The sequence below is a fragment of the Apiospora hydei genome (assembly GCF_038363865.1).
Source record: "Apiospora hydei strain CBS 114990 chromosome Unknown utg000002l_segment0_segment0, whole genome shotgun sequence".
Classification (NCBI taxonomy): Eukaryota; Fungi; Ascomycota; class Sordariomycetes; order Amphisphaeriales; family Apiosporaceae; genus Apiospora; species Apiospora hydei.
Window position 1 is genome coordinate 2314465 of NW_027117361.1, and position 228652 is coordinate 2543116.

At 53.6% G+C, this 228652-nt stretch overlaps 64 protein-coding genes across 64 annotated transcripts; 34 read left to right on the top strand and 30 right to left on the bottom strand.

Moving 5' to 3' along the window:
* Positions 1 to 4583: 4583 nt before the first annotated feature.
* PG997_000755 (uncharacterized protein) lies at positions 4584 to 4829 on the bottom strand (the record flags this gene model as incomplete). The annotated part of the gene is made up of 1 exon (XM_066805070.1): positions 4584 to 4829. One exon carries the CDS (start codon positions 4827 to 4829, stop codon positions 4584 to 4586), a length of 246 nt encoding a protein of 81 aa, XP_066674843.1.
* Positions 4830 to 14556: 9727 nt separating this feature from the next.
* PG997_000756 (NAD dependent epimerase/dehydratase) lies at positions 14557 to 15769 on the top strand (the record flags this gene model as incomplete). Its single annotated transcript, XM_066805071.1, has 4 exons — positions 14557 to 14578; positions 14649 to 14669; positions 14734 to 14925; positions 14991 to 15769. 4 exons carry the CDS (start codon positions 14557 to 14559, stop codon positions 15767 to 15769), a joined length of 1014 nt encoding a protein of 337 aa, XP_066674844.1.
* A 526-nt stretch (positions 15770 to 16295) lies between these two features.
* On the bottom strand, positions 16296 to 18037 carry PG997_000757 (uncharacterized protein; the record flags this gene model as incomplete). The annotated part of the gene is made up of 3 exons (XM_066805072.1): positions 16296 to 16805; positions 16899 to 17530; positions 17746 to 18037. 3 exons carry the CDS (start codon positions 18035 to 18037, stop codon positions 16296 to 16298), a joined length of 1434 nt encoding a protein of 477 aa, XP_066674845.1.
* Positions 18038 to 21331: 3294 nt separating this feature from the next.
* Positions 21332 to 24981, top strand: PG997_000758 (ubiquitin elongating factor core; the record flags this gene model as incomplete). Its single annotated transcript, XM_066805073.1, has 7 exons — positions 21332 to 21379; positions 21450 to 22424; positions 22469 to 23221; positions 23272 to 23570; positions 23622 to 23863; positions 23911 to 24040; positions 24093 to 24981. 7 exons carry the CDS (start codon positions 21332 to 21334, stop codon positions 24979 to 24981), a joined length of 3336 nt encoding a protein of 1111 aa, XP_066674846.1.
* Positions 24982 to 27597: 2616 nt separating this feature from the next.
* Positions 27598 to 29047, top strand: PG997_000759 (uncharacterized protein; the record flags this gene model as incomplete). Its single annotated transcript, XM_066805074.1, has 4 exons — positions 27598 to 28074; positions 28135 to 28157; positions 28215 to 28489; positions 28554 to 29047. 4 exons carry the CDS (start codon positions 27598 to 27600, stop codon positions 29045 to 29047), a joined length of 1269 nt encoding a protein of 422 aa, XP_066674847.1.
* Positions 29048 to 32303: 3256 nt separating this feature from the next.
* Positions 32304 to 35813, top strand: PG997_000760 (SH3 domain-containing protein; the record flags this gene model as incomplete). The annotated part of the gene is made up of 1 exon (XM_066805075.1): positions 32304 to 35813. The coding sequence occupies one exon, from the start codon at positions 32304 to 32306 to the stop codon at positions 35811 to 35813; it is 3510 nt and encodes a 1169-aa protein (XP_066674848.1).
* A 112-nt stretch (positions 35814 to 35925) lies between these two features.
* On the top strand, positions 35926 to 38478 carry PG997_000761 (uncharacterized protein; the record flags this gene model as incomplete). Its single annotated transcript, XM_066805076.1, has 2 exons — positions 35926 to 37795; positions 37859 to 38478. The coding sequence occupies 2 exons, from the start codon at positions 35926 to 35928 to the stop codon at positions 38476 to 38478; spliced, it is 2490 nt and encodes an 829-aa protein (XP_066674849.1).
* Positions 38479 to 40689: 2211 nt separating this feature from the next.
* On the top strand, positions 40690 to 42212 carry PG997_000762 (uncharacterized protein; the record flags this gene model as incomplete). Its single annotated transcript, XM_066805077.1, has 2 exons — positions 40690 to 41715; positions 41790 to 42212. The coding sequence occupies 2 exons, from the start codon at positions 40690 to 40692 to the stop codon at positions 42210 to 42212; spliced, it is 1449 nt and encodes a 482-aa protein (XP_066674850.1).
* Positions 42213 to 42820: 608 nt separating this feature from the next.
* On the bottom strand, positions 42821 to 45120 carry PG997_000763 (uncharacterized protein; the record flags this gene model as incomplete). The annotated part of the gene is made up of 4 exons (XM_066805078.1): positions 42821 to 43785; positions 43852 to 44095; positions 44230 to 44754; positions 44953 to 45120. The coding sequence occupies 4 exons, from the start codon at positions 45118 to 45120 to the stop codon at positions 42821 to 42823; spliced, it is 1902 nt and encodes a 633-aa protein (XP_066674851.1).
* A 1273-nt stretch (positions 45121 to 46393) lies between these two features.
* On the bottom strand, positions 46394 to 47554 carry PG997_000764 (bifunctional chorismate synthase/riboflavin reductase aro2; the record flags this gene model as incomplete). The annotated part of the gene is made up of 1 exon (XM_066805079.1): positions 46394 to 47554. One exon carries the CDS (start codon positions 47552 to 47554, stop codon positions 46394 to 46396), a length of 1161 nt encoding a protein of 386 aa, XP_066674852.1.
* Positions 47555 to 48584: 1030 nt separating this feature from the next.
* PG997_000765 (lipoate-protein ligase A) lies at positions 48585 to 49851 on the top strand (the record flags this gene model as incomplete). The annotated part of the gene is made up of 2 exons (XM_066805080.1): positions 48585 to 49607; positions 49669 to 49851. The coding sequence occupies 2 exons, from the start codon at positions 48585 to 48587 to the stop codon at positions 49849 to 49851; spliced, it is 1206 nt and encodes a 401-aa protein (XP_066674853.1).
* Positions 49852 to 50803: 952 nt separating this feature from the next.
* On the bottom strand, positions 50804 to 52420 carry PG997_000766 (uncharacterized protein; the record flags this gene model as incomplete). Its single annotated transcript, XM_066805081.1, has 4 exons — positions 50804 to 51690; positions 51752 to 51939; positions 52003 to 52045; positions 52105 to 52420. 4 exons carry the CDS (start codon positions 52418 to 52420, stop codon positions 50804 to 50806), a joined length of 1434 nt encoding a protein of 477 aa, XP_066674854.1.
* Positions 52421 to 53952: 1532 nt separating this feature from the next.
* PG997_000767 (pre-mRNA-splicing factor ATP-dependent RNA helicase) lies at positions 53953 to 56384 on the bottom strand (the record flags this gene model as incomplete). Its single annotated transcript, XM_066805082.1, has 4 exons — positions 53953 to 54072; positions 54128 to 55450; positions 55510 to 55996; positions 56077 to 56384. The coding sequence occupies 4 exons, from the start codon at positions 56382 to 56384 to the stop codon at positions 53953 to 53955; spliced, it is 2238 nt and encodes a 745-aa protein (XP_066674855.1).
* A 1362-nt stretch (positions 56385 to 57746) lies between these two features.
* PG997_000768 (JmjC domain-containing protein) lies at positions 57747 to 62496 on the bottom strand (the record flags this gene model as incomplete). The annotated part of the gene is made up of 6 exons (XM_066805083.1): positions 57747 to 58674; positions 58723 to 59631; positions 59691 to 61834; positions 61897 to 62061; positions 62115 to 62263; positions 62391 to 62496. The coding sequence occupies 6 exons, from the start codon at positions 62494 to 62496 to the stop codon at positions 57747 to 57749; spliced, it is 4401 nt and encodes a 1466-aa protein (XP_066674856.1).
* A 1119-nt stretch (positions 62497 to 63615) lies between these two features.
* Positions 63616 to 64044, top strand: PG997_000769 (uncharacterized protein; the record flags this gene model as incomplete). The annotated part of the gene is made up of 4 exons (XM_066805084.1): positions 63616 to 63711; positions 63779 to 63810; positions 63876 to 63957; positions 64018 to 64044. 4 exons carry the CDS (start codon positions 63616 to 63618, stop codon positions 64042 to 64044), a joined length of 237 nt encoding a protein of 78 aa, XP_066674857.1.
* A 1177-nt stretch (positions 64045 to 65221) lies between these two features.
* PG997_000770 (uncharacterized protein) lies at positions 65222 to 66801 on the top strand (the record flags this gene model as incomplete). The annotated part of the gene is made up of 5 exons (XM_066805085.1): positions 65222 to 65397; positions 65467 to 65494; positions 65569 to 66097; positions 66157 to 66551; positions 66607 to 66801. 5 exons carry the CDS (start codon positions 65222 to 65224, stop codon positions 66799 to 66801), a joined length of 1323 nt encoding a protein of 440 aa, XP_066674858.1.
* A 655-nt stretch (positions 66802 to 67456) lies between these two features.
* PG997_000771 (peptidase family M1) lies at positions 67457 to 70272 on the bottom strand (the record flags this gene model as incomplete). Its single annotated transcript, XM_066805086.1, has 3 exons — positions 67457 to 68072; positions 68148 to 70088; positions 70169 to 70272. The coding sequence occupies 3 exons, from the start codon at positions 70270 to 70272 to the stop codon at positions 67457 to 67459; spliced, it is 2661 nt and encodes an 886-aa protein (XP_066674859.1).
* A 1411-nt stretch (positions 70273 to 71683) lies between these two features.
* Positions 71684 to 72779, top strand: PG997_000772 (anaphase-promoting complex- subunit 10-domain-containing protein; the record flags this gene model as incomplete). The annotated part of the gene is made up of 2 exons (XM_066805087.1): positions 71684 to 72189; positions 72248 to 72779. 2 exons carry the CDS (start codon positions 71684 to 71686, stop codon positions 72777 to 72779), a joined length of 1038 nt encoding a protein of 345 aa, XP_066674860.1.
* Positions 72780 to 73350: 571 nt separating this feature from the next.
* PG997_000773 (Nucleotidylyl transferase) lies at positions 73351 to 74427 on the top strand (the record flags this gene model as incomplete). The annotated part of the gene is made up of 1 exon (XM_066805088.1): positions 73351 to 74427. The coding sequence occupies one exon, from the start codon at positions 73351 to 73353 to the stop codon at positions 74425 to 74427; it is 1077 nt and encodes a 358-aa protein (XP_066674861.1).
* Positions 74428 to 77208: 2781 nt separating this feature from the next.
* Positions 77209 to 80829, bottom strand: PG997_000774 (sodium/calcium exchanger protein; the record flags this gene model as incomplete). The annotated part of the gene is made up of 3 exons (XM_066805089.1): positions 77209 to 77646; positions 77709 to 80551; positions 80664 to 80829. The coding sequence occupies 3 exons, from the start codon at positions 80827 to 80829 to the stop codon at positions 77209 to 77211; spliced, it is 3447 nt and encodes a 1148-aa protein (XP_066674862.1).
* A 2175-nt stretch (positions 80830 to 83004) lies between these two features.
* PG997_000775 (26S protease regulatory subunit 8) lies at positions 83005 to 84237 on the top strand (the record flags this gene model as incomplete). Its single annotated transcript, XM_066805090.1, has 2 exons — positions 83005 to 83239; positions 83303 to 84237. The coding sequence occupies 2 exons, from the start codon at positions 83005 to 83007 to the stop codon at positions 84235 to 84237; spliced, it is 1170 nt and encodes a 389-aa protein (XP_066674863.1).
* Positions 84238 to 85324: 1087 nt separating this feature from the next.
* PG997_000776 (uncharacterized protein) lies at positions 85325 to 88281 on the bottom strand (the record flags this gene model as incomplete). The annotated part of the gene is given in 5 exon segments (XM_066805091.1): positions 85325 to 86335; positions 86394 to 86866; positions 86877 to 87328; positions 87402 to 87759; positions 87777 to 88281. 5 exon segments carry the CDS (start codon positions 88279 to 88281, stop codon positions 85325 to 85327), a joined length of 2799 nt encoding a protein of 932 aa, XP_066674864.1.
* A 7735-nt stretch (positions 88282 to 96016) lies between these two features.
* PG997_000777 (uncharacterized protein) lies at positions 96017 to 99064 on the top strand (the record flags this gene model as incomplete). The annotated part of the gene is made up of 4 exons (XM_066805092.1): positions 96017 to 96302; positions 96415 to 96860; positions 96913 to 97462; positions 97527 to 99064. 4 exons carry the CDS (start codon positions 96017 to 96019, stop codon positions 99062 to 99064), a joined length of 2820 nt encoding a protein of 939 aa, XP_066674865.1.
* Positions 99065 to 99951: 887 nt separating this feature from the next.
* Positions 99952 to 102339, top strand: PG997_000778 (DNA repair protein; the record flags this gene model as incomplete). Its single annotated transcript, XM_066805093.1, has 6 exons — positions 99952 to 99973; positions 100030 to 100181; positions 100210 to 100432; positions 100489 to 101337; positions 101391 to 101806; positions 101890 to 102339. The coding sequence occupies 6 exons, from the start codon at positions 99952 to 99954 to the stop codon at positions 102337 to 102339; spliced, it is 2112 nt and encodes a 703-aa protein (XP_066674866.1).
* A 1738-nt stretch (positions 102340 to 104077) lies between these two features.
* PG997_000779 (uncharacterized protein) lies at positions 104078 to 105226 on the bottom strand (the record flags this gene model as incomplete). The annotated part of the gene is made up of 1 exon (XM_066805094.1): positions 104078 to 105226. One exon carries the CDS (start codon positions 105224 to 105226, stop codon positions 104078 to 104080), a length of 1149 nt encoding a protein of 382 aa, XP_066674867.1.
* A 439-nt stretch (positions 105227 to 105665) lies between these two features.
* PG997_000780 (uncharacterized protein) lies at positions 105666 to 107390 on the bottom strand (the record flags this gene model as incomplete). The annotated part of the gene is made up of 7 exons (XM_066805095.1): positions 105666 to 106368; positions 106432 to 106581; positions 106637 to 106644; positions 106748 to 106917; positions 106970 to 107003; positions 107057 to 107062; positions 107130 to 107390. 7 exons carry the CDS (start codon positions 107388 to 107390, stop codon positions 105666 to 105668), a joined length of 1332 nt encoding a protein of 443 aa, XP_066674868.1.
* A 1933-nt stretch (positions 107391 to 109323) lies between these two features.
* PG997_000781 (protein serine/threonine phosphatase 2C) lies at positions 109324 to 111347 on the top strand (the record flags this gene model as incomplete). The annotated part of the gene is made up of 3 exons (XM_066805096.1): positions 109324 to 109376; positions 109428 to 110795; positions 110852 to 111347. 3 exons carry the CDS (start codon positions 109324 to 109326, stop codon positions 111345 to 111347), a joined length of 1917 nt encoding a protein of 638 aa, XP_066674869.1.
* An 854-nt stretch (positions 111348 to 112201) lies between these two features.
* Positions 112202 to 113421, bottom strand: PG997_000782 (DnaJ domain-containing protein; the record flags this gene model as incomplete). Its single annotated transcript, XM_066805097.1, has 3 exons — positions 112202 to 112495; positions 112525 to 112751; positions 112878 to 113421. 3 exons carry the CDS (start codon positions 113419 to 113421, stop codon positions 112202 to 112204), a joined length of 1065 nt encoding a protein of 354 aa, XP_066674870.1.
* A 1086-nt stretch (positions 113422 to 114507) lies between these two features.
* Positions 114508 to 115001, top strand: PG997_000783 (uncharacterized protein; the record flags this gene model as incomplete). The annotated part of the gene is made up of 2 exons (XM_066805098.1): positions 114508 to 114559; positions 114646 to 115001. The coding sequence occupies 2 exons, from the start codon at positions 114508 to 114510 to the stop codon at positions 114999 to 115001; spliced, it is 408 nt and encodes a 135-aa protein (XP_066674871.1).
* A 706-nt stretch (positions 115002 to 115707) lies between these two features.
* Positions 115708 to 116556, bottom strand: PG997_000784 (tyrosine phosphatase; the record flags this gene model as incomplete). Its single annotated transcript, XM_066805099.1, has 1 exon — positions 115708 to 116556. One exon carries the CDS (start codon positions 116554 to 116556, stop codon positions 115708 to 115710), a length of 849 nt encoding a protein of 282 aa, XP_066674872.1.
* A 2236-nt stretch (positions 116557 to 118792) lies between these two features.
* On the bottom strand, positions 118793 to 119512 carry PG997_000785 (uncharacterized protein; the record flags this gene model as incomplete). The annotated part of the gene is made up of 3 exons (XM_066805100.1): positions 118793 to 118843; positions 118899 to 119409; positions 119472 to 119512. 3 exons carry the CDS (start codon positions 119510 to 119512, stop codon positions 118793 to 118795), a joined length of 603 nt encoding a protein of 200 aa, XP_066674873.1.
* A 712-nt stretch (positions 119513 to 120224) lies between these two features.
* PG997_000786 (uncharacterized protein) lies at positions 120225 to 121546 on the bottom strand (the record flags this gene model as incomplete). Its single annotated transcript, XM_066805101.1, has 3 exons — positions 120225 to 120770; positions 120791 to 121316; positions 121401 to 121546. 3 exons carry the CDS (start codon positions 121544 to 121546, stop codon positions 120225 to 120227), a joined length of 1218 nt encoding a protein of 405 aa, XP_066674874.1.
* Positions 121547 to 125453: 3907 nt separating this feature from the next.
* Positions 125454 to 127890, top strand: PG997_000787 (heterokaryon incompatibility protein Het-C; the record flags this gene model as incomplete). Its single annotated transcript, XM_066805102.1, has 5 exons — positions 125454 to 125679; positions 125748 to 127059; positions 127112 to 127344; positions 127398 to 127604; positions 127646 to 127890. 5 exons carry the CDS (start codon positions 125454 to 125456, stop codon positions 127888 to 127890), a joined length of 2223 nt encoding a protein of 740 aa, XP_066674875.1.
* A 791-nt stretch (positions 127891 to 128681) lies between these two features.
* Positions 128682 to 130719, bottom strand: PG997_000788 (protein phosphatase 2c protein; the record flags this gene model as incomplete). The annotated part of the gene is made up of 3 exons (XM_066805103.1): positions 128682 to 128796; positions 128982 to 129129; positions 129168 to 130719. 3 exons carry the CDS (start codon positions 130717 to 130719, stop codon positions 128682 to 128684), a joined length of 1815 nt encoding a protein of 604 aa, XP_066674876.1.
* Positions 130720 to 131245: 526 nt separating this feature from the next.
* PG997_000789 (uncharacterized protein) lies at positions 131246 to 132216 on the top strand (the record flags this gene model as incomplete). Its single annotated transcript, XM_066805104.1, has 4 exons — positions 131246 to 131413; positions 131507 to 131707; positions 131824 to 132081; positions 132151 to 132216. The coding sequence occupies 4 exons, from the start codon at positions 131246 to 131248 to the stop codon at positions 132214 to 132216; spliced, it is 693 nt and encodes a 230-aa protein (XP_066674877.1).
* A 1128-nt stretch (positions 132217 to 133344) lies between these two features.
* Positions 133345 to 136181, bottom strand: PG997_000790 (uncharacterized protein; the record flags this gene model as incomplete). Its single annotated transcript, XM_066805105.1, has 6 exons — positions 133345 to 133869; positions 133928 to 134041; positions 134089 to 134556; positions 134618 to 135673; positions 135763 to 135840; positions 136068 to 136181. The coding sequence occupies 6 exons, from the start codon at positions 136179 to 136181 to the stop codon at positions 133345 to 133347; spliced, it is 2355 nt and encodes a 784-aa protein (XP_066674878.1).
* A 1757-nt stretch (positions 136182 to 137938) lies between these two features.
* PG997_000791 (mitochondrial 37S ribosomal protein mS33) lies at positions 137939 to 138276 on the bottom strand (the record flags this gene model as incomplete). The annotated part of the gene is made up of 2 exons (XM_066805106.1): positions 137939 to 138181; positions 138238 to 138276. The coding sequence occupies 2 exons, from the start codon at positions 138274 to 138276 to the stop codon at positions 137939 to 137941; spliced, it is 282 nt and encodes a 93-aa protein (XP_066674879.1).
* A 692-nt stretch (positions 138277 to 138968) lies between these two features.
* Positions 138969 to 140150, top strand: PG997_000792 (uncharacterized protein; the record flags this gene model as incomplete). Its single annotated transcript, XM_066805107.1, has 3 exons — positions 138969 to 139230; positions 139337 to 139489; positions 139543 to 140150. The coding sequence occupies 3 exons, from the start codon at positions 138969 to 138971 to the stop codon at positions 140148 to 140150; spliced, it is 1023 nt and encodes a 340-aa protein (XP_066674880.1).
* Positions 140151 to 141684: 1534 nt separating this feature from the next.
* PG997_000793 (acyl CoA binding protein-domain-containing protein) lies at positions 141685 to 142661 on the top strand (the record flags this gene model as incomplete). Its single annotated transcript, XM_066805108.1, has 2 exons — positions 141685 to 142010; positions 142100 to 142661. 2 exons carry the CDS (start codon positions 141685 to 141687, stop codon positions 142659 to 142661), a joined length of 888 nt encoding a protein of 295 aa, XP_066674881.1.
* Positions 142662 to 143804: 1143 nt separating this feature from the next.
* On the top strand, positions 143805 to 144872 carry PG997_000794 (uncharacterized protein; the record flags this gene model as incomplete). Its single annotated transcript, XM_066805109.1, has 1 exon — positions 143805 to 144872. The coding sequence occupies one exon, from the start codon at positions 143805 to 143807 to the stop codon at positions 144870 to 144872; it is 1068 nt and encodes a 355-aa protein (XP_066674882.1).
* A 256-nt stretch (positions 144873 to 145128) lies between these two features.
* Positions 145129 to 147899, bottom strand: PG997_000795 (uncharacterized protein; the record flags this gene model as incomplete). Its single annotated transcript, XM_066805110.1, has 3 exons — positions 145129 to 146242; positions 146301 to 147707; positions 147766 to 147899. The coding sequence occupies 3 exons, from the start codon at positions 147897 to 147899 to the stop codon at positions 145129 to 145131; spliced, it is 2655 nt and encodes an 884-aa protein (XP_066674883.1).
* An 863-nt stretch (positions 147900 to 148762) lies between these two features.
* PG997_000796 (uncharacterized protein) lies at positions 148763 to 149602 on the bottom strand (the record flags this gene model as incomplete). Its single annotated transcript, XM_066805111.1, has 3 exons — positions 148763 to 149263; positions 149303 to 149345; positions 149448 to 149602. 3 exons carry the CDS (start codon positions 149600 to 149602, stop codon positions 148763 to 148765), a joined length of 699 nt encoding a protein of 232 aa, XP_066674884.1.
* A 626-nt stretch (positions 149603 to 150228) lies between these two features.
* Positions 150229 to 151086, bottom strand: PG997_000797 (uncharacterized protein; the record flags this gene model as incomplete). The annotated part of the gene is made up of 3 exons (XM_066805112.1): positions 150229 to 150498; positions 150559 to 150635; positions 150696 to 151086. 3 exons carry the CDS (start codon positions 151084 to 151086, stop codon positions 150229 to 150231), a joined length of 738 nt encoding a protein of 245 aa, XP_066674885.1.
* A 5623-nt stretch (positions 151087 to 156709) lies between these two features.
* PG997_000798 (uncharacterized protein) lies at positions 156710 to 158546 on the top strand (the record flags this gene model as incomplete). Its single annotated transcript, XM_066805113.1, has 2 exons — positions 156710 to 157670; positions 157762 to 158546. 2 exons carry the CDS (start codon positions 156710 to 156712, stop codon positions 158544 to 158546), a joined length of 1746 nt encoding a protein of 581 aa, XP_066674886.1.
* A 1379-nt stretch (positions 158547 to 159925) lies between these two features.
* Positions 159926 to 161762, top strand: PG997_000799 (uncharacterized protein; the record flags this gene model as incomplete). Its single annotated transcript, XM_066805114.1, has 3 exons — positions 159926 to 160196; positions 160325 to 161016; positions 161091 to 161762. 3 exons carry the CDS (start codon positions 159926 to 159928, stop codon positions 161760 to 161762), a joined length of 1635 nt encoding a protein of 544 aa, XP_066674887.1.
* A 610-nt stretch (positions 161763 to 162372) lies between these two features.
* On the bottom strand, positions 162373 to 163853 carry PG997_000800 (uncharacterized protein; the record flags this gene model as incomplete). The annotated part of the gene is given in 3 exon segments (XM_066805115.1): positions 162373 to 163242; positions 163324 to 163458; positions 163476 to 163853. 3 exon segments carry the CDS (start codon positions 163851 to 163853, stop codon positions 162373 to 162375), a joined length of 1383 nt encoding a protein of 460 aa, XP_066674888.1.
* A 6633-nt stretch (positions 163854 to 170486) lies between these two features.
* Positions 170487 to 171472, top strand: PG997_000801 (uncharacterized protein; the record flags this gene model as incomplete). Its single annotated transcript, XM_066805116.1, has 2 exons — positions 170487 to 170714; positions 171257 to 171472. 2 exons carry the CDS (start codon positions 170487 to 170489, stop codon positions 171470 to 171472), a joined length of 444 nt encoding a protein of 147 aa, XP_066674889.1.
* Positions 171473 to 171795: 323 nt separating this feature from the next.
* Positions 171796 to 173513, bottom strand: PG997_000802 (benzoate 4-monooxygenase cytochrome P450; the record flags this gene model as incomplete). The annotated part of the gene is given in 4 exon segments (XM_066805117.1): positions 171796 to 172169; positions 172184 to 172797; positions 172888 to 173124; positions 173206 to 173513. 4 exon segments carry the CDS (start codon positions 173511 to 173513, stop codon positions 171796 to 171798), a joined length of 1533 nt encoding a protein of 510 aa, XP_066674890.1.
* Positions 173514 to 174645: 1132 nt separating this feature from the next.
* Positions 174646 to 176257, bottom strand: PG997_000803 (uncharacterized protein; the record flags this gene model as incomplete). Its single annotated transcript, XM_066805118.1, has 4 exons — positions 174646 to 175460; positions 175512 to 175624; positions 175686 to 175887; positions 175954 to 176257. 4 exons carry the CDS (start codon positions 176255 to 176257, stop codon positions 174646 to 174648), a joined length of 1434 nt encoding a protein of 477 aa, XP_066674891.1.
* A 1810-nt stretch (positions 176258 to 178067) lies between these two features.
* Positions 178068 to 180287, top strand: PG997_000804 (P-loop containing nucleoside triphosphate hydrolase protein; the record flags this gene model as incomplete). Its single annotated transcript, XM_066805119.1, has 1 exon — positions 178068 to 180287. The coding sequence occupies one exon, from the start codon at positions 178068 to 178070 to the stop codon at positions 180285 to 180287; it is 2220 nt and encodes a 739-aa protein (XP_066674892.1).
* A 590-nt stretch (positions 180288 to 180877) lies between these two features.
* PG997_000805 (uncharacterized protein) lies at positions 180878 to 181931 on the bottom strand (the record flags this gene model as incomplete). Its single annotated transcript, XM_066805120.1, has 3 exons — positions 180878 to 181306; positions 181370 to 181839; positions 181901 to 181931. 3 exons carry the CDS (start codon positions 181929 to 181931, stop codon positions 180878 to 180880), a joined length of 930 nt encoding a protein of 309 aa, XP_066674893.1.
* Positions 181932 to 182485: 554 nt separating this feature from the next.
* Positions 182486 to 182755, top strand: PG997_000806 (uncharacterized protein; the record flags this gene model as incomplete). The annotated part of the gene is made up of 1 exon (XM_066805121.1): positions 182486 to 182755. One exon carries the CDS (start codon positions 182486 to 182488, stop codon positions 182753 to 182755), a length of 270 nt encoding a protein of 89 aa, XP_066674894.1.
* A 655-nt stretch (positions 182756 to 183410) lies between these two features.
* Positions 183411 to 185268, top strand: PG997_000807 (uncharacterized protein; the record flags this gene model as incomplete). The annotated part of the gene is made up of 2 exons (XM_066805122.1): positions 183411 to 183602; positions 183682 to 185268. 2 exons carry the CDS (start codon positions 183411 to 183413, stop codon positions 185266 to 185268), a joined length of 1779 nt encoding a protein of 592 aa, XP_066674895.1.
* A 409-nt stretch (positions 185269 to 185677) lies between these two features.
* Positions 185678 to 187951, bottom strand: PG997_000808 (SDA1 domain protein; the record flags this gene model as incomplete). The annotated part of the gene is made up of 1 exon (XM_066805123.1): positions 185678 to 187951. One exon carries the CDS (start codon positions 187949 to 187951, stop codon positions 185678 to 185680), a length of 2274 nt encoding a protein of 757 aa, XP_066674896.1.
* A 460-nt stretch (positions 187952 to 188411) lies between these two features.
* PG997_000809 (uncharacterized protein) lies at positions 188412 to 190016 on the top strand (the record flags this gene model as incomplete). Its single annotated transcript, XM_066805124.1, has 1 exon — positions 188412 to 190016. The coding sequence occupies one exon, from the start codon at positions 188412 to 188414 to the stop codon at positions 190014 to 190016; it is 1605 nt and encodes a 534-aa protein (XP_066674897.1).
* A 144-nt stretch (positions 190017 to 190160) lies between these two features.
* Positions 190161 to 191444, bottom strand: PG997_000810 (glycosyl hydrolase family 61-domain-containing protein; the record flags this gene model as incomplete). The annotated part of the gene is made up of 4 exons (XM_066805125.1): positions 190161 to 190748; positions 190812 to 190865; positions 190921 to 191235; positions 191310 to 191444. 4 exons carry the CDS (start codon positions 191442 to 191444, stop codon positions 190257 to 190259), a joined length of 996 nt encoding a protein of 331 aa, XP_066674898.1. The 3' UTR covers positions 190161 to 190256.
* Positions 191445 to 193223: 1779 nt separating this feature from the next.
* On the top strand, positions 193224 to 194954 carry PG997_000811 (MFS monocarboxylic acid transporter; the record flags this gene model as incomplete). Its single annotated transcript, XM_066805126.1, has 1 exon — positions 193224 to 194954. One exon carries the CDS (start codon positions 193224 to 193226, stop codon positions 194952 to 194954), a length of 1731 nt encoding a protein of 576 aa, XP_066674899.1.
* A 2317-nt stretch (positions 194955 to 197271) lies between these two features.
* On the top strand, positions 197272 to 199398 carry PG997_000812 (uncharacterized protein; the record flags this gene model as incomplete). The annotated part of the gene is made up of 5 exons (XM_066805127.1): positions 197272 to 197497; positions 197645 to 197765; positions 197821 to 197976; positions 198031 to 198225; positions 198321 to 199398. 5 exons carry the CDS (start codon positions 197272 to 197274, stop codon positions 199396 to 199398), a joined length of 1776 nt encoding a protein of 591 aa, XP_066674900.1.
* A 1915-nt stretch (positions 199399 to 201313) lies between these two features.
* Positions 201314 to 202389, top strand: PG997_000813 (uncharacterized protein; the record flags this gene model as incomplete). The annotated part of the gene is made up of 4 exons (XM_066805128.1): positions 201314 to 201518; positions 201575 to 201642; positions 201694 to 202085; positions 202158 to 202389. The coding sequence occupies 4 exons, from the start codon at positions 201314 to 201316 to the stop codon at positions 202387 to 202389; spliced, it is 897 nt and encodes a 298-aa protein (XP_066674901.1).
* Positions 202390 to 202618: 229 nt separating this feature from the next.
* Positions 202619 to 203081, top strand: PG997_000814 (uncharacterized protein; the record flags this gene model as incomplete). Its single annotated transcript, XM_066805129.1, has 2 exons — positions 202619 to 202802; positions 202882 to 203081. 2 exons carry the CDS (start codon positions 202619 to 202621, stop codon positions 203079 to 203081), a joined length of 384 nt encoding a protein of 127 aa, XP_066674902.1.
* Positions 203082 to 203652: 571 nt separating this feature from the next.
* Positions 203653 to 206940, bottom strand: PG997_000815 (TBC domain-containing protein; the record flags this gene model as incomplete). Its single annotated transcript, XM_066805130.1, has 1 exon — positions 203653 to 206940. The coding sequence occupies one exon, from the start codon at positions 206938 to 206940 to the stop codon at positions 203653 to 203655; it is 3288 nt and encodes a 1095-aa protein (XP_066674903.1).
* A 3515-nt stretch (positions 206941 to 210455) lies between these two features.
* PG997_000816 (uncharacterized protein) lies at positions 210456 to 214767 on the top strand (the record flags this gene model as incomplete). Its single annotated transcript, XM_066805131.1, has 9 exons — positions 210456 to 210837; positions 210891 to 211101; positions 211167 to 211747; positions 211812 to 212347; positions 212398 to 212559; positions 212604 to 212991; positions 213084 to 213815; positions 213863 to 214500; positions 214546 to 214767. The coding sequence occupies 9 exons, from the start codon at positions 210456 to 210458 to the stop codon at positions 214765 to 214767; spliced, it is 3852 nt and encodes a 1283-aa protein (XP_066674904.1).
* Positions 214768 to 217316: 2549 nt separating this feature from the next.
* PG997_000817 (glutamate decarboxylase) lies at positions 217317 to 221732 on the top strand (the record flags this gene model as incomplete). The annotated part of the gene is made up of 8 exons (XM_066805132.1): positions 217317 to 217673; positions 217810 to 217998; positions 218138 to 218248; positions 218511 to 218687; positions 218745 to 219030; positions 219063 to 219355; positions 219425 to 219446; positions 221527 to 221732. The coding sequence occupies 8 exons, from the start codon at positions 217317 to 217319 to the stop codon at positions 221730 to 221732; spliced, it is 1641 nt and encodes a 546-aa protein (XP_066674905.1).
* On the bottom strand, positions 221490 to 224113 carry PG997_000818 (fungal-specific transcription factor; the record flags this gene model as incomplete). Its single annotated transcript, XM_066805133.1, has 5 exons — positions 221490 to 221608; positions 221658 to 222444; positions 222488 to 223472; positions 223747 to 223913; positions 223979 to 224113. 5 exons carry the CDS (start codon positions 224111 to 224113, stop codon positions 221490 to 221492), a joined length of 2193 nt encoding a protein of 730 aa, XP_066674906.1.
* Between the last annotated feature and the right edge of the window lie 4539 nt (positions 224114 to 228652).

Below are 228652 nucleotides of genomic sequence, written 5' to 3' on the forward strand. Positions count from 1 at the left end.
ATTGGGTGGGTAGTTCGCTGCGTTGAAGAACCTTCGGTATTTACTAAACAGGGCGATCTAGGCACACATTCAAGTCTACTATGGGTTAGCCAGGCATGATTTCCATACCTCACAAGCTGAGAGTTTGCAACGCTGCGGCCAGGAGATACTTGGTATCAGGCAAAAGTTTCGACCCCCTTGTCGTGTACTGCGCACGAACCAGATCTTTGAATAACGCTTAGCATTTTGACATATATAATTGAGCACAACTCCCCTGGCCTTACCCTGGCTCTACACGGTGGAGGGATTGGAACTTACGCATCCCACTAAGTACGGTTTGTGGCTTCTCGGCGGATGGAGTCTTGCACGCGGCCCGCTACACCTTACCTTGTGTGCCTACTGTGCAGGGTTGCCTTTAACTATTTGGCCGACCCCTGGCAACTCACGGAGAACGCCGTAGCTTGAGCTTGATCAGATTGGGCATACTTCGCCGACCGTGGCAATCCAGGTAAAGGTTGGCGCGCCCGCACGAGGATGGTGTGGCTTGCTGTGCAGCTTCAAGTGGGTTGCTTGATTCTCTTTTTTGCAGAGTAAATCATCAGCATGACTACGTCTCTCCGTGGCTCATCGATTAACAAGCAGCCGGGCTTCTGCTGCGTTTGTCGACCGACGTTCCATCGGCACTCCTTTGCCGACAACTCACGGACCAAGTGTTCGCGGATATATGCCGCTGTCAAGGGAGCCAATCCCTGACTCGAACCGGGATTCTGTCGGATATCCAACCTGACATGCCCAGCCGCAATTCCGGCTCGTGTACGGACTACATGCCGAGGTAGGCAGAGAGTTCAATTTCGTAACAGGTCAAGGCAAATTCCTACTGCTGACATTACTCGCGACAACACGACAATGCATTTGAAATATGCCGCGGGAACCAATGTGGCTGTCAATCCAGGTTCGTCATTGCGGGATTGCGGCTCGCAGCACGGTATTATTGCAGGGTGCAATCGTGACAGAGGACCCACCCGCCAATTCATACTTTGACTGGACAAGGTGAACAGAGGGGGCCTGCCAACTCTCGAGGTCAATCTGATACTTCCCCCTCCAAGGTTAGCACACTTCTGCATACCCCTTCAGTACATATCATGATTACTGCTGGCATTGCGGTTGCCAATGCCTGAGAGGATCCAGATGGGGGGGCTCTTTCAATCTTAACCAGTGAGCCAAGCTCCATGGTCTCATTATGTCGTTGCTGATCGCTCGGGCATCCAAGGCTGTTGCAGAAAGTCCCCATCTCGGCCGGTACAGAATTCAGAGAAAATTTAACATTCTTATCCGCTTATTAGCTGCCGTTCTTAGCACTGTACCTTAACTTTAAGCACCGGCTGATGGGTTGTTGGTTCCGTCGTTCCCACCTTTGAAGCGGAAGAGATATTGAAGCCCAGCCCAGAATCTCCCAGCACCCATTTTCCACGATGCCCAGGGCAGGAGGCCCGCTTCCAACAGGGATCTCAGGTCAACGTCCAAAAGGGCCCTCCCGTTAACGACAAGTCCTGCAGGCTGCGCTGCCGCCAGTGGATACATACACGGCGAAGGGGGGCCTCAGTTGGGTTGAGTTGTTCCCTGTAATCATCTACATCCGCAGCGGACGGGCAATGCCATCGACACAAGGACCTCCAATATGCTGCAAAGCCCGTGGCCCCCTTGTTGTTCAAGCTACACACTAACTTACGGCCATCGCGCCGCGGAATGGAAGCATACCCATCATCCATGACAATCCGCCATGTCCACTATTACTAAGAGGGTCTGTAATGGCTACGTTGTTTCCCAAGTTTCACGTGGCTGCCCTTTGAGGCTAGTTGTGCCGGAATATCAATTCAAAGTCACAATATCCTCGACAACGCCCGGCAAGCTCCGCGTAGCCTTTCAAACTCTACTGCCATGAAGCAGCTGATTGTGGATCGTCGCCATCGTCGTTGGGCTTAGGGTAACAACAAGCTGTGCTGGTCCCACGACACGGACTTTACGGCGGCTGGTTCTTCTCCGGTAGGTGTCTAATGCGGAAATCTCCTCGTCAAATGTTCTTTCATGGATCTCTCTCCGTACTGCAACGGTACATACAAGCGCCAGTGGTGAAATGCAACGGTTATATGCCATCAAGAGAAATATTCAGCGGACAACAAGGAGGCAAATGCCAAAGGATGCCGGTCAGGCATCATCAGTCGAGGGTGGCCGTGCTGACGCGGGTACCTTACCTTAGAGGTCCGCACCAGTCAGGGGTCGGGATAATACTAACGATACAGTATTTGGATTGGTCGCATATGTACTACATTCGATCGACGATAAAGCCCTTCGAGCAAACGTCGCTGCGTGGAAGGCCAACAGAGCTAGTCGACGCATGATGTATCCACGCTTAGATGGACTACTTGCTGATGACGGCAGCCTGTCATCCACCCGACCAGTTGCAAACGCGGCCGATAGCCGGGCAGTTACCGTACGGCGAGATGTCATATATCGACAACCTCCGGAATTCTTGTAGGGTCGCTTAGAAATTTACCAAGGCTATCCTGGGCAGCGAAGTCGCTTGTGTGCTTAATTACTAGCGAGAGGGCTGTTGTTAGGTGGGGGTTGCTATCTTGCTCGCTAGCATTTTGGAAAAAGAAAGCCCCCGCCCATGCGATGATCTTGACTCAACAGCAAGACTGACAATCTTGTTAATAAGATCGTTGATATGTTTAGTAGCGTCTAAGCCTCCACGTAGTATCGAGGATCAGGAACGTGAGAGTATGCTCTGCTGCTTCCAGGCCCTCGGGGCCAACAGCGAACAGCCACGCAGGCAAAGGGAGTGCCGAGAGATTGCGAGTCGCGATGAAAATTATGCCATGTTGCCCCGACCAGCGCCACTTTTCGGTCGGGGCGTATACCGCTCGTATACGTATAAGCAGGCGTTGTTGCTTTGCATAACTGCACAGTCCATGGGCTGGTCTCTGCGAGGTCCATGAAGGATCTGCTAATTACCTAGGCATATGGGCATCGGCTTATACTTTCTCATTGGCCCTTCCCGATTGGTGCGTTGGCTGTGTGGGCGGCCGACCTGGGGGCCAAGCCAAGGGCTCTGCTAAAACGCATCGGCATGCGGCAAGCAGCATGGTGATTCTCGGTCTCGTTATGGAGCCGGATCCCTGCCGGTGCTCCGTGATAACTGTCGCAATTAAGACTTGAGACAGCTCAGGGTTCAGGGACAGGGGTTTAGGGGATGATGACAATGATGAATTTTCTCGCGGTACATGGAGGCATCTCCCCCATAAAAGCTTTAAAACCCAGGACGAGCCAGTAGTCTAATTAGGCAGGTCGGTACTTGCAGGCAGGCACAGCAACTACCGTAGAGGTATATACTTATACTATTAGTATAGATTTGCGATGGATGCTCTTCTCCACCGATCGCGGGACGACGGCGACGACGTGGCGAGTGGCTGGCTGGCTGGCTGGATGGAGATGAACGGCCGCGGCAAGTAGCATGCGAGATCTGCTGTGCTTGATCAGCACTGTAAATTTCATTGGCAGTAGATGCAACACCAATAAGTCGTCGTGTATGCATATCAAAGAGCAACTGGCTATATGTCATCCGGTACCGGGATATTTCCTGTTACATCCGTTTATAGCAGGCTGCGGCCAACAATATGACAGGAATTGTTCTCGAAGCAAGGCTAGTGCTGCCAAATTGCACTGCACAGAATGACCAGTCACAAACTCGTCAACTATAGGCGGGGGAGAGATCCTGTGTACTGTAGGGGATAAACATATACTCGCTTCCAACCTGGATCTTATTATGAGGCTGCCCATGTCCATGTCCAGTCACGTCTCTGTTTCCAACCCAGTCGCCTGGGTTCGTCACCGCCGATGCGGTCGGTCGCCTGATTTGGACGGCCTTGAGAAGCAAACAACCCGAGGTTTTGTTTGATTTGCGCCACCATGCTCATTGTTGTTTACCATCGCCGCCGCCGGCGTCTCGTCCGCCTCGCCCGGAGCCTCAGGACAATGCGACATTGCGACATTGCGACAGCAGCATGCAAGGGCCGGCCGCGTTAGGGTTTGGTCACCGGACTTTTGTCCTACGGTCGTACAGCACATGCCGTCTCTCTTACTACAACAACCTACCCATGATCTTTTGCTGTGCTACCTACTCTGCTACTTACCAGTGCGAGATCGCTCTCGGCCTCTCTCCCCTTTGGGGCTCCGCCCTTCTCTCGTGACAACGACTGCTACTGTGTGCACATCACAGACAGAACTTGACGTACGTGCACGCTTCACGATGTAACGGTCTATTCCTTGCTGACATCCCACGCCAACGCACGTCGTCTTTTTTACTGGGAAGGGGGACGCCTGGCGAGTAAGTGGCGCGCATCCGCGGCAGCGCGGCCACGAAAGGGTTGCTCTCTTGGGAATGGTTTGTTTCCTCCCTTAACCCTCCACCTCCCGTTGGTGGCCTATCCGCCGGGCCCTGCGCGTTACTTGGCGCATCCGGGCCTGGTGAAGTTTCGTCAACGACTCGTCGCAGCGTCGCAGCATATGCGGCCTACCCAAATGAACATCGTGACAATCCTATCCTATAGGAGTTCGCCCGACTCCGCCCCCGTCGGTACTTGGGCGCGATATGGAGAAGGGGAAGGAGATAAGGAGGAGGAGGAGGAGGCCTTAGTCCAAAGTAGCAGTAGTGGAGGATTGAGGGGGCGGAAGAGGATGATACTGGTGATGATGGACTTGCGGGCGGTCCTTTGCTCTGCATAGTTCTTCTGCGTCTTCTGCGTCTTCCGCGCCACGCGCACCCACAACCCATGCATGGCCTGGCCCATATCGGCCGGATCGGTTCCCCGCGAAACAAGAAAACTGATGCTCGGCCCAGGGTTGCGACGACCGATTCGAGGCCGGAAAGAAGCCCGGCTCCCCATTCTGCGAAGAGTACAAGTAAAATGGAGGGGGAAAACAGGATAACACACTGTAAGCCACGCCGCCCCAGTTAGATGGAGGGGTATGGGACTCGGGCAAGATAAAGAAAAGTAAAAAAAAAAAAAGATAGAAAGAAAGAGGGGGCATGTTCGTTGCCCCTCTCGTCTTAGGGCTTCGCGACTCAGCAGATAAGAATGACAGGGCTCCATTAATTATGTCACTGCGGTTAAACTCGCCCAAAAAGCAAGCAATCGTATGTTGATCAAATCCCACGATGGGTGTCGGTCGACGGGCTGCCTGCCAACTGTGCCGCCAATTGACGGGAATGACAACAGCAACAACAAGAAAAGTGCCCGCCCCCGCCCCTTGCCAAAATCTGGGAGGTTGATGACCGGCCAGGTTGAAACGGAAAGATTTGAGTAATTTTAGCCATTATTCCCAGTCTGAAATAGCTATAATTGAAACATGTGTGATGCATCGGAAACCGGTGATCATGGCAGGATTCGGAAAGAAGATATGGAGGAACGTCCTAAAACAAGTCTCTGACTTTCCTCTCCTGGTACCACATGCCTGCAAGGCATCACTCGCTGCTACATACCTCTGGACCGACTGGTTGCGGTCGCTGTCCCTGCATGCCCGCATGTATGCATCCTGAGGCTGATGGACGAGAAATCATGAAGCTGAGGCTCTCGTTCTCGGTTTTCGGTATTCGGATCAACACAATACACATGCTGATCCTTTGACGAATGATCTTAGGATGTAATAAGTATACCACCTCTGGGGTTTAGGTAAGCGCTCTTTTTTTTTCTTTCAATGATCTTCTTCTTCTCCTTCTCTGTATCCACTGACAAACACCCAAGCCACGCCGTGCGACTGGTTCGCATGAATTTGGGGCACTTGACGGTGAGTAACAGTTATATTGGCAGTGACAGCGACAGTGACAGTGGCAGTGGCGCGGCGTGGTTCGTTGCTTGTTTGCGACTGGATGATGGCCTATCAACGGCCTATAATAGATGCTATTATACATATAGGTAGGTACATAGTGCAGGCATCTTTTTCAAATATTTGTTGTTGTTCCTCTCCCCCTTACCCAAGTACCCGGATCCCCGTGCTTTGGGACGAGGGAGGTAACGGCATACATACTTAGATGCCATGTACTACTTTCTCCTATTCGACTACATACGCAGATAAATACATACTTCCCACCTGTCTCATTACCTAAATCAGTGGTGGTTCTTGTTTGAGTTGGGGGAGATTGGCGAAATGGCTAATGCACTGGGCGGGTGAGTCAAAATGCAGGCACCACCTGCAGACTGGAGTGAGTGGGTGTGGGCACTCTAGTTCAGTACTTACCTACTGACAGACTGCCTCTGATACATTGGGGGGGGAGTCATGAAGAAAGAAAAAGAAGACAAAGAAAAAAGAAAAATTCCCCTTTACCATGCAGCGCACCTACATACATCATGCAGGCTGTAGTGAGTACAGTAGTGCCGAATAGGATTTCATGATGATCATGTCACATCTCTTTCTTCTTGTCTCCCTGGCTGCAGGAGTTCGCAGTAGGTTCGCATGAGAAAAGAGTGGGGCAACTCAGGTGCAAATATCCCGCCTGCAGCCGAGCTGATAGGCTCAGGTCTACCGCAACAGTGCTGGATATCAGAGCGTGGAAGTCATGGAGAGATGTTGACTCGAGGCGGTTGAATTGATAGAAGTCAAAGAAGGCTATTGAATACGTAATCGGATGGCTGAAGAGAAAATTGAATACGTAATGTGCCAGCAGGCTGATATAAGGTTTTCCCTGTCTCTGTCTTCCTGTCTTCCTTCTAGGGGGCCAAGGGGCCTTCTCACATGAACTAAGGCCGTGAGCCGCAGGAGATTTAGCGGCAGAGGCAGGTCCCAGATTCGAAAAGAACCGCCCGACTTAGACATCATAGACCTGCCGCACGAGAATTGCCAAAGAGTCCATTCGCTTCGACTCTTCCAAAGCGGTTGCATCAGACAGTAGCTCGAAGCAGACACCGCGATGGGGATCGGGATCGGGAGAGAGCGGCGCCAACGACGACTCGAAGGGAAATGGCACCACGTGTTCTGCATATATAAACTATCGCGAGGCTTCTGTCTGGGCCATGCTGAAAAAACCTTCCTTCAGCTTATACCCGAAGGCCTTTTGGCTATGTAGCCGCAGCAGTAGTCCAACGCTGCGGCCCTTCGGCCCTGCGTCTGTAGCCGCCCGGCCGCCTTGCGCAAGACGCCGCTGAAGTCTATATTACATTATGTATCTTGCATCCCCCTTAGCCCCCCCCTGAAGCTGAAGCTCTCAGATACCAAGGCCCCCGGTCGGATCGAATCCTCTTCTTGTTCTGCCGGTTGGTGGGAAGTCTATGCTATAGGAAAACGGCCCTATCTGATTCAGGAGCCGCCGCCTGTCTTCACGAGATTCCTTCCTCCTCCAATTTCCGTTGCTTCTGCTGTTGACGCGTCGAATGTTCTGGTCGAGAGTCATGTCGATCAGGTTCGGAAGAGGGCAGAAGAAGACGACGACGTCACAATATGGCTGACGTGTCGGGGGCTAAATAAAAAAGCAAAAGACGGAGATGTGCTCGACGATACCAAACCCGTTGGCTCTTGAGTTAAGAATATGCATAGAGTATTTGCCCAGAGTGCTTGTGTGGAATGCTTGCCTTGCCACTGCTCAGTCGAGCATTGTGCGTGCTATTTCCATCTCCGGTTCAGTGCGCGCGTCGAGGAGTTGATGATCGTGATGGATCGCGGTTCCCACTTGGGCCCTCAGGGGAAGAGCAGATCTCTCTGCGCATTATTCGAAGCGATCTTACGACTACTTGCTGTTCCTGCATTTTATCTATTTCAGATTCCGTGGCTCCGCACCCGCGAACCTACCTCCCTTTTTGCTGGCTGCTGCAGTAGTACTGGTACAAAGTCTCACGGGCATGCTTCGGCGTGATAGTCACGACGCCGTTATTGTGAAAATATTGATTTATATATATAGATAAAATATAGAACATTTTCCTGGGGCGAGATATAATAGCAATATCAATACATCAATACTGTCATTTTACTGACAGACTAAGGAGTTTGGTACGCGAGATGGCCCCTACATAGACCCTGTACCACGCCGCCTGAACCGCAATGCCCGCCTGCCCGCCTGCCCGCCTGCTCGCTCTGGCTCTGGGCTCCTCCTCCAGGGCACACGTGGATAGCTAGCTGCTCTTCCATGGAAGTACGCTTCTTGGGACCGTCGCTTATCTATGAGCTGGACCGTACGTTGATGGAGTCTGGGGGACAACAGCAGCAGCAGCAGCAGCCAGCGACATCGGTTCTACTGGGTACTACTATGACCATGGTGCTCATGTGATCAAGGAGCAAGTGTTGGATGTTGCCGTCGCCGCCTCAATGGGGTTTAAGATTACGACATGGGAGCGTTACCATGGTTGGGCCGTTAACAGTCTGGCACAGTGCCCGTCCTGCGTTCCAGCCAAGCTGAGAAGGGGGATAGATGGATGGATGGAGAGATAGATACCAGCGTACGGCGCAGTGCAGGGGACGTACCTACCTACTACTGGAGACGGAGGGAGAGGGAGAGAAGGATGGTCGGGAGTACCTACCACCACGCGGCTTTCGCTGCGAAACCTGAAGCTAGGGGGTGGACGGATGGGGATGCCCAGGGTTCACGCGCGTGTAATGCTTGACTCGCAAGCTATTTTCGTGTCTGGAATTCTGGATCTGGAGAATACATCGAGTGACTTGGAAATGGGATGGAACGAAGCGGATGCGAAATAAACTTTGGCATCTGAAATTCGCTGGTGCTGTAACCCACCAATCTCGATGGAGATGATGGGATGGGATGGGATGCCCAGGGAACTGCTCCGTACCTGCGGACATGTCGCCTGGCAAGAGATACTTCGGTTATGCCCAGTGTATTTGACCACGGCGGTTTTATTCTGTCGATCAATAGGACTCGAGCCAACGATTGTATTGGGAATTAATTGTCTTGATGGGCCGACCCCTTTTAGGGTCGCGGCAGTGTGTATGAATGATCGCGCAAGGAGTCGTCGATATCGGTTTAATTATATGCCTCAAAATAGTCGGCTGCAGATGACTACTTCCGGAATGGCTGTCCAGATTGGGAGCAGTCCTGCTTCTTCTTGTCGAGCTCCTCTTTCCTTGCCAGCCATTCTGATTTCATTTCCGTACCAAGTGCCGTGAGTTTCGAACCAGTATCTGGGCAAATCTGGATATGAATGGATTCGCTACCAAACTTTTCCCCATCGACCCCATGCCGAAACGGGCAGCATTCCCATGTCTCTGTCCCTGGTCCCTTGGTCATCGGCCACTATTATCATGCTAACGGGGGCAATCAGGCTAGCAGCAAAGATCCAATCGGGGGCACGATGGGGACTGTTAGGCCGTGATAGGGGTCTACGTAGTATTGAGCCCACTTACGTCACGGCTGGCTTGCTTGCGAACGATCAAGTAGATACGAACGTCTCGCCGGGTTGGGATATGTCGGAACCAGCAACTATTCCTTGTTTTCCTTCCCTCCGGACAATTGTGAACGATACGACACGAGTCCAGGCCTCGACGAAATAGACTTACACGCGACAGCAGGCATGGCATACCCCCGGGACAGGCCTAGGTGCACCGTACGTGACTTGGCCGGAGCGGGAAGGCGGAACGGGTTGGACGCCCAGCTAGAAGTAGACGTGGTAGCCGCTTTTGCCCGCACCTCCACTACCAACATTGCAAGCAGGCCGGTTCCTTAGTAATTGCGATCGGTAGCGGTACCCAGCCATTTCCTCTCTGGGGGATTGGTTGTATGCAGTACAGCACCACTGCCTACGTCCGGTGGGCAAACCCCATCCGCGATCCAGGGTTGGCAGGGATAAGGTTGCTGACAACTACATTGCATTCCTGCAACGGCGGAAACAACGACGGTCGACGTAGTAATAGAAACCGGATGATGACTCGAGTCGAGTGTTCGAGGCAACGAAACCTTCTTCTCCACAAGCCCGCGAACAAACGAGGCTTTTCGGATCGACCTCCATCCATCTGTCTCCCCCAATGCCAGAGGGGGATCCCAACCCTCTTCCCAAGGCCTGCCCTCAGGGTCCGGGCCCGAGCAAGGACGTCCCCTGCTGCACAACCCGGAGTGCTGATCCCGCGATCTGTGCTGTTTTAAGCTATGTGAAAGTTAGGACCATCCCGCCATACCCCGGGTTTTCCCTCTTGGACCCGTGGGCAGATCTTGCTAGCTAGCGGCAGCAGTCCAATCGCACTGCCCATCATTCAAACGACGGTACGCACAGCATCCACTGCATACCCCAGGGTAAGGAGGAACACCTGATATCAAAGAAGCAACATGCGCGACGCAGATCGATGGACAAGAATAGGTGCCGTTCTCTCCGGCCTATCCCCCCGCCCCCCCTCCTAGCCGCGCCCTCACTGGCTAGAAAGGGAAAAGACCAGAAGACCTAGTCCGTAGTCTAATCACTTGCTTGCCTACTTAGTGAGTCGGACTAGCTTCAACACTATTGGTATACTTAGAACACTGGCGATCCTGCAAATGGGTAATTCCGCCTGAGGGCGGAACCGACACGAGATCCTAAGGAAAGCTACACTTGGTAGCGCTCGTAACGCCCGGGGAGATAACCGGAAAAGGACAAGAAGAGGCCGACCGGCGATGCGCTCACCTGCCAAGCGTTATGTGCTACGTAGTTGTTGGCATTGCCATAGTTTGGTGCCAAAACGTGGTGGCGTCTTTTTTCTCCTCCTGGCGCCCGCTTGTCGGGAGGAGCGCCTCAGCGCCACCTGAGAAACGGGTTTCGTTCCCATTGAGTTTGCAGCTTCTCTTCCGGATATGAGAAGAGATGATGACCAACTCTAAAAGTCCGAGATCGTCTACCAGTAGTCTAGCCCATCATATGCCGAGCTGGTGCGCACGCACATCTCGCCATCAGCTGTCATGCCCGCTGTCGGTTTCCTAGCTTCATCAAACTCTTCAAACTGATCTGCCCGAACCCGAGGTAGTTCACAGCCTGGTAAATAGCAGACAGCGGATCCCCGGCATTTCCCACAAGGAACTGCCGGCACGATGGCCGCGTCTAAGGAAGTGAATGGTGATCTTGGGGGCCATCTCGAACCCCTAAATGACCTGGAATGAAAGGGTTGACGCTTGTAATGAGGGATTACCCAAGTCAATGCCATGCACACGAGCTGGCGCTTACGAAGTTCCCCAGACGGCGTAACGGCGTCAGCCATGCAGTTTTAGTTCCAAGGGAGCAATTTCAAACACGCTGAAAACACCCTTATGCGTGGCGTTTGGCTGCAGACTGACTCGACTGGCTTATCAGGAAACTGAAGCTGCAATTGCCGGTAGTTTCCACAGAAACGCTGTTCTCAGCAAGAACAAGAGCTCGACTCAATGAAACGAGACGATGGTGGTTGTTTCAGGGGTGTCAGCGTCTGGTCTGATCTAACTACCCAAAGCCCACAGAGATCACTGACAGCCACCGTAATGCGGTAAGACTTCTCGTGACGTTGACGCACAATAGACACAAGCGATGCATGCGCTCCGCTAGATGAATCAGCGATGGATAGGTCCACCCAGTGTCGCTGGTGAGCCAGCTGGGGCAGCTACTAGACTGCCAAGGGACGCATTCTCGTACCCGGTGGCACCGCCCGTCCTGCTGAACCCGCCAGTCTGCTCCCATTGCAGCAACTATCACAGGCGAGGGTCACGACGCAGTACTGGTCTAGCCATGCCAAGGAACACCTGGTATTTGCGCAGTGGAGATCCGTCCTGAGAAAAGCACGCCAAAAGCGGCATTGGCACAGACATGATTGAACATCTGTTCGTGAATTGGAGTAGGTTTGGCACCTGCGGCAGTCTGAGCTGAGCTGAGTGGTACCTGCTAACACTGATCAGTCGGGTCCTGCATGGGCCCCCGATGTTTTTGAAGCGTTCGGTCTTTGATTTCGCCGGTAACCATTCCAGGAGTCTGGATAATCAAACACAGGTGGCCGGCGCTAGGTGATCTACGCGTATCCATTTGGCGGCATTCTACAGTCATCGTGGGCTGCACTCGTTTAATCAGTCCTTGGTCCTTGGTTGCAGTTGCCGTATACTCTGGACATTTGGGAGGGTGCTCGCATCAGGCCACAACTGCGGAGGTATAATAAAGGCCGTGTACTCCGAATGTTCGTAATAAGCAGCCGAGTCCTGCGGTGCTGTCGCATTAAGGGATCAAATTACACTTGACGTGCAGTGTCCGAGCGACGGGCCAAGAAAGGCATTAAGATGGTTCGCGATAATGAATATCTATGCTAGGCACATGGCGATGACTCCTAGGCCATGGCAGCTGCAACTTGTTGACCTGAGTACCTGAATGTATCGGTTAGCTTATTGCTACCATTCGAAGAAGAGTTACCTTGAGCGTTGGCCGGATCCATATCGAACGCAAGACGGCATTCTAAGAGATCTATGTTCAATGGAATTCGGTGGATTGATTGTGGAACGAGTAGGCGACAGCTTCCAAGGCAACCCTTATCTTGTCACAACTTGCCAACGCCTTCACTCATTCTTATGCATAACCAGTCGTTATAATAGTTGTAATGCGATATAGCGTTGAATCAGTGTGATGTCTGTGATCCAGACATTCCGAAGGAAGTCTCCTCGGTCGTCTATTCACCGCTCGAGCCCAGTCTTTCGCGCTTCGGGCCATTCATAGAGGGGTATCATGGCCGCTGGCCTGGAAGTAGAAGACAATTTCCGCTTTCTGGATCTTTTGGACATCACTCACGATCCTTTGGTCCCTGTTCTCTGGTCCCTGTTCTCTGGTCCAAGGCATGCAAAGACCTGCTGCAGGTTGCTGATCGGAAATAGCTGTGGCCCGCTGTACTGGCCTGTATAGGGGAGGTCTCAACTAGTAGCCCTGCATTAAATCGGGTTGGGAGCCGAGGTATTGTATCATCATTTCACAAGAAGAATGAGGCTTAGGAATCGACTCGGTGAATGGGGTAGTTTGCTCCTGAGGGCGAGAAATGATAGGTGGTTTTGATTCTCACACCGCCGACACTCGACGACTGCGGTATAAGTTAGCAAGGGGCATGGTCCACCCCTTGCCCTGCGTTCCAAACTTTGGCCCTGGGCAAGATGCAGGGGTCATGTTATCCTGGATCTTCGTGATCTCCATGGACCCTCTCGTCAGCCTAACTAGGCGGAGCTGGCGGAGGAACATATGGTCTGACACCTTGGGGAAGAAGGCTTGTCGCTGTATCAGGTATTGATGAAACGACTAAGTGGGATTTCCACATTGTTCTTCTGGGTGGCCCTCATCTATCTGCATGACGTGAGATTTTATTTGGCCCAAGTCGCAGCTACCGCCACGAGGCTCAGGTTTCTTGGGTACCGAGGTGTCGGATGCCACGTACATTATGGATACAGAATAGACCATGCTAATCATATCATCGCGATGTTGTCTTGTATTGTCGCGCGAGATGAATACCTCTCTTAGGTGCAACAAGGCGCCTGGTGCCGGCACATATTGTTCCGCGTGCTGATCTCTTTGCCGGGACTGGGCAGCCGCAAGGGTGGCTCGAACGGCGAACCAGATCTTTCAACGGGGTGGATGTCTGTCAAATCTGACAGACTGGGTTGGCTTCGACCTGCAAGGCCCTTATGCAATACAACCCTACAATTTTGACGAGTTCCAAAATAGCCCAACTGGTACTCTCTGGTCTGGTTTCAGCCTTTTCTTTTCTTCTTCTCGGTCTTCGCTGAGAAGGAGCTGTCACAATGCCCCGTGAGTGGTCAAGTAGCCACAGAAAAGTGACATGTTCTCACCCGAGGGAGGTACTTTGGCGGTACAACGCCAGAACAGCGAAACTTCTGCACTGCTACTCGCCCATATTAGCCCATGTCGCGTAGTGAATGGCGGCTGATGGACGGATCGCAAAGGAGGATCTCGCATCGGATTATGCTAGGAGCGGTTGCCAGAGCGAAGCCATCTCTCCACGGCTACAAAACCAAAATTTGCTCGTCATCTGAGTAGTGATAAGTCAACGGCTGCTTCGGGTCGCTAATGCCTCTGTCCGAGTGCGCGACGCGGAGCCAAAGTCCATCCGACCGTAGTAGTAAAAAGAAGCGGATAAATTACTACAGCGTCAGTGGCTGGGCTAGGGTTCTGGCGTGCAGCTTAGAAGAGAGCATTCGGCGATACCTTTCACATGTCGTTGTAGCGGTAGTCGAGAATAGAAAGCGATAAGCATCATGTAGGAATGTGATGTTTCATGTGGTTTGTTTCGAATCGCCGCTGTCGCTGCTTACCTCCTTACCTTTCATCCTATCGCCGATAGGCGTAAGTGGGGCATCGACGACCTTCAGTGACGTTATGCCTCCAACCCCGCGATTCAAGTGGCATAAACGCCGAGGAGATAGCTGCAGGAATGGCTGTCGAGCTCGGCAGTGTAGTTTTATTCGTAAGTAGGCAGTGATTATATATCAAGAGCAAATGCAGCTATAGGACCTCTGAGAGAAGAAAGAAGAATCAGTTGTGTACAATTGATCTGCTGAATACAGGACCATTCTCAACATACTTCAAATAACCCACCAGCATAATGTCCAAGGTACTACTTACAGGTATGAATGCACATTGTCCCTCAACTGGAGCCGTCGAGGAGAACTCGGTACTGACAATATTCACGCATAGGCGGATCTGGCTTCATCGCCGGTAGGTCCCTTTTCGAGGCCGTAGCTTTGCGACTGAGCAGGGCCTAAGCTAACCATCCGTCCAGCTCATGTTTTGGAGCTTCTACTCCAGAGAGGCCATGAAGTTGTCACGACGGTGCGATCGGAGGACAAGGCGTCCAAGATCCGGTCTGCTCACCCAGAAGCGAAGCTATCTATCGTGATTGTACCGGACATCGCACAACCAAATGCCTTCGATGAAGTCATGAATACACCAGGTCTCGAGGCCGTCATCCACAGTGAGCAATACCCGCGCTTCCGCTCCTCGCTGGCGAGATCCTGTGAGAGACTAACCGTAAAGCAGCCGCCTCGCCTTTCCATTACAATTGGACCGATCCCAAGACGGAGCTGTTGGATCCTGCCATCCTGGGCACAACGTCCGTCCTCAAGGCGATCAAGCAATACGCGCCCGGCGTCAAGCGTGTCGTCATCACCAGCTCCTTCGCCTCTATCCTGTCGGATGCGGGTCTCCAGGACCCCAAGAAGGTCTTCAGCGAGGCCGACTGGAACCCCAACACCTACGAGGACGGGCTCAAGGACAACAAGGCCACGTCGTACCGCGTGTCCAAGACGCTGGCCGAGCGCGCCGGCTGGGACTTTGTCAAGAACGAGAAGCCCAACTTTGACCTCGCCACCATCTGCCCGCCGCTCGTCTTCGGCCCCGTGGTGCACCACCTCAACTCGCTGCAGGCCATCAACACGTCCAACGCGCGCTTCGTCGACGTGATGCAGGGCAAGATGCGCGACGAGATCGCGCCCTCGGGCGTCCACTTCTGGGTCGACGTGCGCGACGTCGCCCTCGCCCACGTCCAGGCCATGGAGAAGCCCGAGGCCGGCGGCAAGCGCTTCTTCGTCCTCTGCGGCAAGTTCAGCAACCGCGAGCTCGTCGCCGCCGTCCGCAAGAACTGCCCCGAGCTCAAGGACAAGCTGCCGGCCGAGGACGCCAAGGGCGGCGACTACCCCGAGGCCGGCTTCCCCGGCTACGACAACTCGCAGGCGACGAATGTCCTGGGCATCGAATGGATCCCACTCGAGAAGAGCGTCACTGACACGATCAAGAGCCTGCAGGCTGTGGGTGCTTAGGAGCAGAAGCCAATGACTAGATACCTAAGCTGTTCTGTCAACAGTATCTCTATTGCAAGAGAGAAGTCCGATCAAAAGAATAAAAAAGATTACTCTATCAAATCAATGCCGTCTGTGAAAGCTGCTTTTCGATGCACTCTAATCCACCCGCCAACTGACATAACAATACCTGATACTATTACATTTACCACGTGTACTTTGGATTGCCGCTCTGCTCTTACTCATATACCTATTGACAGATAGCCAGCTGTCACAAGCAATCCAATGCAGCTTTTTTCGCCAGATCCACGTCTTGCATAAGAGTATTTAGTAACTTCCGCCCAGCTTCTCCAGATCTAGTTTCTTCATGGCTACGCCCGAAAGCCTATCGACTTGGCTATTTCTCTCATATCTTTTGCCGCCTATGCTACCGCTGTTCTTATTTGCGAAATCTATTTTCCCATCCCCTGGGCCGCTCCAGCTGCCCCAACTCTCATGAGTATTGCACCGGACCGACTCTTTCGAGCTGCGTAGATCGCGCAATTGGCTAGGAAACACTATGCTGGCGATTCCCGCATGCTTCTGCGATGTAACAGGGGGCGGCGGGGGTGGTGTAGATGCTGCAGGCGTACCGGGCTGCAGGGGTGATCGCGTCGGCGAACTGGGGGAGCGCGTAGAGGAAAGGGGCGAGACGGAAAGAATAGGGGAGAGAGCTGACGACAGGACGGCCGGTGCTGGGGGTGTGACCAATGGAAACGAGACGTGGGGATATAGGCGATGCAGCGGTTGCGGTGTCTGCGACATCACAGAGCTGGTAGAAGATGAAGAGGAAGAAGCAGGAGGCCGCGGTAGGGCCCATGTCGGCGGTGGACCGGCGGGCGTCACGAGGTCGGGGATCTCGAGCGCTGGCCCGGCGTTTGGTCGCGCCGGTCGCACTGGGTATGATAATGGTGGCGGTGGCGATACTGACGCTGTCGCTTGTTCTGAGGAGGCGGGCGCCGGGGCAGCCCTTTGGTGTCCCGGGGCCAAGGGCAAGAGAGGAGCGGTGCGGCCGAGGCTACTCCCGTGAGAGCTCGTGCTGCGACGTAACGTGGCCGTCTCGGGGATATGAGACCCGTTATTAATCGGCGCGCCGAGACGAATACTGGACTTCGTGGCGGTAGCGCGCCGCTCGTGTGGGGATATGAGTCTGCTGGCGGTGGGAGCGCAGGATAGAGCGCGAGGAAATGACACTGGTATGTGAGGGGACGCGTTCATCACACTCCCCTTCAGAAGCCGTTGATTCTCCTAGAAGAGAAGATGGTGGCGTCGTCGTCGACATTGTGGTTGGTCTTGGAGGGAGAGGAGGAAGGTATCTGCGATCACTTAGCCGGAGTGGCGGAGGAGTCGAAGGCGTGGTCTTGGACGAAGATGATGCGGGTGGCGTCATCGGGGGCATGGGCGAGGCATGTGGAGGCTCGGAGTCAGTCCGGATATGCTGAGCCGGCGCGGGAGGGGTCCTATGGTACCCTCGGATGTTTCTCCGGCGGCGTCGCATGAACAGCAGAGCGATGGCCAGAGCGACGGTTGAGAGCGCCGCGCAGACGCCGATAGCAGCCTTGGCTCCGGAGCTAAGCCTGTCCGGTTTTGATGCTTTTGCATTGGATGGAACTTGAGCCGTTGTCGATGTAATCGTTGGCGTGGCCGTCTCGGGCCGTAGAGTAGTTGGGGTTGTTGAAACTGCCAGGACCGATGCGGATGTACTGCTGGTTGCCGACGTCAAGGGGCCGAGATCCAGTGGGACTAAGAACGGCGTCGAGTTCCCACAGGTAATCTGAGGTGGCCCTGGATCGTATATATCGTCGTATCCAATGCTATAATTCAGATAAGGGTTAAACTCAGGCCCCCACGAAGGACAGCGGGAACCTTACTCTCGACATAAATTAATTATTAGATCGACAGATGCTTTTCAATTGTTAGATGGGGGTCATATCAGTAGCAATATCGACATGACTCACGACTTTGTCCAAGTGATTGTGGTTCACGCTCGATGTATACACCGCAGTTGGTCGAGTCGCAACAGTACAGGCTCCAGAACCATTCTTGCGGTTGGTCTTCCGTCAGACTTGCGCATGCCTCGTCAAAGCCAGCCCCCTCACGGAGCCGTAGACTTTGTATGAAGTTTGCCTTGCATTGGGCCATACATAGGTGAGGGTTCGATGAGTAGGCGCTTTGGGTATCCCTGGATCCGGCGATCGATCGTCTGCCCGGCCCAGAACGTTTGAGTAGGTTATCGACGACTGTATCCATTTCAGCGCCAGTGAGCTGGAAGTTTTGTTTCATTCGGGGGTATATATTTATCTGAGACGTGGAGAGACATGGGTAGAAGAGTCATATTAGGGGACAGAAGCTTAAGAACGAAAGCATGCTGGTCTATATGGCGGTGAGGGTGCGAAACGAGCGTCGTGAAGAAAACAAATTCTCCGTTTGGCTGCGGTGAAGGCGAGGCAAGACACTGCTGCCAGAGACCCGACCGCGGTATCGGTCTATCCAAGGATCTAGTCTCTCTGAACCTGGACTCTGCCGTGGGGGCCGCCACGTATATATCCCGGGCTGGGCCATCCCCTGCTTTTTCAGAGTTGGGCTGCCATGCCCAGCTTCGCGATGCCTTTGACGACAGCCCGCCTCCTATACCGAATGCGAGGAGGGAGGCGACCTGACAGGATCAGCATAGTCAGGCAGGATCTGGTGTGGTTCTCAGTAGGGACAAGCACGACTCACCGCGTAGGACGGTGGCTGCGTGTACCCGATCCCGACAAAAATTGCATTTTCTCGTATGGCGTTGAGGACGGTGGTTACACAGCATCGCCAATAGAAGCTGGAAGAACCTGCAGCTACCCGTAGCGGGCCTTGTTGGGGAGGGGGGAGCTGAGAGGATAGTAATAATGGGCAACGCCCCCGCTCCAGCAACCAGCAATGCTGCATACAATACCATGTGGTGCCCCGAGGGGCGGCATAGGCGGCTTGCGTATTGGTAGAGGCTATCGAGTCGCGCGACCAACTGCGCCCCCACACCGACCAAGGGCATTGAGAAACACCGTAGATAGCAACCTGCGCCGCCCCCTTCTTTCACAAGGCAAGCTGAAGTCCTCGGCGAGGCAGGTACCGTGCTGACAGACTCAGGGACACCCGTGGCGGCGTCCAACCATTGCCAGTTCTCATTGGCCACAAAGAGCAACTGTCCTATCCATTCATGGGGCCATTAGGAGCCACCGGGTGCTCCCGAGGAACACAATACGTTGATAACAATGGTATTCTCACAGGGGCCCAGTGTCCAAGGACAGCGATTGGTCCAAAAGCTGGAGCTAGTGGCAGTTCGATCAGGGGCAGCAATACTGTTTCCGATCACGTCACAGTTGCAACATGGCCCTTTTGCCTTGCCTGGGAAGTTCCCGCCAGAACCAGATGAGTTGAATATCTGCGACCACACCTCAGTTGTCCAATGGCTTCATCGGCTAGGCGAGCTATCACAGGAGGCGGTAGTACTTCTCAGGTATCTCAGCTTCGTGTGAAACTAGATGGTAGCATATGGTGTCGGAGAACCTCTCCGCATTTGGTCCTATGTTTGCTTCAACTCTATACAGATTCTTCCTTAAATCGTGATCAGAGAGTTTGTCCCCACGTCTCGGGTGCCACCTGAGATACATGCCGTTTCCAAGTTGCAGAAGTGCGCGAATCGTATGTCTTTGGAAGAGTCAGTCACGCTTCCTGCCAGCCCAGATAACACTCATGAGTATCAGTGATCCTCCACATTGCATGGCCTAACTGAATGAATCCTGCAATGCGTGTCTTGACTTGATGAAAGTGGCTGCATCAGTGCAAGTAGCCGGTGAATATGGACTGGTATCGGTCGCAAATCGTTCGAGCCAACGCGGGCCCTGCCTTCTTCATGTCTGAAGAAGCTCTGTGGTAGATGCACCATGTAGGTATAAAATTAGGAAGATAGCCTTGACTGATAGTCGGTTCTTTGATCATAGGTGTCTGATCCCACCTGTCTTCCGGCAATATCCCACGTGGGCTGCAGCCCTTGTCAGACTTGCGCGAAGGAATGTGAGGATTCAACTGGCATATAGTAACGGACACCATCTTCTGTAGATCACAGATAACAATGTAAAGTGCGACCCTAATATGGCCATTGGACAAACTATTGCCAGTCAACGAGGATTCTGCTGCTTGCGGTGCAAGGGTGAGAAGGCAGAGATCCCCAGACCAAAGAAATAAGAGGCCTGGCTTTACATGCCGGAGCAAGCTTGCATCAAAGTAGGTACCTTTGATTTGGGCTGCTATCGCTTGAGACTTAATAGCATCGAATGCGAGATGATTGTGCATGCACCTTGTCCACACCGGGAACCTTCTGCCAATGGGCTGAAGCTCCGACAAGTAACGGCGTTGTTGCAAGTATCGTATGCGGCTGGCAACAATAGTTCCGTTCCTTGCATTCCGAGAGGAGTCCCCGAGATCTCGGCAGATCTATCATGCGCAACCTCATGCAGTGAGGGCTGAAGGAAGATCTGGATATGTGCTACTGCTGTCAGCCTTACATCTTTGTATGTGAAATACTTACGTATGTGCGTATCATGGATTCTGGCAAAGTAGAGCACCGGCCGGAAACAGGAGCTCATCAGGCAGTACCATATACCCTATACCATATACAACTCACTTTGTTGCTGCTCTACTCTCTCTTCTCGACAGATGAATCTACTTTGTATAATAGTAAGTGTACATAATCAAGTAAAAGAAGGCCATACATGCCGGTTACTTACTGGATGACTAATGATTCGGGTGCCTTGTCGGTTCCTTGAGATTCCATGAATGACCATAGCAGCCAGCCATGATGGTACTGGTGGGTGCTAGGAAACCAAACAAGCCGCTCTTGAAAGGAATTGCTACCTACCTATTGCGCAGTTGCCATATCTACTTAAGTAGGGAGGTATGTAGATAATAAGCTGTTGAGGAAGATCCATAATTGAAATGCCAAGAGACGGGACTCTTATACTCCCTCCTATGCCGTCAATGCCACCAGACACACCTTGGAGTGGAACGTGATCGAATAAGTGCAAGTGGAGGGAAGGGCCTAAGGCAAGCTGAATGCTGAATAACCTGGAGCAACCTGAACCCCACCATGGACCTGGTACCTATTTCGCCCCATCTCTAGGTACCAGCTATCGATTAGGTACGCATCATACCTATCAGACATCCATCATAATCGTAGCACTCTATTCAATGAGCTGCGTCGGTAACCTTCAACTTCCATTCTTGCGCACTTGATATACACATCTGATAGAACTTGCATTCTTCCTGTCCAACAGATCCTACTGTAGGCAGGCTCTGCGCCCGTTTCGGACTTCTGCCGACCCACTGACCGCCACCTCCCCGCCGCCCAGCCAAGCCAGCCGCTTGCTGACTTGGAACTCTCGGTATCCCCAACGACTCGTCCATACCGGCCCTACTGGCAGCCCTTCGAGAACACCCAGGACACTGTGTTCCCTGGCGCCTAATTCATCTGCCGCATCTGTGCAGTCGCACAGCAGGCAATAATTCGCCATGGATCCCAACGAGCAGCCCGAGCCGACACTGCCTCCTGCAGAGCAGGTAAGTTGTTATCCTACTGTGGCCTCACTTCCAAGCCATGCGGCTAATCATGCCAACCTCGCCGCTGCAGATGCGCCAGAAGCGTCTTGCGATGCTCAACCGCACAGCCAACAACGCTTCACCAGACAGCACGTCGAGCACTTCCTCGACACCCCAGCCAAAACCGGCAGAGGTAGCAAAGGCGAGCCCAGCGAGCTCCGAGAGCAGCAGACGCCCGACCCCAACTCAGTCCAAACAACCTCACAGCAGCCCAAGCATACAGTCGGGGGTCAAGAACAAATCTGAAGTCACAGCCAAGGGACATCGTGAAGAAGGTATCGTCAACTCGAGCCCTAACAAAAGACCGTCTTCTGATAAATGCTCCCTAGCTCCGCCGGCGAAGAAGATCCAAGCCCGGGAGGAACCGCTCGAGGAATGGTCGGATAGGACGCTTTGCGATATTTTCCGTGTCACCCTTGACGAGACGCGCTCGCGCGACAGTCATAACAACCCCTTGATGTTCCTTCTGAATCTCCGAGAGGAGCTTCAACAGGGCGGCGAACCTCTGAAGCTCAATGCGCAAAACATCGATCAGGCTATCCTAGAAGCCGCCAGTACCATCCCCTCTTCCAAACCAGTTTTGTCCTACCTTCTACCGGCATTCAAGCGCATAATCAAGATAGCTTCGTCAGCCCGGCGGCCAACTCCCGAGAAGCAAGCTGTTTTGGACGAAGCCAAGAGGCTTTGCGTGAGCAACTGCATATTTGCTATGACTATGCCTGAGCTTTTTTGGGTACGTGGGCATCGCACTGCCGAAGAAGTTCTTGGCCGGCTGCTAATGAGCTGTTATAGGAGAGAGCCAAACCATAGCCATGACAGCTTGGTTCCTTACCTGCTTCGTAACGCCGAAGTCGAGGACGGGATCTGCTTGGACTTCTTCAACGAGGCGGTTGAGCGTATGAAGGATGACGAGACTGTCGCTCCGATCTTTACCGAGGCCATGGTGGAACTGAGCCAGAGGCTTGCCAAGAAATCTATGAACGATGACTACAAGACCTACGTCAATGTAAGTACACCCGTCACCTGAACCAACTAAAGCTGACAAGATAGGTCTTGGTCACATACGCTCGATACCCAGCTCTCCTGGAGGCACTGGCTGAGCACCCTCGGTTCCTAGTCGAAAAGACTCCTGGTATGATAAAGGAACAACAAGCTGTCGCAACTGAAACCCAAACAATACTTGGCCCGTTCTTCCGTATCTCTCCTTTGCAGCCAGAGGTCACAAGGACTTACTTCGCCAATCCACGCCAGCTTGATGTTCCACAGATAAGGAGTCTGCAAAGTACATTGCAGATGACACTCAAGGCCCATCAATCTGAACTAATTAGCATTACCAACCATTTTGTGCGAGCGGGCGAGAAGGCTCGCGGTCGTACACTTGACTGGTTTGCCTTTGCCCTGAACACGAATCACAAACGTCGGGCAATGCGAGTTGACCCGCGGGAGGTTGCCTCGGACGGCTTCATGGTCAACACCACTGCCGTCTTAGATCAGCTATGCCAACCGTTTTTGGATGCTACTTTCTCCAAAGTTTCCAAAATCGACATCGATTACTTGCGTCGAAACCCACGGGTGGACGTCAGGGACGAGACCAAGTTGAACGCGGATCAAGCAACTTCAGATGCCTTCTACGACCAGAAAGCCGAGGGAACGTCAAATTTCGTCTCCGAAGTCTTCTTCCTGAATCTTGCCTCTCATCATTATGGTATCGAAAACATCAACGCCAAGCTGAAAGACATGGATCGTGACATCAAATACTTTCAGAAGATGGAAAAACAAATCAGCGAAGAGATGACCAAGATGGTGAGTGCTCTATTCGATTTCTACCTTTGGGAAATACCTAACAGTTATAGACCGGTTTCCACAAGATACAAGCTCAAGTGCAGTATGATAAGGTGGTGTCTGTCCTTGAGAAGACAATGGCATTGAGGCATTCCATCGAAGGTGTACTTACTGACCAGAGCACGCAAGCCCTGTCTTTGCAATTCATGCGATACGTAACCGTCTGGCTCCTTCGGATTGCAAGCCGGTCGGATTATGTCCCGGGTCGGAAGCTTCAGCTTCCTCTCCCAGCAGAGATACCTGATCAGTTCAGCTGTTTGCCAGAGTACGCCCTTCAGGTAGTAGTCGAAAACTTCAAATTTGTGCTTCGGTAAGTGGATGTATACTTCGATTTGTGGCTACCAGCTAATCCACCGCCTAGCTTTATGCCAGAGATCATGGTGTCGGCTGTCGGCGACGAGACCGTAGCACTCTGCATTGCATTCTTACGATCTTCCGGGTACATAAAGAACCCTTATCTTAAATCTTCTCTCGTCACAGTTCTCTACGCTGGGACATTCTCTATCGGGAAGCGATATCCCCAAGGCATACTAGGAGGGCTCTTAATCGGAAGCGAGTTTGCCAACGAGCACTTGCTTCATGCTCTGATGAAATTCTATATTGGTATGTACACCCTTGTGTGAAGTAGCGAAGCGCGCTAATGGAAGTAGAATGCGAGCACAGCGGCGTCAGCGTCGGGTTCTACGATCGATTCAACGTCCGCTACGAGATATTCCAGGTCATGAAGAGTGTCTGGACTACCAATTCGGGCTACAAGGAGCGACTGAGGACGGAAAGCCGGTATGTTACAACGAATCGAGGACGCCCGGCAATCGCATGCTAACAAGTGTAGGGTCAACCGCCAATTCTTTATTCAGTTCGTCAATCTGCTGCTCAATGATGCGACGTATCTGCTCGACGAAGCACTGTCGAAACTGGCAACAATCCATGAGTATCAGAAAGAATTGCAAGATCCGTCCATGTCTGCCGAAGACAGGGAAAAGAAGCAGGGTGACTTGGAACAGGCAGAAGGACAATGCCAGAGCTGGATGCAGCTCGTTAACGAGACCATGGAGATGATGAAGTTGTTCACCGAGACGTTGACAGATGCCTTCACCATGCCTGAGATCGTCAGTCGGTTGGCAAGCATGCTGAACTACAATCTGGACACAATTGTCGGATCCAAGCGAGGGAACCTGAAGGTGGAAGATGCCAAGAAGTACAACTTCGACGCAAAGACACTCCTTTCAGCGTTTGTGGACATATACCTCAACCTGGCACAGAAGTCAGCATTCATCGACGCCGTAGCGGCTGATGGAAGATCCTACAAACCCCAGAATTTCCATGAGGCCTCAAGGATCCTCCAGACCCGGTCATTGAAGTCGCCCGAGGAACTTGGTCGCTGGGATGTCCTGAAGGAGAAGGTGAAGGAAGCCAAGGATGTCGCAGACAAGGCCGAACTTGATCTGGGAGAAATCCCCGAGGAGTTTGAGGACCAGCTGATGGGTATACTGATGACAGACCCCGTCATACTGCCATCCAAGAACGTGGTGGACAGAACTACCATTGTTCAGCAGCTTCTCTCCAACCCGTTGGACCCTTTCACCAGGCAGCCCATGACGATCGATGACGTAGTGCCCGACGATGCGCTGCGGGCGCGCGTGGACGAGTGGAAAGCCGAGCGAGTCGCTGCCGCTCGCAAGAGTCGGGACGGAGATCAGATGGATACCACTGAAGGTTGAGCAATACCCTAGGTGTCGACGGGGGTATTTTTCTACTATACGATACTGCCTGTTTTGTCATGTACGCACAGGGGAGCGATGGAATCGCTAGGTTCATGCCTATGTGAACCTGGTGTATGTACGGAAACGACTTACGAACATAGTTTTGTTGGATGGGTATCATACCAAACCATGCGGAGTCGTTTTCTCTCTCTCTAGTCTGCGTTGCCTCCTTTGCTTTCCACTCCCCGATATAATAAATCTATAGCAGCCAGGCCTGAACAAGGTAGTGAACGATGCGTGAAAGTGTGCTGGCTAGGTGCTGATGACGAGGCTTGCGTGCCTTCTCCAACTCTCATTGCGCCGAGCCACCGGATCGTGACACAAGAGCTATTTTGATGATGCCGCTCGTAGTTATGAAACGTTGACCGACCTGATTTGATAGCTGAGTCTTGCCCAGCGGTTGTTGTTGATGCCTGACGTGGGACTTGTCGTGAGGCTGAGCCAATATCCATGTTGCGAATAGTGGGTTGGGATAACCATTGGACCAAGGCGTTTCGAAGGGCAGCCCTACAAGGGTTTCTCCCATTACATATATATACAATTTTACATATTTAAAGCAAGTGATTCCCATTTCAATCAAAATGGCAATTTAATGCCTCCTGATTTGATTCTCTCTTGGCCTAAACTCGGCCGACTTGTTCACGCTGTTCATTCACCGCCTCCTCAGAGAAGCGGTAAGCATCCAAGGAAGCCAGAACAAACTCTTTTATTAACCAAACACACACACACACATATATATACAATTGCTGTCTGCCACCGCTCTATATGGCCTTTGCATTTCCCTCCACAGTCTTCTATCCTTTCCGACGGGCTAGTGGCGTACCTCCGCTATTGTCTCTTAACTTTCTTGACCAGCGCCTCCAGTTCCAGCTGTTTGGCTTGCAAACGCCTAGATGTTGCCTCCTCCGTGGATACACTGCCGGATGCGAATCTTTCTGTGACGGTCGACTCACTGGCAAGGTAAGTCTCGAGAGCTGCAGATGAGCCGGCGCTACTATTGGATTGCCTTGTGTTGTTGAACTTTAGTGACTGCTTCATCAACCATGGGTGAACCATTCGCAACTTACACGCCCCCCGACCTGACGGACATCCTCGCCGATTCTTGAGACATCCGGCCGCCGTCTTGGTGCTTTCTCTTTTACTATTGAAGTTGGAGGAAAGTGGATGATGAGATGAGATGAGATCAGACCTGGCGCAGTTAAGAACCACAGATCAGGAGCAGGGTATTTTCGGCTTCAAGAATAGGGGTAAGTACAGAACGTTCTTGAGGGTTGAGATGATTTGTGTCCAGTTTGGTGAAACCATCATGGCTCGTTGATGAGCAGCCATCGCATTTTATCCCCAATATGTGAAGCTATTCGCGCTGGGGCGCACAGAGAAGCGGCTCGGTACGACGCCATTTTCCAGTCAATCGGCGCATCATCGCCACGCCCAATCCAAGACGGACAAAACCGACGGACAGTGCGCTCGGGTCGACGTCTTTGTACGTGCGGGTGAAGCCCATCTGCGCAGTTGCTTCCTCTCGCCGTCTCTAATCCACCTTTGCGCTCGCGAGCGCTGGCTCTCCCCCATCGCGGAGGCGCAGGAAGCTTGTGGCCGGGAACAAACCTGACTGGATGACGATAACGGCAGCTCTCATGCAGCCCGTACCCCCGATGATGGGCCTTCTGCGCAATCAGCTTCGAGGCTTTCGCTGCACGCTTGATTGGCGGTTCCCGTTGCTGCGCATATCTCCACCGTCTCATTTTGCGCAACTGCGCAAAAGCCGGCGCTGAGCATAAAATGCCGTGATTACGGGCCCCCGAGAGTGGCCGCTTCTCCAGCTTTCTCCCCAAGTTTCTCCCATCTTCTCACCAGAGCGCCCAAATCATCATCGTGAGAAAAGAGAGATGACCATCTGAGGCCCTCATTCGTCTCTGACCCCTATCCAGAGTCGCCCGCGTCTCGACAATTTTCTCTGGCCCCCCTTTTCGAAGCTACATCTGCGCCTTGCAATGTGCTTCAGCCAGACATAGGACGTTTCGCTCCTCCGATATAATCAATCAATCAAAATCAATGTCAACGAACGATGCTTGAATACCTTGTGCAACCTGATCTCGTACACAAACTATTATTGCAGAAACGATCCCGCCACTACCGAAGCCCTGACTGGCACTCACTTTCATCCCCTGCGGAACTCGCCAAGTGGAACGCAACGACCAAGAAGCTTGCGGCCCAGTGGACAAGTCGTGCGGTACTGGTACGTCGACTTAAGAAGATAATGGTCAGGGGCCGGGCCAGTGCAACATCAAATCAGGTCAAGCAGTCATTACTTTTAACCTGTAGCGGTTCGAGAAGCGCGCAAGTTGAGCAAGCAGGCAAGTATGTATGATCCACTCTCTGTGCTGACAGACAGACGATAAATACGAAGGCATCGCCCTGCTGACTTTTTATTGTTCATGTAGACAACAGTACGAGGGAACCGAAGTATGTGCAGCAGAGTTCAAGGCTTCAGACGCAGCATTGAACTCGCTAGGGTCTGAACTTGGGCAACGACAACAGCATACTTCGCATAATTTCGGATCAATCGACTCTATGGAGAAGGGAAGGACTTCCGGCGCTGCTCACAAATCCAGCAAGGGCAAGTCAAGCAGCAAGGGCGAACGCGCATCACTGTCGCCTGAGCAGTATCTCGTGATCAAGAGACGAGAAGCGGTCGAGAAGGTAATGGCTGCTTTTACTAAGAAGCTGGCGGACGAACTTGCTACCATCACCCATGCGCACGAGTCCTCTGGCGGTGCGTCTGGTGGAGGTTCGTACAGTGGCAGCGGGGGCGGCGCCAACTCGGGTGGCGGGAGCACTGGTCGCTCCTCGGGTCGAGGAAAGCGTCAGTTTGACGACGGGGACCGGAACGAGTCCTCGAGCAGTGACGGCAACGGCGGCAACGGCCAGGACAAGGGCGGGAACAAACGTGCCAAGACGGAGGAGAACCCAGGGCCATCGTTTGTTTGCCCCTTTTTCAGACACGACCCGAAGCGGTTCAGCCATCATCGCACCTGCGTGGGACCAGGGGTAAGTTCGCTTCACAAATGCCCCCTTTTCAGAAGCATGCGCTAATACCCATGCTCTCAGTGGAAGACAATCCATCGCTTGAAGTAAGCTTCGCGAGAAATGGCTTTTTGGTTCCAAATGCATGCTGATACATGACCCAGAGAACACCTTTATCGTGTCCATAAGCTGCCTACTAATGCCTGTCCCCGCTGTGGCGATCCTTTCGGCGATGCTAAAGCACTGAATGCCCATTTGCGCTCTGATGACCCTTGCCGCAAGAAGGACATCGCCGCCGCCCAAGGCATTGACGAACAGCAGGAGAAGAAGCTCAGAGAGCGTAAGAGGGTTGGTTCTGCCGTGACCGATGAGCAGAGATGGAGAGACATCTACATGATCTTGTTTCCCGAAGCCAACAAGAACAACTTGCCTAGCCCCTGTGAGTATAGATGAGTTCCGCGCGCACACACACAAAAGGGGCCCGTCACTGATGCTTCCAGTAGATTACGATGTGACAGATGCCGAAGAGTATGCAAAGACGACCGAGCACTTCATGAAGTACAAGAAGCGGATTGAGAAGGAGCTTCCCGCTTTGATCCGCAAGAAGGTCGAACAAAAGTTTGCCCACGTCGGCCAGGAGCTGTTCGCAAACTTTGACGACTTCGTCCGCGATGGCATCCACGATATCTTCAGCTGTCCCACGCCCAAGTCGGCGCCGGGCTCGCCCAGGAGCTGCCGCCAGTCCCCGGCGCCCGAGACACCGCTGTCGAAGAACGCGGCGGCAGAGGACCTCGGATTCGACATCTCAGGCGAGGCGCTGGATCTCTCGGCGTACTTCAACGACCCGGACGCGCCGTCGCTGCTGATTGGTGGCCTGGACATGGCGCTCGACTTTGGCGGCAATCTCGCGGGCTGCCCGGCTTTGGACGCCGAGTCGGACTCTGGGTACGCGTCCACTGCTACTATCAGCCAGTATTTTGATAGTAGTAGGCGTTAGATTCAAGACTTGCCTCGAAGTCGTCAATGTGGTTACCGTCTTTTGTAATGCATCGCACTTCCCTTACTATCCCTGCAGCGTGTTGAAAGCGGCTTCGAAGTCGCATTTCCACGCTCGTGTCACTCGTTAAGAGAGGGGATCGGGATTTTTTCATCTTTTTTTCAATTCTTTTCGTCCGTTGTTTCAATAGAAAATTTACGATCCATGTGTTTTTACCAAAATAAACTGCAAAAAGCCAGAAAGCAGAAGAAAGTTCAAATGAGTTTGCTTATTGACGTGCTTTCGTTCGATGATGCCGCGACGGGACGGTAAGTGTGGACTGACAGACAGGGATGCCTGCATTTGACGACAGGCCATGTTTTCGACGCGCTCCCAAATTGTTTCTTGGAACGGGCCGAAGTGGCGCGCCTGTCCCTCCCTTTCATAGTTGAAGAACCCTTTCGTGAAACCTCCAAAGCTGGTAGGCATGGGTTGCTGCGCTCCCACCATGGGGCCACGTGCCGATAAAGGATAGAGCGAGGTCGCAATGCTTGGAAAGAGGGGGCGGGCGGCAATTGTGATACAGAGATCGGGTGGAAATCCTTTGGCCGGTACTGCTGTGGCCGAACCAGACTTCTGGAACTCTGCTACGTGCAAAAGTAAATGGGCCGTCTCAGGCAATCTGAGACAAAGCCATCATTGCCGGCTGGGAGCCACGAATGCTAAATTGTTCCATCGCGTCTGAAGTCTCATAAACTGGTTGCCAGCAATCAAGACACTTCCGCCTCCTGGCGGGCTTACCAGCCGCATGAACTCAAGTTTCGGGGGAATACGTATGCCGTGCCGCGTGGTGTCGTCATGGGATACGGGATTCTCTCGACAAAGCAATATACATCAACTGTACCAATTCGGTCGGTACAGGAATATTCCTTCCGATTTTCTTTTCTTCGTCCCGACACACGGTTGGCAGGAGCTCCACGTGAATGAGGAAGACCGAAAACCCTCGCGAGAAGCCTCATCCTTTTCGACGTCAGAAATTAACGGGGTCGGCGCCCATCGGCATTCCAGGGTCCAAAGTTCAACGGACCCAAGCTTCTGATCAGAGGAAGAATTAAAGAGACGAAGATCATACATATACAAGGTTCAAGGGTACAGAAGGTTCGAGCCACCACAGGAGAGAGATGTTCCAGCCAGAGGTTTATGTGGTGAGGCCAGCATTGCTGAAACCCGCGAGCCTGCGGCTGGGATTGTCCTCATCTATAGCAACACATCATTGGTTCTGTATAACATCGACCTGCTTAAAATAGGGACAGAGGTGCTGCGACCCGGCCGATTTATAAACACATGCCTACATGGCGATACTTGTAGGATGGGTGTCAATTCTCAAGTGATAGAGTTGAACCTTGTGCGCCAACGAAGGAGCGCACAGAGTGGCTTCGGTGAGTGGGAAGTTGTGATGACAGGTCAGATGGTCGAGACGACAGCTCCAAAGTCAGTGCGAGTCGATGGAAGATTCAAGATCCTGGCCAACGTATTGTGTATTTCTGGAAGGAGGAGCATCTGAGATTGTTTCATGAATAGGACGATTTGATGTGTGATGCGTCGCAAGTCTGCGTAGCCTGTGATCGAGGTGGGTGGGTATGTATGATGATGATATACTCGCCCGCCGGCACTGTCGCTGCTGGCAGCCGGCTGGCCGATAGACTGCTGCACGCACAAACGCACTATTAGTCTCGACCCAGGGCGACCAGGGCGACCAGGGCGACCAGGGCGACCAGGGCGACCAGGGCCTTGGCTTATCCCACGTTTTGTGAGGAAAGCAAGGGACAGCAGCAGGTACCTGCACTAATGGGCACTCCATTGGAGCCTAGCGGTCCCTGGCGCGCAGATGGGCGGTCGACCCATCTTGAGATTAGGCGCCTCCCGATTGGGACCCAGTTGTGACCCGTGTTTGATTGACCAAGAGAACATCCCTCCACACTCTCTCGACGCCATCTTCAGGGGGAGGGCCCGGAGGCGACTGGGAGCGGGCTAGAAGAGGGACGCATCTTAACCGCACTCGGTACCAGACGATGAAGAAACAGACAGGCAACCTGGGCGCCGGCAGGATGAGCTTGGTTTGGAACCACACTGATAATGATGATGATGGCCAGCCAAGACAAGACCACACACAAGAAAATAACCACTGTGCCTCTCTCTTTCTTTTGCCCCTGCTCCTTGCCACATGCCACATGCCTCTGGCGCCAACCTTCTCGATATGTAGGTACCGAATGTGAATCCGGAGAGGCTGACCGTTTAATTTTGAGTCGATCCCTGGAGACTACGACGTAGTGCCTGCCGTAGACTCGGGCTGCCAAGTGTCAAGACAACATTTGAACATTTGCATGTTTAGGCACGATTCGACTGACCGCGTACCGTCCTACATTGCAGTATGTGCAAGCATCTGATCCTGCTCAAAGCTATTACTCACCTCACTTCCGATCCAGTTGGTTCAGGTGTTGTTATTGGCCTCTTTGCCTAGTCCCTTTTTTCCTGACCCTTCTCGCCCTTCCCTTCCCTTCCCTTCCCGTCCACGATTGAATGGTTTCGCTTATCAGTATTTTCCCCCTGGAAATTGATCAGTATCTACACTCCTTGTAATCTCTCATTACGGCCGGCCTTGATGGTTTCCACGCGCTGCGAATTAATCCCTATCACGCACCAACAACAAACCGACACTTGCAAACCGACCAGACCCGGTGTTGGTTTCCCTTTGGTCCCCACTAGATTAGGTATACCGCCCACCTCCCTTTGAAGGTACCTGCTAGTGCCTGTGTCGAAAGATTTGAAGCCAAAAACAATCAACTGTTTGCACGTCCGGCCAGTAGTACTTCGCTCCCTTATCGTCGGTTTGGTGGTGCAGCGCAGCTTCATACATTGCACTGCGAAACATCCTTCACCTCGCCTCGACCCGACCCGACCCGAACAGACAGTCAGCCAGTCAGTCAGTCAGTCTGTCCGTCGCTCTGCCGAACCACCGCCAGTACGAGGCCGACTCTACTCAGTACGGCATATAGCACCACCATCCATTGCGACTAATACTTCGTTCGAGGGACTGGCGGGCGACAGAGAAACACAGAGAAGACACAGGAGGACACACAGCAGCGACCTGCAGCGACCTTCCTATATACACTCTTCCCGCAACAACAAGCATATCGCCTGCTCTTCCACCACCTTATGCAATTGACCGTCTTCTCACAGTTACGGTGCGACCAACAGCCTCGGTCGCTCTAGACCAATGCCCTGGGAACCGCTAGCCCGTATCGCCTTCGCTGTCGCGACCTACCCATTCAGCACCCAATCCGACAACGAGCTCCCCCTTGAGATTGGCGATGATCTCTACATTATCGAACAGACCCACGACGGCCAATGGCTCCGCGGGTACCTGCTAGCACCCCCGTCGCTGCTGGCGGGTCTGACGACAGCCAAGGGTCAGACACTCGAAGCCCGCGTCTTTTCCGGCATCTTCCCGCGCAGCTGTGTCGAGATTCGTGAGGTTCTGGGCGACGGCGACGACACATCGACGGACGACAATGGAAGCTATACGGGCGGCGACGAGACACCGCATGTCGGTAGCGACTCTGGCAAGAGCGGCGTTGCTTCTATAGGAAAGAGAAAGGCCAAGACGCCGCTGGAGAAATACAATAAATTGAACGGGCTGCGCTTGTCATCCGGCGCAAGTGTACGGACAGACGAGCAAACTGGGTTACCGGTGGCGCCGTTCAAGCGAGAGCCAGGGGAACCGAAGCCACCTGCGCCAGTGCCAATGCTGAAAGTCGGCGACGAGACACCAACTTCGGCTTCCGAACCCTTGATCGACGAAATTGCCTCTTGCTTGCGCGAGTGGCATTCGAAAAATCTCCACGAGCTGCTTCTTGCGCGCGAGTACTCCACGCTGGAGAAGCTCTCTCAGTTAATACATGGCCTGGACTTCTCCCGGCGACAGTTCTTGCATAATGTGCTTACTGCGCACGAATACAGCGATTTACGCGAGAAGACAGTCTGGGACCTTGTTAAAGGAAACAAGCTCTGCGGAGGCGAGGTTATTGTGCGGGATCCCGCCCAGGGTGGGCGTGTCCTGACGGGCGACGACTCTGTGGTCGAGATTACGAAATTGCAGTCACTGATGAGCTTATTGGACGAGCCGCCCAAACCTCATGTTGAGTTGACCGCCCTGCACCACCTGCTGGTAGATATCAAGACCTTTTCCGGCTCGTCCAGCGAAGCTACCACACTGGCGGTGTACTTGGTCAGCAAACCGCTGGGCGGGTTTCCTACGGCAATATCGGAAAGCTACATTGTCGACGTCCCAGCTGGCGGAACCATGGGCCAGATGGCCAAGTCATCGCAGATGCGCACCCTTTTCACCGATCTGACGTCAACCGATATTGGCGACGCCTCCTCGGCAGATACGGAGTTGTATCTGGTGGTCAAGGTTCGCGCGGCCCATCAGATTGCTGTGGGAAAGCCTCTTTCGCGAGCTGGCACAGCTCCGCATACCATGACCGGTCATACCAAAGATAAACCACCTTCCACCAGTGCAACCAAGGCTTCTAGAAGGAGTTTCATGTGGGGTTCCACGAGGTCAGCTTTCTCTAAGGGTGGACCGCGACTCGATGCCCTTTCTGAGCAGCCGGAAGAGCGACCGGCGACTGCATCCGCGGAAAGTCACGATGGAAGCCGCGCGCCCAGCTCGTCGGGGTCAAGAATCCCCCGTTCTTCATCGGACGCCTCACAAACGACCCATCTCACAGCCGACAGATTAGTGGGAATGGGAGTATTAAAGTTAAACCAGATAATGAAGCGTACCGAAGAAACAGAACATCTCATCAGTGTTTGGGCGCCATCCACAAATCTCACCCCTGAAAAGTTCGATCACGACGAGGGCTGGGATGAGCTTATCATCCACCTCTTGGACAGTAAGTCTGGGCAATTCGAAAAGTCGAAGAGGGCGGAGCGTCTTCAAATCCACCTAAGGCCATTCGACAACCCCGATGCCGATGCGCTCGTCAAGGCGACGCCCACTCAGCTTTCCGGCGTTACCAAGACAAGCAAGTTGGGATTTGCGGGTGCGCCAACGAAGCCAAGATCTGACATCTATGTGACTGTCAACCAGGCTTTTCTTTCTCGGCAAAACTTGATATCGCGGTTCGGGGGCAGCGCGACTTCGATACCAAACCACATGGCCGGCGTCAATTTGATGGTTACCATGGAAGTCCGCCGGAAGTCAGGCGAACGGATAGAAAGTTGTATTTTCCCATCCTCGAATGGCGAAGCTGTCACCACTTGGAAGTCGTACGCTGTAGAGCGCGGCGAAGCCTGGAACCAGACCCTGAAGCTTTCGCTCCAGCCACAGGACGTGACGAATGCGCACCTTGTCATGACTATCACAGACCTTCCGAACGTGCCATTTGCAGTTGCCTACATTCCCTTGTGGGAGCAACAAGCTTTCATCAAAGATGGTCCACACTCCCTGTTGCTGTACAAGCTCGACGAGAACACACAAACGGCACAACCGGGGGTCTCGGGCCGGGGCGGCTACCTTTCTTTACCTTGGAGCACCAGAGGTGAAGCAAGCGATGTTACAGGCCCCCTGGCGGCCTTACGGCTAGAAACGTACCTCTGCAGCACCAAGTTTTCACAAGACAGAGTTGTTCTTGGACTATTGAGGTGGAAGGAACAACCCAAGGAAGATATACCCGGCCTGCTTAAGCAGTTGATATTCGTTCCCGAGATAGAGGTGGTGAAGCTACTCAGTGACGTTCTCGATGCTCTGTTTGGCACGCTGGTTGAGTATCAGGGTCAAGACGAGTTTGAGGATCTCGTCTTCACGGCACTCGTTCGGGTTCTGGGCATCGTTCACGATCGCCGTTTCAATCTGGGCCCCTTGGTGGACCAATATGCAGAGACCAGATTCAATTACCCCTTTGCAACCCCATGCTTGGTCCGATCCTTTACTCGGCTACTCTCCAATCCTACGGACCCGGAAACTGCGAGGAAACTACGCGCAACTCTGAAGGTGGTCCGCCACATCCTCAAGTTCATCACGCACGGCAGGGGTCAACAAAAGGCCAAGGAAGCGGGCATCGGTATTACAAGCACCAGTCCTGGCTTCACTAAGCATCTGCAGACCATCTTCAAAGCACTCGATTCCATGATGCGGAGCACCGCTCCGGTGCTGGTTGGGAGTCAGACGCTTGCTGTTCAGCATTTCCATTCTTGGCTGCCCGAATTAACAGGCTTGCTGACTACTGAAGAGATTTTGCATATCGCCATTGACTTCATGGACTCGTGTTCGAGTGTCAAGGGAAAGTTGGTGCTTTATAAGCTCATTTTAATCATCAATTATTCCAAGCTTGATCTCTTCTCTCACCCAGAGCAGCGGGCGGCCCTCAGTGCAAACACTGTTCGGTGGATCGCACCCCATTGGGGACAGGCAGATGAGGTAAATGAGCAATGGAAAGAGCAAGTCCGGCTCTGTTGTTCAGTTCTGGCAAGTCAAATCGACTACTTAGGGGCTGAGATTCCTGACTACATCCCGAAAATCCTGGACTCCTATATTGCTATCCAGCAGACGGAAATCAAGCCCAAGTCTCGACTCTCACTGCTGTTCCCAGCCTCATACCCCCTTCCCCAGCAAGCCCATTACAGAGAAGGTCTCGTTCGACGAGGCCTTGATCGAGCTCTCCGCAGTGTTATCGGCTATCTCGAACTCCGCCAGCGGAATGCAATTAGAACTAGCCGATGATGATCTTGGCTTGTTAATCGAGAAGTCGCTCCATGTTCATATGAGTATCCTCCAAGGTGAGGCCTTCCCGGCAACATGGCTGAGCATCCACATATTCCACCACAAATCAACGATGAAAATACTTCAGTATCTCTCCGGCATCCTGCTCGAGTCTTTCCTCCCACATCCAGATGAAGCGGAAGGCTTCAGCACTGAGTTGTGGAAGATGTTCTTCACTACCTTATTAAAACTTGTTGGAAGCGGCTGTTTGGCCCTTGAGATCTTCCCGGAACAAAAACGCAGAGCGGTCTGGAAGATAGCTGGGGATGTGCGTGTCGACGGTGCAGACCTACTTCGGCGGACTTGGGAGGCGATCGGCTGGGAGGCGACTGCTGACGAGCGGACCAAGTACGGCCTAGTAAGAATGGGCGGTTACCAAGTTCAATATGTCCCCGGCCTGGTTGGGCCTATCGTCGAGTTGTGCCTAAGTGTACACGAAGGCTTACGGAAAATGGCGGTCGAAGTCTTACATACGATGATTGTCAGCGAATGGACTCTGAGCGAAGATCTGTCCGCCATCCAGACAGAACTGATCGATCATTTGGACCTTTACTTCAAGGACAAGCAGATGACGGAGAGTATTTTGCAGAAGCTCTTCATCGGCGAGCTGTTGCAACGATCCCAGCCTTTGGCAGAGACCGAAAACGAACTTTACACAGCCCTGCTAGAGATGATCGGAACCGTGGAGGAGTTCTTGGATCTTCTCGTTGCAGTCCATAGCGGCGAGGCCGCTGGTGCAGCTTCTCAGCTCATCAATCGCTTACGACTCATGGAGTTCCTGCGCGATATGCAGAAAGAAGACATCTTCATCCGCTACGTGCACCAGCTGGCCAACCTACAGGCGGATGCAAGGAATCATGCTGAAGCCGGCTTGGCTCTGCGCCTCCACGCGGACCTGTATGAATGGAACCCGGTCAAGATGGCCCCTGCCCTACAGGATCCCGAGCTTCCAGCGCAAACACAATTCGAGCGTAAGGAGCGTATTTACTTCGACATGATCAAGCACTTTGAGGACGGAGATGCGTGGAGTAGCGCACTGGCTGCCTACAAAGAGCTCCAAGACCAGTACGAAAACAACATCTACGACTTTGCCAAATTAGCACGCACGGAAAGGGCGATTGCCACGATTTACGAGAGCCTGGCGAAGAGTGACAGACTGGTGCCCAAGTACTTCAAGGTCGTGTTCAAGGGCCTTGGATTCCCACCCACTATGCGGACCAAGGAGTACGTCTACGAAGGGTGGGCCGCCGAAAGGACGTCGGCATTTACGGACCGCATGCAGGAGCAATTCCAGTCTGCTCAAATTCTCACCTCTGGCGATGTGGACAATGACGCCGAGGGCCAGTATTTGGTCATTTCGGCAGTAAGCCCGTACCGAGACCTCAACCATAACGTCTTCCAGCGGGCTAGGGTCCCGCAAGCCATTCGGGATTATCTGCTCTCAGCTCACCCACAGACCTTTTCGGTCTCTTCCAAGCGCAGCACCTCAGGCCCTGTCACTGAGCACTACGCCGAGAAGACGATTTTCACGACAGCGGAGCCGTTCCCTACGATATTGCGTCGTAGCGAGATCGTCGAAGTTCAGGAGATCCGGCTCAGTGCCAAGGAGACTGCTCTTGAGCGAATTGTACGAAAGACGCAAGAGATGACGGCCGTCGAGAAGAGGTTGGCCACCGAGGACGACAATGAGCTGGCTCGGCTGCTTGTCGATGCCATTGCCATTTCCACTAACCCCACATCGGAGAACAGCGTTGTGCGATACCGGGAGCTACTACCAAAGCCAGATCTGGACGAGGACGAGGACGAGCTAGAACTGGACACCCAGGAAACCGCCATCAAAATGGCCTTGATCGATCATACTATCATGATCAAAAGGTGCCTTGCAAGCTTCGCACGCAGCTCGAACCGGATCTTAACCAAAGGATATGAAGATCTCCACACGCGTATGTTGGACCCTACCGGATGGGGCGAATTAGACCAGATTGAACACGGCTGACATTTCCCAGCTTTCGAGTTGACCTTTGCTCCTGAACTTGAGGTCCTTAATCCATCGCAACGGCCGGCGCGCGAGCCCATCTCCTCGAGCGCGTCACCCATATGGCAACGATCTTCTCCAACCACGGAGACTTCGCCCGGTGTTGATCCGCTGTCTCCAAACGCACTTGGTGCTACCAACGCAACGGTTGAAGAGGCCTCTGCAGTGCAACCCATCTCGGTGAAGCAGCGTGGGACTCGTCTCAGCTTCCTCGGTGGCAAGCGCAAAAACTCAAAGGAAATGAGCAGCGACGGCGCACTTTCGAACGGCGATGCCGAGTCCAACAGCCAGAGCAGCCGGGGCAAGGACGCAAACAATAGGACGAGTATCATCCGGGCGCCGGCAAGTGACGGGAGCGTTACCGGCAACAACATAATCAGCCAGCCGGAGGGCGAAGTGGCCGCGGCGGACTGGGCGCAAAACGTGGACCGCAAGAGCAACGAGGTGGTGGACGTATACGACCGCAACGATGAGAAGCTGTTCATCACTCCGAAGATCGGGAGTGTGCGGAAACGACTCAGCATGCTCCGGATAGGCGGGAAGTGGCCTCACAAAGCCCACGGGCCGATGGGAGGAGTCGACGAAGAATAACAACCGAGGCCGACGTGACGACAGTCAGTCTGGACGTCACCCGGTGGCATGCCGATTCTGCATATTATGCGGTACACACATTCTCAGGAATGAAAAGAAATAGGGGAATCTAGGTGTTCTGGATACGAGAGAACGAGAGGGGGAGGGAGGTGTCAGGATTGCTCGCATCTGTTTTTTTATGTGCTTTTTCTATGTTGTCTGGCCGGAAGCGCTTTTTTTTGTGTGTGTGTGTGTGTGTGTTCTCTCTTCACACTGATTCCCAAACTGCATCGGAAATTCGTCTTCCATTTGTTTTTCTATGTCCTGTTTCGCTTCTTCCCGACGCTCTATTCCCATGTTCTGCGTTATGTGTGCGTATGTATGTTGTTGCGTGCACGCGACGAGCGAACTGAGCAAAGACGTTTTTATTTTAAATTGTACAAAGATGGCATTTGTTTCTTTTAGGGATGGAGAAAAAAAGAGGAAGCTGGACGTTGGGATTATACCACTTTTTATATTTTATATATACCTCACATAGCCAACAAGTCAGGGATGAAAAAAGGGGCTGGCTGGCAGACCGGTTGTTTTTGGGTCAGCCGCCAGCAACCATGAGGAGGGACGGCTAGATGCCATAGGGAGCGGAAGGGAGCGGGGGTCTGCTCGAGTTTGATTTGCCTTTGCAGCATATGTACAATGTATAAATCGTCCTCATGACTGCTGTCATGACAATATCCTTCAAAGTACGGAGTAGTGGTGGGTGAATCTTGCAAGGCAAATCACAAACACTCAAAAGACACACAGTCAGGCTATGGTGATCATGTCCGATCCAATTTTTCACAATCCCTCTGTGTTGCCTGCCCAAGCCACAGTGACAGAGCTGCAGGCTGTTCTTAGATGGAACGCCGATCGGCACGGGATGGGGAGTGGTGATTGGTGCGACAATTGAATCCTACGGTTCCTATCCGTCCCGTGGTGTATTAATCTAAGTACATGTATGTATGTACTTATATAGCTGATAACCTAAGTAAGAGCTACCTACTTTTTCCGTGGGGATAGGATGTGATGTGATGTGATGCGAATGCGAAAATGGGCAGTTTGTGAATCAAATTGATCAACCAGATGTCCGTCCCGTCATCCGTTGGACAAACGTCCTGTGGTTTCTTGGTCTCATGGGCCGCCTGCCTCTTGCCAGTTTAATGCGTATGCGTAAGGTTCCTTCCGCCGAAAGGTTGCATGTGCCTGTACCGCTCTTGGCAGGCACCTTCCGTCTTCCGTCTTTCCTAAGGCAACTTATTAGGCAAGCAAGCACCTTGATAGACCCCTGCGGCCTTGCGGCCCTGCCTGGTGCCTGGCCATCCCGTTCCTTCCCCGCCCACAGTCAGTCCAGACTAGCCAGACTGGCCAGTCACCCCGCCAAGCAGCTAGGAAGCCAGCCCCCCCCTTCCGTAAGATTGTTTGTACATAGGTAAGTAGGTAGGCATGTAGTCATTCTCGGCATTGGGAGGGACCCTTCTAATTAACTACCTAGGTACCTTCAGGGTGGCATCCTCTTCTCCACGTGGGGCTTGCGATCGCCCGCTTCAATGTTTCATTCTATAGCCGGTTCAGCCTGTAGCATTGCTGCGAATCGAATGCGTATAAGTCGCCGGGTCGGCCAGGCTTGGCACGACCGCACCCAACGCATGTGGTTGGATCGGAGCAACATTGCCCTCCTAGGATCCAACCTAGCAAAGCTTGATGGGCGAATACGCTGTCCAGGCTGTCCTGCGGCGGCCTGCCGGTAGTACCACCACCAACTTGGTCAGCAGCCGAGAGGGAGGGAGGGAGACAGAGAGAGAGAGAGATACGTCAGCTAATGTCCGTTTCACGTAGAGACAGACGGTCAGTAGGTAAGAAACCAACTCCAACTCCCGCCCTTCAATCGTCTTCCCTTTTTCGGTCTTGTTCATTTGGCCGGAGTTTCCAGCTCATCTGTTGTTGTACTATCGTTCTCCTCTTCATCAATGCTCAGTCCTGCCTACGCCTGACTGCCTTTGGAAAAGAGACGGCAGAGATCACCTTTGATCTCGGGTCAATTGAATTCAACTGAACACCAGCTTGGCACTCCCTCACTTGCCGCCTTTCTTTCTGTCTGGGTGTATCAACCAACATTGCGCTATAGCCACCCCGCGCCACAAACCCCAACGGCCATGTTGTCGTTGTTACTACTTCACTAATCGTCTCGCACTGGTCATGTTGGTGAGACCTATCCCGGGTCGGCTCGTGTCGGTGCTGACCCGGTACGTCGCCGTCTTCCTGGCCGCCTTGCTCGTCTTCTATGTCGTACGCGAGCCCGTCAATGTCGCCGTCTCGCATCTCCACGATCACCGTGATGCCGCAGCTGCAGACGGCGGCGCGGCCTCCAACCAGGCCAACCAGGCCAGCCCGCCCAACGTCCTTCCCTTTGTCGGTCCCGGTCAACCCGCGAACCCGGAGGGCCAGATTCCCATGGCAGATGCAATTCCTCCCTACCAGAAATTGTATAAGCCTGAGCCCGACAAGTTCGAGGCAATCCCGGACCCCTTCCCATGGCTGACCCACAACAACAAGATGCCGCCAGTGTTGGACAATAACTTGCCCCCGGAGCCGCATGTTCCCGAGCCTACGCCACTCTTCATCGGCTTCACCAGGAACTGGCCAATGTTGCTGCAGTGTGTGTCCAGCTACATCGCGGCCGGGTGGCCACCTGCCGACATCTACATCGTAGAGAACACGGGCACTTTCCGATCCAACAAGGATCAGGAATTGACTTTGCAAAACCCCTTTTACATGAACCACACCCAGTTAGATATACTCGGCGTCCACATCCTGCAGACGCCAACTCTGCTTAGTTTCGCTCAGCTGCAGAACTACTTTCTGCATACAGCCCTTCAGCGTGGTTGGCCGCACTTCTTCTGGAGCCACCAGGACGTACTGGTCTTCTCCGACGAGGAGGTGCGCAAGAAGGACCGCGATCACGACCACGAGCAGGACCCCTATGCGACTCTCTATGAGCGCGCCGTCGGCCTCATGCGCTACCTGGGCGGCGACGACAAGCCGCCGTGGGCCACGCACTTCTTCGCCTACGACCACCTCACGCTGGTCAACCGCGACGCCTACATAGACGTCGGCGCCTGGGACACGCACATCCCCTTCTACGCGAGTGACTGCGACATGTACCTGCGCCTGCACTGGGCGGGGTACTGGCAACCGCAGAGCGAGGCCGGGCTGATCTTCGACGTCTCGGCCCCCTCGACGACGTGGGCGCCCTCTTCCGATTCCCGGGAACCCACGCCTCCTTTGCGGGCGGGCAGACGGGCCTCGACCCGGCCCACGCCATGTACGAGGCCGAGCTCGAGCGCGAGCGCGACCTGGCCGCCTGGGTCGACCGCGAGGGCGAGACGTTCCAGCACCTCGTCCACGTTGCCCAGCGCATGCAGGACGCCAAGTGGGCCGACCAGGGCGTCTTGCGCAACACCTGGCAGGCTCGCCAGCGCGGCGGCCACGAGGAGCCCTTCTACCGCGACCCCGACGGCTTCTCGGCCGGGCTTGACACCATGATCGAGGCCGGGCGCCGTGTGTTCGCCGACAAGTGGGGGCACCGCGGCTGCGATCTGCTGGACCTCGGGGTCGAGGCAGAGGACGCGTGGCGCCTGGAGCGCGATTGGGATATCAGCGAGGGCCCCGGAAGTGAGGGCGGTTCCTGGGGCAAAGACTGGATGGGCGCTGGTGATTAAAAAGGGTAAAAGGGTCGAGTGTTGGCGATGCGTTTACGTCTTTATTTCTTGTATATGTGCGTATGTAAGATGGAAAGGAGTCAAGGTTATTTTTCTCCTTTTTGCGTAACATGGATAGGTTGGCTGTTCGTTCTTGCATAAAGATACCTGGCTCGGGTGAAGGTCCCCCATTCTAATGATCAACTGCTATGCTGGCCCGATTTATAGCGATATGATCAATTGGATTTTGCTTGCTCTGGCAAGTTTCTTTTGAGAATATGATATGTCCAGAACACGGGTTATTCGAGTCTGGCCATTTTACACGTTGGTCGTTGCGGACAACTGTTATGGAAGATTTATGTCTCCCTCATCACTTATCACTACCCATTGTAATCTGTGAGAGACTTGATTGCCCGGCGGGCTGTTGATATGGCCCGATTTGTAGTCTTCGCTAATTACCTCTTTACTCCTTGATTGGTCTACATCTGCACGGACACCATAGACAGGTTTTAGTATATATTTATCTAGCATTAATGATCCTTTAGAGAAGGGACATTGTATCTTAACTCAACAGTAACGTATGAAACTTATCCCTATCCGGCCGTTCAAACACTTCCTCAGAAGCTTCTCTACACGAAGAGTCCCTTGATGAAATCCCAAGCGTACAAGCCCAGGCTCATGGCACCGAAGCCCACGAACGGCACCAAGGAGTACAAGACGAAGAAGACAAAGCCGCCGAGGCGTGAGGTGACTTGGAAGAGCTCGCTACGCATGATCTCCAGGGCGAGCCGGCGATTTGCGTAAGGTCCCACCAGGCGGAACTTGGTGTTGAAGTTGCTGCCCATGGCCCAGGTCCAGAGGGCGCGGGGTCCCTGGTGCACCATGAAAGAGAAGGTTGGCGCAGCGCCCAGGTCCAGCGCCAGTTGGTACGCGTAGCTCTCGTGGTCGACGCCGCCCTTGTCGTGGGCCAGGTCGTGCTCGCCACGGGGGCGGAGCCGATAGGAGATTTCGTACGCCTCCACGGCATTGGGGTCGTGCGAGAAGAGGGCATTGTAATGCTGTAGACCCTGTTCGCAGTTATATCCGCTCTGTTTGGTGCCGCCACCATAGCCGTGGCCATGGTGTTCTTGGTCGCGACGGTGAGCCCATTGCATCAGGCGGAGAACCCAGAGCTGCGCCTGCAGCTCCGCCAGGGGCGGGATGGCGCCAAGGTTGGGGCGGACGAAGCCGATGTAACCGACAGTGACATCGTCGGAACAATAGACACCACGAACATTGGCCTGGTCCAGGGTGGGCTGGAAGTCATGGTCCAGGAAGGGGAAAGAGCGATCATAGCCGGTGCAGCAGACAACGACGGTGGGCTTGTAATCCTCCATTGCCTTCACTTCTTCGTCTTCTGGACGGCCCCTGTCGGGAAAGGCCCAAGTGCCATCGTCGCGGACATGGGTAGGCCAAGGCGCGAGCTGGATCCGTCGGCCGCGGACGTCCTGGATAGGCATCTGGCAGACAAACGCGCGGATGCGATGCCCGATGCTGTTCTTGCGCCAGGGCCAAGAGATGTATGGCATAGCTCTGACGGACTTGACAAGGAAGACTGTGAATCATGCGTCGGTAAGATGTACTACCTACACTCCGTTATGTCTTGGATGTCACCACTTACTACCGTCGGTGTGAAACCTATCCTCGTCGTATTCGCCCACCCACTGATCCATGCCGAATTTGGTTCCAGTGGCAGTGTACATGAGCCACGAGACCGCCCACGTGTAGTACAACCAGAGCATGGAGCCACGCTGCAGCTTGGGATGGCAATAGGCGGTGTCGAATAGACTGGCCACGGCAGTGTCGATGGGCTTCGGGTTTTTCGAGCCATGCCAGATGCGGAGGACTGTTGGCTCGGGGATTTTCTACGAAGCATTACACAAGTTGGTCAGTTGTCCTGTCTTGCTTTCATGCTGCGTCGCCAACTGCCAGGCTCTACAGAGAGCCGAGGTTGACAGGTCGTATAAAAGGGGGAGGGGGCGGCACGTGGTGAACTTACCTTGGGTGCTACCCAGAAACCATTCTTGTGACAAAGCATTACAGTTTCCACACCCGGAGTGGTGACGGCGAGGTGCGCAATGTCCATGGCGGTCTCGCCTGCTCCGAGAATGGCGACGTGAGGACCGGATTCGGGGGCGAGAATCGGGCCCTGTTTGAAGAAATCCTGGCGGCCCTTGACCTCGGAGGAGTGTAGAACCGAGGAGTGCAGGACCTTGTCGAGACCGGGGATGCGATGGCCGGCAGGCTGGTTATGGAGGCCGTTGCAGATGGCCACGGCGTCAAAGTGGTGGTCCTTGTGGCCGCCGTTGCGATACTCGACGGTCAGGGTGTAGCCATTTTGGTGAGACGGCGGGGGTCTGCTGACCCTGACGACCTTGGCACCGAGATGGATATGCGGGACAAGGTCGAACTCCTCGCAATAGCGATGCAGATACGCGACATATTGGGCTGGGGTGACAAAGTCTGGGTCGTCTGGCCCAAGACGATAGTCTGAGAAGGCCGTTAAGTACTTGGACGAAACCATCTATTGTTCTCGTGTCAGTAGTTTCATACTGTAGAGATGGGGTGGAAGAGGGCAAGGGACTACACTATGGTAGGTAAAGTCATCGATGGCTCTAGTGGTATACTCTCACGGCTAAAACCACATAGTATATTCGGATGACAAGTTCTGGGCAGGGTGGAAGGGCCGGTACGGGGAGCCAAAGTATGGCCATTTACTCACTTCGGCATCCTCATAGACCTTGTTCACAAAGGTTCCGCCGATGACATCGGCGCTCTCGAACAGGACGACATCAACAGGCTCGCCGCCAAAGTACTGGTGGGCGGTCTTGAGAAACTTGAGCGTGGCCAAGCCGGCCGGACCGCCTCCAATGACAGCCACTCGGAGCATGGCTGCGTGGAGTTTACCTCGGGTCTTTGAGTTGCATCAAGCCGTATTGTCGATGGACCAGTGGGCCGGGAGAAGATTGCAATGTTGGACAGTGAGAGCGGTTATGAGAGGCAAGAGAATGTGCCTAGACGAAGGAGTGTTGCAGGAGCGTTGGGGGTGGTGAGCCCGGGCGAGGCGTGCGAGATGGAAAGACGATATATACTCAATAATAAGTACGTGAACAAAGGACAATGAACGTGACAGATGATGGGATTGGTTCTCACTCGCCAGGAAGCCTTGAAGCTTGATGCAGGAGAAAAAGAGCGGATGCCCGGCGAGTGAATGAGTGAATGAGTGGGTGAGTGAGTGAGTGAGTGAAGGGCTTGGGGTATCCAACCAAAGCATCAATGGATGATTGCACCTTGTGAACAAAATGTCAGAGCCGTTGATCAACTTGTGCATGCATGCAGAAGGGACACTGGCCTTCGTCACTTGACCTGGAGAAGTGGCCTGATGTCAAAGGTGCCGAACCAAGTGTTCGGAAAGAGCAACCCTCTGCGGTCCAAGTGCTTGTGCTTTCACGAGGCTAGACCGCATAAGGCCTGGGACTCGGCGACGACAACACTGCAAGACGACAAGCATAGGCCGGAGACCTGAATCCATATGTACTCACTCTTGTGATGACTGGCCCCCACAATGCCTTTCTCGTGGAAGGAGTTCGAATAAGACATGCTTATGCTTGGTCATGCACATGTGCAATGGACCGTCCACTCCTGGTATGATTCAGTTACATGGCGCCAGATGAAGACCCAGATCCTGCAAAGAGCAGCAAAAGGTGTATTGCCTGTCGACCTTGCACATCGGGCCAACTGTTAACACACATATACACAGGACGGAAGTGGCCAAGAGGAATGAATGATATTGACAAGACCCAAGTAGCTGAGCCAAGCCCGGGGTAAGCTGAGAGGCTGCATTGCTGTCCAATCCGGGCCATCCTCGGGCCTGTCAGATTCGTCAAGCTGCAGCTTGCCCTCCTCGAATGGCCAGCGGTGCTCCAACAGTAGATGCCACGGTGCTGCCGGCTACGATAGCTGAATGCCTATCCATGGGCTTATGATTCCAGACCACGTCCATCCAAGCTATCCAAGCTTACCTAGGTACTTTATTTTCACATGGTAAACGAATAGGGGTATATCCTATTGGAACACGTATTATGACTACCACACTTTCGCCGAAAACGTCTTTTGCAGGTCAAAACTTCTTTTGGTTTTTATTACTTGGGTATGTAGGCATACTACTGAGTCATCGACACACCGTTATCCGACGGCTGCATCGTCTTGCTATTGGAAGGAAGCTGCCTCACCGCCTCGTGTCTTCCCATCTGCTGCAGAAGTGCATCGATCACCACCAGGGCCGACATGGCCTCCACAATAGGGACCGCTCGCGGTACGACGCAAGGGTCGTGACGTCCCTTGGCGGCCAGGATCCCCTCCTTGTCTCCATCGTAGGTCGCCGTGGTCTGCGCCTGGCCGATCGTGGCCGGCGGCTTGAAGGCGACGCGGAAGTAGATCGGCGCGCCGTTGGTGATGCCACCCTGGATACCTCCCGAGTTGTTCGTCTTGGTGGTCAGCTTAGGCCGTGGGATGCCGTTACGCGCGGCGCCGGACTCGGGGGTCGCCGTCTCGGCCGATCGGATGAAGGGATCGTTGTGAATCGAGCCAGGGACCTCACAGCCGCCAAAGCCGGAGCCGACCTCGAAGCCCTTGGTGGCGGGTATGCTAAGCATGGCGTGGGCCAGCATGGCCTCGATCTTGTCGAAGCAGGGCTCTCCGAGACCGCTGGGAACGTTTTTGATGACGCACGTCACGGTTCCACCGATGCTGTCCTCTCGTTCCTTGTACTCGGCAATCAAGTCGGCCATCTTCTCGGATGCCTCCTCGTTGGGGCATCGTACGGGCAAGAACTTGTCGACCGTCTCGCGGTCGATGGTCTCGAGTAGCTTCAGGAACTCGGGGTTCTGGCTGGGAGTTGGGCATTCGGCGGTAGGAGGGAACATGTGCAAGTTGCCGACCGAGGTGACGAAGGCGGTGATCTCAATGCCGTAGGCAAGCTTGAGGTACTTCTCGGCGACGGCACCAGCGGCAACGCGGCCAATGGTCTCGCGAGCGGAGGCGCGGCCGCCTCCACTGCTGGCTCGTATGCCGTACTTCTCTTGGTAGGTGTAGTCGGCGTGACTGGGGCGAGGGAACATGTCCATGGTCTGGTTGCCGTAGTCTTTGGGTCGCTGATCCTCGTTCTGGACGATCATGCAGATAGGGCTTCCAAGAGTCCTGCCGTTTTCTGTGCCTGACTGGATTGCGACCCTGTCCTTCTCGTTGCGCGGCGTGGTGATACTGGACTGGCCGGGCCGGCGGCGTGTCATCTGGGGCTGGATATCCTTTTCCTCCAACTCCATGCCCGGGGGCACCCATCGATTATGCAACCGACGGATCGGCAGTGCGACTCGCCATAGGTGGTGACTCGAAAGAGTTGGCCAAAGGTCGACATGTTGGCTGGCGTTGCTGCAGTGGAATATTGGCCTGGATAGTATGGGATGCCTGCGTGGATACGGGACGGGACAGCAGCGTGGGACTGCCGACTTGCCAAAATATATGTTACTGCGTTGGACCGATACTCGGTGAGTCGAGAATTTTGAGAGTCATGGAGGGGTCGAAAAGGTCGTCCGATTGACCAATTGACTATGTACAAAACCCCACCAAAACCTAGTAATGCACTAAATGTAGCCCGTCATTACCCAACGCCGCCCAGTCGGAACTTGGACAAGACACCAGACTAAGCAAAATACTTAGCCAGCATTGATTCAAGGGTCAACTAGTGGAATAACGGTCACCGAAATCGAGTGATGACAACTCGTGTCACGTATTCAAGTGATTGCACATCTGTTTTTTTTCTCCTTTTTTTTCCAAGTCGGGTCGGGTATTATGCGAGCGAGCATTGGCAGGCAGCATGTGTTCCAGTCGCTGTTGGTATTAGACCTGCTTAATAGTCCAAGATCTTGGTAAATCAAATGGAAGGCACTCTCTCCCATCCGAGTCACTGGAATCGCAAGGGTCTTTCCACTAGCCTAACCTTATTGCCCATATCCACTAAAAAAAAACCAGATAAAAGCCAGGATGCAGGCAAGCGGCAAGCGGTCACACGCTGACGCCAATAGGAAACCACGGTACCGACATGCAAAAGTTGATACGCGAGGGAAAGGTAAGAGGTATATCGATAATCATACACCTTCCACATCGGGGTCTTTCCAGTGGGCTGGCTATACCACCGCTAGATCCATTAAACCTTGTCTGCCCAGCCTAGTCATGCAATAACACGATCTGTCCGAGATCGTTCCACAAGAAGATCAGTCTGTAGGCAGCCATTGGATAGCAGCCAGATTACCCAACCGGCCTACCGAGTGGCCCATCCGGAGCCGTGAGAGGCAGATGGCTTCGGCAACCCGGACGCTCGCCCGGAGCCGCATCCATTCTCTTGCATGGAGACCACGAGCACCGCCACTGGCACCACGGCACCACCGCCGCCTCTTCTCCGCCGAGGCCGTCGCGCACCCGACCAACCGGGTCCAGATCTACCTCTCCCGCAGCCACGACCCCTATCTCAACCTGTCCTTTGAGCACTACCTCCTCCAGAAGTCGCACCCGGACTCGGTCGTGCTGCTCCTCTACACCAACCGGCCCTGCGTCGTCATCGGCCGCAACCAGAACCCCTGGCTCGAGGTCGGGCTCGGCGCCCTGAACCAGCCGGCGCTGCTGGCACCGCCCGTCGGCCAAGGCGGAGTCTTGAATGGCGATGATGCCGACGCGGAACCGCTGGGCGTGCAGCTCGTGCGCCGTCGCTCCGGCGGCGGCACCGTCTTCCACGACCTCGGCAACGTCAACTACAGCGTCCTCTGCCCGCCCGCCGCCTTCGACCGCGACCGGCACGCGCTGATGGTAGTGCGGGCGCTGCAGTCGCTAGGCGTCTCGACGGCGCGCGTCAACGAGCGGCACGACATCGTCCTGGCGGACGAGCAGGACGCCTCGACGACGTTCAAGGTCTCCGGGTCGGCCTACAAGCTGACGCGCCTGCGCTCGCTGCACCACGGCACCTGCCTGCTGTCGACCCCGAACCTGGACCGCGTCGGCCGGTTCCTGCGCTCGCCCGCGGCGCCCTACATGAAGGCCCGGGGCGTCGACAGCGTGCGCTCGCGCATCCGCAACGTGGGCGTGGCCAACGCGGCCTTTGAGGAGGCCGTCGTCGCCGAGTTCGGCGCCATGTACGGCAACGTTGACGTCGAAACCATTGCGACGCGCGACATCAAGGAGATCCCCGACGTCATGCGCGGCTACGAAGAGCTCAACTCGCTCGACTGGATCTACACGCAGACGCCCCAGTTCACCTTCTCGACGCGGCCTACCGAGGACGATCCCAGGCCGAGGCCGCCGCTGCCGAACTACCTGCCTAAAGATGTATGCTCAGACTTTCCTGTGCCCCCCTATGGATATTCTTAACTGACTGGAATTCGCTTAGTTCGACCTGAGTATCACAGCCCGTCATGGACAGATTACAGAAGCAACGGGAGTGGGTATTGAAACATCTGCCCTGGGCTCGGTGTATCTGCACAAAGTAAGCGACTGGCGTCCCCTGATCGGCAAGTCTGCTGGATCATGGCTCAATGAAATGTTCGGTGCCCGACCTCATGATAGAACTTAGCATTGGATAAGCTGGTATGTGTAAGATTTGATGTTCGCCATGTATATAGTATTTGTGTACCTGGAAGCTACTAGCGTTTTTCTTCTGCTATAGACAAGATAGCGGCTGCTAGATCAGAGGGAAGAAAACCGAATTGATTTTCAAATCTTCTCATATGTCAAATTGCTGTGTGTATGTAATGAACTCGCGCTCCATTTTGGGACCGGGAAGTTATCACTGAACGCACATGCCAATGCTGCTGCTGCGGCTACTGCTGAACCACCAACAGAGTTTCTTTCAGATAGTATCTTGATTCCATCCAATATCGGATCTACTCGAACTGCCTATATAGACTCGAGATGCGAGCACGCTGGTGGTATCCCAGTAGGCCGCCGTGATCAATCAATGTCCTTCAACCGCCAGGCAACTAGTCACCCGGAGCCTGTGAAGGCCGTTTTGATCAGGCCATCTATATAAAACCCCATCGTACAGGCCTTAAACACTTTACAACCGATCCTTGCGGAAAGTAGTAAGTCCCCAGAGTCCATCTAGCTAACTCCAAATTTGCCCGAAGAAGGCAATGTGACAACAGTATTGACCAAAGAAGAATAGAAGATGTACAAGTTAAAGAGTATAGATAAGAAGGATAAAAATGAAAGAAACCATGTTTTGCACAGACAGACCAGCCGCTCCCAGAACAGATTGTACAAATACAGTAAAAAAGACATCGATCCCTGTTTGACGACGACCAAGAAAGAAAAGAAAACCCAAACAACCAGTGCTGTGCATGAGAGAAATCAAGGCAATCTAGCCGCGTGCATAATAAAAATTGTAGGGTATTCCGAAGGACCAGGCTCGACTGGTCGCGACGGGGGGCGGCAAGTGCCAAGAAGAAGCACAGAGACAAAGGAGAATTGGGGTATCATAGTAACAAAAAGGAGAAGATTCGCACACATCATACATAAAGTGATCGCTAAACCGCGGAATCATTGAGACGGCCAGGGTAGAAGACCGGACTATTCAGGATCGGCCACTCGTCATCCTGGTCCTTTGCCGTCGCCGTCGTCGCCGTCGCCGTCGTCGTCGCCGTCGTCGTCGACTTCTTCCTCGACGTCGTTATCCTCTTCACGCTCTGCCGGCTCATGCGTACAACAAAAGTCGAGAAGTCGGGCCAGGAGCTGTTGCGCGTGTGGGCGGCCTTGGGCTTGCCAATGTCCGGGAGCTTGAACGTCATGCCGTCGTCCTCGGTGCAGGGGCTCAGGCACAGGTCCTCCAGGTTGGGATAGTTTGACGTTGTGAGCGGAGCCCCCTTGTTCTTGCTGCTTCCGCCTCCGCCCCCGATGCTCGGCGTAAAGGTCCGTGACGACGACGACGATCCCACCGCCGTGGAGGATCCTCCTTGGCGTCGTCGTCGTCTCCGCAGGCACTTGGAAAAGAAGGTGTCGAAGATGGTGTCCATGAATGTCTTGGTCGTGCCGAAGACGACAAACACCACGAAGCTCGCTGCGCATCCGGGCATGAAGAGTAGGAAGTCGAGCCTCGCCCGGGCCGCGCTCAGGTCCGCACTGTCTCCCAGCTTGGCGATATTCCTCATCGACCCGAGCTGGAACATGATCTGCGCGACCTCGAAAGCACTCAGGCAAAAAAATCCGATGGTAAACCGGATCATCAACCAGTTGTCGTAGATGCTCTTGCGCTCCGTTACGGTGCTGTCAATGCTGGACTGACTGAGACTTAACGACGCCAGCTGTGAGTATTTCCCGTAGCGTACGTTCCAGGTCATAAGATGGCGCTTCGTATGGATGTATTTCCCCATGATGAGTAACAGAGCAATAGCCCCGAGAATAGGGCTCAGCAATACTACCAACTAGTTAGCGAAATGCAGCTCCCGGCGAGACTTAGGAGGCAGACGCCAGCTCACGATTGATATTGGCAACAAGCAGGAAAGCCCAGGCAGAAGCCCGTATGGCGTCAAGTTGGAGCAGGCTGATTAGAACTACAGGTAAGGTGACAGCCACGATCTTGGCCGATATGTTTGTTGATCGCCCAATCCTCTTTAGAATTGCTATGTCGGACCACCCATAGATGGAATGTGTTAAAGCAACTGCCCTGCAATAGTAGGTAAGCCACAGCTGCACTTCGGAGCTGGCAAAGGGGGAGAGCAACACATACCAGCATAAGGCGACTATTGCCTCGACGTTATAGGAATAATATTCTACCAGCAAGTTAGAATACCTGCCAGGGGGCAAGGAAAGTCGGTCGGTGGAAACGTACGGACGAAGAAAAGACCCAGATCCAGTCCGGTTGAAGGGCCTGCCACGGCCACCACAATGCTACCTTGGTTGGCGACGGCGACGTTGTATTGGTCGATTTTGATGTTTCTCCAGTCCACGATGGTGTGTATTTGCTGAAGGATGCTGGCGAGGGTGCTGAGGAAGGTGAAGTAGCCGAGCATGGCGACATAGGAGCCTCTTTCGCGATGTACCCAGACCAGCCAGATGAGCAGCAGGCTGAACAGCAGGCAAACGACGGAATAGACAAGAACGCCAGCGGCAACGGGGATCACTTCGGGAAGTAACAGCGCCCCCATTTCGAGTCGAACCCAACGACAATGTCATGAGGCAGACGGCGGTTGCTGCAATGGTGATGGAGAATAACGAAAGGCGCGCGAGGATCACGGATGGGAACGAGAGACAGGACAGGACAGGACAGGGCGGGATGTTTGTCGTTGGTTTCGTCGCAAGGCGGCAAAAATGATGTCGTCCGGTGCTCTAGTGCTCTAATTCTCTATTGGGATTTCTTGAGATGGCCGACTAAACCGGGGACCAGCCCGTTGTCGTCTCATCCCATGTAGCAAAGAAGCCAGGCATCCTGGGTGCGATCTGGGAATTTGGATGAGCATGAATCTTGGACGGCAAGGATGCCAGAAACCACGAACCAGTAGGTTAAATAGCAAGACTGCGCTTGGCCGTGCTGCTGCAGGTACACTCGGCCGAGGGTGGCAAGACGATCGGTGGAGAGGGCTCCATCAGGGGGTCCATCTGGGAGGTGAACAGGGTCGGGGATGAGATGATGGCAATGGGGCCATGCCAGGCACGAGTCTGCACGAGGCACGGCACGGGGTCCCAGATAGGTGCGTCGCCCTGCCTCGACGGTAATAGATAAAAGTATATCGCGGCCCTGAAGAGGCTGATGTTTCAAGAAGGGTAGCGTCGGGGGCTACTCTGCAACTAGCTCGGTCCACACTGTCCACACTGGAGACGACTGCCGGGATGTTGGCCATGCGGCATGACGGAACATTCGTCTTATTCGCCCTTCCCACCCCGAGTAAACTTTTCGCTTGCGCAACCAAGCTCTCGGGAGCAAACGCACGTAATGTCGCATCAAACATGGCAATCGGTCATTTGGCACCTTTCTAGAATGCCAGAAACCGAGGCTGGATCGGGTTGGGTTGTTAGGGTGACATCTTGGTTTTTCTTCTTCTTCTTCGTCTTCTACCACTAGCCATTTCCCCCTTCTATCTATTAATAGCTGGAAAAGTACCTCGAGACCACGCCGAGGCCCGCAAAATGCCCATGTTTCGTGATGTGATGCAGGAACAGCACAGACAGACACCCTGTGACAGCTGGCTGTGTGTGCCAATGCCGATGCCGACTACCACGCAACCGTCCATCTCTTCCTTTTTCTTCGTCTGTTGCTAATAGCTCCGATGCAAGATTGGCTATCTGTGCACCGGCAAGAAAATGCCATATAAGAGCATGCACAATTGTTTCCCCGTCACATGCTGCTGGACATTAGCAGTTCCGCCAAGGCAGGCCCGCCTCGTCGGACCAAGATGCAGTCCAGTCCAATCCAGTCAACTCCAGTCCAGTTCCACTTTACCGACGAGGCTCATCAGTCCGAAATTTAGCACTCTGTAACCGTCTGTGCCCGTTGCCCTCCTGAAGCCATTCTTTCAAGAGGTGAAATTAGGACCCAGTCGCCTTGCTAGATTACATCATCCAGTCCCCGGTCGTAGTAAATAGCATCAACTCCAGCTTGGTAGAACGTGTGGCTGACTTGGTACATGAGACGCGATGCGATGCGATGAACCTAGTGTCTCAAAGTCCACTACGTCGGCTCTCAACGCGTCGCTTTCATGGCAGCCCGCCGTCGCATCTTCTCCTGGACGCCTTTAAGGGCCGCCTTCACGTCTGTCTGGCCGTCCCACGTCGAGACATCGTAGTATACTGGTGCAATGTCCTACACCCAACAGTTAGCATGCAATGCAAAGGATCAAAGGGGGCGATGCACTTACCAAGAGCCACTCTGGCTTGATACCAGTAACTGTGCGAATGTACTGTTTGGTTGTGAGGACAAATTCATTGTAAAGTACCCACTCGTAGTCGGTCTGCAAAACCGTGCTGGGGTGAAGCATGACGGCCTGGTTGTTATCCTTCATCGTGCGGTAAACCTTTCCGTTGCCTTCTCTCTTGGCAACCTGCATGAAGAAACCGGCAACTAGAGCACGCCGGATGTTGGCGTAATAATTCTTGTCATTGTAATCCGTGCCGACAAGCTCAACTTCGTGCGTTTCCATGATGCGCCTGAGCTGGGTGCGGACGTTATCTGCACTTTTGAGATGACGATGCGAGAGGTAGTGTTGATGGCACCATTGCTTGACGTCCTCGCCGCGGCCCTCAGCACCCTTGAAAGCATGGTAGACGTTCAGCATGGTCAGATGATCGCCATCGGGGTGTCGGAACTGGTTCTTCATCTCGTCGGCTTCTCGGCGACGGTTTGCAGGACGCACGAAGATGTTGGGTACCGACAATAGGGACGTAATGGAAAGGATCTCGTTGGAGCAATAAAACTCGGGGCTGGAGATCAGCATGACGGCCAGGGCAGGATCCAGCGGGAACTCAGACGCCATGCTACCAAGCTGAGTCAACTCTCCCTCATCGTCGAGACAGGCCAAGTAGTTGAGTTCTTCAAGAGCCCGCATCATGGTCTCGGGTGCAGGAGGGTCCATCAGATCGAAGTGAACGAGATCCTCGACTCCAAGCTTCTTCAACTCCAGCACGGTGTTTGCAAGATTGGACCGAAGAATCTCGGGGTACGTTTGCTCAATAAGCTCATCTTTGAACGCTTTCTCGGTATACAGGCGGAAGCACTTTCCAGGCTTTGTTCGACCGGCACGACCGGCACGCTGCTGCGCCGATGCCTTGGAGATGGCCGACACCAAGAGGGACTCAACACGAATACGAGGGTTGTAGATCTTCTGCTTGCTGAAGCCCGGGTCCACGACGTAAACAATACCATCAATGGTCAGAGATGTCTCAGCAATGTTTGTCGAGATGATACACTTCCGTCCAGGCTTGCCGCCCTTCTTCAGTGGCTTCGGGGCAGGATCGAAGATCTTCTGTTGCTGGTGAGGCGGCAGTGTGCCATACAGCGGATAGACCATCATAGGGCCACAGTCTGCCTCCCTGATCATATCATCCACTTCCAACGAGATCTTGCGACATGTATCCTCGATTTCCTCTTCACCCGTCAGGAAGAGTAGGATATCGCCTTCGGGTTCGGAAGCGTGTATCTGCAGGACGGTTCGGATGGCAGCCTCAACGTAATCCTTCTCGGCCTCCGGAGTGTAGTATATCTCGACGGGATGGGTTCGCCCCGGAACGGCCAGAAGGGGGCCTCGTAGAAGTACTTTTGGAACTTTTGAGCATCCAGAGTGGCAGACATGACAATAATCTTGAGGTCAGGCCGGCGCTGTGCCAGCTGCTTCAGGAGAGCCATCAGGATATCAGTGGCCAGTGTACGTTCGTGGGCCTCATCGAGGATGATGCAGCTGTAACGCGACATCATGTGGTCATGCATGGCTTCTCGGAGCAGCATACCATCGGTCATGTACTTCAGGACTGTTTTGGGGCCTGTCTTGTCTTCGAATCTGATGCTATAACCAACCTCCTCTCCAAGCGTTACGTCAAGCTCGTCGGCTACACGTTGGGCAACCGACATGGCAGCCACTCGTCGAGGTTGTGTACAGGCAACGAGCTTGTTGTTCAGCTGAGGAAGCTCGTCATAGAGGACGTACTGGGGGATTTGAGTCGTCTTTCCAGAACCCGTCTCACCGACAAAGACGAGGATCTGGGATTTGTGGTACATTTCCAAGAATTCGCTCCTGTTTTACAAAAGGGCTGTTAGCCTTGCCATGATGCTACAACTCATGGCAGTTGATATTGCTTACCTTTGCTTGTGAACGGGGAGATCCCTTCGGGACTTGAGGATGTTGAAGTACTGGGGGAATGCGGCTCGCCAGTGAAGGGGTTGTTATCGCCCTCTTCGGCCTTTGCAGCCTGCTGCGCAGTCGTGGCCCGTCGCTCGAAGTCGACAAAGGGCGAGCCCTTGGGCAAGCGATCGCCATGCCTGGAGCCGTTCTCCATGGTGTTGTCTTGCTGCATGTGGGCCAAGTAGGGGTTGTTTGCGATGTCTTCTTCTTTCTTGACTCGTTTGGCAGAAACCTCGTCTTTTTCCGAGCCGAGTCGTTTTCTATCGGAATCACCAGCCATGGTGACGAGGACGTGGTTTGATTGTGTGGTGCGGTGCTGAGGCTGGTCGAGTCGGCTGCCAAAGTTGCTAAACTTTCCAGGCGCTGGAATCAATTGATGGACAAGACTGCGATAACAAAAAAATAATTGACTGCGCGATGCGATTGATTTGATGGAAGGAAGGCCCCGCGCTAACGCGTAAAAGGTGGGTCCATCTCCCAGAGCAGCTCACAGGTGGGCAGTACCTGCCATTCTGTATATATCCCGCTACATTCGATGATATGGATGATAGCTGAGGTCCATAGGTATATGTACATACCGCGTATCATGGCTCACTCACTGGGTTAGGTAGGTACATGGCCTTCTGTCAAGATCCTTTTTACAGGTACTTAGGCAAGAAAGAATATGAAGAACTGCATCTTCGAAATCTTCACAACCTGTCAACACACACAAAATCGTATATGAAGCAGCACCACTGCGCCGTCGCTTTTATTTCATGTCATATTACAAAATCCCCCTGTTCCTTCGGTGTCACCCATGATTTACCCATGATTTCCCTGTCTCCTATGTAGGTAGCTTCTGTAGGGGGCGTCCCATGCGCTTTGAGTAATATACAGGGTATAGTGTAACCCCCAACCCTTATTTGCCTTCCGTAAGCAGCTCGAGATGGAGAGGGAGGAAAGAAAAAGAAAGAGCAACACAATAAGCGCAACCTATGAACTTGGGCATATACCAAGCAGGAAGGAGAGCCACTGGTGGCAGAGGAGACTCTATGTTACATATGTGGTGAAAACACCGCTGTTGGTTGGTGCGCAGATACAAGCCACTGCCATTTCATCCTTAAAACGCCTGCCCCCTCTTGGGAACACCCAACAAAAAGAGGAAGGAAGAAAAAGAATCAAGAATGCTTCGTATGTCATTCCATGTCCGTGGCGTTCATCCAAAGCGTTTGCTTCCTGCCACCGGTTCATTAATCCGTGAAGTTATCATAGAAACCCCACTCTTGGGACTTCATAGCGTTGCCTGAAGTAAACCAACGCTTCAACGGGCAAAGTCCGAGCCGCTTGCTCTCCGAGCGTTCATGATTATGTCTTCCACGAGTGCCTGAGACTCTTCTGGGACCTCAGGAAAGGCTCTCGATTGTGGCGGAACCGGGGGGTGCAGACATCGGGGACTGCATGGCTGGATGCTCCGCTTTAGGACTTTGGTGCGCACGAGCTGTTGTCGATTCGGGCTGCTGAAGTCAGTCTCGCATTCAATCAGGTTGTCACGGAGATGGCTCACTTACAGTGCGAATTTGGTGTCCCAAATTTTGCAAAGATTGTGGAGGGCCGGGGCTATTGCTATGAGGCATGCCAGTTGGTTGGGCTTCGACCGCTTGTGTCATCCTGTTTGGTTGCGAAGTCTTCTGTATTTGCTCCCATGGCCGAGGAGGGGAATGAACGTCTGTTTGTGAGCAACCGGTTGTGCTTGAGTACTGACAGGAGGCGTGTATGATGTCGGCGTCTGGTAGCCATGGCCAATCTGAAGTGGAGGGGTCGGGCCTGGGTTGGCGCTGCTAGGGACGGCAGGAACGGAGCTCGGTGAGCCTTTGTGTAAGTACGAGTCTTGAGTATGCATTTGCGGCTGCTGAGACTGTGGTTGAGTCGGCAAGGTTGCCATAGTATTGGGCTGTGTCGCTTGTTGGTACACTGGCCCAGCTGTCTGACCATGCATAGGGGATTGTTGGCCTTGCGGTAGCCCTGGACTACAATGTGCAATGTAGGATTGCTCCGCTTGCGGGTATTGTACAGGCTGCGGTAATGTCTGCGACTGTGTATATGCTGGCGGCGAGGCCACCATCGGCGCCCGGTTTTGTACAGGTGCGGGCGGTTGTGCTTGCTTTCTTTGCAGCATTGCTGCGTAATGTGACCGAATTGCAGGATGCAATTGGGCAGCTATGGACGTAGGGTTCCATGACCCATTGGGTGTGCGTAGGCCGCTCTGTTCGGAAGTTGTTGCATCACCGTTTCCAGCCCCTGCTGCCGGTAACTGGTGATTTGCAATGTACTGATCTGCAGGGAAATGTACTGCTGCTCCGGTCGCATTGTGCGCCGGGTGAGGTTGAGAAACACCGGGAGAGACTGAAGAACCCGGCCCATTTGACGACTCATAACGCGACCCCGTGGGTGTCGCCAAGTTGCCAGTGGGCTGCCGCTGCATAGTGAACAAAGCTTCAGGACTCTTCATCAAATGCGCTCTCAAGTTACCCTCGTATCCATTTGTGAAACCTCCCCAAGGTGCATAAGGAGTCCGATACTTAGTCGAGTCCCTACAGGATTAGTACAATAACAATGGCTGAGAGGGTTTCACAACTCACCTATTGTGATGGACTTGGAAAAATGCATACTTCTGTACGACGCTTGGAGGCGCAGGTCTCGTGATAGGCGGGAGCCTGCCGACCTGAGGAGGCCCGGGCATGCCCTGACTCGATGCCGATGATGACGGCCTTATCGCCGAAGACGTCATCGGAGTGTTCAGGGAGTTCGCAGAAGCGGTGGACAAAGATCTTGCCCTAGCCTGTGCCTGGAACAACTGCCCGTTCTGTGGCGATGGTGAAGGCCCAAGACCGGGAGGTTGCATAAAGCCGAAGCTGAATGGTGAGCTTGAATTAAAATCATATCGAGCGGAGGCATACGTAGATGATGAGGTTCTGAACCGCGGGTCTGAACCGAATGGTAGTGACTTGTTTCGAGAGTGGGCTGCTTGATGTGTGCTCTTGGGCAGCTGCATAGACCTCGGTGTGCCCTGCGGCGTGTAGGCAGGCTTTGCTGGCGCAGACTGCGGGGTATACGAGTGACCGGCAGGTGATGGTGCGGTGGGATGTGGTGTTGGCAGCGCCGAGGCCTGCGGAGCTGATGGCGGCGTCGTATACGGCTTCGGTGTCGGCTGTTGAGGATGAGGAGGCCTCGCGCTCGGTTGTGGTGTATGTGGTGGCGGCGGCTGGTACGATGAGTAAACCGCAAAGGTAGATGTTGAAGTAGGAAAAGGCCTTCCATTAGGTATAAAACTCTGGTTTGTATACGGAATAGGGGCATTCGGGCTGGCCAAAGGCGGTACTGGTTTCTTCGGCTTGTACTGGTAGGGCTTCTCAGACCGACCATTTGCTGAAGCTTGTCCTGGCTGGAGTGGGTATGTGGGCGTGTACGATTTCCGCGGTTGGGACGCAGGCGGCGGAGGCGGTTTCGGGATGGTCTCCAGGAAGTTGCTCTTGTAATTGTGCACCGGCCTCTTAGGATCCTCCGTGTACTGAGCCCGAGCCTCAGTAGATGTCCTCCCAGATAATACCAGATCTGATTTTCTTTGCTGAGGTCAACTTTGGCCTGTGCTTTGTTAGTACACTCTGTAGTGTTATGAAACTCGGCCCATGTGCAGCCTTCCACGAAAGGCTCGTCTGCCCGGGGTAATTCCTCGGTCGCCAGTTTAGTTGCTTTGATCTCGGCTTTTGCCTTGCGAGAAGTTGGCATTGGGATAGCGTTGGGTGATGCTTTGGGTAGATGGTAATCCGCAGCGTCCGGTAGGAGAAGCCATTTCCACTCGACTTCGACTCGGTCACTGATCATTGTTAGCTGTGGGGTTTCAATGTTACTGTAAGTTTTGTAGGCTTCGCACCCGTTGGGTATAATCTCCACGAGCATTGTTTGTTCGTCATGTCGATTCTCAACCACAACCCCGGCAAAAATCTCGCCTCTGTAGTACTGTAATTGTGCGATATCCCCGCGTTTGAGGGCGACAGCCGCCTTCCGAGTCTTCGGGCACTCCTCCAGTGCTGGGCCGTCCAGCTTCCTGTCCCTCTTCGCTCGGTGGAACCGGCAGCTAAACTCGAATGCTTGCTCTTTGTACTCTGTACCATCCTCGCCAAATATAGGGACTTCGCCATCTTCGACGAAAACACCTGCAGCAGCGGCACAGGTGGCATGGTAGGACCGGGCGCACTTTCTGTGTGAGCACTGCACACAAGCACCGCGTTTCGATCGACAGTAAAGACACTTGAGCTCCAGACGGGCCTTGCTGATGTTTGCAACATTGGCAACGACTTCGCTGCCATCAACTGTTTCGATCCAGGTCTCGGCCCCATAAAGGGCACACATACGGTGGGCCTTACGACCATCGTCTGTGGGTATAAGTTCGGCATCGAGCAGATTGTTGGGACACAGACAGCAGGGCGGTTCGACTTGCGTCTTGACCCGTACACGCAGGCGGATCTTCTTGGCTTTCCTCTCGCCTTTGTCTTTGAGTGCCCGTTTGCGCTTGCGACCAGGTTGCTTGATTTTAACCACGTGCGATTGCGATGCAGCCAGATCCGTCTCGTCTTCATCTTCCTCCTCCTCTTCGTCGTCCTCCTCATCTTCAGTCTCTTCATAATCTGTCTCTTCCCCACGCAATTTGCGCTCAATCTCGTACACATCTACCCAGACGCTGTCCTGGGCCTGGGCACACTCGCACCGCTTCGCGATTTTACCCATAGGCAACCAGGAGTCGAGTGCAAAGTTGACGGCCTCGGCACAGTTGTAGCCAAGATTATATCCAGAGTGATAACCATAGGGATAGGTTACCACGAATTCTCCAGGGTACGAGACGCACTTGTTGACTTTGATGTTGAAATACTGCTGAAGGTGGTTTGGAGAGATCAAGAAGGCCTTGTGACGGAGAAACTGATCGCAGGCCTTCGCATCAGTTGGCCAGATGCTCTTCATCGCTGCTTCAAACCGGCGGGCATCTCCTTGAGATATGCTGTACCATTGTTTAGGGGCACCGAAGTGGAGGTAGTTGATGCTGTAAAGATCTACATCCTCCAGATGCCACGCGAAAGTGGCCTTCCACATACCCAGATAGAGATACGCAGTGTTGACACCAGGGACTTTGGTACCCAACACATCCAAAAGGTTAGGAAGCTTATTGAGGTTCCATGCCGTTGTGTCTTCCGGGAATAATGTGCCGGGCAAGTCGGCGCCATACAGCGGAGCTGCGTAGGTGAGGGTCTTCCAGTAGATCCTCTCCAACTCTTCGCACCGTTCGGGCGTGTAATCCGAGATATCCATGCGATAATCCCAATCTCTGAAAACTTCTTCGTCAATCCTGGCCGAAGCTTCGCGTTTGGCATATTTCCTTCGCGCGGAAGTGGACTGCGTTTTGGCTTTGGCTTGTCTACTTCCTCCCATTCTCCCAACCATGGGCACTGGCTCGTCATCCTCGTCTATTTCGGCGCCGGGGTCATTCTCCACCGATTCGAGCACACCCTCCCCCGGCTTTGGCGACATGGGCGTCATTGGGCGGTCTTCTTCATCTGCGTTGTCTTCTTTGATAATACTCCTTCGCGTTCTACCCCTGGTGTTCCTACCGCGCCCGCGCGAACCTGACGCAGTGGAAGTCCTTGGTTTCGGAGGCGCTTGGGCGCGGCGCTCGCCTCGTCTCGCGGGGGTTGATGCTCGCTTTGATCGCATAGTTGGCGCCATTGTGGGAGGTTGTAGGATCGCTGATGCAGAATGTTGACTTGTCGATAGGTGCCGTTTGATCCCATGATGTCTTGCTTAATGGGTTCCCGAACCCGCACCTGCTTTACCAGATCGTGCAGCTCCGGGAGCTCATTCTTCCACTCATCGGGAGGGATAACCTTGACGATTCCAGATCTCATGCCATACGAATCGATCTTGGTCATCTGCATGACAAAGGTTAGCCTCAACACACGTTCATCGAGAAGAGTCAACATACAAATTTCTTGAAGTCCTTGAATTGATGCATGGTCGGTCTGAAGACCGGAACAGTACCGAACCATTCTGCTGGGGTGATTTCGCCAATGTCATCCTGTTCTTCCTCCTGCGCTGTTGCGTCTGATTCCTCCTTCTTGACTTCTTCTCCATCTGTAGTCGAAGTAGGAGCCGTTGGTGGGCGTTGAATTTCCGGATTCGTCCAGGTCGCTCAATTCGGAATCGTCGTCGCTTCCTTCCAGCTTCATGGCATTGTTGCTATCGGGAGGTGAATGCAGACCAAGGTGAGGTTTCGGTGAATGCTTTTCGGCGGTGTTGGTAGATTCACTTGCGACTTCAATTTGGGGCTGCTCCGGCGCCGACTGGGCCATCGCTTCAACCGACATCTTGTAAGCCACTACATGCGATCAGTGCACATAGAAATTCGGGCGGTCATTGGGCGACCGTGGTGGCGTTGCGTGAGAGAAACAGAGAGAGCGTCGTCGCAACGGGGATTGACCGAGTGAAATGGGAGTCGGTTTAAGGCGGGATGGACGATGGAGCACGGCGTGGTTACAGCGCAAGTGCTCGTCGAATGAGTGGAGTCGGTTATTCTCCGGTGGACCTGCTGTGAATTGTGCACAACAAGCAGGTACGTACAACACTGTGCAAGAGGAAATCGAATGATACCTCTCGGGGTTTTTGCGATGGAAGAGGAAAGAAGTTGTTGGAGACTTTACCTTCCTCTCATCGTTGGGACGCCGAGGATGAATAGAAGCTGGAAGGAAAGTTACCAACCATGGTTGTTTTTCGTTCGCGGGTACTGAGGTCTGAAGGTGGAGATTCGTCTCATGGGCTAATTGTCGAACGATTTTGAATGACGGCACACCTAGATGGCAATCGGATACATCAGAACAGTACCTACATCGAGTGCGCATTTTCTCATCTACATGTACATTATGTATGTACATTAGGTATTTTTAATGCCCATCAACGGTCGATCAATTCCACTATTCAGTGATCATTACTTGATAACACAGTCACAGTTATTTATTCACTGCTGGTGTACGCTCTGCATACATGTAAACATCCATACGATCTTAAAATAATCATATCTTATGTACCTTATCTATGCATATGAGATTACGTACAGATTTCCTAACGTCTGAAAGGACGAGAACAATCAATGCATGTAGGTATTTGTGACATTGCAGCAGTATGGGATCGGGTAGCCTGCGATTCTGGCTATTTGTATCGGGACAAATCCGCACTCTGTCTTCCTATCATCACGGGCTCCTTTTCGATCAAGACGCCGTTGGAAAGATTGAGGCTGTCAAGGAGCAACATGGAAGCAAGGTGCTCCTAAATGGCCCAAGCTTGAGCCCACCTACCCCACGATAGCCTTTTGCGGCTGAAGCGCAACTACATACTACACACCTGCCAGTCTACGCAACTACAGCATTCTCGCGTCCCCCTGGGCATCCATACCAAAGCTGCACCCAAACCTCCAGGATATACAACGAATCATGGCGCCCGGTCAGAAGTTGTATCCGCGAGCGACCGTTCGAAAGATTGTAAAGGCGCATTCGAAGTGCAACGTGAGCAAGAATGTCGATGTTATGGTAAGTGATCTGCCAGCTTCCCAGACGCGTTCTCGAGCATGTAGCCTAACATAAGTGTTTGCGATAGGTCTTCCTCGACTATGTTCTGTTCATGCAATCGTACGGACAATCTAGTCACGACCAAAATGCGAGCCTCGGGAACACCATCTAACACTGTGTTGCAGGCTCATGAAAGAGGCTGCGATTGACTCGAAGCAAGCAGGCGAGCGCGGAGTTAGCGCCAAGAGTATCAAGAAGGTGACGGCGGTAAGTTAGCAAGATGGCCATTATCCCGTACCACGCACGGCAACCAACACACAACCACAGGACACGCTTGCGAAGTTCAAGGGTTGAAGACCGCAAGGAAACAAGGGAGCCAGCACGCCGACAAACCCACATTCGAGCATCTGATCGCCCGACTGCCACCCTCGGCCTTGAAGACGGCGGGTTATGTCGACGCAAGCTACGACGAGCATCGCCAGGGAAACAAACCAATCCCGGAATCGACACATGGGCCCTACTCACAAAAAAGTACAAGTATATAAATCCAGGGGGTGTGAGGAATCGCAGCTCTACACATGCATGTATCAATGCCAATACCAGGTAGTGTCCTTGAAAAGAACTCTGGACTCCTGCCTGGCTGGAAGGTTCCAGTGCGGCTCGGGTCCCGCTATAAGCTGAATATCAATTGTGACGGAGCAAGGGCGGGGCTGTCGCGTGCTCCCTGAAGTGGAGGAGAAGTCTTAGCTGCGGGCGGGAATGCAAGAGACCACCTGGCTTATAGAAAGAAGTCCGTGGCATCCAACCGACATGCGAGCGTTTGAATGAACGAATGAATACAATTGCTGCTACCTTGTATACCTGCGCTGTAATGCTCTGCGTCCACTGCAAGTGAGAATTCAACCGCATTCGTTGCATTAGAAGAAGCGTTGCTTTCCTCCCAAGCTAAGGTAGGGATGTACAGTAGTAGGCAAAGTACCTACATAATATGGACTGCTTGGACCCTGTCCCGCGAGCATTGAACATTGAATGCAGTCATGAGCCTTGTTTCAGTAGCAGATGCCGTTGGTGAGTGACGACGGGTGCTGTGTTTAGCGCGTCCTAGGCGATGGGCAGGCATTTGGCATCCTGGAGCTCCAAACAGCAGCTGCCAGGGACCAATCCAAGAACTGAATCTCGAGACCAAACACCAAAGCTCTTCGCCCAAAAAATTCTACAATCCCACTTCCCGAACCTACACATCTCATAGAACCTGTACAACAACCTGCATTCTTCTTCCCGCCCACGCAAGTCCTAGTATTTTAAGAGCAACTCTCCTGTTGTGAAACAATCCCTCAATACAACTCTAGGTAAACCTCTACCTAGGCACGCCACCTTCGGTTTGCGATCCAAATCCCCATCCGCAACCCTCGCCCTGCCAGCTCGGCCCTTCCGCCACCCAGAACAAACGGTTGCGTACACGTCTTGCACCCAAGCAACACGCCCACTGCGTCCTACCTCGACCAAGAACTCCTCGAAAAAATATCCCACAATGCCTTCTTCCGCCATGCAGAACCCCGTGGCTCCCACTGAGTCCAAGTCCGCCAAGAAGAAGAAGGCCGCTGCCGCCGCTCAGCGCACCGATTCTCCTGCTCCTAGTGCCTCCGCCCCCATTTCCGTGTCTGGTGACGATGCCAACGAGAGCCCTTATGTTCGTGAGCTGCAGAAGTAAGTCTGATCTGGTCTGGTCAAGTTTTCCGGTAGGTGACCTTGGAAACTGACTCGCTGGCCTTTCAGGAATATCCGCAACATCAACAAGAAGATCGTAAGTCAGCCCACACTTATTTCTACCAACGCTCTGGACACCCGTCAGGTCCATGCTAACTCGCGGCCCTCAAGTCCAATGTCACCAAGACGCATGCACTGATCGAGCAGCACAAAGACAAGTCCCTTGAGGAGCTGGTCGCTGCTAAGATCATCAACGCCGACCAAAAATCCCAAGTGCTCAAGAAGCCTCAGCTCCAGTCCCAGCTCGCCCAAGTGGAGGAGCAGCTCGCCCAATACAAGAAGGTAGACGAGGAGTACCGAACAAAGAGCGCGGCGGACAAGGCCAAGGTCGAGAAGGACTTGACAGAGAGACTGGAGAAGGAAAAGGCCGATGCCCTGGTAGCCGCCACCGAAAAGGCTGCTGCCGACGTCAAGAAAGTACAGCATGACAGCCTGCTGGTCCTCACCCAGTTCCTCCGATTGGCTGCCGCCCGACGATCCGAAGATGCCGATGCCACTGCCGACGAGAACATGGCTTTGGAGGGTGTCTTACTGAACGTCTACTCGGGCGATGAGAATGCCGTTGCCACTATGATGAAGCTGATCGAGGGTTCTGAAGAGAAGACCAGAAGCGTTAGTGGTGACGAGCTTCAAACGTCATGTACGTCTTTGGGCAGTGATGCCTTCCTTTCTCGCTTTCCGTTGCTAACACGTGGATAGTCGCCCAGGTCAAGGCCGCGTCTGTCGCGCACGTTCAGGTCTTCGCTGCCGCCGAGGAGCCTGCTCCTGAATCCACCGAAGCCACGGCCGACGCTCCTGTAACCGATCCTACCCTGACCCATGCCGGTCTCACCGAAATCGACGCCACCGAGACTTCATCTCCTTTGGCCAATGGACACAACGAGGGCATTCCCAATGCTAGCATCAGCGATGATGCCGCAAACGCTGCTGCAGAATCCCAATGGGATAACACCAATGATATGAGTGCTTCACAGGAAGACTGGGTCAAGGTGCCCCGAGACCCTACCGAGACGGACACCGGCTTGACTGCTACGCCCGCAGCCTCTGGTCCTGTCCAGTCATGGGCTGATGACCAGCCCGAGAACCCGCCCGAGGTAAATACCCCTTGATTGAATAGCCGGTATTGTGTAAGACTAACATGCAAACTAGACCATTGCCGCTCAAGCAGATGACGGTTTCCAATCGGTCCAGCGCAACCGGCCTCGAGGCCACGGTGAAGGTGGCGAGCATCGCGGCGGACGCCGAGGAGGACGGGGTGACTATCGTGGTCGCGGCCGAGGCGAAGGCGGCCGTGGACGAGGTCGCTACAACGATCGACGTGGCGGTGGAAAGCCATCATCGTAGATAAACCTCCACAAGTTCCACTGGCCGTGATAACAGCGGGTCTTCCGCAAGTTGGTTGCACCAGAGTTAACTGGTAGAACCGGTAAGCATAACATCCCGAGAAGAATATTGAGCTTCTTGGTAGGGGGGGTCCATCCCCATGCGAACCTCCGGCCTTGGCACCAGAACAGGACGGGGATGGTTCTGATCAAATCGCTAGCAAGGATTGGTCTGGAATCCATCCATTCCAGGAATTTGGTAGCTAAATGTAATATCACCACTGTGCCGTACCGGTATCAACCAAACCTTGTGGACTCGGATCATTCTTGTGCATGGACATCTGCTCGTTGGCTTACAGCATGGTATTGGTGCGGTATTGTTTCTTCGTGCTGTTCTGCCCCCGTGTTTCCCAAGGTAGTGCGCTTTTCAACCCTGGTAATGACCCTTGAAAACTAGTCGAGTTACTGGGCCCATCGGGTCAATGGCGAAATGAGGGAAACCAAATCTACAGTCACCAAGCGGGGAAAATTAAAGCCAGGCATAAGCCTATCACGTTATCATGGTGGTAGAATCAAATCGATTCAATAAACGCGACTGAAGCTACAACGATCTGACAAGACTAGGGTCATCAGCCAGTGTCCACAATGCCCAATTAAGTAGTTCTCTTCTTCTCCGTCTAGGACAAGTACCCGTTAGCCCCGAGGAACTCCTTCAGCACCTCAGCATCTCTCTGGCGGTATGCAGCGCGTCCGCGGATGGCGTCCTTGACCTGCTCGAGCGAGCGGTCGAAAGCGGCGGTGTCCTTGTCCTTGAAGAAGGCGTCGATCTCGTCGAGGTACTTGGCGTCGGTGAACTTCTTGAGCGAGAGGCGGACGAAGCGGTCCAGCACCACTGGGTTGGCCATCTTGGTGGTGACCTGCTCCCAGTTCTCCTTCATGAACTGCCACTGGATGGCGCGGCCCTTGGCGTTGCCGGCCAGCGCCGTGCTCAGGTAGTGCATGTCGCCGCTGGGAATGGAGTCGGCAGCGGCGGCCGGAGGTGACAAGTTGAACAGGAAGGGGATAGCCTGGTTCTTGAGGATCTCGACATCACCAATGTGCCCAATGGAAGAAAGGCACATCTCTCTGCCGTCAACCGAGGTAGTGGTCTCCCACTCCTTCTTCAAAGCCTCGAAAGCCTCGGCGGGGGAGCGTTTAACGCCAGCACGGTAGACGACGCTACGCAGATCGGGGCTCAGGACTAGCCCTTCTTTTCGCCATGCTTCGAACAACTGTGTCGCTTTCTCCAATACCCTTCATTCGAATCATGTTAGCATGTATCACAATATAAAATGTCGCGCCACATTACGGCGCTGGAGCACGACTTACTTCGGGTGGCCATTAACCACAGCTGTCAACAGGAGTCGCTTTCGCAGCAAACCTGTAAGGAAATCCTCTCCAGAGGCGGGCTCCCATCCAACCCTCTCAACCGCGTCGTTGATGAGTTTCAGGGTGAAGTTCTCCAGGCCCTTCTTAATCTCCTCGTTATCACTGAAGACAGACTTGACGGATCCAAGAGTGTTCAATGCCTGGTTCCACACGATCTGGCTCGTCTCGGCGCCGAATCCTTGAAGGAATGCCAATAGAGCAGGGGTCGTGCCATAACCAGCAGAAGCAAGATCTCTTGCCGAGCCAAGTGTAGCTACCTTGTCCTCAATAGTAAGCTTATCCAGTTGGGTGCCGAGCTTCGCCAATCGAGCCGGTGGGTAGTTTGTCCGGTAAAAGCCAAATCCGTTGTGGTTCAGCTTATAGAACTCGTCATCGACGTCTCGAATTGTCTCCTCCTTGGTGGTAAGAGCAAGACTCTGTACCTCCTGAGTACCGGTCTTGCCCTGCAAACCAACAGGCACCCACCAAGTTGTCTCGTCCTCTTCAGGCTTCACGTCTCCAGTGGACAAGAATCGAGATTGTCTCACACTGATCTGGCCCGGCTCCTCGGCTACGGTCAGCAGCGGGAAACCAATCTTCTGGATCCAGTTGGACATCAATGAGGCCACATCGGTCCCAGTAGCCTCTGCCAATCCAGCCCACAGTGCTTCTGTCTTGGCATTGCCATAGGCATGTTTCTTGAGATAGATGGATACACCCTTCAAGAACTGTTTTTCTCCTACATGGTTTGCCAACATTCTCAGCGTCGAGCAACCCTTGAAGTAGCTGATTGCGTCAAAGATCTGGTTCACGTCAAGGGCGTCCTGCACCGGGACATAGATAGGGTGGGAAGCACGAATCGAGTCAAGTTGGAAAGCTGACTCCATCCCATCGCCGACATATTTGGCCCAGACATTCCAGTCGGGGTGGAACTCGTTGACGGCATACCATCCTACCCATGTAGCAAAGCTTTCGTTCAACCACAGCTCGTCCCACCAGTCCATTGTTACGAGGTTTCCGAACCATTGGTGAGCAAGTTCGTGTGCCACGACATAGGCAATCCGCACCTTGTAGGCCGCGTCCGAGGTTTTCTCGTCAAACAGAACTGCAGTGGTCCTGTAAGTGACGAGTCCCCAGTTCTCCATGGCTCCGTGGGTGAATTCGTGAACGGCAAGAAGGTCGGCCTTGGGGAGAGGATAGTCAATATCGAAGGCCTCCGAGAATAAGTCAATCGTCTTGGGAGCATGCTCCAGAGCCCATCGGCCCTGTTCCTTGAGACCTCGAGTAGTGTAGACCCGGACTGGGATCTGTTTGCCATTGTAGCGGCGCTCGGTGTGGCTTTCAACATACTCGAAATCGCCCAGAGCCCAAGCCAGAAGATAGGTGCTCATTACTGGGGTCCGTTCGAAAGCAACCTGCTGGAGGCCTTCGCTGGTCTTGGTGACGCTCTTGACAGGCATGTTGGACAGTGCCACCTGATCCTCGGGTACCTCGATGTCAAAGTCAAAGGTGGCCTTGAGACGAGGTTCATCGAAACAAGGGAATGCACGGCGAGCATCACAGGCCTCAAACTGAGTGCTGAGCATGTAGTGGAACTGGTCATCCCTGGGCACCGAAGCAGCTGCAGGTACCACAGGCTTGTACTTGCTCCTGTAGAAGCCAGCCATGTCGTTATTCAAGATGCCCTCGAAAGCTATCTCAAGGGATGATTTGCTGGTTGGGGGAATCTCCTGGTCGAAAGTCAAGGTAGCACGTTGTTTCTTCTCATCGTAGCTGAAGGTGGAGGTCTCCAAAGTTTGCGTGGCCTTGGTGTGCGTGACGGTCAACTTGGCCGATGAGAGCTTGAGCTCCAAGGCGTTGATGACAACATCCTTGGTCGCCTCAAGGACTTCTACATCGATACTAGCGAATGGTTAGCAAACGAGGAAACAGACGGCAGTGCTTGGTGTATGAGCCAAACACAAACAGTACCATCTACTTACACAACTTTCCCCTGGTAAGTCCAGTTTTTGAAATCCAGGGCAAAAAGAGACAGGTCATAGTGAGACGGCTTGATGACCGTGGGCAAGGTATCCCGGTCCGTCATGATGGAAGAGGGAATAATGGGAGAACACTGAGCCCTCGTTGAGATGGAGAAAGGTCGTCGAGATATAGCCGCAGCAGACCCCAAGACCGAAGAGGACCGGTAGGGGAGTTTGGAAGAGGGCTTGGCTCGAATCAAAGCCGGCGAGGTGTGACTGGAATAGGCAGGTATTACAGTGGAAATGGATTGCCGGCTGAGCGGTACTGGCGGACGTTGATGAAGAGCACGAATAGTACCCAATGGTGGTGAGCGGGCTAATGTCGAGAGGGCGGTTTTACCCCTCAGGAAACCGAACGTACCCCTCGGTCGCTGCATGGCGCACTTTTGGCGCACTTTTGGCGGGCAACAGAAAACGTAACCGTCCACTTTATCCAATCAACTGATGCTAAATAAGTCCCTGGAAAATGCAGCTTCGCGCATAAAGCGAGGCTACATAATGTGCAGCAGGTTCCCTCCAAGCGCCAAGACAGCTCATATACGTAATTGTCTGGTCTTCAATATGTGGAATTGTTTCCGGGTATGGAAGCTCGTGGCTGTCGTCAATATAAAATCCATGCAGGATGTCGGTGCTACTGTATGCGGCCAGAAGCAAGTCGGCTGGGGCTAGCTCTAGTGAACGGGAAGGTAGGATTTCGATATGCGGGACCTTTCCCCCAGGCGTCCAGGCGTCCAGTCGTCCAATCAAGCCCAATGCAGAGCAACATCACACATGCATCACACCAAACCCAAGAGTATAGTGCACGCCCGACTTTGAAGCACGTATTGATATGTCTGGTTGCAGCTAGATGTATGTGCGTGCCTATGTCCTGTCGTCTCACATTGTGCCTCCTCCTCCTCCAGTCCTATCGCTTCAATTCGATTTCTTTGATGGCTGTTAGCTGACGAGCTGGACCCGAACCACTCATGGCTAAGCTTTTCTTACACACTTCCTGACTTACATCGCATCGCGCCTGGGCTCCTGAACTCGCGAATTCCCTATAAGTAATCCTGCATCACGCGCCAAATATTGCGAGCTGTGCACCGGACGATATCGCTTTTGCTGGGTGTGGTCTGGTCCCAAATAGATAGACCACAGCAGAGAAGGGAGCCAAAATGGACAGTCGCCGACAGCTCTTCGGCGCGTCTCGTCTTGACCAGCCCTCTTTGCAGTCTTCTCGTCAACCTGGCAGTAACCCGTGGAATCAACTTGCCCCGTCCGATCCGTCTGCTACCTTGCCTCCAAGATGGGAACAAACCGGCCAAGGTCAGTGACACATATCCTTCACCTGCGTTCCTATTCTCTTTTGTCAAGTCCAAGACCCCCAACACAGCCAATCTATTTGGGCGATTACATCTCACCCACCTCGCTTCCATTCAAAGGGGTATTTCAACTCTTTTACAACTTTGTCACCATGCTCCTTTGAACACGTTGAAAATGTCGTCAATATCACGTCCTCGGGGAACATCTCTGCTTCTGCCTGCGTCCGCTGGCCAGCAGCAGCCTGAGGACACAGCAATATACCAAGACAATTGGAACCCCTCGGATCCTGCTGAATATGAACGGCTTCGTTTGGCGGGCTTGGTTCCTCGATTGCAACACTTCCATGATGTTGACAAAGAGAATCTTCCCCACTCATCCGAGGGCTCTGACCATACTGACGAGGATTTTGAAGATTCCGGCAACGAGGATGGTAGCGAAGAGGCAGAAGACCTGGAACGTGATCTCGACGAGAATGGCGAAGGGGCTGATGCCAACGCTGACGAGGAAGAGGGCGAGGAAGGAGAAGACGACGAAGAAGCACAGGAGGACGAGCTGCCCTTTAACGCCGCGGCGGTAGGCCTGAAGGAGATCAGTAACCTTGCCAGCTTCACCGTCAGCAGCTACAAACCAGGCTGCGGTGTCCGAGAGCTCCGCGACGATGATATTAATCTGTTTTGGCAGTAAGTTGATTTTCTTTTGCCGAACTGAACTGGGGTGCAGTTGCTGATCGCCCATCAGATCTGACGGCCCTCAACCACACCGTCTGAATATTCACTTCATCAAGCGCGTGGAGATTCGCGCCCTGCGACTATTTCTGGACTACGAGCTTGATGAAAGTTACACACCTACCAAGATCCAGATTACCGCCGGCACTGCCCCACATCTGACCATTCCGTTCAACACGATGGAGCTTAACACGCCTAAGGGATGGATAGATGTCCCCATTGCTGGCGCCGGTGGCGGCAAAGACGGGAACTCGTTGTGCTGTTTCTTCATCCGAATCATAGTGCTCGAGAACCACCAGAACGGCAAAGACACGCATATTCGCGGGATCAAAGTCTATGCTCTGGATGATAGTGCCACCACGGCCGAGAACAATCCCGTCGAGGACATGGCCGAGGCCATTGACGACTATGGAGGCCGAATGGGCCGGCGAAACGGTGATGGGCATGATCAAGACGCGGGCCGTAAACCTACAGCGAAGAAGTTCGTCCCTGGTGATGGAGGGCTGACCATACCATATTTCATGAGAGAGCCAGAGATCCGCTAAATGACACTCTGGAAGCTGGCGTTGCATTATGCACGAATCGACGATTGCATGGGCAACTGTACGATTAGTTTGGTGATTCTGATACCCTGTTTGCATTCTAGGGAAGCCTGCTACAGGACGAAGAGGGAAGATCCGGAAAAGCTTTGTCAAATTCACAATGAGCAGTAGCAAAGCAGCAATATATCATCTAGAACCAGTTTCCTTCCATTGTATGTCATGTTTTGTGCCGCCGTACCACAAGTCGTCGTTACCAAGCATTACCAAACATTGCGGCTTGTTCGTACCTACCTACATACCTTTTGCCGTATGCTACCGACTATTACTCATACCGTAGTGAATATCCTTTCTTCTTATCTGTTTTGGCATGACTTCTTATGTTATATGTGTTGACATTACAATCCTTGGAATAGGAGGTGGCCTGAGGTGTTGGAGGGGTGCCGGGTGGAACCCCAGCCGTTCTCCGCATCCCGGGATCAAATCTCCAATTCCCGCGCTCTGCTGGGACCGCTTGAAGCCTTTCCGTCAACATCCATCCATCCCAACAACGTCTGCTCCAAGAAGGAATATCGAGATGTCGGCATCTGATGCAACCGACACGGAAACCATGAGATCACCGTGTCAGCTGCCATCGAACCTGGTGTCCTACTTTACCCAAGCCCTGAAGACGTTTCAGCTATCCGGGACGACCTTCACCGTACTGTGCTCTGTCTCTTCGCCCTCCGCCTCCGCCTCCGCCACCACCCATAGTAACAATGGCACCCAAGTAGCAGCACCCATCCAGCCGAAGCAAGCGCCCAGGGCGCTGGTGGTGTTGGACTCGTCCTTCAACCCGCCCACGCTGGCGCACCAACGCATGGCCCTATCGGCGTTAGCGGACCAGCCGAAGCAGCAGCAGAATGCCACCCCGCGAGACTCGCGCGTCCTGCTGCTGCTTGCGATCAACAACGCAGACAAGGCACCCAAGCCCGCAGCGTTTCCCCAGAGGCTGGCCATGATGTACGTGTTCGCGCAGGATCTGCTCTCGGCTGCCCGGAGACAGAGGAATCGTCATCTTCATCCCGAAGCTGCCGTACCAGACCCGGGCAGCGGTATGGGTGCAGGGGCCGAGGAAGAGGACGTGGTAGATATCGCGGTCACGACGGAGCCCTACTTCCACTCCAAGAGCAACGCCATCGCCACAAGCGAGTTCTACAGCGGAGCCGCCGCAGCCACCGCCGCCGCCACCGCCGGGGAGGGAGTGATGATGGAGCAGATGTACCTGACGGGCTTCGACACGCTGATCCGCATCCTCGACGCCAAGTACTACCCCAACGACACGATGCGGCAGGCGCTGGACCCGTTCCTGTCGCAGTCGCGGCTGCGAGTCACCATGCGGACGGACGCGGACTGGGGCACCGCCGCGGACCAGCGGGCGTACCTGGCGGGGCTGCGGGGCGGCAAGCTCAAGGCGATGGGCGGGAGGCGGGAGTGGGCGGACAAGGTCGAGATGGTGGAAGGCCGCCGGGAGGGGAAGGGCGAGGACGTCATCAGCAGCACCAAGGTTCGGGCCGCCGTGCAGAGCGAGGACTGGCAAGCACTGCGGCGGCTCGTCAGTGACGGGGTCGGCGAGTGGGTGAAGACACAGGGGCTGTACAAGGAAGAGGTTTGAAGGATAGGTATTTGCATACATGCATCCAGGGCTCACGGCGACGGAGCGTACAACTAATGATTTATGAGATAATGCGTGTAGAGTCTGTATAACCTTCCAGCAACCCAATTGACTTCGAGGCTTTATTTACCACTTGGTATTAATGCTTTTACAAATATGGTACCAAGAAACCCAAGCAAGCGCTTTCTTGATCCAGGTCCCTAGACAGGGCAAACCATCGACAGCTGTTGACTTTGCCACATGATAAACCTTTACCTAGATAGCCAACCTACGAAAATAACCAATCAACCTACCAAGTCGAAAAATTGACGGCAAAGATGAAAATTGTTGGTCAACGTCAGCCTATCTGTGTTGAGTACCTACTTCACTGTCACCAGCAAATAGCATACTGCCAAGCCGATATTGTTACCTACCTACAACCCATTAGGCGAGAGCCCATCGGTATGTATAGACAATTTCTACACATAAAATCTGTACGTACAGACTGGACGTGCTAGGGCTTGTAGAAGATGGTTTGGGAAGAGAAGCTGTATGATCCCCAAGTCACAGGGGGATCATCCCTTAGAAAGATGCACCATCATTCCCTTGATGGTTGAGGCTGTATCCATGTTATTATGTGCGTGCCACCTCTGGATATCGTCTTGGTGTACGACCCCAAGTTCTATCACTCCATACATTTATTTTGGACATGGGAAAATTAGTGTATACAGCAAGACTGGGCACCCAAAAGATTCGAGGGTGTATTCAGCAAGATGACTATGTAGGTAGATTTTGGGTTCATATTCTACCTGGATGATGGGGTTCCTTGCCCGTCATCATGCGCAGTGGCTATTTTGCTCTCAAATGATGAGGCTGTCCAGCATGGCACTGAAGCAAGATATTGGAAGCCCACATGCAGGCAGGCACACATCACCTGTTTGACCCAAGTCGACTCCCAAGTTATGTCAAGATGTATGATGATCCATAGCACATAGCGGAATAATGCAGGTTCACATGCTCTTCACAAAGCTCTGCTGTTTGCTGCACATAATGCATCATGCCTAAGCTCAGTTACGGTGGCACTATCTGCAAGTATTCACAAGTCCATTCACTACCTATGTAGGATCTTCAGGGACCTCGGTCCGGACATTCGGTGAGCCAGGCAGCACCTTGTATTGAATGGAACCTGTTTACCAATGAAGTCATACCGTGGCAGATTTTCCTATCAAACTCCAAACACCTGCAGGCACTGGAAGGCTGGAAGGCTGGAAGGTGCATAGTGGGAGAGAAAAAAATCCACTGCGGTGAAAAAGTCAAGTCAATTTGGGCCAATCAGATTAATGTCCTGCTAAATCACACCCACCGGTAGGAGCCCCGGTGCCTGCCGCTGCCTTTTCTGGCCAATGAAAAAGAGAAAGGCACGGAAAAGGGCTTATTGGGAAAACCGAATTTTCACCTGGTTGGTGCCTGGGTTGCTCCCGTCCCCTACCGTCCCCTACCGGGCTTATGGAGCGGCTGATCTGGCGACCCCACAGGGCCCTTCTGGAAGGGTATAAATATCTGCCCTCCCTCCCTCTCTCTTGGGATTTCTTTTTCTTTTTCTCTTCATGTCGACAATACTCTAAAGAATCATTTCTATAGTTTTTGTCCCAATCTCTGTTTTCTCCAAAACAGCTACAGATCCGACCCTGGTTGATGATTCACATCCCCGCCGCCCTAGAGTGAAGAGGCTTTTTTTGCCATGGTTACCCTCCCAGGTTTCCAGATACTCTCGCCCCCTCCGCAAGGAGGGCGGTCGATGTGCCTTTCACGAGGCCTCGGCTGTATAGAGAGTGGTGATGATCTCAACCCCGATTTGTCATGGTCTGCCTTCGGGCGCGTGGCCGGGGTGGGCGGTGGTGGACGTCTGACAGGCGCGTTTTATTCTCTTTTTCATTGCTTGCCAGGGCTCGTCCTTGGCAGCGAGGAAGAAGATTTCTCGTCATTCCCTGCCGCCTCACATTTGCCCCACGTACAGCTTGTCAACGTTTTGACATTCCATGGCCATGATTTATTCTGCTGTGCCCAGGGTCGCTGCGAGATATGATGGCATGTGGAATACAGCCGAGATGGCATTTGTCCTGCCGGCCGAGGACCCTTCGCCGCTCCTTTTCTACTCTGATAAACACATTGGAAGTGGCTCATCATTAGGGTAGAAGTCACGTAATCAACCCAGTTGACTACATAGACACGCAAGTAATCTACCTGCTACGACCGGCTCAGGATGTTCGTAGGCACGCAATATCGTGGGTGAATAGATCACTTTTGTACGTACGGCTGGGGGTGTTGGCTTTTTACCAATATCATGGGCATCTAGTTACTCCATCTAGTTACTCCATGCCGATTTGCTATCCACTGGCCAACCGGTATCATCGACGTGTTGTTGTCGTAGTCGTAGGATAACCACTGTCATAGCTACGTACAGATTAGGATAAAACCCCAACGGTTATGGAGTTTGGGGTTCTGGCTGCTTATGACACACTTTATTACGTGAATGGGATTTATAAATCATAAACATCCTCGTAATTAGTGATAACGAAGGTGGAATCTAGGGAAAGCAACGCAACATAAGAGGTATTCTAATGGGATAAGAGTCCCGCACGCCCAAAATCGACTAAACAATACTCCTAATGGGATAACCAGATGTCCTTTCCGTACAATTACACCGTCGTGATGAGCTTGATGCGGTACCAACAAGCTCTGCATGTGAGCAGCACAACTGCTTCGTTTGAATATCATGATCCATCAACGCCTCCTTCCTGACTAGTATGCGACCCCCTTGGTGCTGTGCCCAATGGTTTTATAGGTCGTCCAGCCACCTGACTGAGCGTCGTAGGTGTCGAATCTGCTGGCAGTTGTGTCAAAGGCGTTATCTGTATAGCCGGAAAAGTAGAAGCCGGTTATAACAACCAGATACGTCAACAAGAGAATGCTTCCTTTGAAGTAGTTGCTCTTGCCTTCGCCGTACACGTAGCTGAGCAGAAACACGCAGAGGATAACGGTCACCATGTCCCACTGGGGGAACAACAGGCTAAACGTGTAGTGGGCGATATCAGGATCCTCGAGCGTCGGCAGGATAGGGTACACAGCGGAGAACAAGACGAGAGCAGGGATCTGAAGGAGGCAGACTTGGAGGGCGTATGCGGATCCGATTTCCATGGAGAGCGCAATGTTGCCGTTCATGGCGAAGGAGATGGCGTTCTGGTGACAAGCAAAGTTAGCGTCATCATATACGACCAGGAGGAGAGCAATCGTCTTCTTACCAGGAACTCTGTGGTATTCGGGACAAGGGCGAACAGAGTAATACCAAGGAACTTCTCGTCAATAGCAAAGTTTTGCAACACTACATCCACCGTGTCGACAAGGATCTCGGCGACAATGGCATAGAGAACTGTGGCTCCCATCAATATCACCGCACTCTTCATCCGACTCCAATTCGGTGCATCGTGGCCACCATGTGCTTGCGGGGTCTCTGCCGCATCTTCCATATCAGGGAAACCACTACTGCGCAGCGGCGCTGGGCGTGAACTGGCCGTATTACCAGCGTTCGAGCCGAGGGCGGAGGTGCGACGTGGAAGGCGTGCATCGCGAGCGGCAATAGCGGCTGCAGTGGCTGCGAGTTCGGTCACGCCCCGGATGAGATTGTTGTTCTCTTGCTCAGAGAAGCCAGGCACATGGACATTGGAGCGAATGCTTTCGTTGTCGCCTCCGTTGCCATGAGTCTTGGGCGGCACCATGTGAGGGGTCTGCATAGCACCATTAGGTGGAAGAACCCCCGAAGGTTGGCGTGAATGGTGGGCACTTGCTTGGCCTGATAGCCCAACTTGCCTCAAAGACTGTCCGAGGATACGCTTGTAGAGGTTGCTGTCCCGAATATCTGCTCCGGTGGCGTCGACGGTTCCGTGCTGCTCAGACAAGCGAGCCATATGAAGGTGCTCCTCGTTCTTCTTCTCCTCCACCTCCGTATTCCAGATAACGGCAGCGTGGGTCCTTAGGGTGAACCACAGTCCAGTGACATAGGACAAGAACAGGCAGGTGGCAGCCGCATAACAGTAAGGCCGAACCGCTTCGAGGTAGAATCGATCGTCAACCTTCGGGGTCTGAGAGAAATAGCAGCGACGGCAATCTCGATCCCTGTCTTTGCTTTCCATAGACGGGCGATAGTCGACACATTCCGTGCAGCTGAGCTCATGAGTGCCGTAAATTTGGTAGAACAAAGTAGGCCCAAAAGCAGCTACTACAGCGAAGAGAAGCATCGTCGAGGTGACGCCTGCAGACCTGGCATTGAACCGTTGTGTCTTGCGTTTAATAGCGCCAAAGCACATGGAGAGGCCGGGGAGAAAAAGAATACCTGCGAAGATGCTTCCAATAATGCTACCTTCGACAAGTGCCCCTTTGCCCTGGTTGAGGGCTACACAGTAGAGGAAGACCTCGACGATGGTGGAGAAGAAGGCGTTGATGGCGGCACCAAGACCCATAGAAGACTGAGCAGAGATGGACGCAACTGCCTGTCCAATGAAGTAGGCTAATGGGATAATGGACAACAAGCCAGCCACAAAAAGGAAGCCTGGCGACGTGATGAAGTTCTCGACATGCAAAACGCCCTCAAGAACAAGCCAGTCGAAGATAACGAAGACAACGACAGCCATGAGGTTGATGAGGAAGATGTTGGTACCATCAACGGTATACTTCCAGTATTTTGAGCCAACTGCTCGGTAGGTGCAGAGTAGAATAGAGGAGTGAGCACCTTCATTGTTGCGCGCCTGCGTTATGTCCGACTCGAAAGATAGTGCTAGAGGATGCCGCTTAAGATGATCAAAGAGGAGCATGGTGACCTTGCCCATCGGGATCCAGAAGACCAAAAACCAGCAAATGCCGGAGACGATAATCAGCGAAGGGCCAATAAGTCCGTAGAAGAAGATGAAGAAGATGACCCTGCCAATGTTCCATTGGCCTCGACCGAACATGCGCCTCTTCAGGCGGCGACCCTGCTCTTCGATCTCTGCATGGTGTGTATGCCGCCCAAGAAGGCTGTCGGTCTCACTGGGTTCCGAATCGATGCTTCTCCTAGACCGGCCAATGATTGATCGGCTGCTCTCTGGGCCGAAGAAGAGTCGACCATACTCGAGATCGCCATTCTGCCACTGCTCGTATTCGCTGATGCTTCTTCCCTCTCCTTGATCCTCATCCAGGTACGCCTCATCTTGCTCCAGTCGCACAAATTTGCCAAAAGGATAGCCCAAGTAGCCAGCCAAACCCCATAGCACACGTCCATACGCTCTCCCGCTGGGCGTGGCCGCAAACAGGAAGCATACGACCGCGCCAAGGGCAGCGATGAGGGCCATCCACCAACCGAAGGCAAGTGTCCATATCAAATTGAAGAACAACAGCCAGATACTAACATGGCCGCCTGGTGACGAATGGATGTCACCCTCTGCCGTCTTCTGGACAGATCGGTCCTTTTTGTACAAAGCGGGCTTCCATAACCGAATACCGAACGGATGCGTTTCGTTGATGGCCTGCTGCCGATCCTTCAGAGTAAAACTCTCTGCGTCGCTGAGGTCATCGTCGTCCTCGTTGCTATCGTCGACTGGCGTCTCGTCGTCTTCCGTATCGGGGTGATCAACTTCGGCCGAGGGATGTTCACTTGCATCCTGGTCCTCCTCGAAGCGTTCCTCTATGCCACTTTCGTCTGCTCCATCACTTCTGGTCGACTGCACTCGCGATAAGGCTGGGGCAGCCATGGTACGTCGTCGAAGAGTTGATGCTTGTCTGCCAGAGTCTGTATTATAAGGTGGTCGGGGCGCCGAGTAGCTCTGTGCCCTCTCTGCGGTAACTTCCTCGTCTACCTCGTCGACAGCGTCGTCGGTCGAAAATACTCCTCCTCGGTGAGGGGCCTGCGTGTTCGAAGAAGCGCGGCGCGGCATGGGAGGCTTCCTTGGACGAGCTCTGCCACGCTCTGGACCCAGCATCGGAGAGCGTAAGGGTTGTTGGGCACCGGTCCTCGTATGTGCGCGATCGTGGGCGGAAGCAGAATTGCTAACGGAGGTTGCGTCGCCCCCATAATATGCACTGCTGCCAGCAGGAGGAGGGGTTTGCAGAGTCCCTGCAGAAGTGGCATCGCATCCAGTTAGCCCATACATGACATCAGATGCACAGGGACCTGTTGACTCGGATCGTTGCGCTACAGGAGATTGAGTTTAGGGGACGCGACATACCATACGACGAAACATCAGGTCGTCTCCGCACCGTGTCTCCAGACTGATAGCTTTCGGACATCAAAGTGTCTTCTCTCGAAGGAGGCTCGGTGCGTGCGTGGCTTGGTCGAGTATCGGTAGGCGACTGAGAACCCGAGTCGCCCAGGTCGCGGGAAGGTGGATCCATGATGAACCGCGTTTCTGGTCCTGTCGTGTTGAGGCGAAATCCCGAGGGCCTGGGGCTGTAAACAAACCGCCGAGAGCTCAGCTATCAGGAGCAAGCCCCGGGGAATGTAAGACAGGCCTTTGGCTGTCTTGCCAAATGATTCAACGGGGAACCGAAAGGGAGGGAGGAGGGAAAGAGGGAGAAAAAAAACCACACGAAATTATTTATATGTAGGTCCCCGCTTCGAATGAATATGTACGTTGCAATCGGCAAGGATCGTAAAGTCAGTACCTGGTCCCGGTGCGTCGAAACGCAGGATAGTAGGATGAGAAACGAAGCAAATCAACACCAGGAAGATGTGAAGCTTGGGGAGTCAAGGCCGGGTAATAGGAAGTAAGCAATGTTTGTTTGGTACGGGCTTGGGGAGAAAGGACTGGAGGGCTGGCTACGGGAAAGGAAGATAGATTGATGGATGTAGGTTGGTACAAGATTACAGAATAGCGGGAGCCAAGACAGCAACACAGAAACCCAAGCCTGCTCTTTCTTCCGTACGTCTATCGGTCTGTCTGTTTATATGCCTGTCTGTCATTTCCTTCTAGCAGTACCTATGAAATGCGCCATCTTGGCAATAGCATTGCGCGTAGAACCCGACCTCATGCAGCACGACATTGCTGACGGCGCTGTCATGGCCTCTCGACCGACTGAATCGCAACTGCTCCTCGTGATTTATCTACGGCGGAAGGGTATCATCTGCAACTGTTTGCGATGCAGCCTGATCCCTGTCTATTCTTGGCCCTTCGAGGTGGACTCGGCGGGGCGCTTCCATGCGCCGATTTAGTATTCTGGATACTTATTCTGGGCCAGTGTCTGGGCCATCAAGCCATCTACACCGTTCATCGCTATCCCGTCCTGATATTATGATAAGATGCACGAGGAGGCTTCTCTTTTTAAGTGGATGCATTGGAAGATGCTTTGCGTGGTATTTGACTTTGCTAGATTGATTTCCCCAGATGGTGCCGTTGACCCAGATGGCCGTATGTGCCCAAGGTCCCAGTCATTTCAGTCATCGCGTACATGACATCGTCTACCAGAAAAACCCGATGGGATGCTAATACTGCAGTGCATCTGGTGCTCGGGCACGCCTGATCAGAGTTGGGCTGAACGGATAACTGCAAACGGTTACACGATGGGGCATCCCCTCCCTCCTCTACGAATAGGATTCGTAAGCACGCTTCGTGGGAGTTCTCTTAGTTGGTAGCTCTAGAACAGGTGACTTCACTGTGCATTCAACACACCGAGAGACTGCAAATACCAACGGCGCCAAGCCGAGTCGGCCCACTCTCTTGCATCCCTGGGCTCTTGATAAACGGATTGCGGTATTGTTTGCTCGGTTGCAAGGGCAGATAGACTCTCCTCGAAACCTCACTAACCAATCGCCTCGGAAGTCTGAAGTCTGTCTTGTTTGGATTGTGGAAGGCTATCGCGGCTCCCGAGATCTCTTGGGAGTGCTACTGTAACTGCATCCGCTTTGCCTGAATGGGCAGGCCGGGCCATCGGGGTTACCTCTGTCGCCGGCTTTCGTGAGGCTGATGTCGTAGTACAGCCCGATCCCTGAATTATTCCAATGGAATTAATCGATGCGATTTGTTTCATGATTGTTCACAAGAACCAGCTGTGGTATCAGGAACCGTTGAGGTAGGCGTTTCTGCCACGGCTGTTCATACGGTTATGACAGTGGTAATCTAGCTATTCAAGTGCCCCATGGACGACTTTCCATTGGAATAATACACTATGTACATTATGTACTTACCTCTTTTCAATCCATTGAATAACATGTGCAATTGATGTGTGATGTTTCACTATGTATGTACTGAATGTACCAAAATCCTATTGGCAGCCGAGCTTATCTTCCAGCCACATACGCCACATGTTCTAGCCACATGCATTGCACTAGCAATCGATGGGGACCCGAGCTTCTTAGGTAAGCAGTTGCTCAATGAGCTGTTGTCGCCATCGTCGTCACAGCCTGAGCCTAGCAGCTACCACGCCCATCTGCCATCGGCATCAACAACAGCAACGATCCGACCGAAACCCTTTCATTTTACTCAACTGCCAGTCTCGTAGAATTGCACCGCACACCACACAATCTCTGATATCTGTCGGACATATCAGACTCCCCCGGAGCTGCCAGCAACCATGGCTCTGGACAACTACTATGCCAACAAGATCGAGGCCATGAAGCTCGAGATCCTCAAGGGTCAAGCCGTCCTGCGCCGTCTAGAAGCCCAACGCAATGACTACAACTCGAGAGTGCGGTTATTAAGAGAAGAGCTCGGCTTGTTACAGCAGCCTGGCTCTTACGTGGGCGAGGTCGTCAAGGTGATGGGTACCAAGAAGGTGCTGGTCAAGGTCCATCCCGAGGGCAAATACGGTACAGCGCGCAAAACTGAACATCACTATCATTGCATACCGTGCTGACAAGATCGATTTCTAGTTGTCGACGTCTCCGACTCCGTGGATATCGCAAAGCTCACAGTAGGCAAGCGGGTGACGCTGCTGTCCGACTCATACAAACTGGAGAAGATCCTCCCGTCCTCGGTCGATCCTCTGGTGTCCCTCATGATGGTGGAGAAGGTTCCCGACAGCACCTACGACATGATTGGTGGTCTCGATCAGCAGATCAAGGAGATCAAGGAAGTCATCGAGCTGGGTCTCAAGCACCCGGAGCTCTTCGAATCGCTCGGTATTGCGCAACCCAAGGGTGTCCTGCTCTACGGGCCTCCGGGTACGGGAAAGACGTTGCTGGCCCGAGCCGTTGCCCACCACACAGACTGCAAGTTCATTCGAGTATCCGGTTCCGAGCTGGTGCAAAAGTACATCGGTGAGGGTTCCCGCATGGTGCGTGAGCTGTTCGTCATGGCCCGTGAGCATGCCCCCTCCATCATCTTCATGGATGAGATCGATTCCATCGGTTCTTCCCGTGTCGAAGGCTCGTCGGGTGGTGATTCCGAAGTTCAGCGCACAATGTTGGAGCTGCTCAACCAGCTGGACGGATTCGAGCCCACCAAGAACATCAAAGTCATCATGGCAACCAACCGTCTAGACATTCTGGACCCCGCTCTGCTGCGACCCGGTCGTATCGACAGAAAGATCGAGTTCCCGCCGCCAAGCGTGGAGGCGCGTGCCGACATTCTGCGCATCCACAGTCGCAAAATGAACCTGACCCGTGGCATCAACCTGACCAAGATTGCCGAGAAGATGAACGGATGCTCGGGTGCTGAGTTGAAGGGTGTGTGTACCGAGGCCGGTATGTACGCGCTGAGAGAGCGGCGAGTACATGTTACGCAGGAGGACTTCGAGCTGGCAACGGCCAAGATCCTGAACAAGCACGACGACAAAGAGGTGTCGCTCCAAAAGTTCTGGAAGTAAGCTATGGGGTTTGGTTCACATTGGAACGGAGGCGACCTGTCTGTTTGCCACATGCACCATGTATAATTATTAGAGATGACCACGGCCGAGCCATATGGGGATTGACCGGCTTCGTCAATCAAAAGAGCTATGCAGTTGACGTCGTCCCAATTGATAATGACCATGGACCTTAAAAGTTATGCCTATTTGTGTATAGTTGACACTGTCAGTCCTGCAAATACCTGGTAGGGGAATGCCACAGGATCAAGAAGCTGTTCATCATGGTTTGCAACTTGCTGAATATACCAAGCACACCTACAGAGCCCAATCATCCTTTCGATCCGAGTAAGAGCTGGTCTGTGTATGTAGTCAACCAAGTACTTGCCTCGTCAGTCTACCAGGCCATCTATAAAGGGGCAGAGGATTGGTCCAGCCTCTTGAGAGCCAACTGCTGCGTGCTAGTTTCTATGCAACCATAGCCCAACTGCGTAGTCAAGGGGGTGTTCACCATGTGCGCCCTTCTGCAATTCGTTCGAAACGAAGATACGTCAAAACATATTCAGGGATCGTTTAACATGCCTGGTGTCACATTGAACCAGAAAGAAAGTATAGCAATTTAATCTCAGTTGCTTGGTTGGTATCTACAATATCCGACCACCTCTTTCTCCGACGACCACAGTGATGATAATGATGCATAAATAGCTCATTTTCATTACAAGCATGCTAGGAGCCTAGCGAGCCATGTGGAAGTGCTGTTGCACACGTGCGCATACAAGCACATGCACTATCTCGCTTTCTCTCAGCTCGAAGCCCAAGCCATGTGATGATATGATTACTTTATCCATTGAACGCCATCCAAAACATCATCAGTCGTCCCGTCGCACTCCGTAACGCTGCGAAGTGGATGTTCGTATGCTACCTGTGTACAGATGCCAAAAAGGCCCCGTTGTTCTTCTATTTATCGTTCATCCTCGGAATGGGGAGATATGCAAATTCAGAAGAGTATTTGTTGCAGGCCCCTTCGTTACGTTCCCTTCTCTCTTTGTCCAGCCCCTTCATCCCTAAAGCTCAATCGATGACGCCCCCTCCAACCACCAACCATACTTAACTACCTCCTGGTCGGAGCCTCACTCTCACTCCGGATATGGCCCCTTTTCCCGTTGGCTGTCTGGCTACTCCTCTCTTGAAGCCTCCAGATCCACTCGACAATGGTCTCATAGCAAAGCACAAATTGTCGTAGACTTTGCACCATACTTAGTCTCTGGCTCCTGAAGTCCTCCACGGTCCTCGCAATCAGATCAATCGAGTTATTGCCGACCCAACTGAGGTCTAGAGCTGTGTCGTTACCGTTGTTCGGTCCACTGCTGTTTTGGGCTGCAGGAGTTCGGGCCGATGTGTGTGGTGCGGTCATGCCGTCCATGTTGATGTCGCCGTCATTATCTTTCCTCTTGTTTGCCGACAACGATGCAATTCTCTCGCGCTTAAGCATGTCAATCACGCTGTCGACTGTACAGAATGTTCCAGTGCGGCCACATCCAGCTGAGCAATGAACGAGCATGGGCCGCGGATTGCTTTCGGACTCTGGCTCGTCGTACCAGTTGGGCGTAACACCTCGTTCAGTAGCGACAGACGCAGCGATGGTATTAGCATCAACCGGAAGGGCCGCGCGCTGCATGACGTTGGCCAGTTCCACGAGGGCGAGAAGGTGTGATGGCTGAGCCGGCACGCCGAAGTCTGGCCACGACGGGTAGTGAAGGTGCGTAACCTCCCGCATCGGTGCGAACGGATGAGCAGAGTGAGACATGGCAAATTTGCGAATAACCACAAATGGCGTCTCGGCTTGCGCCGGCGCCGGCGGAGCAGGGTTAGACGAACCCAGGGCTGTCGCTGTGTTGGCACGGCGGCGCCCAGCCTCTGCTTGACTCGCCGCGGCTGCAGGCGTAGTTTTATGTTTATCGATGTCCAGAGACACCTTCTTCTCCGACAATGGTCTTAACTTGACAGGACCGTACTCTCTGTCGTTCCAGTAAGGATGACATTTCAGCTGCCCGCCCTCCGATTCTGCGGTAAGCATGACGATAACTCGAACATCCTGATCCCAAATGACCGACCAGAAATCCTGTAAAGACAAAGTCAGCGAACATTCTCGATACTGCTGGGCCGAGGAATGTAAATACCTCAAAAGTGGCTGGAAGAGGCCCTTGGGATGCAATATAGCGTTTCTTGCTTCGTGTAGCTTGGACGTGGCTGGCATTGATGTAGTCGCAAGATCCCGCTGGTTTGCCTGAAAGGACCACACGAGCATGATCAAACGGAAGGATATCTTTATAACGGTTCTTTACTCCCTTCTCGATACCGGAGAGCGAGACACTCGCATTCGCTTTACTGGGAGAGGCAGCGTTGAAAGCGGAATATGCTTCCTTCATACGAGCCTGCTCTTCCCGTTCTATCTTCAAGAATTTGTCCGAGACAGTCTTTCCATGATCCGATTTGGCAGCAGCGTCACGTAACCACTGCGGCAGAGAGTCGGCATCAATACTCGCAGGCACGGCGACTTCCATCTGGCCAACACCATCGGCAAGGTCCATGTTCTGTCTAATGTTGCCGAAGAAGGGGTTCGCGCCGTTTGAGGCGGTGGGGAGCGTGACACCTCCAATGACGGGGGGCAAATGTAGGTCGTCCTCCGTCGTTGGAGGCAACAGGTCGGCCGGCTCTTTCAGCGGCCGAACGACGGTCGACCCAGTCAGGATAGGCCGACGCAAAAGCGTTGAAACCGCCCCTCAAGAGATACGCGTTCTCTGTAAAGGATTCGGCAGTAAACTTTTTAAACATATTGATCGCGGATAACGCATCACGCTTCTCAGAAGAAGAAGCATCATAGATGATGAGGTGCTTCACGCTTCGCCATTGCGAAAACTTCTCCTGGTCCTCCTCTGTCTGCAATGTTTTCTGCAGCTTCTCAAGATTGAAAGTGGCTCGCTTCAATAAAGTAGTAGGAATGCACAGGTTCAATGCTCCTTCGATTCTTGATTGTGCATAGTTCGTAGATACTCGCACATCCAATAGTAAATAGTCACTTTTAGGTATGTTCTCAAGAATGTCTTTGAGCTGACTTGGCATCAGCAGGCTCGGCCCAGCTCCAGCAAGCGCTGACGGCAAGGTTTCCGAGCGAGGATGCGAAAGACCTGGAGAAGCAAGGTCTGCCTTGTGCTGAGGGGAGTGAAAGCCGCGGGTGGGCATCTTCTACTTTGGAGAGGTTGGAGCGCCTCATCGGTGCAAAAGGAGACTCGGTTTGCGCTGGAGAGGCGTGCGTAGGCATGTCGAAGAACGAAGGCGCATTCAGAGAGATCTCTGAGTTCCGCTTGGAGTCCGAGGAGACGTAGGCGGAGTCGTGCAAGCTCTCCGAGTCAATATCCATGCGGCTGCCAGTGGTCTCGCGGGAGCGGCCCAAGGGAGGCCGCGTCACTTCAAGTTCACTCTGATTGGTCGCTCGTCGTGGGGCAGCCTGGGCCTCAACGAGGTCGGCGGCTGCATAGGAGCGAACTGGGCGCTGCCAAGACTGAAAGAATTTCCTCTGTTGAGGTCGGCCTGGCGCCTGAACGCCTCGAAGTCGGGGTTGGCATCGAGAGGCACTTGCTTGGGGATCGCGGCCCCGAACGATTTGACGGACGAGGTAGGCGGGCTCCAGTTCTCTCGGGGCAGAACGGCCGAGTCCCGCGGGTCGGCAGCAGGGTCGATGTTGAGCCCGAAATAATTCGGGCTGGGCGATCGCACATCGGTGGGTACGGCCGGCGAAAGTTTGCTCGACGACGGTGGGTAAGGTTGGCCGACCGAGTGCGGCATGCGCGGTGAGGTCATTGGTGTGGTAGTGGACCTATTTGTGCGAAAAGATTGCGAGTTAGACTGCGAGTGGCGAGAATGGTGCGAGTGGTGAGAGTGAGACGAGCTCATCGGCTGCCTCGACGACGTCTTCATGGTATAATGCGAAGTGGGTGATTTCGTCGTCGTCGTCGTGCTCGTTGCGCTGCGATCGTGGTTGATGGTATTTGTTGGGTTGGGCGCCATTACTTCCCCAAATGATAACTGTTCCGTTTCTCTTTCTTTCCTTCCCCCGAAATCTCCTGACGTCAGAAGAGAAAGAAAAGAAGAAAAAAAGGTCGCTTGTGACCTGCCGTCTACTTCAGACTAGACATGGTGATGATGCTAGTAGTACTTCCAGTTGTCGGTCTATTGATGAATGGGAGTTGTGATGCCCGCCGGAACTTTCTGTCCTCGGAAAGAATAGGGAACTGCACCGTCAATACTAGCGATGAACCAAAATGGCGATTTGTGGCCTGCGTGACTATTCCCAGAGTCAGAGGGGGCAGAAGAAAAGGTGGTGGTGAATAGATGGTGGTTGTTGTAGTAGTAGTAGAGCAACTAAAAGTAAAGAAGGTCTAGTTGAGCAGCTAGGACGTGAGCGAGCAAGGCAAAAGGTATGGTAAATGTACTTTATTCCCGAATCAAGTGGCCACAGAAGCTCAGCTCCTTATGGAAACAGCGGCACAGGGTCGAAACACGAAAAGAGGGGGAAAGAAGGGTCTATCAGAAGACCCTGAGATTCCATGCGGTCTGGGCCTGGGCGATCTTCCTGGCAACCCTGGCAATTGCGTAGGGGCTGACTCCGGCGTGAGGAGGGTGGGATCACTGGAATGGGGAGACGGGCTTGAGTTTTGTTGAAAATAGCGAGAATAGGAAAGGGGGGGTGTTGAAAGACAGATTAGAAACATGGGAAATCCAGAGAGAAGCAGATGTCATACATGAACAAGAGATGGAGTCCTTGAGCCCTGATTCGCCGGCTCAAGGGCTCTGGGCGGAGCTGAACGAGGGTGGTAAGGATCTACAAATAAACGGCGCAATGCATCGAGAGAACAAGGCACAGGGGTCAATTGCGTGACGGGTTTCTGGGAAGTAGTGCTACATGGGACGGCGGTATTTAGCTAGCCTGCGCCAGCAAGCCAGCACGGCCAGCAGGCCAGGTCATCGTGACAGGAAAGCTGTTGCATCTAGCCGTGGGGGGAGGAGCAAGGCCCGTGGGCAATGGGCAATGGGCAATGGGCAATGGGCAATGGGGCCACCACCCTCACCATCTCACCGAAGTCCGCAGCGCTACTACTATTCTGCCTGCTCTACTGTATCTCCATCACGGCGATTGATTCAGTCTGGAATGAGCCCCGGCTGCCCCATGAGTCGCGAGGATGCCGGAAGTATCTCGACTCTAGACTGCTAGAATGCCTGCATGCCTGCCGAATGCAGAAGCTGAGGTCGAGTTCGGTAGGCGGCAAACTATGACGCAGTTTGGACCCTGGAAAGCTTGCCTTTGAATGATGTGTCAGGCATACAGTACACACAACCCTATCATGTCGGGCCAAAAAGGATCGATGGCAGTCAGCAAAGCACAAAGACGTACTACCTAGGTACGATGTACATGTAGGCAGTCGATAGTCATCACGTTGTTTATTCGGCCACTTCCTTCCCTCTAGACCGCATATTCGGGCTTTTGTTGCGGTGCCTCCGACAATATCGCAAGAGGAACCCTAACGTTATGTCATATCAATTCTCTCTTTCTTTTCTGGATGACATGTTTCATTAGTATGTGCAGGCATGGGAAGTCCGAGAGGGACAACCTGTGCCTGGCACTTGGGATATTTCCTTGCAGCAGGCGACAAGCTCCAGGGGGGGACGCTGTTTAATCAATCGAGCATCATTACAGCATCCTAGTCGTGTTATCGGGCAACGCCCGTTAGTCTAGCACCAACTCTACGCATCCAGACACTTTGTCAGGGCGTGCCAATTGCTTGTCAAGCCATGCCGGCGTTTCTTTGGCATTGCAGCCGAGAGCCACAGGCAGACAGGCTTGTGCCTACATCATTTACGGCCCAGCTATTCTTCTTAGCCGGGGCAGATTTTGCTGGTGGGCGAGATTCGATCATTCCGGTACACTGGGTGTTCCCTGAGACTGATGTCACAGTTCACTCGCAAAACGACAAATAAAGAAGTGGCAATCCGCAAAGGAATCAGATGAACACATCGAAGGGGACTGTAGCGCAGTACGTACTTTCTACATAACATGCATCAATTCAACCCATCAATTAAAGATAGCTCCGTACCGGCCGGCTCGCAGTCAACTACCCCTTGCCGACGGCGAGGGGCACAATTAAGGCAACGCGATAAATCCGAACAGTTCGATATGGAATAGCAACCCGTCAACAGCAACATGCAGGCAGGACCCCCCCACGCATGAGGCTTGGCCAGACCTACATACTCAACACGCCGAAAGCTTCGATAGCAGCAGCGGCTGGGACGGCTGTTTATTTTTTTCAAGTCTTTTTTGAATGTGGAATAAAAAGCAAGCAGGCAAGTAACAAGACTTGCTCTTTGGTTGATCGACGGTCAGCAACCCTCCTTGAGCCTCTCACAAAGACCCCTTGACCATGTATGTTTGCCATCGCATTCGAGTTTTGCAAACCAACCAACGACGATCTACGTAACCATATCGACCTACCCCTCTCGGTAGGCAGACAGGGAGCGTTGCACATCTTCAGGTGAGGACTAGCCCAAGCTGGCCGTATAACTGCGGATCTTTCCCGATGCGTGTGGAAAGTTGAGAGAAGTATGCAGGTATGCTTTCTCATCCTCAGGTAAGTAGTCAGACTCCCCACATCTAGGCGGCCACATTTTGTCTAGGCCCTCTCAAGCCGATCAGTCTTGAAACAGAGGCTGAGACAGTCCCTATTGTATGCTGCCGCCTCATTTTTATCTCCCTCTCATCTTCAACCTTCTCTCAAGCTTACAAGCCCTGCAAAGAACGGAAGAAAGAAAGAAAGAAAAGGTCTGTAAGGAGACACCCGATTTTGTCGGCCATTTCAAACATCTACTGCCCCGAGCAGAGAATTTGTTCTAAGGCTGACACCCGGCTCTAGCGTCCGCGTAGCACGTGTCGGGCAGGTAATAACTCCATCTCCATGCTTCCCGATCCTTCAGAGATACATCACGACCACGTCACAGTTTGCATGCTTGGTTAAGTACCTATCCAACCCTTCCGGGTATAATTGAATGGTTGGGCGGTGTGGACATTGCACCCCGTATCTCCGGCGATGGAGGGGTACGTGCGCTCTTGGCCTTTGGTAACGAGAGGGCCTGGGCCTCGCCGATTAATTGATCGTCATCCAAAAAAATCCGTGGCTATCATTCCGCAACGTGTTGACGGCTTGACTGACGGAAGACAATGCATAGTACCTAGAGGATGATCCTCATATGTTCCCAACACACACACACACCTGGACTATTGGCGCCCAGGCAGCCAAGTGTGTAGTCGGCTCATTCCAAATCCGCAATACGAGAAGCGACACAGTCTGAAGGGAGACTGCGTCGGCCATCCTCCCCCAGCCCCCACCGATTTGCCTATGCTTGAGCATGGGATTCAGGTGCGCGAGACGGTGATTCCCATCATCTTTATCGCCACACTCATCCAGGTCACGCAGCATATCTCTCATTTCGTCCGTCTAGGTTTGGTTATCTCCTCTCCCCTGCTCCCGCTGTCTTCCTTCAAACGATGTAGTCTGTACACTCTATTACTGAAAGGGGAAAATGCCACAGCCGGACTCTCTACAATTTGTTGCCGTTCCACTGGAAGTCCTCCGGAGGAATCCGGAGGAAAGGATTTTGGGGAGGCTTTCCTCCGCCATGCATGCACGGATAGCAGCAGTGTCCTCGAATCGTGCATACTCAAGAGACCGTGCCGGATACCTGCGTATGCGGGGGGTTTATCGCGTGCCTATTCCTATGCTGTCTCGTATGCAAGGTCGAGGTCTAGTCTAGCCGGTTGATTTACGACAGCAGTTGGCCAATCCGCTTTGCGAACCCAAGCGAAGTGTGGCCTACCCGGTGTTAGCACGTAGCTAGCTATCGGCCAACGGGGATAAATAAGGAAACATGTTGTATTGAAGAGCGTGGGCGGCCAAGCAAGGATTGGCTGACCGGCTGCGAGCAGCTCGCCAATGACCACCGGGCTTGTTGCTAACGCCATATTGCCCCAACCCGAAATGCTCGAATATTGGTGCTCACTCTACATGTGGGAAAGATGGCTGTTAGCATAGACGAGGGCTGCAACATTTCTAGACGCATAATGGAAAAGGGCTAGTCGCATTCGACTATTGTTAGCGAGTGTCCTAAGCCCTAGGAAGACTATCGGCGAAATATCAAGGCAGTTAGAAAGAAAGACGTGGGACGAGGCAGTCGGCCCACCATCGTAAGTCCGGACTGCGACGTTGAGTCCTGCGCTACAATATGTCCTTTGGACGTCGGAATTACTCGCCAATGTGTCGACATCGGGTATATCTATGGGCTCCCCGATTGCAAACACCGCCTCGGGGATTTTTTCTGGAAGCAAGTGATCGATGCTGTTTCATCGTCAGCGCCGGACAGCTCAGCTGAGTGGAGCCCTCGCTCTCTCGGGATCGAAGAGAGCAATAAACAGTCAATTCCTCTCGGCCCTATTCACGCGGCCTCTCTGGCATAAACCTGCACTGGCACCCAACGAAGAACATGATGCGTTCCTTGGGCCGTTTCTCAGCCTTGGTCGAATCATTGTGACGGGTCTCGTGTTGGCCAGGCACGGGACTGCGTAGCATCGCCCAGAAGATGAGGCTTCCTCCGTCCTAGCTGGCGTTCGCCTTGCATGCTTTGCCAGACTCGGCCTCACGCCGTCGCCATTCAGGATTTCGATTTTCCAGTCCAGGTATCGCGGGCTTCCGGTTGTGAATGTTGAACGAGGAAAGACCCGGACAGTGATGCTGAGAATACAGGGAGGGCAAAATAACAACACCCACGCTCATGCTTTGCTATGTGGGTGGGTGGCTGCCTCTTGCTTTCTGAGAAGCAGGGCTCTCAACGGATATTGTGCCATCCTGAGAAAGGCCCTTAGCTTGAGTTCCAGGTCAGCTCGCTCTACTTCATAGGTGGTATGAGCGAGCAAGGGAGAACTTTCAACAAGGTCGGTTGGTCCGAGTCGCCATGCCACGACGTGCTGCCATAGGTGTAGCCAGTCTCTTCCGTACGGAAGGTTTCTTGCCTTGAGATGGCGTGCGCAGAAGAACCCAAACAACCTCTGGCCCCTCGCGTCGACAATAATACCGTGGAATTCTTCGTTTCGAAGCTCTACCGGTACTCATCCCGCTGAATATATCGCCAGAGACCGCTCCACAACCTGAGTTGGTTCTTGACATCGATTGTTCTCGAGGCACCACGCATAACCAATGCTGCGAAAGAGCCGGCACCACGCTGAGATACGTGACCCCCACCGTGGCAAGGCTCTATCGGAGGACCGCAGCTGACGTATCTCCCTGAAGATCTCGGGTGGTCATTCCTGATCTGACGGTCGGTGGTAGCTAATTCGCACATAGTGTGAGAAAAGCGGTCACTGTTGGTAAACTTGATCGAACATCAAAGGAGTGCTGCTATGCACCAAATGCGAAAGCTCTGTGATGACAGCTGGGGACTGGCATCTGGACTCATCCCTGAGCTCCAATGATGAGACCAGAAGAAATCAATTACCACGAATAGTACCTAGTAACTACCTAGTACAACTCATGTTGATGTGGTGAGTGAAGGTTCTGTTCATCGACAATCACACCCAATAAACTTACATGGCTCTAAAAGGTCACAACCTCCATGTTATAAAACTTACTGTGCTGCGCTTGCGTTACTGACCATACTCGCCCGGTAGTGATGTGACAGGGTATAGCAACTGAACCTTACATACTTTGCCTGCTCTATACTCCAGAGAATGCATATTTCCAAGCGGAGTGTTGTCGTTGTTGGTGTCAGCACGATAAACATCGAGGAGCATTCAGTCCCAATTAGACATGTCTCCAAGAAACGTCCTGCGCTTCCTCCTTTCTCTTTTACATTCGTATATCCGATGGTCTTGAGGAAGACTACTCGTCTTGGCTGCCTGTTATATTCGGGACCCAATCGACATTATGATGCCATTAGAGCAGTCTCAGGCGCAGTTCCTGGTTACCTGTCCGTTTAATTCTAACTAATGTTATTCTTGGAGCATATAAGACAGTCATGGGGGCTCCTGAATAGTGCAGGACATCTATTATGGGTAGGTAACAGCTCACTACGGCCGACCCCCTTTAATTCACGGACATAGTATGCCGTTCTGCGCTCTACCAGGACAGAACATCAGATATTCGCGAGACTTGGATAACACCACTAAATCTGTCTATGTATCATTTTACACTTTTTATTATTATTCGTGCATATCATCGCCGTTGCATACTGAGGAGATTAGTCGAATAACCATTTTGACCTGGTTTGCATACAACTGAAACATGCCTATAAAGTTTGTTGGTATGCACATGTACAGCGATGCATTCACCATCTCTGTGTCGAATGGTATTTGCTCCAACCGAGTCTTGACTCCAGGACGGCCAGGAGGGTAGTGCGATAGTTGTTGAGTCAGCAGGCAGGAAAAGGAGTAGAAAGTTCGAGATGATCAAGCATTGGGCCGGAGCTAGTCAAGGCGATTCATTGGGGTAGCAAGGTAGGCAGTAGGTTAGGCAGGTACATGCAGGCATTGTGATGGATGGATGTATCCTTACTCGAAAAGAGGTGCATGTAGCTACATATGTATGCAATTTATCAATACGTACCTACGTAGACAATTCTGGGGTGCATGATACTTATGTAAGGTAGGCAGGTAGGGAGGTAGGCAAGGCAGGTATTTGGAATCTGGTTGCAGTGTGCATCGAGGCGCATTGCTCCGTGTCGAATTGTTTCACGCATCTTGTTTCGTTTCAGCTGCATGAAGGATCGGATCTCGAGCTGGAAAAGCCCTGATGCTCAGGTCGTTTAGACTCGACGTTAGTGCATCAGGTGCAAGCCGCCAGCAGCCCTGGAGGCTGCCTAGATCGATGGACGGCAAATGGGCTGAAGACCTGAAAACGGAAACGACATTGTCGCGTGCATGTTTGCATTGGACTAGCGCCAGTTTGGGTGCTGCCGTTTGCGCCATTAAACAATGGGCGAGCCCATTTTAACTGCCCAGCGCCCAGCCTCCCATCGCTCTTTGAGTCTTTGCTGCATCCATCCCAATCATTGATTCACGTCGACTCCCAGCTACATGTACCCTGGACAATACATTGATTGACCCGATTACTCCAGTCCCCAGATGACCCAACGCCTTCTGAATTTGCAGGGCTCTTGTCGCCTGAAGTAGGACTCGTTCGTCATCCCGTCAGCACGAGACTCCATGCGTGCCACTTCCATTCTCTTCTACTCACCTTTCATGATACCCTTTTATTGTTCCCAATAAGTAGTAGACACTCTGCCGAACGTTGCTATTGTTGTTGTTGTTGTTGTTGCAAATTTCGCAACAAACCTTCGTTCGTTCTTCGCATAGGCTAGAGCCTAAATCCAATACCTGACGTTCATTTACCCTCTGATCATTATCTTGCGCTTCGCAACCGTGTGGCTTGCCGCGGGTTGCGTGCTCGGTGCGTCACTGCTTCTGTTTGAGGCCCGTGATCCGACCGACTCGTCCAGTCCTGCTGGACGATACCGTGTTGGTGTCAAACCTGACGATCGACAGGGGCGCCTTCTCTGCGCTTCGTCGTTGCATTGTCTCTGATACTCTTAGTCTTGACACCCGCCGTCATCTTTATCAGCTGCACCTCGGGCATACTATCGTCTATGTTCACCGAGGACACCAGCATATTAGCGAGCCCCTCCAACACCCCCAACCCGCGCCATCATGCATCGCGTCTCACCAGACCTCACCGACCCGTCCCGAAATATCGAAGAGTCAACCGGCGACCCGTTGCCTGCCGCCCTAAATTCGGACATGGAACTCTCCCCCCTCTGGAAGAAGAGGACCAGGAAAGACAGTATACCCCACCCCCACGGATTGCCGCTCGTTTTTACCGTCCGACCCAAAACCGTCGCAAGGACTCTGCCGCCTCATCCCGTAGGAATTCCATTTCGTCTGCGCACTCCCGCTCATCTCACGGCTTCAGCCGCCGTGATGGTCCACAGAGCAAGTATGTTGCTCAGCAGTTGCGCCGCGCCTCGATATTGGAGGACCGTAAAGCGCGCTTAGCCGACAGGGCTGCTCATGCCGAAAAGGTACGACTAAGGGCTGCGATGGCTAAGGCCGGCCAACAAAAGATATCGAATTCAGAGGAGCGAGCGTTGGCGGCTGCTCAAGCCAGGAAAGCAAGCTTGCCGAGATCGTTGCCGCATGCGCAGAGGAGGTCAAGAGGGCCAAGGCTGTCGCGGAGTCCATCAAGGAGAAGAGGGAGAAGGAACTTAGTAAATTAAAGCTGCAGATGGAAGAGCGCCATGCTGAAGCAGAGAAGAGACGGGAGGAGCTGCGGAGCAAACATGCCTCGAAGCGGTCAAGGGGTCATAGCATGAATACCAAGAAGCCCGATATCGATGAGCTACCGGACGTACGGGACCAGGACCAGGACCAGGACCAGGAACCTTCCACCATGACCGACGAGGTTGCTGCGTCCAAAATCCAGTGGTGGTGGAGGGGCCTCCTCAGGAGACAGGCTGTACAACAGTTCTCGGAACTTGGATTAACGATCGATGGTGTCAGAGGCAACACGTTTGAGAAAGTCGTTGAGCTGCTTGCTGAGGGAAAAGGTTCTCATGACCACGGCGCAAGTCCTCCGCCTATGTGGCTTGAAGGAGGGCGAGGCAGGTTCCGTCAACGAGATGGCCGCTGTCCGAACCTTCCTCGGCGCATTTCTAATACTAGGCCACCCCACCCAGGTGCTGAGTAACAAGGATAACAAAGGGGACCAGGAGCAGGTTGGATCCGCACAAGGTCTACCCATCCCTCGTGATGATCTGGCTAATCCTCAGTTGCAGGACCTCGTTGGCAAGGCTCGAGACCTTTTGATCTCTTTCGAGACGATCCTGTCCAGGCTCACGTATCTGAACAACTATACACCGCCCCCAGCGCTCGAAGGAGCCCTGCCAGAGGCCTATGCCACTTTTCACAATGCATTCATCGCATGGAAAGCTCGCGACTCCAATGCTCTGATTGAAGTCATGCTCTTGCAATTCGTCGAGCTCGATGCAATTCTACAGACCGTCAAGGATGGGACAGAAGAACATGTTACCGAGTCATATCGGCAAAGCGTCAAAGACCATCAGGTCATGCTGATGGTCCGAATCAAGCGTCTCGCGGGTGCTCAAAAGGGCAAGAAGCTGATAGTTGACGCCGTGAACGATGCGCGAAAAGCCCCGTGCAGCCAATAAACCAACTGGGGACACGAAGCCACGAGCCACCGGGCATTCTCTTGGCCGCGATGGCTCTACTGCGGAGGATCACACCGCAGCAGAGGAAGAAGTTTTAAGGAGCCTGAACAGACTTACACCCCCTTCCACGCCACAGAGCAAGCCGCAGGGCAAGGAAGTTAAGTTCGAGATACCTCATATGATATACCCTCCCATCTTACCCGACAACCGAGTCATTGTCCATGAGCTCGCAATGAACCGGGAATACCGGATAGAATTCCAGCATTTCCAAGAACAGCATAAGCTGCGAATGGACCCTCTCTTCCAGGATCTCAAGTCTGGTGTGAGGAATGAGGAGAAGGAGTTTCACTATCTCGTCGTCATGGCGCACTACATTAAAGATCGCCTTCAGCATCTCGTGAAGGATGGTTCGCCTATGTACACCTTTATTGGGGAGATCCTGGATACTGAGGTGGCACAGCGCCAATTCTTGGCAGGCAGCTTCTCTTACGAGAAGTTCTTTTCATCCATGGGCGCATTGCTGCCAAAACTCTGCGCGCCTGTTCGCGATGAAGAGGTCAAAGAGTTGGCCGAGAAAAAGCTCGCAGATGGTAACGTTGTCGACCGCCTCGAAGCTCTCATCTCGTTCATTGACACAATGTTGTACGACTATGCGAACTACATGATGCAAGTAGCAGCACCGAGCTTGCTTGAGCATGCCTCCTCATACGAGACCAAGCGGTTCGCAGAAGAACTTGAGAAGGGGACATTTACGCTGGCACGAGCAGGGGCTTCTTGGCGATCCGCCCGCGGTAAAGTGCACGCTGAGGCTATGCGTCGCGACCCAGAGGGGGTCAACCACCCCAAATTGCGGCCGACTCCAGACAAGATCTATTGGCAGATGCTGCTGAACGAATTTACACAGCCCTCGCCAGACCCGGCGACCATCCCAGAGCCCCTCGCCTTGGATGTCAAACGACGTGCCAGATTGGGACGGCAGACCCTACAAATTGTGACTGCCGGGGCCATTTTGTTACAATGCAAAAACATGCTGAAGCGCGATGTGCGTGCTCCATGGAGAACGGAAGCCGGGCGGATATTCACCGTGCTAGAGGCTGTAGATGACAGCAATAAACCCTTGGAGCAAACTGCCGCCATTGATGGAATCATGGCAGCTCTTGAAGCGGGTCGCTCAATGCCCCAAGCCACCAAAGGACACATTCGTGCGCTTGTGACAAAACTTCTTTTTGCAAGTGCCGAAGCGAAGCGTGAGAACTCGGAGCCACGAGAACCCGTACTGCGATTACTGCTCACTCGCGTCAAGGGGCATATTTTGTCGAGGCTGCAGGCGGGATCTGCCAGTGAAAAGGTCAAGGCCACGAGCGCTGCTGGCGAGAAACTGGCAGGACTTGGTCTACCAGAATTCGTAGAAAGAGTTAGGGAGATGGTAGAAGAGATTGCCAGGACCGGCGCAGTAGACCGAGAAGCACACGGTCTCTGGTGGGAGACGGTCGCTGATCAGGCCGACAAGGAAGCCGCGAGTTCGGGTTGAGCCCCTTTGTATTAAAGAAGCATGGCATGGTTTTGATATTGTACGGAATGTTTGCTTTTGGTTCTGCGGCACATGATTGTGGTCGGGCTTACGCTTTGCAGGATGTATAGTGCATATTTGGGACCTCTGGTACATAAGGTGGCATGGGCATGGGTAAGGGGCATCGGCGTTCAGGTTAGCTTCCAGGTGTCTTCACTGGATGGCTGTCTTTTTTCTCGCTTATTCTTTCTTTCGTTCTCTCTGGGAAGCGGCAAGGAGAAGCGGTTATGCATGGCATTAACGACATGGGCTTTGGGCTTTGAGCTTTCCACAATCTTGCTATTACACGAAGCGATGACCACTAAGGAAGGTTGTATTCGATAACAAATACGATGTATGGCTCGAAAATTTCCATGAATCTTATGTGCTAGGTTGGGTAGATGTGACAGTGTGATGTATGGACTTGTGTTTTTGTATTGAAGCTGTCATATTCGAGCAGCCCTGAACACGACACCAGGGCCTGCATATCGTGGCCTGTATTCGTATTCATGCCATTGAAACCAATGCCATAGGTCGAATGGGCCTTGTCGAGGGTTGTTGCCTGGAACTAGGTTACCAAGTACAGACGCAAGGTGCTTTTAGAGTGGTCACGTGAGTTCGTGCATCAGTGTGGGCCACAAACACGCGGGTGGTTGACTGGCCGGCCGCCATTCCCTAAGGTTATCCTAAACTCCAAGTCGTTCGGCCTGAACCGAGGGCAGCAGATATTGGAGCAAGGTCTTAACTTTGGACAGCATCAAACCTCATGGATCTTCCCATTTCGTGCATCCCCGATCACCAAGTTCGATAAACATATTCATCCCAGACCTCTTGAACGCGCCGAAGATTGACCAGTATCGGAGGCCAAGATGGCTTCGTCCGAGCTTACAGGTATTAACTGGCTATGGAAACCTACTTTCTACGGCTCTCGCTGAACGTGTTTACAGAGGCAGACACGATCCGTATCCTCGTTGCTACGGACAATCATGTCGGCTATGGCGAGCGGGATCCTATACGGAAAGACGACAGCTGGAAGTCTTTCGATGAGATCCTCCGCCTTGCCCGCAAAGAAGATGTTGGTCACCCCATCATGTTCGAAGTAGCTCCTGCTGATCTTTGGTCATTAGGTCGATATGGTGCTGCTCGCCGGCGATCTTTTTCACGAGAACAAGCCTTCGAGGCCCGCCATGTTCCAGGTCATGAGATCCCTACGGAAGAATTGCCTGGGCATGAAGCCCGTTCAGTTGCAGTTCTTGAGTGATGCAGTCGATGTCTTCCATGGCGCTTTCAGTCATGTCAACTACGAAGACCCGGATATCAACATCTCCATTCCTGTGTTTTCCATTCACGGTAATCACGACGACCCTCGGGAGATGGTAATTACTGCTCATTGGACCTACTTCAAGTCTCTGGTCTTGTGAACTACTTCGGGCGCGTCCCTGAGGTGGACAATATCTCGGTGAAGCCGGTTCTCCTGCAGAAAGGTTCGACAAAGCTTGCCTTGTACGGCCTAAGCAACGTACGAGATGAGCGCATGTACAGGACGTTTCGAGACCATCACGTCAAGTGGTTCCGCCCCAACGTACAAACGAGCGATTGGTTCAACCTGTTGGCGGTACACCAGAACCATCACGCCCACACAGCCACCAGCTACCTTCCCGAGAATGCACTTCCCGAATGGTTAGACTTGGTGGTATGGGGCCACGAACATGAATGTCTCATTGACCCCACACTCAACCCCGAAACGGGCTTCCACGTTATGCAGCCAGGATCGTCGGTGGCAACATCTCTCGTGCCCGGCGAAGCAGTGGCAAAGCACGTTGCCATTCTCAACGTAACAGGGAAGGAGTTCAAGGTGGAAAAACACCGCATCAAGACAGTCCGACCGTTCGTCACCAGAGAACTCGTACTTGCAAAGGACGACAGGTTCAAGAGCTTGGCCAAAAAGAAAGACAACCGGTCAGAGATCACGCGGAGGCTCATGGAAGTTGTCGAAGAGATGATCGCCGAGGCTAATGCAGACTGGAGATCAATTCAGGACCAAGACGAAAACCAGGACGAGGACCAGGAAGAGGGCGAGAACGTAGAACAAAATGAGGCGCCGTTACCATTGATCCGCTTAAAGGTTGAGTACACACCACCAGAAGGCGGCCAGTTTGACTGCGAGAACCCACAGCGTTTCTCAAACCGCTTTGCAGGGAAGGTTGCCAACACTCATGATGTTGTCTATTTCTACAAGAAGAAGACCATCCAGCGTATGTTTATGCCGTCATATTGCGATGGTGTTTTGGATACTGACTTAATTTAGGCAAGGAGAAAATTGAGGAGATATCCGAAGAGACCCTCGCCGAACTGGGACTCAACGCGATTGAAGTTGAGCGTCTCGTCACTGAGTATTTTGAAAAGCAGACGCTTAAGATTTTGCCACAAGCACCTTTTAACGACGCAGTAACCCAGTTCGTGAATAAAGATGACAAACACGTAATGGAACAGTTTGTCGATGACCAGCTTACCACCCAGGTCAAGCAAATGATGTCGCTAGGCGACGATCAAAGAGGAGACGAGGAAATACTGAACGTCATGCAGAAGATCAAAGCCAGGGAAGAGAAGCAGTTCAAAGCCGGCGAAGTGAAGAATAGACGCAGAATTGTCAAACCAAAGCCTGACGGTTGGGATTCAGATCTCGAGGGCCACTGGGAAGACCAAGAGGGAGTGATTACAATCGTCGATGCTCAGGATGGCAATGCCCAATCAGCCAAGGCCCCTGGCCGGGAAAAGCAAGAAAGGGAAACGATGACGACTTGGAGATGGATCTAGACGACGAGGTTGTGGAAGATTCAATGCCGAAGAAGAAAGGTCGACCGGCCAAGGCACCAGCGGCCAAGGCGGCGCCGAAGAAAGCAGCAGCAGCGAAGAAAGCACCTGCCAAGGGACGGGGACGCAAGGCAGGACCTTTTGTGGACGAGGATGATGAAGAAGATGACGATATCATCATGGATGACGATGAGGCACCTGCACCGCCGCCGAAACGAGGGGCAGCCACCAGATCACAGCCAGCCAGATCCCAACCGACACGGTCGCGGCCGTCACGAGCAGCAGCAGCAGGCACAAGCAACAAGAAGCAAACGCAGCTCAACTTCTCATCGCAGAAGGGGTCGCAATCCAACGCGCTAGAGATTAGCGATGATGAGATATCGGACGACGACGACGACCCATTTGAGACTATGGCAGCGAGTAAGACGACAAGGAAACGTTGATATGATGGCCTGGTCTAGCCTGTGTGGATGACGGGGAAACGCATTGGCTTGATTACTACTGCCTTTCCCTGATGGAAGAGATTGGGCAGTGCAGTGATGTTGCTTTAGCTTGCAGAAGGCTCTGGATGTGGCCTCTGAAAAATAGTCAAGGGTTTGATTAGCTACCGTCAATGAAGGAACCAAAGTTGGATGCCGTCATATATAATCCTGCCCGTAATCACCGTGACTCTGAAGCTCATGTTGTAATGTGGTTGTCCTTGGACTTCTACTGCTACTTGCTATTGGATAGGAGTCAATCCCGCGAGGAACCCCACCCACCAACCAAGCCAGACCCCAGCCACCGTAGCCACCGCGCCGACGTTTAGCCGGGCGAGGTCTGGCTTATCAAAACCAAGCTTCGGCGCAGAGAATTTTGGACTTTTTCTTTCTTTTCTTCAACAAAATTGTACCTGAGCACACTTTATTGTAGGTGAGCTTGAGCAGGGAATCGCGATTAATTTTGCGTCAATTCCCTGCTGCCAATCGAGTCTATCCTCTATCTTGTGCCCTAGAGCATATATAACTACGCCGTTATGGAAGCATGAGAGGGAATGCCTTCTGGCTCCCAAGGATCTATGCCTCTTACCGCCGGTCGTAACATTCCGATTATTAATAAATATGACTGTTGGATGATAATGACGAAGTAATTGAATGCATGCTCGAGGAAGGGCGGCAGGGTAGTTGTCGACTGGTGTACGTCCTGCCGGCGTGTGCAGAGATTTTCTCTCTCGTGGTCGTAGGATGCCTGCATGTCAATGATGCACGTCCGGTCCGGTCGTGGGACGGATGGAATATCTGCGATGATCTTAAGGTCGACGACGGATGCTTAGCCCGTCGTGGTATGAATACTTCTCAATGCTCATGCTGTCTTGTGTCACGGCGTATCTGAATTGGAGGTACCCATGCCTGATCGCCTAGACGCCCAGGTGCATGCAGAGGACGCTCAAGAGACACCCCATACTCCAAGCACATTCTTCCTGTCCCCTTCGACTTGGCCTTGAGCGCTCCGGCCCTCGAGCTTCTTCACCCTCCTCACCAAGAGTCCGGCACAAAGGGGCCCAAGCATCGTGCACAGGACAATGGCCCAAGTGATAATTAAGAACATTTCGGATCCCTCTTCCGGTGACGAGGAGGCGGTGGTGGTGGAACTCGATGAACTCCGAAATATCCCCTTGCTCTCGGCAACCGAGGAGATGAGGAAGCTAATCTCCCCCTCGCGACCATGGCACTGGACACAATGCCCGCAGGATAGAGCGACAGGGGCTTTCTCGGCCGGCCAGGCTTCTTGAATTTCGGGGCGGACATCGAGGTTGCTGCCGCTGCTGAAGCGCGGTGGTTGCTTGTTTCATCCGTCTGGCCACTGGGCATTGCCTCCTGTCCAGTCGATGATGATGGTGATTGCTGGTTTTCAGTGACGCATGAGGCCTCCTCGCCTTGACCCTTCTGTGGTCTTTGATGAACCAACCTTCCTGGACTGATGCTTTGCAATAGCACGCGGGCAGTGCGCGAAGCTGAAGAGTATATGCCTCCAAAGAGGCCGCTGGAGGATACTGGGAAGCGAACAAGCCAGGCACCGCATAGAGTCTTGCCCAGGACCATGAGGACCGTATAAATGAGGCCACGCCACACTACTGGGCCACTGAACATGCGACTGATGGGAATGGAGAAGCCGATCGATGCCTTTTAATTGCTTGTTAGCTCATGATACGAAACCGCGTAGAACAGAGGTCAGATGGAGTAGACGTACGAAGAAGAAGGGCTTCAGGATGCGCTCGACCGAGTCACCGTAATATGTAGAATACATATCCCGGCTATCGTTGGCGTCTATTGAGGCTGCTGGTTGCTGTTGCGAATTGGAGTCTATACGAACGTTAACTGCACAAGTGGTCGTGGGTGAGTCCACAGGCAAAGCAGAGTCTCCTTCCGCCGCCACCATCTGCTCTGCCGGGGCCGGTGAACAGCTGCTGGCAAGGAGGGCAGCACGCTCGTCCCGCCACCAGCTCGCCACGATGCCCGCGAGGTAAGCAGCCAGCAGCACCGAGGCGCCCGCGTAGCCCGCCGCCGCCACGAGCCCGAGCAGGACCCCCGTCTGCGCAAGGAACGCGCTCTGGCCTGCCCCGAGCAGCGGCTGGTACAACCGGGATCGCTTCGCTCCCGACTTCCACAGATGGGCCATCATGGGCCGCAGGACGAAGCGGCAGGCCAGCGGGACCACGACCGCGAACGCGATCGAGACAAGGACCGGCCTGGCTACGACAGCGGGCGCGATGTCCGTCCGCCCATCGCTGCCGTCGCCGAGACCGGCCGACACGATCTGCACCATGACGAGACCGACGACATCGTCCATCATGGCGGCCGTGCTAAGAACAATACCGAGCCGCGTCGCCGCGAGGCCGCTCGTACTCAACACCGTGAACGTAGTCCCGAGGCTCGTAGAGCAAAGCGCCGCCCCCGCCGCGAACGCCTGCAACGGCGTAGCGTCCGCCACCAGGGGCCCCGACAGCAGGAACGAGAGCCCGATGGGCGCCGCAACGCCCGTCAGCGCAACGCAGGACGAAAGCACGAGGTTAGCGCGCATCGTCGGGAGCGAGCTGGACGCGCCGCCCTCAAAGACGATCAGGAGGAGCCCCAGGTAGCCCAGCTGCACGACGGCGCGCTCGACGGGCTCCGCGAGCCACCCGCCGCCGGGCGTGCCCCACGCGACGCCGACGAAGACCTGCCCGACGAGGCCGCAGTAGAGCGTCCGGTCTAGGACGGCGTTGACGACGTTCAGGGCGAGGAGGAAGGTGGCCAGGATGATGATGTCCTCGAGGCCCGGCTCATGATACGGGAGCGATGCCGTAGGCATCGTTCTTTGCCCTGCTTTTGATATGGCAATATTGGTGGGAAGAAGTAAACCCAGATTCCATTGTGCTCGGAAGCGATATACCCTAAAGAGGAGAGTCAAGTCAAAGCCAGGTTGAGCCTAGTCTTGCGGCATTTGCTACTCTGACTTGTCTTTTATCGAATACAGATGGAGGGATCTGCTTCAGGGATTGGGACAAGGTTGCGATTAGTGGCTTGGCCCCCACACATGCGTCATGGTCATGGTATAGGATTCAAGCATCGTAGTGCCATGTCACGGTGGTAACCCGCTGGGAGCTGCGTAGAAAAGAGGACGCTCGTTGATTGCATATTCTAGGATAGAAGAACCGAATGGCCCAGAAGACAACACAGAAACGCATACCACCATCGACATCGCTGGAAAGGGCTTGGGCTCTATTCTGTAGTCTATCCCGTCAACCTCTTCAATCGCACTCTAATTCTTTTGGCCAGAGCACCTCGTGTCGCCACAGTGCCTTCATCATTCTAATAAGAACCAAACCCCATACGAAAATCAGCATCGCTGCCATGACACAGCTATAAATCTTCAACCCAGTGTTGTCGAATGCCTTGGCTAACGCTGATGTGGCCGTGACCAAGGCCGTATTGGGAAAGACAAAACTCCACCACGTCATCTGGAAGGGCATCGTATGCTCCTTGCGTAGGTACTTGTGAAGCGACCCGACCGATACGATGAAAAACCACTTGCTCAACCCCCAGAGCCAGAGACCCATCACGATCGACATGACCCGCAAACTCCAGATTGCGTATAGGCGCCCATCCATGTCATCTGGCAAGATGATGTCCACCTGGCTTCCCAGGACAACAATGCCAGCACATGTAAACCCGGCTGGGCCAATAGATATAAATACACCCGGTCGTTGCATGTCTTGCGGCAACTTCTGCGTCATTAGACGGTACAAGAAAGCCGCGCATACCATGAAACTAATGAGAAAACCGGTTCCCTGGACAGCCAGAGCACAAAGGGAAATAGCCAGCCTATGAATGACTATGTCCGACTCTTGATGAGTCACACCAGTGATGAGGTTGCTGGCAAACGGTGCGGCCAGAAGTAGGGGGTAAGCTGGAAACACCCACACCGGTGTCATCGTGTGTATGGGGAAAATCCTGAATGCGAGTTAGCAAATGGAGACCACTCGGTACACAAGGCTCGGTGACTGGATGACTGACTGTGTTGACCAGAGTATCAAATACATGCCACAACTGGCCGTGACGCTCACAGTGATGTAGACCCAGAAGAGCACCTCGACGACACGCTGAAGCCAGGGGCCGGTGTGTGGCATCCCATACTCGCAGACGTTGATCAAGATGATGCCCGCCCTTGATAATGCACGTTAGGGGAAGAAGCGTCTCCTATGCAGCTACGTTGACTTACGAAACAACCTGAAGGATACTGTAAGCCAGAGCTCGTACATCATTAAGAGGAGATGGAGCAGGGGACGTGCTAAAAATGAGTGGGATGGTAAAGAATGGGACGGATGCTTACCACGGCTGGAATAAAGAGGCATTCCATCTGATCCGTGAAAGAATGGATGAAAGCGCCGGGCGAGAAACTGAACCTCATGATGGCGAGTGCGCAATTGGCCAAGAAGAAACATATGTTGATCATCATGAATACGAGACCAATATAATGAAGCCACGTTACATCATAGGGCACTGTAGTCCGGTTAGGTATAGAGCAGCCATGAGAGTCTTGGGACTTCCTTACATGTATGAAGGACATTGGACACGCCCCCTGTTGCCTATAGATGAGATGAGAATAGGAAATCATTGGCAACTCTGTCTCCTGGCTTACCATAGTCTAGGGATTTGTTAGCACATACAGATGGACTCGGCATAGAAAAAGCGTTTGGTGAGGGACAGCGTACCATGGTGAACCAATTCCACTGGTGGCAGCATATGCGATCTCGCAAGCCGACTTTGGTGGAGTGGCCCTGCTTCTGTGCATTGGAGAGCATCTTGGACAGACTTGCAGGACTCGGAGCAGCTTGGTTGTTTGAGTTCAAGACGCGCCTCTCGTGCAGACGGCTTGACTCGAGGGGGGAAGGGCCGGAGACGAAGTGTTCCTCGCGAGGCGTTATGTAGCCATTGGTAGCGGCCTCAACCTCTAAGTTTGGTGGTCGAGGCATCCTGACACACAGAAGTCGTCGGGCCCGCGAGCAAACAGGCGGGAGACGATGTAGAGGCCGATGAGAGCGACGGGTTCCACATGGGCTAGTGCCGATTGGAAGTTGACCAGAGTTGTCACAAAGACGACAATCTGTAGAACAATCGAGCCGACGTTGGAGATGGACATGTCCGATACTTGTATAGTGAATCAGCGTCTGCGTGACGGGGGAAGAGATATTCAGTTAATGTCGAAAGTGGAGTCCCTGCTGGCCTAGCCAAGTGAGAGTTGCCGAATTATCAACGACGAGGCCGGGATCTGGCTTGGATCTGGCTTCTTGGTTTCTTGGTGGAGGGTAGGGCGTGCACGTGGACGGCTTGCCGTTGCAGCAGGATCCTTGGGGCTTGGGGCTTGGGGCTCGGGGCTTGGGGCTCGCTCGGGGTAGAGTTTGGGGCAGAGCTTGGGAAAAGTGAAGATCGATAAGAGATGTGGGTGACGGTGGTGACGCTAATGGTAGTTTTGTGTGTAGTAGAATATATCTGACGTGCTGATCTTGGAAACAACGATGGCAGGCGATGGGATTAGGAGAGGGAGGGAGGACCTGCACTCCAGGGCTCAATGTATGTAGTGTACTTAATGTAGTACAAGAGCTACCTAGGTCACCTCTCTGTAAGCACAAACGCTACCTACAGCTCAGTCAAGCCCGACGGACAGTTGAGAGTCGACATGTCTGGCAGTATTGATGCATGTAAAAGGTTTTCAGACAGCTATTCTCTGTTCCTGTAACCTACATACCTAAGGACCACTCTGGTTGTGGAATTGACTAATGCAGAGTCTCGTCAAGATCCTCCTACCTGTATCGTAGGCACTGAAATGGCTACATGCAGATATATGTGCATACTCATACCTACATACCTAACATGAAAGCAGGACGCAGGCAGTCGAGTCTATCTGTAGATTGAGGATGTCCCTACCTCGATCTAAACATTTGAACTTACACTGATGCAAAGCAAAACTGCTGGCTGATGAGCAGCCATGAGATATCCCCTTCATGGCGACAGCGCTGCCCTCACCCATGCTATGCCATACCTTCCTGTACACATTAGGGGATATCGAGCGCCGTGGTATAATGTTTATCTCATTGCGCATAATGCATAATTAAGTAGACAAACAGACCTATCGATTGTTTGCGGAAAGTACTTATCGCCATCAAGGGGATGTCCAATATGTAGTGGTCTCCATGCTGCTCAAACCCCCGCGTGTAGGCAATCGGACAATGCGGTCATCGGTGTTAGCGGTTGCGACGGCAAGTCCTGGGAGTTGGCCGGGGCAAGCAAGAAGCGAGGACCCTCCCTGCTCCCCTGCTCCCCAAGCTCCCCCGGGCTGTTCTACCAAGAACCTGAGACTGCAATTAGGTAATGGCAGGTCAATAAGACCTCATGGCAGATGGCCAGGTCGGTTACATTACACTCGAGAGAGGAGAAAGAGATCCTCTTATCCTCCTGGATTCATGGATTGAATGGGCTGTTCTGTTCTGACCCCGAGTCCTGAGGCTGGCGGTGGGCCGCGAGTGGATATCTTCCGTACTGGTCACACAGCCTAAAAAGTAGGTACGGAAGAGGTAAGTAGGAAAGGCACAGCCAAATGAGAGCAATTCTGTTCCAGCGCTGTGCAACCTAGTCCTGTTTTCGGGCTCAACGGCGCCGAAAACCATCACTTCCCTCTCAACATTCAGGGTAACACATTCCTCAACATCTCCCCGGCCGCACAGAATAAGTACCTGGACAAGACCCAACAAGAACCGACAGCCCCCAGCCTTCGATTGCCGCATCGTAGTCTCTACTACCGATCCTGTCGCAGGCTTGATGGACGGCATACGCACCGATTACGCTTTGCAATAGTAACAACAGTGTTTCACCGGGAACTCTTTGCCCACGTGGTACTCCGAATCTACAATGTCCTTTCGCCCACGGTCCTCGAAACGATGGTCGTTAAAAAGACTCTTATGGTAAGTCCACCATGGCCTGGCAGGGCCAGTTAGTTCTACATGAGCTACCAGGGCTTCGTGTGCTGACCAGCCGCTTGTGCTAGGCTTCATCGCCAACTATGTCGAAACCCAATCGCGCAGAGCGCCGTCGCTACACACGTCGCAACCCATTAAATCTTTGCGTCGCAACCCGTCGCGCTGCCTGTCCGTCACGCGAAAGCTCAGTGACACTTCTGCTGCCGAGCCTGGAGCTCCCGAAGAGCCGCCGCAAGACCCTGCTTCGACTGCCACACCCCAAGCTCCTCGACGTGGTTTTCACAATTACTTCGTAACACATCTTCCGTCTTCGTCTCTACATCCAGATTCGCGTATATCCGGTCCTCACCACAGGCTGCCTCGATCCGCCGCGACACGCTATGTGCCAACTCCAGGCTCGTCGCCTGCCCCTGCGGCTGCGCCGCCCAATGTGTCAGCAAACCGCGACCTGACCGTCGTACGGATACCGTTACGCAGTGCTAAGCATCACTTCGGAGTCGCCGAGTCGCGGGGCCAGCGGCCACACAACGAGGACACAAATCAAGCTGGCACCATAGACATGCCGTCTTTTGCGAAACGTACACCGATCAGTCTGGTTCGAAGTGCTATGAACAAGAGCGGAGAGGCGACTCCGGCAGACAGTGCATTTGGTGACCCCCAGATTTTCTACTTCGCCGTCTTCGACGGCCATGGTGGCGACCAGTGCAGTAGCTTCCTGCGAGAAGAGCTACATGGTTATATCGAGGAGGCAGCCAGCGAGTTTGAACTCAAGAGCAGTCTCAAAGCCAACAAGAAGAATGCCAGAGAATCGCAGCTCGTTCCTACTCCCATGATGAGAGACAAAGATGCCGGCGGTGCCAAGCAATTGAGCAACGTGGACTTGAAGGGCCCTCAAGAAGTAAAGCAGGAGGCCGAGATACCCAAGGCAGACAAGCATGGTGCCATAAAGGAGCTCGACAATGCTGAAGCCATGGCCGGCTCTAAGCCCGAACCTGCCGAGGGCAACGAGTCGAAGGCACTCAGATTGCAGAAATCTCTCGTGAAAGAGTACAAGGACGCGATCGGGGGCTACTTTCGACGCTTTAATCCACCCCATTTTGGGCTACGGCGAGAGCCAGATACCCCTGAGCCTCCCGTCACGATAGAGGCTGTCTTGACCTATGCGTTTCTCCGGGCCGACTTGGATTTCATTAGGGCCCAAGCACGTAAACCGGATCCCGACGACCCGTACGTTTCGGATGCCGCCGTTAATAATGACGAGATCCTAGGAGCACCACATCACGCGCCCCCGTCAGGACATAGGATCGGCGGTGGGAAGAGATTCAAGGGAGGCTCTACTGCCTCCATCGCTCTGATCTCCACCCCGACACCTGCACCGTTCTGGCATCCGGCGGCCACCAGCACGTTGATAGTCGCTCATGTAGGAGATACGCGGGTCCTGCTCTGCGAGACTTCGACAGGCCTGGCGAAACCCTGACCACCGATCACCACCCCAGCTCTCCAAGCGAGGCTCAACGTCTACGCCGCTATACGGCCTCTTTCATTACTGACTCCTTCGGCGAGGAGCGTATCCAAGGGCTGGCGAACTCGCGCGCCTTTGGCGACATGGGCTCCAAGCGCCTGGGCGTGTCGGCCGAGCCCGAGATCACCAGGACAGAGATCGGCCAGGCGCAGTACAGCTTTATTGTGCTGATGTCCGACGGCATCTCGGGCACCCTCAGCGACCAAGAGATTGTGGACATTGTCAAGGAGGCCAAGACGCCCGAGGAGGGGGCCACCAATGTGGTGAACTACACCAATGAGGTCACGAGCAACGGAGACAATTCAACTTGTCTCGTCGTCCGTCTCGGTGGCTGGGAGAGAAGGAGTGAAGGCGGGCTCGGCAGTTTGGGCACCAAGGAAATCAGGGACTATCGGCGCAATGAGGCGCTGGATCCTAGGAGAGGTCGAAGATAATTTCACTTGCGGCAGGAGCAGCGGTGGCAGTACCCGGGCTTTGTGATAGGTATCGGGTTGGCAGCCTTCTGTACTGGTACCTATTGGGGACATCTGATAGATCTCATTAGACTTGAGCAAGGTACCTGAGTAGAATGCATGCATCGTATTTCTCTGTTATTCCCATACTGGGTTATGAATATAAATACTATTGGTTAATTACATAATTTTGGGTGTCGAGCTTTTCCCGAAGTTCGGATATACGAGCTACCCCTATTTAAGGTCTTTAGGCTATGAGATCAGGAATAGGGGTACCTCATATATTAGTATTTACTATGGCCAAAAGACAGATCAAAACCCTAGCTAGCTTGGGATTTAGCTGAGACGCACAGTTGTGAATAAAGCTTTTCACCGATTACATTGGATCCTTGAATTTCGCCGCTTGTCATTCTTCAAACCCGGCCAATGAAAGGGACTGGTGCTTGATACTAGTAGGCAATATACAGAACATTCTACACAAGGCATCGCATCGTATCATTAAAATGCATAAATATGCCATCCAGGTCATCTATCGTACCTCGACAAAAAAGAAAAGAAAAAAAGCCACAAAGGTGCAAGATGCGTTGATAGAGACAGTCAATACAAGAGCACCTCTTATACTAAGGACATTGATGTTCCCGCAGGAAGAAGTTGTTGCATACATTATCGTTCCCATGCCTAACGCCACTGTGAGATTTCTTTGAGAGAGATGTCGATGTTCTTTTGTTCTTCTCTTCTTCTCCTCTCCTTGTCTCCCATTGACCTGCCTCATCATGCTTTAACGTGAAAAACAAAATACCTGCCAACCCGCTCTCCTTCGCATGTCCTCCGGGAGGTCACCTCGTCGGAACGCCCATCTTCTGCAGCCGCTTACAGCTGTGCATCTCGTACGCCCGCGCGACTCGCATCTTATCCGGGTCCTGGTAGAACCAGCCCTGGGCGTTGTCGTAGAGGTCCTGGCGCTGGCGCATCTCGCTCTCGCACTTGAAGCGCAGCTCGTTGGTGAACTTGACCTCGGCCTGTCGGTCGAGCTGCTTGAACATGTGGTCCGTCCAGCCCGGCACGTCCTGCGGGTTGATGTAGTAGTCGACGTGGTACTTGGGCGTCCGGCGGTGGTGCGTGTACGGCGGCTCCCCGTCTCGAACATCATCTTGGGCACGGCCGACTGCGTCTCGCCGCCCGAGAAGATCGAGGTGAGCAGCGGGAACAGGAACAGGAAGATGATGGGCAGCAGCGACACCAGCGTATCCCAGCCCGTTGTTTCTCGTTGCGGGCCGGCTGCCGCTTCACGCGGCCGCCTGCGAGGCCCGGCGCCGCCCATTTGATGTACACGGAAACCCCTATTCCCGCCGAGGTTAAAGACGAACTGTGGTCCCGTGTCGAAGCCTGTGTGCATCCATTTGTTAGTCTGCAGCCATCATGATAGCGTGTGCGTGCATATGTCTCCCCAAAAGGCCATGCATGTATGCCGCAGTTGCCAGGGATCCTTTTGTTATGTAAAGAAAAATTTACCTCCAAATGGGCCTCCAAAGCCGCCGCCGAAGAAGCGCTGGAACATTTCTTCCGGACTCATCTCCTCCTCCCACATATTACCGCCACCGAAACCCGCGCCGGGGCCACCGCCCGCCGCTCTCCCACCGCCGAAGCCGCTAAACGGGTTGCCCGCCTGGGCGCGGGCACTCTCGAAGCGCGAGTCCGGGTCGGTGCCGTAGCGGTCGAACTTCTCGCGCTTTTCCTTGTCGCCCAGCACGCCGAAGGCGCGGCTGACCATCTTGAAGGCCTCGTCGGCGTGCTCGTGGCCGTTCTTGTCCGGGTGGGTGAGCAGGGACTGCTTGCGGTAGGCCTTCTTGATGTCGGCCTCGGAGCATGTCGTTTTCACCGTCTCGATGCCCAGGATGTCGTAGAAGGCCGTCGGCTGACACCGCCGGATCCGCAGCACCGCCGCCTTCTGCTCTACCGTGTACTTGCGCTCCTGGTTGCCCTGGTTGTGCTCCCGGTGCTTCGCCGAGCCGTTCGCGCCGCCCGCGTCGGCGCCTGATGCGGTTGCGCTGGGCATTGCCGCGGTTTTATTTGGTTTCGCGTCGATCGCAGTATGTGGTTTGGTTTAATGCGGCGTGGTCTTGACAGATGGATAGCCGAGACCGTTTTATAGGCGGGCCGGTTGCGTCGTATATAGTTAGTGGATGACTGGTGTTTTTTCTTTTGTTTTTTAAAAAACAACCGCGGATTCGTTGGACAGCTGATGCAATCGTCGGTTGAGATGTACGAATGAAGGACAGATGGCCTCTCGGAGAGCAGCAGCTGAAGATGAGAATGAGATAGCCGGTGGTGGATTTATGGCAAGGCTCGGAAGTACAGAGAATATTGAATCGATATCTGGTCAGAGACGCACTACCCTTGCTTTGCTTTGCTTTGCTTTGCTTTGGCTTGGCTTGCACCACACCACGCACCACGGGGACACTTCCTACCATTCGATTGATAAGTGCAAAGTGGCTTTTCCAGTGGCCGGACGACTCAGGCTGTGTGGCTTGTGGCGAGTGCTGAAGACTGGAGAACACGGGAAGCAACGACTGTAGCCAAGTGGGTGATTTCAACGATAAGTTACCACCAACAGCAACGTATTAAGAAATCGGAAGAAGTGCTCAATATATGGTCTTTTAATTAATAGTCTTTTTTTTCTCTATCTTTCGGAGTTCTCTTAATAATATTATCCCTTATAAAATAGGTTGAAAGTATTCGCAGTCTTTTTATTTTTGTTACCGACCTGGTAGCTTCCTGGCCTTAGGTAGGTACGTACCGCTTTAGCTTCTGCTGGGAACCAGCTTAGCTGCACTGGAGCTCGGGCTTGGGCTGTTAGCGATGACGATTCTATCTAGCATCGGCATCGCATCAGTGCATGTGTAGAGATCCAGCACACGCACGTCTGAGGGGAATTAGACCGTGATAACTCCATGATCAACGGGGCCAGTCTATCTGAATGAAACAAACCTCTAAACCGGCTAAGCAACCAAAAAAGTGCAGCGAAACCCTCAAACCTCCAACCTTACCATTCGAATTTGGTCTCGTGACATCATTTCCTTAAGTTAAAACATTTCAAGCCTCATTCATCAATATCATCGCCAACTCACAACAACAGCCCACCATGGCAACCGAACCCTCCAAGACGGCCCTATCCACCCTCTCGGCCTGGGGCAGTGAGTACCTCCCCTAAAAATTCTCGCACCTCAACCGAGAAGAAAGAAGAACCAGGGAAAAAGCAGTACTAACGCACGCAAACCAGCGCACTCCATGGCCCCCACGGGCCTGGCCACCCTCATCACGGCCCTGCACTTCCGCCCCCTCCAGAAAGCCCCCATGCTCTTCGTGCCCGTCCTGCTCTTCTCGAGCTACATCAACCTGCAGGGCTTCAAGAAGGACAGCGCGGGCCTGACGGCGGCGGCGAGCGGCACCTACGCCCTGCTGGCCCTGCGCCGGAGCCCGGCCTCCTTCTTCAAGCGCTTCGGCGTCCGCGGCGCCGTCCGGGGAACCGCCGTGGTTCTGGGGCTCGCGAACCTCGCCAGCTGCGGCTGGGTCTACGCGACGGCGGACCGCAAGGCCGAGGAGGAGGAGCGGAGGAATAACCCTCGCTGGGGCTAAAAAGTTAGACGGTGATGGGTTGAAAGGGCCTAGATGCTATATATACACACCAACTTGGATTCGCCGCGGAGGAGAAGAGCTTGGTGGAAATTCTCCTGCCCCAAGACCTGGGTGAGGCAAAGTATTGGTAATGGTGGTCAGAATACCGAGACAGCAACCTACGCGAATGAACCAGGGGCGCAAACCTAGGTGAATCAAAATGTACAACTGTATCTACTGAGGCTACGAAGACAACAGGCCAAGTATTGGTGCGATCTCGATGCATGTAGCTCTACATTCATGTTTCAAAAGACATGGAAGCGAGCGAGAAAGGTACATATCTCAATGCTGATGACACCAGATTGAACAATGTGTCAACACATGTTAACTTCTTTGTTTTTGTATTAGTATAGTGTAATTCTTGTCGCCATCTACCCAAAGAAAATTGGAGAGTTTTATGACTGAAATCTGGACAATAATCTCTTCCTCTAAAGCAAACCCATAACGCCGGGGAGACATTTCAGCACTTGAGTCGTCTCCATGCCGAATGTGTATAATGCTGTCCCGCAGGTGTATCGTCTCCAAGCAGCCATCTTGCGCCATGACGCCACATGTTGATACAATCAGCTCTGGTTTCGTGCCTTGATCGGTTTCAACCGTCGCCCACGCCCATTTGTACAAACAGACAGCTTCGGTATATGCCCGTAGCTTCTGCCACTCTTACCACTCACTTCGACGACTGTTTGTGGGAGGAAGAATACAGGGTCATAATCCAGACCACGAGGCTGATAGCCGCAACCATTGTGAGAAAGTTGAACTGCCTGATCCCATAAGGCTGCTTCTCGGTCATGACGTGCTTTAGACTCGCGAGTTTGAACTCGTTCAAGTACTTGACGTCGGAGTCGCGTGCCTTGGGGGACGCGTATTTGTGGTACTCGGCAACAACGGAAGCGGTATCCCAGCCACTCCATTTCCGATATACGCCCACTACGCAGCCGGTCCGGTGCTTGCCGTGGTTGCAGTGGATGAGGAGGGGATGATATCTCCGATCGGCGATGATCTCCATGATCGATCGCATCAGGCCCAGAGGGATCTCGGCCTTTTTCGTCCCCACCATGTCGAAGATCTTGTGGGTGATGCCATTGCCGTCGATAAACTCCTGGAAGCCTTCTGGGAGGTCTTTCTGCACGAGCGTGACAATGGTCTTCAGCTTCAGTTGGCGAAGGTAGGCAAGGTCCTGCGCCTGGGGATAGCTGCTGCGGAAAACACCTGGAATGACGCAGCCGAAATTCAAAGGCAGGGGAACCGCCGACGACAAAGCACGGCTAATGCTTATAGACTCACTGGCCGGAGGCGTTTGCACCTGGCACGTGACGTGGCGGTTAGCGATCTTGATGGTGTGTTTCTGCCTCGAAGAAACATCTGATGTTTCGAGCACCTCCTTCGCATCGATGGGTTGGCTGCAAAGCTGCGAGGTGGCCATCGGGGCGATGGCGACTTGGTGGTCGGGAATGATGGGTTCCAGAGACGGCACCTTGGCACAGGCCAAAGGCTGAAGGTCCCTTAGGTCAGACATGGCGAAGCGTATCAGATGGGAGCGAGTTGTTGAATGAAATCCTAATAGTCAGGATTCGGTACGGGAGGATCAGGTGGAAGAGCGCGTTGAGGCGATGTCCGACACAGCTGGCTCGAGATGCAGATACTCGGGCGACTGAAGTCTAGAGACGGCCACAGAAGCCAAGAGCGACGATACAGTTGAGCAGGTCCATCTTGTCAAGGGGTTGTGGGCGGGATGATTGAGATATATGCTGGAAAGGGGGAAACCCGTCAGAGCAGGACCATTTCTCCGATGTTAAGTATTTATCAATTGCACAGAGAATCCAGGCGAGGGTTGAAGCAAGGCAAGGCAAGGAATAATAAAGTCGTCAAGTAAAGTAATCTGGGCAAAGCCAGATTTGTAGGGGACTAGGGGGGGAAGGCTGTAGGCTGGAGCGTGGGGTTGCTGTTTTTGGATTTTGCGTGGTACAGTATGGCCGCAATCTCCGACAAAACGACCACTGAATTGACGTCTCCCAAAACTTTGCAGCAGGACCCTGATGCTGATGGGTCCCCCAAACCAACCAGAAACGGGCTCCTTCACAGTGCTGGGCTTGGCTTCCCTCAGCAGCCTGCGTGCGAGAGAAGTTGGTATTGTTTTTCCGTGTGGGCCGCAAGTCTGGGGGCGCCACAGAGTGACGGGTGTGTGCGTGCACGCACTGAGCACCAGACTTTGAGTACTTAAGTAACTGGAGTATCTGGGAATTGCTGGAGGCTTCCCAGCTACTATATGTTTGAATTATTCAGCACTTGGACAAGGCAAAGCCCCGAACAAAATGGCAACACGGGAAAAAGATTTCAAGGGGGGATGGCGGAAAACAGGCGGGTGATTCCAGCCTCTCCACGATGACTGTCGCGTGCGCGTAGTTTTGAGTTTGCTCGGCCCAATCCTCGTTCGAGTCTACTTCGGTGATCCTCTTAGGGGAGTCTTTAGGGGGATCCTAGTAACCGATCGTCCCGGATTGGTGCGTTGACCAAGAGCATATTAGCACCCGCTACCACTGCGAGGGGGACATTGAGCAGGAAAAGGCAAACAGAGCCACCCTACATACGGAGACTCAGAGTACTTAGCACCTATTACAACATGTATACTCGTCGCCTTTGGATGGCATGGCATGGTCTCGACTTGAAACCGCGCGTTCGATGTTTGTGTGTCGATCTGGCGTCACTCTCTTTGCTGGCGTTCCAAACCACCACAACACAGCACTCCCCTAACCTCCCACGACGCCGCCAAGCGGCAAAGACTGTAGATGGCCAAATAGCATAAGACTATTCACACAAAGTCGACCATCGTCCCTACATGGTACATACTTCATACATGACAAATGCAAAGACTTGGAATCCATTAATCGATACATGATACATCCAAAACGCGGGGTTTCGACCACCAGATTCCCCCCAGACTATTGATCAGTTAGATTCGTCGGCGCCTTCCGGGGCTTTGCGTCCAATGTACAATCCATGGTTCGGCTGATCTGGGCCAGCCTGCCAGCCAGCAGGATAGGACCTGGAGTCTAGACCCCATCGCCCAAAGGTTCTTTTGTGCACTTGGTAAGCCTGCAAACACCATAACTGCGTGTAGCTGGAGGCAGGGCGGCAGGGCGGGAGTTTACCCGCCATCTCCTGTGCACTCATTGACAATTGGAGTTGCATGTGAGAGTGAGACAGGCAGGACGGACAGACAGGTCACAGGACGGACAGACAGGAGGACGGGGGACGTACAGTATGTACAGTATCAATATGGCAGGCTACCTCACGAACCATGAGAATGGTACGCTACATGGAGAGTGCCCACTTACCAACCATGGCCTGATATGACGTAGGTTAGCACCAAAAGAAAAAGAAGCAGAAAAAAAGCCTCGCTTCGTTGTGCTCGAATTGTATTATTCTACGTGTACGTCTTGCACTTTGGCCCCATCACTTTTCACGATTGCAGCCGTTTTTCGGAGCGTTGTGGTGCCGAACGTTAGGATATTGGATATTGAATATTAATAGACTCGCGAGGTGATTCCGGGCTGTGCCAATTGACTGTCAACTCTATGCGGGATGGTGAGTCAACCCCCACGCAAATCCAGTTCTGATAATACACCTACCTATGGATGATGATGATGATGATGAATCTTCAACTGCCGGATCTTGCAAAACGTGACCATTCGTGTGCCCAGGTGGCATCTACGTCACCCACCGAAGTCACATTCACACATTCGCATTCACGTTCACACAGAGTTCGGTCGAACCCTCAAGCTGAAACTGCGCACTTGGATAACCTTCATCATCGTAATAATGTACATGCTTACTTACCTAGGGTAGGTATGGACTTACTTTAGGTAGGGCTTTTCTGGGTCCCTGCTGCCTCCTGTCTCCAACCCCCATCCCCTGAACAGAACCCTGAACAGAGCGCTGAAGCACAACAGTGGTGCGCTCAGCACTGGCAACTGGTGCTATTCCGCTACGGTATTGCCTGTCTCGTCCCAAATTGCGACGCCGGGACGTTCCGGGGTCCCCATGTTGCACTGTTTCCTCCCGCCGCGGCAGGCAGTGGATGGGTTTCACCGTTTCAGTCGCGGTCACGCTGGCCATTTCCGCTTCCGTCTCCCAGCTGTCCAGGTTGCCAGGTCCCACCTGGAAAGCGGCTCCGTCGGTGTGGGATTGGGAAACAGCCCCCAGCCTCTGGCGCCAAGCAGCCCGAGCCGGTTTAGCGAATTCCCGAATTTGACCATCATCGGTAAAGGGGAGCAATCTCGCATTCTCGTCGAAATGTCGATAGTCTTGGGAGAGTCCCACGTCGTGTCCTGTGTCCTGGGTACGACAGATGCTCAGGCCCCCCACGGGCCTGCGCGTCACGGCGACTATCGAGTCAGCTTCGTGCTGCCCACAGACGGTGGGTACCCGTACCTGACTTGCGCGCAAACCTTCCCGTCTGGGACGTCTTCCATAATGCTATCGAAGTCTGCATCTGATACTAGGTAAGCCGCACGGAGTACCGTACTCTACTCGTCAGCATTCTGAGCAAATGCCCTGCATGGCCGCGCAGAATGCTGAATTTCCCATGAAACCTGCCGCTGGGTAAGCAGGTGGCAGGTATGTAGGCGAGGAGGAAACCAAACACGTGGACACAGCACGCTGCGAGGCTCCCGCCGTGTCAAGCGTGACACCACCTTGCTTACTCCGCCTATGTCGGAACTCGCAGTAGCAGGTCACGTTTACTATCATCTTCCGTCATGGACATGGCCGACCCGGGGTGTGGCTCGGGGTTTGCGTGCATGATATGCAAGTTTGGCCGTATCCCATTGGGGTTGACACGCACGATGGTGGTCAGCTTCGATTACTCATTCTCTTAATGTTGCGAGCGAGCCGCACCGGCGACCATGTCCAATAGCATATGAGCAAATCCAGCCAGAACTGACTATTATAGCAGATCAGATTGGGCACTTTCCCATTTTGAGGCCCGCTAGTGTACATGGAAAATGAAGCCACCCCTTACGGACCTTTGTTGTACACACACCTGAAGTCAACGCAGCTTAAACTGCACCTGCACCTGCACCTGCACCTGCACCTGCGCCTGCGCCTGCACCTATCAAGGGGACGAGGACAGCCGACGTGATACGAAACCGCCCGCCTTTGATAATAGACGCTACCAACCCAAGCCTAAAGCGTCGCTCTCAAGTCAGCCGTGAACCTCTGCTTCACCGCTGCTATGCGGTCACCGAGCATTTCTTTCATTGGCCGCGCTGGCAGACCGGAGAGCACCTCGTCCACGAGCATGGCCACGTCTTGAGCACAGCCGAAAGACAGACTCCAGCCCGCACCGCCTTGGCCGTAGGAATGGACGATGCGACTGCTTGTGTTGCGCAGCTCGCGCTCGACTCTCACGTTGTTGCCTCTGAAAGGCCGGAGGCCCTGGGCCAAAGGGTAGTCTGGGTCGACCTGGGCGTTCTTCAGGCAGGGTAGGAATGCCTCGCACCTCCGGCGCATGCGTTGGATGATAGGGCTGTCTAACGTCAGATCCAAGTCCCACTTATGCGGCTCCGCTATACCGCCAATCAACAGGATGTTGTCGTTCCTCGGCACCAGGAAGACGATTTCATTGGAGTCATGGACGGCATCTGCGGTGATGGTCAGGGCTGCCTCGACTTTCGGGAACGCCGATCCATCGTTGATGACCCGAATCAGCCCCCGCGGATTGGGTAGACGCTGGCATCCCCCGCGAGGACCTGCCCTTGTAGGCCGGTGCAGTTGATGATGACGTCTGCGTCGAATCGCTCGAGTAGTTGTGACTCGATGTCCAGCAAGTCCTCCCCGATGGTCTCTGTGACCAGGTTGGCGCCTTTGCTTTCTACGAGCTGCATGAGCCAGTCCATGGCTTTGTCCGTATCGATGATTGGCGCAATCACCTCGTAGGCATCCACTGCGCCGTACGACGGATCGACATCTCGCTCAGTCATCAAGTCGGCTCCGTGATAGAAGCCCCGAACGCCACTAGCCATGATTTCGACCATCTTGGAATGCTGCGCCGCATCCGCTTCCACGGGGGCGGGGAAGAAGAAATCCGAGGGCATCATACGGACGCCCGACGCATCGCTCAAGGCCGGGATGGACGCAATCCCGTCCCAGATGTGATACGCCGTCATGCACCAGCGCTTGGAGTGGGCAAGTGAGATCTTGTCGGTGTGAGACCCGCACACAGCCGGAGGGTATTCCCAGAGTGCGCCAGCAATCTGCGAAGTCAAGCGCTGCTCACTGTTTGCCCAGGAACTTTACAAAACAATAATTGTCAGCTTTACTATACCCCTGGAATGGGGTGGGTTTTCCTCTTTGACTTACGAACTCAACACAGTGACCCGGTATCCGCGGTCAAGCAAGACCCAGGAGTTGACGAGTCCGGTCACCCCGCCTCCGATGACCAAGACGAGTGGGGCGTCCGCGGCGGGAGACCGAAGGGCTGCCCCAACGGCGACAAGTCTCTCCATAGTGTCAAAGGCATGTTTCGTTTAAGACAGTAGCCAGCTGGCAGTCTGCATAATCATGAAGGTCAGATCTATAATTCGCCAACATGGGAAGTCAATGCTCACTTGGTAAAATGCAGTCTCTTTCGGTGCGATAGAAGGGGTCTAGTTATATTTGGCGGGGAGTGGCGATCTGGGGTGGTTCTGTTTCTTGATTCTGTATATGAAGTAACAGTTGACCGGGGGAGGGTAGGGGGGAGGAAATCGACGTGACTAGACAGCAACAAGTGTCGATTGCTATGACAACCTTTAGACGGTTGCTGACTGTAGAGGATAAAAAGACGATACTCGAATCTTCTAATCCGCTCGTTGATCGTTGTGACTCTGGTGCCTCCTTTTATACACACCTCCTGTCCCCGAAGAAGCCATGCATTCACACCGCTCATATCGTCTTGTAGTCAGCCTACAGGCTCGGCCATGACTGTACCTGTATTCTGCGCCGCTATGAAACGGGTGTCTATCGAACGATAAAGACCTGCGTCGGATTCTCACCTGAAATTCCTCACCTAGGAATTGTTACCTTGAGAAGGAGGTGGGCCACGGCCTCTCGTTCGTTAACCACCACCTTCCAGGATCACCTAGCCTGTAGAATGTGTGTGTGTGTATGAGTGAGTGTGTGTAGTCGCGTAACCTAGCTCTGGCACCATCGATGGATAGTAAGACCAGGCCTACCTTCCTATACCTCTTGTGTCCGTACCTGCGGTGGGTGCTGAAAAAAGGGTACCCAGGATCGGTACCGAAATATGCATACGCACAGACAGGGCAACATGTATTTACGACTCGTAAGTTGCAGCCTATGAGGATGATCTCAACTGTAACGTGCAGCTTTCCCAGTTACTACGTTCCACTCACTCGGTCTGGGCAAATTGGACCATAGCGAGCAATACTGCCTCGGATGGAAGTAAGTAGTCAGACTTGCTTACATAAAGTCTATAGTCGACTTGAAGCTGGAACAGCTTGTTTTTTACGTTTAGACAAGCCGCATTCTCGGGCAGGCTGCCAGTTCACCTTCCTGGGTACGCATCCGCCTCATGGCTTTCAAAATCTGCAAAGTTGCAGTCCCAAGAGCAAGGGGGGAAGTCCAGTGACAGATTAGTAATGCACTGGCCCTGCCATGAAACCAATATCCTTGAGCGAGTACCAGCGTTGCAATCATCTGGTATACAATTTCCCCGGATTCAACCTGTATCTGCCCACCTACCGACCCAGCCTACCGAGAACCATCGTGCCATTTCGATATGCAAATATGCAACGTGATTCTGTACCTTGATCGAGCGGGACGACCGGCATCTGAAGAAGGCTCGTCCGTTCCCCCGGTGTTGGCTGCGCGATTTGAGGGCTGCATGGCGCTGTGCGACCCCTCGAGAAGCTTGTTTCTACCCGAAGGAATGGTAAAAGTTTCATTCCCCAGACCTGGCAGATCAGTAGGAGTCGAAGTTTCCCCGCGGAGCAACATCATTCGTCCTTGCCTATGCTGCCTAGGAGACACCAGCCCCCAGGAGCTGGCAAGGAACTTTATACCGGTTCGTCAAACCGTTTCCGCACTGTTGCATAATTAGTGAGGATTGTGGCTTTCCTTGGTAACGTCTGGGCGTGATCCATATACTCGGCATCAATGGGACTGCATGGGCGACTCTTCGTCCAGCTGCCGGTTTGGTCCAATGACAGGGTTATGCCGCACGCCCTTCTTTTGAGTCCATGAACCAACGATCGAATCACAGCACTTCCGGAAATGATCTCGGGATTACTCAACCTATGCAAGATAGTTCCTGAGGGGGGATGAAGGGTCGATCAGCAAGGTTGAATTCCTACCTGCATGGGGATGGTTATGGCAAGGCTTTTTCCTATATGCCACTTGCGCATGATGGCCGCACCGCACGAAAAGGACATGGCCACCATCAGGTAGCCTTAGTCACTGCCCTGTGATGGTGGAGGGGTGATGCTACAGTGTAATCACTTAGCTCCCGCACCACACCACGTCCTAAAACACATCCAATGTCTATCATGGGCATGATTGAAACATCAGTCCTGGTTCTAGAAGCTTACACAAAACAACCGCCCTGGGCGGTGCCTGTAGAGTCGTACGTCTGACCAACGAAAAAGGGGCAGTCAAGTCGCGATGCCGCCACGTGTACATTTCCTCAGAAGTCAGTCAGTCAGAGCGATAAAGGAGATCGGGCTCCCGCCTTTTTCTGGGCCAGTGGTACCGCTGGAAATCCGAGAAGACAGACAGCGGATTGGGGCAGAAGGGCGGTGACTAGGAAGTTGACATTGCTGCCTTGAGATCCGAACATGTCGGCACATCGGACCCGATTCCAACTCGATGTGCCCAAAATAGGATATCATGTCTTTGGGGGCCCATCTCATGCATAGGGCTGACGCCGCGGCTCACTTCGGTCGAGCTGCATATAATCATCGAATGATATTCCAGGAAAAATGGAACACGCGTAGCTCGTGACATATGTATGCGAGCTTGCTGTTTGTGACACCAAACGGGTAAGCATGATCGTCGCCGTAGGTACCCAGCCATGACATGGTGGATAGGTAGCGAGGACGTACAGGCCATGCATCCATCCTAGGCGTTTTCACCGGGCGAACCAGCTTTGGCGAGAAGAGAATCAGATAGCCAGGCCGGCGAAGTCGCCGAGATGGCTTGGATCCTGCCCCAAGTCGTTTGGAGATGTATGTCGGCTTGCCCGGGCCTAAAGCCGAACAATGCCGCCCGCGAATCGGCTGCCGGGAGGAGTCGCAGGTGCGATGCCGCCTTCGGGCCGTGTTGCCACTCCGTGGACGTTGGTTGCCCTCTTGCGTTGGGATGGGTCGGGTATTACGCATACCTGCAGAGCCAGGGCTAGCTATGTTTACCTGCTCATGTTCACACCGACCGCTTCAGGACTTGCTTGGCCTTTTCACTTGACCCCCTTGCGCGCTGGGACAAGCTGAGGCGATGTTCTCTTCACCTCTCCAAGCGGGTCGGCGGTCGGGGCAGCCAGTGCAGAGAACCCCATGAAGCAACGTCTTGTGACGCGAGAAGGCGAGAAGGCGAGGCACCATTGGCTTGCTGGGGACGTTGGATATGCAGCAAATCTGACGTGCAGTTGCAGCATGCATCGCGACGCATGAAAGTACGCAGCCTGTGTGGCTTGGTTGGGTCGGTTTGTCTGGTGGCGCAACTAGCAGTAGTGACTCGGCGACTCGTGTCTTTTCAGCTCTGCTAGATTCGACCCAGATCGGAAGCGGCCCCAGAAAAGATCAGGCTTGGACCCAGTAGGATGAGCGATTGCCTTTGGCGCTTGTGCACATCATCAGGTGCAGATGAGGGAAAACAGGCCTTTTGTGCATCGATCTTGAAAAGGGTGTCCATGCAATAGATGATGGGCCTTGGACTTGTTTCGTACTCCGTCGTATCTGTCGCGACTGAGGTCTGTTGTAAACAAGTCTGCTGCAGCTGCAGGTTAACCTACCTAAGGTAGTACGACTTAGTAGGCCGATGAGGTCATCGTCTTATGCCCAACTCGCCAGTGGAAGCTGATCCCAAGCTCCTGGCTCCTGCTCTTCCCGACTTCCCTAGAAGAGGCAACCCCACCTTAGCTTACTTACATTGATGGCCTCGCCTCACTCCTTCATCTCACCTCGGAATTACCCCGCCAATCCATCGTCTCGTGTGCTGAGGTTCGACGAAGCAACAACCTGTCATTCCAGCGCTCCAATCAACACCATCCCTTCCTCTCCATCTCACCAACTGCATATCGAGACACGACCAAAGTCTTGGATCCTTGGCGTCCATCTCCTTAAGCACGCACCAGAGAGCGAGCGAGCGAGCGCGGAGCGCGAAAGGAGGCACAAGAGGAAAACACGAGCTCAGTCAGCCATGGGTGCCCCCAAGCTCGGCTTCGGCAGTATGCTGCTGGTCCTGGCCATCGTCTTGGTCGTCATGCCAGGCCGCGCTGCTGCCTTCGGAGCTGGTAACATCCCCTCGATCGCCCAGGTCGAAGGTCACAACTGGCGCCATGGCGATATTGAGGATATGCTGAAGACCATTGCCTTTCTTCACGGCAAGAAATGGACCACCCTTCTCGTCCAGCGCACCTACTTTGGTCAGTCGGCCTGCCTACCCACATCACCTCCCCGTCAGTATGGCGAGCTAATGCGCAAAGGGGTACAGGCAATTGGCTGCGAGACTATTCCCAGGCCGTCGATGTGGGCAGTTTGAAAGGCGTCAATGCGGAAACCATCCGCGTTCTGGTTTGGATCTTGTCTTTCTTGGCAAATGGCTATGCGACTGAGGAGTTTGAGGTCACTGCGGAACGCCTTGGTGTCTACCGTCCAGAGGAACACATCGACAACCCTCTTGGCTATGCCGATGGCAAAGATGCTCGCGAGTTCGACAAGCGGTTGCGCGGCCCCGTGCTGCCCGTCGAGACAGAAATCGATATGCGCACTGGCATGAAGAACTACATCGCCAACGAGGCTGGCGGATGGGCAACCAGTGCCGGTTACCTCAGGAACAGCATCGCCCGCAGTGTTCATTTCGGGCGGCTATACACCTCCGGCTCCTCTCGCAAGGGCAACGAGGACGATCTCTGCGAGGCCCTGAGGTGCTTGGGCCAGTCGCTGCATTGTATGGAAGACTTCTCGGCCCACAGCAACTACTGCGAGCTGGCCCTCCGTGAGCTTGGTTACAACGACGTCTATCCACACTGCGGCACGGCGGCGCAGATCAATATCAACGGCAAACACATATACCCCATCGTTACTGGTACCTTTGGTGGTGTGGACTTCCTGCACTCTGTACTGGGCGAGGCAAACGACCACTTCACACAGTCCGAAGTCGATGAGATGAACTCGGCGCTTCTGAACGCTCAGATGGCCACAAAAGGTGAAGGCAGCGGCTCTCGCGGATTTGGTGGACCCAGCACTGCGAGCAGCTTCGTCTCTCTGGTCAGCAAGCTTCCAGTCATTGGCGGTGGTTTCGCTTCCGAGGCACGCGACTTGCAAAGGATGGCCGACGAGCAGGAAAGGCAGAACGAGATGTACTCTTCCACACGCAGTGGCGATGGGGCACGCAACACCAATCTGGTTCCCGGTATGAGCGAGAGCTTCGACCCCGTCAAAGTCGCCGGCCAGATTTACCCCATCCTGAAGTTCCGTGACAAGATTGTCAAGTCCATCAACAGGGGTATTGCCAAAATCCCAGGCTTGGAAAGCTTGCTCGAGCACATTAGCGAGACGCTGACCGCGTTTGTTCTCGGTCTACTCGCCCCATTCATCCGTCCGATCATCAACCAGGTCACCAAGGTTCTGAAGGATGGATCCTCTGGCGTCATTGCTACAAGTGCCAACGCCCAGCTTGAGCCATGGAGAAACCCCAATTGCACAGATCCCACTCACTCGATGCTTTCGAAAGATCACTTTACCAATGTCCTGAACCCTTGTGCAGGCAGGGTTGCTGCTACAGTTCTGCAATATGCTGTCCCGTAAGTCTCCCTCGTGACGAGTAATAGACCCTAAAACTAATTGGACGAATAGGCGCATCTTGTATGCTTGGGAGAACCCTGGCGTCCCTGTTGACGAGGTGGTCAACGATGTGACCAGGGCGTTTCATCACCCGGCTCTCCGCGACGAGCGTACGGAAATCCACCGTGAAATGTTCCAGACCGTGCGCAAATGGGCCGACGAGTACCCTCGTCGTCATGAGCTGAACCACGTCCTTGGATCTCAGAGCGTCAAGGACGGCAAGAACCATATCCTGCAAGGACAGGGTAGCAGGGGAATGCATTCCCACGGCGGTGGCATCTTTGATGGGGTGCCGGAGACATGATGAGCAACAAGGGTCACGGAAGACCTACCAACTCGCTCTGGAGTAAGGTTGCGACTCGTGATCTTGATGCCATGGGCGCCGGCCAGGGCGGTGGCGTCGGCTATATGGGTGCCAGCTCACCGGAGCCCTCGCACGCCCCGACTAACACTAGACCCCCGGGCAGCTTCGGGTACAGGACAGACGCACAGCCACCCAGTGGAGGTGCGGCAGACTCGTACTACTCGGGCGGATCCGGCTATCAGGGCAAGCGCCACCGATTCAGTACGGAGGCGGTCCCCCGCAAGGATACGGGAACCAGCCGCCGCAGGGCTACGGTGGCCCGCCTCCCCAGGGTTACGGGATGCCGCCGCAAGGATACCCAGCTCAGCCGACCTACGGCGCACCGCCTCCTGGCTGGGGTCAGGGCCCTCCCCTCCTCAGGGTGGTTATCCGCCATACGGAGGCCAGGGCCAATGGGGTGGTGGTTACAGGTATTGATCAGCTATAAGTAGGGAGAGCTTGGGGGAATAAGGGACAGGAAAAGGGGCCACGGAGGCGTTTTGGGGTGGTGCTTCAAGCTGGCTGGTAATATATAATAAGAGAGAAGCTATGCAGATAGCGGCGGAAAGCTTTTTCTCAGACAGTATTAAGGTCATCTATGCCTTGCCAAGTATACACGAGTTTTTCAATCCTTCTGAAAGCAGCCCAATACTTCGAAAACAAAAGAATGAGTCAAATCCAGACTGAAATGTCTCCAACAGGTGCTCACATGACCGTTAAACTATAGTAGCACGTCACTATTTAGCTTCTGTATGATCGGGCAATCGTGATCAGGAATCGTGTCAGGCATGTGCTTCACACCAACCGCATTGCTTCAGTAATTATAGAATGAAATCAAGAAAGAAACGCATATTGGTATTTTGGTGACAAAAGCGCGCCTGATTTGTGCATCTACCTGCAGCGCATCGAATGCTGACGATCCACAGGTGGCGTTTTCCCCCTTGATAACTGGGTGCATCCAAAACCGGACTATGGTTGCTGCTCAGTTTACTACAACGCCGATGGGTCCCATTTGGCGCCGCCCTCGTCTCCCCCAGAACGCCCGGCCTGATTTCTTTGTTTGTTCGCTCGCTCGCTCGCTTTGCTCTGCTCGTTCGCCCATCCGTCTACCCTCAGCTCTGGCCGGATAGGAAGGCAACCTCCACCTACTACTATACAATGGTCTCCTGGTTACCCAAAGTGTGGCCCAGGGGCAGGATACTTTCCTGGTGGTATATATCTATGAAGATGTAAACCAAACTACAGCTTGGGCTTCACGGCCGACTTGGGAGGAGTCGTGGCCTCCTGGTTGACGAGAACCTCGCCAGTCTTTTGACCGTTGCCAAAGAAGATGACCTGAACGGTCAAGTCGTCCCTGTAGTCACAGTAACCGTCAGCAAGAGATTCAAAAATCTGCTTTGAGTACCCCTTTGATAGCGAAAACATTATGTATACCAATGGCACTGAATTAATAACCCCTGGTCCGTACAGTACGGCAGAAACTGGCCGGAGCAGCGCTTTTGCTATTAAGGGGATACGCAGAGAGAGGCAAAAACATACCTGTAGCGTCTCGACATGGGCGAGACCAGAGTCAGCAGAGCACAAACTTGCTCCTCGTTCTTCCCACCCAGGGCATTGCGGATCAGATGCGTGGCGACGTTGCTGTCCTTGACAACGAACCGCTCCTTGTCGTTGGGGAGATACCCCACTGCTGGAGGCGAATGGGCGTCTTCTGGCCGCCAGGACCATTGCCGTCCTTGGTGCTGTCGACAGGCAGGGTTTGCTTAGAGCCAAAGATCTTGGACCAGACCGAGTTGAACTGCGAGTTGGACGACTCCGCGGCCTGCGTCTCGACCCACTTGCCAACGAGGCCTACTACTTCCTCGTTGGTCAACATCTCCCAGAGACCATCCGTGGCCATGACCAGGAAGTCGCCTCGCTCGGGCTGGATCTTGGTGGTTGTCACCACGGGTTCGGCCGTAACGTACGGAGGAGTCCTGAGGTGGGGCGAATAGCTGCGGCCGAAGAAACCCTTTCGAAGTCGGTCGGAGATGTCTCGGGTCCATTTATAGCTGGCATCACCGAATGCCCTGGTAGGTTCTAGACCGCCAAGGACTCTGCCGTTGTGAACGACGCGTTCCTCGCCCGGGTGAGCCTTGCGCAAGCGAGCAGCTTCGTTGGGGTTGCTGCCAGTCTGGTCCTCGGAAAGAGGAGTGGCAGTCCACTTGCCGAAATCGCTCCGGCGCCCCAACACGGCTCGCGAGTCACCAGTGCATGCCACACGTAATGTCTTGGTGGCGCTATCGTAGAACGAGAGGAGGGCGCATGAGCCTGACAAGGCCGGCCCCAGAAGCTCAGCAGCCACCCTTTTGGAGTTGGACTTCAGAACCTTGTCCACACTTTCGTGGACGATTTCGTGGTCCAGTCGCGTGAAACCGAGCTTCATAGCGGCATCGATAGCATCGGGCGAGGGAGGGGCGCCCATAGCAGTGGCAGCCTTGTAGGTAGAGTTGAGCTCGCGGGCTACCGAGGTGATCAAGGTCTGGCGCAGCTTGGCCGAGGTGGTCCAGCCAGCGTGACCATCGAAGACACCCCAGAACATCCAATCGTTGATTGCCTCGCCAGTCTTGTGGGCGTCCCGCGGCGTGACCTCGACAATCTTTTCGGCATGGTCGTCCTCGATGGGGTTGTTGCTCGCCAGCTGCACAATATCGTACCGCAGCACTCCTTGGCCGCGGTTCACCATGTAGGAGACCTGGTTGTCCCGCAACTTCTCGGTGGCTTGGTCGGGGGTGAGCATCTCGAGAATGTTGCCACCGGTGCCGTCGGCGCTCTTTGCGATGGGGCCTTCGCCGACAAAAGTTCCGGTATGGAGCTCGTCTGCGCCTACTACCAAGACGTTCCGGGTTGGCGCAGCATCGCTCGGGGTGTTGGCGGTGCCGGTCGTGTAGGGGCGGGCAACTGCCGCGTCTGTTGAGGGGTCACCCTTGTAGGAGTACCAGGCGCCGTAGCCGACAAGGCCTGAGACCAAAGCGACGGAGACTCTTCTGAAGTACATGGAGGACTGCAGCGGCTCACCTAGAGCATTTTGTCGTTGCTGGGATCGGGTGGCGTTGGTGGAGGAGGTGGACGAAGAGGACGACAAGGCTCGCAGGCCGCTAAGCTTGGTGAGGCCGGTGTTGGCGGAGCAGTGGTGCTGCAGCAGTAGACCAACCTGTCGCGTGCGTACGTTTCGGGACAGGCCTCGGACGGTGGTTTGACAGGTTGTCCGGAAAGCTCTCACGGCGGCACAACGCATTTGGACCCGGGCAGGAAAGAGCGTCCTTGGCTCTCGAACTCTTCAAAATACGGTTGGGTAGGCAGGAAGGAAGACGGGGTCAAACGCGCCGCAATGCAAAGGTCGAGGGACGACAAGGTTGGAGGACTCGCTTCAATGGCAATGGTGGGTCAAAGGACGGATGAGGAAAGAGGGTTTCAGTGCAGATGATGGTGCAAGTCACCTGTAGCAGCCGCTAGCAGCCCTGCGAGCACCAATCATCGAGGGGCGGGATGTGGAAAGTGGGCTGCCGGAGAGCACCTAAAAGCCTAAAAGCCCTGGGGTTTTGGGCTGACGTCCCCTGTAGTCTGGACCTACAGTGGGTTTTACCAGTTGCAGTGTAATCCGAAGGCAAGACGGACCTGCTGTCACAACATGCGGAGCCGACCCGAGATCAATCGGCACCACGTATAAAGAAGAAGTAGTATGTACAGATTGCCGGCCTTCTCCCCATCACGAACTGGAACTGATCCTGACGATAGCTACATAGCGGGGTGTCAAAACCAAGATGGACCAAAGCGAGGTCACTGCCTCGGACTCCAAGGCAAACGAAAGCCAACCCCCTCCCTCTAGTGCAGCCTCCTCCGGGGGCGCCGACATGGAGACGGGATCCAACCAGAGTACCATCTATCGTGCCTTCGATAGCTACCCCTGGACCAAAGATCGCATTTTCCAGGTAACTAATGTCTTGTTTCGCTCGGTGCCCTGCTGTCGGTCGTGAGCCATGCCCATCTAATCTAGTCTGATGCTGAACGGACATCTCTCCCAGGAACAACTTTCCAAGGAGCTGTATACGCAGCATGATGCCAGCCCATCGGATATAGCGTTGGCCTGCCGGATCAAGCGATTCGAGGACAAGGTCAGCATCAAAGTAGATCCCGCCATGTACCAAGTCTACCGCGATGAGGGCGCGAAGCCCAAGGTAGATCTAGTCCCTCGATTCCTCCTCGAGCAGGAGCGTCTCCATGAGGTAAGCTGTTAGCCTCCTCGACTGTCATCTGCTTTTTCTCGGTTGAACTAAAACCTGAGATCCTTTTCATCTTCCCCAGCCGGATTTACGCAAGCGCAGATACGCTGCGTTGACAGGCGACTGGGGCGATGTACCAGTTGACCAGATCCCCTCTGGACAACTCTCGGCTCCCCACTGACGGAGGACTGACCGCACCTCTATGGCAACTGGCTGCCCCCAAGGCCGACCTTTATATAAAGAGAGATGACCTAGCTTCGGGGGATGGGGGCAAGGAGCCGTATCCCAAGAAGTTTGAAGAGATCATCGAATTCCTTCAGAGCGGAAAGGAGATCCCCGGCATCCAGAAGATCCCTGATACCGTGATTACCGATCCGGTAAGATGCCTTGTCTTTCTGCATCTACTGCTCTAGCACACCCTTCCATGTAACTGACGATACATCCAGTCGATAACCACCACTACCGGCCGTCCAGTGCCCCTAAAGCCATGGGAGAAGAAGCCCGCCAACTAGACTTCGCTTACAAGTCATAATTCAGCTGTCAGACAGTGATTGAGAGGTGCAACTCGCATGTTTGCGTGTTTGGGCCCTTGCTACTGGATACTACTGGGTACTTCGGCCATCAGTCACGGCATGTAATTTGATCCCTGGGCCCGTGTTTCACTCAAGTCAGTACCGTTGACTTGAGCTTCTGGCAAGTTGACGAACTGGGCTTCCTCTGCATCCAAGACAATTCATCACCATGGTGCCGTGATTCTGAAATCAATGTACTTGGGAGAAATCATTCGTTTTTCTAAAGACCGACTACCTCAATCTAATCGTCAATGCCATAAACTGTTCCAGACTTCTCCTAGTCGCGGGATACCAATTCTTCCTGCCAGAATACACAAACAAAACAGCTCTGAACACAATGCTAAAGATTCTGCGAATCATCTCTTTTTGCCTCAGTTCTACTTCTATCCACCCTCTTTGTTTCTTCTTAAGACACACGCAAATTGAAGCCTTTAGACACAAAGCAGTTACACCAACAGGTTTGTTGGCATGTTGGGCCACATCTAGTGCTGCTTAGAACCGAGAGCTGGAGATGGACGAGAAAAATGACGGGGGAAATGAATCATCAACGGTGGAAGTATCGGTTCGTCCACCGCTCATCCAAGTGGTGGTCTGGGGTTGAGACTAGGCGAGGAATGATCGATGGACGCCCAGATGCTCGACTTCGTATCGCAAAAACCGTAAGGATGATATGTCCAAGGCACCATCGACCAGGCAGTAGCCCGCCGCGGTGTAGGATGTCATAGACGTATGATTCAGTAAAAGATTTCCTCAAAATGCTCAGATGTCCGTGGTCCCAAGGCTGAACCGATGTGAGATGTCTAGTTGCTTTTGGAGAAGTCGAAAAGAATCGAGATGAGAGGATGCAATGCAGAATGAAACGTCATCGTCGGCGAGGTATCGATACAATCTTAATCCGGCCACTTCCTGTGACCGTCGAGATCACGTATCACTGCTAGCTGATCATGTTAGATTCTGTTTATAGGGACCAGACCAAGATGTTAGAGAGTGAGCGGCTGGGTGACTTACTGAAGGAAAAAAAGGGGGTAGCTTGATATTTGCGAACGTATACCCAGATGAGCCGCTCCATCACTGGTATGAACGACTCCATCTGGCATTCTGAGGCATCCGGCCCAAGTTGGTGCTGACGCAAGGGCCGGGACGGGTGGCCACGGCTGGGTTGGTACAAAGCATCCCAACTCGAGAGCCGAACTTGGAACCTCGAAGAGACACCATATGCTTGCGAATATGAGCAGCAACGATCTCCCGATGCTGGGGACTGGCATTGGTGAGGATGTACTGGATTAGATAATTGCCATACTGGTCGCTGGCAATGTCAATCAGCGGGATTCGAGGCCGGTCCACGCGACCCTCGCAAACGCGGTCAAGATAGCGAGCAAGAAACTCGGGACCACCAATCTTCAAGCACTTCTCAACGACCTTGGATGCGTACTGATCCATGCTGTACTCGGCTGCGAAACGGATGACATGGTCAATAGCGCGGCTGCGGTCGGCAGGTGCACCATGTTCGCAAATATGCTGAATGCACCAGTTTCCGAACTGTCCATGGGCAACAATGTCTATGTTCTGAAGCACCTCCTCAATGCAAGGTCGCTACCATATAATCAGCCGCAATCCTTATGGGTAGCTTCGTCTGTAGGATTTTACATACCTTGTCCTCCTCGAGACAATTCTCGAAGATGTTCTGGACGACCAAGCTGCCAGTCTCACCAAGGGCGACGTCATGCCACATACCCTCCAAGGCATCGTTGACATACTTCATGATCTGAGGGGGGACTCTGTCCATCGCAGTTCAAACAGCTTCTGCCAAACATGGCAAGCGTAGCGGTGAATGACGGTCTTGGGGATGTCGCGCAGGAGTTCGCCAACCATATGGCACTTGTAGTCCTCAGGCACGGAATCGAACGCCTTCTGGATAACATGGCATCCAAAAGGATCCATAGAAAGGTTCAAGGTATGACCGCGAATGGCCTCGGCAATCTTGATGACCTGCTCCGGGGTACCGTGCTCAAAGCAACGCTGCACGAGGAAGTTGCCGAAGCGGTTGACCATTAAAGCGTGGGCCTGGAGAATGATTGCATCGACAATCTCGTACTTCTGATCCGGAGTGCCCACCTTGAGCTTCTGCTGGAGGAAGATGGAGGCCTGCTGATCATTGTTGCAGACAATCTTGTCGACAATGTACTTCCAGTTACAGTTGACGTTACGGTCCAGAAGGCGGCGGTAGTTCAAAGGTTCGGTCGTAGGCAGATAGGTTGGTGCTTCCGTTGCCACAGACTGCTAAATATCACATCTCAGTACCGATTCCTCAGCAATAGAAAGAAGCTGGGACCATAAATACATACCTCAGTTTTCCAAGGACCCCAGATGAAGATGAAGTAAACTCGGTGGCCAAGGGAGACAGGGGAGTGCCGACGGGAGCTTGCTGCTGGTTGGCATATGGACCCATGCCCATCGGGTATTGGCCAGAACCGGGCATGTTCCCAGCGCCTGAATCGAAGGGCATCTGTCCATAGCTGTTGTAGCCGTTGCCGTAACCAGTCTGGCTGCCGAAGGATGGTGTACCAAAACGGCTATCGTGGCTACGGCCACCTCGTCGGCCTCCTGGTGCTCGGACAGTCAGGTCGTTGTACTCTGGGGTGAGGCGATCGCTACGATACATATCGCCGGACGGTCCGTTGTAGTTGACAGGGGGTTCCATGAAGCCTTGATGGGCATTGCGGGGTCCCCAAGCTCCGTTCTGAGGCATCTCATTGCCAGGGTAGCCGCTCTGGTTCTGAACGATGTTTGGACCGGGCCGGGAGCCATTGCCCCAGATAGCACGTGCTCGATTGAAGCCATTTGCCGAATAAGCCTCGCTGATGTCTGAACGAGAGTCATCGAAACCGTTCCAGTTGTTAGCCTGTTCTCGATTCTGCTGAGAGGGAAGAATGACACTGGGACCACCAATGGCAGGGCCGCCCGAGACTTCCTGGTCAGCAGCATAGTCACCTCCTGGGATCGGCGGGCTAGAGCCGAACTCTGGCTTCACGGGCTGGCCCTTGAGGTTGTTGATCTCATTCTGTGCATCAGCCAAAGCCTTCTTCAAACGGTTCACCTCATCATCGCTAGACTGGCCACCGTTTGTGGCGGCACTGGTTGGTCGAGTCGATGGGGCAGTCGTGTTGAACTCCTCCGTGGCTGGTGTGTCTGGCATCGAGTGGCTGGTAAGATGGTGATGGCCTGGGTTCAAGTAGGAGGCACCATGGGCCGCGAACTTGTACGCTTCTCCTTGCTTCTGCAGTTTGGCAGATTGCTCCGTGAGATCAGCAAGGAGTCTATCCATAGGAGTCGAGTCGGGAGTGCCAGAAGTGTCCGAAGGACCAAGTGCATCGTGGTTCAGCTTCATCTTCTTCAACTAGTTAGCATTCTGTTATTGGAGTAGAGAGTATGTGACAGCAAGGTAGGAGACGAGACATCAAATATCCTCGAACATAAACAACGTACCTTAGGACAGCTCTGATTGACCAGAGAAGCCGTGGAGATGGTTGTCAATGACTTCTTGAGGGACGGCTTTGCCATAGTCTGATCCTGAGTCGTAGAATGTCAATCCTACTCGATCATCCGGTGTACCGCTGGATGCTTGGGAATGAGGCACTGATTGTAGGTAGTGTTGAGGGGTGGGAGAGGACTGGTTACTCAGGAATGGCGGAGGATGCAAAAACCACAGCTGCCTGCATGGATACTTGGCCAGATATGTGAATGGAATGGGATTGAGGAAGGGATTGGGGGAAATAATCAAACCTGCTTACCTCTGCAACAGCCGAATCGGCATTGACATGCATGATGTTGTCCTCCATGGTCACACTCTTGGATGCGAGTGGTCGACGGACGACAGGTGAGCCAGTGGAAGCGTTGCCAGCCATCTCGAAGATGGGTCTGCGGGTTGTTGGACTGGATGTGGGATTTTCTGCACGTTTGATGACCTAAGTTCTCAAAACAAAATTGCGAGATGGCAGATATGCCTTGAATAGCAAGCAGGATAGATCAAGTATGATGAGAGAGAGGGAAGAAGAAGAGAGGGGAGTCTCGGGTCTGGGGAGGCAACTCGGTACCGTGACCGGAGATGAGGTGAGGTGGAAGATGGGACGAAGGTGAGAAGGAGATGCAGAAGTGACGAGAATTATTTTGAGTACAGCTGCAAGTGGGCAGTTGGCAAAAGAGCGGAGAGGTGCAAAACTTGAGGGTAGGTACCCGTACTTGCTGGGACAGCTGCGTACAAGTTACCTAGGAGGTAGAGAGGTAAGAGCTCTTCAGGGCCGTTCCTGCTTTATCGTGTGTCTCCTGGGAGGTGGTTGACAAAAGGTCGAACAGTGAACGGTTGACAGGTGCGAGGTATCTTGTGGGATAACCGCCAGGCAATATTCAAGCTTCTGCTGTATGTCTCTTCTCAAAACGCACAGGTTCAGGGTTTATCTGAACCTGGGCCCAACTAACAACCTCGAGCATTCATGTATGGAGGTTTCTTTCAGAAAAACTCCCAGTTGGCGACATATTCAGCAGTGAGCATCCTCAGAATATGCTTGCATCTTTGTCTGCACCCCATGGAAGTCACGGATACTCTAAGTAGGTGCCAAGCCAACTGGCTGGATTATAGTATTTGTGTGTCAGGGGAAGAGCACACCTCGATAACCAGGCCCAGCCGGGACAAATTGAGAATCACTTGCATCGACAACCGCAATATGACTCCATATTGCAAGTGATTCGTGCATGATGCATGCCTATCATGCGTATCTTACCTCTTGTAAGCTTAGCGTACTAATCAATGGCTGCTCCCTTGCCTTGCTATATCAACACTTGATGTCCGTGGAGGCCCTCGTATGCACACACGAAACGGTTCCTGTCAGGTGCGACTGTGGCACAGACATGGTATCCTTCCACAATCGCTTTCACTTTGAAGCTCGTTTCTCAGAAGCCGGCTGGTAGACAATAGGCAGAGTAGGACGATGTCCCAATCAGAGAAAGGGCTTTGCCTCCCAGCAATAACATTAGCATTGGTGCCGGGCTTGCCAAAATGGCCCTTCTTCACCACACCAAACTGCATGTAGCAAGACCAAAACAGCCGCAAGTCTTCCAATGAAGGGACAGTTCCCAGATGATTTTGTGAAAATGGAGGCGATCAGCACGTTAGCATATTTTACTAGATTTAACTATCAAGGGGTACACTGTCTGCACCGAACCGTCAACATACCATGCACGTCTGCCATATCGAGACATGCATCTTTGTAGCACACGTATAAGTCCGAATTGTACAGATTTGATATATAGTGCCCCGGCCATTCCCAACAATTGGATCAGAGCCTGTACGAGCTGGCATTCGTAGAGCCTGGCCGAAACCAGCCTTGGCCGCCCCTGTTCGGATGCCTGAGGGAACATCTCTATATTGCGTGATGTATGATGACGCACGCAATGCTGCCATATGCCTAGACTGTTGTACATATATTACAGGTCGTTGTCGTTGCGTGGAATCGCTCATTTCTTTCCTTTCTCGGGGGCTAATAGGAGTTAGCATTGCTGGTGTACGCCTGGATGTTGTTGTAGCTTACCAGCTGGCGGAGTTCTCTTCTTCTTCGGCGGCTGCTTTCCTCGTTGACGCACGCTGTAGGTCCAATTAGCCTGGTGCCTAAAACCCCATTGTTGCCCTGGTAGATACGAACCCTGCGATATGTTCTTGCCAGTCCTCAAATTCCTCATTCACACCCTCCAACTCGAGATGCTTGAAGTCCTTGAGAAGCTCGTTCAGACTCGGGCCCTTCGGCGGGTAGTACTTGGCCAGCGAAGGTCCTCGTAATCGCTGTCGCAGGATTTTGTTGCCCATGCGAATGCCATCGGGGTTGTACGTCGTCGAGAAGATTTCGCATTGCGCCTGCGATTGATTAGTGCTGGTGCCTTGGCCAATTGGGCAGTAGCCGGAATACGGACCTTCATGAGGCTCAGCAACCTCGCTCGCGGCACTGCCATTTTGTCCAGAGCCTGGATCAGTGTAGTCTGAAGATGCTGTCAGGTTGTCGCGAACTAAAAGTCAATGTACCTTGAGGCTCAGGCTGCGCCGGCGAACCAATCGATAAAAGAGGACCCGCATCACCGAACATTTGATTGGCTTAATTCTTGACTACCAACATACACACACTGTCAAACTCAACCTCAAGCAAGCAGAAAACGCCTTCAAAGTAGGTATCAATCAGTACCTACCCAGTTGGTCTGCAAGTTGGCCATGCAGGAATACGGGATTGATACATGCACGAAGCCAGTGGCTGACCAATGGCTACTTCCATTTAAGATATGGACAGTTGTGCCAGTACGATTATTCCGCACGGCTGATACTGGCCACAGCGCCTACAGGAATGTAGGTAGTAATCATGAAAAGCGACGTCTGTTAAAAGGACACAGAGCATTCTGGATACAATGAGCGGAACAGTGCATTTAAATAAGAAGATGTTTCTTCCCGGCTGTTGGACTTGTCTGGATTATTCCGTACTTTGCTTGCTGTCTTTTGGTGTTGTCTGTTCCACCGTTGGCTCGTGCGTCAAAAATAAGGTACGCAGCTCAGTTGGAATCATTTCTGCCGTTCCTGACTTGGCGCCTCTATCGACTACACAAACTCATCCCGTTTGCCCAATCGTTGATGCGCCCAGACCGCTTCACTATTCGCGATGTCTAAACGGCAGTTTTCGGAGTTTTCGACAAATGTCAACGCCAACGATGCCATCTCGGCAATCATACACAATGCGGAGAGTCTCTTGAAAGCCGCATGCGCTTTGAAGGCAGATCTTGCTTCAGGGAAGCAGAACAGCAGTAGTACTGAGGCCATCTCCAACATCAGCAGAGATCTACTCCCTGCTGTGACGTACTTCGCTGGATCGTCGTCATCATCACCCTCTAACAAAGCCCCAAAACTGGATCTGGATGGACCATGTATGACACTCCCCTACACCTACTGGCCTTACCGCATGGACGCCAAGTGACATATGCTCAAATAACCCCCCTCTGCCTTCAATCAATGATCCTGTCTTGGACAAAGCAACTTTCACCCATTCCGGAATGGTTTCAAAGCCTGGGGACATGAGCTATGAGAGGCTCGAGTGGGTTGGTGACGCCTACCTTGAGATGTTCGCAACAAATCTCATCTATCAGACATTCCCCAATCTACCGGCAGGGAGATGCTCTCAGTATCGTGAGTCCTTGGTCAAGAATGAGACGCTTTCCAAGTACACCAAAGCTTATGAGCTGGACAAACGTATCATATTTCCCCGGAATTCGACTTCGGAAGCAACATCAATGGTCAGGGCGCCAAGGCGAAGACACACAGAAAGGTACTTGGGGACATATTCGAGGCCTACGTTGCCGCTGTCATCTTGGGCGATCCCCAGTCCGGCCTAGCACGCGCCTCGTCATGGATGAAAGCACTCTGGAGCAAGGAGTTTGCGAAGGAGATCAAAACCGAATACAACGCCCGTCAACGTTCTCAACAAGCGGGTGCAGACGCAGCTTCTTGCGACACTCCATCAACCTCTGCATCCGCCGCCTCTCAGGATGCCCATCCCAAGACTAGGTTAACTCAGAGAATCGGTACTAAAGGAGTCAGGATCTATTACCTGGATGAGTATCAGTCCGTGGACAAGAAATCAAAACAGCCGAAGTTCACGGTAGGTGCCTATGTAGATGCTTGGGGTGAAAGCAAAGTACAGCTTGGCACCGGCACTGCTCTATCCAAAACAGAGGCCGGAGCCAAAGCGGCCCAGAATGCGTTGGATAACAAAAAGCTTATGAAAAAGTATGAGCAGAAGAAGAAGGAGTTGGAGGATACTATGAAGGCTCAGTTGCAGTGCGACTAATAATGTTGCTAATATACCTATGAGAATATACGGACAAGACAGCTCAAGTATTCGAATATCTGCACTTTCGACCAGCCAACGTGGCCTGATAAGCTGGCTATTCCCAGCTCGTGAACCAATCGTCCTACAGTACTACCCCTGGATGGGACCTCATAGTTTAACTCTGTTACCTCTGGAAAATTGTACTTGGTAAGGGAAGTTAAACATTGACCGGGAACGTCGTACAGCCAATGGCGTAACCCAAGCTGGTTATTCTCAACTAGTGAATTAACGGTTCTACCATACCCAGGGATAACCAGTGGCCAGTTACTTGAATTTGGGCAACCATGAAAGTGCAGGAACAGCTGGTGCCACTTCAACAATAGACCATGATGCCTGTGAAGCCCGTGAACATCGAGTTGGGTAGATGAAGTCTTGATATGTGTAATGCGGGTGGGTCGGTCCAGTTGGTTCTCTGTTGATGCATGTTTGTTTTTACCTAGTCCTATACCTCAGATACAGGATGCGCGTATTTGATGCCACTTGCAAATCAAACCCAAGCTCCAACCCGAGGTTGGGGGCATTATGTACAACACGGCAGGTTATCGCAATCGCAAGACATGACTGTCTCTGCTTTCACGTGTACCTCGGGATCAGTCAGGAAGCCCCGCGACAAGGGGGTTCTCGAATCTGTAGTATTAGCCCTGTGAAGTGACGCAGATGCTGGGGGCCACGGGTAGCCCTGCCAAGCGTGCTTTCGCGCCGAGGCATTGGAAATTTGCAGTCGCTGTAAGTGCAGTGGCTCTAGGTAAAAGGTACTTGTTGTGCTACGACCACCTCCTTAGGCCATACATACCCCGGATTCTGGTACCTAATTGATTGATGATAACATTCGACGCTTGGATCATATGTACCTTGCCAAAGTTACCAAACCAACATGAGCCTAAGTTGAATATTGAAGACGGGACATACATACATACATCACGCTTACACTTTCCCCATCAGACTCTTACTTCTCCTGGGAGTTGCACAAAACTGATCTTGAGTGACTCTGTTTGCTTCGGCCTGTCTTGATCGTACCTGTTTGGTTTGTGCCGTGCTGTACGACGGGCGACTATCGATTTTGAGCTGTCGGTGCCTGAGCCCGCGTAACGTTGCCGCTGCTGCCCGCTGTTGGTACTTGCCCCCTACTTTTCACTTTTGCTTTCACTTAATAAGGTCGAGGAAGACCCTGTCGCAACTCGTTTCCGGGGGTGGTCCGTCGTACAACTTGCTCGCATCCTCGGCTCCACCGAGCCCTTTAGGTCGCGATAAGAAAGCCGCGAAGCCCAACTTCGTTACTACATGCCACTACATGCTCTCGCTCCTCAACGCGTGTTGGGGCGACAATCGAGTCTCGATGGCCGACTCAGTTGGTAAGTAGCTCTACGCGTCGCTTTCAATAGCAGATCCTGCATGCATGGCTCCGTGCCGTCAAACGAGTTTCCCGTTGTATCTATTCAAGAACCAACCAGCCCACAGTCTGGGGCCCATAGACTCCAAGCATGAACTAACAATGTCCGTGATCAATCTAGACCGAGTCTTCGTTCATGCGCTCAACACCGTGAAGCGAGTCCCCAAAACCGGCGCGTCGCGGCCGCCTGCGAGCGACCGACTTCGGCTCTATGGACTCTATAAACAGGCGATGGAGGGGGATGTAGACGGTGTGATGGAGAGGCCGTCCGCAGCAAGCCTCGGAAGTGGTGTGAACAGCGACGAACTGCAGCGCGAGAAGGACAAATGGGATGCATGGAATGCGCAACGAGGAATAACCCGGACCGAGGCCAAGAGGAGGTACATCGAAACACTTATCGAAACCATGCACCGATATGCCACGACACCGTGAGTTATGCCGCTTCCACAAAAAAAAGCATCATGAACTGTCTGAAGAAGGTTGGGTGGTTTCAACAGTTGACTGACAAAAGGAACAGAGATGCCAGAGAACTAGTGTCGGAACTCGAATTCGTGTGGAGCCAGATCAAGAACAACAGCTCGTCCACGTCTGACTCTTCACCCAAAGGCAATACATCGACCGAACCACGAACGTTTGCCCAACCGACGACCGGGACAGAGGGGCCGATGAAGGTGCTGAGCCCGATGAGCGAGGACGATGCCGCGGAACAGGAGTACCGGGAACAACACAAAGAGGACGAAGAAGGCGACGGCCAGGGTGACGGCGAGTACGTCAAGAAGGGCGACAAGTGGTCGCGGAAAGTGGAAAGAGCCTTGGTGCGCCTCTCGGCCGAAGTCGCGGCCTTGCGCGAACAGATAACAGCTGGGAGAGAGTGGCGGGCAAAGAAAGAAAAGACCTTCAAGGCCCGGGTAAGCTGGCTGGGGTGGCTCATCCTCAAGCACATCATTGCCGACAGCGTGATACTGTGTATCGTGCTGCTTTGGATGCGGAGGCGGAAAGATCGGAGATTGGAGGACTTGGTGCGGTCCGCTCTCAAGCTGGCTCGCGAATACGCGAGAAACGTGTTGCCATCAAGGTGAAAGGCCAGATTGGGGCGACATGGGTTGGCTTGAGGTGATAATGCAGTTACTCCAGGACTGGCAGGTGTCTTCAGCATTGGTGGTCATCAACTGTCAGGGCCTCATTTCACCCTTTGGGACCTCCACACCAGCATGGAAGGGTGAGCGATAATACTGGATGACGCCTGATCAAACGCCAAAACATAGCCACGGTGGTGGCCTGCATGGTTAGACGATCTCGGACTTCTTGGGTTCCCTCGGCTCAAGACGTGGAAAGGGTTGCTGAGATGCCATGGCTGTACAGTACGTGTACGTATTACGACGACTTTCTCTTTTTACGAAAATGCATGACATACATACATACATAAATTATAAGTACATATTTCTAGATATTCCTAGGTATATATAATACAACTTTCAGATACCCTATTAAGCTGGATTCGACGAGCTTCAAGCCTCCGACGTGGATAAAAATATGATACTGGGAGGCCGCAGCAGGTCAAGTCTGATGTTGCCCCTTATTTTCTGGCAATATTTCAATGTGCATTCAGGGTATCTGGAGTATTCCACGAAGAAAACACCAGAAGTCGATAGTTCTACAAACAAAGATAATACAGAAGTGAAGCCAGCTTGGCTTGGTAGTGATGTCTACGACCCTGATTACCTAAGTGGGCTCGTTGGCAGGTGGGGTGCGTTCTCTCTCCTTCTCCTTCTCCTTCAATGTTGTAAACAGCCGCGACTTACAAGTCTGCTCAACTCAACCCAGCATTCTCGGAGGGCAACTGTTGGGATTGATGCCCTACTGGGACAATTGAGTGATATCTGAATTGCTTGGTGGAAAGGCCCGTTACTGGCGACACTCGCCAAGATCTATCAGGGACAGTCTCGTAGATCGGACGGATCGTGTGGCACGAAGTGAGCGTGCTCGGTGCCACAGATTTCCTGGTCAACCCGTCAACACTTCTGATCAGATTGAGTACGGAGGAGGGACTCCACCTTTTGGGTTTCCCAGGAAATACAGGCCTTCGAAATCCGAATTACCACCATTCGGATCAGCACCCGGCTGGAGCTGAAGGGTGGAACGGCCACTAGTCCGATCGTCCCGCTTGGACAAATCCCATCATCCTGTCTGTCTCCGCGGTGTGACAGGCCCATCCACTCACCATGCCCATCCGCGACGGCTCTCCGCCCGCTCCGGCCCGGAGCAAAGATGACTCGGACGATGAGGACGACGATGAGGACCACGCCCACAAGACGACGGCCCACGCCAACGGCAAACGCAATGCTGCGGGGAGCAACAGCGGCAGCACCAGTAGCGATCCAAACACCGCCACCACCAGCAGCCACACTGCCATCCCGCAGATGACGTGCTGGGCGCCCGCCATGTTCGTCCCCGCCAAGTTCGACTACACCCAGCCGCAAGAGCAGGAGAAGGAGGTACCCGCGTACCAGCGGCTCAACAACCTGCTGGCGGACCTCGACGCGCACGCGGCCGCCGTGCGCTCCAACCACGCCTGGATGGTCGGGCGCGAGGCGCGGCGCATCCAGCAGGAGACGGCGCAGGACGAGGCCCGGATGCTGGCCGCTGGCCAGCCGCTGCCGCGCTCCAAGCGCCTCGCCCCCAGCGCCGGTGACGAGGCCGCGCTGCTCCGGAACATGGCGACGGTGCCTCCGGACCTGCAGCACCTGGGACGCCATTCCAATCCCAATAATATTCCGGCCTTCCGCCGATCTTCTTATGACCGGAGCAATAATGATAACAACAATAGTATCAAGAATAATAACGTCGCCGGCTCAGCAGCAGCAGCGAGCGCCGCAGACCCTGCCGCCGCGGCTTCCCGCTTCGAGGTCCCCAGGAACTTTTCGTATCGCGAGGTCTCGGCGCTGCCCGTGGACCAACGCGACACGCCGCGCGAGGCCGCCGTCACCAGTATTTTGAATGTTGCTAGGAACGCCATGCATGCTGCTGACTGGTACTCGATCGTCTACCAGAAGCGGAGGAACGACAAGATAACGGGCTGGGTGAGCGAGAAGGCTAAGAGCTTTGCTCAGCAAGATACGGGGTCCGGAAAGGAAGGCGGGGTTAAGGCCGCTTCTTCTGCGACGGTGGCACCGGCGAGCGCCAGCACGAGCACAAGTGGCGGCCCGACGAGGAGAGTAAACTTCGGTGGAATGGATGGGGCTGATGACTCGGGTGAGGACGGTGGCGATGCGCCTATGGACTTGGACTAATGAGGGTATGAAATGTGATTATATGGACCAGGGAGGACTAAGGTTCTGTATGCTAGGGGGCTAAGTTGATGATACCCTGCGCCATGATTGCAGTGACTGGCCTCTATTTGAATTTCCACCTTTACTACAACAGTCCAGCATAAAACAACAAGTGATCATCATAGTAATGTACGCGTTTTGCGAAGACGGGCTTATCCGGGTCTGCTTTAAACTCACAACCAATTTCTTACGTTTGGTGACTACTATACGCACATATCTACTCAATTTCCTCTATCAACGGCTTCGGCCGCTGAGCTCCTGGATCTTCTAGTTTCGGCAGGTTCACCTCGAGTCCAGCAATCCTTGTGAAGGCTGGCCCCGCGTCCTGCTGAGAATCGGGGAGCATGGCCGTGACCTGCCAGTTCCGCAGGCTTTCGACCACATCCTGGGCATGCTGTTGCACGAGCCCGTCATTGTCCGTCTGCGCGATGTACTCGAGGATCTGCACAATGTGCTCGCGGCTGGCGTCCGTCAGCCCGAAGCCCAGACGCCGGCGGTTCTCGCGGGCGTCGGCCAGGGCCTTGACGAATGTCAGGATCAGCACGATGGCCGCGCGCCGGAGGATGGCCTTCTCCATCTCGGGCTCTATGGTAAGGATGTTGACGCACAGGTCGACCGAACCCTCGACGAGCGTCGCGCCGACGCCGGCGATATTGGTCTCGAGGCTTACGAGGAAGATGGAAAGCGCGGAGCTGCGCACGCGCACGTCCTCGCTGCCGCGCTTGCTCTCCCAGCCCTGCAGGATCTGGGCCAGGATCTCGTCTCGCTTCTTTTCCTCCTCGGTCCGATCTTGTTCTGCTGCGGCGTCCTCGCTGAGGTCGGGCACTTGGCCGCCCCAGGCGGTCTTGGCGGCTCGGTTCTGCCGCGCGCGCAGCCGTTCTTCCCGTGCCTGTTTCTCCTCCGTCTTGGGCCGGTGGCCCCGGCGACCGGCTATGGAGAGCAGACTCTCGGCTACCTGCGACGCTATTTCGCCCGAGAAGGTGTCCCCGAGCCGTTGGACGACTTGTAGGATTGCCTCGCCAAACCGCAGCCGTGTGTCGACGTTCGCTTCCTCGTTGGCATCCACGTAGCGCTCCAACAGCTCTTTGACGACGGACTTTGGATGTTTCTCGGCGAGCTGAACAAACATCTTCATTACCCGAAGGTTGATATAGTCTTCCTCCTCGGCCAGCAAGGAAGAGAGCAGAACCACAACGCCCTGGATGTCAAGGATGCTACTACTGTTCCGAACCAGGCCGGAAATAAGATTCAAGCCTTCAGAGCGCACCGGCGGGGGAATCGGCTTGAGTGATGTAAGACAAGGCCAAGTTGTACGTTTTGCGATCTTCAACCTGCCGGTCCGTAGGCGCCGTTGGACGTTCTGACGGGTCATCCACTTCATCTCTGTACCTCAGGACGAGAGAGAGGTTGCGCGCAGTTCGTGAGATGTCCGGGTGGTTCTCTTTGGTGATCTTGTCTAGCGAAGTCTCGATACTGGCGAGGAGCTTGCCATCGGCTTCTGTCTTCTGGAAACTTGGTGCTGTGATGACGATGTTGACAAGACTCAGCGCCACAGACGCGCTGTCAATATTGTCTGGGGAGACGCAGAATTCGGCCAAGATGCGCTCTGATAACTCAAGCATTCCCTTAGAGTCGGCAATCAGTCTGTCTGGAATCTTATCGAGCATAGTCTGTAAGACTTTGGATTGCACAAGCCGTAATGTTGGGTCTTCGTCGACATCCGGTTCCGCCATAACGGTGATTCCATCGCTCCTTTTCTGATGCTTGAATGAATATTCAAACAGCTGCAGGAAAAGTTTCGAGGTGTCTGATTCTGATGCCGTGGCTTGAAGTAGCTCTGCGAATGCCTTCGATTTGGTTTCCAATATGCTCCAATTCAGTTCCGGTACCAGAGCTGCAGTCTTGCCACGATGGCGTTTGACCATGACACCTGATTTTCCAGAACTCTCATATTTCCAATGCGCATCATCCGAGAAGTCTCTACCATTGAATAGTAGGTTGTTAACCATTAACAAATACTTCTCTGAGAACCCCGAAATCTTCAGGTAGGTCTGGAGCAATGTCTTCGCGGGCTTGACAAATTGTTCCAAGCATGCTTCGTCAGGCTCAGCCCATGAAGACAAAGTCCACAAAGGGAGGAGTAAAGGGGCAAGGAGCCTGCCCGTCAGCCCTGGATTCGGATGGGCGTTTAGCAGTGCTTTCAAGCGTCGCAATGCCAGCGCAAGCTCGTCTGGCTGGACAATGGCCGTCTCTTTCTGGAGATCCACCACCGCATCAGGACCTGCACTGAAAACCAAAGTCTTGGATGCGGGTTTCGGGGTGGATAAGGACGGGTTGATGACGGCCACCATGGGTTCGGCAAACACCCTCCACCCGGGAGAACCTGGTGCACCAAACTGCTTCCTGCCAAGAATGCCATATCCAATGATGTAGGCTGCGGCTTTGACGAGATCGGCGTCTTCTTTACCGTCTAACAGGTCGAGAAGCTGAGGCGCGATGCCAGAGAACCATTTCTCGGCTTCAACACTAGCAGGAGGGACGGCGAGGAGGCCCGTCGCCATCTTCAAAGCTTCGAGTGTGATGTTTGCTCCTTGCTTCTGGGGCGCAGCCGCTTCAGAAGTCTTCACGGTGCTCGATGGGTGAGAAGCGAAGACGAACTCTATGGTTGCTCTTACGCCGTCCTGCCGCTGGGGCATCAGGGTCAATAGATCCATTAGATGCAACCTCAGCCATCTGGGTACTCGATCGGGCTTGATCAGGGCGTTCAAAGCCGCTATCAGAGAGGACGTTCCTGTTCTTTGGGACGTTCAGAAGAATGCCCTTATAATAACAGATTTGGCTCGCTACCGCCTACCTTGAGATGAGTCGGCTAAGCTCACGTTGCCCTTCGGATCGGGCGCCATCATCGCCTTCAGGGTTGAAGGCTTTTCTTCCGACGCTCTCTATCGACGAGATGAGCGAACCTTTGGTCTCGGGCTTGTTTTCCATGATCAATCTTCAGAGGCGAGCACGCTGGTGGAGAGCTAAGCAATAGGAATAATTGCCTGATTTGTACGTCAGCCACACACTCGAATTATCGTGAAGCTCTCTCAAGCGTGGTTGTGCAATGGAATTGATAGTGCTGGTGGAGTCCGCCTAAGAATGAGCGTTTACAGGGTAGAAGTAGGAGAATTGGCAATGGGATTTGATAGCTTCTAATAGCTTCTACGCACTGCTAATCGGACAGCTGGCGACAGACCAGCTACAAATTGGTAATACCCCGATGTACGTCCCATCCAGCATTTCAACATTAGATATCTAATGTTAGATAAAAGTATTTAACCTAAGGTATTCAGAGCAGCGCTGGTGAAGCCATGGAGTCCATGTTTGGAGTGTTTCCCTGATCTGATATGACGTCGAGCTGCTAACGACACTGCAGTTCAGTGGCCTAAAAGTGAGCCCCGAGCCCCCAGCAGTGGCCCCCACTTTACTTAGATGGGCGTTGCTATGCCAAGCACTCCCAATATTATTAGACGCGACCTGGAGCGCGTCTTGCACTTCGCTTCCTCTTCTTCTTCTCCATACTCCGTCATATCACCGGCAGACATCAACAACTCTTGGGTCAGTATCTGAAACAGGACCGTTGCTGAGATATCCAATCGAGATAGGAAGAGTATCGTCTCACGGCTTCTGCTTCGTTTCACCCAAAGGAAAGCTCTCTCGCCGCCGTCCTGCGACGGGCATCACACAACTTGCACAACCGCCTACCCCACAGTCCTCCGACTCCCGTTTTCCGCAAGGAATGTCTACGGACCCCACGGTCGGTTCTTGAGTCTCCGCGCAACACGTCGCAGCTCGGGGTCGTAGCGGGCCTAATGTGCTAGCCGCGTGAGGATCTGTTGCGTTGGGAGCAGGGAGCCCAGCAGGCTCTGGGCGACCACAAGGCCGGCTACTGGGAACGCGGTTTCGGAACTTAACCCTAAGCACATACTTGGTTCGAGTCTTGCGCTCCACAGTCCGTCCAGAATTCGCCTTCTACGCGGGCGGTCAGTTCTCGCGATGTCATGCCCTGCTGCAAAGCAGGGCATTTTCAAGCGGATCTGCCGTCGGCCGAAGGGCGATGGGACATTCCAGACGCCTCCTAGAGGCGGGTGAGGGCAGGCGCCATGAGTCGAATCGGTAAGAACTCCTGGTCTGGGGTCGCTCGTCGGCGCTTTGCCACTGGAAGTCGTACTCTGACCAATGCGAATCGTCTCGGTGATGGCTCCGCTCGATGTCAAGGGGAAGACGTATGCGATGTGCTTTAGATCCAGGACTGTAGAAACCTGGAATTCGCTTTCCAGGGTGGGATGCGAGGGAGAGCACAGGCTTGGCTACATACAGTCAGAAACATCGAAACTTCATGTACGGACCTCGTGTCTTTCATCGCCGGCATCGCACAGACTCCTGTAGATCCTGTGCAAGCGATAGATACGTAGCTACAACAGAAGTTTCACCTTGTTCTGACCACCTGCCGTCCTGGTATGCTTCGGGTACCCTCGTGTCCCATGTCAGTACCTCAAATCTTGCCAGTCCTCGGCCAATCCCGAACTGGTCTGCTTTCGCTTCCGCGTCCACTCTTCGAGACTAGAGAGGAGCCTCCTGGGTCCTCGTCCTGGTATTTTCCCCCAGGCGTGATACTTCGGTGTGATTCGGTCAGGCGCATTAACCATGGGTGGTAGGTTCTATCCTACAGCCAAAATGGACGCCAGACCCTTCGTTGTTATTCACTTGAATATTCAACGGATCTGCCTCGTCTGTGTCCGAAAGGGCTCAGGTCGAGATGATAGCGTGGCTTTTACTGATGTCTTTTGGCCATGCGGAACTGCCCTCCACGCGACATTCCATGTTCGAAGGAGAGGAATCAAAAACTAGTCTTCCTGGGCAATGCATTGAACAGAGAGAGCTCCTTTGAAGTGGCAGGCATCGCCAATACCTTGCTGGACCCCGATTCTCACCTCGGTCGTGCTTGGGATGATGCTGGCTAGATGAAGAGTACATGGATGTTTTGTTGAGGCTTGATGGCATCTGAGCAGATCACGGCAGCTTGGCATGAAACAACACTGGGACCCATCTTGAGTTGGCGTCAAAGCTGAGTGCTTGTCCGGTTTTGTGAATTGACTTGATGCTGTTGCTGCGCACCCAATTTTTTGATTCACTATTCGAAGTTCTACTTCTGGATAGACGTATGGTGGCTGCTCTTGTCCATCCTGGTAGATGGGAGCAGTCGCCTTCCCCTTTTAAAGATAAGACTCATCAACCCTTCCAAGCTCCGTTAACAATAGCACTGACTCGACCTTCAAGATTCTGCATCGGATTCTGCATCTGATCCCGCATCTGATCTCGCACCTGATCCCGCCTCTGGTCTCGCTTCTGGTCCCGCTTCTGGTCCCGCGTCTCGTTCCGCATTTGTTTCCGCATCTACCAACATCTTCCATTCGGCAACGGACAGCTCCTCGTACTTCTTGGGCATCTTCATCATGATGGGAACTATATCATCCCTATCGCTTCTAACGGTAGCAGCCTTGTGGATGACAAACTCGGGAATTTGAAACCCGAAGCGCTTGTACTAATTACGTCCGGGTATCGTTGCCTCCAAATATATCGGCACACCGAGCCGTTCAGCGACATCGATGCCCCAGTTTAGCAATAAGGTTCCTGCTCCTTTTCGTTGATACTTCGGGTCCACTGCCATAGTACGGCAATCTTCACACCGGAGTCAGATAAACTGTCTGGTCAAGGGCATGGAAACTTCAGAGCACTTACAAATGTGTCTGCGGTTGCCAACCATCTTTTCTCTCATCTTCGAGAGGGCTGTCGAGATGAGCTCTAGCCGCTGTTTCTCAAAGCCCTCGAGCCATGTAGCTTCCTCGTCGCGTCTCGACCATCTCTTGCCTGGCTCGGTGCCGGTGTTGTCCCAGTAGACATCGAAGTTGGCCATGCCGACGATTTGTCCCGTCGCTGGGTCGACGCACTTGAGCTGGTATTCGTTGGGGTCGACGCCCCAGTGTTCGTTCATCCACTCTAGATGCTGTGGGGATTGCTTGCCATCAGGATAGTAGTACTCGAGGATCTTCTCATCCTTGAACGCTGCGAAGTAGACATCGTACGTATGAGGGATATCGGGTATGAGTGTAGGCAAGACGACAAAGGACATGTCGTTGGATGCTAGGGCTATAAACAAAAGCCAGATGCTGTGTAGATGGATGGATTTGAAAGGCAAACAACAGACTGGAGCAATACGGTGTCTGTGGTTGAACTTGTTGATTTGATAGACTTGAGAACCAAGACAGATACCTCAGCGACGAAGACGCCTTTGAGTTCTCAGCTTCCGATACATGGCCATGATGTCGCTTCCTCAATAGGTAGACTGATTATAAATCAGTGGGTTGCGACCGACATTATGCTCGAACCCCGTTGATTTCAATATGTCGGCAGGAGACATACATCATCAAAGCAGGCAGTTACCGCGCCAGAAACAAATACCATATTGGTGTGCATGGTGATTCCAATGTCATGCAGTGGATGAGGTAGGCTCCATCGTATATTGAGACTAGACTTAGTTGCGTTGATGCCGGTGTTATGTGAGTGGAAGCCGGCGCCTTATTTGGCCGTTGCCTGTATCGATCACGGGCAGATAGCGTCAATTTCATCCTTTTAGAAGTCTGGACTGTCTCGTGGTATTTGCAGCCTGGATTGGACGTCAACGATATGAATCAACTCAGACCCATGAGCCAGACTTGGTATGTTTTTGGTCTTTGTCTGTGTATGTGTAATATTTGTTTGTTGGCGTCATGCTACTAAATTTAGGATCAGTCAGAGGCCATCCGTCATCGTAACAAGTAACGTTGACCGCAACACCGGTCACATTGAGTCAAGCCTTCAAGTCTGCTGCAGTGGTATCAGCACTGTTGAAGGTCAAATGGCTGCCGAGAAGTGTAATGTCACGCTCCAGAATGCATCACACCAATTTATATAGACCCAGCCACTTCTCAATCTGCAAGCTGTCTAGATATGTAGTATATTATCCTGTAGCAATAGTTAACACCAGAACATCGGTTGGGCAACCAGAGAAGAATAAACGATCTTGGGACATCTCCAACGAAGCCCGGATAGCCGGCGATATTCAGAACCATGCCTCCCACATCCATCCCCACTGCCAGCGCCATTCTGGGCAGCGGGACCTCCACACCAAGTTGCGGTCAATGGATCCAGGCGACCGCCGGTGACTCGTGCCGGAAGCTTAGCTAAGACCACTGTCTCGACGACGGCGACGTTTTCCTTGGCCTCAACTCCCAACTGAGGGGAGACTGCGCACGGGTCTGGAACGGCGAGAATTACTGTGTACGGTCACCCGACGGGCCGGTGTGCGTCGTGCGAACCTTGACCGTCGTGCCAGTGCCTGTGCCAATTCGCAGTAGTAGTAGTAGTACGGCAGCTGCCCGTGCGTACGTGACGGGCGATTGATCGGGAGGATCGTGGGTCGTAGCGGAGAGAAGGAACGAGAAAGAGAGGGGAAGGAGGAGAGAGGGGGTTCCTCGACTTGTAGCGGTAGGCGGCGTGTGTCAAGCAAACAAACAGGTGGGCAGATTTATCCTCTGAATTGCTTCATACATATCTCACCAAGCAGCACTGAGCAGGTGTTCAAACATGCACCTCTGGCACTGCACATCACAGTGGACCTGGAGAGCCGTGCTCGTTAGCATCACTCTACATCGGATATCCCACAATAATATTGTTGCCAACACATCGGGTACAAATGGGCCGTAGCAAGCAGCACCTTGCCCACGATAGACTTATGTATGCGCCATGCTGTTATGACCACGGATCACTAATCGTTCCTCAGCAATCAAAGAGAATGCTCACTTGGGGGCATCGACCTCTGAAGGTAAGACCATTCATGTGTTGCTCAAATTGTCAAGTGCAACGTGAAGCAACGAGGTTCGTGCCATATCTTATGACCTGGACGCATATGAACTGATTCGGATGCCCCAGGGGGAGAAAACATCATGCCAGACGCTATTTGCTGTCTGGCCTTTGAGTTTGACCAACCTTTTCGGAGGGCCTTTGGGGTCCAGTAGTTCAGGACTCAAATTCACACTTGGATGGGGATCAAGATACCGCTTCGGTATTCCTAAAAGAGGGCACTTCTAGCGGGCTAGCACGAGACATTCTGGAGATCCAACGAGTGGGAATGTGATCAATGTGCCGATTTGGCCCGTTCAGAATGAGGTGAGTAGCACGCAACTCCTTACTCCTGACGTGCTGAGTGATTGGATCGAAACTACCTACATGAGCCACAGCATTTGCCACAGCTGCACAGCCACATGCACACATGCAGGCGTGACGGAATTTTCCTGATCGACGGTCCGGCACTTAAAAAAGGGCTCCGGCAGATGATGAAATCTCGGGAGGGAAACAGGTTCTAGAGTAGCTGTGCCAACACGGTCCAAGACACTGTGTCCATCTCTTCGTATTATTACGGGATATAGGAATCGGGGGTCGTCTATGCTTCCCACGCAGAACCAAGCCTCCGTAAGAACCCACAGGAGGGCAGACTGTGACCCTTGCTCAGCTGAGAGATGACGATAGATCACAAATCGACCTCCAAGCTGCAAATTGGATGGAGGTTTGGTTCCCCCATCTCCGCTGCTCCGGGCACCGAAATTGGACCCTTCACAGGGCTGTGAACTCGGCCGTAGTGCCAGAAGGGTTTCGGCCAGCTCAGTGACGGTCGCTGAGACAGCAGCTGGGAAAGTAAGGAGTTGCGTAAAGTCAGCCTTACGGTAATCTGTAGGTTAATGAAGTGACAGCTTGGCAGTTAACTGCCACGCCCTCGTTGGGGGCGCAGGTGAAACTTCGTCTGGGTAGTGATTGGTCTCGACTTCTCGAATGTCCGACACCCGCTCCTGGTTCCTGGGCTCTCCTGGCTCCCTGGGCTCTCCTGGCTCCTTGGGCTCTCTTTGGAACTGGCCCGACTCCAGTTGCAAACCTGCAACGCCGGATTAATTCACTACAGTTGTCAAGTTGTGGTTTTCATATTAAATTCGGGCCAAATGCCAACACGGTGTATGTGAGTGAAACGATCTCGTGGGGGCGATCGCCCGCTATATTTGGATGGTGGCAGATCCCCCTGGCATAAAGCCTGCATTGGCGGCATGGGTTGGCTGGCCTGGGCCTTCTAGGATGAACCACCAGGTGCCGAAGTCAACTTTAAGGAGAGCGAAAGAGACAAAAAATGACAAAATGAGGATGTTGCAAGCTACGGAAAATCCGAAAATGCAGTCTGTCCTCTGGCTGAGCCATGACCACATACGGACCTGTCCAATGCTCACATTCTTGGAATATTCGAGTGACCAAGGAAAAATGAGAAAATTCGACATGAAAGACTGGGCCACCGGAACATCCGGAGCGCCCCGGGTGCGATCGGCGTGGGCACGGCGTTTCAAAAGCGCCGACTCACCGGTGGAGTCGCTTCGAAGTTGGAAATGTCTCACAACGCACGGGTTCGACATTTTATGCATCGAGGATTCCAATCTGTCAAGCATACCAGACTAAGACGCTGGCTGGCTGTGCAGCAAATCTATTGCTCAATGCCTTCAGTCCGATCGACGGTCTGGTCGGAGTAATCTAGCAATGACAGGACAGGAACGCACAGCTTACAAGGGGCGGTTTGTCGGGCCCGAATTTTAGAGTTGAGCGGTTGGGCTGCCTCCCAATGCGACGGAGCAGGCACCAGAAAGTCTATCTACTACCGCCTACTACGGTATCGCCAGCCCAGTCAGGACAGTCAGGACAGTCAGGACAGTCAGGACAGTCATCAGTCAGGGACTCAGGGACTCAGGGCAGTCAGCGAAAGGTCGGTTGGCCGTTACTCTACCAGTACGGTGGTGGTCTGTAAATTAAGAAAGTTGCCAGGCGTTGGCTCAGCCATCCGCCAAGTGGACCGGAGCAAATCAAACAGCACAACTCGCTCCTCATTGGCCTTGGATCGGGCAATTTCACCTGAGATTGTGTGGTGGCAGTGCTTTGAGCCATTCTGACTGTGGTGCTGTCCTGTCCTATCAGATCCCATCCTGTGAAGCCGGCTCGCTTGTGCATCTCGCTTTCGCAAGCGAGCACAGAGGACAGGTTGCCAGCCCGTAGGAGCCGTCGTGTTCGAACCGAACTATACCATTGTCAACGACAAACAAACTACAGAATTTCAGGCAGAAGAATTCCAGAGCAGCCGGAGCCGGTGAGGTAAGCCAAACCAGCGCTCGCACTCGCTCGGCTTCCGCACCAAGCTTACCAGTGCCAGTGGCCAGTGTATCCCTTCCAGCCTTCTCGTAAATGCGAGCGGGTTTCACTAGCGGTAACTAAAGTGGTGCTGCATTAATGCGCTGCACGCACAGCAACTAGCACTTGCTTAGGTACATAGCCAGTGAGATATGCCCGCAGGATTTTATGTATTTTGGCTGCTCTCTAGCTGTGCCTCTTTCCATACAAACCATGCGACGGCCATGCTTGGAATGTCCGAATATGACATCTGGGACCCAGCAAGTGCAACTGCAATCGGGTGGAACACGATATTAGCCTATCCAGTTCGTATCCTACGTCTGAATGGCCAACAGCTAGGGCCTAGAATCGGCGGTGATATCGCACTTTATCGCCCAAACGACGACTGATGGACAACGCAGCACACAAGGTTCAAAGGCGGCGGGCGGACGGTTGTTGTCCTGGCCTGTCCCGTTCTGAGGTTGGGGAGGTTTGTTTACGACGTGAAACACTTTGAGGCCTTTACCTCGTCGGGGGTAACAGCCAGCGCCAATTGGCTTACTGCTGCCTGCAACCTGCATCGAGTATACGTCGGCTCGTCGTCCTCGCCATCGTCATCCGCATCACACCGCCGAGCGCGGCGTTGGACGATTCGCGACTGCTATCGCTCGATTCTGTGTACGGCTTCATGATGCAGCCCTAATAGGCAAGAGCCAAGCTGGCCCGGCGTCGTCATCGTGAAGGCCGCAGGGGGGGGATGTGCTGGAGAAGAGGGGGGGATAAGCAGCTGGCCGGGCACATACTCCGAGGCATGGGAATATTCAATACATAATACCTACGTGATAATTGTACATGCACAGCTCGCATTATTTGTGCCGTGGAGCAAGTAGTGCAGTCAGTGAAAGTACCGCGGCCAGGAATTGTGCCATCATCCCGACTTCTGCTGGAGTCGAGGATGCAGGACTGTGCAAGTGGACTGTGGTGTCGTTGCGGGCTGGCTACCCACGCAGGTGCCCCTTATTGGCTGGACGAGGAGGCATCTGTGTTGAAGAGCTTACGCGTCCTTTTTCTTGGACCAAGCTGCCAGACCCCTGTCGAGCTGCCGAACGGGGGTCAAGTTGTGCCAAGCCCCTGTGCTGCCCACCCTGCCCACCTTGAACGGCAAGTGCCCTTTTTCCCCAGGCAGTCCCAGGCAGTCCCAGGCAGTCCCAGGCAGTCCCAGGCATCCATAACCCCCAAATCCCCGTTCTGGTCGCCTGTTTGTGCCCGGTTTCTGTCACTCTTTTTCCCAAGCACGAAACACCTCTCCGACACCTGCAACTTCCAACAACCATCAACAACCACACCACCACCACCACCACCATTCCCATTCCCTACGTTCGTTCCATCTATACCGATTGCAACCACAACCTCTCAGTACTTCACCTTCAACCCTCTATCGTTAAACCGTTTCATCTGTTAGTCGGGCCCGGAGCCTTTTCGCTCAACGACCACGATCCAACCCACACAAAAACACGACAACAATGTCGGCGTCAAGCCAGTCCACATCGACGAGTCCGTCGAGCTCCCAGCCCAGTGCTGTCGTAGACCCATTGGACCTGCTTGATTTCACCGATTATGATGGTCTTCCCGATGGAAACGCCTACAACTCGCCGTCTCTGACACCCGAAACCTCTACCAAGCAGCAGTTCACCAGCCGCCAGTCGCCAATCTCTGCAACCGCCTCAACAATGTCCGCCAACCAGACAATGTCGGGCCCCAGTCACCAGTACGACCAGTACAAGCAGCAGACGCCCTTTGTCCCGGGTGCTTTGGCAACCACCCTGGCCGTCAACCAGAGCAGCGCGCATGTTGGATACGATTTGGAGTATATGTCTACGCAGATGAACACGACGGAGGATATCTTCGACTTCAACTCGGCCCCGTCCCAGGCCTCGCTTAGCAGCCCCGAGATGGATATGGACTTTGAGCCGTCCGGCGACGCGTCGTTCTTCTTCAACGAGTCTACCGTCAACCCCAATGCCATCGCTGGCCACGATGCTCAGTCTCTGGCTTCGCCCGCGACCGTCACTAGCAACGTCGGCAGGATGTACCCCGGTATGCACCAACAAGCTGCTGCTATGGCCAAGGCTCGTGCTCAACAGCAGCGTCAACAGCAAATCATCCAGCAGCAGCAGCGACAGAATGTAAAGCAGCAGCAACAGCAGCAGCAGCAGCAGCGACCTAAGAGTGCCCAGCCCGCCGATCCCCTTGTCGAGCAGAAGATTACTCAGCTATTGAACTCGATGAGAGCTCAATCCTCCGGCGCCGACGGCCAGGGCAACTCGCCTCATCTCAATGTCCCCAAGTTGAAGAAGGACGAGGAGGACATGGATGAAGACGAGAGACTCCTGAACAGCGAGGAGGGCAAGAAGCTCAGCAGCAAGGAGAGGCGTCAACTCCGCAACAAGGTCTCTGCTCGCGCTTTCCGATCGAGGAGAAAGGGTAAGTTTGATATCATTTCCGTCTCAATTCCAGTATGCTAATTGTTGTATAGAATACATCTCCCAGCTTGAGGCTGAAATCGCCGGCAAAGTTACCGAGAACGGCGAGCTTCGCTCTCAGAACCGTGCCCTGTTGGAGGAGAACAGACGCCTGTCAGACCTCACCCGCATGCTGTTGTCGTCTAACGCCTTCTCCGGCTTCTTGGACCACCTCAGCTCCAACCCTAACGCCTCTGCGCCCCAGCAGCCTCAGCGGGTCGAGCAACGTGTCGAGGAGACTCGCCAGGTCCCCAAGGATGTCAACCCCTACTCCGCTGCGCAGCAGCAGCAGCAGCAGCAGGTCAGCATGGTCATGGTCCCTGAACAGACCATGGATTTCTCCATGCTGAACCTGAACTCCGGCGATGCCTTCAACTACCAGCCCCAGGTCTTCACTGTGATGGAGACACCCGAGCTTCCCGAGTTCGATGCCGCTATCTTGGCCGGAAAGGCTTCCGATGCCGAGTTCGAATCTGAGAAGAGCAAGGTCGAGGTGTCCGCTATTGAGGCACCCCCCCTGCTTGAGTCTACCAAGCCGGAGCTCTCTGAGGTCCCGGCCACTCAGGTCACCAGCACGGAGAATGTCACTGCCGATCTCGATGGAGACATTTTTGATGATGACGCTGCCCCGGCTGTTGCGGAACCCAAAGATGAGTCGCGCGAACACGGCCTGTTCGGTGGTATCCAGACTGAAAAGGCCTTCCCTCGCTTCGAACTCGTAGACGCTGCAGAGGAGGCCGACGCCATTTCAGCCAGGGCACTGAAGCGGGTGCAGCGCATGGGTGCTAGCATGGAAGCCACGATGGAACGGTTAGAACGTCTCACTGTTGGATTGTAATCGGTTTTCTATTCACCTCTTTTTTTAATATTACTTGACGAACGGGGAAAGGCGTTTTCATTATTTGGTCCTGTGGAAAGCGGAGGGACTACATGCCACATGCTTTCATCCATGGATATGGGTGATTCTCACTTGGGACTGTGACATATGAATCGGCGTTCATAGCGTTCTCTGGAGATTGGATATAGCTTTGCATATCAATGATTGTCTTTGAGGGTTGGGAGGAATACTGGATTGCAGCTTACATGACTGCACATTAGACTAGCCGGCCACACGCCACTCGGCCTGAAAATGAGACCACATTATGTAGTAAAAGCTGGACAGTTCACACTCTACCAAGTGATTGATTTCAACCGTTCTCAGTCCGTCGACAAAAGCGGCACATATACTCTTGCCATATATTGTAGTAGGTAGGTGCTGCCCTGATGTGATGTCCGTTCCATCTATCTATGTATGACATGCCTCAGCCCGAAGTCTCTGGTTGGCATATCGCCCCTCGGGTCCGTCGAAGAGGCCGCTGGTCATGCCGGCGATATGCAAGGGGATGACTTGACTGCCGCAGCATGCGGGCAGGCTAAGGTTACTATTATAGGCGGCACACACTAAGCAAGCAATACAAAGCCAATCGACAGGAGACGAATAAGCGTCGCGTGGTAGGGTTAACACATTTAGATGATGTGTACTTTATACATAGTTTCAGCTCTTGCAGACACATGAGATGAGAAACCGCTGCAGCTTCCGGCATGATGAGCACGAGTGGCTATTTGTCTGTATGCGGGATACGGGGTAACGAGGCCGGCATGCATCAACCTATTTGTAGACCTGCAGGCCTCGAAACCAGCCACTTCTGGTCTGGTGCTGGCATGATGGTTTGCTTAGAGCTGAACCATGTACAGACGACCTGTGTTCGGTAATAATAACTGAGATATGACATCCGTCCTGTTCGATTTCATCGATACATATTTATCGTAGAGTCGGGACGTAAAACCGGACACCGGATCTCACTGGATGCTGGTCATGGTTGTTTCTGGAAAGGGTGCGACATCACCACCTTCAACAATGCTATCGACGACGACGATAGGGGAAACAGAACATGTTTGTTTTCGCTCTCTTAAGAACCCGAAAGCCTATACACAGAGTTGCGGCTTTACAGTTCAAACTGAACTGATTCACGCTGTGCCGTTGCCGTGCCGGCCGTCCACGAAAAAACAAGCACAGCAGACGTCTTACATAAAACGATGGATTGGCCATACGATGAAGAGTCTTGGCCTTTGCCTACCTCTTCGACGACTACACTCAGTGAGTCTTGGCTTTTGCCCATCTCCCCCAAGACTACACTCAGAGAGCCATCTGCTACTAGCAGGTGGAGCAGAGCCACTATGGTGAAGCCCGGCAGCGATGCGTCCAGCCCAATCTCGTCCGAGACTACCTACGTTATCAGCACCGACCCTGAGGCCGGCCGCAAGTATGGTCCGTACCACCACCACCATGGCAGGCTTCACAGCAAGCTCCATGGCAAGCACCACGGCCGAGAGCGTGGCCGGGGCCCCAACCAGCGACACTTGAACCAGCACCATCACTCGGTGGGCTTTTGGGACCGAAGCATGAGTAAAGTCCGGGCCCATGTTATCGAGATGTGGCTCAAGACAGGTTAGTTATTAGTCGCGCCGCCGAGCGTGCCCCCCAAAAAGAATGAGAAGGAAACACTCCCCTCCTGAGCTGCTTTCATTTCCGGACATGGCATCAGTGGTACTAACGCGTGCGCGCTCACACACCAGTACTGATTCTCGTCGTTTTCGTCCTGAGCGTGATGTCTCTGTACTGGGCCGTACTCTTCAAAGCAGAAGCGAACATGAAGAATCTGAAAGTGGCCATCGTCGACTTCGACGGCCAGACGGCACCGTACAACGACGTCGACCCCTTTGTGGGGCCAGTGTTGACAGCGATGGCCCAAGAGCTGGCCGACACTCGGGCGCGGCCGTCGCTGGGCTACCAGGTCATCCCGGCTTCCGAGTACGACTACGACCCGATGCAGGTCCGCCGCGCCGTCTACGACTTCCACTTCTGGGCCGCCATCGTCGTTCACGCCAACGCTTCGTCGCTGCTCCAGTCGTCGCTCGCCAACAGCAACGCGTCCTACGACCCCACGGGCGCCGTCCAGACCATCTTCATCTCGGCCCGGGACCAGAACACCATCTTCGAGTACGTCCTGCCCCAGTTCGACCAGCTGGAGAAGCAGTTCATGGCCCAGTTTGGCCCCGCGTGGGCCCAGAGGATCGCGGACAACACTTCCATCTCCGCGGCCATGATGGCGGCGGCTCCGGCGGCTGTCAATCCTGCCATCTCCTTCCTCCAGATCGACCTGCGGCCCTTTCAGCCTTCGGCGGCTACTCCAGGCGTGTCCATCGGTCTGATCTATCTCATCATCATCGCCTTCTTCTCTTTTGCCTTCTTCCTCCCTATACACACCGTAAGTTGCTTCATCGCAGAAACCACAAAACCTAATAACAGCGGTGACAATCAACTGACACTCGGACTGTCTAGAAATACATCACGCCGCAGGGCCACCCTCCATTGCATTTCTGGCAGTTCATCATCTGGCGGCTTTTTGCGTCCATCACGTCGTACATCTTCGTCTCGCTGGCCTACTCGCTCGTATCCCTCGCATTCCAGATCCCGTTCTCGAACCCGCCGGCCTCGCCCGTGGACGTGGCCTTCAACGCGTCGGCGTACGGGCGGGGCTCCTTCGTGGTGTACTGGATGCTCAACTTCGTCGGGATGATCGCGCTGGGCATCACGTGCGAGAACGTGGCCATGATCCTGGGCCAGCCGTGGACCGCGCTCTGGCTCATCTTCTGGGTCATCACCAACGTCTCGACGGCGTTCTACAGCATCGACCTCGCGCCGCGGTTCTTCCGCTGGGGCTACGCCTGGCCGCTGCACAACATCGTCGAGGCGTCGCGGCAGATCCTGTTCGACCTGCACCCGCGCATCGGCCTCAACTTCGGCGTCCTCTTCACCTGGGTCGCCGTCAACTTCACCCTGTTCCCGCTCTGCTGCTACTTCATGCGCTGGAAGATGGAGCACGAGAAGCGTAGCGCCGAGCGTAACAAGGACCGCTACGTCGTCGAGACCTTTGACGGCACCAAGGAGTACTCCAAGAAGGAGGGGGATAATCCGCCGATAAGGAGACGGGGCTTCATGAGAGGTATGTAAAGGAATTAATCAGGTTGTGCTAGTTCTTGGTGGAAGGTGTAAATCAAGTTGACGTGTAAGAGGGCTGGATATGATTTATGCAAGGTCACCTTCGACTATACCTCCTAATATCAGCGAAATAATAGCGTTGTGATCTTCTCTTTATTACGGTACGCAATAATATAAGACTCAATACACCACGGTTCCGGTACATACGACCATATCCTGCTGAATACTAGGGATCCCGTTCGCTCTCCCATATATAAGACGCAGAGAGCCGAATTAGTACTAGGGTCGGTGACGACCTGGGAATCCTCGGTGTTGTATGTTTTGCAATTTTTCGGCTTCTTTTTGGAGACTCACTTCGGTCACGCCTCTTCCACCCTCTGAGACGGCCATTGCTTCGTATCTTTTGCCCACTATCATCCTCTATGTAGTTGTGCGCCTTTGCCACACTGCCCCTTGTTCCTCATCAGTAGCACATCTGACAGCGACGTGATGCAACTGGTATTTACCCTCAGCCATCCTATCCCGACTGTACGCAACGGAGCACGTCCTTGTCCACATTTGATGCAGCAAGCAAAACAATCATTCTTGGACCAAACATTTATTCCGGTCTCGAGAATAACGATCAAGCCACATTCGTCTGTAGCTTGTGATTGTATTGATGCAACATTATCCATTGTGGCGCCCTTGCTGTCGCTCCGTCGACGCCCGGAAATTCCATCCCGGATAGCAATGTGAATAATACGGGAAACCACGTAAAGCAGGCCAGTATCTGGCCAAAGCCAACTTCTATCTCGGATGTATGGCCCTTCCCATCCTTGATAGCCATGGTGCGAATGCAGAATAGCATGGTGACTTCCGCCAGCGCCAGTAGGATGCAGACCACTCGGAAGCCGAGCGCAGGCCAAGACAAATGTAACCGGTGCGAGAACGCCATGGAGGCGATGCCCAATATGGGCAGGATCGTCGTCAGGATGGCAATCGCCAGCGTATAGTTGCCCGCCCGTTGGTACAGGAAGTCGTTGATGTGGATGTCAAAGCCGCCGCCAAAGACGAACTGCACGGGCGATTGGCGGCCCTGCTCGCCCACGACCCAGACGACCCAGGTGACGACGACGCAGAGGAGGCAGACCAGAGCCGCCAGGGCCCGGGGGAGTAGGATGTGGCGGCGACTGAAGACGATGCCCCTTTGCCGCGCCTCGTGGAGGGTGTGCGCCGCCAGGACCGGTAAGAGCGCGAAGGCCGGGGCTAAGGTAAGGAGCCGGTACTCGTAGACCTCAGGGAAATGGAGGTCACTGCGGAAGGAGCCGGTTGCCGTGCGCTTTTCTGCGAAGGTAACGGCCGAGGCGATGGCGATGGAGAGTGCTAGGATCATGCTGGTGCCGTAGAAGAACAGGAAGGATTGGTCGGCACGCTGACGGATGCGGTCGCGGTAGAAGGTGGAAAAGGAGAAGAAGGCAAGAAGCAGAAGCTGGACCAAGTACGAAGCCATCACCTGTGAGCTATCTTCAGCCAACTTGGCACTATGTTCAGGGATTCACTTAGGGGCGGAGCGGAAAAGAAATTGGCTTCTTACACCCGGTCCGGCAACATCAGGGTTACCGATCGTCGCCAGCTCTTCCCGGAGCTTCCTGCTACACTGGGACCGAGGACCGTGGATCAAGTAATGATATGGCTGGGTAAGAGAAAGCGCGGTCTTGTTCTTGCGGTCCTTTGTGGTGTATATACGCGTTGCTCTCTTGCAAAAGGCCTCGGGGACTTGGGATAATGGCCCTCGTACCACCACCACTCGATCGCGCAGTCCTCCGGCATCTCGCCGGCTTTGATGCCCGAGTCGATGCTCTCCCGAATGTATCCGAAGACATGCTCCCGCTTGGCGGAGCAGAAGTCCACCTTCTTTTTCTTCTTGTTAGCCGCTTGCAGGATGAAGTGGAGGTCCCCGCAGTCCTTCGAGGCGTCGAAGTGTCCATCCGAGATCCAGTTGACCCAATTGTAGCTGTGTCGGCAGGCGGAAGGATTGGCTTTGGGTTCCTGGCTGGAGAAAAGAGGGAAAAGGAGTAGGGTGAGGCAGAGCCTCCAGGCATTCGGTGGTCTAACAGCTTTCATGATGCGGTTTCCAATTCAAGGTAAACAGGCACAATGTGTACGACCCTGGACGGCCTGAGGTTTGATGTGTGTTCGTTCTCTGCGTTTCGTATACCCTCTCGGCCCTCTTGAACAGCGTCAAAGAGGATGCTTGGACAAAGTCCATTTCCAAGGGAAGTGCCAAACACTTGGCATATTATAGGGATGCGAATACAACCGGTGAAGAATCAGCCTCACCCCCATCAGGTCTCTCTTGCTTCCCCTGATGTGTGCATGCTGGGGTCTACTGCTGACACCCAATTGCTGAATATCAAATTTCGGGTAATTTCGCTGGGCAAGTTCAGCCTTACGCCAAGCAAATGAAGCCTTCCAGAAGCACGACAAACATGCTTATTATGAAACGAGGAGGGCAAGGCGTCTCGCTGTTGAAAATTGGCATGCTGATTATATGAAGTTATATGATTCAGCTAGGCCAGCTCGATATAAACCAGCTAGAAAAGAGATGGCGGACAGTGCTTAACTCCTGCTGCACCCGTCCTTTATTTCTCCGCCGCCTCGGGCGTTGTTGATATTCTTTTGCTTTTTCGGAACTCGCTTTAGTGAGAAGTAACCCCCTGAGACCTTCACGGCTCCATAAAGCTCCGCCTCCTTCAAGAATCACCGAGAATCATACGAATATCATGCAGGGAGTTAAGGCTTCCCCCAATCAGGGGAATTACCGCCAGCCTGGTAACTCAAACAAAATTTTGCCGGATGGTTGTACAACAGGCAGTGTTGAAAATTGTGCCCTGCAGGCTGTGAACCTCGGATTTGTGATGCTATTTGGGGGCGCACAAACCTCTACTCTACTCTTTATCATTTTTCAACCGCCAGAGTTATAAGTCACCAATGCAATTGGCATCGCACAATTCACGCGTACAAGTCAAATAGATTTTTTGGAAGTCCATTCCATGGACATGTATTTATATGTACAGCTATATCAATATAGACAAAGTAGTCATTAAATCATAACTCGTGCTTGCTTTTCCCTCACGTAAAGGGATCCTACAAGGAGGCATCACACCAAAGCTCCAGCACGTTTGTTTTCTGCCCATGCAGCTCTGCCCCATGGGCCGTTGTCGTCGTTGTCGTACCGAAACGAGGCGTTTAGCAAGTGAAGGGCTTGGGGCCCGGGTTCTCGTAGCTGGTGGGGACGGGGTAGTAGAGGTTGAACTTGATGCCGGGGTCGGTAGGGCTGTAGGCGCCGGGGAAGGCGACGCCCTCGGGCTTGCTGGAGCCGCCGCCCTCGACCTTGACCTGGGCGCAGCTGAGGTAGAACTGGGCACCTCCCTCCTGGCCGGCCGAGTGCACGGCGATGTGCTCGACGCGGAGCAGGTACTCGCCGTCCTCGATGCAAGGGGGCACGGTGGTCGAGACCTCGCGCTTGCCGTCCGAGGGCCAGGTGAGGCCGCTCTGGGCGAAGTTGGGCTGGTCCTCGGAGATCTTGAACCAGACGTCGCCGCTGCCGTCGAAGTCGGCGACGGACGAGGGGGCCTTGGCCATGTAGAAGGCCAGGGGACCGGGGTGGCCGATGCTGCCGGGGACGGAGAAGCCGACCTTGTCGCCGGCCTTGACAGTCATGGTCTTGGCGCCCTCGCTGCCGGGCTCTTTCTGGTAGCAGCGGATGGCCTCCGAGTTGACGTCCTCGACGGGGCCGTTGTTCTGGAAGTTGGTCGTCTTGCGGACGTACTCCCAGTCCTTGGTGGTCTCGCCGTTGGCGACCAGGGCAGGGAAGGTGTAGTGAGCCGAGACGGCCGTGGCGAGCAGAGTGAGGGCAGCGAAGGACTTCATGGTGGCGGTGTTGGTTGGTTATCTGTTGGTTGTTTAAGAAGCGATTGTGGTGTTACTGCGAAGAGTTGGAAAGAGTGACTGAAGCAGTGAATGAATGGCTTGGAGCTTTGGTGGTGTGTGTTGTTTGATACTGATCAGAAGAAAGCAACAGACTGCGAGGCAGCATGCTCCTATTATACCACGACATCTCGAAAGCGATGGCCCCCTGGCGATGTGTGAGGCTCACTGGCTCCATGCCTCGGGATGCATGGATAGCGACCGCTGCCGTGGACCGACACACCCCAGCGTCGATAATTCCACCACTGAGGTTGTCGGGTCGAATGGCATGTAGATTAAACCCGCCGGTGTTGTTGTGTCGCATTCAAGCGCCGAGCCCACATTTGCTGTGGGGGTTACCGGCTCCGTCGTCGATCATGAAACGCGATGAGTTTGGATGTAATTAATCGCAGGCGCGCTCGCTCCCGCTAAGGATGCAACGACAGGTATTGCCGATGATATGAGCCAGGGACTGGATGATGCACCGACCATCCATGCCCACAGCTTCGGCTCACGTCAAACGTCCGAAGCCCCCAATCCACACGTTCGTCCCTTCGTGATCTCAAGCTTCCTGGATTCCAGGCGACCTGATGCGGCATGCGGCTGCCCACCCCATAACTTGGCATCTGCGACGGGACGGCAGCGACTATTCTGCCCGACTTGCAAGGCCCAATTATCCAATTTATTCGGTGCTGCAAATGGATGCAGGGTGCGAGAGTGCGACAAGGACCACATCAACCCCAGAGGCGGCTCTCGAAAGCCTCGAGAGGGTTGCATTGAAATGCCACCGTCAGCCCGAGCAGAGGCAAGGATCGGCAGTCACGATGGGGAGGAGCCACTACCGAAGGCTTGGCGATCAGAGCCGCTCGACGGGGTTCTGGGTCTGACGACTTGCTTTTCCCCTTTCTGCATCACTCCTCTCAATTGAAGCGCGTGTTGGGATAGTTGACGGTGAAATTCCGCCTGTCAGACACCCTGACCTGTGGGTTGCTTGTGTCTGACAGCAGGCCGTCCGGGCCTTGCAACCTGCAACCTGCAACCTGCAACCTTGAAACATTGTCCTCCTCGGCGCATGTGCGTGCGTGACACAGTCATCATGGCGATGTGATGATTCAACATCCCATCGTACGATGGGCGAGCAGGCGAGCAGGCGGGTTGCCGCATGGAACAGACAAAAGAACGGGGGAGGAGCTTGGGTCCGCCGCGACCCCGGCCACTTGCAAAACGCAGCAATGGCAATGGGGACCTCCACGGAGCCTCAATGTGGGCAATACCTGTCGAAGGTGATATCGAAAGTGGCTTGATTAATTCCCATCAAGATGAAGACCACGCTTCGGATGAAACCAGAATGCCGATCCAATCGTCTGTTCATCTTAGTAATGACGTACTACTGCCGAGAGTGCGGTGTGAGAGAGGATGTCGGAATGACCCTGGTGTCTTGAGGCGTACTTCCATCGGCGACGCCGCGGTTATCAACGCCGATGCCGACGATGAATGCGACCTTCGACCTATACGCTTATCAATATAGGTCCAACCGGATTGGAGCATTCGCCAAAGGACAAAAATAGATGACTCTCTAATTGGCACGGCAATATTCGGGAGCCGACAGTTTATCAACACGGATAAGCTCACAAGGAGATTATCGAATCTGCAAGATAGATGTAGCTGAAGTTGGACACTGTACGGCAAAGCGTGGCTTAAATTGATACGGGTATATCAAAACATATTCATTGCATGTACACACCCGAAGTTGCTTTCGGGTAAAATGCATGCTAGTTTGACTCGAATAGGTGTCCCTGCAGCTTGAGGCGATACGAATTCCAGGCGCATTACCTTAGGAGGTAAGTAAGGCATCGGCTTGTCTCCCCACCGGTCCAAAGCACTGTACTTCCAACCAGCGTCCTTTTCAACTCTCCCAATAACCAATTCCAATTCCAACTGCAACATAAGTCTTAGCAACGTGCAATGATTTTCGGTGTCGGGCTCTTTTGAGTTCGTACCCGTCGTTGACACATTGTTCACTCAGGGCGGCCACTACGGCGCCTCATTGAATGCATAAAGCGTGGTCAGCGCCCATCTACCGGTTTGATATCCCGGGAGCGCCTCCCAAGCAAGCCAAGTATACAAACCTGCCACTGACTTCTTGTTCAAGGTGATCAACAGTATGCAGCCTGACTCGCCCAGTCCCTTTTGCAAGAAACAGCTGCTGCCCTAGAAGCTGGGCCTCTTGGAAGACAGAAAACTCCATCTTACACTGTCAGATCCACAGGGCACGAGGGATGAGGGGAATCGTTTCCCAGAAGCACATAAGGAGAATCCAAGATCTTGGAAGCAAGGACGGGCTGTTCAGATAGGTGAGTGGCGTTCGTTCAGTGACCTTGGCGTCGCTTGGCGCGCCACGATCATCTCGACTCTGTAGCGGAACTACTGGCGACTGGGTGAGAAGTCGTCCTTCAATGCCGGCTGACGGGCGAGACGGGCCATTTCCCCATCCGACCGAAAGTAGAAGTCCATCAGTTTCTATCTGAATATTGTCGCTTCTTTGGGTGAGACAACGAAGCTTGAGCAAGGAGCTTAGCTGTGGAAAAGCAAATACGGGGTACATATGGTATAAGCCAGAGTGGTACCGCAGATATCAAAAGCAACACTTCTGCAGCCTGATCTTCTTCTTTGGATGCAGAGGCAGTACTGCAGCTGACAAATTTCCGCTCGCCCTTCGACGGATTGCTTCTTCTTGATCACGATGCGCCAGACCCCCGAGCTGAAAAGGGAGGCTTTTGGGAAGTCGTGCCAAGCCTGCACTTTCATCTAAACCCAGTGGCCTGGTTGTTTTGGGTAATACATCCGCTGTCTTCATCCACGATCCTGCTAATCCTACTGGTGCTCTCGACCCAATGACCTGGCTCCCCTAAGTCCCAACCAGGTTTCTCGTTTAGACTTCGAGTTCTAGGCCATGGCATTTGGGGTGAGCGGATGCTTGGCGCCTATTAGCGTGGGCGAAATCTACGAACATTCAAACCCCGGAGTCTTGGCATGCAACGACAGCATGGAACCAATGAGGTAGGGCCTTGTCGACTATACCTTCTTCGGGGGCCCAGTCCGACTGCATTGTTGTCTAGCTCGTCTCCCCGCAAACTCAACCGCTCGTTCCCTATGTGGAACTTTCCCCCAGATTCCCGAGTGGTGAGACGGCTGGATCATGGACTAGCGATGACTGCTGACCACAAAGTCCAAGAAAAGATAGACGAGGGCGACATATGGTAGTGCGTCTCCCAGGTAGTGCTCGCTGACCAGAGCACTGCAGCGCCTGTCTAACCCGACCGCCCACAAGGGATGACCATGACCGGAGCGTGCTGTGACTGGAGTGCAAATCAACGATATCTGATCAACAAGATGATCAGGGATGAGAAGCGAACGCGTAAGGGAGAGTCGTGCTTCCCTTCTATGCATTGAACACATCCAGGAGGTACACAGCATATCGACCATCGGTATCTCCCCCCTCCGCATGGCAGTATGCATGTCCTTAGTTGACCAAGTTGTGCAATGTGCAACCCCAAAGTGCCAATATCAAGTACGTATCTTGTAATGGCCTTTATCATGGTGTCTAGCCACTTGCTTGGGTCTGACTGGTTCGAAAAGAACCTGGGGTATGAGTCGGAGTATTTGTTCGGACGAAGGGCCGCGACGACAGGAGCTAGATAAACATGCTGCCCCCTGGTACTGCATATAAAGAGGCTGCAGCCACCATTCGGTCCTTGTCACACCAGAGCAAGACATCAGGAACGACACGGCTGTCGCTGGGTTGTTTTCTTATTTTCTCTTCCTGTGTCCACTGAGACAACTCAAATAGCTCGCTAAAGTCTTCGGCTTGCCAGTGACAGATCTATAATACCAGGTTCCATTCCAGTCGTTTGTTTATTCACAGCGCTACCTTCAAGATGACTGTTCTCGATGATGTCGCCTTTTCGGGCGGCTCCAAGACCCCTAGCGAGTCAAAAGGAGAGATCGAAGTCGGTATGATCGAGAACACAGCAGCAGCATCCGTCGCAGGGCGCGGCAACAGCGCGCCCTTCGACACGGGCGCGACCAAGCGGTTGATCCGCAAGATCGACTGGACCCTGATCCCCTTCCTGGCGCTGCTCTACCTGCTGAGCTTCCTGGACCGCACCAACATCGGCAACGCGCGCCTCGCGGGGCTCGAGAAGTCCCTGGGCATGGACCCCAAGAGCCTCGACTACAACATCGCCCTCAGCGTCTTCTTTCCCTGGTACGTCGCCGCCGAGATCCCCTCCAACCTCGCCATGAAGCGCTTCCGCCCCTCCGTCTGGATCCCGGCCATCATGGTCGCCTGGGCTGTTTGCTGCACCCTCATGGGCCTCGTCCACAACTATGCTGGCCTTCTGGCTTGCCGCATGGCTTTGGGTATCGCTGAGGGTGGTTTGTTTCCGGGTATCACCTACTAGTAAGTACATAGACGAGACGCGCTCCCTCTATAGCCCCTTTCGTTGTCTCCGTTTCATTCTAACATGTCCATGTCCCGCAAAGCATCACCTTGTGGTATAGACGTCATGAATGTGGTCTTAGGATGGCTATCTTCTTCTCCGCTGCAACCGCGGCCGGAGCGTTCGGCGGTTTGTTGGCACGCGGTATCGTTGAATTAGACGGCCGAGCGAATCTCGGTGGATGGGCATGGATTTTCATCATCGAGGGTATCATTACCTTCGTTGTGGGTAAGTTGCGCCATCAATAATCTAGCTACCCCTGTTGATTCCCGGGTGCTATGCTAACATGACGTCCTCTGGCGAAGCCATCGCCGCTTTCTTCATTATGAACGACTATCCGGACACTGCCAAGTTCCTGACCGCCACGGAGAAGAAGGAGGTCGTGCGACGCCTCGAGGAGGATCGTTCATCCCTGGCTGATGAGTTCAACTTGAAGTACTTCTGGGACGCGGTTAACGACTGGAAGATCTGGGTGCACATGTTCATCACCATCGGAATCTATACACCCCTGTCAGTAACCCACCAACCAGTCTCTGTTTAAGTAAACCGAACACGAACTGACTTCAAAATCCGTGTCTTTCAGGTACTCCTTCTCGCTCTTCCTGCCAACCATCATCTCCAGCCTGGGCTTCACCAACGACAAGACGGCGCAGCTGATGACGGTCCCGCCCTACATCGCGGCGTGCATCTGCTGCATTGGCGGGGGTTACCTGGCCGACCGCCACGGCCAGCGCGGCATCTACATGATCTTCTTCAACTGCGTTGCCATCTTTGGCTTCATCCTGCAGATCGCCTCGTCCAACAACGCGTTCAAGTATGCGGGCACCTTCTTCGCCGCCATGGGCATCTATCCCAACGTGCCGCAGGGCGTCGCCTGGAACGGCAACAACATCGGCGGCTCGACGAAGAGGGGTGTAGGCATCGGTAAGCTTGAAACACTTAGCAAATGCGGCACTGTAACCCTTATTTCTAACGTCCACTTCTTCTTCTTCTTCATTAGCCATGCACGTCGGCTTCGGAAACCTGGGCGGCGTCATTGCTGGCTTCCTCTACCAGGCCAAAGACAAACCCATGTACTACCCGGGCCACGGCACCCTCATCGCGACCGAGACCATGTCGCTGGTCCTCTGCATCTTCATGACCCTCTACCTCCGCCGCGAGAACGCACGCCGCGACCGCGAGCACAAGGCGCCGTCCGAGTACACGACTGAGGAGTGGCTGCTGGAGCGCGAGAAGGGCGACAACGCTTCGTACTTCCGGTACACGATTTAATTCGACTATCAGACAACGAGACAACGCGGTAGGTAAGAGTGTTACTCAATGCAAGTACCTAAACGCATTTTTCGATGAAAAAAATATATTCGACTTCTTGGGAGTTAGAAGTAATGATGATAATGATGACAGCTTAGGAGTATTGGGAATTTAGAGGATCGATCTAGCTGGCTGCAGGGATACATTTACACATATACGGGTAGATATATGTATAAAGTAGAAAAGAACGCTGTCTTAAATATTGACGTCGGCATCTCTAGGGGCTTTCCAAGAAGCAAACCCCAAGTGACCACATAAATACATATATACATTTTTGAGAGCCGTCAAGAGGCCATCCTCTTCTTGAGCCCAATATCCAACCCCAGGGGCTTCCGCAGGAACCCCTCCCGCGTCTCCATGACGTCCTGCCGCAGCACGACGTCGTACCGCCGCGCCCACGTCGCGCAGATCATCTTCATCTCCATCTCGGCGACGTTGCGCCCCACACAGGCGCGGGGACCATAACTAAAAGGGATGAAGGCATTGCGCTGGCGCGGCGCGATGGCGTCCTCGCCCAACCAGCGCTCCGGCCGGAACTCGTCGGCGTCGGGACCCCAGATCTCCTTGGAGTGGTGGATCGTGTAGGTCGGGACGCTGAGCACCGTCCCGGGCGGGAAGTGGTGGCCGCAGATGTCGACGCCGGGGAGTTGGGCGGAACCTCGCGCGGCAGACCGATGCCCGAGGTCGAGTGGTAGCGCAGCGTCTCGTTGATGCAAGCCTCGAGGTAGGGCAGGTTCTTGACCGCGTCGAACGAGGGGGCGCTGGTGCCCTCGGGGATGGCCGCGTCCAGCTCCGCCTGCAGCTTCGGCAGCACGCCCGGGGTCCGGGCCACGTAGTAGAGCAGAGCGCAGGACGAGTTGCTGGTGGTGTCGCTGCCGGCGATGAGCTGCGTCAGGGCCTCGGCCGTGAGCTCCTCGAAGCACAGGGGCTCGCCCTTCTCGTCCCGGGCCTCCTGCAGCCGGCCCAACACGTCCTTGCGGTGCACCTCGGGCGGGTTCTCCAGCCGGTTCTTGACCCGCGCAATGGCGATGCCCGCCAGGTTCTCGATGGCGGCCATGCCCTGGGTGAAGAAGGGGTCCGGGAGCCAGGAGGCGTAGGGCTTCAGCTCCGGCAGTGTGCCCAAGGTGGCGGATACCTCGCCGCGGCGGTTCAGGATCTGCACGGCGGGCGCGTAGATGGACGGTTTATTCAGGTCTGTACGGACCTCGGCGATGTCGGCTCCCGCCTCCAGCATGCCAAACGGAGCGCCAAAAGCGAGATCGCCGATAGTGTCAAACGCTACATAGCTGTGTGTTACTTCAAATTAGCACCCGTGATATGTTTTTGATCAGTCGGACAAGAAGCCTCAGCACTACTAAAGGACACCAATAGCTTACTTGAACCATTCAAGGCAGTCGATCTGGGCATATCCATCAGACTGCCGCGTCTTTGAGGTGATCTCATCCCACTTCTTGACGAACGTCTCCAAGTTCTGGTGGATGTACGGTTCGAATTGCCCGACTGATTTCGGGGCAAAAGTATGTGATATGATCTTCCTCTTCCGTGAGTGTTCCGCGCGGTTCCGCGTGTTGAAGAGACCGCGGCGGATGGAGACAAATGCATCGTAGAACGAACTAAAGGAATCGTTAGCCGCCTACCATCAACACACCCGTCACATATATAGTTCTGGAAATATGACTCCGGCGTAGGCTTACGATTTCAGGAACCCGTTTCCATGGCCATATATGATCTGGATGGCCTCATCGTCCGCGATGCTCACGTGGTTGGGCTGGATCCGGACAACGGGGCCGAGTTTCTTGTGGATTTCATCGACACACAGGTAGCGCTTGCCCCTCCGACAGGTGTAGAGCAGCCAGAGGTTGCTCCAAGCGGCCGGGAACGGAGCAGGTATGTTCCTCAAGTGGCCGAATGTGGTGAAGTAGGGAACTGCGTAGAACAGCACAAGAGTCAAGGGCAGCAAGGCAAGAGCCCAGGGTGAGAGAAACAGGTGTATCAGCGCCATGCTGCTAGAGCTGCTCCGGTTGAGCGTCGGGCAGTAGTGTTGAGGCCCTGAGGGGCTTTCGGCCGTTCGTTGGCAAGTACTTATTCCGATGACTCCACAAGAGATCTGGACAAAGTGCTGCTACGTGAGGAGGAGATGGAAAGGAAACGAGATGTTCGTCTTGCTGGATGAATGCCAGGATTTAGCCGTTCTTATAGACACGTTATCCTCTGCTGGCCAATCGTCTTCTGTCCAGATGGGTGCTTGCCTTGTTTCTGTTTCTCTTGCCCAACGTCTACACCATGTCCGTTGACCCACGATCTGTTGCCGGCATGTATGTACCCCTCACGCAACCCTTCCGCGCCCTGAAATATGCCTTTCCGCGGTGGCATTCATTTCGCGCTTGTCCGGGGTGCGACCGATGACGGGCTTGCCGCTATTGAGGAAGTATGGGGAAAGCTGGGGTAGGTGGTATCGTTAGTTGCAACCGACCAAGCCGACTTGGTAAACTTGGAGCAGAGAGCCAAAAAGCGTCCCCCCACACCCGCTTAACCCCAATGCACACACCTGGGCACACCCACACTGGCCGCACAGCCAAGCGATGGCGATCTGTGAGGCATGTGGGCTCGGGATTGCGGCCGGCAAATCAAGGCCGATGGACGCACACGGCCGTTTTCGAACCGCGAGCAGCGAGCTCCGCATCGCAACATTGTCTCGACTCTGGCAGGTACATATATATACATCTATCTATATAGATATATAGATATATGTCTATATATCCTATTGATGCAAGTCGGTCGGGGCACTGGCCATGTAAGTGAGATCGCCAAGACGCGTGTTTGTGATACGAAGGCTATGCATGTTTTGCAGAACCAAGTGAGGGGAGGCTGGGACGTGGTGCCACCCATGAGATTATCTAAGTCTTATCTATTCTATTGCATGCACTCACTTATCGACATGCATGCCATCTCCTCAAATCACGTCACATTGTAAAGGTGAGGCCGGGAAACCCCGAGTATGAACGAATAGGCTCTATTCTATATTTGCATAGGTCCGTGTTCGTTCAAAGTCTATTTGGGTAAAGTGAAAGGCCGACGAGACGACCTTGGGTATCTGTGCTAAAATCGACATCAACAATGGTGTAGAGAACTCCCTAAGCAAGAACAGACAGGCCCGATACCAACAGCACAAGCGAAAAGACCAGCCCACTTCCTGCGGGTAGCAGCGTCGCACCTCCGCTTCCGCCAGTGGGACTCGACGTTGCATCACCACCGGAAGACGTTGAAGGCGAGCCCGTCCCTGAGGGGCCTGGCGTCGCACTGGAGCTGGAGACCGGAGTCTCAGTGTTGTTGCCAAACGACACCAACGACGACCCGGTCGCCTTGTGCTTGATGGGCGCCATGCGAATCTCGTAGTGGTCCAGGTCGTATACCACATACAATGACCGGAGAAACGTGTCGCCAAACCCGCACTTCCCCGTGTCTGCGCCTTCGCACACCCCTACACCCAGGCGGCAGTAGGGCTTGCCGTTCCTCATTGACGTTTTGCCGGTGCTGGCATCGACGTACGTCACTGCCAGGTCCGAGAAAGGGACTGAGACGTTGACTGGCTTTGTTCCATTCTCACCACCGAAGACGAAGTTCAAGGATCCTGGGTGCTTCTTTCCCAGGTCACAATCAACTTCGTATCTATCGCTCGAGGAGTCGTACTTAGATCCAATAGACTCTACGAGGACTTTGAACGAGTTTTGGGGGATATGAAGGAACGAGGCGCCAAGGTCGAGGTTGGCATACGCCGGGAATTCGGACGGCGATGTCGCATTAAATGTACCACTCTTGTTGGTGACGCTCAAAGAGTCCCATCGGACGACCGGGTCAGTGAACTCCCGCACGATGGGAAGTATGCTGAGCTCTCCCTCGAACTTGGCCTTATCGTACCCTCCAAAGAGGAGGCTGCCGCTCGTCGCATCTAATCACTGTCAGTATCGAAACCGGCGGGGTCGGGGGCCAGACTGCGTACCGACACCATCCATGTACAGACTGTATGAACGTCTCTGAATCTTGCCTTGCAAGACAAGCTCGTCCATGATGGTAGGATACTCCCAGCTCTTGCCGTGCGGGCCCGCGTCGGCGCTGTCACCGTGTTAGCATGTCTCGACCTATCCAAGGGGATCCGATATTATATTGGACTTACGGGAAGCCAACGCCGATGATCCCTCGGCTGATCCCTTCAGCTGTCTTGGCCACGGCCATGGTGATATTCTTCAGAACCATGTTGCCGACTTTGAAGTCATCGGCGAAGTATTGGCCTTTGATTTGGGCACCGTCCAGATAGCTGATCTTGAATCCCGGATACGACGTTATGTTGACAAAGCTCTTCGAGTCGGCGGGCTTGACTGTGGAACAAGTCAGTCTTTCCCGTACGTTATGCGTTTGGTTTACAACATGAGCCTATGGCTTACACTCTCCGCCCACGCACGAACTCGAGGCAGCACATGCCTTGGGGCCGAAGGCCCACGTCTCAGCGCTGGCCGAGTCGACCTTAAGGACCAAATCCTGCGGCGGATTGCCCATCGAGACGTTGACTGTGAACTGCCCATATTTGATGTAGGCGTTACCCAACTCCCACGGCACCGTGTCGCGCTGGCTCACACCTTGGCTAGGGGCGTCGTACTGCCGGGCGACGGGGAGGGAAACGAGGCCGGCCACCTCGCTGGCCTGCGCGAAGCCGAGGCAGGCTGCGGTCAGCAGTGGAATGAGTAGCATGATGCAGTGATAAGCGATAATGATAGCAACGATGGAATTTCCCAAGCTGGGATTTGCCGCGAATGGTGTGATTCATATAGCCACTCAGCTGGATCCACCGAGCTATATAGCCTAGTCTTCCAATCGCTTAGACACCCATTCAGCCCATTGATTTGCAGCGGTCTAGTCCACCAGCCGAGGAAGCGGCGCAGCAGATTGGTCAAGGTCGACTTAGGATGCTTCCTTCCTCTCTCTCCGTGGGCTCTGTTACTATTAATATGGATGTCGGAAGTGGAAGCCGCCCCTCGTCGTCAAACTAACGCTGGTTGCTTGCTGCTTTTCCGGCAGTCAGAGCCTCACATTCATCAAGGTTGGCAGTGCAGTGCGACTTCATCTAGAGGCGTATCTCGAGCCACCTTGACAAAGCCTCAGGCTTACTACACTAGGAAGGCCATTGGCGCGATCCATATCGTTTGCAGAGTTGTATTCTCTTGTCTTCTCGGTGAACCAATATGCAACATAGCATGCATGTCATCAGCGACCTGTGCTGTCGGCCACAAAGCCCCCGGGTCATTGAATCCCACAAAGGAGAAATGGTGGCACGCTACCAGTACACGTTTCTTCAGCTCGATCCACATTAGGGGCCCTTCATTTGATCTAGTCGCTAGATCTGACACCGGTATGCACGCGTCAGAGAAGCCGCTATAGGACGACTTGACAGTTCTCTTACTGTACTTAATGATATTCTTTGATACCAACTGGGGCTGCACTGCCGGGGAGGTGCTGATATCAAACCCATGATCCTTTGAACAGTAACACTGCCTAACCATACATGTTTCCAGAATAGAAGTCACTATACACATCGACTCCGCCGTTGACCTGCCATTGTGGCCATTCATTCTAACATCGTAAGGACGTGTCATTGTATGGCCAGATAAGTGTCTAAGGTTCCCTTGGGAGCTCGTTCATTCATTTAAGTTGTATGATTACCTATATGGACAACGAAATCAACAACACTGTCATACGCAAACGGGGCTTTGGAAGAGTCATATTGAACATCTTGTCATTTCCAGAAGCAACAGGATAACTGCTTGTGGTATCAACGCAATGCACAAAGATGAATACCAATGAAGTTGGACCTACAATGAACCATGGAGCCAAGGCATATTCTGACAATGCCATGCCCTTCGGGATTCCCGGGTCTTTGTAGCTACCCAGCTCAAATAGACTTGTTTAGGCCCAGAAAGTTCTGTAACTGAGGCTTTACATTAACCAAAATCGCATTTTACATTCTACGAACAAGGCACCCAAGTACCCACGCCGAAAATGCATCCGAACGCAACACCAATGAAGACATGTTCCGTGTGTCGAAGAAGCTTGAAGGTGGCTTGGTTCGTGGACCGGAACGGGAACAGGTGCGGTGCTTGTCAGGATCGTAGAGAAGCTATATGCGGTGCTACGAGCAAGGAGACAGAGAAAGAAATGGGAAAGAGTCATGGGATTCTAGGGGCATTTCGATTTTGGCCTGCACAACTCGGTGCAGCGCTGGTAAGTCGTCGCGACAATTAGCATCGTGTTCCTCAATTGAAATTTTTTATTAATACCGATAAAAATATTTTGTTTTAATATCTTGATAACAAGATACTTACCTAAGTAGCTCGAAAGCTCTGGGTGGCAAACAAAATTAAAAGTGTGACAGACGTAAGGGAACCGGGCCAGCTAACCTGTGCAAACTTTAAGCGCATACATACACCTACATTAAGTACATATCCATGGGGCCATCCAGGATGAGCACGGCACCCAATGAGTTGATGACGGAGGGAACAGCATCATGCCCGCAGGCCAATCGGCATCCACGGCACGATGGCTCCTATTGAGCGACATCCATTTCAAGGTGCATGACCTGGACCGCATCGTCCAAACGTCGCAGTGGATCGCGTCGCTGCCGCAGCGCTACAACATCCAGCGCGCCATCATATGCGGCGATCTCCTCACCTCGCGCAACACGCAGCCCACCCACGTGCTGTCGGCCTGCTACCGATTCCTGGGCCAGCTTAGCGACCAGATCCCTCACCTCAATGTCATTCTTGGCAATCATGACCTTGCCTACCGGCGCGAGTACACAACGTCCGCCCTGAATGCCCTGGATATGCGCCGCTTGTCCAGGCACATCACGCTTCATTCTGCCGTATCGCATCAGGTATGGGACGGGAGGCGCGTGCTCGTCTTGCCCTTCCGCGAGGACCAGCGCGAGCTTACCGCTGCCGTCGCCGGCCTGCCGGCCAAAGACGCAGCAGAAACGGTGGCGTTCGCCCACCTGGCTATACACAAGGCGGTCCTGCAGCGCTACGCCGTCGACCAAGTGACGGGCGAGAGGAAACCATGTTCGCCATACAATGGGCTTACCGGCCCTGGCGAGTTCCGCACCTTGGCCCGGACGTTTACAGGGCATTTCCACTCCTGCCAGACTATCGTGCAGTCGCCCCGAGACCAGCTTCCGCTCGATGACGAGGCTCGTCTGAAAGGCAGCGTCACCTACCTCGGTGCGCCTCTCCAGATGACTTGGGCCGACCTCTACGACTCCCAGCGCGGCGTTACGTTGCTCGATCCGGAGACGCTGGACCAGGAGCTCATCCTCAATCCTCACGCGGTCGGGTTCGTCACTGCCAACCTGCACGATGTCCTTCAGGACCGTGTCGAATCCGCCACTGTTTCAGATAGGCACGTGATGCTACTGGGCGAACGCATACAGGTTCAGCACGTCGTGGCTCGTGACAAACTACTGCTGCTGGGAGCCCGCGGCGTGCGGAACTGGAATCCCATTCGAGCCTCGCAGCAATCAGGGGGCGCAATGATTTCTCACGGATTAGGAGCTACTGCATCTCCTGGAGATGCACAAGTTGGAACACCGCCCCCTAGAGAAAACCCGATACCCCTTGATACTCACAGCGAAGACTTCAAACCCCTAGATTTCGCTCAACTCCTTGAAGCATACTCTGCCAACCTTCAACTTCCCAAATCTTTAGAGAACCGTCGCGCGGAGTTGATTCATGTTGGTCGCTGTCTTGTCGGGAAGACATCCGGCCCTGAGAATAGCGATAAATTGAGCTATACCGATATACTAGACGCCTCCAAGTCTGCTAGGGAGTCCAACGTCTCAGTGCACCAACGTGAACCTGAAATGCCACGTATATTCGTCGCAAGGTTACACTCTCTTTCTCTCACTAGTTTCCTTGGTGTCCGAGAAACACTGGCGATCAACTTCCACGAGCTGCCACTGTCTCTTACTTTCATCACGGGAGCCAATGGTTCTGGCAAGAGCACGCTCTTTGAAGCCATCGTCTGGTGCCAGTTTGGGCGCTGTGTACGGGCCGGCTTGACAGTCAACGACGTCGTGAACGACACGTCCGGTCGCGGATGCGAAGTCACTCTGACGTTCGAAAACGGGTTCAGCATCACGAGATACCGAAAGCATCGGGAACACGGCAACCGGGTAGTGGTCTCTTTGCATGGCGTGCCCCAACCCCAATACGAGAAGGGAGATGCCCGCTCTACACAGGAGGCCATCGAGGACCTCCTGGGCACGGACTACGACACGTATGTCCGGACCGTCATCCTTGGACCGGAGAGTGCAGTGGGCTTTCTGAGCTCAACAGCACTTCAGAGACGCGACTTGATAGAATCCATGCTGGGGCTTGGTCGTCTGGAAGCCCAGAGGGATTTGACCAGGCAAATGATTCGCGAAATCGACTCTGAGCAGACAGAGCTGCAAACCAAACAGAAGGGGTTGAGACAGGTAATGGACCACATCGAAGGCACCATCAGAACTTTGAAGGAAGAGCATAATGGAGCCTTACTTCAGATCGCCAAAATCACTCGAACCATCGAACAGGCAAAAAGACTCGACTTGAAACGGAGCCACGAAAGGAACAGGAACGAAGACTGCTTTCTAAGAACGACGCAGATCCGGAAGAGGGCTCTTATATTGCAGGAAGATTATACGATCTCGAAGAGCGCATCAAGTCTGTACGCCACTATCTGCACACCATGAAGACGACAATTCGAGAAACCGACATTGCTACCTCGTTCCGCCGGGAAAGGCTTATCAATGAAGAAGCCCGACAAGAGGCAGAGCGCCGACTCTCCGAGGCAACAGCTGCCCTTGTCAGTCATAAAACCCTCATGCCTGAGGCTGGCTGGTGGAACAAAATGATCTATCAGTGCCACGCTACCTTGGGCCATGTTCGGAAAAGATTGCAATCCCCCTTGGCGGGTAATCAGATGAGCCCCTACCGAAGTCGTCATCTCATAGCATGGTCTCGATGTGTCTCGCATGTCATCCAGTGCCTGTTAAAGCCGGTGATCCTATTGGAAGCTGGGCTTGAGATGCTACTAAGCGGCGCAATGAATAATAGCAAGGTAGCGCACTGGCATAAAACGTATCGAGACTTACACGCCAAAGTCTCTGACGCAGCACGTTGTTACGACATGGCAAACATCAAGTGGAGAAAAGCGGCCAACACGGTAGCAAAGAACTTCGGAATACCCAAACGGCGTGTTCATTTGGCAGATCGGATCACAGTGGACGGCGTCCGGGCTTACCGCGAGCGATATACTTATTCTACTAACTACCTCAACGACCTAATGACCAAGAAGTCGGAATGGGTTGAGAAACAAGCCAAACACCAGCGACAGCGAAACAAGGAGATTCAAAGGAAAAGGGAGCAGGAAGCCTCTCATGCAAAGTCCGATATGATGTACTGGGCGATGCTTCAGGAGCTGCAGCAAAGCCAGGAGAGTAAGCGGGAGGTGGCCGCCGTTTACAGCCAGCGGCTCGCGGCCGAGCTGGCTTCGCGCGACGATCTGGCGGCTCAGTATGCGGCACTGGGCGCGGTGGCCGAGAAGCTGGCCCAGGCGCGCGAGCTCTTTGCGTTCTGGGACACGGCCTTCTCCAAGCGGCGGACAGAAGCGGCGGCCACCACGTCTTCGGGGGCGACGACGACGATAAGCTTCCGCGCATACGTGCTCGAGCAGAGCCTCGGCGAGGTTAACACCTTGGCGACGGAGATCCTAGCAAGCCTCTACCAAGACACTCGGCACGCGCGCGACGCGGCGGCGGGCATGCTGAAACACATATTCGCCACCACTCTCGATGACGACGACGAGGAGAGCACGCGGAGCTCCTCCTCCGCTTATTCCTCTTCTGACAACGACGGCGATGACAAAGAGGAGGAGAAGAAAAACAATAAGAAGAAGAAGAAGAGTAGTATCGCCTCCTCGCGCCTGCTCGACAGCACCTCGCTCGGTGTCACCTCGGCCCTCGCGTACGCCAAGCGCAGCGGCGGCGAGCGCAAACGCATCGACCTCGCCCTCTTCTTCGCCCTCGTCCTCGTGGGCCAGGGCCGCGGCGCCCACCGCGCCCGTTATCTGCTCGTCGACGAGGTGTTCGACAGCCTCGACCCCGCGGGCCAGGCCGCCGTCGCCCGCTGGTGCCGCTACCTGCTCGCCCGCGTCGACTTCGTCGCCGTCGTCACGCACAGCGAGATCCTGCCCAAGCTCGCCGCCGCCGCAGAGGGGGACGACAACGCGCCGGGGTTCGTTGTCTGGCGCGCCCGCATGGGGAGGCGGGGGACGGTGTTGGATATGGATCAGTAGTAAATTTACACGTGGGCAAAGCGGCCTTCGGGTTTCTCATTGCACTATCTTCCGCGACAATGCCGTAAAGCTTGTATGTACTACGGGCAGTCCTTTTGGCTGAACTTCCTGGGTTTCAAGATGTGCACCAATAACGCCGAACTGTCCCGATCACCACCTAACAACACTAAATCAATTACACTGAAGGTTAACTCACGACAACGTGCGCGCACCATGGCCAAAAGCCTCACAGAATACCAGCAATCTGAACGAGCCTCCCAGGCGATACCAGCAATGATTGAGATACACACCAGCTTTAATCTGATAAGCGCAGATTGACGAACACCACAATGGAATTCTTTGTCTCCAAAGACAAAACAGCTGTCAAAAGGGCATTTCCGAATCAGGCCCAAAGAAGCCGGAGATAGCTCTCCTTGGCTGTATATAGAGTTACTCCTGCCCATTAGAGAACAAGTCCTTGAATCGTCGCTGCCGACAACCAATCCTATACTATATTACTATACGAGATTGATATACTTGTCGCTTTTTGTCATTCGCTCGTGTCTACGAAGGTAGATGACGGAAAGACAAATATAGTAAAAAGTCCCGGTAAACATGGCGTTCTCTCAACAAGACAACCGCTTCATCGACTTCATTCGCATGCTCCACGCGAGGGGCCCTAACCTCACTGCGTCGCAGATCTTGGAGCGATGTCGAACCAACTTTGGCCGCCACCCTTCAATGAAGGTCCAAAACTGGCTGTACAAGAGCCTTGTGGACTTTCGAATGGCGCGAGAGAACAACGAATGCCACCCAGGCGTGCTGCCAATCGTCGAACGAGGGATCAGTCCATCGTCCGGTTCCACCTATCCGGACCAGCAATGAGGAAAGAAGCCTAGAAGGAAGTCTAGAAGGACCAAACAGTCACCGATAATGCATGATGATTGCTTAGAAAGACAGGTCCTGTGATGGATGATATGATGGCACGGGTTTCAGGGGGAGGGGTTAGACTGTATAGGGGGGCCTGGTTAATATAAAAAAGTGCAGTTCGTGATACGGCGTACATTGGAGAAACCCCGAACGACTACTACTGCTGGGCATGCAACTCGTGCTTGGACTGTATTATCGGGCTAGGTCGATATGTATGCCGGTCTTGGCAAGTCTTTGAGAGACCCATACTTGCTCCTATTCGACGATGAAGTTGTGACGAGTTCGCCATAGAAGTAAGCACGGGGAGGCACATATGACATATGACAGCAGCTCAATAAAGTTTGCCCTGCGGTCATCAAATAGGTTAGCAAACATGGAGGATCAGGAAGAAACCAGGTTTGCGATCCGTTCATATAGAGTAGCAATATCCGCGATGACCCCACCGATTCTCACAAGGATCATTGTCGCCCGGAACACCTTCCAGCTTGGAAGAAGTTCAGGCAATCACATATATTTGAGGCATTTTCCACATGACATATCATATAAGAAAAACAAAATCTAATCGACACTGACGGGCCGTCTTCAGGACACCCAAGAAACTCACGACACAATGGGCGCTGTTCTGTCTTCGATCTCGGCGAGGCTGCTATTCGGCCTGCTGCTCGTGGGTCTCTATCTTGGATACCGCGCCATCTCCCCGAAGCCCTTACCCGGTATTCCTTACAATCGCGATGCAGCGAAGAAGCTCTTCGGGGATATACCCGAAGTCATGAGATATGTCATGAGAAAGAAGCAAATTTTCGTGAGTGGGACGTTGCCGGCCAGCCGGCTGACAGCCGATGTGACGTTTACTCCAAGAACTTCCGCTGATAGTTTCTTAGTGTTGGCTCACTTCGCTCACGACAAAACATCAGAGCCCCATTGTGCAAGCGTTTTTCAAGCCCGGAGAGTGGCCATGGGTCGTCGTCACGGATCCGTATGAGAGCCAGGACATCCTGCTCCGACGAACCAAGGAATTTGATCGTACCTTGTTCAAGGAGATGATCGGGGGGATTCTTCCGGAGCAGCATTCGCATTACCCGTCTACGGATGTCCACTTCAAGCATAATCGTAACTTGATCAACCACTTGATGGCACCTACTTTCATCAGCCAAGTGAGCGCGCGAGAGGTCTACAACTCCGTGTGCACCTTGATCAAGGTATGGCAGGCCAAGTGTGACTTGGCCAAGGGACGGCCGTTCTCTGCCCACCACGATATCACGTATGCGGCCTTGGATGCCATCTTCGCATCTTCGTTTGGGCTCCCCGAGCAAGAGAGTAATACGATCCAGCGTCTGAACGCAGTATTGGAGCATGCCCCACAACTCAACATGCCGAAGGATCTGAACGAGCCCGTCGAGTTCCCAGAGGGTACCATCCCGACAATATTCGCCGCGGTCCTGACCATCCAAGATTCAGCGACGATCACACAAATGTCTCCCGCCCCGATCTTCGCCTCATGGATCTTGCGGAAGCTGCCCAAGATGAAAAAGGCCATAGTGACCAAGGATCAGTACATCCGCGACAAGGTGGCAAATAGTGTAGAGCTCATAGAGAAGGCAAAGACCACGGCACAGGAGCAACAGCAACCAACAAGCGCTCTCCATTCCGTCCTACAGCGTGAGCGCGAGGTCGCCGAGAAGGAAGGTCGACAGCCCGACTACTTCAAGCGCGCCATCGCCGACGAGTTCTTCGGGTTCACAATGGCGGGCCACGACACCACCGCCACGGCCACGGCGTGGGGCGTGAAGTACCTGACTGACCACCCCGCGGCGCAGGACACCTTGCGCACCGCTTTGCGGAGGGCGCTGCCGGACGCCCTGGCGCAGCAGCGGTCGCCGACCTACCAGGAGCTCATCAAGGCGCACGTGCCGTACCTCGACGCCGTTGTCGAGGAGATCACGCGCCACGCCAACACCATCGCCTTCGTCGCACGGAGAGCGATGCAGGACACGACAGTGCTGGGCCAGCGCATACCAAAAGGGACCGACGTGCTGCTGATGGCCAACGGGCCCGGGTACCTGGAGCCCAACATGCGGATCGACGAGGACAAGAGTGGCGGCGATGCCGAGAACGCCGTCATGCGCAGTCCCGGCGCTCGGCTGGACGGTGGCAAGTCTCTCACGAGCCTGTGGGACGATGAGGACATTAGGGCCTTCAAGCCCGAGCGCTGGCTGAAGAGGGACCCCGAATCGGGTACGGAGAGGTTCGACCCCATGGCGGGTCCGAACCTGGCCTTCGGGGCTGGGCTGCGGGGCTGCTTCGGCAAGAAGCTGGCGCTGCAGGCGCTGAAGCTGCAGTTTGCACTTTTCGTTTGGAATTTCAAATTGCTGAAGACGCTGACGGAGCTGAACAGCTACGATGCCGTGCAGAAGTTCGCACGAGAGCCGACGCAGTGTTACCTCCGCCTGGAACGTGCCGACCTCTAGATACCCGATACGTTTTCTAATTTTGGACGTCTCGCTTTGGAGCGTGTGAAATTGATGTTGAATATATAAGTACATAACATCGAGAACGAGTCAGAGAGGCGTGGTGCGGCCAAGTCGTAAATGTATGTGTAGATGTTACCTAGAATGCATATTGACTTTGAGCAGTGAATCTGGCAAACAGCCGAAGTGATAAGTCAGCAGAACCTGAAATATGTTGCGACATTGCCAGCTGCAATGCGGTCGGAGACGCAAGGATACCCAATGGACTACAGGTGTAGTAAAAGGGGTAGGAGTAGCACGAGATATTGGTGCTGGACTGTTAACGCCAGCTGAGAAGATAGAATGATGTTCCTCAAATGAAGACTTTAGGGTATATTGATAAGCTTGAGACAGAAACCCAGCGCTACGTTTATTTCGCCACACCGTTCCGTCTTCTGCCACCGGCTTTGCTCCTCGAGATATGATTCTTGAGTGCATTCCTCGTGTCAACCAGACTTCGCTTCTGCTTCGACTTGGCCTTGCCCAAGGTCATCAAGAAGTTCTTCTTGCGGGCCTTCTCCTGGTTGGTGGTAGATTTGCCCTCGGCGTCCTTCTTGGACTTGCGGATGGCCTGCGTCGACTTGTGCTCGGATCGTTCACCCTTTCCTTCCTTAGCCTTGGCTATGCGCTCCTCCTTCGTGTCCTTACGCAGCCTGGCGGGGGCTTCGATCTGCTCCGCCGTCAAGCCTTCGTCGAAGTGACGCGATTGCTGGTCTCCCTTGCGCTTCTTGTTGCCCATGGCCTTGTCGATGCTCGCTTCCATACGCAGCTCACGTAGTTTGGCCAGATCCGCCGGAGTCAAGATCGAAGTAGTTGCCAGCTTCGACAACTCTTCGAGTTCTTTAGCGGCATCACCTTCATCTTCGGGTTCCTCGGAGTCGCGCTTCTGCTTCTTGGGGGCTGGTTCATCCTCATCCTCAGAATCGCTGACTCTAATCCATTCACCAGAGTCACTGCTCTCATTGGAGGCGACCTCCCAGCCATCGTCCTCTTCCTCCTCCTCCTCCTCCTCATCATTGGCATCACCGCCCTCTGGCAAGCCCTTCTCGGCTCGCTTCCTCTTTCGCTCATCTTCTTTCCACTTTGCGAGTAACTCGAGTCCCTCAATGCCACCGACTTCTTGCTCACCGAATTTCTTCTGTCGCTGCTCGCCACTCTTGAGGTTCATAGTCGCCTGCTTGCCGCGATCCTTCCTCTGAAGCATTTCGGCCGCTTGCTCACGATACAGAGAACGCAAGCCTCGCGCCGCCATTTGGACACCCTTGTCTTTAGACTTGATGTACTGAACAAGATCCTGCAATAAAGTGTCCGTCATGGCCAAGGGCTGTCTCGCACAAATCTCTCGGATTGCGTTAAGACCAGCTGAGGCCACTTCGGCGGCAGCTGCTTCGCTGACGAATTCATTTGCGATCTTCTGTATCAGAACCTCCAACACATCCGGAGGCACCAGCTCATGCGTAGCTTGTGCAAGACAAGCCAGAAATGTGGTAACACTTTGCTGTCTAGGAGTAAGATGCTTGGTGAACCAGGAGTAAAGAGAGAGGAGAGTCAGCTGATGCAGACCAACCAGTCTCGTGATGAGCTGGAGGACCTGGAGCTTCGACTCCAGAGCCAATCTCGATTTTCCGTGGAGATGTTTAGCAAAGAGTGCCTCTGAGAATCCCTGAGGGTCGTGCAGAAGATGCAATGCTGAGAAGTTGAGAGGGCTGGGTGCATTCTTCTTCTTCTGGGCCCTCTTGACCTTGTCTACAGCCTTGTCCAGAGCCTTCTTCTTCTTCTTCGACTTCTTGTTGATGCCAATTTGATGCTTGACCTGCTTGATATCGGGTGTTTCTTCGTCGCTGCTTTCGTCCTGTAACTCTTCACGCTCCTGGTCACTGCCCAGGAAAAACCGGACGCCACCAACCATGACCTTTTCATTATCGGACAAGCATGCTTCCTTCATGATGGCGACTGGTTTGGCGTCGGTCCACAGCTGGCGACGCCACATTTCGCGAGTCAACTTGACTGCCCAAAGGCCCTTTGAGGATGTTCGGTCGCTCGTGACAAGAGTGAAGAGGGCATTCTGTACTGTGCGGTTCAACTTGTGGTTGATGGACTTGGTGTTGGAATTGCGCAGGTCGCTGAGGATCTTGGTGAAAAGCAGATGGCGCAGAGACTTGGAGGGTGTCGAGACAAGGATCGGAAGGAGGGTAGTAAGGAGATAACCCGAGTCGACGACATCTTTCCTCCTGAGAAGGACGAGACTAGTCACGATCTTCTCTCGCAGGTCGGACTCAAGCACAGCGTGATGTTTCGTAAGCGTCTCCTTCAAGCCGTCGGCGAACCCGACAGTGTGCTCGGGGTACACTAAGAGGGCCCTTGTCAGCAAGAGTGTCGCGGCTGCAATACAATGCAACGCAACGGAAGGCTGGGAGTCCAACTTACGATCGGCACAATGGGCAATCAGGTCGACCAGTTCTCTGTAGGAGATGAGGACGTTGGACTCGCTGGTGACTGGGGCAGCCAGAAACTGGTCTCTTGTCGACTCGTACTGGTTCCATAGCTCGAGGAACTCTTTTTCGTAGGCCTGGGGATCTCGTCTGATTTTGTACTGCAAAGTCACCAGATCCGCCTCGGTCTTCTCGAGAGCAGTGCGACCCATTGCGATTCTGTTGTTGGAGGTGAATCCAACTTGGTTGCCGTGTTGTCTGCTGGGGGTTGAAGACGGTATACTATACAAGCGAGGATGGCTGGAGAAATTTCGACTCTGGGCTTATCGTACAGCGGATAAGAAACTTTTTGGTAGGCGCAGGCCCCTGTAAATCCATGTGGGGTCCAGACTCCAGCAGTCCCGGGAGGGGAGCTTATTTGGTGGGGGTTGAGTGAACGCGCTGGCCTGCGTACAAATGGGCCTTCATCGTGCTGCTAGTGCACCGAGTACTGCTGTCTTGAAGCCAGGGGAAATTGCAAAACAGACCTCCTTTGATGGTGAAGATCTATCATACATACATAGAGCCATCCGCCCTGGCACGCTGCCAGAGCCTGCTACACCCAGTCTTCCCTGCCAGTGTTTCTCACCAAACATCATACGCATCAAACGTGCCGAATACGTTGGTTGGCCAATGGAGCAAACACTGGCCCAAGCACTGGGTGGTCTGAAATTGGCTGACGGTCAAATCGACCATCACGCTCGGGAGGCCAACCTCTCTTACCTTGTACAAGGCGGCTCCCTGACGACCAATGAGATACGCTTGCTCAGAGGCCTTCTGTCACAGTTTACCTTCCAGACCGACATTCTGTCAAAGCTGCCGGTTGAGCTTGTCATTGCTGTCGTGAGACATCTACAACTGCGCGACATTTGGTCCTGCCTGACAGTGTCCAAGACATGGAGGTCGAGGCTGATGAGCCAAGACATCAGCCGCGCATTATCAGATGTCCATTTTCCCGCAATATCATATACGTGGGGAGAGTCTGCGCGCCGCGGTACCGGTGCCGCCAAGAGCATCAGCTCGCTGTTCATACAAGCGGTGCGAGCTTCGCTGCGTTGCAACAAGACACCGTTTCGCTCGGAGCTGGTGAACAAGTTCTCTTGGAAATACGAACGATATTTCAGCATCAACCCGGAGGAATATGATCGGTACCCAAAGCCGTCCAACGACTCCGGACTAGCTTGCGATTCTCTGTATGCGTACGGTCGCATTGCCTGGGCATACGAGAGCCACACATTCGTCATCGACTGCTTGAACACTTGGAAACGGAGAATTTATTCCTCCCCAAGCTCAAAGTTGTTCACGCCGGTTATGCAATTGGAGGCGTTGGGATCCAAGCTTCTGGTCGCTAGCGTCCTCAAACGGACGTTCTTTGCCTGGGACATCGAGACAGGCCGCCTAGAACAAGTCAAATTGCCCAGCTGGGTCCAGACATGCACAACTGAAGGGGATCGAGTAGCCTTCGTTACCAGAGACAAGCAATTATATGTTTGGAAATATGGAGCTTCGTTATTATCTGTTGATGTAACCAGCATCTCGCCACCACTAGACGACGCCAAAGCGACGCCTGTTGCAATAGCACACCCAAACGATGAGGACACCATATTCATGGCAACTAGGAGGGCCTCTTCCGATAAAGCTACGACGCTTGTTGTCTACGAATTCAACAAGCTGAGATTTGTGAGATCTTATGAAGGCCAGTTACCTGACGACATCAATCTCCAGTCCACCACGTCTGGATTTGGGGAAAAGGAGGTCCACTATTGGGCGGACTTCGAAAAGACCAACTCCTATGGGTTATATGCCTTGTGCCATACTGATGTAGGCAGGCAGAAGCACCCCGACCAGCATGCTGGGCGTATCTGCACCACTCAATTCGACATATACCACAAACAGTTTGTTGAGCAGCGGTTCGAGCTGCCAATGTTCTATCCTAAGACAAAACACCGCGTATGGAACAACTGTCTGGTTTTCGGGGGTATGAAGTGGCTAGATGACGGAGAAATTACCGTGGTTGTCCATCAACCTGGCCTGGAGCAACACCGGCCAGCTTCTCGGAGAGGGATCCCGTGGCTTGACACCGAGGCGGAGCCTGACTTCGAACATTTCGACCCCCATCCCCGAGCCATCATCCATGACGACAACTTCATGATTGCCCTTTTCTACAATGGTTACGTGGTGTGGCGTTTAGACTCGAGACCTTCTCGCCCGAAAGCAGCAGCCCCGCAACTATCGTGAAGCCCGACGCCTACAACTTTCTCCTAGGAGAAAGTCCTCAAACTTGGACTGCACTACTTCAACGGAAATTCACAAAACCACCAAATTGGAACATGAGACTGGATGGTAAGAACTTGATAATAAATGCTATTGGTGTCGGTCCATTCAAACCCAGGCTACACGTCCATGCGTGACAGATAGGATCCCCGATTTCCAATGCGGCTTTACGAAGAGAATAAATATAGTTGAACTCAAGCGGACTTAAGCGGAGACACACTGAGAGTAGTAGTCATTCTGCTTGACGCATTTCGCTTCAGACACACAGTTCGTTTCGCCGGTGTAACCAATACCCCCGCATTGCCCATACAGCGCTACACCCCCAGGCGAAGAAGTCGGGGCCGAGGCCGCCGATGTACTGGCTTTCGTGGTCAGAGTCGTCTGCGGTGCGGCAGAAGAAGTCAATGTCGTCTTCGGAGCGGCACTCGAAGTGAGAGTCGTCTGCGGTGCGGCACTTGAAGTTGGGCGAGCGGTAGATATGGGCGCCGGTTGAGGGTTTGATCCACCGCTGCCAGCTCCACAAGTTGCAACATCACCTCCAGGGGCTTTGTAGCTATCCGCCTTGAAGCCGTTGTAAAAGTTGGGGATGTAAATGTTGCTATCGGAGTCCTTGTAGGCGCCCGGTAGCGTGATTTTGGGGCTGCAGTCGGTGCTGCCAGTGCCAGTAATCTTGAGCTGAGCACAGCCAATGTAGAACTACCATGTATCGTGTTAGAATAGGAGTTGGTAAGTAAGCGAGGGGCAATTCTCTATACATACCTGCGCACCCCCGACAGTCTGGGCGGCATGGAGAGCCAGCATCTCAGAACGAAGCTGTACCGAGTGTTAGCAAGAATCAGGGCAAGGTAGAACATATGCACTGGCTTACCAGATATTCACCACTGGCTAGGCCCTTGGGCAACGTGAAGGTATGGGTCATGTTGTCTGCCTCCATGATCTCGTTGGCCCACTTGCCGTCGACATAGTTCTGCTCGTCAATCTTGAACCAGCCAGCGCCGATGCCAGTCGCCTGGGAAGCATCGTCGACCGGGCCGTACAGCATGTGAGTGATAGGGCCGGGATGCGAGCTTTGGTCCCACTGGACTTTGATCTCCGAGCCTTCCTTGGCTGCAACGGTGTCAACTCCCGAGGGGACCTTGGCGCCATTAACGTTGCAAACTATATCGTCGCTGCTTATATCGGTCTAATAATAAATAAGCTATTAGAGAGGGCCCTGACAGAGATGGGCTGATGGCAGTAGCCAATAGTCAAACTTACCACTGGGCTATTGCTTGGCGGCATCCGAATGCCGGCTTGATAGCCCGGTGTCTCTCCATCGACCCAGAACTGATGGAAGTTCTGGTGCGCAGTGGCCACTGAGAGCAAAGATGCGATAACGGTCGTCTTCAACATTGTGTCGGTTTATCGGTTGGTGTCTTGAATCGTATATCCCTATGAATACCGGACGGCTCAGAGCCTATATACATATCGACTCGGATATAGGAGCTACCCATTTCTGGGAAGACTCCTTTCATTGGCGGAATTCAAACCATCGTAAGACTGCTGGTGAGGCCATCGTCAATAGGCGAACCACGAAACGATAAGATTTGCCAGATGTTCACAGCCCGGCAAGCGCCTGTCAACGGACCGAAATGGGTTCTCGGGGCGTGACCCGTTCAGTAGAGCTATCTTATATAACGGGGGCAGGACCATGTTTCGTGTCGCAAGACCCCTTCTACAGCATGCAATCACCGAGCCTTTGGAAGCTTGCCTTATAAAGCGGCGTTTCGAAACAGCTGTGGGAGAATTCCAGCATTGATATTCGTGGAGAATTCTGCAGCGCTCGAGTCCGGACCATGATTGAGGTTGATGAAGGAGAGGAAGTGGATTTTTCCACCAGTTCGTGCCAAGGCGGAATGTGTCTCTCCACATCCGGGTTTGGAGTTGAGCGCGCTCCAAGTGCTATCTACATGTACTTAATGCATCTATGCGAACCTCTTTGCTGGCCATTCAAGAGTAAGGCTGACTTGATTATATGGCCGCGGCGATATGACGAAGTTTGCGTGCTCCAAAGGCGCTCAAAACTCCCGACGGTGATTAGAAACAAGTATAAGTACTTTCAGCGCATTGGGTTGTGTTGTCGCCGTGCCGCCCTTTAGGTAGGTATGTACTCATTACCTATATGCATCCTAATGACTGGGCATCTACTGTAGGTTGACAAGTGCGACCACGCAAGCTCCGAAGTGCCACGCGACAAAATCGAAAATTGTACGTCGTACTTACTCACACATCGTCATAGCCGGCAAGCTGGGACCGGGTCATACCAAGGGCTAATCCACGGCATCCGGCATCGATTCAATCAATCAGACTGGGCTTGAGCCCGTGGAGTTTTGATCCCGGAGAACGCGAACACACATGACTCGACACGAGCCATAGTGAACATTGGGCTGATCTTATGCGAGTGTACACGGACGCGCGCGTTGGCAGATGCCATAGGTACTGTACTTGGTGTACCTAGTGCGTTTAATGTTGTGTTACCGGACCAGAAGCTATCAGTCTCAACTGAAAATGTCCCTTGGCAGAACCCTGAGAAGCTTCGGCAGGTATGCAAGGTTTGAGATAACGTTCCAAGAAAGATGTTCATTGTTGTCACGAGGCCCAATACGGATGTCAGCAGTTCAAATAGCTCCAAAGATGTGGAAATATAGGCCGCCTAACCAAGCTACCAAGCGCAACACGTCCACGTTTCTTGGGCAGTTTGGGGGCGCCGCTGGCCCTTTAGTGGACCCGACAGGCACTTGCAGGCCCTTGGCCCCGATGGCGGGGGGCGACTGTTACAGGCACGACGCCTCACTGCAAGGAACCCACTAAAGCGGCCCAGAAAATGCGACACAGCTCGATAAGACTGGATGCTGCCTGATATCGGAGCTCGTCATAATCATAGCAGCTGACGATACCTGAATCTAAGACCAACATCCCCCAAAGGAATATCAATCCAATCAATCTTCTGTGACAATGACCACATGATCATCTCCTTCCCACCGCACGCGCCTTTAAAGCGCCCCTGATTACAAGCAGATGCGACCTGCGCCATAAAGTCCATCTATCCTCCTGCACAAACGCCTTCTTCAGTGCTGCGTTTGACCCTGGACGACCCCGACGCAGCGAACGAACCTCCAACTCGCCATCGCCATGGCTTCCACCTCCGTATCAGACGACCGGGCGCCGCTCCTACGACCCTCGTCTCCGGCGTCTACTCTTGGGCCCCTGAGTTCCAACAGCTCTATACTCGATGGATCGAGAACCTCCTCCTACCGAGCCAAGACGCGCTTCTTGCGCATCATGGCATTTATCGGGTCGCTTCTGGCTGCTGCCGCCGCCGGTACCATCACCGTCTTCTCGCTGTACGGCCCCAGTTTCCAGTCGCGTTTGCGCTTCACGCAATTCGAAATCAATGGCGTCGCCAGCGCCATGAGCCTTGCGCTCTACATCCCAGTTCCACTGATCGGATACATGTGCGACCGCACCGGCCCGAGCCGGATCGCCCTGATTTCGGCCGTTCTACTGGGCGGAGGCTACGGGCTCGCAGCTGGACTATATCGCAGAGGAGATGTTGCGCTGGGCGGACTCGGGCGCAAGGATCTCATCATATTCCCATCCATGGTGTTTGCGTTTGTTCTTATCGGTGCTGGCACCGCTTGCGTATACGTCGCATCCGTCACGACGTGCGCCAAGAACTTCAGCAAGGGCAAATACCGCGGCTTGATGCTCGTGGCCCCGATAGCAACCCTTGGGTTCAGCGGAGTCCTGGTCAGTCAGGTGGCAAGCCGGATCCTATACGAGAAACACGCGGACGGCTCCCGAGGCGAATTCAGCGTCTTCTATTTCTTTGTGTTCCTCTCCGTCTGCCTGACCTTTGTTGGTCTGTTTGGCACCTTCACTCTCCGCATCATTGACGAAGACGAGCTCATCAATGAAGCTGTTGACGAGCTTGAGAGGAGCGGTCTCCTCGAAGGAAGCGAAATCTTCAGGCGACGATCTACCACTTCCTCAGGCTACGGCATTGCGAGCGCTGGCGGAGACCCCGAGGACGGCGGCTTTATCAACTCCATCAAAGACGATGAGGATGACAACGATGCCTTGAAAAAGACATGGTTGCTCAATAGCGAGACTCGACGCTTCCTGTCAGACCATACTATGTGGTGGTTCGCTCTGGGCTTCTGGCTCATAATCGGGCCAGGCGAAGCTTTCATTAACAACTTTGGTACCGTCATCGGGACTCTACATACGCCGCAAATAAGTGAGAGTATAACAACTCCGGCAACCCACGTCTCGATCATTGCTGCTACCAACACTGTGGCTCGTCTTGTTGTCGGCTCCCTGAGCGACTTTGCTTCGCCGAAGCCACAAAGTGCCCATCTGCAAGGTGGTCTACACTTATCGCATGCACCGGCTGGTCAAAGAATCACCATTTCACGCATCGCTCTGATTATTTCGGCGGGCATCATCATCTCCTTAGGTACCCTGATTCTGGCAACTGGAGCTATCCAGGAGCACGGTGATCGGTTCTGGATGGTGTCCAGCTTGATTGGGGCTGGCTATGGTGGCCTTTTCAGCCTGATGCCTATTATTGTTACCATCATCTGGGGCGTGGAAAACTTCGGCACCAACTTCGGAATCGTTGCATTGTTTCCGGCCATCGGATCGACCATGTGGGGTCTGATCTACTCCGCCGTCTACGAAGCCGGCGCCAACACGTCTTCTCCAGCCACCCATTCTGAGGACGACACTTTCTGCTACGGCACAAAGTGTTACTCCATCACGTTCTGGGCGATGACTGCTTCGATTTGGGTGGGTTGCGGGATGATCTTCTGGGCATGGAAAGGGAGGAACGGCTGGGCTCAGCGTGGTGTTGTGATATAGTTGACCTTCTTTTCGTGGATGGACCAACACTTGATTTCTTCTTAGACTGCACATACTCCCACGTTGTTGGTTACATATTTTGTCTATGCCAATAGAAGTCCCTGGTCAATGGACCAGTTTACCAATCCTCAGCGACGCCGGCACCTTGCCTACATGTTCTACCACTAGTCTACCTACTCCACAAGCCAAGTCGAGCACGTGAGTACCACAAAGGATCGGCACTGGGAAGTTCCAGGAATCCCTCTGCTTCTCTATGTCAGATCCAGGTGTGCATTGCATACTTGACTTCCTTATCTGGTTCGACGACCGAGGTCAAGTGACCTTAGCCTGGACTCGGAGTTGTCACCCTATATCGCAGAACAACACCTCATTCAGCTCACTGCTTCGCGCAACGAAGGCATCGCACCGACTTCGTATCTAGAATTATCGTCTTCGATGCCGAGAGCTGCATGTACGACCGTGGCTCACCCGAATATTCACATGCCATAAGCACTGTACCGTGAAGGGGACGCCTTGCTGGGGTTTCAGCTCGAATCCCAATATCTACCAAGCTGCTGGAGGTGGGCTTCGGGAGAAAGCAAACGTCATGACCAGGATACTTGGGGTGAAAGACTTGGCGTCATGCTTTAGCAGAAGGAGGGCAGTTCCGCGTACGAGCTCATTACTAGATTCGGATGGCTATCCTTTCTAAAGAGCTCCCGAATACGGCTTGTGGGTGCAAGCTACAGGTAGCCGCCGAAGAGCGTGCTGCGTCTCGGCCGAAAAGCACATGGGAAAGTAAGAAAAGCGTGGAGAGAGGGTGCGAGAAGAGGGTGTGAAGAGATTCCGGCATATAAGGAAGTAGGTACGGCCATCGCGCCCAAGATGGGGAAGCATAATGTTGCGTGTTCCGTATGGGTTGTCAGCTACATGTACATTGACATCAGTTAACATTGACTGGTACGACTACTGTAAATAGTCCAGAAGTATACCTATAGTAGTACCCTCAACTCCCCGGTGGGGCCTCGCACGGGAATGGGCGATGCAAGAAAAAGCCCGGCAGGCAGAATAGATTGCGGGGAAGGCGCTGCAACCCGCCGGGCGTCGATTGGGTCGTTTCTTCAACGCCGCCATGCGCGGATCACGTATATTCCCAAGATATCACAAACATTTTCCATGCATGTCGCAGTCCTCTGACGGCCCCCAGCCAACCAAACCAAGCCTTTCAGCCAGCCAACAAACCTGTTGGATCACCAACCATACGACGAGTTATTTGATCATCTACACACCACCTCTGACGCCCAACTGCGCAACATTCGGGACATGCGCCGAGGAAACCCCCCTTCTCCTCCTCCCCGTCCAACCAGCTCGCGGCTACTCACTCTTCCTACCTTACCGCTGATCTGACTAGCGATGGTCCTGCCTCGGTCCATGTTTGTTTGTATGCAGGCACCCAGCGTGTTGAATATTTCTAGCATGTGGTACAGCGGCGGGAATGGCACGAAATGAAACGGGGCACCGGGAATGTGCCATGCAACAATCATGATCACCAACCGGCATTCCTCGAATTCTCTTGATGCTTAGGCGGCAGAAGCAAGCAAGCAAACAGCAGTAACGGCCATGCAAGGTAGCCAAGCAAGCCTAATTTCGCAAGCCTCTGCCCATTCACCTACCTACATTCATCTCGTTCCGGCCCCATTTGGCCAGTTGTGCCTGGCCATATGGTTGGTGACACGATGTGGCTCAGGTCCCTCTCTAACAGAAAAGCAAATGCATGAGCGGGATCTGCGGGACAGAATAAGCGGGGAGGAGTCGGGACTGCCCCTACCCTGCCCAAGGGTTACTATTTGTCCAAGGCCTTGCCTCCAACTCCCGCTACGCCGGCCTCCAAAAGCTAAGTTGGCTTCTCGGAGCTGGCGACAATACAGGAAATAGCTGCGACGGCCGCAGCACACATCTGCTTCGCCCATTCATGATCTTCGGGGGTCGGAGAGCCCGTCAGCTGGATGGACGATGGTTTCCCAACATCCAGATCGGCCCCTAAGGCTGAGGGGCCCCTGTTCCAATCCTCAAAGTAGGTCGGAGAAGGGCCCCGTGATGAGCCCATACCGCTACCTGGTTACCTAAAGGGGAAAATGGTGAAGACGCGAGTCAAGCTGAGGTGTCGCTATAAAGATTGCCATAAGTCCTTCGTGTCAGGCTTCATGTTGTCTTGCCTGGTGGTCACAGCCCCGTGCCTTTGGTATCCTCTCCTTCCTCTGCCCCTTCTCCCCCTTGGCCTGTTCCTGGGTTAATCCTGCTCTCGCTTTTTTGGAAACCCCCGTAGACGTTTCTCGTCATGAAGACGTCTTGGTTCTCTGCCGTCGTGGCCGCGGTGTTGTCCGGCTCGGCGCTTGCTCTGCCTGCATCTGCGCCTGCTCCCGAACCTGTTCCGACTCTCGAGCCTGCCCCTGCCCCTGCCCCTGATGCCACCGTAGAAGTTCAGGCTATAGCCAAGACAACACTGGCTATCCCAGCGGGAACCGTTGTTGGCTCTGTGCTTGCAGGGGTTGAGAACTTCGGAGGTTAGTATCCACAATCAATTTGTCATATGAATTGCTTTTTCGTTTGCATCTGTCTCGAGATATACCCAAAACCCTGTGGCTCGCCCCTGGCAATGGCATAGCATTGGTGGGCTCTTGTGAAGCTAACTATCATCAATATTATCATAGGCATGCCCTTTGCGAAACCCCCGGTGGCGTCTCTGCGCTTAAGACCGCCCCAGAGGCTCACTGAGAGCTTCGGAACTATCGATGCAACTAGTGCAGGGCCATCGTGTCCTCAGATGTTCTTGTAAGTCACAATACGACAGCTCAAGTTTATATACAGAAGCTTACCTGGATATTAGCACGACGGGTGGCAATGAGTTCATACCAAAGGTGATAGGTAACCTGATCAACACTCCGCTTTTTCAGGTGGTCACGCAGCAGACCGAAGACTGCTTGACGATGAGAGTCCAGCGACCTGCTGGTACCAAGGCAGGTGACAAACTGCCGGTCTTCTTGTAAATGACCCTTCCCACCTTTGCGGAGAGTATGTGGGACTAATAAAAACCCAGCTGGATCTTCGGGGGTGGCTTCGAATTAGGGTCCCCGCAAATGTACGATGCTACAGCTTTGCTGGCCAGCGCCGTTGCTCAGGGGAAGCCCTTCATTTTTGCCGCGGTCAACTACAGAGTTGCCGGCTTTGGCTTCTTGCCAGGCAAGGAGATCTTGGCGGATGGCGCTGCTAACTTGGGGCATCTTGATCAAAGGTCAGTTCTTATTTCCAATAGACCCCGGCTTATGGGTCACTGAACCCAACTCATATGGTCACCTCAAGAACCGACGAATACTGATGGCTCTACAGAATGGGCCTCGAGTGGGTGGCAGATAATATCGAGGCTTTTGGTGGTGATCCTGAAAAGGTCACCATCTGGGGTGAGAGCGCCGGTGCTATTAGTGTCTTCAATCAGATGGCACTCTACGATGGTAATAACACCTACAACGGGAAGCCGTTGTTCCGTGGTGCTATCATGAACAGCGGCAGCATCCTCCCTACAGACCCTGTGGATTGTGAGAAGTGTCAGGTTGTATATGATATGGTGGTCACGACAGGTGGCTGCTCCGGTGCCGCGGACACACTCGAGTGCCTGCGCGGTCTGAGCTACGACAAGTTCCTGAATGCGGTCAACAGCGTGCCCGGCATCCTCAGCTACTCCTCGATTGCCCTTTCCTACATGCCGCGTCCGGACTTCACCGCGCTGACCGCGAGTCCCGAAGTGCTGGCACAAGAGAAGAAATACGCTGCGGTGCCCATGATCATCGGCGACATGGAGGACGAGGGTACCATCTTTGCCCTCTTCCAAGGTAACATCACCACGACGAACAGGCTGGTGGACTACCTGAGCGACCTCTTCTTCACCAAGGCCTCGCGCGACCAGGTCAGCCAGCTGGTCGAGACGTACCCGGCCTCTATTACGGCGGGCAGCCCCTTTGGCACGGGCATCCTGAACGCCATCTACCCGCAGTACAAGCGGCTGGCCGCCATCCTAGGCGACCTGGCCTTCACGCTGACGCGCCGGGCCTTCCTGGACGTGGGGGCGCAGGTCAACCCGGACGTGCCCTCGTGGTCGTTCCTGGGCAGCTGGAACGCGGGCACGCCCATCCTGGGCACCTTCCACGCGGCCGACATCCTGCAGATCTTCTATGGGGTGCTGCCTAACTACGCGAGCCGGTCGACGCAGACGTACTACTTCAACTTTCTCTACCACCTGGACCCCAACGGCGACAGGACGGCTTCGACCGGTCTGCCCGCGTGGCCGCAGTGGAAGGTCGGCAAGAAGCTGATGCAGTTCTACAACGACCGCAGCACTCTCCTGGCGGATGACTTCAGGAGTGAGTCGTACAATTTCATCACCAATAATATTGGGTCACTTCGTGTGTGAATGGGGTTTGGCGGTATTGGGTACATTGTTTGGGGGTTTTTCTTACGAGGCTACGAGGGCATTGGTTAACGGCATGGGGCACGGGAAGGAACATGCATGGATACACCCATTAGGTGACTTCGGGCACATTTCCAATAATGATCAATTGCTTATGCTCCACGATGACCGGTTACTGGCTATAAATCCCTCTTGGTCTTTTAGAGGCTGAAGAACGTCCACTGTATGCGGCTCTAGGGCTACGTACATGTAAGCAGCCCCCTCCCCCCCCCCAGGTAGTTTTAACCGGAGGCGATTGTCTCACTGGCCCAAACCAGCCACCAGATACAGGTACTAGTAGATCCCCGGAGTGCAGACAGCGGCCAGGGATGTCAGGAGCAAACCTTAGTTGCTAGCTTGGTTCCGGGGCCGGACGAGCTCTTCTGAAGTCAGCCACAGCAGGCATGAACCCTTCCAAGATGCCACTTGAGCTTTGTTGGGCGGTCTGGGCAGATCCTGTCAAGTAGCATCAGATCGGATATATGCATCTATTCAACGTCTACGGTTGGAATTGGCTGTCATACAAACGACACACAACAAGCATACACAGGACAACTGTAACCGAACACAACAAGCTGTTGCTTGACGTTGATGGGAATGTGCTTGCGCTATCTGGCATGCTGGTTTGGTCCTTCCTCATTGGTCCCCCGGGGCTAAGCAATTAAACTACGACTTACTAGAGTAAGCACTTTGGAAGGATGTGCGGAAGGAGGGATTCAATAACCAGGGCGGGCAAAATTGAAATGAGGCAGGTGCTCGGACGAAGTTTGGTCCAACTCAGACAATACTCGGCTACCTGGACATCGGTTTTGTCTCCTTCCAATACCTGCCACGTCTGTGGTCGTTCGAATTTCCGGACGGCCAGTTGCCAGTTGCCATTGATGAAGGTCGAGGGATACTCACGCACGCTTCGGCACTAAGGAAAGGGACCGTCGCGATCCCACCTCTTGATTTCCAAACGGCCCCTTCACGAACAAAGGGTCATCACGGTTCCGGGCCACAACGCGCGGGGCAAAGATTCGCAAGGCTCTAAGGCTTGACTTGCCGCCTCACGCACAGTCGGCGGAGGTGGGTGGTTGGGAGACATGCTCGACGGATCGACTCCTGAAGGTCCAAGTTCCCTTCCTTTCTCGCACCGACTCCATCCATCTTCCTACTCCTTCTTGAACCTCTGAAGAGAAGCGACCGGCATTTCGCGACGGCCAATCTTTACCTGTTGGCCTTCGACGTGCCTCGTTTATCTGGGAGATGCAGTTATGTTCGCGTTCCGTTATTCTCTTGCTGGCACTACATTCTGCCGCAATCTCTAGCTCAGGCGTCCGTGGCCGGGGGGATTGTCACTAATCTCTGAAGATACTAACAAGTAGGTAATACATATCGTAAGAGTATCATGAAATCGGGGGTATGCTTCATTCAAAACCTACTCCAAGCTTACCCGTTTTTTTCAATAAAAGAGGAATGGCGTACATATGATCCAAGCAGTTCACCGTTGTTGATAAAAGCCTAATCTACAAACGCTCGGGCGGTACCCGTCAAGTGTCTTGGAGTGACGGTCAGCATTCCATGTGGGAGTCGTAGGCACACACACATCCCACGAGGCCCCGGACGCAGGGAGACAGACAAGCACAATGACGGACGTCGGCTCGCGGGGCTGGACAAACAGGCTCAAGTCCATAGCCATGACATTCAATCATGATTCTTAATGTTTATGTTTCCGCTTCCTTGCTTCCTCGACCCCTATAGAGGAGTACTTGTCGCAAACATCTTACTCAGGTCACCAGTCGCCATCGAGTAGAACGCCCAGAATCGCTGCCAATATTACCAGGTGTACCTTCGTCCAGCACCTATCGACTACGGGCATGATATAGTCGCCGCCGCCATGGACAGCCTTCATCCGAGCGAACTCCAGAACCAGCGGCTCATTATTGCCGTGGTAACAACATGTATCACACTAGCGACAGCGTCTTTCGCGCTGCGCTGTTATTCGCCGCTGCGTCAGGGAGGCTCAAAGTACTGGTTTGGTGATTACTGGATGGCTGGCGTTCTGTTGCTTTGTCTCGGCATGAGTGCCAGTGAATACATAGGTGAGCAGTCCCCTGGCTAGGCGAAACTGGGATATCGATATGTTTACATTGTTCAGGGGTTCAATACGGCTACGGGACTCATGCAAGCCATCTTTCGCCTGACATGGTGATGGGTTTCAAACAGGTAAGACGGGCTCCAAGTGCATCAGGAGAGTCGCTAACAGTTGGGGTGTAGAACCTGTACGCGTCCATGTTGCTTTGGACCGTTGGCACCTTTGGTGTCAAGATTGGCATCCTCCTATCCTACTGGCGTCTTAGCCCGCCGCCAAATCATGCCATGTTCCAGAAATGCATTATCGGCTTCGCCGTTTGCTCGATATGCTTGTTTTTTGTCAACTCGATTGGGCTCGCCGCGCAGTGCCTCCCAGTCTCGAGCTTTTGGGCAGCTACCCCCGGTCCAGCGCAATCGCAATGCTTCAACAGGACCTCGTTCTACTTCGCCTCGACTTCTATCAACTCTTTGCTGAATATCGGTTTTCTGGTGCTGCCTTTGCCGGTGATCTGGTCCTGGCAAACCTCTAGGAGACGAATCGTTGCCTCGGCACTCCTTTTCATGCTCGGAATCTTGTAAGTCTTTGTAACACTCTTGAGGAGATCTCGGGTTTCAATACAGCACACTGAAACTTGTCCGATTTCTAGTGCTTTGGTTGCCAGCATCTTCCGCGTTGCAGTGGTCAGCCTCATCGACTGGAACGATGTGACCTGTAGGTCTCTTGCACCATCAAGGAAAAATAGCATTGCTAAAATAGTACCAGACACGTTTGTTAGCTATAACATCTGGGGTGTCATAGAAGTCCTCGTAGGCTTCACTTGCGCGAACCTCCTCTCAGCAGGCCCCCCTGATCGCCAGGTGGCTGCGCATGGGAGATGATGAAACTTCGGGGCAGGACTATCGACAATTCAAAAAGCCTACATCAAGCGCCACGACAGCCACGGGACCACCGCCGAGGCCATTGCGCGCATCCTCGCCTCTCCGGAGCCCTGGGCCCACCTTGATGAGTTTGTCTGGCCTGACTACTACCACTGCCGGCGATGACACAGTACGATGGACTAACACACCCACCCCGGTCTTTTCCTCGTACGATAGATCCCACACGAACATGCAGCGGGAGCGGGAGCGGGAGCGGGAACAACAGCAGCAGACGCCCGAAGAAAACGGCGAGGAGAACGACTCGATCCATGAGCTGATAAATCAGGGCGCGCTGATGGGCAGCCTGCGCAGCGCGACGCCCCTCCTCGCGGTGCGGGACACCTTCGTCGATGATAGGGCATGGATCGCGTTGCGTGACCCCCACGACGCCCTCCACGCCGTCGACCCCCGGTGGACCGATGCACATGTCCCAAAACCACCTGCGGCGCCAAGTATCGCGCATTAGCAGCCGGTCTAGCGTGCGCTCCTCGTTTGGCGACATCCAGGTCCGTCGCGTGGTCGTGATGCGGGTCGAGGGCATCGAACCGGGGCACCGCGGCCAGTCCTTCGAGACGCACGTCACAAGCTGTGATGACGTGAGTAGTTGTCACTCGTCGGAAAGGGGTTTGAACTTGGATACGCCGCCCAGCTAAACCCAGAAGCTAAACTGACTTCCATCTTCGCCACGCAACAAACCAGCTTTGTACTACCACTACTTAATACCTTACATCAATATTAGACGGCGAGAACGACGGGGTTGTCAAATTTGGAGGATATACCATCCATTTATTCTTTTGTACATATAGACCTACGCCACAAACCGACGTCTGCACCCATTTTCTTACCACTTTTTAGATAACAAATATCTTTAATAGACTTATAAGATTTCCATTACGTTATAATCCGAATAGGAAGGTTAAAAATGAAATCAAGCAATCGTATATTCCTATTCCGGCCGTGACGCTACGCTAATGCTCCTATTCCACCCGCCCTCCCTAATCGACTCTTGCATGCCGCCCTCCAAAGAGTTGTCCAAGAAAATCCCCTCTATGCGACCAAAAGAAAAAGAAAAGAGTTTGTGTGTGATGGGGTATCTTGGCTGGCCGAATCTATAAAAGAACACCATCCCGGATTCAAGAAAACAATATATAAAAATGCAATAATTGGAGAATCTGTCCGCTCAATTTCGTTCCCCCTTCGTCGTTGTAACCTGTCTCGGTTTTCTCAACCGAGTCCGAATGTCGCCTCCTCTTCTGCAGGCGTCGGCGTCTTGGACATTTCAGTCCTATCGAGATCCAGACCCAAGCCCGCGGCGCTCTGACTCCCTGAGAAGCTAGCACTCTCGCTGTCCATGCCAGGTCGCGGACTGGGCATGGGGCTGGGAACCCTTGATGCGGTCTCCTCTGTGATGAGCGCAGGGGCCGATGTCGCCTTGTGCTGGTTATTGTTGGTGTTGTTACTCCGACGGAGCAGGTTCATCTCCTCGCGCTCCTTGACGAGCTGCTTCTCGGCCGCAATGGCGCGGTCGCGCATCTCCTCGACGTCCTCGCGGCGGACGACCTTGCGGAGACCCTCCGAGGCCTGGATGAGACCGTCGATGCTGATGGCGTGGTTGGTCATCTGGTGGTTGATGTAGGTGTAGACAGCGGCCGGGGCGTCGCACTGGAGCAGCTGGGGCTCGTTGAGCTTGAGGAGGGCGAGGGCGACCCTGAACAAGAAGGTGCTGCCGTCGTTGATGCAGAGGACCACGTCCCAGACGCGGAACAGGGCCTCGGCCGAGAGGCAGTCCGTAAAGACGCTGAGGAACCACTGGAAGGTCAGGGCCTCGAGCTCGATGCTCAGGTCGTCGAGGTGCTGCGACAACTTCGGCAGTACATGGGCCACGTACTGGCGCAGGACCTGTTGGTCCGCGCGCGAGGCCATCAGGCTGTGGTCGTAGTAGCCCTGCGGCAGGATCTGCTCGATGATTGAGGTCAAGACCCAAAACGCATCTTCGGTAGAGGGCATGATCAGAAGCAAGTTGGCAGCGATGAGGTTCATGCCTTGGCAATACCCAACTTCGTGGTTGCGTCTGGAATAGGCGAGGAGCACCTGCTTCAGTTTGCCAACCCCTGGTCCTTTACGGAAGAAGATGTTGTCCGTCAACGTACGAGTGATGTCCATCTCGATTTGTGAGACGACCGCAGGATCGTCGTCTTCTGCTGATTGACTGACGAGATCATCGTAGTAGCCTGGAATCCGCGTGGAAAGTGCGCCCGAGCACTCTGACCAGATCTTTGGACGATTGGCGACGGGGATACCTCCTAAAACCAAGGTTTTGAATTCGTTCGCCTTTGCCCGGCCGACCTTCCCCTTGACGCCAAGGTCGGCAACGCCAATGGTCTCCCCGTCGGAGAATTTAGCCTCAGGAATCATGACGGGAGCTTTCTGGAAACGAGCCTCCGCAGCGGCGGTAGCCGCCGCAATAGCGGCTTCGTCTTCGCGCCGGCGTTCTGCTCTCACTTTGCGCAAAAATTCATTCCAGCGTAAAGTTTTCTCTCTCTGGAGAGCATCATGAACATCACTAAGCTGCTGCAGTAGTATTTTCACCGGTTCGGCGTCTTCTTTGACCAAGGTTGCTGCAGCAGGTTCGTCATCGGGCTTTGCGGCTACTTCGATGTTAGGAGCAGGTGCGGTACCCAGGGGAGGTACAAACCCACGCTCGTCTGAAGTTATGACAACGGGTGACCTAGAAGCCTCGCTGCCGTCCAGAACTTGGATGCCTGATGCAGTAATGGAAGGGGTATGCGAGAGCAGCTCCGTGGGAAACGTAGCGATCTTTAGATAGTCCTGCCAACGTTTGGCTTTGCCCTGTTCCACAGAACCCTCGCTAGAATTTGGCGTGCCGGGCCTATCGCCACTGCCGATGTCAATAGTTGAGCTGGCATTATCGTCCAGTAGGTTAGGCGAAATATTCGATCGTCCGCTAGTCAGCATCTCAGTGCGGCTGCCCCTTTTCACCTGTCGCGCCATCTGTGCTGCTTCCCTCTGCCTCTTCTTACGGCGCTGGTCGTAAATGAACCCAAAGCGGTCAGTAAGATAATCGGAGCCCATATAGTTGTTATAAATATGCGTCAGCGTCGGCGGCTGGCCTTCAGGGGAGAATATTGTGTCCATCTCAACAGGGCCGTACTTGTCAGGTCGGGTGGCCGAGGGGCTGGGAGGGCTCGTGCCCATCGTGTCCCACCTCTCATGCGGCTGGCTCCGTGGTGCAACATTGAGCGGAGCTGGTGTTGGCCGTCGCATGGCCATGAGAGATTTGGGGCCGAGCTGGGTAGAGACGGCTCGGCTCGAAGCACTCGACTTGGCACTGGTGCTCGAAGGTGCCCGCAAAGAACCGCCTTGGCCTGCCGAGCTCGTTCTTCCCCGGAAAGAATCGCCATCACGGGCAGTCTTTCCTGCTACTAGTTGCAAAGCCATGCTAGCGAGAGACCCTGACTGCTTCCTGGGAACTTGGTTCGAATAGACACTCGAAGCCCTGCTGGAGCTCCTTACGGAAGCCGAATCGGGAGGAGTGAAAAGATTCTCCTGGAGCGGGGGTCGTCGCTCCCCCGTTGCTGGAGCTCGAACAGCCGTGCGAGCCGGATCGCCATTGAGACTGCTTGTCCGACTATTCCTTTTTGATGTGCCACTTCCCAGGATCCAGTCTTTCCACCCTCTCGTTGTGCCTTTCGCTTCGTCTCCCTTGGGGCCAGACAGACTGTTCCCTCTGATGGTGGCATCATTGGTGTCTCCTAGGACGTAATTCCCATACGACACCGAGTCCTGCATCGCATCGCTCATGAGGTCCGACAGTCCATCGCCACGGGCCCTTTTGGATTCCTCCTGGGCTTTCAGGTCCAATTCGATCGCCCGCAGTCTGGTTTCGAGGTCGAGATTGGACAAGCCACACTCTAGTATTATCTTGCGCAGAGCTCTCTCGCGGATGTCGGCCTTGCGCCGGAGGGTATCAATCTGCGCTTCGCGCTGCGCCAGGTCTTCTGAAATCTGGCGAACGAGGGGCACGGCTCCTTGCTTGGCGATCAGGCCTTCGATGTGCTCGTCGGGCGCAACATGAAGCGCACCGGGCACCTTGCGGGTCGCCAGCGGGGTATCTTCGAAGAGGGCATTTCGTGGCGAAGTTTGGTTCGGGGTATCGGAAGAGATCAAGGTGTCGACTATGGAATGGACGGACTGCGGGTTGGACGTCTTCCTGGGCGAGACAGTTGCCGTTGCGGCGGCGGCGGTGGCAGCGATCTCGAGGTCGGGCGTCAGGGGGCGCTCGAATGAGGGAGAGCCCGGGGAGAAGTCGGGAAAGGAGGTCAGCGACTTGTCAGACGCGGCAATGGACGAGGCCGAGCTGGAGGGCTGGGAGGTAATTTTGGCCCTTGATCGGGATTTGGCGCGGAGGGTGTGGCCTCTGGTGCTCCTGATGGAGGCAGTTGATAGCTGTGACGTAGAGCGCTCAAGGTGCGCTGAGGGTTCGGGCTCCATTTCATGGTTCATGGCATGGCCCAGCAAGCAGCATCCAGGTTGCGAGCGGGCAAGCGGGCAAGCGGGCGCGGGGTTGGAAAGAAGTTATCTTGGCTGTGCTGTCTGTGTTGGTAGCAGCAAGAGAAAGTGTGTGCCCGTTTGAGACATGGCTCTTGGGGGGAGAGAGAGTGTGTGTGTGGTCAATAAAAACAGAAACCGAACAGTGACGGCTTGTGATGCATGGCTACTTAGGTTCAAGTGTTCGGGTATTGGAGGGGGGGGTTTATGTTATGCAAGTTGGGTACATCTTGACTTAAAAAGTCCAGGTAGTGCAGTTACACAGATGTCGTAGGCTAATGTTTAATTTAGTTCTGTGTTGGTTGGCTGGGTATTTGAAGTACTTTGCTTAGGCTCCAATTGTACTCTAGTACACTAACCTAGTACCTGCTAGAAACAATCCATAGGCTGCTAGCTGTCCCCCGGATTTTTGGATTCAAAGCTGGTACTTAGTGGCACGTAGCGCCGTGGGCGGGCGGACAGGTATCGCCAGCTACAGCGGGTGCGACTGTCTGACATCCATGCCCAATGGCCCCCCGTGCCCCGTCTGCCCGTCTGCCCCCGGTCCAATTGATCTCCTTGGCTTGCATAGGGCGACGGTGATCAATGGGAATGCATGCCAAGCAGCTGCCACTCTCATCAGGGTACTGCCCAGGGTACTGCTCAGGGTTCAATGTCCCTTCAGCCGTCTTCAGCAATGTTCCGCAGTGGGTCTTGCGGTACACAAGTATGTAGCCAGCCCTAGGCCTGGTATTTCCGTTTTCAAGCCATCGCTTGATGGAATTCACCCAGCTGGTCTACCAAGGGATCGGCCTCCTGGAATTCTGTATCACACGTTATTTTGTACACCTAAGGACTGGTTATACATAGGCACATCCTATCTATCAACTACCTACCGCTTGCCGCTTTGAGACCATCACCAAATTTAGCCAGTGGCTGTTTGTAGCGTCTAGTCTGGCAGTAGGCACACGTAAGTAGGGAGGTAGAATAGCCCCTGACATCGTTTATTTGCATTAGATAGGTAGGCTGGATATTCCATCTTTGGTCGGGTTCCTGATCGCCGTACCTTCACCTATGGGAACACTGGCCATAAGTGTAACTGGTTGTCGATGAACTATGTAGCCGCCGGTGAAGAGTTACAATAACGACGAATTGGTGAGGCCAGAGTCATCCGCAGCATGTGGTCATGCCGGCATCTCGGTATCAGCGAATTCCTACGACTGCTGGTATGGGCAACGCAATCCCATTTCTTCCCGGTTTCGTTGACGTCTCGTCCATTGTGAGGCAATTTATCTGGGACTGGTTGAGCGTGCTTCATCCCGAAAGTCGTAGACATCACTGGATGCTTGGAAGGCAGTGGCTCCGCCGATTGACGGGCAATGCTTTCCGTCCGAATACATATTGCGTATATCTATGTTCCGGCTTATATCTGAGGACATGTCTGCTAATATCAACTCTGTGGTCGTTGATTCCCTCCCCGGTGGATTAGGCCAAGGAGAACAACTTCTTCGCCGCCAGCGCTCAGCGCAAGGCCAGGTCGGAGGCTCAACCCAAAGTAGGCAAGTGATGGGTTCATGCCACCCTCGTCGAAGCTGTGCGATGGAAAGAATAAAGAGCATGGCCCATAACAACCAAAGCCGCTGCTGTAAACCGCAGCAAGTCCACCGGGAGTGCTAGGATTCCAACTCGTGTACAGCGACGGCCGGACATGGGATTACATGCGTTACAAATTCCATACGTAGCAGCAACACCACGCAGAAGGTTATTATATACTATTCCCAGATGAAGCTGGCAATAAAGTGGCTTCAGAACCTAGTGAAGGTAAACTCCTACTCCTCGAAGTCCGAGTCAAAGGCATAGCGTCTGGCCTCGCAACTCCATGGTGGTCTTCTCCTTAAATCCTCACTTGTTCCTTCACCGCGTCTCCCTTCCCCCCCTCTTCATTCCACTTTGGTACATCAACTCCAGCTGCGTCTTTGGAGCCCTTGTCGTACATGAGAAATAATATATTCAAGGTTGAAGAACCAGGCTCTGCGGTACGTGGGTGGTGTCGTGTCGGGGACGACGCAACTGTCAGGACGATGGTGGCCAGCTACACTAACGCCACTGATCCTTGTTTGAAAAGGTTCTCTGATTCTCAGCTTCTACGGTGGCTTGTGGTAATGCTATGAGAATATCCAATGACAGGCAGTCTGCTATGGATCGAGCATTCGTCTTGAAGGTATAACGCTGAGTCGGTTGATTCCGTGTTTCTATCAAGCCAGTACGGAGACAGATACATAGGCGTGCCCTCTTCGGTGGTATTAAAGCAAATTTCAGTGTTAGCCATCTCGTTATCGTGACCAAACACATGCTCCATGTGTCGGGTATCTGCTGTTTAAGACTTGTTGAAAGGGGGCAGCGCTGGAAGGACAGATGCAGATGATGTGAAATAACAGGCAAAGTATTTGTAGTAATACACAAGGCCGGGGCGATAGACGAAGAAAGACAAAGACCACAACGCACTTACTTAGACGTTTGGCACTAGAGTGTGATTTGTCTGCAACCAAGGCAACGTAGTAGTGGTCGCACGCCGACGAGCCCCTTTCCATCGACAACCCCTAGATCGCGCCGACGAGCCCTTTGCCATCAACAACCCCCGAGCCGTCGACAAAGCCCTGGGCGCCGACGAGCCCCTGATCGACGATGAGCTCCTAGCCTGAGCCAACGGCCCTTGCTGCTGCAGGTTGCAATGGCAGAACATATCTAAACCAGTCACGCAGTGACTTTATCAGTCCGATAACAAACCCCAGGCGCGTCTTTGGCGCCTTAGGAACTAAATAACAGCGCCTTGGTGCCCTGGGATCAAGTTTGGTCGGGAATACGCTCGGTACCGACCCTTCACCTTGCCTTGGACATAGCCCAACCCCTCCAAGATCCTTTCATATTTCTCCCACGCTTTTTCTAAGTCAGCGTGACCGTTTCGTGTTTTGTTTCTCAGCATTGTTCGATTCAAAGTGAAATTTTCTGTTATCTCTTCCACTTCGCGAGGAACAGAGAGGCACTCGCCCGATAAGATCAGCTGGTACGTTTCAACAGTGATGCTCGCCACAAGCATCTCACTCTGACCTCCAACCTTTCATGCAGCTTGACTTCCAACAGTTCCTACTGTTACAAAACACCTTTCATATCGGTCGGCTTTCGTCTCATACCATCCCGTTGTGGTTCCCATCTCATACCCTCCTGCCGCAACTTCCACCTTATACCACCTCGTCGTGAATACAACCTCATACCACCCCTCACGACTTTCATTGCACACCTGCACTACGCCCCCCGTCTAGCTTTCGTGAATGCTATTGCCCGCTAGAGGTCAGTATTATTTGTATTCACACCCACCCCCGCCCCCGCTCCCATGCTTTCGCTCCCTTTCACTCCTCTCCTGCGACTAACATAAAAAAGAACAGGGTTGTTACTGACAGCGTATTGCTGCTCTGTCCAACATGGATGGCCGGGCGCCAGTCCGCGCTACGTGCGCAAAGCCTGACTGCCCCAACAATCAGCGTATAACGGTTGAGTGTCAGTGGTGCCAGCTCGTCCGGTACTGCAGCGACGATTGCTGGGAGCAAGATCAGGCCAGGCATGGATCACTGTGTAGTTCTCATCAAAGCCGAAAGGGCAAATCTTACAAAGTAGGCCAGGACACCAGAGAGCTGGTGGTGGAGGACGACGGCGAGCTCCCATACCCTCACCTCAAGTCAGGTACCCTCCAGGAGGCACCAAGACATGGAGAAGAGCCGAGACTTTTCTCCAGTAACAAGGTCAAGAGTCTCATCACTCCTGAAGTTAGCGAGGCCGCTGATGAGATCAACATCAACATAGAGGGTAAGCCAATTCATTCAACCTCTGGACGGCCAGAATCGCTAATGAACTGAAAGGGTTCGGTGACTTGGGATTAGTCATTGAGTCGTTTTTATCAATCCCAAAAGGCACCAAGAAGGAAATCAGTTTCCACATGGTGGAGGCAGACGACGAGGCCATCGCACGTCTGTTTGTCATCCTTACCATGGCCTCCAGATGTAACCACTATCTTCAGACAGCCGAGGCCATATTGCACTATTGGTACTCGGCATTTCTCCCTATTGGGTGGTAAAATTCGTCGAAAAGCATGTCACAGGAACGGCATTGGCGGTACAATCCAAATGCCATAATAGTGATGAGGCCTTTGTACAGGCCAAACTGAACCATGGCAACGAATCGCCAACCAACTTGTTCGTGTACTGGTTCTCGAACAAATTCGCTCGTGATGACCTCGTGAGCTTTACACAGGCATGCCATCTACCTAAGCGTCGTGCTATGTTGCAGAGAGCACACAACATCAGCCGCCGCCGAAAAGGCATCTCAGCCGAGCTCCTGGGGCAGGCTCATCCAGAATGGCGCTCCAGCCAGATGGAGTACTTGAAGACGGGTGTCTTAGGTCCCATAGGCGCTTCAAAGGAAGACTTTAGGCACCCGAACCCGTCATTCTTCCGAAATTGGGAAAGATGCCGAGACTATGGCTTCGACCCGATGGAGGCTTGGGTGGGCATCTATGAGCCTGATAGCCGATCCGACTTGCCAGAAGACGATGGTCATGGCAACTTCTTTTACTACATGAGAAAGAAGCTGATGAATTTCCTGAAAGTCCTGGATCACACTGAGGACTACAAAATCATCATAGGCCCCCAAAGTTGCCCAGCGCCCGACATAGACTGGACTGCGAAATGGCAGGCTGAGCCCAAGTTGGCCATGGTTGGTTTGGAAGACCTCACAAAGCTCATCATCCTTAGTCACCAAGAGGTCCAGGATGGCTTTTCTAGCGACACCAAAGCTCAAGAGCCATCCGACGACCGCCCCCGCAAAGGTTGCCGAGGGCACTAAGGAGCAGGGAGATAACCCTGAAAAGCCCCAGTCGGGAGAGCAGTCCCGCAGGAAGCGCATGACAAAGTCGGAGAGACGTAAGGCTGCCTTAGCGAACAAGAGGAAGTTGGCTGCAGCCAAATCGGCCAAGAAGCCGAAGGTTCATGAGAGCTTGAAGTCAAAATACGAACCCACCGTCGACACCTCGGACCCAGAAAGTGATACAGCATCGGAATCGTCTAGAGTTGTGTTTACTCCATCCACCAGCTCAGGAGGTTCCGAGCCGGTTGCGCGTGAATATTCGCATCAGCAACTTCCTATGACGTCGTCACCTGAGGACGATGACGAGGATGAGAAAGATGGACGAGAGACTGATCAAGAAAGCGCGGTCTCAAGTTCTCCCACCGCTGTGGAAGAGCAACCCGCTTCAAGTCCGGCCGACATTCTGCAAGAACAACCCGCAGCATCGCTTGCAGAGGAAACCGAGGATCAATCGGTTACGGTTGCCATACAGGCAGAGCCGAAAAAGCTATGAAGCAAATCCAGTTTGGACGTATGCCTGTATTTACACCCGCCACGGACTCTCGTTACATCACACCTTGTCTATCGTCATTCGGGTCTTTGCCAAGCGAAGCCACTGTATCACTACCTCCTAATATCGCTACGAGTCCTCTTTCAGACCAGCAGTCAGAGACAATGAGACGACAGGTCCGAGAGCAGCGCCGTGCGCACAGTAAGCCTCTGCCGCGTAGGGGGAGAACCCGTGGGAGGTGTACGCCGAGGACCTTGTGAGTACTTCTGAGGGAAAGGGGCCGGGGCACACCGCGGCCGAATCTGACGTATCGGCGGACTCACAGCCTCATCCAATGCAATTGCCGCCACTGTATACCCCCGCGCAACTCAGTGGACCCATGATCGGCCTGTGGCCAGAGGCGCCCGAGCAGCAAGCACCAGAGGAGCCCATCCACGAGGCACCGGGCAATGGAGATGGTACCAATGCTCAGCTCCCATCCTATTCCCAGTTCATGGCGACCACTCAGGCACCGCCCGCCAGCCAAAGTAGAGATCCGGCAGCCGAGCTTCACCTGGCCCCTATGGCCCACCGGCATCACGCTATGCCGGACGTCGTTGCGAGACCTGGTGAGCGCATTGTTCACCAGGAAATCCATTTTCGTCACGGCAGAAGGGTTTCAATTCTCACGGCCACGGTTGCTGACCCCCTGAGTCTGTAGGCCCAGTCGAATCGCAGGCTAGCTACAACCAGACCGCCCCCTATCCATCTGCATCCCAAGCACCTTTGTATGCACCTCAGGACCCGGAGATCGAGCCGGTCACTTACCATCCTGAGCCGGTTGGCCAACCCGACCCGCAGACTGAGGATAAGCAACCTGAGTCCGCAATGTACAACCCAGACGATAGAAACCCGGTTGTGTCAGACAGCCACACGGAGAACCACACAGTCAAGGGCGGAAGCGATGATGTGAAGGTCCAAGAAACAGCCGGCAAGGATGATGGTTGTGTCGATGAGGAGGCTCAAGACACGGGTTTACAGATTGAGGCGGATAATGGCGGCGACGCCATCGTTGATGAAAACACCGGCGCCGAAGCTCAGGATACCGAGCCCAAATTGACCAAAGCCCAAAAGAAGCGCCAAAATCGCAAGGCCAGATCCAAGGCTGAGAAGGATACGGCTGAGGCCGAGGCTCAGGTCCTAGCACAGGCTCAGTCCGAAGCTCGGGTCCTAGCACGGGCTGAGGCTGAGGCTCGAGCCGAGGCTGAGGTTGAGGCTGTCCTCGGGGCTATAGAAAGAGCCAATGGACTTACGGCCGGCGCTCAGGTCGTGGCCCAGGGTGAAGAAGATAGCGAAACTCCGGCTGCAAAGCCTTTGACCGCAGATCAGGGTGATGGTGAAATCGGCGGGCTCACTGGACTCGATATCCTTGCCGCAGCCGCAGCAGCACAAGGTAACGCTCCGATTACCGAGGCCACAATTGCGAGGGCCGTTTTCGAGAAACTCAAAAATCCAGACGGGCTTTCCGCGCCATCCAGACCATCTCCCACGACAGCCCTGCAAATGCCCCGGGCCCTGCTCCCCTGGAGAATTTGACCCAGTCTGAGCCCGACGCCGACACCGACGCCCAGGCCTACGACGTCCCTAACAACACACCGGAGATTTGTCCTTCCAATGAAAGTCCTACGAACGCCCCGGTGCCTAGTTCGTTCGAGAACTTGGACCAGTCCGAGTCCGACGTCGGCGTCGACGTCCAGGCCTATGTTAACCCTAGCAACACATCGGAGACTGGTCCCCCTAATCACAGCCCCGTAAGCGCTCCGGTGCCTAGTTCGTTCGAATACTTGGACCAATTCGAAACCGACGCCAACGTCCAGGGTCATGATGACACTGGTAACAACACATTGGAGACTGGTCCTTCCGATGACAGTTCTGTGGACGCCCCGGTGCCTAGTTCGTTTGAGTATATGGACCAGCACGTGTCTGATGCCGACGTCCAGAGCCACGAGAACTCTGCCAGCACGCCTACAGCTGTTCTCCACGCCTCCATCCCGCGGTCCGCCCCCGCGCCCTGCCCGGACCCGCCCTCCGGCCCGACCATTCTCGAGAACGGTACACGGATCCGCGAAGGCTACACGGTCACCGACCTCAAGGAGCTCGAGATGTATTCCTTTGTTACCTAGGAGGAAGCGAAGGACCCTACGAAGCGCCGACCGGTCCCCTGGACCGCCGAGGACTGGGCTGCCTTTGGCGTGACCCCGAGTCTGCGCGGTCCAACTTTCATCAAGCCATCGGAGAGAGGATCATTCTTTCCTGAGATGTTCCCTGAGGACTATACTGATAGATGCTCGCCGAAGGATGAGGAGATTGACGATGATAAGGCGGACCTCGGCGAGCAGGAGTAGACCTGCGGAAACCCTTTTGGTGTCGCACAAGGAGGCCTGGCGCTGGTTAACATGATCACCATGTTCATCAGATTGAATAGTATGGCCTAGAAGCAGCGGTTTGGTTTCATGGATTCACGGTATCGTTTAGGTACTGCGATTATGTTTGATTAGTTGTACTATTAAGACTTGCTAAGCGATGGCGACGATAGATAGCCCAAAAATTCAGGGCTGACACAATGAGAAGATCTGGCTTTAAACAGAATATGATTCCAAGTGAGACAAAGGCACAATGACAAAGTGCCTACTGTGTCGTGATGCCGCACACAAAAGTAACGGGTATCATAGCATGATCGCACTGCGATGGTCTCGTGTACACCGAGACTGGAATACTTGAAGGTGGCCTAAGACAACTTAGGCTTTGGATGGAGTGGGTGACAAGTGTATCGCGTGCCACGTGACGGAGTGGCAAAAACGTGGGCAGATCTGGGACAAGGGTTGTGGCAATCGTTCTAGAAGGGCAAAGGAATAAGCAAACACAATCGGCTGTTGAGTATCAAATCACGCACGGCACATTAACCACGGGCCCAAATCGTATCGTTTTACCATGAGGTGAAGACGCCCTCGTATGTGATTATCCGACCAACACCCATGCCCAGGGCGCAGCCTGAATTGCTCGGATTAGACGGATCAGAAAACTGTAGGTAGGAGAATGGAAAAAGGGGGCAGTGTGTTTGCTTGGTTTTCAACCATCGACGTGCCATCCGAACATCAGATTTGTCTTTTTCTTTTTTTCTTTCTTTTTCCTTCAGACGGAAGCGAGCGGGTAGCTACGACGACTACGCCGTCGTGGTCGTTTAGGTTCAATTAATGAGGCCTGGCTCGCCTGGGGGGGCGGCGGCGCCTGTAAGCCGGCAATACCGCGCCGCACACAGCTCAACACATCAACAGTCCATTACACCCTATCTCAGACATTTCCCCTTAATGGTAGCTGACGTGGACGCTCTGGTCTGATCTGAATGATGTCACCGGCACTCCAGGCGGGCCTAATGGGAATGGGAATTTTCAAGCTTTCTGTACCCGAGCCTAGCTAGCGCTGCATACAGGCGGCCTCATCTTACTCCTGTACGATCTCGAGCTACGGAACCCTGCCGGTCCAGAGTGCAGCGGGAAAGCAAGTGCTGTGGCGGTCATGGTCCCAAGGGGCCGGCGTTGTTCATTTATGCGCTGTTGAACTGGTGACACATGAGTAAGCTCACTCCCTCAATATCTTCTTGGCTCGACCGACCTTCCACTTGCATGAACGAGTTCGGGAAAAGAAGGAAGAAAAAGCCTCATGCATTCGCCTGCTATTGCCATTCATGGATGGCCATGCACGTTTCCTCTGGGGCTCAGGGAAAAGGAGTCGGTGACTGACCGGTAGGTATCCGCGGGCCGGCAAGGGCTCTAAGCATAAGCCTCTGCTACTAACAAAACAAAGCGTGTAGAAGTCTGAAGTGCCAGCTAACGAAAAGGAACATTGAACCATTGGCAGTGAGCCAAGCGGGATGGTTCGGAGAGTGACGGGATGGTGGATTCCAAAGCACACCACACCCACCAGATCGATCCCTGCTAGTGCCTGGCCAGTGGAAACACTCTGTGCCAAGCTTTTCTGCCAACCCTCCAGGGCTTGCTGGGCTTTGCTGTTTTCGTGCTACCCCAGCGTTCGCCAATTACGCACATAAACATTGGAACAGCACCCTACCACGGCTGAAACCATGCCTGCCCCAGCTTCCTGTACGGTTTAGGGGGAGGAGAGAGGGAGAGGGAGGGAAAAAACGAGGAGTCGATTCGGTGTGTGTCGTGGGGTGACCACTCGCACTTACTAACTTCAAATCAGCTCCCTACATGTCCCTGTCTGAACAGGACAAGTCAGGTAACCTGCTGGTTACGCACTGTAAGCTGGCCTGACACTGACGCCGACAATGGCACCAGACTTGCAATGACACCAGCTGAAGCACCCTTTGCCCTTGCCCTCCTTCTGCGCTGGCCGTCGTCGATAGCGAGTGAATACACGTACCTGGTATAAATAAAAGCGCTCAGTCTGCCTGCGGACGCAACAGAACCTCGTCCTTCGAAGTAGTTTGCATTCCAACATTCCCGCTCCTGGCACTTCGTAATCGCACATTGCACGCTGCTACCCCGCACCCGCACCTTCCTGGCATCCATCCATTGACATATATCATCAAATTGATCCACAGGTCGGTGTAGGTACGTAGCTTCCCTCTCTATATTGCACTTGCATCCAGAAGCGTGCCTGACTATAAAGTTGACGTGTAAGTCGGACTCAACCAAGGTCATCCGCCTGAACGCACCTGCCTTTCTTTCCTCGAGTACTGATCTGACCGCCCGCTCTTCATTCTGGTCAACCCTTTCCAGACACTCAACCTTCCTTTTCTCTCTTCAAATCCTCACTCGCGCTCTCTCTCTCTCTCTCTCTCTCTCTCTCTCTCTCTCTCGTGTATACACAACAACACCCCACAATTCCAGTTGCGTATACTAGGTAGACTAGTTCCCTCAAGACCGCCAAGATGGTCCACCTTGCAAATATCCCCAACGACGCCGAGATCAAGGATAAGCTCCCTGATGCCGTCAAGAAGATAAGTTTGCAGCTGAGCAACGATGACGACTCCTTCACCACGAGCGTCTACGGCTCCCGCTTTGCCGCCGAAGACCTGCCCCGCCACGAGATGCCCGAGGGTGAGATGCCCAAAGAGGTCGCCTACCGCATGATCAAGGACGACCTCAGTCTCGATGGTAACCCCATGTTGAACCTGGCCTCGTTCGTCACCACCTACATGGAGGACGAGGCCGAGAAGCTCATGACCGAGTCCTTCTCCAAGAACTTCATCGACTATGAGGAGTACCCCCAGTCTGCCGACATCCAGGTGAGTCCCTCTCTCTCTGCCCCAACCTCGCCTCAAAGCACGTTGGGGGACGGCCCACTGCAAGACGAAGGATTCAAGTGTACCGGAACACATGGACGTCTCACTGACATGCGCACTTTCTTCCCCGTTTCGGCAGAACCGTTGTGTATCCATGATTGGCCGCTTGTTCAACGCGCCCACCGATGATAGTAACGCAGCTGGTGCCATTGGCACTTCCTGTATCGGCTCTTCAGAAGCTATCATGCTGGGAGTTCTTGCCATGAAGAGACGGTGGAAGAACCAGAGAAAGGCGGCTGGCCTTTCCACAGAGAACCCAAACATCATCGTAAGTATTCCCCAAGAGAGCAAGACCAGCCACGTTATGCACCATCAGAGCGTGCTTGGAGTGAATGATGGGGTGGAAGGCACGCTGCTCGCGGCTAATCCCCACGTCTCGGCAATGCGATGCTAATTATGCTTCTTAGATGTCCTCGGCTGTCCAAGTTTGCTGGGAGAAAGCTGCAAGATACTTCGAGATTGAGGAGAAGCTTGTCTACTGCACGCCGGAACGCTATGTCCTCGACCCGGAGGAGACGGTGAATCTGGTTGATGAGAATACCATCGGCATTTGCGCGATTCTGGGAACCACCTACGGTAAGCTTCAAATACGCAATTCCTGAGAATCTCTCTTGCTAACAACAAATATGCTATTAGTAAGTCATTCGCTTTCGAGTTGGTCACAAAAGCCAACTTAGGGTCATTTCAGCAACACTCGGCCTGTTTTCCTTGGATACAGCATGAGCTTCTGAAAGATTCAAGTTTGCCAAATGTAAGTATGTGGCTAACAAGAATGCTTAGACTGGCGAGTACGAGGATGTTAAGGCCATCAACGACCTGCTGGTGCAGAGAGGTATGGATACACCGATTCACGTCGATGCTGCCAGCGGCGGTTTCGTGGCACCATTTGTGATGCCCGATCTGCAATGGGACTTCAGACTGGAACGTGTGGTCTCAATCAATGTATCTGGCCACAAGGTATGTCAATCATCTTAGAATGTGTCGCCAGGTTGCCAAGTAACTGACCAGTTCCAGTATGGCCTTGTGTACCCAGGTGTAGGATGGGTTGTCTGGCGCTCCGCCGAGTACCTGCCCCAGGAGCTCGTCTTCAACATCAACTATCTCGGCGCCGATCAGTCGAGTTTTACCTTGAACTTCTCCAAGGGTGCCAGTCAGGTTATTGGCCAGTATTACCAGCTGATTCGGCTTGGTAAGAAGGGCTACCGCGCCATTATGAGCAACTTGACCCGCACCGCCGACTACCTCTCGAACTCGTTGGAAGCTCTGGGCTTTGTTATCATGTCAAAGAAGTCGGGCGAAGGTCTACCCTCGTTGCATTCCGCTTAAAAACAGATGACAAGCACGAGTTTGACGAGTTCGCCCTGGCACACAGACTGCGTGCTCGCGGTTGGGTCGTACCGGCCTACACGATGGCGCCCCACACGGGTCAGCTGAAGATGCTGCGTGTTGTCGTCCGAGAGGATTTCACCAAGAACCGATGCGACGCCCTGATCTGTGATATCAAGTATTGCATGGAGCTGCTCGAGCAAATGGACCGGGATTCTGTCAAGAAGATGGAGGCCTTCATCAAAACCCACCATGCTACCAACTCATCTCAGTCGAAGCACAACCATCCCAAATTCGCTGTAAGCAAACTCCAGCCTTGTCTGCATGCAAGAAGGGTAATAGGACAAGGGGCTAACAGCTGCGTATAGAACGAGAAACATTCCATTCAAGGTAAACATGGCAAGACTCACTCTATCTGTTAGAGTGCCCATGCCATGTTGGGAGGCTTGGAAGGCTTGATGAATCATGGCAGCTGCTGCCAGAGCGCGAATTGTATTGGCCGATGTGTTTTCTGAAGGCTGGAAGATGAAGAAAAAGGACACTTCGGCGAGATACTACTATATGGGCCCAAGCCCCCATGTACACGGATTTCCTCAAGGACTGTAGCTTCAGCATCATATGACTGCTGAATATACGGAGACTATTGAACTTTGTGACTCTTTTCCGTAGGCTGCAGCAAGTCTGGGATGCCCCACTCGTATCTTGCATTAAGCTGTGCACTTGTGACGATACTTGCTGGTGTTTGTACTGTAGGTACTTGTCCGAGAGGCTCTTATCCACCTGCGGCTGACGTTTATGTTTCAGAAGACATGTGACGACGTTGTCGGTTGTTCCTTGGTACGGCAGTGGAAGTGGACTGAGAACTTGCAACTCCTCCCCAGCTGTCAACTTGTTCCATTCCCACGAGGGGGCTCCACCGTGATTGTTCTAGTTTCCGTCGGCCCTTCTGCCGAGCCCCTGACCGGCTAACCAGCTAAGCAGCCAAACCGCCCAAACCACCCGCGAATCCCTGCCGGGCTAACAAGATGATCCAATTTCCCGGCGTCTGGGTAAGCCATCGGCTCCTCTTCCCCGTTTGCCCACAGCGCCTTTTTTGTTGATCATCGCATTTGCCATGGAAATTCGGGAAATTCGAAACCTACGCAAGTCCACAGACAACGTGACTGCTGGCTGTGTCGTGGCTAGCAGGGGTCTGGGCAACGGTTGATGGCGCCAAAAGTCGGGCGGCTTTCCGAAATGTCTCCTCCCCGTTGCAACCATGGTAGGCTACAAAGTAGTAGTCCTGTAACCTACAGTACGCAAGTTTGCTCAGCCCCCTATTACATGATTAGACGTCGCAGTGCTGCGTCATCATCACATTCCGGATTTCCAGTAATAGCAACACATCGGGATAGCCCCGAGAACGCGTTTTTTTGTTTTTGTTTTTGTTTGATGTTTTGTTGATTGTGGGAAACCGACTCCTTACGTCGGACAGAGCTATCTGGTTGGACATGTGTATCAATCCCCATCTCCATATCCCACCAGCCCCCATGCCACCCTTCACCACGTAGGTTACAACATTACATAAGCACAATATAACATATATGCACGCCCATTCAGACCCTCTGCTGTGGTGGTGGTGACAATGATGATCTTCCGTGGCTCCTCCCACCCACCCTCCTCCTCTTCCCACCGCGACGGATGGATCGACCGACTTTCCTTGCCTCCAAGCGGGACTGCCGTCGGACCCGACCCTACCCTATAGCGAACCTGTAATAATACCCACCGGCCCCAGCGTCCCAGCCCCGGTTTCCCACACACACCACCCTTGAACCGTTATCCGAAGGACGACGACGACGATGACTACGACAACCCCAGTTGTAGCATTAGTAAGTTCGAAAGTTCCTCATTAGCATCGGCTCTTCCCCTTGACCCCTGTCCGCCCGCGTTTTTCTTCCATTGGGTGGCTTTGCGCCGTCGTAATGCTGTAAGGGAAACAGAAGAAGAGAAAAGCGTGTTGTGCATGAGACGCTAAGTGGAGGCTGTAATTGCTGGCGAAATAAGTCGACATTGTGACCATGCGGTATGAGTAAGTAGGCAGTAAGGAAAAATGAGAGATGTAATAGATCATCGAAGCGGTACACCAGTTGGGGGGGGAGGGGGCATATCATCGTCGAGAAACCAGAGCCTTCCGCTCAATACCAATGACGACCGCGTTTTTATGAAATGACAATAATGATACAGTGATTATTCTTGATGACGCTTGATACCAAGCCGTTGAATGTAGGCTTGGAAATCGTCATGAAAAGAGAAAAAACGTTTGGGCATTGCCTTCGCTCGCTCGCTTCATAAAATTTTCGTGAAGTCCGTGGGGATCTTCCCTTGTATTGCTTAATTTCTTTTGCGCTTTTGGATATCCTTCTCCTGCCCCATCTGACGAGGGTTCATATGATATTAGCGATGCTGATTCTTTCCGTATTCCTCTTGGCAGCGCTTGGCGCCGGGCTGGCAGACGAGCCTTCGTTCGGGGGTATGCTGCTTCTTGGGATGCTCGGTCCCGGCGCCGGTTCCGTCTTGATCGGCGGCAGCGTATGGGGGCGTACTGAGAAGTCGGGCTCCAACCTTCCGTCGCTAGACCTCGCAACTGCCCGTCCAGTCGATCCCAACCGATCCAGTCTCGGAGATCCTCCGCGCTAAGTCCAGTCCTGTTCTCAGATCTTACTATTCCACCCGACGCCGAAGCTGCCGCGGGCATGGTATCCCGTTCAGCCCCGACCCATACCCATGCGGATTCAACGCCCCCTTGCAAGTCGGCGCTCAGGTATGCTAATAGCTCTTCATCCCTGCACAAAGCCTCCTGAAAAGCAGCTGCAGGTGGTGGACGCTGTGCACCAAAGCCGGGGACAGACCTAGGAAGATACGCTGCTACCTCGGCGCGCTTGTTGGCTACAGCCGATAAGAACAACGAAAGAAATCGGCCACAGGGTACTGCAACATCGCGCCGAATGTCTATCGACTTCAGCGCACGGATGCAAACTCCTGCCAGTTCGTGCTGTTCAGTCATAACCAGGAACAGAGCCGATCTGAAGATATGAGTGGTGAGTAGCGCTGTGGCAGTGTCGGCAAGAGAGGCGTTTGTTCGAGCGATCAGCTTGGCCGTTTCGGCAGCAGTATAGCTACACTGGGCGATAGCGTTCGATCGGATATCGGGAGGGCAGGTTGGTGCGAGATTGTGCCGGTGAAGCAGCAGTCGGGCGCTCAAGAGATAAGCCATGGGCATCAGCATATGCGGCGGGATAGGGAGGGGGTTCTCGGGGTCGCAGGCTGCCGGGAAGGCCCCTCTGGCAACTGGCGAAGTGCGTATCAAAAGCGGATAGCCGCGTCGGCGTAATAGGCAAGGAGCTTCGAGCTTGGACAATGGCAGGCATTGAGCGGACCACGTTGAGAATAACGTGTAGCGAGTGAGTCAGGGAGTCGGCGTTGAGGGGATGCACCGGACCTTCCGCGTGGAGATAATGGTCGTCTATCGCTTCTGGCAATGTAACATCGCAATCGGCATCGTGGATGAGGGAGGGACGGCCCATGTCGAGCGACATGGTTCGGTCGAGGATGTAGATCGACCACCACACCCGCCGCCGCATGTCGGCTTCGAGCCTCGAGGGAGCCCCAACTTCAAGATGTAGACTCATGTCCTGCGCCATTTTCACCGCAGTGCCCAGCCCGCTCCAAGCCGCTGACTTCAAGTTAAGTTCGTTCAGAACGAGTGAAGTGAGAAACGCCGTCCTCACGTTGTCGAGGCTGAAATCGTTATTCCAAGGATCAACAAGACTGCGCGAGATTTCCAGTAGTTCGGCTGCCTGATGTATGCGGTCCGGATGACGCTCGCTGCTGAACACACTTCCACCTGCCAAAATTGCGAAGAAAGTCGATAGCCAAGAAGCTGACATGCGTTGTAGGCCAGCACCCTGGTATATCTCCTCCACTTCCCGCTGCAGCGTCGGCCAGTGTAGTAGAGGCATCATGACGTGAATCGCCCCATAGTAGGAATGCAAAAGCGCCTCCGTAACAGACCTGGGTGGCGGTGATGGAAGCCGCACCTCGGGAGGCGCAGCCATCGGCGTCGGTCGATAAGGTGCCGGCGGCTTGAATAGCCCTTTTGAAATATTCCGGACGTTCGCCCGTGCCCTCGATGGGTCGTGAAGCGGTGCTGTTCGTTTCCGTCGTTTGGGCTCGGTCCCAATTTCCGGAATAGGGATGGCCAACTGATCAACCCCTTCTACGTCCAGGTCCATCTGGCCATCTCTGTCGTTTAGGAGGCGCTTGAGCGTGTTGTTCTCCCTACGTACACGTTCGATCTGCTTCTCGAGATCTTGTACCTGCTTGATGGAAGACATTCGTCGGTTCGTCTCCTTTGTGAACTGGCATTTGACATTGCGACTGGAGCACTCCGAGCAGCTTGTCGTTTCTGTTGCGTCGCATTTGACCTTCCTCTCTCGACAGGCATCACAGCTTTTCGTTGTAGAAGGTTAGCAACCAGTCCGACAGTATGCATCATCTAAAATTAGGACGAATCCGACGGCGCAGACTTGAAGACCCTGCCTCTGGATTCACGGATCGATGGTGCGAAGCACACAACATGCGCATGAAGATTATCATCAGTCGGCCCCGGAGCTACGCGGGATCGGGACCAGGCAAGGTAGGGGTTTCTTACCTAGGATCTTTCCTTCTTTGGCGATATGCACGTTTCTGTGCTTGGACATTGGCGGAAAGCTGCGCATTTGACAGACCCGGGGTACTCGCGACCGAGTCGTTGGAGGGAAGTGAGTCTCTTCCCATTACCGACGACGCTGTCCCTGGGGTGTATGGCTGGAATGCCGACTGACTGACAGAAGGTAGAGGTGGGATGCCAATAGATTGGGGAGCATGAGCGCCGCCGGACCTACACTTGTGCTCATCAAGCTGCTGAGGTACTGGGCTGGCGGCTTCGGTGAGGTTGCGGACGAAACTGACGACGAGTCGTATGACCTTGTGGATGGATTCGGGGATCGAGGAAAGGCATTGTGTGACGAAGTTGCCATCGTGGGCAACTTCAGTCTCCAGTAGGCCGTGGTCTGATTGGGCACAGGTTCCAAAGACTCCCTAATAGGTCGGATCCCGAGAGGTTGGCGCTCGAGGAACATGCAGTACGGTTATTGGAGTCTCAGGGGAGGCGTCTTAGTAGTTGGGTGGTGGCCACAAGGCGCCACGCTTGATGCAGAATGTACCTGGGTGAGGACTGATATGCAACCAGAAAACGGCGAGTGGGCTGGGCTGGGGGACCCCCTCGTACTAATGTCACAAGAGATTCGGAACCCCAAGGGCAAACGACTCTCGAGTGCGTCGTCGAGGCGATCTCAGCGGACAGCGCCTTGCAGCGTTGCAGCGTTGTGCAACTTGACTGCCGCTATGTCCTCTCTGCGTTTCCGCGGTATGCTCGCCTGACCGAGCAGTGTCCCGCAGGTTTCAGGAGCCAGGTGGGCGGCCGGTTATTGTAGAAGCGCCAGTTGGCCTAGAACAAGATGGCAGCTTAGCATCGATTGTGGCGGTTGTGCTGAATTGCCCTTTGGTGAGTATAGTATTGTGCTCCCCCAGGGCTGGCCTCTTGGACGCGGGTTGCCTAAACAGGAATCCAGATAGCGGTGAATTATGGATGTTGTTTGGGAAAGTACCCTCGCCCAAAAGGCACCGCGGCTAGAAATGCAAGGACCGTCGATGGCAGAGTGGTGGTGTATACGCAAAACACACACACGCACGGAGAGAGGAAACAAGAATGCCCTCTTTTTTCCCTTTGGTCGGGAACAACAACAACAACAGCAAGTAGGGAAGTACCTACGAGAACGGGCAGCGGCGTTGGAAAAAGGGAAGAGGAGGTAGTAGAGGTAGTAGTAATAGTAACGGCAGCGGCAACAGCAGCAGCAGCAGTAACAGCAGTAATAGTAGTAGTATGTAGTGGGCAGCAGAGCAGGAGTAGTGGTAGTAGTGATGGGGGCAGGTCTAGTCGGTTTGCGGACGGCGGACGGTAGTCAAGCAGCCATGTACAATAGAGTCGCTTGCCCGGGACCAGGCCCCGGGGCTCTCCGTGCGCCAAAGCAAAAAATCGGAAATATAATCTGGAGGGGTGAGCGAATCCTCCCAGAGGTGCGTATCCCTGCAGATGAACAGGACAAGAGTGGGAAGAGAAAAGGGAACAGGGCTCGGAGTGATGTTCATCGACCAAAATCGCTAACGTGTTTCGAGCGGAGGTGGGCCGTCCTTCTGCTGGGTTCATGTTCTGTTCTAGTAAGTAACCTCGGACCAAGTCGACTAAAAAAGAGGAGGAAACCCTGGGCCCCGAAACTAATGTAAACTTGAGAAGCATGGAGTAAGTCGGGCCACGCTCTCCTCTGCTTTTGCTGGTGCTGGTGCTGGTGCTGGTGCTGCTTTGTGCTGCCTGCGGTTGCCGCTGCTGGCGAACGAACGAGCCGGCTATCCATTCGAAACCCGGTTTAAGGTGATGCGCCAGTCAACCTGACATCTACTACTACACACTTACCACTACCACTACCACTACGCACATCTTATTCTTATTACCCGTCCCTCTCGCTCTGGATGGATGTTTGTGTGTGTAGTCTTGCCGGGGGTCCGGTACTGGCACTCGACCAGAAAACACCAGACGACACTAGGTCGTGAAGACAAGCACTATGCCTGAAGCCCCGGGCAAGAGCGGCCATTGGCCAACATCGACCCTCCATCCCATCGGTTTCCCGTTCAAGGACGTCGGCTCTCATCAGATACGCTCTCGGTTGCATTGATATATATCGTGGGTGGCGACCTCTGCGCAGTAGCAGTGATAGTTACACACATGCCTACCTTAGCTGTCCATCCTCGCCGCCGAGCGCAACAATGCTCGCTCGTCCAACTGAGAATGGCCGTCTGGGCGCGCATATCAGAGAAAGAAACCCGGTCGCATCCAACCATGGGCTCCTCTGCGGTCTGTAACTTGTACTGTACCGTGTTGTCCGCATGTATATTAGCGTTGGGTGGGCGGGCTAGGTACGTCGAGTCGGCATTGCATTGTGTGTGTGTGTGTGTGTGTGTGTGTGTGTGCACTATGGGCTGCCCCAGTTAGCGGGACATAAATCAATTCGACGTGTACACACACAGCACAGCGCAGCGCTGGGAGCGAGCGAGTAATCCCCACCGCCAGTCACTGTCACTCACTTCCAACATTGGATATTTGCAAGGGGGTTTATGTTTGTATGATTGTTCTTATGTATGTAAAGTGGTAGGCCGGCCTGGTTGTGAACAAGCACCCGCGCGCTTTGCTTTGGCTGCGCAAATGCATGTAGCACACGAGTAGTATCCACGCTTGCAGTTTGATATATTGATATTTGTATGATATGCAGGTTTGATACTGCATGGATTCCGGATGCGTCGCCATCATACGAAGCTACGTTCGACCCCATTGAAGACTGCATCTTGAGGATTGGCCGGCAAGAAATCAAAAAAGGCAGCCCGCCAGTCGATCGGGACCTGGCAGGCAACCTTAGCGGTCTGTAGGCAGTAAACGCACCACGGACAGACAGCTCACGGCGACAGTACCTAGAAGCGAAGCCCCGGTCTCGTTATACGCAGGCATGATGCTCATATAGAGTAGGATTGTGTATCGCTGCACGTTTGACACACGACAGGAAAGGGCAATTCAGAAACAAAAAGCAAAAGGAATAGTGATGCCGGCTCTGACGGTTGATCAAGACCATGCAGAACCAAAATGGAAACATTTGAAACATAGCGAGCTAGCCAGTTGCCGAATTCTATTCCTCCCGCATGCCACACGAAACCCAAAAGCCCCAAAGGGACGGTGAATCAAATCCATCAGCCCTTGGGGATATGGGGGTGGTGGTGCGTCCTGTGTCGTTGCGCGCGTGCGTTGTCTGCATGCCGTCCGTCCATGGTGGTACATTCGCCTATCATATTGCTTCTGTCGGCTCGGCACAAAAGGATCAATACTCGAGAGGGGAAAAATCCGTTCCCAGTGCCCAAAAAAACAACGACAACATGCATGCATCATCTTTTTCTGACCCCTTCCCTTTCCACTCTTCCACTCTGCCTGTCTCCTCACTCCTCCTGCCCCCTTCCCCCTTTTTCAGCTTAGCGTTACGTATGTACCGACTTCATCTACCAGGGGAAGTCTTTCCTTACTCGCCGAACACCGTCGGATCTCATTCCTTGACACCCAAGGGCGGGCAGATGTACGAAATAGCGTCTCCAGTTGACCGGTCCCACTAACCGACTGGAACTACTTAGTAGCAGTCGCTTGTCTGGGTGTCGATGCTCACTTGAACTTGAACCAGGTCGGGCGCTTTGGCAACCCCATCTTTTCCCATGTGCCTGTGTTCAAGTACGTACTCGACATATCATCTTCATTTGTGCTGGTGCTGTGTATCTATGTACATATCTCCTTCTGGCTTCGACTTGCATTGGCCATTGGGAGCCAGCAAGCATCAATGCCAAGTTGAAGTAGGTACATAATCCGAAGCGAGGAGTATAGCTGGTAACAATACTGCAACTCTGCATGTGACTTGCTAGTAGTAAGGGCGATCGCTTATCAAGTACAGTACTGCAGCACTGGCGCGCTCTACAGGATGAGCAGGGGTGGTATCTTCCGTTCGGGCCTAAACCCACTTACTACCCATGACATACAATCTCATGAGTCGGTGAGGATCGCAGCCATGGCAAGGAGCTTGTCATTCATGATGCCATCCATCTGGGTACTCAGTCCGATATAGCCTTGTGCCTGTGCCGCTATTCCATACGCAGGGCTGGCTGTCGGCACTTGATTGCAAATGGCCGCTGACTACAACTGCCCTCTACTATGCGTTTCTCTGTCCCCTATACTTGCCTCAACTCTGGCAACAAGGCCTGACTGATCCAGTCGAACACGTCCAAGGTTGGAGGGATCAACGTGCTTAGCGAGCTTCGACTTGCACTTTTGTGCGCGCTAACAGCCTAGTACAGTGCCGTTCCTAGCCAGCGTGCCAGGAAGCGTCCTCTGGGGGCAGTGCACTATGTAGGTGAGGAGATCCCGGCCTTGTCAAGGTCGCATTGCAGGCCGGTTCCGCGAGGGGGGAGGAGGGTGGATTTCCAAAAACAACCAGCCTACGAGCTTGTCAGGTTAGATTGCCATCTTACATAAACAATGCAGCGCTTGCTTGACCTGATCACTTAGTCCAATGAGCGATCTCAGATATCCGACCGCTTCCGATCTTGCCTCTGGAGATCTAGTGTTGCGGGCGAGGAAATCTCTGATGGGCACCGGTAGTTGCTCAACAGAAGCCTCTATGGCTCTTCCCCATTTGTATAGGTCAGGTAATTATGCATGCGTGTAATATATATGCATGTTTTGTCTAGTAGAGGAAGGATGTTCATAGAAAGCATCACGTCACCTGTGTTCTTTGAAACGAGTCAAGGAACAGGCTTGTGGCCTAGCCCATACATACTCGGGCTCATCCAGCAGCAGACAGGCTGAAATGAACAGGCAGCTTGGGGAGCCCCATCGCTATCCCATATCCCAGGCGTTGCCAAGCCCTGCAGGCCGA